Source organism: Gambusia affinis, linkage group LG02 (assembly GCF_019740435.1).
Source record: "Gambusia affinis linkage group LG02, SWU_Gaff_1.0, whole genome shotgun sequence".
NCBI lineage: Eukaryota > Metazoa > Chordata > Actinopteri > Cyprinodontiformes > Poeciliidae > Gambusia > Gambusia affinis.
Window position 1 is genome coordinate 24357115 of NC_057869.1, and position 243793 is coordinate 24600907.

A 243793-nucleotide genomic window follows, 5' to 3' on the forward strand; every position below is an offset into this window, starting at 1 on the left:
ATATTTCATGATACCTTGGCACCTGTAAAACATTCAGAAGACAAAAACACGTGTCTCTACTGTTGAAGCTCATTTGGTTCGTATGGCTGACATGTCAACAGTCCATAGAAAAGCTCTTAAGAAATTGTTATGCATTAGGTGAAGTTCTCATGATTAATAAAAAAACATGCTCACCTCTTAAACAGTAGTTCTTAAAAAATATTTAAAAATATATACATCAAGAAAAAAATATTCGTATTGTTTTTCAACTTAACAAAAGTTTAACACAATAACAAATATTTATAAGGGGAAAAGTGTGAAAACTTTGCGTTACCTCACACCGACAAATCATAATACAGTTTGTTTTAGTTTAATCTGCCCATGAAATATTAAATATCACATTCTATGACACTATTCCCCCAGCTCTGACAAGCACTGCATGGACTCATAAAAACTCACATTAGACAGCACAAGTGTGACCTTCAGTCTGAGGTTTATTGCCACTTGCTCTCAGTGATCTTTAACGGTCAGTATCTTCTAATGAGGGCGAAGATGACATTACCTTTCTCTTCACTGCATACGTCAGATTGGGGATTGAATTTTTGAAGACTCTATGTTTCCAAAATCCTTATGGGCCAAAAACAAAAATGTTTCATTAGCGCTTGAGCATAAGTAGTCAAATTTAGCACCAATGTGAGAACCTAATGTACAATTTCGGCCTGAAAAATAAACTTTATTTAACAAGCACCACTGGGACGTACTTTTTCCGAGGCTTGTGGACTTTGCTGATGGGCTTTTATTTGGAAGAATTTCCTCATTTGCACCAGAAAAATTTATTTAGGAGTTTCTATTTTTCATTTAGCTATGCATATTGAAACGGTTTGTTCTTTTGTCCACTGCCTACTCAAAAGATAATAATTCAGATGTTTTATTTGTATGAAGAGGATCTTCAGGAATCAGGATTGTCCACAATTTCATTAACTGTACTTCTGTATCATCTTGTTCCAGTCTTGCAAATTATGGTCAAGAAAATATTTTGCGATATGGATAAATGTAAATAAAGCGAAGAAGGTAACTGCAATGTATCATGCATCAGGATAAATCACTCATAAAACAAATTGAGTATTTCACAATGTGACCTTTTGTGGGAAAAGGTTGGCTAAAACGTATAGCCTCACACCTGTCTGCTAAACTAAACAGATAAAGGTGCAAGCTGAACTTGTAAGTACGCTTCCCAAAATATATGCAAATACATAACAGGTATCCAACCACTTTGTTTGCATGCAGCGTTCTCCCTCTAACCAAACACATGCTCTTTTCAACAGCTCCCACAGTCACAGACTAACACCAGCTAGAAGCTGCACCGACATGCAAATCAAAGGCACAATATTGCATTCAAATATTGACAAACTTGGAGACGTTTAAATGTCCTCCACAAAAAAAATGTCTCGTAACTGTAACCGTCTCCAAATGGGAAGCAGAACAAACGATTGTCATACTGTGAGCTTTGTGTGCAGAGGTGGAAAATAGATTGTTGCAATCAACGTCCAAACTTAAACACTAACAATGAGATCTCCAGGCAAATAAATGCAAATGTCAACACAGGTTACTATTATCACCCCACTTTAATTTCTCCTGGAACCTGCCTTTAACGAGTAAAAAAAAAAAAAAAAAAAAAAAAAAAAGAATCTGTACACTTTGCAGTTCCTCCATGATGGATCATTTTTAAATCACACTTAAATATTTAAGGTCACAAACAAATTCAAAGAGAGGCAAAGATGAGTTGAGTAAATAAAAAATGCAGGTTTCAAATTATTATTTCACTTTAAAATGGATAAAAAGATCTAAAAGCAGCAAATCAGCCTCATATATTTACACTACAACGCCATGTCTGACTGCAGTGTTGTTTTTCTGAGACACTTTAACAACAGGTGATGAAATGCACGTTGTCCAAAAAGCTTCCATTTTGTCTCATCAGTCCACTGAATATTTTCCCAAAAGTCTTGTAAGACCATTCAAACTTTCTCTTGCCAGATGGGGGACAGGCTTGATGCATGAATGCCATTTTTGCTAAGGATCTTCACTTTGTAACACTGATGGATGTTTATGACTTGGTTTCACAGCTGATCTTAAATTTCATTAGATCAGTGAATGATGTGCAACTTCTGATCGCTTAGCCTACTTCATCTTGTCATAAAGGTTCTATATATGTATCGATTAGGCATTTCATGTTGCTACACGTGACTTATTTAGGTGGTTAAAATCTGTTGCCGTTAGTTACCTATCCAGCCCTCACATGAAAATATGATGGTGCATCAATCTAGTCTGCAAAAAAGAAACCGAAGTGCGAAAAACTCAAGATGTTTGAGCCATATAGATGTAGAGATCTTCAGCTTGTTTGTCAAAATGAAGATATGAATATTGGTGATGAAGTAGCTAAAACCAGAGAATACTTTTGTTTGTTTTCCATCCATAATTGTACAACCTACAGTCTGTTTTATCAGTGTTTTCTCAGAAATGAACAATATATGGAGAAATTGTATGTGAATCTGTCCTTATGGGATCAGTGTCTCTGTAGGAGTGTTTTTGTTCAAAGCCGTCAACACACACGCACACACACGCACACACACACTCTCTACATGGTGTGTTAGACTCTGGGGGTGGCGTTCATAGTTTTAAGCAGAATGGATGCAAAATCCACATTACACAACACATTCCCATTCCAGAATAGAGACCCATCAAGTCCTTGCGCTAAGCATCTGTACATAAACCTCAATTATGCTAATGCTAATGCTAATCCCTAGGACACTGATGTGAGTAGGCAAGAAGTGTAACAGCTCAGGCTTTGATGTGTGGCACCATTTGGCAGAAACCCCCCGCCCCTCCAAACGACTAGCATTGGACCCTAAACACAACCAGGGCTTAGGAAGGGGAAAAAACAGAAAAGAAAAATCAGCATGGTCTTGTCTGTTTCTCTACTGATTACAAGGGCTTAGGGGGCTTCTTTTATTTGCCTCCTTGGTATGGACCCAATCATGAGTGTCAGTTCTCTCCACTGCTGCTTGGCAGCCCTTCTGCATTCATTTTCTGTTCTTACTAACCCCTCTCCTTTGCCAGACTTCTGCTTTGTTTTATTTTTCAATCCCAGTCACTGTTGCCTTCCACAGCATGTCTACATTCACCTTTGACAAACTGTGACAGAATAAACTTTACAATATAATTTTTTTATATAAGGCTGCTATTTAAACTTCTACCATTGAGAACCAGAATAAATTATCTAATTACTTGATGCTTATTTTTGCATTTCCGAAGGGAAAGGACAGAAAAAACAAACAAAAAAACCACTGGAGTTGTTTTCTAAGCAATAAACGAGTAATAAAGGACATGCAAGGTGAAAAAAAAACCACCTGTAGAAATGTATTATGTCACTTCAGTCTCGTCTTGTTTACAAAAAAGATCGGCGTATTAATGGAAACATTGTTATTAGTGATTTTCAGCCAATAATCACTTGTTTTTAAGTACTTTGCCCCTGCCTTACTCTTATGTTCTAATTTCCAAGAGCTTTGAAGAAAAACCCTGCCACAAGAGAAGGATTATGGCTTATTTTCAGTGAATGAGTCAACACATGAAAACGGGGAGAGAACACTGCAGACAGTTTGTGTAACAAAAGAGATTATGAACACTTAAGAGGGATTTATGAAAAATAATTGGGGTGTTTTCTAATTTCAGGGGTAATTATTAAGCCAGTGACTCAACCTTTTGCACATGAAACAACAAAGAAGAAAAAAAAACTAAATTCAACAGGAAGAAAAACTGTTTCCTTTTAGTTTTTTAATCCCACTAAATGATGTTAATATAGAGTAAACCCAACTTTGACCTCTTGTCAGTGGTTTTGTAGCACTATCCAATATGTGGGCAGCTTGGACTCACTTCAACTAATAGAGAGAAATGTTGCACAATATCTGAACTGTAGTGGAAATAACCGCAGGGACTGATGACCACAACAATCAGCACCAAGTGCAATAAACCTGAATTAAGAGATTTTGTCATGTGATGCTTCTTGAGCTTTCTTAAACAAGTATCCGATATCCGGGCACTGAACTTTCAAGTACAAAACGTAATTTTCCACTCGGGGAATAAGCTGAGAGATAAAGTTGAATTTTAACTATGAAGCAAACTTATTCTTACAAAGCAGGTTATAAAGAGGAACCCTGAACAAAATGAAGCAGGATATCTACACAGCCAGTTGCATGACGCTTAATAATCTGGCAGGTTTAGAAAGTTACGAGTTCTTACATACTGGACATAAAAAGCTGGTATAAATATACAGAGTCATTTATGCAAATAACAAAATGCTGCTTTGATTCCAATGAGCATCGCTGAATTTATGTGGGCATTTTAAGCTCAGGGCTCCAGAGTTTACGACATTGAATGATTTTAATCCAATGTCAGTGCCCAACAGTTTTGTGGAGCATGAACTTCCTGTCAATATTTCTATTTTTAGGGAAATTGTTTCAGAGAGACAAATGGACATCTAATAGTTGTTTGTTCCCATTTTAATGTTCAAAATGCTTATTAAAGTAGCTACAAGCTAAAACATTCGTCCATCAGTCACCGTCCACCATGAGGAGTGACCACAAAAAGATAATCACTAAAGAAGTCACTGTTCACAGAGTGCTTTATCCAGCCTTTTTAGATTGGATAATCTAAACCTTTTTAGATTTAGATTGATGCATTTGAAAACCTTCATTTGTAGGTTTGAAGGTTATATTTCAAAGTTTGTATTTCATTTGAAAACCTTTACTGATTTACTAAAATGAATAAGCTTTTCAATGATATTCTAATCAAAGACCCACTTAAATATAATGGACCCAAACCCATTTGAGTTCAAAGTTTAATTCCTTGGATGTTCATGTGGAGACACCTGGTTTGGAAAATGTAAAAAAAACTAATAGGAGTAAAATAACTGTAGAAATACAACATTTTAATTCATACATTTTAGCATAGGGAGCGCTGGAAATTCAACAGAATCTAGTTGGTGTTCTGATTGATCAGATAAGTGAAGTGTAATGAAAGCAGACATTCCTGACAAGGCCATTAAAGGACCTGAGCGCATCTCTCTTCATCAGCAGAGTGTGTGTGTGTGTGTGTGTGTGTGTGCGTGTGCGTGTGTGTGCGTGTGTGTGTGTGTGCTGACTGACAGTCTGTCTCATTCGCTAATTGGCTGATTGGCTTCTGCTCAGCTTCCCGATGCGTTGACAAACAATTATCTGCGACGACAGTATCACATTTGTCTAATTAATTATACGTGTTTGCTGTAACAGCGTGTAGTTATCACTGACAACCCTCAGAGTTTAAGGCTGTGCGCAGAGCTAAAGCAAATGTCTCTGAAGAGTTCTCCACACAAAGGCGTTCTCTCAAAACAATGACAAATGTTTTTCAGGTTCATTAGCAACAATATATGTGAATATATGGTTCAAACCACTTCATAAAAAACTCTCCTATGAATGACAACGATACCTGGTTAGTTATTGTTAGCTTTGTTAGCTAGCGTTAGCTTTGTTCGCTAGCATTAGCTTTGTTAATCATGTCTTTCAAACTGCATAAAAAACATTCCTCTTGTACTTTCATTGTTTCTTGAATTTCTCCTAATCTTTATTCACTCTGTTTTGTATCACTTCACACAGACCTGGCTAAAGAAAAACAGTGGGAAAAGGTGTGTGTGCTTGTGGGTGTGTGTGTGTGTGTGTGTGTGCATCAAGTGGGCCGTGTGTAGCAGTCCCGGCAGCAACAAGCTGTCATTCGAGTGGGCAGGCAAGAACCCTTGTGGCTGTTCTTCCATCAAATTGTAATCCCCAGCACATTATTACCATGGCAGGGTCACCTCTCCACCACTGCTCCAGGGCAGGGCCAGGTGGAAGACAGACACACACACACACACACACACGCACGCACACGCACACACACCCACGCTCCTCTTCACGCACACAAACCTTTCAGTTGCTTCTCTTTCGACTGCCTTGGTAGTGTTTTCTTTGACAACCCTTATATTACCTGGTCAGCCCCCATAATGAATCCATCTGAGAAGTCTGGCACTGGCTGTGATGAATAATTCATTATCCAGCCCGCATCCAAACCCAACAACCCCTTCACAACATACTTCTCTTACTCTGAATCCATATCCCTCATTTCTGCCTTCCTCGCTGCCTCCATTCAGGCTTCTGTATTGCCAATCCAACAGACCATTATGCACCTCTAAAGATTACTATGTTGTGGAAGATTGTATGTGTATAAACTGAATCTGTGCACGTGTGTGTGTGTGTGTGAAGGAGGTGTGCGTTCGAAGTGCTTGTGTGTCACAGATTTCACCAGTTTCTAGGGAAACCGCCATCAGGGTATTGGACTGTGTGTTAGGAGACATTCCCTCCCCTGTCGACAGCTATCCTTCCTAATGTGGGCATCTACAGCACAAAGCTTTCCTCAGGTTGACGTCTAGCACTCTCTGTTCGTCTTAAATCTGCACTCCTGGGGATATCTTTTAATAAAGACGCGCTAGTAAAAAGCAGACACTTTCAACACCCACTCAAACTCACTTTTACATTACTCTGTGCAAGCAAATTACATAACCGTCCAGGTTAAGATAGAATATTATTTCAGCATTTTGCTCAACTCTCTAGACCATATTTTCTATATTTTCACAGCAGGCGAAAGGAGGCTTCCGAATACTGATCTAATTTAGAGTATAAGAACAAATTTAAGTTTTTCTGAGATATGCATTTAGCAGTGTAAGATGCAATTGCAAGTATGATTACAATCTAAATGTCTTCCTTGTTTAAAACTGCAACTTAAACAACTTTTACAACTTTAAAGTATTGAACTTTATCACTGTCCGAGTATTGAAAATTCCCTAACAAGCATAAAAAATAACTTAGTTATTCTCAGTTGCAAAACATTTTTACTGTCACAACACTTTGTCTGTTGAACGTCAATATGTCTGAATAAGTAATGAAGTTATAGTGCTACAAAGAAAACCAAAATGATGTCAGCCAGTTACCTGTCATCCATTTTAATCATCTTATATTTCTAAACACAGCTTTGCTGATTGGCCTTATAAAATCTCTGCCTCCCACCATCGGCTCCTCTTTCTCCCAGTTTTTTTTTTTTTTTTTTTTTTTTTTTTTTTTTTTTTTACGTTTTGTGAAGAGAAGATGAAATTTTTAGTCACATTTAGTTTTTCCTGATATTTTCCGTGCCATTATGGCTCCCGCTGTGCAGTTCAGCACATTAGCCTTTATGACTGTTTAGTCATGAGTAAAGTTGGCAGCACGTGTCCCAAAGGTAAAGCAAGTTCTGTGGTTGATTATGAGGTTGCAACATGTGTTGATCTCTGTGAGGACGTCACAGATTCCTTATTTCCTGTCCTTCAAATGACATTAAAACCACTACAGACTCACAATCTAAACTGTTTAACAGTGTAAAAGTATTTTTCACACAATGCTAAAACTGTGAGCCTGGACTATCCAGCATCTGTTTAACTACATAACACTTAAATGCTGATCCTTTGTCTGGTCTATCCATCTGGCATGAAAACATTAAGCTTTACTTTCTATTACTCATACATAGAATGTGCTGCTACAGCAGGGCATGTTCCTCCGTGTCATTAGCAGACCAACAGGCAGGAAAACACATTGGAGCAATACTGTTTCAGATCAATGCTCTTGGCAATTTTTAAATCAATGAATGATGTTGTAACAAGGAGAGTCAACCGTGAAACAGACACCAGGTAGGGAGACAGAATGAGTGGAAGAGGGGCCGTCAAACCAGCAGTAGAGAGGAGGGAGCGCAGAAATGTTGCAAAAGTCAAATAAACTGAAAGTGACAAAAACGGATGTAAGAAGACAGGGAACGGACAATGGATGGCAAAGTGTGGGTCACCCCAAAGTAAATCCATGCGTGTTTGCATTAGAGTATCTACAACACGACAAGATAAAGGCTCGTGCAAGAACAGTGACCCCTGCAAGAGCCATTTGCCATTGCCTAATGTAAATATGATTCTGAGCCCGACGGCCTGTTTGATCAGGCAGATGAATTTCTGCAGCATGGCTACCCTCCATGTTTCCTCTCTCTCTTTGTCTGCCATGAATTTGTAGAAAAGTGTGTCTGTCCATGAGGAGTAACATTGAAAACATTGGGAGGAAAGAAGCACAATTACTCACATGCTTCTGCAAAGCATTCCTGCATTAATTTGACCCATCAGTGTGTCCACTGAAGGGGAGCTGCCACGTGTTTTCACATAACCGGTTTCACCAATTTAGTTCTTGGTAAATAAAAGCAAGAGATAAAAACCGGCGTCATAGCAACCAAGCTGATGATGTATTTCACGTAATTCTGCACAATATTGCCGATATAGTAGATTTTCACGTCTATGTTTGAAGCTTTTTTTTGTTTATTATTATTATTTACAAGGTTAATAACACAGGTTGCCCTCTTACTGGTCACTTAGCAAAATATCACAAGATGAAAAACACAAACACTATATTTAGACTACTTTTCATAGACTCAGATGAATTAATCCAATTAAAATGAAAATACATTTTCACATAGTAACAGCCTTATCTTAATCGCTGTATTTATACTTTTGTTGGAAAGCCTACAGTCCAAAATAGCAGAGGAGTATTAAACAGATGGTTAATTAAAATTTTAAAAGGCTTGGTAGCAAGGCTGAAGAAATGCGTATTATTTTTTCCCATTTCATGTAACAACCGTCGTAGATAGATTCACTAAGCGTTGGGCAGTTCAGCCCCCTCATTCCTCTGAAATGAATGGGAGCGTCTAACATGAGCTGACACCAGCTTTAAATGTACAATCTGTTGGTTTTATAACGGGAACAAATTAATAAGTGAATGTTATCTGTGGGAAGCAGAGAGCGGTGCTTTGCCAGGCCTTTTTTATGTCTTTACCACTGCTTTTCATGTACATGACAGAGCACAGAAAAAGACACAAAGCTCCAAGTTTAAATTATATTTTGATGTGGATAAAATGTTGTGGGGACATACAAATTTAATGCAGCATGTTGCACATGGATAGGCTCTGGGCATATGCATGCATTTGGATGGATTTCGATTTATCCTAATATATTTGCACACAGCTTTTAAGACGATTAAATCAGGAGAAATAAATACATTGACATCGATTCACACATTGATGACTAGCATGTAGTTTGTTTGGGTTTTTTTTTTTGCTCAATTGTGACAATGAAAATTCAATCAGAAAGAAACGTGTGTTGTGGATGGCAGCTGGAAAAGAGAAACAGAAGGAGAGCAAGAGAAAGAACAGCTTCTTTAAGGCACCTCAATCAGTCCGTCATTAGGAGAGTAACGAACAAGGCACCACTGCAGCCAAGCAACCAGTGACTCACCAAAAACACACCACATGCACCTACCAGATAAATACACAAAACAGGGATTCCTAAAGCACTCACAATCTGTCCCTGCCACATGCTATTTAACCAAGGATGATACTTGTTCACAAAATGCTAATGAATAAACAATATTATAAAGATTATGTGGTGAAATAAATAGGAGATCTGTATGTTCTGTTAGTCAAATACATATTTTTTGCAGCATATATCAGCCTGCATGTGTTACATCTTGTCAGTGTTGAACAGTTTATGTTTCCTACGTTACATAAAAAATGCCAGAAGCCGAGATATGCTGTGTAGAGATTTGCTTCTTTTATCACAAGTCTTGTTAATAAAGTAAACAAATATATATATATATATATATACATTTTATAAATAAAAAGTACCAGTTTGGTTTTCAGCAATTACAATTTTCTACCTAGTAAATTTGTCCAAACAGAAATCATTCGATCGATTTGAATGTTGGAGGATAAAGGTTTGTGTTTTCCACTGTTTGTCAGAATTTATTCTTTTTAAATTTGAAGACCCATGTCAATATTATGACACTCCCTCAATGCACTAAGATAAAACCTCAAACGAGCAGCTAAACAAAAATACTTTGTACTTTTGTTGCTTTTTTTGGCCTGGAGGTCACTGTAATCATCAGGTAAAATTAGTGAGGAAAAACAGGTAGCATTGCATTTTACTACATTAACGTGTCATAAGTCTAAGTTGTATTTAACTCAGCAACTGGTAAGAACGAAATAAAGCCAATTTTGGTTCTGTTTTTGCAGATGCTCTTAGTGCATTTTAGCATGAGCAGAAACTGTTTTGTCTTTGTCTGTGCTTACTTGTCAGAAATTGTCACCAACAAACCACCCCCTGAGGATGAAGGTTGGGCTGACAACCTCTTTCAGACATCACACAAACACAAGCGCGCATTTTTAAGCGTGTCATTTTCTCTTCAGGAATCCGACAGCCATAAACACAGATAAAAACTTCTAGAATCCTCTATTAGAGAGGACGAGGAGCGGAGTGGGCGTTCATGAAAGTGACTTTTTATGTTTAGGATGATGTCACTTTTCAATGCTTGCTCCCAAGCGTTAGACCCCTGTTAGCTCCAGCTGCTGCACAATAAATGCTCTGCTTATTGAGTGACTACAGAATAGAGAAACATTCATTTATATTTGTTTCTTTGATATATATTACATACACATACTCACACAAAGTAATAAAGGAAGGAGATTGAATGTCTTTTTCATAGAGGTTATGATGTTAAACTAATAAGATCCTTGAGCAGAGAGACCTTTTGTCCAGTGAAAAGCACATTCATTTTGTTTTTATTCCTATGAAGTATGATTCATTGTAGGAGATTTTCTTAATCAACTCATTTCAAGTTAGTTTTTAATCAATTTGATTTGGCCTGTTGGCATACCAGTGTCCCAGCAGATGTGTTAAGTTGCATCTGATCTAGACCTTGGGTAGTTACTGTATTGGCTAATAAAGCCATTAAATCCATTGATGTTGTCAGTATCATCACCTGCATTAACGGCTCGTCTTCTGCTGTAAATGTTTATCATTGGATGCTGAGGCATTTTGAGGAAAACTATATGACTACAAGATGCTGCTGCTGCCGCTTTTTTTTCAGATACCTTCTGAAAAGGTCCATCGTGGCTCCATCTTTCCTGCCTCTTATACTAGATTGGATCTGAACAATTGTGAAGTTTTCTTTGATGGCGAGAAAAGTGGCAATTCGAAATAAAAGCAGAAGCAAATTGATCTCTTTTTTTTTTTGTATTGAAAACAGTAGTGATGTGAAGGACTTTGTCGACGTGCAGCTTGGGATTAATTACATTGTTATAAATTGTGTATTTATAGCAATTTGAGCAACTTTGTTCCAGAAATCGTTGTGGTCGTTTCTGCTTCAGAAGCATTTTGCATCCCATTGTATTGTGTTTGATGCAAAACATTTTCTGCAACCTTTTGTTTAGGCAACCATACCGTTTTCTGGAGGTTTCAAATGTATTGCATACTTCACTGTATTTTCAATTGTTTACCTAAGTGAGGATTGCTTGTAAACTAAAAGCCAAATACCCAGTGTGTTGGTGTTTGACTGTGTGATATTTAAAAATGGGTGAATGTCAATTTAATTACAGAATACAATCAGATTTATTATCTATTTTGCTTATGTTGCTCTTACGGGTAGACCAGACTTTCAAAGATCTTGACAAATTTGAAAAACCAGCAGCAGGTAGCATAATATGCTCAATATTATGCGAAGCCTAACAGAGACATATGGGCTTTGGATTCATGAGCTCTAAATTTCTAAGCTAACACCAGCAGTTATCTGCAATGAGGGCTGTGAGGAGTGCAGGCATGCAGCACTGGCCAGGTGGCTCTTTGGAAGATCGAGCCAAAAGATGAAACCACCTTAGTTTCAGCATTTTAATTTGAACTGCCATGTGCACATATGTCTTTAAGGTCTGCAGGGAGTCTCTCCACCACTGGTGTGCTTCGCCAATGTTCTGCTGTCGTACAGGTTAGCACTGCAGGCTAATCTGTAGCGAGTCTCTCCCAAAAGCCTGTGCCAAGTAGATGGCAGAATGAGTGATCTTCTCTTCCCTCTGATCCACAGGCCTCAGATGCCCACAGTTGGCCAACTATTCATCTCCTTTGTAGTGGGTGCCAACATGTCCAGACGGGTAGAGGAGGAGCACAGAGATCCAGAGCAGCAGTGGTCCTCTCTGGCTAGATACAGTATTCAGAGGAGATGGCCGTCATTTCAGAAGTGCCAAGATGTTTTGGGGACCAGAAGAAATCCTGTATCTTGGTTTAACAATGCTAAAAAAATAATTTGAGTACATTTAGGTGCAATATGTACAATTTGAAATAAGATGTTGCAGATTAAACGAACACATCTGCCTTGCTGTCAATGCAAATGAGCATCCTGGTTAAATAGATTCTCAAACAACAGTGGCGGCGGCAATCCTGCTCATCCTGCACACAATATGAGCAGGATTGAAAGAAAATAAGACTCTACATACTCCGTGAAAAGCTATATGAATGATGCTGTACCTTCCCCCCACCACCACCACCACCATTACTTTGCATCTACTCCTGCTCTATTGTTTTGATCAATTTCCCAACGACCGGCTAAATGATCTTACACCATGCTGAGGAAACAAGTACCAATGCCTCAGGCAACAACCTTACTCTGTGAAAGAAAATCACGTATAAAAATCTTTTTTTTTTTTTTTGCAAAGCACGGAGTGAGTCATGACCATGAAACACAACATCTCATGTATCCATTCAGTGTCAGAACAATTCCACCATTAGAGCTGCGTGAAGAGCCCTTGAAAGCGCTACACTGTCGATGGAGTTCTCACTCCTGCTTTCCCCTCCACTCCACAGCCTGCCCCACATTAACTCTCCAGCCCATTCAGCTGTGATTAGAAAAGCCTCTCGGCGCTCAGAGTTTGCAATCATTTGACCATAATGAATTCCAATCACTCCCTCCCCTGCCCTCTGCTCCCACTTGCAGTCGAGAAGTTATAAGAGGGAGAGTGCAGAATGGAGAGACAAAGAGTGCAAGGCAGTCAAAGAGACTGAAGTGTTTAGCAGCACAGTTGCACAGTTCAGTCCTTGCTTTTGATAACAACCATGAAAAATATTAAAAGTTTGCTAAAAGAGAGTAATGAGTGTGGAGTGATCATAGAGAGGACAAGCAAATCTGCATGTATTCAGGGATTGGAAGACAAGGTTGTGAGTTACTGAAGAGATTTTATGTGCATCTTTTCATAGTGAAGAATGAGCAAAGGTCTACAAAATGAAGCAAGGATAGCTTGTTGCAGAACAATGAAACAAGTGAGATCTCAAGGTGGCTGTAAAAAGTAGCAAAAAGGAAAGAAATACAGACTGTAATCCTACGTTTCCATCTGGTGTTTATGTCTCAAATGAGCTCTGCCACATTAAATATGCCTAAATAAAACAGAAATAAAACAGCATAAAACAGTATTACCTGACTGTTTCATAAAACCACCCTGTAGGTTTAAGTGAATAAATGCATCATCCAGGTAAAAAAACTCTGAAACAAAGGAAAAAAGACAAGAGCACAAATAAAGTGCAGTTTTAAATCAACCAAAGATTACTAAGCAGTACTTGGTCCTTAACATGTATATTATTAAAATGATGAAATGTATTTTTTTCCTGCTTGTGTTAGGACCAAAGCAACTCTGAAAACAAACAAACAAACAAACAAAAAAAAAAAACAACACAGAGGGTGATTGTGCTCCAGTCTGCAGTCTTGTTGTTCTCTGCGGGTTTTTCAACACTGTGTCACAGTGATGATGCTGACAGTTCTGTGGTAATGACCTTTCACCATTGTCATGCCAACATTTCCAGGTCCCTCTGGCCAGCAGTGTCCCTGTCACCTATAATCAGCACCACAGTCTGGCCGCCAAGCCGCCTTTTGAGTCTGACCAGTGGAGACATGAGGACAAGTGTAGAGTCACTGGGTTGGTCCAGGAAGATCATGGAGCAGGAATTAAACGGAACAGATATCAAAAATTTAATTTGTGGTTATCTTTTTTTGTTGTTGTTGTTTTGCTGGTTCCCTGATTTGTACCTCGTTAATTTCTCCCTCATTTTGCATTGAGCTCAGCTTCTTTTGCTCTCTGCCAGGCCATTGCCTTTGTCAAGCTGCCTGCTGGTTTGCTTGGGTTTTTACCTGAAAAAATGGAAAATGCAGTTTTCAGATGGTGGTTTCATACATAGGAGATAAAAATTATACTAACTGCACAGGACAATGGAGCATTTTGTTGGCATGGCTGCCTTGCAGCAAAAAGGGTCAGAATGGGCCTAAATCTCAGCCTGCTGTCTTTTTACATGAACTTAGCATCTTTTCTCCATGGATGCAAGATTCCTTGACTTCTTTCAACACCCAAAAATCACGACTGGTTGGTTAACTGGTTAGAATAAATCTCCCTTGTTTGTCGTTTGTCCTGTGATCCTCTGTCTCTTTGATTGCTTGATTTGCTTCTGATAGGCTGAGATGTATTTTAGCCTGCATACATCATCTTAGGTGCAAAAATAGATCTAAATGCCCATCAAACTGGCTCGCTGGATAATTTGCAGTGGTAAAAGAAATAACTATTTACTAACATTTGTTCCTGACATAAAAGTGCCTGAAATACTATTTAAAAGCTAGGTTCTTTGCCAAGTAGGCAGTTATTTCTAGACATAACACCGACTCATCTCCTGGCTGGCGTTTAAAAAAACATGAAGTGGTAAATATCCCACATGAGCATTGCACTGAAATTATTCAAACACAAACTCTGAAATGAGTGAGTGAAAAGAAAGCATTAGCGGCTAGCATCTAAAAACATCTTTACATCTAGAACGAATCCACTCCAGTGATGGCATAGTTACTTTGAAAAAGTAACTTTAATCGGACTACTTATTACTCCTTGAAAAAGTAACTTAGTTAGATTACTGACTACTTGATTTGGAAAGTAACTAAGTTACATTAAAAGTAACTTTTTAGTTACTTTCAGCAGTTGTTAACAACAACACTCCACCTCCTGTGAAAATCACATTGAGCTTTGCCAAAACTTAATTGTAAGCTATTTTATAATGGCAACATCAACAATGTGTCTCCACTGATAAGGTTGAACTGAAGAGGAGATTGTACAAAAAGCAGTACAAAAAAATAAAAAACGTGAGTAATTTGTGTGGTCCACTGTTGTCTGGAAAACTCTAAGAAGGATTTTAAAGCCCCCCAACCCCCAGACTCCAGATTCTGCGTTACGGCCCTGCGTTTGGTCTCAAAGCTCAGCGCCCAGATCTCCTCCTGCAGCTCCACAACTCAGATGGCTGCACAGATTTGTGACACTTATCTTAATATTAATAATTATAATGGCGTTAAGTTTCCGTTATAATTATTGGCAACTACAGACACGTTCATTCGTGGCTGTTTTCACGTTTATTGCGCTGTTCATATTGGTCTCGATGTTTGCCGTTTTCTGGAGCGCAACGCGAAGCTCGACGTCATTCAGAGGTAATATATTAACTTGACATTAACAAAGACACAGCGGGACGGATCATCGGGGAAATGATGGACAGGGAGAGACTGAGTAAAACTACCTTAATGACGGACAAATTCTGGGATTTATTATGAGTCTCTGCTTATTTCCAAGCCCAAATGAGCAACTTCACGTTCAAAAACGAGCCCAAAAAGGCGCAACCCGCCGCTCATTAAATTTGCAAGCGACTTAAAAAAAAATGAAGCCCAAAGCCGCTTATAATAATCGGACTTGGCGACAGAAACTCAAAATAGTTCCAGTTTTTCCACCAACAAAATCTTCCTCCATTGTTTACATTTCTGTCGCATAGAGACGTCGGTCACTCGACAAGACGAGTAGAGGAAATACGATTACGGTAAATAACAAAAGAAGATAGTAACGCACAGTGATTTTGATAAGTAACTGTAGTCTGACTACTCGATTTGAAATAGCAACGCGTTATATTACTCGTTACTGAAAAAAGTGGTCCGACGTCAGTAACGCGTTACAAATTAACGCGTTACTGACATCACTGATCCACTCGAAGCTACTTAAAGAGATGACACAAAAGCCTGACAGCGGCAAAATGTGAAGACGTGAGGCTCTGCTACAGACTTTTATGCTGCACTGTAAACAGTTTTGAACTGTGCAATAAATTTGGAGTCCCCCACTGCTAATGAGACAGCCTAGCCAGAGGACGTCGCACATAGCTGGAATGTCAGTCTGATCACACTGCTAAGAGGCATTTATTGAAGCTGGCAGATCTTATTTTCACACTCCAAGCAAACTCGACTCCTAGTGAGTGAGCAGGAGGCGTGCCAGCTGCATTTCACTGTTGATGGACGCAATTAAATTTATGGACAGGCAGATGGGTGGAGGGTGTAAAAACTGAAACTTGGTCTTAACAACCATCCCCTCGCACTCCCCCTGTTCTTATCTAAGCACAGGTTGTATTTTAGGACGAGATTCATTGTCAGTTTGTTTACAGTTCACAAGCGTTCACCAAAGGCAGCCTGGTATTATTTATAGAGGCAGATCATGATTAACAATCCATTAATTAACAGGAAGGATCACGGCTGGTCTCCAGAACATCCTCTATCCTGACTGCTGATTTAATCAGAGCCGTGAAAACGAGACTATTAATAACCTAAACACAACCTAAAATAAACCCCCAACAACTCTTCAACTCCAATACATCCTGCCTTGAAAGCACTGATTAAAATAGATAGCTCACAATGCATAACATGCACACTGTGGCAGGTTTTATAGGTGCTTGTAATGTCTATCTAAGTGGATGAAGCAATTTGCATCTGACTGTGATTTGCGATGGAGCTTGGATGCCCCCTATATATAGAGGTGTAAATACCTCGCACTGCTTCACCTCAAAACATCTGACAACGCAAATCCTTCCCAAGCAAACGTGGCAAATTTACGTCGCGCCTCCTTTTAGTTTTCACCGGCGGCCTTTAGCGTGGAGTTCAACCATCCTGTCCCTGCTGTGGTAAAAGGGGCTGAGAAGAGTTTAAGCAGAACGGACAGGTGGAAGCTGGGTAATGAAACCTGGGTTGCCAATGGGGGCCGGCTGGTTGCTTTCAGCATGATTGTGTTGTCACATCCTCCACCAACTGTCTGACCACCAACCCCCAGTTCCTTGACTTTTCTGTCCCCGTTTCCCCGAGCGGTGCCAGCACTCCTGTCTTCACTCTTCACCCATGTGACAGCAGACCCCCAAGCAGCAGGAGTTGATGACATTTGCCCACTGTGTCAGTCTCTAGTCTCTCACGTTAACTCATGCACACACATTTACAAGGTTCATACATGTACATGTTGACACTGAAACTCTGGAACGGGCACAAATGCTCCCTGACACATTCTGACGTTACAACCAGCCTGATCATTCTGAGGAGTAAGAGAAATACACAACCATGCTCATTTATCAAGATGCGTGGAGGCATTTTTTGACAACAAAATTCCTGAAGTATCAGCTGTTTGTCACGACTCAATCCTAGAAAGTGAACTCGTCTTCTGTTTTATACTCCATAGGTGAGTCCGGCAAAGATGCCAGTACTTTTCATGATGCCAGAGAATGCAATCAAGAAAAAGATGTAAAAAAAACATCTGTTTGCAACTATTGAACATGTTATTGAACTCATTTTAGTTGTTCTAGTGAACTTTGATGTTTTATGTGTAAAATCTTTGGCTGTCCTACTTCAGTGGATAGTTGTGATAAACATCAATAATAAAATAATAAACGTTCATCAAGATGACAATATATCCACTGCAAATATGGACAGCTATGTCCAATCAATAATTTTAACACAGATAGTGGCAGCAGATTCAAATAAACTTACCACAAACACAGCGCAATCTTGATCACATCTTAAAAGATTAACACAAACATGTAAATGTGCTGCAGTTAAATCGTGCAGAACAGAAAAAAATGGAAAGAGATGAAGAAATCCATAGTTTTTTTCCTAAAATACAATTTCAAAGATTATTATTTTATATGAATGATGCAAAAATTCTAGAAAAATAAGTAAAATGTGAAGCTGCTCCATCTTGTGCGCCAGTGGTGTAAAGTTGATATTTTTAGAATAAATGAAGATCGAAATTTTTTGGATTTTCTATCACCAAAAAACAAAATATTTAGTTTTGTACAGTTGTGTTTAATCTCTAAAACATGTTCATGAGATTTATTAAGACGGTGAAGATAGGGAGAAAATTACCATATTAAGGAAAGATTTTGGTAAAAAAAACTGACTAAACAGAGCATATTTAAAAAGGTGTATTTTTAGCATACAGATGAATTTACACTGACTGTACTGTTTTACAGTTAATCCGAAACCTTTTGGTTTGAGTTTTGCCATCTACCATTGTTTTTCTTGATTTCAGCCGCCATGCTTTCCAGTAGCATCTGTGAAATGTTTTAACATGAAATGTTTAAATGTTTTAATAGTTCTCAGAGGAGGGAGACGGCCAGCATCGTATGGCAAGATGAATTAAATCCACGTCAACACATTCCCCAGACAGGGAAGAATTTCAGAAACTCAGTGGCTATTTTATCGCTGCCCTGGAACGGGACAGGTCAATTCAGTGACCCAGAGTCCCAGCACGCACACACACATAGATGCCACAACTTCCATCCATCCATTTTCTGTTCACTCTTGTCCCTAATGGGGTCAAGAGGGTTGCTGGTTCCTCTCCAGCTGCGTTCTGGGCGAGAGGCGGGTTCACCCTGGACAGGTCGCCAGTCTGTCGCAGGGCAACACAGAGACATACAAGACAAACAACACACTCACACACTCACTCACCTAGGGAGAATTTAGAGAGACCAATTAACCTGACAGTCATGTTTTTGGACTGTGGGAGGAAGCCGGAGAACCCGGAGAGAACCCACCATGCACAGGGAGAACATGCAAACTCCATGCAGAAAGACCCCGGGCCGGGAATCGAACCCAGGACCTTCTTGCTGCAAGGCAACAGCTCTACCAACTGCACCACTGTGCAGCTCATGCCACAACTTATAATATTTATTCCAACATTAAAGGATTTATGTACTAGATTAGTTCATCAATTTGTCAACATTTTCTGACTATAATGTAGGATTTTTTCACTGCTTTTTTCAGGTTATGAACATGGAAGGAAAATTTTTTATTTAAATTAGCCTAATTTATGTAAGGGTTAAAATATAAATATTTCACTCAATGCTTTCCTATTATTTTCAAAACAATTTGTTGATTTCATTGTTTTTCTCGTAATTCATAAAAGCCAAATATGCATTATGACGAAGAGAATAAAACGTGATCACGTGCTGAATGTTTTTAACCACTATAACGCTTTTGATGTGCATCAGGTCGTGTCAAAACAAATCCATTACAAACTTTCCTCTAATTCTGTTTTCTTTTAAAAGGATAGTAAATGGATAGTGCCTTCTTGGCCGCGTTTTGAAAAAAAAAAGAGAAAATGTTCAGGAATCTAAAGCTATCTTATTAATTCATAATTTAGAGCAAAATGAGAGGTAAGAAGACCTTCAGAAATACAGAATCTTCAAATACTACTTTTTTTGTAAAAGAAAAAGAAAAATTGCCTGCTGATGGATATGTAGCGCCACTTCCTCAAACATTTCTCTGACACCTCAAACGTGTTTGCACGGTCATCATTTGTCATCCTGCTGTAAATAAAACAGCAACTGCCCCATTTGAGGATTACACTGCTTTTTAAGTTTAAAACTAATGCAGGTTTAAGCAGAGGACAGCCTTTGGGGTGAACGGCGGACGTTTGAAGAACAACTCCACCTCGGTTAGGAGTTTCTGAACAATACCGAGTTAAGTCCCCCAGCCAGAAGCTCCTTTCCTCAAGCCTCAGCTTTTTGACAAGCTTATTCCACTTGTCAGGCAGACTTGATATATATTTTGTATTACAGACGCCTTCAAAGGACAGCTCTGTTTTTTGTGCCAAAAATATCTCTGTCAAAAAAGATGATTGAAAATGTCAGGATGACTTCCTGTAAAAGTGACAGCAGCTGTGGGGGTTTCACTTTGCACTGCATGGTGGAACAAAGCTCAAGGTTTGAGCTTGTGTGTGTTTTTGTCTGGAGGTGGTTTTGTGATGCGCTCATGTTTGGTTCATTCGTCAAGACGTCATGCGTTTCCCTGTGTGTGGAATCTCAGCTGGTGGTAGCATTTAGATAAGCTGCGACTTTGCAATCTGATCGATCACGAGCAAATCTTCTACGATATCCTCTCGTAAGAAATGCAGCCTAGCCAAAACATCCAAGTGGAAGCGCGAACCCGTCTCATCCGCCCTCCTCCTCATTCATCACTTGGCTATGCAACGAGTAAGGAATGCAACTCTCAAACTATTTCATTTTAAAACTTCTCAGCACAAAAGGTTTCAAGAAGCAAGGCGAGGGAACAAGAAAAGTCGGCTGGGAAAACAATACGACAAACTAATTTGTTTGCTCGTATTTGTGCCCTCTCCGTCTCTCTCCCTACACACAACATCCACCTCCACACACTTCCTCTTGTGCATCCGCAGCACTTTGCAGCTTGTTAGTGGGGCAGGGTGGTTGATGCAGCGCTCCAGAGACAGCGGTGCGAAGGTGACATCTATCACTTAGAGCGGCGGCTGGCTATAAATATCGTCAGCGGCTCCCTGCAGTCCTGCCTAGTGACAGCTAGAGCTGGGAGTGGGCGGGAAAACAGCTGATCTGAGAGCTGAGAGATGGACGGCGGAGGGAGGATTTATTGCTGAAAGAAAGGCTGGGATGAGTTGCTGTCTGGTGCATCTTGTGTCACAATCAAAGTACTCGTCTTTTTATTCAGATACGAGGCATACCCAAAGTGTTTTTAGATACACATTTTGTGTCTGCGAAGACCAAAAAAAAACCCCCCAAAAACCCCACAAGGTATTCAGAACAATACAGAAACCTTTAGTTATGCTCATTGCAATGCTCATACCTAGGTGATAAATCACCAGGAACCATGTATAATCTGTGTGTCATAGTCATTTAAACCATCTTACGCCTTTTCTCTTCATAATCCATGTGTTACATTTTCCTCATAGGAGTAACCAACAGAGGGTGAACTAAAGAGGCTTTTCAGCAAACAATGAATACTAAATGCTTCGCTCTTGTTTAATCAGCTGTGACTACTTCAGTTTAAGAGGCAAACCGGTTGAACAGGGGGATCTTATTTTCAACTGCTATTAAAACAGCAGGCGTTTCCTCCTAAATCAACAAACAAACAACAAAAGAGGTGTACGTGCAAAACTGCCTCCATAAAAACCTGGGATTAACTTTGTACCACAGGTATGAATAAACATCCACTCATTTTTGAGGTGTTCCTCCTGCCTCCTGAAAGCACAACATTTATCCGTCATCACACAAGAAGCCATAAACCTCTGCAGCTGGAAATGAGTCAGATGGTTTTTTTCCATTTGTTAGAAAAGGTTGTGAGCCTTCTTTATAATCCCACTAAAACGTTTTTTGCAATACTGGCAGCGGAACGATGTGACATGACGTTTGAAACGCTAGAAGTGTTTAGATAAAAGAAGGCAACGTTTTCCGGCTAAGGAGATGAGTCCACGTTTCCAAAACAGCATCCTGGTGACCAAATGAGCAGGTCTCTCAGTGAGCCAGCGACGTTTATGGACTGTTACAAAACCTCGGGGTTTAATTTTGCGCTCGCCTTTGGTCATCGTAGAAATGAGTGTGGTGGAATGTGGCTTGGTTTATGGTTAAAATATTTAGCAAAATCCTACTGAGAAAACACCAACTACTTCTAAATCTAGTAGAAGTAGAGAAGCCAACGCCTCCAGCTGGTTATCTTGAGGAAATGAAAGACACTGCGCATAAAAAGAAATTGGCTGGCCAGGTTTTCAAGCCATATTAGAAATAAACATAAATACATAAAATAAATGATTAAATTGGGAGCTTTGTTTACTCCTTGAAATTACAGTCCACATTACCAGAGCTGGTGGGTCCATTTCAAATGATAATCCATAATCTCACTCAGTGCAAGTTAATCAAGAAAAAAACCAACTCCAGTTGTGTTTTTCATATTTGCACAAACCTTTTTTTTGTCTATAGCTCCTTCTTGTAATATGCTGCTTATTTAAAACAAACAAATCAACTGTTCACTTTTAATTCCAATATTAACACAATAAATCAAGATATCAGAATTATTAAAGTCATTTAATGCCGTTTAAACCCAAGTAGTACGCCTCACTACGCTGTCATCCAAAAATGAGGTCACAATGTCATTTTTTTTGGTATTCTGACAACCAAAGCTTTTGCCTGAGCTAAACAATAGATCTAAACTAAACAGGATCGTGTTGAATTACTGAATATGTAGTGTGGTTTTGCTTCCATCATTTAAAACACATCGACCTCAAACACTGATCTGTTCTGACAGAATCTCTAATTCCCAACATGCTGGTTTGTGAGCTGTGCATAAAATCACTGGAATTCAGAAAGGAAAAACAAGAATCAGTTCAGGAGTTACTTTAAAAAAATATATTCCTTCATTAGCTAATGATTAATAAGAATTTATTCAAACTGGTGTTAAAACTCTGCCAATCTGTTTTGATCGTGTTGGCACAGAAATCTACAAAAAAAGAGCAAAAACTGAAGGAAAAAAATGGTCCAAAAACAAGATTTTGATGGGCATAATTTTATGCAGATGATTCTTGCCATTTAAGTGGGAGATCTTGGCGCAGACCATCTGCTGGCAGAAAGCAAAGTACCAGAACTGGTTGATGAAATGACTAACCAAAGACTTTGTAGAAAAGTGCAGTAGTAGTAAGAGTTTCATAACTGGTAGTAACTCAAAGTCATCTGCAATCTCATCAAATTAAAGTGAGAGAGATAACGTAAGACCTTTTCTTTATGGAAGTGGATGATGGCTAATGCTGGGTAGATGCTAACAAAATAAGAGAAACCGCTGGTGTGATGTAAACAAATGGGCAGAAGATCCCAAAACCACTAAAGTTGAACTGGATTTACCACTAAAATCTTCTAAGGTTTGGATCCTTCTGGTGATGGTAGTGATGAGGAAACCTTAATTAGTTTTGGATATTATCAAAGTTCTCATCTAAGATCTTTTTGATAGAGGGTTAAAAACAAACATATTGTCAATCTGAACTATGGTTGTGTTGAGCTCCAGTCCTCAGGAGTCAGTATCCAGCCTGTATTAGATGTCTCTTCTCCAACACGGCTGGTTTAAATGATCCAAGTATCCAATCAGCATGTCAAAGTTCTGCAGAGGCCTGATAATTTAATCCAGATGATGAGATAAACCAGGAAAAGATCTCAAACATGCAGCATACTGGACCTTGAGGACTGACTTTGGACACCTGTGATCTACAGTATGACATCTTGTTCTTTGGTTCTCAGCAAAAATCATTCCTTTTCTTCAAATGTTTTGTTGTTTATATGAATGTCCAATCTGAAATAAGCAGAACATTGTATGGAGGTGGCTTATTGGAAGCAAACGCACCAACAAGAAAAGCCAAAATTAGTCACATCGTTTCTTGACAAATGTAAATTGGAGAGAAATCAGGAACATCATTGGTCAACTTGTAATAATCATACATTTTAAACCCAAGTAACTATGTTAAGTCAGTGTAAAGATTAAATTGGATATTCATCATAAAAACTATCCCAGAGTTAATGTCCAACTTAATCTGGATGTTTATCATTCAAAGCTGTGACAGACATCCATTTATGGGCCTCAGAGTGAAACCAACCAATCCTCTCTCCTACAGTTCTGCTTTGGTCTTGTTCAATAATTCATCGAAGTGTGGCGTTTAGGATGTCACCTCTACTGCCACAGGCCTCTTGGCCTGCCAAGCAGTCTGGTTAGAAGAGCTGCCTTCTGCCATTAACATGGCTCTGATCAGATCAACGGTCCGGCCGTTTGCCAGCACAAAGCACGAAGGGGGAAAAGATCTCCCTGGCACGGATCGAGGATAGGATGGCACATTTAGCCTGCTGGACTGACCGTCACAGTAAGCACTCTGCCATGATAATGATCATACACAGTGTGATGGCCCCGCCAGAAAATATAAGCATTGTCGGCAGCTCAAAACAACAGCTCTGCAATTCGGCTTTGGAATTACAAGAAGAGTCGCAATAATGTGAGGCTTATCCAATCTATACGATTCGGTTTCTGACCGGGGCTGATGCCTAAAAAACCTGAAGGATGAAAAGGGAAATGATAGAGGGATAAAAAGACAAGGTGAAGAATGAGTGGCAGTGTTATAAAAGGTTGGACTAAAGACGGGGAATAAATAGGGGGAGTGTAGATTGATGGCAGCACTCAGACAGCTCTACCTGTGGTGGAACAGATTGGACCCGCTGCAGAGCGTTCTGATTGCTGTGTCGACCAAGCGTCAGCTGACAGATGGCTGCCCCCAAGCATAGTGCACCGAGCTGTCCACAGCTTTCACTGATTGGTCTACACGCACACACACGGCTCACACCCACATGCACAGACTGGTGGCCTGTGAAAATGGGAAAAGGAGGAAACAAGAAATACTTGCTTTAATCTGAGAGGCTTTTAGCACCTCTTCAGTGTTCTGGTAAATTGTGAATAACAAATTTCACCTACATATATTGACTTCTGGGATCAATGGCGAAAGTGGCTGTCCTGTAATTGGAAAGTTGTGGGTTTGATTCCAGCTCCCAGACTGCCACAGCTCAATGTATCCTTGGATTAGTTGTCTTCCGATCTGGACGTCAGTGGATCAGTTTCTGGCTCTGAACAAGTCTAAAAGGGCACAGGATGTCAGAACGACATAAAAAGCACTATAAAAGATTAATTTCATTTACCATTCACGGCATTGATCATTAGTAGAAAAAGTTTTTTCAAGGACTGTCTTAGTCTGATTTCAGAGGTTCTTTTAAATGATCCATATCCATCCATCCATTTTCTGTTCACCCTTGTCCCTAATGGGGTCTGGAGGGTTGCTGGTTCCTCTCCAGTTACGTTCCGGGCAAGAGGCGGGTTCGCCCTGGACAGGTCGCCAGTCTGTCGCAGGGCAACACAAAAAACATACAGGACCCACAACCATTCACACAAACACTCACACCTAGGGAGAATTTAGAGAGACCAATTAACCTGACAGTCATGTTGTTGGACTGTGGGAGGAAACCGGAGAACCCGGAGAGAACCCACCATGCACAGGGAGAACATGCAAACTCCATGCAGAAAGACCCCGGGCCGGGAATCGAACCCAGGACCTTCTTGCTGCAAGGCAACAGTGATACCAACTGCGCCACTGTGCAGCCCATGATCCATATCCATATCTGATAAAACAATCCTTGATATCCAATGTTGTCATCCATATCCCCAGGTAGTCATGCACCTGTTTTCCACTGCCATAAGGTTTGTCTGCAAATGATCAAATAAAAACTAACTTATGGGATCAAAACACTTAAAGATGAACTTAGTCATATTATCACAGGTTACTTTCACACAGAGAGAAGGCATGCCAACGTTACACTCGCAATTGTACTGAAAACTTTATCTGTAGTTAATAATTTTTGGTAGAAAGTTTACTTCTGCAAGGCAAATAATTTATAAGAAGACTGTAACAAATCCAACAGTCACAAACTTATGTCTGCTTCGCATGACATTCGCACGGCCAGATTTTTATGCTGATTTTTGTCCTGAGTTTTCCTCTCTGATAATCTTAAGGATGCCCTGATAAGCAGAATGGCTCTTAAGTTAATTTTGAGAGATATGAACGTGCTTGTGTGGTGTGTTGAGTGATCTGGTCCGCTCAGGAGGATGTGGGGATCACTTCGATCTCCAATCGGGGAACATGTTGGATTGTCTTGGCGTGTGATGTATTTCCTGAGGACAAACAAGCCGCAGCTTGTGGAAAGTGACTTGTAGTCAATCAGAAAGCAAAGTGATGTCAACACAGAGAGAGACTGCTTTTTACATTGTTTTTTCTTTTAAGTCAAAAATGGTCCAGAAACTATCACCATTGATTCTTCCCAGTTGGTCATATTATTTTTTTTTTTTACTCTGAACTCATATTTGGTCTCTGGAGGTTTTGTGAGACTGAAATTTGAATGTTGGTAACACACACACACACACATCTTGAGTGGTGTCTTAGTCCTGCCGTGTGGCTATATGCCCAAACTTTACAACCATGCTGCTATGTCTAAGATTTATCATCACCATGTCTGGGGACTCAGGATTTGAAAAATCGTCTTTCTGTGTGAACCAGGCTTTACTATCAACATGTCAAATTCAACACTACATGTTAGAGTCATTCCTATGTTTTACACTTTACCTGTACGGTTACTTTTGCTCCCATTTGGTGTGGTTTAATTAGATTTATTAGGTGAACAAATGTTTCAATGTTGGTTAAAATTGACGTTGAAATGTGTGAACACAGCTGGTTATTTACCAGATAACTACACAATTTATAATATGTCTGCAAGTGTAAAAACAAACACACTATAGGACTTAAAACAGACCTGGACTTAAAAAAAGAAAAACAGTCCCATGCAATATATTCAGCAGACTCACACAAGTGTGAAATAGACAATAATATAGCATATCATAGGAGCCATTTCCCAATACAATTCACTTTTTCTCCACGCCATTTATTCTCAACCTCTGTCACGCAAAGACACACACACACACACACACACACACCAGGCTTTGATCTCTGAAGCAAATAGGTTGCAGGTGTTTTATGCTTCTCCAACACCTCCTGTTGCCATAAATATCTTGTTATGAAAGGCAGGTAATGAAAAGCACTGCCTTGGTAATCCATGACTGAAGGCAGTTTCATGCTAGTTTAGCTTCCATCATCCCTGTCGTTGCCTCCGCTGGCACTGCTGCATCTGTCCTCTCTTCATCTCCTCTTTGTCAGACTGCAAAGAATCTTCCAGAGGTAAGGTTCTGCTAAAAACATAATGGTTTCCTATAATATATCATCTATCCATCTATCCATGTGGAGCCAAACAGTCAGTTTTCTCTGTTTATTTAGGATTTCTGCAGTTCATGCTAAGCATCAGAATGTGGAGGTTAGTCACTTTGAACATCTGAGTGACTTTGTTTGTGCCAGATGGGCAAGGTCCAAGTATCTTGAAACTGCTGAGCTGCTAGGATTTAACATTCATCACACAAAGAAGAACATCCAAGGAGCAATATTTATGTAAACAGAAATGCCTGTTTGGTCAGTGGAGAATAGAGGGATCAGTTCAAATGGTAGACAGGAAATGGTAGCTAAGCTAGCTGCTTCATCCAATTTTTTTGGAATACAATCCCTGAATTTGCAACATGCCAAACCTTCAAAAAGGTGTGGCTACAGCAGCAGAAGACCACACAGGGTGCCACTCCAGCAAAGAAAAGGAGACTTACATTTTGCAAAGGGTCACTGAAATTGGATAACAGATTAGAAAAACATTACCTGGTCTGAACAAATTCGAGTTCAGCTGCTACATTCAGATGGTAAATTCACAATTTGGTGAACATGAAAGCATGGCTCCATCCTGCAGAGAATTAGCGATTAAGGCTGCTGAGGTAGGAGATCATTTTATTGCCACATTTTAATCCTATTAGTACAAAAGGAACACTATTTATCTAGCGCATTCCTTTAGTACCACAGTGTATTATCTCTAAAATAGCTTTTTTGCTCATGACAATGGAACCAGTGGTTTCTACTATAATCAGATCTCAGTTGAGTACAGAACATCAGGAGTCTGCAGCACATGTGTGATACATTCATATCAAACTGGACCAAAATCTCAGGCAAACGTTTCCAACACTTCAATAAATCTGTGCATGAAGAAGTTCCAGCATGGTGCTGAGTGTAAAATAGAGCTTAAAGTTACACTTCTCCATAATTCACATCATCAGGCGCAGCACTTCTAGTACACAAAGCGTAAAATATGAGCAACTATCATGTGTATGCTTTTGATCTCATATTATAATGCAAAGGAGGGAAAAAAAAAATCATTTTTCATTTTTGTCTGCCAGAGTCGGTAAGGGACTTGGCTTCGTACAGTGAGCCATTGATCAGGGTGGATTGCAGGAGACAGCAGCTCAAAGCTGTGGCCCTCAGAGGAAGTCCCGCTCACACATCCTGGCAGCCCTTCCAACAGAATAGCTAATTCTGAGGAAGCAGCTCCCACTTCACTTTGTGCCAACAAATTTACAATTCAAACATGGAGCAAGGTGTTGGAGAGGAATTGTCTAAAACCATGACTTCTTTTTTATGAGAGATTTGACAGAGGTTGAAAGGATGAAAGCTCCCACGACGTTGCGCCTCAGAGAATCTAAAATAACGTTCAATTTTTTTTATTTTCCACTTTTTTTTGATGAATTGCGTTTTACCCAGTGGTCTGACAGAGTGTTTCTCTGTAATCTGTGGAGGCCAGACACAAGCAGGCCTACTTAAAAGCGCTTCAGTTTGTTTTCCTCTGCCCTCTTCACTACAGAAGTGTGTCAACCTCGAGGTTTTCCAACAGAGATCTGCTTTAGAGATTTGTACAGAGATTAATCCTCTTCTTGGGTTCAACTCTATATACATCTTACTGAACAGGTTTAGTCAGATAATTATGCATCATCTCAGGGGTTTTCCATTTAGGACCCTGATTCAAACATACTTAGTTGTTGTTTTTTTATTTTAACACTGTCATGTTGTTTAAGAAATGACATTTACAGCAGCTTTGTTTTTGAGAACTCTGAAGACAACAATCCTTTTTTTTTTTTAAGTGAAGGTATCACAGCTTATTTTGATGCCATTTAAGAGAAATTTTGTTTGGGGGGAGGAGGGGTAAAAAGATTTATGTTTTTTTTTTCAAAGGTAAACTTTGGATAAATTTACAGTGCAGCATTTCCCCTGAAGCTCAGTCTGCTGAGTGTGTGCATTCACGCACCGAAACAGAGATCCAGTCCAGCTTTATGAGGGCCCAATTGATTCTTTGACTATGCTGCCTTCGGCTTCACTTCATACATACGGATATTAACTAAAGGGCTCGAGCTCCAACCCTTTAAACAATCAGGCTAACCGGAGAGGTCCTATGCTGCCAGATTATTTTGCTGTTATTTATGGTTCGGCGAAGGAGCAAAGAGACGTTGCAGCTTCAAACTCTTCTCCTCATCCATCTTGTGTGTAAGTAGAAATGGCAGCAAAAATTTTATTAGCCGAGATGCAGGATGTGCAAAGAGGACTTTGAACCAGAGCCTGTGGTACTTCCAGATCCAGGCTGATATACAGGTAATGCCTAACCTTCCAGGCATTGCTTTAGCAGACCACGCAGAAAAAGAGTCCAGTAACGATAGATGTAGAAATCACAACAGCAACACCAAGAAGAAGAGTCATGAGAAGCTTGAGTAACACCAAGAGGTCAAAGTGGAAATAGAGACATTGTGGAGAGTTAACGCCGTTCTTTATGCCAACAAGCAAATAAATAAGCCAAGCAGCTGATTCTGTACTGACTCTTTTTTGGTGTTACTAGATAATATTTTAAAGTTAGAGGAAACATGGTGGTTAAATTAATAAGATGTTGAACTGCAAACATGTGTGGCAGAGTTATAGATAATCACAACGACCTGGTGTCTCCTCACACTGGTAACCACAGCGGTCATAAACTGGTGTGTGCTGCTCTTTGACCAGCCTTTTCCACAGGATGGTTCATGTGATTGTGTTGGTCACTGACTTCTTTCAAAGTTATTGTTACCTCAATTGTAGTAAGACAACCAAGCAAATCTTTACACAATGCCTTGAATGTACTTTTTGTGTCAATAGTTCAACTTTACCTCCATTTATCACACCTGAAGATTGGCAAAAAGAAACAACTTTTTTTTAAGCTATATCTTCAGACTTATTTTGAATTTCAACAAAGTTTCCCTAAAACTGAGGTTTAAAACAGAAGCTTATGCATTTTGTTGATGCACTTTGAAATCTGTAAAGCTCTTTACAGATTTCAAATGTAGCTTTTTTTGTTTAATCTCTGTAAGAAATTCAAATCCCAAAAAACTTTTGGCAGGATTTTCCTCTAGTACTTGTCAACAATTTGTCTTTGTTTGTGTCCATGTCTTCAGAGATGCTTTAACATCACCATGCATGCAAGAGTGACCTCTGCAAATAATATGGCTTTTACATTATTTTTAACTGGAAGACAGATTTTAATGATTTATGTTCTATATTTTTTTTGTTGCCTCGCTTTCTTTGACATTTGCTTGTTCATATTCTGCTGTACTTAAACATCGTCTAGTGTCTGCACATGTGCATCAACCTTCCTGTCTATGTTCATCTCTCTCTGTGTGGCTCAGTGCCTCCAGGCAACAGCAGCTCAGGTTCCACTGCCTTCCCCAAAATTGAAAACCTCATCAGGAGATAATTCTGGGAGCTGCCACATTGCCAGCTATGTGCCACTGTCATTTTATCTTCCAGGCTTTTCGCCCTGCTACCCAAGTCTCTACCCTGGGGAAGACAGCTTAGTACGCATTCTGGCTACAGCAGCAGACAAGAGCAAGGCAGTGGAGATCACTCATTTTAATAGGCCTGTCAAATCTGTTTTTAGAACCTGTGGAGGTCTCCTGCTGCAGGCCTCAGAATGAACTGACCCCAAAGTGATGTGACAAGCTGCGATGAGCTCAGGGAGGCAAGCTGCAGGGCAGAGGACGAGAGGAAGTCATTAGACGGAGAGCGAAAAGGTGTAGAAAATAGAATCATAACAGCCAGTGCTGTGGTCTGCACCTACATTTGTGTTATCATTTATTAGAGAAGTATAACTGGCTCCTTTTTGAAAATTTTAATAGGATAGCCAAGTGTTTAACAATTTAAGATTATAAAAATATTCATCTGGTTTACAGGGTCTTGTTCGTAACTGAATTTAGTAAACCCTGTTTCTGTAAAATGTGTGTTTATTAGGAAAACACCCAGCAGAAATTGTCAAGTTACTTTAGTATTATCTGAAATAACTGACAGACTATGTGATGATTTCATATGTCTTTGTCTATCAATACCTTTTGTTGGGGATCCAGCCATGAAGGACTGAACTACTAGGATGGTTCATCCCACAATGCATTGCATTAACCCAACTTCAGTTTGGGTTAATGCAAGGAAGGATGATCACATAACACAACTAACAAAAAACAGTCTGTTGGCCCCCTGCTGACGCTCCTCCGGTCACTAACCGAGCCGCTAACCGAGCCGCTAACGGAGTGGTTAGCTGAGCGGCTAACTGAGCCGCTAACGGAGTGGTTAGCTGAGCGGCTAACTGAGTCACTAAGGGAGTGGTTAGCTGAGCGGCTAACTGAGCGGCTAACTGTTTCCTGCACTGCAAACGGTTCCCTGGCAGATGCTGAAAAGGCCTCTCTTGTTCAATAGAAATCTTCAAATGACAATACTAAGTAGGGTGACCAGATTTGGGTTTCTGAAAAGTAGGACAGTTTTTTGTTGGGGGGGGTAGAATCGGCAGACACACACGTGCTACCGATTTCTTTGCCATACAAAGAAACCTGGAATGGAGTAGTGGAACGGAGTGGCAATGTAATCACAATGCACTGTAAGCTATGTAATGTGTTTTGAGGCAGTTGACCAAAATCCCGGACGATTTTTAAATTCCCCCCGGACATTTTTTTAGGTCTGAAAAGTAGGACATGTCCGGGAAAAAGAGGACGTCTGGTCACCCTAATACTAAGAGGTCGGTTGAACTTAAATCTGTCTGACAAATAACTAAGTTAGCTTAGGATAAACAATTAGAATATTTTTTATTGTCTATTTCACTGTGTTTTGCAGGAGTTAATCTGACAAACTGCTTGAGTACTAACAGACTTTAAGGCCTGTAATATAAACAGTGTTTCATAAAGTTAGTAACTGTTGAAATCATTTTAATCATGCAATGTGAGTTTATTATGACAAGTACTATATATAATGTCATTATTGCATTAGGTAGTTAAACTGTACTGCTAAATGGTACAAAGTAATTGTGTTCAAGCTAATTTTAAAGTGCCGCACTTAATGAAAAATATATGTTTTTTTATTCAAAAGCAAAAAAGACATGTTTTTGTCAGACAATAGGGTCATGTTAATCCATGGTACAATGTTAGTCAAAAAAATCTCTGAATCCTTTAGTTTAAAAGTTCTACCACACTTTCCACATGTTTCCTTGGCCTCATGTTCTCTACAGATTTGTCGTAAGAATGCACCCACATTAGAGCAAACCCTCTAAACATCAATAATGCTGCTCTTATCTGCTGCAGGAAAGGTTAGCAAAAGTGCACACAAACAAGTCTGGAGAGCCAGCATGCTTTCAACCATGGAGAAGCCAAGACGATGAGGAAAGAGTTCCTTGCAGAGATCACATGATAGTCATCTTTTCATATTTTAATATGATGGGTTGGAGCAAAAAAAGGGAGGCAGTCCTACAAACCCCGTACTGAAGAAGCTGAAGGATCTTTGAAATAACCATATAGTTAGATAAGTGTTAGTTGACTTCCATCAAAATGAAAATGCTTCAGGGACACACCATCAAGGTAAAACTTAGACTGATCATTTTCTGCAAGAAGCTCAAAATCATGATTTCAATTAATAGCAAAGCCAACCTTAGTATTTACAGAAGAAAGTCTGCATGTCAGGGTGTGTGTTTACCTGACGTAGGCAGTCATGCAGAAGGGTGTGTGGTCCATTTTCACCAGGGTCAAGTCTTCAGTCATCAGATAAAGGCCTCTATTTTGGTCTCATCGTCCTACGAGGGACAAAACAACCCGTCTTTAATGGTAGAAGGCAAAACATAAGGGAAGGCAGTAACTACTGATAATTATCTTTATGTGTGAACCAAAAACAAGACCAGTTGTTCATTTATAACCAAACCAGGCATTTGACAACAATAGGACACGTTCCAGAGGTGCAATTTGTAAAAGAAAAAAAAAATGTTAGGAACTCCAAAACATTTCAACCTTGAAGTAGAAGATTGCCTGACCTAGTGTGTCTTGATGCACTTCTTATCTTATCCAGCACGTATAACATCTACCAGAAGATATGAGGGCTTCTGAATACACCAGTTTGATTCATCTATTCTAGGTTGAAAGCAGAGAAACATGCAAAAACAAATTCAATCCACAACAGAAATCTATTGAAAGAGTTCAGGAACAGGTAGTGGGAAGGGAAGGGAAAAAAATGCATGATGACAGCACAATATGTACGAAGCTCTGTATACACATATTTACAGCAGCTCTGCAAAGAGGTTAGTTGAGGTTAGTTTTTCTTTGGAAATAATAAAATAAAATCTAATGCTTCTGGTTTTATAAATTGGTATTGGCCATAGATATATGTGGAGGTCAACATGTCTACTTCTTCACATACTGGGCACCAGTTATAGTGACTCTGATTAACCAGGAATAATGTAAATCTGCCCTCGAATCTTCCTGAATATTGCATCGTTTTAGCTAACGCAGCAGTCTGTTGGAAAACAATTGTTGATTGTTTTCCGACAATTCAAACAATGTCATCTGTATGGTTCTACAAAATTAAATGAAAAGACTTTGACAGGAAATACTCAGTAAGGCTGTCAAAAAAATATCACCTACTATGGCTGCTGGACACTCAGAGAGAACATCTGCATGTTTGAATGGAAATGTCTTTTTTTTTAATATTGCTTTGAGAAAACGCATATTGGTGTTAGACAATTAAACTGAATATATTTTGACATGAAACAAATATTCAGTTTTCTTTCTATGACAGAACTAAGAAGAATTTAATCGAGATAAAACATCAGGAAGTCGGTAAAATATTCTAAAATCTCTAGATTGATTAGTCTGATGAAACTAAAGTGTGACTTTTGGTTCAAATTCCAAAACTTAAGTTTGGCACAAAAAAGAACTACGACATGGAAATGAAACATGGAAATGGCAGCATCATAATCTGGGGGTATTTTCCCGTCCCGATAGAAGTGGGGCTTTTGTTGAGTTGGAGGAAAATGTGATTCAGATTGTAACAGAAAAACTGACACCCACTTTTATTATTGTACATTTATTAACTCGTTAAAGGAATTCAACAAAGTCGATTATCCACAAACACCCACCGTGGGCAGCTACGGTCATCATATGCCTGTAGGCTATTGTGTTAACAGCTTATATGCTAACTACACCGATTAAAAAAAAAAAAAAACAAGCCTGAGGAGAAGAATGAACGTGTCATTTCAGACCAAAATAATATGGAAATAAAGCCCCAGTTAATCAAAAACATTGAGAGGCAGAATAAGAAATAAGTCTAAACACTACATTTCTGTCAAAATATAGTAGTGGGAATAAATAGTGCACCCTATGAGAGCCTGGGTGTTTTCTCAGCATAATAAGTGCTGCATATGTAAGCTTGCAGTCTTGGGAACAGCTGACGGTTTTGTGTTTTTGTTGGTAGTGGGTGTCCAACATGTAGAGTGGAGCCCAGCTGAAGGGAGAGCTGTCATCTCATGCACAGCAGAACTATAAACTCAAACTAGTTCACACAGCAAGAGAACAAATGCTGGCCTGTCAAAAAATAAATAAAGAAATAAATAAAGAAACTGCTGGGAAGAAAACTTCAGCTATCCGACAGCCTGAGTGTTTCTTAATGGCTCTGTCCTGGCTGAAGAGGGCAGGATAAAAACGTAAAGACTATTGGAGCGCTTAAGCTTCCTGTCCAGACCAAGTTCAGCACCGCTTTTCAACAATGAGCTCAAAGAAATAGTCTCTACACAACAACCAAAACTGAAAAACCAACAATCTACCTGATCTAAAGCACAATTAGGTATTATTTAGAAAGGGAGAGCATTTGACGCCAGACACTGTCTAATTATTACTAATGTGAAAAGTGAGATTACTTAAACAGACCATGATGATCTTAAACAGCATCATCTTTCATCAAGGGTGAGATAATGATCAGAAATCAGATGAAATGATCAGAGTAACAAATTCACACCCACCAGAAAACTCAAGTCTTAGTATAAAAAAAAGAAAACAGCAAAAATAATATGCATAATAATGGTTCAACTATATGACAGAGTGGAATCTATTAAATAGTTTTAACATGCAATAGAAATATGTATGTGATCACAGCTTTGTTGTAAAAAATGTGGTCCCAAGGTAAATAAAAAAACAAAACAATCATTTGTAAACCCGATGCAATGTAAAACACACAAAAATGCTAAAATACATTGCTCAGATTTTTACTGCTTCATTTTTATTTATAGCAGTCGAGGGCAACATATATCCTTTTTAAAGCCCGTTTAATTCAGTGCCATGGGAACATCTGATAAAACTATCTCTACACTTCACTCCCACTGTGCTTTAGCCAAATATGCCTAATATGTTTCTATTGGCAGAACATTTTTAATGTGAGATGGTGCTGGAGTTATTTCAGTTCAAATGTTCATAAAATGGACCATGTGGAAGTTTTTACCTCGGAGCCGTTTAAGCATTGGTAAGAAAGAAAGAGAGAAAGAAAGAAAGAGAGAAAGAAAGAAAGAAAGAAAGAAAGAAAGAAAGAAAGAAAGAAAGAAAGAAAGAAAGAAAGAAAGAAAGAAAGAAAGAAAGAAAGAAAGAAAGAAAGAAAGAAAGAAAGAAAGAGACTCCAGCTATTTATTAAAGTTTTACAGCAACACCATCACAGCATCCCCGTTTGGTAAGGAGATGATGACACTTTAAATTGAAATCAACTTTTAATCGCACAGTAAAATGACACTCCAACTATTAAATGCAACCTATCAAAAAGTTTTATGTGGTATTTTTACAAATTCACTAAACAGAATAACTGATACACAGTTGGATTGGTTCTAATTTTCCATGTGATCCAGTCCTTCAAGAGTCCAATCTGTTTGTCAGTGCAGAGCTGGAGAGCCTTGCAGGCTCATAAATCTGACAATGCTTACCAAGCACCAATTTCTCCCTCATTAGAGCTCCACAAGCTGTGAAGGGATCTGAAAAAAAAACACACACCAGTTTCAGAATAAACTAGCAGCCGAATCACTCGGGTAGAGGCTCTAGCACCTTAACAATTAGCGTCTTAACAGTCTTTTCCTAATGAATTTGAGCTAATTTTACAGCCAAACATGCAGATTTAACAACCTGTGAATAAGTGGGAGACATTCCTGAAGTCATTAACTCTGACAACTATTCATACAACTGCCTGCTTAAACCCTAGAAAGAAAAAAAGAAGTTGATGGGTTTGTGATGTCCACTCTGTTTGCAAGGGTGTGCGGCAAACCAAGAGGACATCACTTTTCATCCTGAAATGTTGCCCTGTGGGTGGATATCCTCCTCCTTTGAAGCATAAAGTACAGCCGCATTGACACTTAAAATGTCTTCTCTTCACCTCCCACACTAAGCCTTAGCCCTTCAGTTGAGCTTCAGCCTCTTCTCTCAAGGGAAACATGTATGTCACGGACAGCAGGTGTGAAGGAGAGATTAGAAAATACAAGAGAAGAGGAGGAGAAAGGAAGGGAGAGCAGGAACATAAAAAAAAGGGGGGAGGTGGCACACAAGGTTAATGTTGACTGGGTGTTTGCCGGTTCCTTAATTTGTATGCAAGCAAGTTAAGTTAATTTTGCCTGCTTGTGCATCAGCTGTGCACATACGCCGGTAATAGCCTTTGCTTCTCCTCAGAGGCCGTCGCTCGTCAGGTCTGCATGATGGACAGCTTGATGGTTGGCACCGCCAGATGAAGAGAGCTCCAAGGCCATCCAGTCCTCAGAGCAGCAATTATCTCTTAGCCTCAGCCCCACACTGTGGGTCTGCATGAGAATGAGCCTTGAGCCATGCCTCCACGTCTGGCATCCTCCCTTTGAAACTACACACCATGTACTCATACAACACATGCTCTACATACCAATGTGGCTAATGCGCTGAGGTGCATCTCTGTCTAGTCTCTCTTATGTTCGTTTTTCCTATAGTGACTTGCAGACTGCTTCTAAAATATAAAAAAACAATGCCAGCATGTGAAAAGAGAAAGAGCTAACAAGGAGGCAGAAATCGACAGGTGAGCCCAGCGTTCAGTAACGACACAGGGACGTAATTTCGGAGTATTCAAGGCAAAACTTGATTTTCTTAAATAACTTTTGAGAAACAGACATAAACCAGCCGGTCTGTAGCAAATGTCTAACGAGCATTAATTTCTTCTCAATAATCAGGAACGCAACAACAACAATCCTCTCACAAACGTTTTAAAATAATTCAGCAAGGAAAATTAAATGTCAATTCCTTTATGGTACAATTCTGGCAGCGACAGTGAACATGAGAACTTTTTACTAAAAACACTAAATGGAAATTAGTGAGATGAAATCTGTCCGACTTGTTTGGCAGAAACAGCAGGCACATATGGCTCATAAACAAACATCAAACTACATTCAATATTAGCCTGTTTGTTTATTTGCTTGCCAAGCCCACCACTTACACTGGTGTTTTGTGTCTGTGCCCAGAACAAACATAATTTCAAGAGAATCCTTCTCAACCAGCTGAAGATGCTTGTACTTCCCGCCTCTGACCCCCTGAGATGAAACGTCAAACACTTCGCAGCTGCTCTGCACTTTCTTTTCTCACAGTAGCAGGTAAGTTCTCGAGTTTTGGAAGTCGTCCTGACTACTTCTGTTCTGAATGGAGAATGTAAAGTAAAATGACAAGTTATTTAAGTAGTACATTTACTTTTAAAAGTACACAGTCTGATCTAGATCCAAACCAGAATTTACTAAATTGTGTTTCTCAAGCTTTGCCTCTCCTCCTGTCACGCATTGTCTCCACGTTGTCTTTTAAATAATGTCGTAAACAAAATCACAGACTGAATAAAGAATTACCCAAAAAATATCTGAAAAGAGTGCTGACCAGCTGTACCTTGTACCAACTCTGTTCGTTTTCGTGCAAAAAAATAAAATAAAATAAAATCATTCAAATGATGACAGAACTGTGAAAATAAAGATAAACCCTTACAGATTTGCCTTTTCAGATCTAACAAATTTTGTAACACTTATCTCAAGAACACATCTTTGTGAGACTTTTTTTTCTGACCAATCCTGTTCAGGGTTTTGGGGACCAACAAGACACACTTAAAGGTTAACTAGAACTTGCAATTAACCCAATTTGAATGTTTTGGACTGTGGGAGGAAACCAAAATACCTAGGGAAGTCACACACCTGCACATAACAGGATTTTGCCCCCAAGGCAAAAACTTTAACCTCAGACTTCTTTAATGTGAGGCAATACCAAAATCCTCTCCACTGAACTGGACACAGCCGCAAGCATTAAATTAACAACTCAAACTGCAACGATGAGGCTATGTTGGTATCAGAGTGGGCATCAGCAAATGCACCAGTAGCTCATCTATAATGTACTGCCAAATACTGACAAAGAACGCCTCGCAGAAAAAACATACATCAGCCTCAGTGACAGCATCAAGCAGATGGCCTGGACCAAATACAGGAAAAAAACAGAACATGAACATAAAAGTTTATCTTTTCTAAATCTAATTTTGTTTGCACATTAACTGCCTGCAGTGGCAGTTTAAATACGTTTGAGATCAAGAATGTATGCATGTATATCGGGAACATTGCATTAGCTTTTGGTTGATCTAACATTTACCCTGGAGGAAGTCTAGGTATGTCTGCAGCTGCAGAGAGGGACCAGGTGTTGTTTATGTGGCGACTTGTAGGAAGAACTATGGGTAGAAGAAAATACCTCTCTCATCAAAACAAATATGAAGACTTTGTTCTTCCAAGTGGGACGATTATTAGCCCAGGGTTGAAATGGCACTGCATTGATAAGTCAGGATAAATAAAGATAAATCTGAAGAATTAGTAATCTGCACCGACTAAAGCTTAAAAGAAAAACTAAAAGAAAAATAACACATTTCTTTGTTAAACAAGTGGGAGCCTGGGGGTCAGAGTGTGTCGAAATTCTTGCCTCTTTGCTCGCTTCGCCCGTGTTTTTGTCTTGACCGTCTTTATTGTGGACTAACGGACAGAGGACACACAGCACACAGAAACACACATAGCAACTCCTGCTCCTCTGTGTGCTCTGCTAATATTTACATTGTCAGGCTGAACACAGCCACTATTGAATTTGGCCATTCAAAATAATGTTTGACTAGCATTAGATCAACAGCAAAGGAACACCGTGTGGGCAATATGACCAGTGTGCCTCCGGTTGTAGCACACATGGAAAAAGGAAAACAGCCAATGAGTTGGTGACATTTTTGACTCCAGCTACACATTTAGTGCGCCATCGTTTTCTGCTGCAGTTTGGAGTTTTGCAAGTGGAGTTTGATGTTAGAGCTCGACCAAATGTGCACAACGGCAAAATAAATGAATAAAGAAATTAACATCTGCCACCTCGCCCCATTCAACTTAGAATTAAATGATCATCAAACAATCCATAAAATGTGAATTAACTTTATGTTTGTTATGGTAGTTGTGTTGGTTATGTATGTTAGCTACGATTCAGTGTTTATTTAGTTGACTGCCTACCATAAATGGGAATGTTTTCAGAGGAAGATTCAAGAAGAGAAAAGAAGACAGATCTAGATGAACAGGGATTTGGGGTGATGTCAAAACATGCACAGGGCATCGAAGGGAGTGTGTGTTTCATGGCTAGTGCTGCCATCTAATGGTGATAGAGGTACTACTTTCACCAGAGTTTAGAACAAAGCAACATAATTCGCATTTGAATCAGTAAAAAAAAAAAAAAAAACATATATAATTTACCAAATTGATTAACACACAGTTAAACCACAGAAAGATTACTAATAAACTAATAAATAGAAAGATGAGTGAGTTGACCAAAATATAAACTGTTCTCAGCAAAGTTGTTGTTAAAAGTTAAACAATCTTGACAGTGTATAACATCAACTCTACCAAAGTATTTGAACAATGTGATTTAACGTTGACCCCCACATAAAAGTAAATAACACTAAGGCAATTAAGCATTTAAAGCTATGTAGCTGAGATTCATAGTTAAACATGGGCAGGTGAATAACTCATTCAAAGTTAAGCCTGAAAACTCAACATAACCTTTAGAGCTCCTCCTCTGATTAAACAACTTACGCAATGATGTGCGTTCAGAAGAACCTTTAAGGTCGTTGTTCTTTCAGGGTCAGTTTTCAGTGTAACCAGCTGAGCTTTAGCAATTTGTCAGTCCTGCTGTGACGTGATCTGATCAGAGTCTCCGTTTTAAATGCTCTCTTTCAGCGCCTTGGCCACAGACTCACTGACTTGTAACAGAATGACGTCGTTCTTGAAGGTCAGCCTGGACCAGCTTGAAAGTTTGTGTGTGGTGCCATCTCTGGTATTTGGGCAATATTCGATAACTAACCAAATATTGTTTTCACTTTTTTTTTTCCTGAAGCTTAATTCTGAGAACTGAACTGCTGTGAAACAGACCACAAACATCAAATATTTGGTTTTGTGAAAACATGAACAAGGTTCCCTGAAGGTTGACAGGTAGTCTGATCACGTCAGGCTCGCTTCGCCTCGAACTAAACACACACAGTAATGCTTCAGAACCACCATGCTTCTCACAATAAACCATGTCAAAAATACTATCTTTGGCAGACTATTAGAACAATAAAAGTTTTTGTCAGTCACATAATTTTGTGATTTAATAAGAGCTGGATTGACAACAAGGGCATTGAAGGAAAGAAACAATGTTACGGCGTGTCAAGAACTATTTATGGTCAACATTTTTAACCCCTAAAGAGAAAATTCAAATTTAGTGGTTTTTGCCTGCTTGTGCATCTGATCTGTAACAGATTACAAAACTATTTAGATCTAACTGCATGCAGAAATACACAGAAGAGTTGAACAACAATTCCCTTCAGTGGTAGTTTTCTTCATGACTTTCAGTTTCTCAAAATGTGGTGGAGAAATTTTGGGAAACCTTTCTTTTCAACGGTGTGTCAGTGTATTAAGGGTTGCATAAATATCCACAACAGTATGATTGGGTTAAGCTCTTGACACCTGATGTACTTTAGAGGTGCCCAAGTCAAGACCTCGAGGGCTATCATCCTGCAACTTTTAGATGATTGCCTGCTCCAACATACCTGAATCAAAAAGCTGAATTCCCTCACTGGCATCCAGTCAGCTCTGCAGAGGACTGGGAATGAAGGAAATCATTTGAGTCAGGTGTGATGGAGAGGGGGGCTTCTAAAAAATGTAGGATGGTAGCTCCAAAAGACTGGACTTGAGAACCCCTGACCTACTTTTTTATGTATTGTGTTCTGAGTTTTATTAAGATCATCTTGTTTGGACCAAGACTCAGGTGTCAGACAGTCTCACGTGTCCTAAAGTACTTCTAGCTTTTCTAGGCCGGTGGGCAGAATCGATTGGCTCTTTAAGGTCAGTGTATTTCCTCATCCACATTATTAAAAGACACCTATAGCCTCTAGACAGGTAAACTGTGTAAACTCCTGGTTTTATAAAGGTGGTGACATTTCCCAGTGTAATCTAATTTATCAGGCAGAAGCGATTAGCACCTTGGTGCTGCAGCTCCTGTTAAATTTCGTGGGACCATCAGGGCTGCTCTTAGATACAGCATTTTGAGTTTGTTTTTCTGTTTAAGAAAATGAGGAGAAAGAAAGACCAACAGCAGCATAATCTCCACAAAACTGTTAAACTAATGGACAGTTTATATAACATGACTTCTGTTATAACTTTTCTTAAATGTTATGAAATGTTGCTAATTTATGACAAATAAAAACTGCTCATATATTATTTTTTTTTTGAATGAAGAAAGAATCTAAGATAAATTTTCTTAAACTACTATTAATTTTAAATAAAAAACTATAGAAGTATCAAAGTGATTTATTGCAGTTTTCAAGGTGCAAAGTGTGCCACTGAAATAGGCATAAATGTTAGTAATATAAATATAAATAAAGGACCAGGGCCAGAGCTAAATGATTGGTCACATTTAATGACAATACGTCTCCTAAAAATAACCTTATAAAAATGTAAAAAGATAAAGGTATGCAATACTATTTTATTAGAAGATCAATTGAAAACAAAAGCGTTTATATCTCTGACGTCTTTCGTTGTCTCTTGTGAAAAGTCCCACTCATATCCAGTGACTTAAAATGTACCAAACAATAAATCTCTAGCCAGGATTTGATGCCATTACATTTATGTTCCTTCATATTTCCATGATCTGAATGCAATACTGACTGAAGTCCAACCGGCTGAATGTGTTGTAGCCAAGATTAAAAGCAGAAAATATTTAGTGCACTAATTAAAACTAACTCTTATAACTTTAACAACCAAAATAATCCTGTTTTGGGAGAAGCTAAAGCCTTCAGATCCCAGTGTTGCAAAGTGTTAAACTGATAGTAATCTGACAATAATGAGCAGATTATCATTGAACTGCAATAAGAGACCTATGGATTCACAATTAAGGCAGAAAACTTGAGACTCTGTTTGCTTTACATTGGTTGTAAATGCATACAGTATGTTGAACTCTTGAAGCCCTCACCAAGGCAGAAACCTTCAGAAAACCTCTTGGTTCTCCCAAAATACTCGCTGGTGTTTTCTGCAGTCTGTGTAAAAGGAAAGCGCATCTCCTTCACAAGTAATTGCATAAAGAAATTTATTGTATGTCTTACTGCACATTAGAGGATGGATTTAAGTAATATTTAAACTGGGAAAGCCCAGGACATTTAGAAGTTAAAAACCTAGCCAAAAAACTAATAAATTCTAATAATGTGACTAGGATTGCTGCAGTATGTGATGAGCACAGACTTTCGAAATCTTTGCATACGGCATTATTACTAAAGCTGCAGGTGGAATTGTTTTGATCTGTCTCACTGATTGTTACTTGTGTGTTTTGGAGGAGCGGGGCAGATTGAAAGGTTTGTGACAGACTCTTCTACAGGCCGAGGCACCAGGAAATTACCCTGTGATTAGACAGCCAAAATGTTTTAAAGCAAATCTAAAACAGCAAAGAACCTTCAGAAAATTTTGGAAAATTATTATTTAAAGCAATTTGGAGAGAAAAAAAAACCCAACCTAGTGTGATGCTGATTGTGACCTTTAACCTTAACCCTAACCCTCCCCATCCTATACCCTATTTTCAACAATCAAGTTATTTGAAGTACTTGAAGCAGTTTAGCCCTTACGTCTGTGTCTGGTGTCATTACACAACATTTTTTAATATGAGCGAAATTCATTAATTCTATAAATCAATTTTAAAATCAATTTTCAACATTTCTGGGAAAATATATATCTTCCATAATATTAAAATCAAACTCGTCTAAAATTCACTGAAAGATAGTAACATTTACTTTGTTGTATAAAAAGTACAAGTGCAAACAACTGCAGACACAATTTAAATTCAACAACATGAATGTTGGCATACAAACTGCATATTTAAAAACTGAAGGTGAAACCAGGGTGAGTTTAAAACAAAGGTAAGAGTCGGCCAGTAAAAGGTTTAAGACCATGCACCCTGAACTTCAACAAGTGTGGCCGAGGTCTCAACATTGTCATCACCCCAGCAGCCTTTGAGAAATCAGCCAGCGGTTCACCGTGCCTGAGCAAAGTTACATGAATGGCAGCTGCAGAAACTCAAAGCTGGGCCAGAAGCGCAAGGAAAACATCCAACCCACTTTGGCTTAGCGTTCATCCCTCAACATTGCCTTCCAATATTTTCTGTGGCTGCTAAAACCCTGAGCGTCCATTGTTTTTGGCAGAGACTTTCATCTCCTGGCTGGTGTTCATGAATAACAAGCAAAACAACAATTACTTGCAAATGTATTCATCGTTTACGGCTCGTAATTGCTCATAGTTTTTAACGGTGGCCGTAGCCAGAGACGGTTTATTTAGGACTCCTGCAGGAGAATTATGCTACCTCCATCTCACATGTTAATGCTTCAACATTGTTCAGAAAGGATGAATGTAGATGACCCGCTGGATTAGAGAAAGCCTTTTTAACAGTTGGTGTGCTTTTGAGCCAAGGACGGGCATTGGGCTGACAAACGATGCCTCCAAGTGAAACAAAGCCAGATTAGCACATTTCTCTCCTCTGAATAAATACTGGAAGCTTCCTTTTGTGTAGCTAAAGGATAAATCCTCCTGTAATCTATTTATAGTATTTGTTTGTCTTTTGTTTGTGCCATGGCAGATGGCACAGCCCTGCTAAACAGTGGCAATCCTGAATAGGATTTTGTAAAGTCAAATTAAAAAGTTATGGATATGCCATTGTGAGAAAGCCACAAGTGTTCCCATTTAGAGGTGCTTTGACAAGCTTTCATAATGACACAAATATTGTCAAGTGAGAATATGACTGCAACAGATGAAGAGGAAATGCTGCAGAGAAATGCTGCTTTTCTTCCCAGGGCTTCACTCTGAGGCTTAATGATGATTTTGAAACCAGCTCTGAATGCGAAGATATTCAGTAAAATTCACAGTAGAGCTGCACAATATTTTGAATCCCAATCGTCATAGCAATATACTTTTTTACTTTTTTTTTTTTAAATCAGAATCTCAAATTTTGGCAAGTTGTGGTAAAAATTATAAGATTATATCAGTTTTGTTCTGTACTTTTTCTAAACTTATAAGGAACTGCCCATCAAAATGTCTTCAACACAAACCTGAAGAGGCATTAAATCCCAATAGTGTCTCTTCAAAATATGTTACATATATACTGGACAATGTTGTATATGTTTAATTTCTATAGCAGACGTAATTTATCTACAGAGACGTGAAGCCAGGGTTTAAGTATTTGCTTCAATCAAATGTAAAATCAGCTACTTGAATTGAGATTTCTATACATTTTCAGATACTTTAATACAAATGAGTGATATTGACACAAGCATTTAACACTGTGTTGTTTTTGAAGAGTTGCTCATAAAAACTGACAGCATTGCAAAGACCATTCAAAAACCTATTTTCAGAATCAACAATCAATGTTATCTTTAGGGCGGTGGTTTTCAAAGTGTGAGGCGCGCCTCCCCTGGGGGGCGCCAGAGTACTTTAGGGGAGGCGCGGTGCGAGGGAAAAAGTAAACCGGAAAAGCTATCTGCTTGCTGTCTACTGAAGTGAGAGAAACGTCTTTTACGCACACGATCAACTCTGTGGATTTAGGAAAAAGTTGGTACTGTGGGGTGCGCGTGTGGAGTGGGGATCAGTGGAAATGTTTCCCCCCTTAGAGGATGCTTTGGCCAGTGATGTCAGTAACGTTACTGACGTTGGACCACTTTTTTCCGTAACGAGTAATCTAACGCGTTGCTATTTCAAATCCAGTAGTCAGACTACAGATACTTATCAAAATCATTTTTGCGTTACTATCTTCTTTTGTTATTTAATCGTATTTCCTCTACTCGTCTTGTCGAGTGACCGACGTCTCTATGCAACAGAAATGTTAAAAATGGGGGGAGATGCGCATTTTGTTGGTGGAAAAACTGGAACTATTTTGAGTTTCTGTCGCCAAGTCCGATTATTATAAGCGGCTTTGGGCTTCATCTTTTAAAAGTCGCTTGCAAATTTAATGAGTGGCGGGTTGCGCCTTTTTGGGCTCGTTTTTGAACGTGAAGTTGCTCATTTGGGCTTGGAAATAAGCAGAGACTCATAATAAATCCCAGAATTTGTCCGTCATTAAGGTAGTTTTAGTCAGTCTCTCCGTCTTCATCATTTCCCGGATGATCCGTCCCGCTGTGTCTTTGTTAATGTCAACTTAATTAGCTTCGAGTTGCGCTCCAGAAAACTGCAAACATCGAGACCAATATGAACAGCGCACTAAACGTGAAAACAGCCACGAATAAACGTGTCCGTAGTTGGCAATAGTTATAATGGCAAGTTAGCACCGTTATAATTATTAATATTACGGTAAGTGTCACAAATCTGTGCAGCCATGTGAGCTGTGGAGCTGCAGGAGGAGCTCTGTGCGCTGCGACATCAAACTCAGGGGCGTAACGCAGAATCTGGAGGCTGGGGGAGGGGGGGCTTTAAAATCCTTCTTAGAGTTTTCCAGACAACAGTGGACCACACAAATTACTCATGTTTTTTATTTTTTGTACAATCTCCTCTTCAGTTCAACCTTATCAGTGGAGACACATTGTTGATGTTACCATTTTAAAATAGCTGACAATTAAGTTTCGACAAAGCTCAATGTGATTTTCACAGGAGGCAGAGCGTTGTTGTTAGCAGCTGCTGAAAGTAACTAAAAAGTTACTTTTAGTGTAACTTAGTTACTTTCCAAGTCAAGTAGTCAGTAATATAACTAAGTTACTTTTTCAAGGAGTAATCAGTAGTCCGATTAAAGTTACTTTTTCAAAGTAACTATGCCATCACTGGTTTTGGCCAGAGCGGGGGCTGAAGGTGGCGATTTACTAACTCCACCCTCCACGGGGTGGTGGGGCATTGTGCTCCTTGGAGGGGGGCTCACCCTTTCATACTTTGAAAACCCCTGCTTTAGGGAATAAAAACAATATATTTTGGCCCATCCTGGTCATAAAGCGGCGATGAAGAATATACTGTGGCAGTTTCAAAGAAAAACTGTTCAAAAATGTCTAAAAACAAAGTTGTTGCTTGCCCAGCAACAGCACCCGGTCAAAACAATTAATAACATGTATCAACCTGCGTCAAATAATTAGTGCAACAATCATTCAATTTTCCTGGGTTGGAATAAGTGCTTTTAAAACAGAAAGTTTGTTTTGAGATGGGCACTGAGTTTCTTTCATCCTAGTGTTAAATGATAGTGCTCTACGCTGACTGCTAAAACTCTCCATTCCAATATTACCCCATTTCATTAGCTCCCAGACAATTGTGGGCTTGACATATTGAGAGGTGGAGCAAGGGCTGTGCTCAGGGAAATAGATGTGAAGCTAATGCACTTTGCTAATGTATTATTTAGTAAGTGGCCTTGCTAATTGAGTTTTAATGTCAGTGGCCGCTCTAAGATACGCATTCGAGGGAGCGCAGGGTAAAGTTTAGATCTTGATAGATTACAGCGGGGCACTTGTGGCAGCTCTAAAGGTTATGGCCAACACTAAAGCAGCCACCACCACAACCTCAGCTGTTTTGGAGGAAACCTGACCATGACCGTTCTCATTTTAAAAATGCACACACTACTGAAAAGAGACAAAATGACATCCATCCATTTTCTGAACACCCTTCATCCCTAATGGGGTCTGGAGGGTTGCTGGTTCCTCTCCAGCTGCGTCCCGGGCGAGAGGCGGGTTCACCCTGGACAGGTTGCCAGTCTGTCGCAGGGCAACACAGAGACACACAGGACACACAACCATTCACACACACACTCACACCTAGGGAGAATTTAGAGAAACCAATTAACCTGACAGTCATGTTTTTGGACTGTGGGAGGAAGCCGGAGAACCCGGAGAGAACCCACCATGCACAGGGAGAACATGCAAACTCCATGCAGAATCGAACCCAGGACCTTCTTGCTGCAAGGCAACAGCTCTACCAACTGCGCCACTGTGCAGCCCGAAATCACATGTGATTTGAAAAAAATATTTTCCACATGTTGGGAGCTACAGCAAGGCTTTTTTTTTTTTTTACAAATGGAGCAGAGGAGTTCAAGATGAAGACGTGGTCAAGTTATGGGAGACAGAGAAATAATTAAGAAGGTAATGAAAAGTAATTTGCGGGAGCATAAAATGCAAAAGTTGAGAAAATATGTCTAATATAGAATGACAAACAAAGCAACCATAATCCCTCAGCCAAAAAGAGAATGAAACTGAGCTAAAATGTATTCAAGCAGAGAACAGTTCAAGGTTGGTGTGTTGGAAACCTGAATAAACAAGGAGAAATTAGCATTTTAAACAGCAACACATTATCCACTGCAGCTTTGTGGAAGTCATTAGTTACACCCTTCCTTGCAATTAGTTTGCAACTTCAACCCACACATTGCATATGATAGGAAGACACAGAGAAAGACTCTAGTCTTTATGAGAATCACTCACCCACGGCACGAGATAAAACACAGCAATAACTTATTTCAAAAATCCCAACCGGCTAATTAACATTGTGAATTCAACCAGAAAGTCACTTTTCCTTTGATGAGTTTAATTGCACTGATGTGTGAGCTCCAATTTAGCAACTCAAATAGAGAGCTGCTTTGGCTCCAATAAATTACAGTATTTTCTCACCTTAAAGACAGAACAAAGTTTTTTTTTGTCGGCTTAATCAGGTTTAGCTTTACCTGAGCTCGTTTGGTGAGCTAACGCTCTTAAATGAGTTTTCCTCGCCAGGTTAATTATGAAGCTCTGAATTAAATTTGCCTCAGTGATGATTGCTTGTTTAGAAAAACGTCTTCAGCTCTGCAAAGAGGTAATGTGATTTATGAAATGGACCGAACCGCAGCTGAAACCTGTTTTGTGTTTAGGTTTCCAGAGGACTTTGAAGAGTTACTGAAAACCAACGACCAGGAAAAGGGTAACCATCAATTTACCTAAAATAGCTGGATTTCTTGTCTCGTCACTTGTGAGTTAAAACAGTCTAGATGTCTCTGAAGTAGTAGTAGGAGCTGTGCTTTTTTAAAAAAGTATGATTGCTAATGTCCAATTAGATTGTCCACCAAATGCAAGACAGTTTGAGGTTTTTACAGAAAGAAGGGCATCTGGGTAAAACCTGAAGTTAACAACAGCTCTTGAAATGCAGATGAGAATTGTGCATGGCTAGCAATTTGCTAAAAACTTCTAATGAATGCACATAAGTTAGCATTTTATAGTAGCATTTCACAAGGATTCTGTAGAAATTAATTAAATAGGTTATTCAATTTTTCAGCCAACATGCTAGTTGCTAATAAGCACATTCACTATGCAGCATTGTCCTTCACGACAGCGGGCAACACACATAGCAACCAATATTTGGCATTTCTAAATGGTGTCTGTTTAATATTTTCTCCAGCAAGTTTATTTCTAACCTCTACCTCAAGAGGTGAAATTTTAAAACAAGCAGAAAAAGAAAAATAACAGCACATAATAAACCCACGAGGAGACGCCGTGTTTAAGGCACTTTGCAGTTCAATCTTCCAATCTAACTGTTGTCCTGAAGGTGGGATATGAATTAAATTAACCATCTTTACATTTAACACTATATTTAAAATATGTCAACTCTTTTTCTTTTACAAGTCTGTCCAAAACAATATAGATGTTGCAATTTTCTTATGATCCGTCAAAGTGCGTTTACGTCTTCAGACATGAGGAAGTCGCTGTCTGCTGTCAACAGGGCCGACTATGCACAGGATCCCACTCCTGGCTGGCTCTATGGATCATCACTACTAGACTCCCATGAGCCACTGCGCTGACCTACTCTTACACATCCTCTGTGACTGCTTCGTTTGGTGGCTCAGAGGTACTGAAGAAACTTCAACCTCTTCTGCCAACTCAGTCATTACAAAACTGACACCACGGGAGAAAACTGTCCAAGGCTCGACTTGCAGTAAGACCTTTTTGTATTCAGGTCCACATACAGATCACGTGTCACTCGAAATATGTTTAGATCACACAACGATTGACCCTCTCTGCTATAGCTTTCGAAGGAATGGATGACGCTCTTGTTTTATCCAGTTCGTCTGGTTGCTTGTCACCTGCATTAATAATCTTAGGCAAATCTGTGAGCAAAAAGTGACCAGACATATTGTTACACAATCTAATTAAAACCATGCTTATCTTCAATCTACCAGTATAACACCAACTCCTCACAAGTTCAGAACTGTTCAAAGGGAATCATCATCTATTTCTCATCATTATCCCCGAGTCTTCACCCATGAACAACCTGCGATTACCCTCATCATCCTTATGGACACCCTGACATTCATAAGTGAATCTATTGACGATTACAATTATGGAGAGTGATTGAGCTCGTCCCTTAAGGTCCAGCACCTGCTCCTGAAACATGCAGGGTCTGTAAATGGAACAATTAAGATAATTGACTGTACAAGCCCCATTAATAAAGCCTGCTCTGCAGCTTGGAGCGGCGATTTGATTAATTCTCTAATGGAGAAGCCCGTGTTCCTCCATTGTTCTTCATTTGCCCTCTTTATTCCATCTGACGGTTATTTCCTGTGAGAAGGGTTTTATTTCGGACAGCAATTACGGTGTTTGAATGGGCGAAGACTGAACGGCAAACAGCCAGTGTCCAGGTGACAGATAATCAATATTTATGCAGTAACTAAGTGCAAGTTAAACGTTTGGCTTCTTAAACAGAAGCGTATTGATATTTTCACAATGAACCTAGATAAGAAACAGAATTGAAATAGAAAGAAAATATCACAACAAAGGATGGTGCAAAAATGTTGGTATTACCAGGGGTACAAAACAAAAAAAAAAATAGGTAAAAACTAATAAATCTACTAGCTGATGGCTGAAGCTTGTAAGGGAGTCAGCATCCACAATGAACTGTGACCTTTATTCACAACCGCACTGAAACAACACTCAGGCACAAAGATGCTAAACAAAATGGGAGATTACAATTTGCAGAGGCCCTCAGGGACAAAGACCTACCTATTTATAGACATGTTGTCCAATGTGGCAAAACTAAAGTTGAACTGCTTGGACGTGATGACAACAATTACGTTTGGAGGACTGAGGAGGAAACTTGCAAGCAGCAGCTGCATGTGAAGTTGTGCCATAATAGAGAGAAGTCCCAGTGAATATTTAATTGCAAATGAAAAGTCTTACATGTTATGAAAACAGATTTCTTAATCAGGTTTTATCAGGTTAAAGTTGTGCCCTTTTCTTCATATGTAATTGAATAACTTTCCCGTTCAAATTTTAGTAGCCAAGCTGTTGCAGTGCTTTGCCCAAACATGTTCAAATGAGAATAAGAGTTATAAATCAAAACACTTTGCACTACAGTAGACAGATTCATCACACCAGGAACTTGAAATGACTGCTGCTCACTGTGGCGTCGTTTAACAACATTTTAGGAGGGGCCAGATACTGGAAAAGAAGAAACTTTTCAGACTAACTTAAATGGTGTAATTAGGAGTTACCAATATTCCCGAAAAGATAAAAACTTGTTCATCTGCTCTGTGGAAAGCTAAAAGAGAAGTGGATAAAAACCAATATGGTAACTCGTTAGTATAAAACAATGCAAGATTTTTTTAATGTAGTTTGCACATATAAAGGAAGAACTTGTCAAAATGTTGCCTAAACAAAAACCAGAAAGTTAGAATTGCTTCTGCTGGAAAACCTAGAGTTGCACCACATTGTTAACACATGCCAACTCCTAATCTCGTTTGCCTTATGCTACTGTGAATGCACTGAAATATTTACAATAATTCACATTAGTAAAGGCGTGGCAATAGAAACTGTTTATATTTTTTATTATAAACAGTTTTTATAACAGAACTCTGGTTCACTAGTTCTTTGACATTCAGTAAAAAAGTGTTTCAATAAATAAGACAGCTAACATATGTTAGCACTGTGTCAGGCCACCTGGACTAACAGTGTATGTTGTTTTGTTTCAGGGACTCTGTGCCTTGCAGGTTTTACTTCTTCATTATCAAGCTCTACCTGAGTCTGACAGTGGTTTGTTGATTCAATGGATGAGTGCTGAACCAGTAAATATTTAAAATATGCAGGACACCTGCTCTCAAGAATCAGTCACTAGTGACCTCGACAGCCTTACAGTTTTAGACCAACCTGTGTGATTGCCGCTTCTACCCTTTCATGAGCAGGAAACATGGATACTTAAAAAAAGGCTCCTGCTTTTGGGGGTTTGTCTCTATTTCACTTCGCAGAAATGCCTGGCTTTCTGTCTTGTGGCCTGTCTAATTCGTTTAAGAATTACGTGTGTTCTTCAGCTGCTTCCTAATAAAACAAGTGTGCACAGCTGCTTCTGGTTTACATGTATCTGGCGATTTGCTTTAAGGGCCTCTTCATGGTATCTGTAATAGAAGACAAATACCCTCTGGGTCAACAAAACCCAGGTCTGGTTTTCCGTCCCTCAGAGGAAAAAAATAAACATGGGTTGCTCTAGGTAATCATGGCAAAACCACGAAAGAATTTCAAATTATCCTGAATTTATTTTCCAATAGGTCTGTGTTGAAATCGAAAAGGGCAATTTCGCTTGGACAGAAAAAGATATTGCGTAAATATTTTCAGGGAAACTCGTCATATCTGAGATTAAATAACTTCCCTGATCACCCCCTAAATGAAGACATTTAGCTATGCTGGAAGCAGAGACAAAAACTAACAGCTTCTCTTTAGACACACTCCAAGATTTTTGGAATGATCAGCATGGGTCCACTTCTTCCAAACCAACCGAGAATGTGTTTATTTTTCCCATGCAGATTTTTTATTTTTTTTTTGCACATTTCCCACTTTTCCAAAGGTGAAATGGGCAACAAACTACTGGCTTACGGGACAAAAAGGTAGCTAAATATCACTAACAAGCCATCATTTACAAGACCACAAACAAACCCAGAAGAAAATATGTGCTAAGTAGTTTCAAGGCTTTTTTCTTCCCCAACAGAAATGCCTCTCATGAGGTTTCAGGCAGCCTGCCAGCCAAATCTAATATGGATTTATATACAAAGAAAGTGCTCAGTTTAACATAATGAATATTTAATCATGCGTGGACCCGGTAAAGCAATTTTGCTGAAATAATTGAAAGCAGACCATGACTGGAGGCTGGGGGAACAGCAACAGCTAAACTGTTGACCCAAAGGAGCCCAAAAATCCCATGCTGGATTACTGCTGGCACACACTCTGATAAATGAGGTTAGGAATCTGGGCTGGAATCAGTGGGTGTTAAATCTGGTGATTCTATCAGGGCACGCACACACACACACACACACACACACACACCCACACAGAAACGTCCGCCGAGACAAGGCATATGCTCATGTTAGACGTCTCTATCCTTCAACAGTATTTTGACTGTATTATCCTGTAAATAAGCGCCAAGTCAAGTCTAAATTATTAGAACAACACAGCATCTGTGGGAAAGTATACAAGGGGTCAATTTAAACATCAGATTAGTTAGCATGTACAACAATATTTGATCTAACAGAAGACTTTAGTTAAATAAACAAATAAAATCTACCAGTTCTCCAGAAACTCATCTTCAGAACTGAAAAAGGGAATGAAGAAAAGGTTCATCTAATGATGCGGCATTATGTTTTGTACAAGTAGCGTGTGAAATTGGCCCTTTTCCTTATTATTATAGCACAGAATATTGAAAGAAAAATGTTTGACAACAATGTAAAGCAGCGATTTACAGCAAAATACAAGAAAAGCTGCACTCCAATAAGAGAAGACGGCTCCACCTCTTATTTATAGGAGGAAGAGAGGCCATAAGCGGATTTGAGAAAAAGTGTTCATTTATGCAAAGTAAAACAGGTTATCTGGTCTATTTGGTGATTCCCCAGCACCCTTAATAAATCAGCTTAGGGTGCAGCCTAACGGCTTCATTCACCCTACAAATCTCTGCACTTCAATAACATGCACCAGCGAGCGCAGATTAATTTAATAACTCCTTAATATTCTCCATGAAAAAGAACAGGAGACCAGCGACTCAGGAGCTTTCGGGGAGGGTGGCGAAGGGGGCTATCTGTGGAGTAGGATATTGCTGCAGCAACAGATTGAATATTACGTAATGATGTCATTTATATTCGATTGGAAGTGTTTAGCTCCCCAGACTGGGGACTCAGACAGATCTAGAGATTTGTCTATGATGGAAACCAGTAATGAGAGAAAGATTTGGTGGCTGTAGCAGTTGTGAAAAAAAAAAAAGAATAAAGGTGAACAGATTGTGTTAAAGTGTAAATACCGTCAGTAAACGAGTGCGTTTCATTTGTATAATGTGCAATTGATTTCAACCTGGGTGCTCCTTAACACCTTTATATGAAGAAACCTATCCGATCAACTCATTGTAAGCCATGCAAAGATGATTTCTTTACATTTTTTGTGTTTTAAAAAGAACAAAAGTGAACTTTACACAATTGTAAAGTTAAGTTTGACAAAGTAATATCAACATTACTCTCTACAAGCATGTGAATGTCTGCATGAATGACTGATTGTAGCGCGTTGGTGTACTGTGAACTTGATAAAGCTCTAACAAGTACAAGCAATTTACCATATAACTGAATTAAGCTTTCTTAAATAACAAATAAAAAAATAAAGACACATTAACTGCATTTAATGTATCTTGAATCCCATTTGAATGAAAAGATATTTCAAAACGCTTAATGTTTAAAAGTTGAAAAAACAAATTCCAGTTTAAAAGCAAACAAAGAAATAATTTAATGTACGCATTTTACTGCAAAGCACAAATTCATCTAAAGAAATACTTTATTGATCCAGGAGGGAAATTAAATGCTGTTGTAACTCATTAATTAAATTTCTTCAGAGAGGTACTAATATTTGCTGATAATTTCCTTTTGTATATTATTGACTCTTTCAATAATATTGACAAAAAATGCAGCTTTTCGGGTAAAAAAAACCAAGTAAAATCACATTTCCACACCAGACGGATGTTTGACGAGGACAAAACCAAGAGTCATACTAAAAAGACTCGCTAATCAATAAGTGCAAAGTTCAGCTTTAAAACACATACAGGAAGGTCAAGTTGATATACTGAAAGAAAAATGTAGTTTTTGCGTTTTCAACTCATAAAATTACATTTTCTGTCACAGATATTGAACTTTTATTTCCAGATAAACTATTTTGCGAATGCCCCGTGATTTCCTCAGCTATTAGCAACATCGGTTCAGGATTTCCACTTTATCTTTACTTTTCTAAACATTACTATAGACATACTTTCTCAAAGATGATTAACAATATTTTAATATTGACGCTTAATGCAAAACAACCAATGCCTATTTTATTATTTTCCATCAAAACTGATAGATATCCCGCAATAAGCAAAACGAGACGCAGCAGGACAAAACGTCCACACTGGAAACGAGTACAGAGAGCTCCAAGTGGCACACAGGGGCAGAGGTGAAGAAAACAGAGCTCACAGACAGTGTAATGAGAAGGTTTTTTAAATATATATATATATATATATATATATATATATATATATATATATATATATATATATAAAGATATATATATTTGCAATTGACAGTAGCTTATAGCAAAGTTCTTCCATCTGTCTCCCATTGGAGAGGGAATAGGAGGTAAGGTGAACGCAAACAATCAGTGAAGTAGAGCGACACCTTGTGGCAGAAGTTCATAAGTTTACACAAACTTTTAGCAAAAGTTGTCATACTGGCTCTCCTAAATTAAATTATTTCAGTATAACTGATATTAAAGATGAGCACCAGAATGCCTTAAGTTTGCCTTTTGTCATTTTAGACATAATTTGTATGATATATTTTAGTTGATACACACAAGAAATGTTTCAAAATATAAGTAAATAGTATATTACATGATACATTTGTCAATTTACTGCATAAAAATTTACTTATGCTTTTCAGTCAGAAAATGTGAGACGCAGTCAAACTCCAAACCTAAACACAAGATGACTTATACACAACCTTCACAGTGGGATAATATTTTGATTACCACAAAATATAGTTTTTAGTTCACAAAAAAAAAAAAAGCTGATTAAATATTTAAATTAACTGAGGAGGGAACAATCTTTGCCTGGTCCCTTATTCATTCTCAAAGGAACATGGGAATCGGCTGACAGTGACTAAAGATTTGTTTGCATATCAAGTGACTGTCGTTTGTGCAGGTAGATTAAACACTAAGGTCAATGTTGAACCTGTAAAAGCACTCGACAAAGAATGGCATTACAGTTGTTATTAATGTGTTTGTTTTAACTTGGTACACACACTCTGCTTTGTGTGTGTATTAGAGGTGGTGTGAGAGGCTTTTAGCAAGATCAACAGGCAAAGTGGGCAAACAGGCTCACCAGTGGCCATCACCTGTGGAGGATGTTATAGCTTTACCTAACACACAGACCCTGCCTTTAGCTTTTAAACTGGGAAAACAAGACATTGTGGGACTTTCACAGGCCTCATAAAGCCTTATCTTACCACTGTCCACAGCATGGTGTGCATTCTCAGCATGAGCCCAGATGGATTTATTCTGTTTTCCCATAGTGACATAAAACCATTTGAACACACAAATCAACCATTGTGACTTTCTCAACGATTACTGAAATGCACCTGGATGCCAGTAACCGTCGCTGCAAATCCACACATTCATCATAATAAAACAATCTGTACTGATGGTTAAGTTGCAAAAGGCAATAGACAACGATGGAAGTTGGACACGTCACCAACACCGAAATTTGATGACCAGATATGTCAAACTTTGATTTAAAGGATGTGACCATCAAGTCCTGTGAAGAAAAAAATACAACACAAATTAAAGCTGCAAGCAGCCTCGTGCGGCCCTCGCAGCAAGCGCTGCTCCGGCTCGCCGGCCACCGCGGAGTTACAGCAGCCGCTTCCAGAGCCGGGCGCCGCCGCAGTGGGAGCCGTCGCGAACCTTCCCCGCCCGATCGCCCGCCTCACGACACACGCGAATGCGTTCGGCAGCGCTTCCCGACGACTCACAAAAAATCTGGCGCAGATCGGTCCATTTACGGCGGAGATATAGCGGATGGATTGACCTAGGGGGCGCAGTGGAGTCAAATTACATTTCAAAACATTTGAGCTCTTTAAAGGTTACCACAGGTCTTACATTTCAAGTTTGGTTCCAATCGGATCATCCATGTGTGATTTAAAGACAATCGTATGAATATGGCGAGGGTCTGACATTCGCCATCTGGCCACGCCCACACTGTTCAGCCAGCATTGACAGATGTCATCACCTTATCATTTTAAGTGGGTTTGCACTGGATTAAATCCATATAAAAAACAGAGAAAAGTTAGACATACTGCAGGAAAAAATGGTGACTTTCTGTGGGTAGTGGGGTGGGGCTAATGAACTAATCATTCTATCCAGGCAGCAGCAGCGCACATCTAAAGTCACCAGGTTACTCAGAACCCATCCAAACACAGAACAGATGCTTAGAACAGATAATGTGCCAAACTTTCTCCAGCTGAACAGAAACAAAACTGAAGTTATTATCTTTGGACCTAAAGAGGAACAATCTAGAGTCAGTGCAAAGCTTCAGTTATTACAACTAAAAATCAGCAATCAGGCCCGAATCCTGGGAGTAGTGATGGACACTGACCTGAACCTTCATAGCCACATAAAGACAGTCACAAAGATGGCCTACTATAACCTGAAGAACATTTCCAGGATTAAAGGACTAATGTCTCAGCCAGATCTAGAGAAACTCATCCATGCTTATCTTCAGCCACATTGATTATTACAACTGCGTCTTCACAGGTCTGTCCAACCAATCAAACAGCTGCAGCTGATCCATAATGCTGCTGCTCGTGTTCTCACTAAAACCAGGAAGATAGAGCACATAACACCAGTTTTAAAGTCCCTCCACTGGCTCCTGTAGCTCAAACAATAGACTTTAAAATACTGTTGTTAGTTTATAAATCACTGAATGGTTTAGCACCACAATACATTAAAGATTTGCTGCTGTTGTATCAACCTTCCAGACCTCTCAGGTCTTCTGGTTCTGGTCTGCTCTGCATCCCCAGAACCAAAATGAGGAGAAGCAGCATTTAGCATCTATGCACCACAAATCTGGAACAAACTTCCAGAAAATTGTAAAAGAGCTGAAACACTGACTTCCTTTAAATCTAAATTAAAAACCCACTTGTTTAGAGTTGTATTTGAAATGTAATAAATTGCAAATGTATTGACAAAACCTGACTTGATGTTTTGTTTTGATTGTTGATTCTATGTTGCATTGTGTTTTTGTCTTTGATTTGGTGTAAAGCACTTTTAAATGCCTTGCTGCTGAAATGTGCTTTCTTTAACTAGGAAGAAAGTAAACAGATCTCAAAGCAAAAATTAATCCCTTAAAGCTCACATAAATGCTGAAGAGCCATGGCATTAAAATTAAAATTAATTTAAACTCTAATTTAAACTCTAAGAATGAGTTTAAAGTTCATTCAAATCATTGATTTTTATTTGATTTGATCAAAATCAAAACAAATTTTGTTTTGATTTCAAACAAAATCCGATTTGAAAAATAAATAAAAATTCACTGTGAAAATGTCAAATATTTACAAAAATATTTTTATAATTTAGAATTACAATATATACTGTAAATTTCTTGAACTGATGTAAAAATATTGCAAACAACAGTTTTACAACATTATTAGCATGAAAATTAAGGCAATTCTTCATTCGTTTCTATGCAATTTTTGAAAAAACATCATAAGTCAAAACAAGGAGCTGCGTTAGCTTGACTGTCAACCGTTCAACCCTTCGAGGGTGGGGGATGCGTGCGTGTGCTAAAAGCTAAAGATCGAGCCAGAACCGCACACAGTAAAAATCTCTGCTGGGATCCAAACCGCCTTAGAACTACCGGAGGTTCAAATTCTGCTTATTCATTTTAGCTTACAGAAAAGCACCAAATAAACAAAACCGAACTGAGAAATAAGATTTAAGCTTTGGCGTGCGCTACGCATACAAGATGTTTTCACTGGGATGCAAACCGCTCTTAGAAGTACCGGAGGTTCAAATAAAAAGCGAACTGAGAAATAAGATTTAAGCTTTGGCGTGCGCATACGTACAAGATGTTTTGACAGAGAATCTTTTTTTTCTCCACAATTTTGTTAATTATAAAGATGATTCAATAATAAAATATCAGAAATTCTTCTTTTCTTACTTCAGGAAAATTAATAAGCAGAGTGCAGCTGCAGGCGCTGTTCTCTCCGATAAAATCCTGCATGCTTCTGTGCACGAGATAGCTTAGCTGTTAGCTTGACTGTGAACCGTCATATTCATATTCTGTTCTCTAGTGCTAATAAGTGATATAAACGCAAATATAGGAGATGGAAATGTATACTTACATAATAAAAACGCACATGCAGACGGGATTAAGGAAGGATTGATCGTTAATGTTATCCGTGGAGGCTATTTTTATCCCAACGAGCCAGCAGAAGTATCGAAAACAACGTAACTGTGGAACTACAAAATACACAGATGCATCTTTGGGAATTGCAGTGGTAAAAATGTACACATAGTCATGTATGGCGTGATAGTGACACCAAGTGGTTAATATCGCCATTACAGCACCTCTCTCATACTGTGTAATTCTCGCCTTATTCATGTGTGGCGTAACAGTGACACCAAGAGGACTTAATGGGAATAACATATTTTTTTTCTAAAAAATCTAAAATTACAGAAAATCCGTTGAATTTAGAATATGGCTCCAAGAGACTTTTTGTTCGTCCTGAAAAGATACACATATGTACCAAGTTTGGTAATTCTAGGTTAAAGCATGTCTTGGGCTGATCATTTAAAATTTTCTAGCCAGCGCCATAAATACATTAGGCCACGCCCACCAAATTTTATTATGGATTTCTTTCGGGGAGTGGATAAGGATCCTTCCTAGTGAGTTTGGAACAGCTTTGCCCAAAACTGTGGAATTCAGAGCCAAACGAATGACAGCGGCGTTAGAGGTCACTTCGCCACGCTGCCACGCCCACCTGCTCCATCAAAGCCGGTCGGGGCTGGAATCCAAAATACACCAGCATGTCTTCTGTTTCTGGAAAAACTTTCAAGTTGATTAGGTCAAAGGTGTAAGATAGCGACCGTTCCCAGTAAAACATGACACTTCCTGTTCTCAGGGGGCGTGGCCTGAGTGATGTCATCATTTGACCACAGGGTCTTTTATGTCAAACTATGATGATCAATCACTGAAAGTTTGGTTCCTCTGAGAGTTTTAGTGTAGGAGTTATAAGAGTTTTATGTTTCATGGCGAATAGTCAAAGTTTGACACATAGCCACGCCCACATACTTTGAAGTACGACAATTCCTTTGATAACTTTTCACCTTTGATGCCTCAAGTGTGTGCTGAGCGATTTTGAAGTCTGTATCTGAAAAACTGTAGGAGGAGTTCGATCAAATACGAAGGCTGTAAACATCAAAATGGGGTCAATTTTGGAACTTTATTCCAAAATGGCCGACTTCCTGTTGGGTTGAGACCATGGCTCCAAGATACTTTTTTGTACGTCCTGACAAGATACAAATGTGTGCCAAGTTTCATAATTCTAGGTTAAACCATAGCTTGGGGCTGATCATTTAAAATTTTCTAGGGGGCGCTATAGAGAAATTAGGCCACGCCCACCAAATTTTATTATGGATTCCTGTCTTGGGGTGGATAAAGATCCATCCTAGTGAGTTTGGAGCAGCTCGCCCAAAATTGTGGAATTCAGAGCCAAACGAATGACAGCGGCGTTAGAGGTCACTTCACGCCACGCCCACCTGCTCCATCAAAGCCGGTCGGGGCTGGAATCCCTTATACAGCCACATGTTTCCTGTCTGTTAACACAGTTTCATGTTGATTAGTTCAAAGGTGTAATATAGGGACCGTTCCCAGTAAAATATGACACTTCCTGTTCTCAGGGGGCGTGGCCTTAGTGATGTCATCATTTGACCACAGGGTATTTTAGGTCAACCCATGATGCTCAATCACTGAAAGTTTGGTTCCTCTGAGAGTTTTAGTGTAGGAGTTATAACTGTTTTGAATTTCATGGCAAGTAGGTGAACTTTGACCCCTGCTAACCCCCTTCAGCATGCTCAAGAACTCACTGTTTTGATAACTTTTAATCGGCCATGCCTTATGATCAGACTGACCGAGTTTGAAGCCGATCAATCGAAATCCCTAGGAGGAGTTCGATCAAATACGAAGGGTGTAAACGGCAAAAATCGGGTCAAAATGTGACCTTCGATCCAAAATGGCCGACTTCCTGTGATACTTGGACTATGACAATAATTGTAAATTCTGAGCGTCTTGGGGAGCTCTACAACTGTACCAAATTTCAAGTCTCTACGACAAAGTAAGTGAATAGAAAAGGGTCTTTTGAAAATTTCTAGGTGGCGCTGTTGAGCCATTTTTATTGCGATTTTTGCAACGACCTTAAAATACGTAAATTTTAAACAGTCTCTATGCGTCCGCCAAATTTGGTGAGTTTTTGAATATGATAAAGCCTCCAAAAAGGCAATTCATTTGGGTGGAAGAATAATAAAGAATAATAATAATAATAATAAGAAACAGTACAGATACAATAGGCCTTCGCAGCGCTTTGCTGCTCGGGCCTAATAATAGTGGCATTTAAAAATGCTATGATAATGTGCTAAAGCAACACTTGATGGGATTTCTATTTTCAAACTCCAGGAGTCTCTGGAGCATTGGCCCTGTGCCCTGATGTTTAGAGGGCCCAGACTAATATTCATTTTTTTTTTTTAAAACAAAAATGAATGTCCAGATAACACCTTATATTGATCAATCACCAAATGGTTTGAGACCATGTGAGGAGACCTGCTGTAATTCATTCCTGGAACTGTCAGTCATGATTAGTCTATTCTAGTTGGGTCAAGTTTCATATTCATCGTTTATCCTGTGCATTGGTGGGCATCAGTGATTGTTGTTATAATGGCAGACAACAGAAAGAACAGGATTTAAACCATATTGTAGAAATGGTTTGGAGTTTGACTTATGGAGAGACCAAGGCCTACACCAACAAGCTTGCCGTTACATCAACCTTTCCAGAACCTGAGATTCTGCCTGAAGCCAGAGACAGAAAGAAGAGGTCATAGAGACACAAGGATCTTTGGCTGATGCAACAATGTACAGTACAGACCAAAAGTTTGAACACACCTTCTCATTGAATTTAATTAGAAAGTGTGTCCAAACGTTTGGTCTGTACTGTGTGCCATGGACACATAAAGCACTGATTTCTACTTACTGCATTCCTACAAGGCTGAAAGAGACCAATTTTAAAAGCATTGGAACTAGTATACAGAAGAGTCTTAAGATTTCCCTTCAAACATTGGCTCGTAAGCACAAGACATGATTCACGTCCTTTTACAGCTACCTTCCTGTTGTAACATAAAGAGGAAAGTATAATAGCTTATATCCAAAACAGACTGAATGCCTTCTTTCACTTCCGTCGCTGTCATTGCTAAATTACAACCCTATTAGACAGACTGCATCTCTGAAAAAGAGCAGAAAATCAGCATCAGTTGTTCACAACTCCTGTTCACTGACTGGCCTGGTTGAAATTCAACTGGGGAAATTGAGCTCAATGGGAGAAATTCCAAAAGGAGTGCTGAAGGGAACTGAGAATTGAGTGGAATCGCATGTGGCCAACTTATGTGATACCAGAAACCATGCAGCTAACAAAGCAAACCCAGACAAAAAGGCAAGAGGCAGCAGACTGAAAACCAACTCTGACAAGCAAAACTAGTCAAGAAAGCATCACAATATTGAGCTCAAAGACATCATCGCCCCAGATACCGTCTTATTTGTTTAGGGCATGGATATCTGATCAAGTCAATATGAAATGCATTTTTGTCCTTTTGAGGATTAAACAGTGATTTGGACAGATAAATGACGTGCCAACTGTACAGTCATCTGTCTGCTTGTTTTGACGAAGCAGAAGTAACACTGGCTTTGAATTCGGATCATTTATGTAAAATTCCCACAGGAATATTGGAATGTAGCTCCATTACTAAAATCTGGAAAACCTTCCCTCAGGTGAATGAAGTTGGCTGACTTCATGCAAAACAAAGGCAAAGCAGTTCTCACAAGTTATACAACTAAACATTTGATCAGTGATTCACAGAACAGCTAAGCAAATGTTTAGGTCGAGAGTCGGTGGCTATGGAAACATAAGCAGGTCTAACAGCTTTACTCACTGGCAATGTATTTTTAAAAAGTACTTTGGACAGAAGCATATACTTTTTACACAAAATTACGTAAAACGTATGCTAGCGTGGTGCTGAAGGTACTAGGATGGGTTTTTACCTCCATTTACTTTCTCCATCATGCCATGTTTTGACTGGATCTGGTAGCTTTTCTCGTCCGGCATATTTTTTGAGAGCACTTCCAGGATTTCTAAAAGCTGTGAAAGTCTTCTGGAGCCAATTTGACGGGAATGTATATTGCAGGAACATAATTTCAAGCAGTTCGTAAAATGAGAGTCAAAATGTAACATGCATTTTATGCCCACGAGGACAGTATGTAAACTTCTGACCAGAAACGTAAGCTCTACGGTGGAAATAAAATTTCCCGAGCTGCAAACATGAAATCCGGTGCTTTCTTCTCACAGCTGTGTACAAGATAGGTGACCATTGTGTTACAACCTACCAAAGCAAACACAATGAGTCCACAATGTGTAAGAGGAACTGTTTACAAAGCCATTAGCAAGTGTTTGAGCCAGAGAAGCCATTTAGTGTTGCGTGCTGTCATGAAGTATTTACCCTGACAATGCTTAAAGACTGACTAGTTACACAGGCAGGGGAGGAAACGTCAATATTTTGAGAAGGCTGAGGGTTGCCGATCGCCGTTTCCTCACATTCAGACCACTTCAGACCACTCTGCAAAGTGGACGGCCCACAAAACAGACTCCACATCACCACTGTGGCCAGTGAGGACAGAGTAGCTTGGGGAAATATATACTTTAGTTACAGTGCTTTCATTGTCTCAGGTTTCACACAGCAAAATTCATTGGCGGAGGAAAAAAATAGAACCTAACATTCGTAATAGAAAAATGATAGCGAGTCCATACAAAATTAAACTAAATGATTGAGAAAAAATAAAAAGTTCTACAAATTCCAGCGGTAGAAAGGCCTTCTGTTGTCAATTTGCAAAGTGCACATTAGAGCTCATACTTTTCAGCTTCATTTGCTGTGAAGTGAAACGGCTGCGACTTCAGACTTCGGCACATGTAAATGACAACTCATTTTCCAGGCAGGAATGTGGCGCACCAACTCAGTGACGTCATCAGCCAGGTTGTGAAAAGATATCAGACACGGCAGGAGGAGGAAACCGAAATGCACTATTGCCTCAGCTCAGGTCTACAGTGAAGCGAGGCTAAATGTTTCACAGCTTAGCAGAATTACAGTGAAGATCAGCAGATAATCATGTACAAAAGAGTTTTGGGGCGGGGGGGTTGCAGGTATGTAGCGCCATCTGCTGTTCAGAGGCTTACAGACAACTCAATCCATCAGTTTCTGCAAACCGATGCTAGTCGACGTTGTTCTAAGCAGCAGTAAGGCCATGTTTACACCTCCACCCCATCATGTGATTCCATTTGACCTTTCTTCCCTGCCGACAGACAAAAACAAGCATAAGCTGCATAAACAAGTGTGCACTTGTCAGTAAAGCAAACTGCGCACTGAACCTGAAAGGGGCCTCAGCTCAAAAACATAGAAGGAAAAGAGTTAGCCCTCTACTTTGTCAGCTTCTACCAGTGAACGAACCAGTTCATCTTTTCCAGGATAATGTGAAAACTTCAGATCGTCTTTTATCACTTTTTCCAGGTTATGTTTTACTGATACACAGCTCTCAAAGAAAAAGACCGCTAAAGATGATCAGTTTATTTGATTTTACGTTTTATAGGTGTATGTTTGGGAATAGACATTGTTCTTTTATTCTATTAACTACTGACAACATGTCTCTGAAATCCCAAGCAAAACCTCTGTATTTACTTGCAGAAAACTGAGAAATGGTCAAAATAAAAAAGATGCAGTGCTTTCAGACCTCAAATAATACTAAATGAATTTATTTTATTTATTTTTGCAACAGCAATTCCAATGTTTTAATTAGGGAAGAGTTGAAGAGTTCAGAAATCAATATTTGGTGGAATAACCGAATGGGGTCCAGTGCAGTGGTCTCTTCATTTTTTCCAGAGCTGTATATTCAGCAAAAACTAACATGGAAAAACAGTCAATTCAGCCTCTACACTTACTCTGTCCCCTGGTAATTTTATTTATACATCTTTTGAGTTGCATAAAACTCAACATTTTGAGAAAAAGCTACCCTGTAAACTGGAACCTCAGCATGTATTTATTGAGAACAAAGAAAAGCCTCCATGACTACAATCATCAGCAACTCAAAAAAAATTGATAAACAAATGCAAGTACTTGAAAACACACTTTACCTAATGTAGAAATTAGTTGTCCATGTCTCGTTTTCACTAGTATAAATGTGTAATCTGACATGCACATTTCTGTTATTCACTCATCAAAATGTCAAAGACAAGAAAACATATTATAGGAGTATAAATGTTTATCAAGTTCAGGACTAAAAGAAAAATGGATACTTTAAGACTGTTGTTCTAACAGGTTTGTCAATGAATACAGGAGGCTCTGATTTTATATACTTCAATAATGAAAATCTTTTCACTTTGACAAGAAATTGCATGATACGTGTGTAGCTATGATTAAAATTGCACTAACTAGATCAAGCACTGTTTTTGGGAGAAATTCATTTCTACAGGGAAAATAATTTACAACTAGTAAAGTAATAGAAAATCAACAGACATGATATGGATGCTGCTGATTCTGTGTAAATTAATCAACTATAAGAGGCACGTTCAAAGTATACGGAGCCCCCTAGGGGACATGGGGAATTTTTTTTCTTTTGCGTTACCTCGCAAAACTTTTGCGTTCCCTCGCAATACTTTTGCGTTACCTCGCAAAACTTTTGCGTTCCCTCGCAATACTTTTGCGTTACCTCGCAAAAACTTTTGCGTTACCTCGCAAAACTTTTTGCGTTCCCTCGCAAAAACTTTTGCGTTACCTCGCAAAACTGTACTGATCAGTTGTGCGGCATAATTGAATACTGTAAGACTTTCTTACGGTGGCCGCCGTACTTTCTGATTTAATATAAGGTTATGTAAGGTTTTTCCATGAATGTTAATATCTCGTTGTGAAATATCTGAAGTTTTATATCTTTCTTTAGAATACAAAGGCACCACAAACCTGTTATATAAACAGAAACCTTCCGTAAGTAGGAAAGAAATATAAATACTGTACATCCAAACTATATTTCTGAGTTATTATCGCGGCGTAATAAGTCATCTGACAGTTTTGATTGTGTCGCTGTTGTGTTGGTTGCCTGAATGGTTTAAAGAGCTGCTTTTATGTTCAGTTCCATCTCAACCTTAACAGACATAAATATGCGGTGAATGAATCGATTTTCAATCAGTTTTTTGCACCAAAGACTTCATAATAATTAACACGTTTTCACGTAGGCTCTATAAGAGCCATATGAATGAAATAAGTAATTATTGATATGATAGGAGCACATGACTTTGACACTTAGGTGGTGGGTGTGCCGATGTGGGAGTGACGTCATCAAGTATGAATGGGAAGCTTACTGGCCTGCTGGTTTGTGTGTATGAGGAAACGGTGAGCGGGTTGGTCAGTCCTTCCAAAGTTTGGTGCATAATAATCAAAATGGAATAAATCGATAAATGTGACAGAACAAAGAAGTGGTTTGGAGCTAATTGGTACACGGACAGATGAGATTCCCCGAGTTAACCCAATACGGCCCTTTACCATAATTAGTTTGTCGTGTTTTTATTAATAAAACGTGTTTATTATTATGAAGTCTTTGGTGCAAAAAACCGATTGAAAATTGATTCATTCACCGCATATTTATGTCTGTTAAGGTTGAGATGGAACTGAACATAAAAGCAGCTCTTTAAACCATTCAGGCAACCAACACAACAGCGACACAATCAAAACTGTCAGATGACTTATTACGCCTAACTCAGAAATATAGTTTGGATGTACAGTATTTATATTTCTTTCCTACGGAAGGTTTCTGTTTATATCATAGGTTTGTGGTGCCTTTGTATCCTAAAGAAAGATATAAAACTTCAGATATTTCACAACGAGATATTAACATTCATGGAAAAACCTTATATAACCTTATATTAAATCAGAAAGTACGGCGGCCACCGTAAGAAAGTCTTACAGTATTCAATTATGCCACATAACTGATCATTACAGTTTTGCGAGGGAACGCAAAAGGTTTTAGGAACGCAAAGAAAAAGTTTCAGACAGGTGAGCCTGATTTAAAGATTAAGGTAGCAGAGTCTGTTAAAGCTGGAAGTAGGGAAGTTTTCTGAAAATCTGAACGTGGTTTAGAATGAAAACCAAGTCCAGAAAGCCATGAAAGAAAATGGGAAGCTGCCATTCAAGACGATGTATGATCAGTCAAAGCGGCAAGAAGTTCTCACCCTGAAATGTTAATATTTAACACCGAGGCTCATGGATGAAACATCAAAACATCTGGAAAAGAAATCATGTTGTTTTACTCTGAAAACAAGATTAGTGCCATTTAAAAAATAGTAAGAAAATTCACCTTTCACAATAAATTTGAAAAAACCTTTTTTTTTTTATTTTGATTGGTAATTAATTTTGCACCATTTCCAATACGTTTGCATGTACAGAGGTGACTGGGCTTTACTCCACTTCACTTTCAGACCTGAAACCATTCCAAACAAGGTTCAAACCAAGCCAACCAAACTCGGAATGGCTCGAGGTCCGAAAATAAAACAAAAATCACTTGAGGACAGAATGGTAATTACAACATGGTGTCCAAATAAATTTAATGCCACCAAAAGTCCTAGTGTGCTACACTTGTTTAGAAAAGATAAAAAGGTTATTTACAAGGGGTCAGCTGCACTGCGCGACAGCAGCACTGCGTTTTTACATCTGCAGGTCCACGTGCAGAAAATCCTAAAAATAGTTTTTTGCGATCAGATGTGTACAGTAACACCTCGACATTTAATACATCAAAAGACGCGAGGGAAAAAAAAAATAAGCAAAGACAAAAAAAAACAAACAAAAATAAAAACATTTCCACAGCACAGATACGTTGGGTGGCAGCATAAAGCAGACAAAAGACACAAAGTACAATCAGTCATGTGGTCATTAACTACCTCTCAGTCTTCCAGCATTCAATGAGCAATAAAAAAAAGCACTTATTTGTAGAAAAGAAATCCAACAAATAACACTTTACATATCATTAAGCGATGATTAAATTATAATTGCACCATAGTAAAGCTTAATATAATCAGGAATAGCAGAAAGGTTCTACAACTGTCAGATGCATAGTTCCCTCTTTACTGATTTGACAGGCAACAGTTTGAATGTTTAGGGAAGAGAAAAACAAAATAATGAAAAAAAACCCCAACTCTGCAGCACCTTAAGGTCTTCTCCGTCTAGAAGGAAAAACAACATTAATAAAACTGATTTTGACCTGAAATGATAAACTACAATACAATCGATGCATGGTTTTGCTTACTTTTGATACCCATGGCTTGAACTGATGTTTGCCACTGGAGGCTTTAACAGGGAGAAAACAAAGAAAATGAAAAAGAGGGAGAGTTATTCTAAAAACAATCGGCATAGGACAGCATTATATACTAAATATTTATAAAACAAAAATCAGCGAGCTCAAACATTGATTTGACCTTACCCTGTTTTCAATGTCGTCTGTTTGAGCTGGTCCCTCTCTAGAACCAGATCGCCTTTTGCGACTAAAGCCAAACAAAACACAAAGTGTCTCTATTAGTAACTTGGACAAAGCAAAACTCAACAGTTTTCAAATACGTTCTTTAAAAGACTGGAACAATTAGGTGGATGTTGAACATGCCTTTATGTACCACATCAGCATGGTAAGAATTTGATGATGAGCGGCCATTAAAACAGACGGAGTGTAGCGCAACGCATTTGGTCAAAGACTTTACCTTGGTGCCGTCGGGTCTTCTTGCTTTAGAGTCTCAATATCAGTGAACTCCACTGCTTGTCCTCCACCTCTGGTCTTAAAAACATTGCCCTGTTGGAGTAAAATAAAAAAAATAAATCAGTACGAGTACCAGTCTGTCGGACAAAGAAGGGCGATTATTAATCAAATCAAGACCCCGATAAGGAAGGCTTCGCCAGATGTGAATAGGTTGAATTGTCAAAAATCCATGCACAAAAATGTCAAGTGAAGCAAATCAAGTAGTTTTACCTTTATCAATTTGGTCTCGATCTCCCCGTCAGAGGCAAGCTCTTGGTGTCTAAGGACATACTTGTGGCATTTAGACAGAGCTTTCTCGTTCGGGGTCGACACCTTGATCGCATTGGGTATGATTGGCTGCATTACAGTGTCTAGATCCAAATTAGAGGCCGGTTTGTGGTCTACCCATTTCTCCCCACCCGCAGAGTGTGAGCGCCTGTGCATTGGATGAACCGGAGGAACCGTCTGGTGATCCCAAAGTGAGAAACAAAAATCAGTTATTGGTCAGCAGGGAGGCTTGATCATGAAAGGGGGTCAACTTCTTGTGAAGAGAACAGTATTGCTGGAAGTAGAATGAGACATCAGTAGATGGATTTTGTTGCGTTTGTGTGGAAATCATTCCAATTGCGTTTCCAGAAAAGACGAATCAGCAATACACTCCTCTAATCACAGGACTTTTCCCAAGAGTGAGATTCAGCGAGCAAAGATCACTAAACTAAAGGATGGTTAGCATGCAAAGGACCAAGCCAAAATTATTTATTCCAAGAGGAAATGACAGAATTTTGCATGCGTTACAACAGATTCATGATGTGGTGGAAAGCAATGTTTCAACAATTATTCTGAGCACTGAAGACACTGAACAGTGGAACGTTATGAAAGGTGTGTGGCAGATTACAACTGGTGTGAAACTGAGCACATCATAAACAGTCTACCTCCGAAAGACAAAAAAAAAAAAAAAAAAAGAAACAATCTACATTAAAGATTTGCTGTTGTTGTATCAACCTTCCAGACCTCTCAGGTCTTCTGGTTCTGCTCTGCATCCCCAGAACCAAACAAGGAGAAGAGGCATTTAGCATCTATGCACCACAAATCTGGAACAAACTTCCAGAAAACTGTAAAACAGCTGAAACACTGACTTTCTATAAATCTCAACTAAAAACCCCACTTGTTTAGAGTTGTATTTGAAACGTAATCAATTGCAAATTTATAGATGGAACTTGACTTGATGTCGTGTTTTGATTGGTGATTCTATGTTGCATTGTGTTTCTGTGTTTGATTTGATGTAAAGCACTTTGAAATGCCTTGCTGCTGAAATGTGCGATACAAATAAAATTTGATTGATTGATTGATTGAAGTGGCCTAGTCAAAGACTGCCCTTAAATCTTTTTCAAATGCTGGGGAATTACCTTAACCAGGCTATTCAAATCTGAATGAATTTAAATGATTCTGCAGAGAGTCACTGCCAACTCTTGCAAACGCTGCATTGGGGAGACAGGCTGGTCTGGATAGGGTTTGTCCTCCTTAACAAATTAGATTTTAATTTAAAAACTACATTTCCTATATATCCAAGTTATTGGTTTAAAATGTGCTTGATGACAAACAACAAGTGTGACAACAAGTAAATAAATCTATGAGTGAGTAACTGAACCAGAGATTTTGTCAAGGTTGAACTTTGAGTAAAGTGACAGAGTGTTGATGGTGGAGCTTTGCTTCTGGATACGATCACTACGTCACACACTCTGGTCTGAAAAGGTCATGCAAATGTTGCTGTTTATTTTAAAAACCCGTAGTGTTATTTAATTGGACTTAGCTTTATTGATAGTCTTATCAACCATCTTTGCTTTTCGCCGTCACTCAGATTGAACTGAACCGTCTCGGGTCTAGAGCTGCCCAACACTAGAAGTCATCCAATCCAAACAGTCTAAATATATTGTTTGCATGCCAAGTGTGAATTCATGACAGCTAGAATGTAATATCCAAAACTGTATTTTTCAGCCTGCATCCAAAATCTTCACTTTTCCAAATTCCTTAACAGAGTTAAAGCTGAAGCTACAGAGGTCATCATCTGCACTCCATTTTTGAATAATCCGTTTTACAAAAATTATAATAATGTATGTAGTACACTTACAAGGAGCTCTGGTGATGATGCTATTGCTACTTACCAGGAGGATGTTTATTTTATTTAATACACATCTTCAAGTCAACAGTGCGACATCAAGTAGGAAACTACTCTGGGATGCAGCATGCAGGAACAGCAAAGTAGCTAGCAGTCGTAAAGGGAAGGATGACGCAAACGAAAGCTTCAAAGATCTACTTCTCTAAGAGCAGAAAGCAGAAATTCTAGTCTACGCCAATGTTTCTACTAAACAAGCGCACTCCACGGTAGCTGCTCTACACCAAGACAAAGCTGACGCTACAGACTTGAAGCGAAGAGTTGAACACTTTTTTTTAGGACAGCTACTAACACACTAACCCTTGTGCCTGCCTCTTTGTTTAGCTCATAGACAGACGCTGCATGAGGGGCCTCAGTCTCTGGGGCCCAGCGCTGGCCTCTCCTGCGACCCACGCTGCTGGCGCCGTGGCATGGGGTGGGAGTCCTGCTGGCAAACTGGGGCGTTCCTGGTTGTCTAGACTGGCTGCCTGAGTCTAAAGGGAACCTCTGCTCCCAATCTGAAATGCAGGAGGCGACCGAGGGAAAGGATGATGATGAGGAGGAGGAGGAGGAGGGAGCGGAGGTGGGGACGGGGTCCTGAACTCCCCTAACACTGGCTCGGTTTTGGCTGAGAGGTGTTTGGCCTAAATCCTGCAAAGTCGGGGAATGAGGCAAGGTGTGATGAGTGGTATGAATTAAAGGAAAGCAGAAATACACAAACGACAAAACAAACACACACACACACACACACAACAGAAACAGCTGGTGTGGACAGCAGCGTATCCCAGTTAACTGGATCACAATAATTATTAGTGCATGCAAAATCTCCACATTGTGTCAAGTTAATAGAGATTAGTGGAGTCCCACTGGCAGAACAGGCTGCAGTGTGAAATAACGGGCTTACAGAGAGAGGTGTAGGAGAAGCTGAGCGCTTCTGAGCAACGTTTCTATCCCTCTCTCTGGAGGGTCTCTCCGGCTTCCTCGGCGGCTCTGCGGGACCGCCGCTAGCGCCGCCGTTCTCAGTCACGATGGCTTTTAACTGCTTCAGCTTCTCGTCCTTCACCCACAACTTGTTCTGCAGCTCCAGCTGCTTGGCGTTCACTCGCCTCTCCTAAAAATGAAAAAATTAAATAAAATACAAATGGGGAAATGATTACGAGTTTTCAGCACATTCAAAATACATTTCATACCCGTCTAACCGTTAAATCTTAGATTGGCGGTAAGTCAGAGTGAATCAATAACCGTGTGCCGTATGTTCGTTGACTCAACACCGATGAGGAAATTATACCCAAATCGCCCGACGACGTAACTAGAGACGCGACAATCAATAGGCTGAAATCCAAACTTTCTATTGAACTGTATTTAATCAGCAATTAAACTTATCAAAATTAAGAAATTTCACAGTTGTCAGTCTAAAGACAAATTAGACTGACAACACCTGCAAAAACATCCATTGTTGTTTCTTGCCATCTACTGCTAATGGTTGCAAGTATCAATAGAGACAGTTTGCTTTTTTTTTTTTTTATGATCACCGACTAAAAATGTAGTGGTACTGAAATAATTGGTAAAATGTCCCTTCAAGAAAGTTATTCTACCAGATTTCTACCGTTTTTCATAGTTTCTCATTTTCTTAACCCGTTAAACGGAGCCTGCACTTTTCTCCGAATGTCAACACTGAACAAACAAAACGTCACAATTGTTGAAAACACTGCAGTTCTCAGTTGCCAACACTAGGCTTGAACTTCCTTTTTTACAGTGCTAGCATTGCTATAGCAACAGCAATCTCACAACGAAAACTTAGAAAGGTCTAACCTTTAATGAAAGTTTCCCCTCATTCAGTGGAAATAAATCCCCTGTTCCTATAAATTTATTGATCTGCTTTCATTCAAGTAATTTTTTTTTTTTTACCTTTTTTTGTTCTTTTTAAGTGAACTACTAACATCTGGGAACTTCTACATTTTTAGACTTATCAAAATGGAAAAAACAAGAAAACATACAATTAACTAAGGCAGTTATCTGTTGATCTTCATAAATCACAAAGTACCTACTTTCCAATCTCCAGTTTATAACTGGGACCTGAAGGAAGGATGATAAAAATAATATTTTAAAAACTAGATCAGTTATTCTACTCTTGTACTAGGAGTTTTACTTTACATCTTAAAAAAAAAATTCACATAATTCATGTTTATAAAGAAAGATTTTTTTTTTTTGTGTAGTCATTGCTGGCCAAAAACACGATCATTATGAGTTCAGAATATATCTACCGTTCTGGTTGAACTGTTCAGTCATCTTCTGACGGATACGGTACCGTCTTTCCAGAACCTCCATCAGACGGGGCAACGTCTGATCATCAGAGGGATCCGAGAGCTCGCAGGGAGGCAGCGGTGGGAGGCTTTCAATGAGCTGGTTCAGCTGAACTGGATCTTTACAGGAGATAACATTAAATCATGAGAAAGAGTTTTGATTTTTTGTAAGATGGTCTAAAACGACACAAACCCACATGATTTTAAGTAACAAGGCTCTAGTCTGCAGAGAAGTACACATTTCCAGGTGTGGTTTACCTCCGTTAACTGGACCCCCTCTTTCTTCCAGTCGGCGTGACAGCTCATCTTTGAACGCCTGGTTCCTCTGCCTGCGCCCCGGCGTCAGGCCACAGATCGGACGGTCCACCGGCCGAGCCACCTCCACTTCCTGGGTCATCTCAGCAAAGCGCATTACCAGCTGCGGCGCACAAAGTGCAACACTTATGTGAAACTAAACTGCTAGGTTGCAAATGGATGCTACGTCAAATACAAAAATGTTTTTAAAAATAGCATCAACTTGTGTTTGTTACCTAAGCAACTAACATTTTGCCAAATACAGAAAAGACTCCAAAGTTAAGCAGGAGTTGTACAAAACAGAGACCGTTACCAAGGTTTCTTCATAATCCTCAGCTTTGGGATTAACACAGACAACCATCCTGACTTTTCCTTCTCCATCAAAGTAGTTTTTAAACAAATGTGTGACTTTAGAGTCTCGGTAGGGCACCATCTGAAGAAAACACAAAGGGTATGAGAGAGTGAATGGAGAATTAAAGAAAGTTTAAACAATAAAGGTCACAGAGCAAGGTAGCAAACCAGAAACGGAGATAGAAATGGTTCAGTGTTGAGGTACAAACCCTATTAGTTCCACACATCTGGTTTTCACGCAGGACCTCCATACATGTCCGCAGGGTCATCAAGGACTGGTTAATATTACCTGTAGATAAAACATTAAAAAAATAAAAAATCTCTGAAATGAATGAACTGTGAAAATGTTTGAGGAGATGTAAAAATGTTTTTTTTTTTTTTTACATTTATTTATTTCGAACAGACAAAAGTAAAAGTAAGAAAGAAGAAAAAAAAAAAAAGAAATTAAAAACAGGTAGAAGACACAAGATCTTATGGTCCAAACCCTTTCATACTCATCAACTTATAAACAATTAAATCTTCACCTTGCATGACATTTAAATCTCATCTTTAAACGTACAATTACTTAAAACATTTTTTATATCAATCACATTTATGGACTTTGAAACACTCATCTCAACATATTTCCAAATAAGCTTTTTTACATATATATATATACACATATACACACACACATACATATATATATATATATATATATATATATATACACACACACAATTTTTTTAAGCTGGTTTATATTTCTGTTTTGTTTTTTTTAGCTCATTCAATGCATTCCATAAATCGACTCCACATGCCGATAAACAAAAACTCTTTTTGGTTGTTCTGATACATTATTAAAAACGTCCTTCTCTTAAATTATAACCCTCTCTGTCACAAAACATTTTTTGCATATTGTGTGGAAGTTCTATTTTTTCGCTTGGAAATGAGCTGAAACCATTTAAACAGACCTGCTTCTCGAAGGCGACTTCCCTCTGCTCTGGTTCTGTTGGTGCGTTCGCTGCCCGCCAGGTCAACCAGGCACAGCTGGCTCACATTCACCTGGCTTTTGTCCTGTTAGAGCAGCAAATATAATATACAAGTTCTACTTTTTACAGCTCAAGAAAAGTAGAAAAGTCATCCTGTAGGATATGACATCATCAAGTCTTAAATTAACATCCCTGTCCTCACTTGAGTAAGAAATGCATACATTTGCACATTATTGGTAATCAACTGTTCTCCTGTTTAATAGAGTTTTATTTCAATTATAAAACTTTTCCTCAATATACGTTTTTAAGTATACGAAACTAAAATAGACAACTTTAGCAGCCAATCACCTGCAGTATATGGTCCCCATCAGCATCTAGAGGTGCCTGGGCCAGTTTCACTGTGAACACACTGTGGGAGCGGCTGGACTCTCGGTTGAGCTCAGTATTCGCTATCCGTCTCTTCTTTTGTCCTAAACAAATAAAAAACAAAAATAAATGAAGAGTTGCAATATGAAACACCAAAACGTCTATTCAAGAAGAATTAAAATATTAAAAACAAACAGACAGTGATGTTTTAAATGCTTCAATTTGCTACAAAGTTGTCAATTTCTGAGGAAAGGAAAATGTATTAAACGACATAACCCCTGTACTGATACAGAAAACCTTCACCGACCTTTCCAGAAGACTTCAAAAGCCTCTTCTGTGGATTTGACTTCAACTTCTGTGCAGCCGGCCACATACATGTTGTGATTCTGATCTTCACGAAGAATCTTTGACTGAGGTGGCCTGAGACGTGGCGGCAATGAAACGACAAAAAAAAAAAAAAAAAAAACACAGTCAGATGAACACTGTCAAATAATAATCCTCTGCTTTCATAAGCCAAGCTGCAAAGCTGAATACCAAACATTTTATGCGATGTTTATGGAGACACAAGTTCATTCAGGACGCAGCTGGAGATAGGCACCAGCAACCCTCCCGACCCCATTTAGGGAAAAAGGGTGTAAAGAAAATGGATGGATGGATGGAAGTTCATTCAGGGGGAACAAGCACGCCAGGTATGCACAGCAGCATCCAAGCCATTCAGAGACATCTTGTGTCCTTATCAGTGATAATAAGGAGCAAAGGTAACGAGACAACAGCCACAGACATCTCACAGAGCTAGTTGGGAGTCATCACTGTTGAGACCAGGCAGCGGGTTAAAGGGATGGAAACAGACTAACGACCTATGCAACCAATCAGCAACAGCCAGGGTTCATGTATGAACAAACAGTAAATGGGGGGGGGGCAACTAAAGAGTTAATCTGCATTACTGGGACACATACATGAACTCTTTGTTCCGTACTGGTGTGTTTCCATCCAGCCACCTATCGAAAGCGGGGATTGGTCATTTGTCAAATTTAGATTTCATAGATTTAAAAAAAAAACTCATCTGTAAAGAAGAAAAGCATCAACTCATTTTAAACAGTCTTACTTTGGTCTGATTGGATCAAACGGAGCATCTTCGAGGAGGTCATAGATATAGTTGTTGTAGATCTCAATGTAGGACACGTATACGCTGTAGCAGCAGTCTTCGTCGACGCCCTCGAATTTACACGCTTGTTCTGGGTTGATCATATCCGCAAACTCCGGATCCGCCCGGTGCCTACAATTGATTTATTCAAAAATGGAAAAAAAAAAACAAAAAAAACAGCTTGATAAGCCAGAAACTATAATGCCAAAAAAAAATGAGGATAGTATTCCAGAACCACTCGGATACCTGGAAGACGGCGTTTTGAGAAGCGACTGCTGGCTGTCTCTCTTCTGTCTCTCGAGCAGAGCGTCAAGCTGGTTCTGAACCTCGATTCCATTTTTCTCATCAGGTTTAAACACCTAAAGTGACACTTGCACCTCAATAAATCCGCCTCGAACGTTTTGAGAGATCAAACATATAAGCCATTATTTATCTTACAAATCTTTTGGCCTGAAAAGGCCCGATGCTGTTGAAGAGCATGTCTAGAGAACGAGGAAGGAGTCCACCTTCTCCAGGCGAGCCGGTCATAGTGTACGTTTTACCACTTCCTGTCACACCGTATGTAAACAGCAAACCTGCCAACACAGCCGCACATTTCATAGACAAGAAAGTCGAGGTGGCCATATTGGGAATGGCCACGTCAAATCAAAACAAAAATTACATTTGCTGTTAAGTTAATCTTGAGCATGAAAAAATATAATTACCAAGCAGAAAAAAAAATAGAAACTCTATTTTTACGCTTCATTTAAGAATGCTTGAGAAATATACTAATAACTCACTTCAAACAACAGGTAAATAAACAAATAGCCAAGAAATTGGGCATTTGTAATCTACTTTTTTATATATATACTAGAGCTGAATGACTGAATTTATAACATAAGTATTTTGTCCAGACAGGAAAAAACTCTTACTGACCCAAATGTGGACAAAGTGAAGACATTTGACACTTTACATAACCAAATGATTTAGCAGTTAAAAAAAATGCTTAGAAGGCCCAGTTCACCTACCGTTTTTACAGTGAATGAGGTCCTCAATGAGTGGCTTGGCGACATCTTCAAACAGCTCAATTTGAGTTGTTTTAATACCAAACACCTTCTTAAAGCAGTACTGTGTCTGCAGGAGAGACAAATGGAAAATCAAAGTCATCCAATAAACCCACAAAAAATAACTACGTTAATTTGTTAGTGGAGAGAGTTGCTGATATTTGGTCATACAACTCATTAGCTGTGCATACTTTTTTCCTGTATCTTTATTTAGCCCAGAGTGGTGTGACACTAGGAAAGCATTCAGTCGTAAAATCACTGAAATAACAGTAAATAATCCTAATTTTATCACAATGTTCTGTCCAATTCCATCCACTTTAGAGTCTCTTTAAATATCTTTTTTTTTCTTCCATGAATGTATAGAACTTGAAAAATCAGACAGTCATTTCCAAAACAATAATGTACTCCTTGTCAAAGTGACTGTAATTTCATATACAGTCTAGGTCCAATTTAGCCATTTTTTTGTCAAATAATGACATGAGAGATAGATAATTTCATATGTAACATACATACATACCTCCTTGTATTCACCATTGCGGTTTGCTTTCAGTCCATCGGGAGCATGAAGCTGAATGGTGGAGCTGCTGATCATCTCAACACAGCATTCCTCATCTTCTGCACCAAGTGGACGTATGCGGCAATAAACCTGGAATAAATAGTTTTAAAAAAAATATATATATATATATATATATATCCTATGTTACATTAATGTAATTTGAAGTATTCCAATATACATTTCATATCATTTTTTTTTAAACTAATGAACTATTAAAGGTAAAATGTAGAGAACAATTCCCAATGTCAAATATAAATCACAATCATCTGAATGTGTAGCTAAGAGAATATGTTTGTTCTAATTAATGTCGATTTATTTGAGTTTAGATACAACTCTTCAAAAGTCACGGCAAAAAAAAAAAAAGTATGAATTTCGATACATGATCAGCTACTTAAAAGCTGGAACAGAAAATGAGCAACTAGCTGGTAAAGCAGCGTCTTGTTTTAACTTTGCTCTATGTAATCCCCCAGATTTCTGCTGACTGTCACATACCCCCACAGGATCTTTCTCTATGTTGCTTGGCTTTTTGGGCCTTCGAGGAGTCCTCCCTTTCCTGCGACAGAGTAACCCAGTTAATATCAAACAGAAGCTACTACAATTCATTACCATCACGTGGACCATCAAACGGGTTAAGAAAAACATTTCAGCGAAATCCTAACAGAGATATATGATTGACTCACCGCTAACTTTTTGACATTCTGACCGTAAGCTAGCAAGATCATGTCCCGCTTGCTATCGATAAACAAAAATATGAAGTTAAATTTATGCTCACCAGCCGAGTATAGCTTTACAATATCTTTGTTCAATACAGTTTTCAACATCAGACTGCTAGAGAATGGGTCCTGGGATCACAGAAGAAGGTTGGCAGTTTACCAACCGTAATTGTAGCTAACGACTTGTAGCTAATCTGACATTTAGAATAAGCAGGTAAGAAATTTTCTGAAAAACAAAAATCCTAAACTTAAAATAAGTTCCAAGTGTGATTCTAAATCTGGTTATTATTTATGAGCACATGTTCCATTTTTTAAAAAAAGGTATGTGTAATACTGACCCAGCTCGCTGCATTGTTTGTATGATGAAATTCCTCTCAGCTGCTCTGAAGCGCCTCTTGTTCACGATTTGAAATGTTCCCTCTTATGAAACGTTTTTCCGGTAGTCATGGACGTCAACCAATCAGACGCAGAGCAAAAGAGGAAGTCCCGCCCCCGCCCAGACAAACCGTTTACTGCGCTTTTTGTTCAGCATCAGATAAAGTAATTAAACACGATGAAAAACAACTTTCACGGGCTTTTTTGTCTATCAAAAAGGTACAAAACCCTTATGTGAAGCATGAAGTTTCTATAAGAATTTTTATTTATAAATGTACAATATTATTTAGTTATTTTTGCTTAATTTTCTCATACTATACTGATAAGAAATCAGATTTACTTCCAAGAAAATGTTTAATAAATACTTAAAGTAAAGAAAGTAAAAATACGCATTGCTTTACAAATTGTTTAAAAATGGGAGTGGAGGGATTTGATGATTAACATTTAGGGTGTGAAAAATTGTGTATTAAGAAATAAATATATTTAATAAAATCACAACTGTTTTAATTATTGCCAACTCTGAACATGCCTTTTAAAAATCTATAAATCAAAATAATGTTTTTAGCAATTCTTTTTATATTACCTTCTGTTCAGTGTCCAATTAATCTACTTTCTGTTCTTCAGGAGCATAAATAAAACAGGTAAAGTTATTTAAGCCATTCTATGGAAAACCTGCAGAGCGATGTGAGAAAGAACAGAAGAGCAGAAGAGAGGACCCAGGACTCTGGACAATCAAGATTGTGATAAGACAAAGATGCAAAGATATTTTTTTTCTATATTCTTTAACCATGTGGCACATTTTAGAAAAACTAAATGCTGCCCTGTTGGTAAGGTTGTGCAAAGTATTATGAGAAGAGCGATCAAGCATTTTGAAACTTAGGTATCTGTGGGTTATTTTTTTAGGCATAGACTATAGATGATGGTTGAATGGACAAGACAGTGATTCAAATAAAAAACAAAAATTCAGACTTGGTTTGAATTTTATTTGGAAAAATTATAATAAATAAATTTGAACTTAAATACTTTCTTTTTACATGTTTTACAAAAAAAAAAAGCAAAAAAATATAAAGGGTTAGCAGCAACTTGCAAGTAGACAGACACATGAATCTTATGACAATATCCTTGGTTAATAGTTTTAACACCATGAGTAACCGCACAATTTATGAAGCCATCACTATGCAGATCATAACAAACCCTTCAAAAGTGCCATCTAAAAGAACTGAGAGTTATGAACGTGAAAACTCAAAGTGACAATCTCAGCCTGTAAATTCAAAATTAAAAAGTGAATTTTGAACTTGACATCATTTTTGTTCCCTGTAGTCTCTTCATTCACCACATGTATGACACTCAGAGAACACAGTCAAAAACTACAAACACACACCTGTGTACAAACATATGAAGCACCGATGCATAAAACAGCAAACCAGCTGCTCTATACAAGAACCAGTTTCATTAAAATGTTCATCATATCTAAGTGTATTGTGCAACTCCTCCCTAGATTTTCAGCTCAGCTCTTGAATACTTTAACAGCAGCTATCACAGCTGAATGCTTGTATCCCGTTTCTCTTTACCCCCCTTTTCTTTTCACTCATCTATAAAACCTGGGTTAAGATTTAGTAGCAGGAGCAGAGTTTCTTTTTATTTTCTCCCTCTTTGCTTTTCTGCCACGCCGGGCCAGAAAGGAGAGGCAGACTAAAGAGACAGATGATGATCAAATTCACCACCACACAAAGCAGTGCTGGACCCAGAGAGTTAGCAAACGAGACGGCCACGGAGTTAGCAGCGAGCCAGGGGCGTCGCGTCACCATGTCCTGCTCTACGGCCAGCATTTGGAAGTGGGTGCCGAGGATGCCGCACACATGGAAGAGCTGGTGGCTGTGACCTGCAGGGGGAGCAGTCGAGTCACAGTTGAGTCAAAGCTTCTCACCTTCACCACAGAGCAAATGATTTACTGGCTGTTTGTTAGCGACGACCCAGCAGTGGTTGTGCATTAACGCTTTCTCACAATGTTTAACACAAAAACGAAAAAAAAAAAAAGAAAAAGAAAAATATGTGAATGTTTCACATTCAAATCAAACAGGTAGCTGCAAAGCGACACTGACTCATTAAGGTTCAGGTAAATACGCTTTCACTTCTGAGCTCCTGTGTATCCAGGATATCTTTAATAAAAGTAATCAAAGGTTTGTTTCATGCAGCTGTGATTAATACGTGTGTAGCATCCATATTTATCCTTTGTCAGAAATATTGTAATTTGCTTTAATTTTTTTATGTTAATATATTTTCTTGACATTTATGAGTCCATAAGTTTGTTCAAACTAGATTATCTTTGTTCAACCAATTGTTGGTTATATATGTTGATTTTTGATATATTGTCACTAATGTCAACATGGATCATTTAAACACTGCGTAAGTATTTCTTCCAAACATACAAATATTGTATTAATGTCGGTGTCTTGCATTGATTTGCGCTTTACTTGTACCTGTTTTCAAAGCTTTCTCAAGATTGTCACATCTAACACTGTGAGAACCAAACAAAGGCAAATCCTAACTTTGCCTTTGTTTGGTTGGCTGTTCATTAAGTTTTAAAGAATTTGAATCAACCTACACGACAACAGATTTATCTGCGGTGACCTGACCTGAATGATGAGAGCTTGAAAACAATGACTGCGCCTCAGAGGAGGAATCTCACCTATGAAGTCGAAGCTGCCGGGTGCCAGGCGCTCAGGTAAGTGGGTGGCAAACAGGAAGCCAGTGAGGACAGCCAAGGCGATGTGTTTGTAGTGGAGGATGTTGGTGTCGTTGTCAGTGCAGCCGTCCCCCGTGCACAGAAACACCTGGGAACACGACACAAAGCGAAAAACAGGGAACTGTAAGGCATGTTGAGCATGCTAACGTCTCGTGATGTGGCTTAAACTGAAGCACTGCTGAGATGTAAGTCATAAATACACGCCTGCCAGTCAAGCATCTAAATGAAAAGTCCAGAATAAAAATGATTCTACCTCAGAAGAAGAGTGAGGGAAGGTTTCTATCTACTTAGCAACAGACTATTAGTCTTCTGTTATGTAAAACCACCTGCATTTATACACGTCTTGCCCCATTAAACACAGAATAACTGAACCTAATCGAGATTTAGTAGAGTACATAGTATCCTATTGTACAAGGTGAGCCGAGTGCACAGACGCAGGTGTACAGTGTAAAGAGGGCCAAAGCAGTCGTACCCTGTAGAAGAGAGGAATGTTGTCAAACAGGTAGGGGTAGCTGAAGGCAAGGATGCGAAAGAATTTGCCGAAACCTGGACTCCCAGGTAATCTGGAAAAAGAAAAAAAAGAATTTTTTAAATGACTGCAATAAAAACACACGAACTAACAATTCTTCATGGTCAAATAGTCTTGATGAGGATCTATTTAGAGTCTGGTTGACATTATTTGTAATGTATAACAGACAGAAATCGGGATAAGCATTGCTTTTCTTACAGTAGGGTGATTGTTACTCTATACATTCAGCTGCTCTTTGTTTGACTTAACCGTGTGAAACTACACGGGCCAGATTAGGGCTGGTCCCTGTAATCACTGCCAACCAACACCCACTGCACTGAGCAGAATGTTGCTCAATAGTTCCTCCAAATATGCTACAAGTGTCTGTCGTGGCTGCCGCATGACAAATCGTGAGTAAAGTCTAGAAGGCGGCTGCGTTTTGGTTTTCCGACACTTCTTGAGACGCAGTGTAAAAACGTTCTGGAAGATGATAAAAAAACAAAAAGATGTTTTTCTTTTCCTGTTTGCAGTCTCTTTACCTTTTCACAAAGTCACGGTTATATTGCAGGAACGGAAAGCCAAGCCTGAGTGACAGAGAGAGACGAGATGAAAGGTTAGGAATGAGCTGACAATGACATAAAAGTGTTTGCGTGTGTAAGACGATCTTCCCTGGACTCGAGAATAATACTTAACTTTACATACTTGTACTAGAAGTAGCAACAGATCATTTCCTCGTCATACCTGGAGTAGCAGGCCAGGACGGTGCAGATGAGAGTGTTGGCCATGGCGATGGGGATGTACCACTGATGAAAGGAGCTGTTCACCCACTTGTCGGGGAAAGCGTAAAATGAATAAACAACGGCAGTCCCTGCAGCAAAGCAAATCAACCGTTCAGTAGTTATTTAAAATCAGGAAAATAGATCTTTGCCAATGAAAAATGACATTCTAACTAAATAAGTGCTTCTGCATTGAGAGCAAAGGCAAACTGTTCTGACATTTTGCAACCATATAGTTTAATTCAAAGCAAATATAGGTATTAAGCAAATTTCAAAAGGGTAGCTAAATGGTTAGCTAGGGTAGTTATTAAACTTTCACGACTCTGGGTAGAGAGGATGCACTCACCCAGGCTGTAGAAACTGAGCGCCCCGTAATCAAAGAAGAAGCAGATGTGGCGCGCCCGCGGCGACATGGTGCTGAAGGTGTGAGCACAGCTGGACGCCAACGGATAAATGCAGCAGGAGAGGAGGAAGACCATCAGAGGCCAGGTGAAGGAGTCCTGCCATCCTTGCTGCATCAGCACCACCGTCACCAGTTTCCACAGAAAGTACCTGCCCAAAAAGAACACCCCAAAAAAAGGGAAAAGAAACCTTTCACTTTTCTGTCTGATAGAAAGAAAACTCTTTGGTAATAGCCAGTGTCACCTGCAGGGATTATCCAATGCACAAAAGTAGCAACAAGGATGTTTCTGCAGAGGCTGAAGAGTGAAAAATGCCATAACTGCGTCTACAGCTGAAAGAACGATTTTGTACGTTTAAGAGTGTAAACTGAAAACGTTTTTCACAATGTTGAGAGTTAAATAGTGTGTCCTTCAAAGTAGCCTGATCTGTATTGTTAAAAAATCTTCTAAGACAGTGGCACTGTTTAATATAAATTTTCTTCATATAGTCACTGTCTATGCTGATTTTTTTTATTTTTTTTATTTTATTTATTTATTTTTTTTAGAGTTTTATAGAATGAAGAAAAGCCCCATTCTTAGTGTATTTCTCTCAGCAATACAAACAGGGGATCAAAGTGAGTAAATTTTATTTACATGACTAATTATTACTAAATTGCCCTCTAATTTAGATGAGAGCAAAGAGACACATATGATATGTAACAATTTCAGATTTTAGTTTATTTTTTGTATTGAACTGCTCTGCCCTTTGCAAGAACAATCTTTCACATTATGCTAGTTTAAAACAAAGGGCTGTTAAAGTAATAAGTAACAAGATGAGGAAGATCTGACATAAACCCGAAACACAAATATCCCAAATTAAACCTTCAAGAGAAAAAAATACAACAGCTCAAATGTTCAAACAACAGTGTCAGGAAAAGTCGGGGAAAGCGTAAAAAATGTATTATTTGTGTCAGCAACATGAGTAAATGTATGCAGAAGAGTAAACAAAGGGGCATATCAACAGTTAGTGTCTAACATTGTATGTTGGACTCCAAATGTGGGTGCGAGTTCAGTATAAACAGGCGCCTTCCTTCCAGACTGCAGCACCGAAGAAGGGAAACTTTAGTGCTTTCACTTAGTACTACAATACATTATTTGTTCACTTCTGTTTGCACCAGCGTTAAATTAGACTTTTATAGCAGATGACTCATAAATGTTCGCAAGAGCCGGTCAATTTAGAAAGGAAACAGCCTACGAAATTATGAGCACAATTATTCAACAATAAGTAGATGCTGCTCCTTCAGAAAATCCAATCTCTGTATATAATTATGAGTTATTATCCCTCAATTAAACCAGTTTTTTTTCCCCCCCCCACCAGTCAGTTACATAACAATTAAGAGCACTACACAAACAACCTGATCTGATCAGCTGTTGTGTGTTGCCGTCAGTGTTTCCCCGTCACTGAGCAGTTAGCTAATTGTGGCGTTACGAATGAAAGCCTGAAGCGCAGACCTGCTCATTAGTGCCAGGCCTTTAGGTCCACCTCCCCTCCTTGACACAAGCACCCGTGTGTCTTCACCATATTCCAAACAGACCCACATCTACACACACGCACGCACACACCCACACACCCATGCACACACACACACACACACACACACACACTGTCTGGCTAATTGAAATTAAAATTCCACCTGAATAAGGTCACTGACCTTTTTACCTTCTCTCTATCACAAAGTAGGCGTGGTTGATAAACACATCACTGATGTAACACCTGTGGCGTTCTTTTGCTGTCTTGCCTTAATATTGAAATAAAATACTTCCGTTCTGCTCACGCACATTTGTTGGGTTTCCATGTTCTCCGTTCTCCTGTTCAGAATCTAAGTGACAAATCTGGCAAGATCTGGAGTCTTCTTGGAGATGTTTTTAAAAGTTCGGCTCATGCTGGAAATACTCCTACCCGTTATTTAAACCGTAGATATTCGCTGACAGGTCGCCCCAGTCAGCGGGAAGTTTCTTTTCTGTCTCCCTTTTTCCTTCTTTTGTGTTTCTGTACGTGGGAATCATGCCTGGATCTTAGGATCATGTCACGATGCCACATAACGTTTTTAAATGTAGTTGCAAAATTCACTGACGTAACAGTTCGTTTACGGCTGGGTGTGTTAAGGAATCTAAGGAATCTATCAATGCTTCCTGCCCTGTTCTGTTGTATTTTTTTCTCTCTCTCTCTCTCTTTTTTTTTTAAGGACATCTCTTTCTTCTTGGGCGGGCTTTTGTCGTTGTAACTACACTTTCTAATAAAATATTAGATTGGCTTTCGGCGACAACCGTTTCATAAAATATGTGATTTGATGCACAGCTGATTCGGATGTTTTCTCAAGGAACAAATGCCACAACAATCTGAAGACTCTCTCCTTTCCCTGCGTCGTTGACAAGTTGTCATTGTTTTGGCGCTATGTGTAACTTCCATTGTGTCTCTTATTCCGGCCACATGAACCTAATCTGCTCCTCGCTAATGAAAAAATTCAACAGGCAAATCAGTTTAATAATGAATAGAATGCGTAAATTTTCTCTAAGCCTGAAAATTTGGGGAACAGTCAGGGAAACACGGTGAGGCAGAGAGCGGAGGGGGAACCACATGGCTGCTGGGATGGGTGACTTGAAAACAAAACCAGTCGGTATGTTCAGTCTGTCTCAGGTTACGCTGGTGAAAAACTTGGAAAACTGTATGCATGTGGAAATCTAATCTAATCCCGTACAGGACCTGGATAGTAGACAAGGCTGGGAAGATTTCTCTAGAAGATAAAAATGGAAGCATGAGAATCTAAGAATGTTCCTGTGACTAAAGAGAAAGCTGATATTATGTAAGAGACGTCTGGAAAACTCTTTGGCCTGCAGGTTTTACAGGATGTGTGTGATTCCCTTCTCATGACGTGGGGACAGGTTGTTTTTTTTTTGGGTGTTTCGTGTTGTTATGTAATCGCTTTACCTTTTTCATTCAGGTACGTGACATCAAGCCAAATCAAGGTTACTGACGCAAAAAAATTTGTAGAGTAACAGAAGCTTGATCAAAGGATGAAATCAGAGAAAGTGTCCCTACTTCGAGGGTCAGCGTGTTATCAGAAAACTGAATATAAATTCTGTCAGCTGTCTCGTTTTATTTTTATTTTAGCACACATAGCAAAAAAAACCAACAAAACCTGAAATACTTAAAGTTTTTCAGCTTACCAGGTGGGTAGAAAGTGAGTCCAGATGTTTAGCGTCTCATTGGTCATCTGGAAGAGGCTGAGGATGCAGTCGGTGGCGGAGCTCCCGGGGTGCCGGTACCCAGAAATGATGCTGTCCTCATGGTAAACCTCCACACAGAAAAAAAAAAAAACCAAAACAAAACAAAAAAACAACAACAACATTGTTTTTTTGGATTGCACATTCAAGGGAAATCTGAGAAACCTGTTTCTTCACTTGTGTCCTGCAGGCAAACCAAAATGAATTTCCATGTGATACAGCAGAAACTGTTTAATATAGGAGGTACAAATGAATCAGGAGGTGCAGATTTATTCACAATAAAGTCGAATCGAAGTAAATCCAAAGGTGTTTCTTCTGAACTGCTGGATGATAACATGAGTGGGAAGGTGAAGACAAGAACAGAAGTTTTTTAAAAAGTTATTCTTTAGCACATCAAATCTTTTTCACTCCCAATGACTGGAAGTTCTCCTCATTCCTCCACCGCTCCCACCTCTGACTCCGGTAAGTCAAAGTAAAACAGGTGAAATCAGTTCATCTTTTATTTTTAAATTATTATTATTTCTTTTGTGAATGTGCAGTGAAGATGGACTTACTTTGGGCACCTGATTGATGCTGAAGACTCGTGGAAATTTGATGAGACTGAGCATGACTGCAGAGTGCCGCCGCCGTGAGAGGGGAGAGCTGGACTGAGGCCACAGGCGGGGTGTGCCTTTATGAAGGTGTGTGTTGCCATGCCGTCTGCAGGGTTCCTCCCCTTCCGACTCCTTCCTCTACAAACCCGGCAGGAATATCCAGTGCAGTGAGCCACTCCTCCTCCTCCTCCTCCTCCCTCATGTTGTCTCTGCAGAGGTGGAGGGCGTACGCGCACAACAGGTGAACGCTCCCAAACAACTGTTTTCCCACAAGAAGGGGGAAGAATATTCACTTGATTCTCGTCTACTTTTGCAGAAGAAGGGACGTTTCGAGGACTAGCTAATAACATTTTAGAATTATGATACGAATGCAAGCTCTTCTTCCAAATGCAAGATCTCGACAGTGGAGCTGGTATTTCAAGTTTCACCCACTGACAAAGAAACAGTAAATAATTTTGCCCACTTTCTGCAGCAAATAAAAAAAAAAAAAGCTTGCGACCTAATCTGAATGTCACCCGAGTTTTGGGTGGGTTCAGACGAGGCAAGGCTGGTGAATGAAGGGTGTGAATCAGTCTGTCAGTACAGTAAACGGAGCTCCTCTGCGTTTCGGTGTGACGTCTGACCTGAGTGGAGGGACGGGCCGGTCCGATCAGGGCTTCCAGAGTGTCTTATCTTGTTCAAACTTTGCAGCAATGAAGACAAGCAAGATGCCAGTATTAGGAAGTGAAACGCGCTGTTGTTTGCTCGAACTGGTAAATAAAACAGGAACAGCTCCCAGTATGTTGCTGGGGACAGCCGCTTACCCCCAGTAAAGGTCGCTCTCTGCCAGGCGCAGTTCAAGCACAAGAGTGAGATAATGCTTCATTTCAAAGCAAATACAAATAAAACCTCTGTTAGAAGAATTCAATTACACTTAATCAAGGAAACTGGTAATTGACAGCTTAAGAACAGTCCAACTGATGGAGACTCTCCAGTGCAGAAACACAACATTAAAGTAAAGACAGGCGGCCAACAGCCAATGTGTGTGTGTAGGTGTGTGTGTGACTGAGAGCCGAGTTGGATTGGCACAGACTCAGTTTCTACTGTTGTGATCTGTGTTAATGAGTACTTCTTTCAATTTTACCCTTCAAACAATGTCAAGCACCAGAAGGACAACCTGTGAGAGGCAGAGCCTGAAAACACGATGGTCCGTTGAAAGAGTGTTGCTGTCGTGTACCTGAAGCTTTGTTTGGTTTGGTATGTCATTTTTATTTTCTTGACCAAACAAAAGTTTCAAGCAACCCTTATTTTCTTTATCATCTATTTCCAAACTCTTGTAATCTTTAAAAGACTTTCTGAAGGTTTGAACTGAATACTGAATACCCAGACCATGATAGCAAAATGTGCATAATTTACTGAACCCCTTCACCCATTAATTTATAAAAAACAAAAAATCAGTTACATTTGAAACCAGAAGTTTAGATACACCATGTAAAAAGACAGATACGTCTGTTTTTTTTTGTCATTGTCTGATTTAAAGTATGTAACTTTTGCAAACAAAATGTCTTTTCTTTTTCCTTTTTTTACATATTTGTTAAAACTATCTCTATGTTGCGAGAGTGTTATACGAGACAAATAATCTGACAAAATCAAGCTGTCATCTGCAGAAGTTCACTCATCACAAAACAACCAATCAGAGCCAGGAGGACGCTCTTAGCAACAGCTTGAAGACATTATGATTTTTGTAATGTTTTCATAATGTTTTTTACGGAAACTGAAACTCTTGAAAGTTGAATGCGTATAGTAGCACTTTCAACAATCTGATGGTTGAATAACCCAAGTCACCAAATAATGACTAAAAACAATAAATATCCTTAATCTTATCAATCTACTTATTCAATAGTTCAGTGGTAAAAAAAAAAAAAAAGCTTATGGAATCAAAATGCTTATTTTGCCGATATACGTTTTTTTGTTTTGTTTTTTATCATCAAAATTTTCCAAACATAAACAGATTAAAAGCAGTAAATTCAAATGTTTTTGAACTCGTGTTTATTTAACAGTGTAGGTGGAAAAAAAAGGTTTTAAATTATTTTGTAGATAAATGGCTTTTGATTTAAATGCGATTCATTTCGATTAATTACAGACCTTGGAATTAATTTGATCAAAGATTTTAATCAAAACCCCAGAGCCTCTCACGTTTCAATTCTTCCCAACACCAAGTAAAGAAACTGACTAGCCCAACACCGGCATAGCTTACTTTTTTTATTTTTTATTTAACTAAATCTTTTTACATTTTGTTTCAGTTGTAAATCAGAGCCATTCTTTTTTTTATGCGTCGCTTTCGTATGATCTCTACATCAATCATAAATACATAAATCTGACACATCATGTCTGCACCGATCATCAGCTGCTGCCTGGTATTTGTTCTACTTCAGCATCGTGACAGAAGATCTGCGTTAATCCGTCGCTGAAGTGGCGAGCAACGCTTGAAATCATTAAACAATGGAGTGCTGGAGAATTATTCACAGCTGCTGTTTCTGGAATTAGCAACAGTGAGAATGACCAACGTTTTCAGCTGCATGATGTATTTTTTGACTCTCAGTTAATTTTTAATAGCTACCTTTGTTACATAATGAGCTATCGAGGCACAGTTTATTCTCAGGTGACTCTTGGATTCATAGCATGATCTTCATTTTTGTCAAAACGTGAACTAGTGCGCTCCCTTAAAATGTAACTTCAACTAGGATGCTGAAGTGCTTTAAAAAGAGCACTGCTGGTAAAACAAAACAAAACAAACAAAAAAAAAAAACAGAGAAGAGAGGTAAAACTGTAAGCATTTAAAGAATAAACCAGGAATAGTGAGTGAAGCTTCTTAGGCACGGATGATTTATTTCCTTCATGTTTTGTGTCCTTTAGCAGAGGCCAAATCACAGTGTAATCTTTGATACACTGAATTAATGGCAAGAGAGGCAAAAAAGTCCCACCTGATGTAGATACATTTATCAATTTTCCATGTTTATCCTTTCAGTGGCACAGGAAGGCAGGTATTTTTCACCAACAGTCTTTGGGCGGAAGGTGGGATCCACCCTGGACAAGCTGCCAGCCTGTAACCGGGCTAACAACATTCACTCCTGGAAAAAAAACAAAACAAAACAAAACAAAACTCTTCATTTTACAGGCATGTTTCTGGCCAGTGGAATCACCACTGCCCTGCTGAGCAGCCCTTCTCACATAACAACAAATCCTGTTTAAAACCCAGTTTCATTTGATATTTTAAATAAAAGATATTTAGGTGGGTTGAATTCATGATTCATGGTATTTACAAAAACAGTTAGATTCTTTTTGCGATTCCAGGGTGAAAATACTGGAGACCGGAGCTTAGTCAAATCCTGTCCATTGTGTTGGACGTGTTTGTTACCAAACGATCTGAGGAACCTGTGTAATCTTTCTCCTTAATATAATGCTGGATTAGTCAGGTCCTAATTTCTTTTAATTGCTACTTTTATACATGTATGGTGCAGTCAGAACTGGTGTCTATTCTTTACAATGTTGGGTTACATTATTAAACCTTCTTTATTAAACATGCCTCAGGCTGTTTTTATAGTTGTGGTTATAAATTATTTACTTCGATTTGTATCCTTGACTTTTCTCTAAATGGACAGGAAGAAAATGCTGACCCTGAGAAAAACGATAATTTCTCTGTATCATTTCTGTATAGATCTGTTACCAACGTTGAGTCCAAAGTATAAGTGAGGACACATAAGATGCTAAATGTTCATAACAATGAATCAGGTACTCAGAACTGAGGTAGAGGTACCGTTGCTGTGTTCCGAGACGCTGAACTCTGTTTTGTTTTGTTTTGTTTTTTTTTACATGCAGTATCCAGTTCCGCCACAAGATGTCAGTGTTCTCTTACGGAAGCTTCCCAGTCAGCAGCTGCTGGCGGCTTCCTGCAGAGGTAAGGAAACAGTCTGACAAGTTTATCATAAGGTTTGACTGGAATTCATTTAACTCACCAAATGTGGGCGATTTGTTTCTAATTTATATCATTTGTAGTTTTTTCCCCCTCCTCTGTTCTGTGAACTCTCCTTTCGGTGAAAAATAGAGTGCATTGAAAGAAAAATAATTAGCAAACAAAAAACTAACAAGCAAAAAAAAAAAAAAAAAAAATTGCTGATAAGTTCTTTTTTAATGTTAAGAGAATGTTTGCTAACTCCACCTTCAAGTGGAAAACAAAGTTTATTTCCTAAGGGGGTGGGGGGCTTCTAAATGTTTGTGTAACATCAGCACAACGTAGAAGCTTTTCACATTAAGTATTTATTGAGGCGTTGCAGATGTTGTCTGTGCAGAAGGTTTTGTTTTGCCATATTTTTTCCTGCTGCACAGTTGACCGTTTAGGAAACTGCAACACCACCATACATACATGTTGGTGTGTGTGTGTGCGTGTGTATGTGTCCCTTCCACACACAGACGGGAGAAAGCGACTTGCACTTATGATTTTATGCAGATTCTTTCTGAGCTGAATCCACTTTTCGAGGCAAGAAAACACCCTGGAATGGTGTTGGAAGGAAAATATTCACAATGTAGCGAAGCAAACGTATTAATGTCTGAAAAAGAGCAACTTGTTTGTTGTCTAATAAGCACACATTTGAAATTAGAATTGCATAAAAAGAAAGAACAATTCGTCTTTAATATTTATAAACTATTAATGTATTGAAATAATAGAATGAAAAACGGAAGAGTATAATTGCAAAATGCATAAAAATAAAAGTATTTAACCTAAATCGAATAGAAATGAGGTTCCTGATTAATCACGAGAAACTATGTGACAATGATGACAAAAAAAGAGAAAAAAAATCATTTGCAAACCCTGAAATTTGAGGCACTAAACGATGCTGTTTTTAATACCAGTGATGATCCGCTGGCTTGCATGTTGTGTGTTTGAGGGGCCGGCCAGGCTGCTGTGCTGCAGCTGCTCAAAGCCTTTGTGGCTCCCTGGTGTTTTAGTTGATGAGGTGTAGTTGGTGTCTCCAGATGAGGAGCAAGCGTGGTAGCCTCCCCCCTGATACATTATTAATAGTTGCTAGACTCCAGGCGCTGCTGCTTTTCCTCCTCTGAATTTCAGCCTTTTCACGGATTCTTCTTTTTCAACTCCTGCGCTCATCCGCAAACACCTCCGCCACAGACTTGCTTTGTTTCCCATACAACTCTGTTTAATGCCCCCCCATGTTTACCCTAACCCCCACTGCTGCTCTGTCTCCTCATTGTTCTCCTGCAGCACCATCATCAGACCTGGTTTGGTGATTAGGGTGACTGTTGAAGACTTTTGCTCCTTTCTGTGCTGTAAAATGTGCCAGCTGCTGCTCATAAATGAACAAAAACCCTGCTTTGGAAACTGGAACAATAAATCACTGTCTTCAATTGTAGTGCAGAGATTGTTTCGCCATCTCTGGCGATCATTCAGAGGGAGGAAGGAGGCTTGCTTGAATATGACAGGTGTGTCTGCTCAACAGCACAAAGGAAGACAGAATGAGCAGTAAGAAAAAACCGGTTTGGCTGAGCGGGGAGGAGAGAGGGAGATTTCTTTGACGGCAGGTAGCTGCTAATGAAGTCGGACATTTTAAGGATTTCCCCGAATACCAGAACAGGTTCTGGTTCTGTTATTGTTACAGTGAAGAAACTGAGAGCACTCTCAGATGTGTCCCGTTAAGGAATGAATTGCACCGCTGGTCAATTGTTGGACATCAACGCCACTGAGCAGGGAACACTTCAATCCATAACAATACATTTTAAAAGATGAGAGAATTTAAATGTTGCCTTTTTGTAGTCATCAGTGAGTTTCTTCCATCATTCTCACCATCTTCAGTGTTCATTTAATTTCCTGGCTCTGACTTGGCTTTTAAACACAGTCCAAAATGTAGAGTTGAGTTTAAGGCCACTCCAGAAGTTACATATTTGCCTGATTTATTCCCTCCAAAACCTTAATGTCTGTACGATGGTTGTCCTGTTGGATCACCCGATTGTCACCGAGATTCAGGAATTTTCAGGTAATCATGAATGTTCATCATTCCACTGTTTTCATTGATAGCAAAATAACTCCTCTCCATGATGCTGCCACCACCATGCTTGTCAGATGAGTCTTTCTGATATTTATGACCCAAGAACTCAATCTTTATTTTCCATCGGAAGGACGTTAGCTTGTTCACTTGAGCAGCACTTCTGTCTGATGGGGACTCTAGAACATGGTGATGTGTTTTCCAATAAGGATCCAAATCTCAGGTCAGCTAGTTTTAGAAGGCTAACCTTAAATATCCTGACCAAAGCTTTGATGGATTGTGACTACAAGACAGCTCTGTGCCCCAAAGCAGCCAACTTAAAGAAGGCCTACAATTAATAAGAAGACCAGGCAAAAGTTCAATCAGAAAAGTGTCAGGACTTTTCTCCCAGCTATTAAATTTATTTACAAATTCTGGTTAATCTGAAATAATTGGACTGATTCAAATGAATTAAATTAAATTCAAACTTGTGAAAAATAATGGTGTAAAAGTACCTTTAATACTTTCACACAGCCAATGTGACATTCACACCTGTGAACTCGTGACTGGCACTGATACATCCAATAACTAGTCTAAAAACTGCATTATCAAGTCAGGTTTTCCACAAATGTCACAAAAACATTTTAAAAATGTCTTTCTCAAAATTTTTGAGAAAGCTTGACTATAACAGTTGTCTAAATTTCAATTAAACGACTGCAGCCCACATGTCCTAGTTTATATTTTTGAAAACAGTTGAGATTCGAAGTGGAAGCCCTGTTGCGCTTCATGGTGCCGTCGTGAAATAAAATATTAAACTTCTATCAGATCAGAGTCACTCTTTGGACTTTGTACCCGTGTAGATATTTTCTTCTTAAAAACTCAACTACTTGCACTATATTCTGAATTGATAATTTAGTGAAATACGTTTTCATGAGTGTTCCTGTCACAGGTGAAAACACCTAACATTACTGCTAACATCCAGAGTTAAAAAAATAAAATAAAAATAGTTAAGGAGGTAATTCTGAAGCCCAGTTATGAACTCTATAATGTTCTCGATGAAGGAGGACGTTTTGTGCCTCGTCTTTAGTGAATATAACTTTTAGTAATACAGAAACTACCAGAACTTTTATGGACTTTTAAGCCCTCTCGTTAAGCTTCAGTTCATTAAGGAAGATCAGTTCGGACTCATTCCGTCGCCAATAATCCGTGGCGAAAATGGGATTTTCCTATATCACTTCTGCACCTTAGTGACGCAAAAAGGAAAAATAACATCCCCATGACTGCTCTCAATTAATATTCTTTTATTTAATCCCGTAGATGCATCCAGCCTAAAGTCCTGTTGTAAACTTTGATCTCCATGGCTGATGAGGTACAGCTATTCTTAGGTATAAATTAAAATCTTTATTTGAACGCAGACTTGCTCAGATTTTCTTTTTTATGTAGCTATTTATTTGACAATAAGAAACAGGTAAATATGTAAAAACAAACAAAAAAAGCAAAACTATCATTTATGATGCAGCCTAATTACACATTTTACATGTTTATATGAACGAGTTGCTTAAGATTTACAGTGGCCATCTTGGCCTTAAGGTCAAATGCTCCATACACAGTGTGAGACTGCCCCCAGGTGGTCAAATTATTGCTCAATGGATGAAAAACAGAGGTCCAACTCTAACCAGCAACATACAGGAACATGGCCGACATGGTGAGGGGACATTCAGTAGTGCAGACAGAGCGTCCGTATACAGAAGCATGATATTGGGTAGCATTATCAACATGTCAACTAATCTATGGCAGCCTGCATCTGCATATATTCATAAGCCATCAAAAGATGACTAAGCACTAGTGTGACAGCGGTAAAAGACAAAGTTTTAGACAATGGTGAAGGGCAGCGGGAACAAATGTGATAATCAAAATACAGCAGCTCGATGCTTTTCACACCCTCTGACACTTAATGGGTTTCAACAATCTGCAATTTTGGCAAGTTTGACACTTATGACAAAGATAAACCGAAAAGTGTTCATACACAAGACCGAGGTTTTACTGTAAGCTATCTGTAAGGCATCTGATCGGGGTCAGAGGAAGCCGAGCTGATCAGGTTTATGCAGGGATAATTACAGGACCCAGAGAGACACCCGTCGTCAGGACAGACAGTTACATCATTAAGACTATTCGAGGAATGTGGTATGAGTGTGTGTGTGTGTGTGTGGGAAAAAGAAGTTATGGCTGGATGGTAGTAATGCCAGAAGGTAATGGAAAAAAAAACCCAAGCTTGTGGCAGCAGATAGAGTCCTTCTCAGATGTCCATGCCCTTCACTGGATTAGGATAAATTATTTATCAGAATGTCTTTTCTCCTCAGCAGTTTTGCGAAGAGAGCGTTCACTGCAAATAAAGTGTCTGCCTGCCTCCTAGTCAGAGCTGCTTAGCGATGGGTGGGAACATTTGTCACCAAAACTAAGTCTAAAGTGAATCAGTCTAAGCAGATTCATGAAGCAGCAGCTGTCAGTTGAAAGGTTAGAGAGATTTCCTGTGAGTTGTTAGTATTTGGGGAGTCGTCTTCTTCCTCATGACTGACTGAGTGAGGCTGGCAGACATTATAGCTTTTTGCCCATAATGAATAAACTCATTTAAATCTCTAACAGGAGTTCAGAGCGTCAAATGAAACATCAGCTAATGCATAAAGTCTTAAGACAGCAGAGGAGATGAAGTCCTGCATCAAATATTTCTGAACAGAGTAAACCCAGCTCTGTGTGTGTGATGAGCAGGAAGTGTGGAGTCTAAATATTTAAAGGAGCTTCGATTAACGATCAGACAAAGTGACTCCATCAGAACAGAGACCTAGATGACAGACCAAATGAAAACATAAGACATTAATCCAGCCAAGACTCTCATACAGTTTCCCTTGTGAGCTAACACAATGTCTATTGTACAGCTGAAGCAACATGTTTACATACGCTGTCTAAAGAAAACAAATTAAGCTCTTGGCTTCTTCCTTTCTGAGCAGACTTTCAGGCTTCAGTATTTCGCTTTTATTTTATAGTGTTTTATGCAAAAACACGTTCATCTCTCGCGTAGGACTGGTCTCCTCTCTGAAGACATTCACATGGTGTTTAAAACTAAGGATAATCTTAGAAACATGCAAATGTGGCTCTTTCAGACAGCTGGAGATTGTATGTTTGGATGAACCAGACATGTGGAGACCCATCATTCTCTTCCTACCTAACTCCTGGTTTCTATGCGAGAGGAAGCAGCTTATTTAAGGTGTTGTCTTGAGATACATTGACAGGTGTGTCTCCAATTAATCTATTATAAGCTTACAAAGCTGACACGTACATCTGGACTTTATGAAATCGTTTAAACGCATGTTAATGTCATGCAGCCTCCCAAATTTAAAAAGAATCCTCCCCCCATAACTTACTAAACAAATCCTTTTATTCTGGCACTAAGCAAATAGAAATCATTTTGGTAATCCTGTCTGATCTAAAATAGGATAGGCTTAGTCTGATTCATCAGTCAGAGAAAAATGATGCAACATTTATACAGTGTATGTGAACCTCTGCTTTCAGCTTTATTTACAGCGTTGTATGAGTAAATCTGACATTAAATGAGGAAATTTACTTAATTTCTGGATAAAAAAAAAAACAAAAATCAGTTTTCTCTGCAAAGTGGTGAAATACTCTGTGCTTTTAATTCCCCCCAACAAAAATCTCAGGAATACTGATTTTATTTATGTCTATATTAGAGAAAATTAAGCTGAAATCTGGCTTAAAGTATTGGAAATAGTTTCTAAACTATTTGCGGATCTTGCTGCTGAACTAAGTACTGACACAAAAAACCCTCAATAGTAACAATTAGACAATTAAACAAATGAGTTCCAGTCAGATATGAGGAAACACAAAAGTTTAAGAAAAATGATTTTATTAATTTTTTATTTATTTATTTTTTACACTCTTAGAAAGCAAATTTTTAAAGCACAAAGATTTACTCTGTATATAAACACATCTCTCGCTTGGACTAAAAAAAATGGGAGCATTTGCACATTGTGCTTAGATTGCAAACTCTAAACAACCACTCTGGGTCCGTGGTGGAGTCGCCAGTCCCAGTAAACATCTTATTGCATAAATCACACTGACCTCAAAAGGCTGTTTTGCTGAAGATTTCTGTTAAATCAAGAGATTCTACTGACGTAAGAAAACAAGTTCTCATACCCATTTTTTACACAGTGAACAACAGCAGCTTAGCAAAGCTGTTGCACATTATCCTAAAACAAGAAAAGAAAACTCAAGAAGAAATGCAACAAATCAGTTGACGATAACCTGCAGTTGTGCTTTTATTAACCAAAACAAACTTAACCCGCAGCTTATGAACCAGACAGATCCTGGAAAAGAAGAGGCTTGCAGTTCTCTGTTCGTTTCCCTCTAAATCAGCAGCAGACTAAACTAACCACTGGCTGCACAAATCTCCTTTTTCTTATAAGCAACCTTAACACGAGTTGATCTTTTTTTTATTATTTATTTTTCTTTTGCTATAATCTATTCAGTCAACACCTAAAATCGAAAGGCAGTGTTTCTCCATAATGTAACGTCAAATGCTGAATGGAAGTCAGTTTGCACAAATATATACAAATAAACTTACCCACTAAGTGACTTTGGTATAAAACAACATAGAAATTTGTATCAAAACACAAAATTTCCAGTTATGAATGTTCCTTTGTCGAAGACGTATTTTTGCGAATTTTGTCAAGGAGCAAAATGGAGAAAAGATGATTCATATGCTTCTTGGTTTTTAAAGAAAGTAATAAACTTTGCAATAAAGAAGAAACACGCAAAAACACAGAGTGAGTAAAAGGTTCCATTTCCAGGATAAACCAAACAGAATGAGATGTCTCGGCTTTAAAAGGATTAACTCAATCCAACACTGCATCAAAATAAATCACAGGGTCCTTCGATTTTGTCCGCTTAGCGCGCATTAAAACGTGAAAGCTGACTGTGTGGGAATACGATCTGATCTCAGATTACACAATTTTTCTAAATGAAAATCCCCACCAGCTCCCCCGAAGGGATGAATCACCCCGAATCTCCCGCTGTTAATCTATAAGGCAGATCGATCAGAGCTCCACTGATGCCGAGGAGGAGCTCCACTTGGTTTGGAGAGGGCGCTGACTCATCCGCAGCCAGCGACTGGGACCGCGCGCGGACTCGCCACCCTATTAGCCGGGTGAGTTGTGAGCGTCCTCCGCGTGGCTCGGATCAAAAACGGTGCGGTTCGCGCTCTTAGAGGAGGTGAGAGGGAGCAACAGGAGTCTGCGGGGACCGGCAGCATCCGTGTTTGAGGATTTATCTCCAGCTGCTGCCGGCATTGTCTGGATCTAACCGCTTTGAACCGACGTGACAGCTGCGGCTCCGCGGCCCACACGCGTCTACCTCCACGCGCGACGACACCGCCGCCCACACTTGTTTCTGGGAGTAATCAAGGCTAGAGTGCGACAGAAGAAAGGCTTTTAAGATGGAAACGTTCGCAAGGAAAATGAACAACAATGGTTTAATTGTTTGACAGCTAAATTAGGAGTGATCTAGTGATTAAAAAAAAAATATATATATATATAACTCTGCAAACAAAAGCATCGATAAGTGAGGCAACAACAATTTCCAGTCGCAGTCGTGTTGCCAACACGTCTTTAAGAAAGGTGAACACGTTAGCTTCAATCTGTTCTTTTCCTGAGTCATAAACTTAGCTCTCCGCGTTTGTAGGCACCCCTAGTTAAAAAAATGCCTAAAATAAATCCATTCTTTATTGCAATACCGTAATCACACACTGAAGTTTTGAAAATCAAATTAATGATTGGAGCCTCGAACACAGGAAGAAAAATTTAACTTTTTTCATGTGTACTTTTGGTGTATTGATCAGTGTACAGGAATAGACATTTCTCTTTGCCAGTCTTCAAAATAGGAAAGACAACAGCACGCCATTCAAGTAAAGACGTAAATTTCTGTAACTCAAAAGTACTGAAGCTGCAATGAAACAAGGATACGCAAGGTGTCCATGTAAAGAGGGAGGGTGGTCAGAATGCGGTCTTAGAAAAAAAAATCCTTGAGCTTGAGTCCATTAAACTGAAATGAGGAGTCTAGGCTGGGATTATGCACACAGAAGATGAGATGAGAATTTAGCTGACGGCGTTTTAAGCATTTTTAGTCGGGGTGCCAATAAATGTGGAGGATGCTGCAAAGGAACGGCCAATGTTTCTTTTGCTAACTTTTCTTTTCCTGATCTGCGATTAGCTGCAATCACATGCCGGTTCAGAAGAGGTCTCACAGACGACACGCTAACTTTCCAAGGTGAACCCAAAGAGAAGCAGAGGTTTTTCTTTTGCCTTGGCAGGTTTCCTGTTTCAGTGTCCTATTAGAAACGCAGCAAAGCAGCAAAGAGGAGTTTGTTGGTAGCAACAGCGTTCACAATCATTAAAGATTAAAGCTTGATGGGTTTATCTCAGATACACTTCTGCTACCTCCATTACTTATCCTTCAGAGCTGACTTCAAACAGCTTGTTAGATGTCTATTGAATATTTTTAGACAAACTAACAGATGAAAAAATTAGATAATCCTTCACTGTCATTATTGTATCTGTGAAATGTAACTAAAATGATCAATGAGCACGCACTGGAGAAATATAAACTGTTAAACTATCTTCTGATAATATTAACTTCTCTTGGCAACATTTATACGCCCTCTGTTTTTCACAGCTTACTTCAGTAAACCTCCGAAATCTGATTTAAAGTAGAAAACGTATAAGAGAAATCTTGATGATTTAAAGAAAATCAAAAATGTTCTAATGTGTATTTTTTTTTCTATGTAGATTTTTTTTTTTTTAAACAAAACACACAATCATTCTTTATGAATGCAAACACTCACCCGCTGAAGTTAGCTCTGTGTGTAATTACAAACACTAGCTCCAGGGACGCAAACTTTGAGCTACCGTCAACGTAGCAGCAAATGTCAAACCCGCCACAGTGAGCGCAAAGTTAAAGTATCACAACTCATCTTTCAGGCCGTTGACCAGAAGTGACTCATTCACTCATACACACACACACCCACACACACGTTTCTCTATAAAATCTTCTGCTTTGCTCTTACAGCCTAAACATTGATTCTCTTCTAAACTCAGCAGTAAAATCTGCTGAGTTCGACTAGTTGTGCTTGGCACGAATCCCTTTTAAGTAGTTCTTCCAGCGCTTCACCACATCCCTGAAGATGGGAGCGTTGTCTATGGATGCCAGCAGCTGCAGCTGGTTAATGTGTGTGGTATGATAGTCCCATCGGGCCAGGTTGGGCGCCGTGCCCAGCATGAAGTGACGCAGGTCATAGATGCTCCCGGACCCCGTGTCGAAGAGGGGCAGCATGGCCTTGAGGGACTCCATGCCACGGCTGAACAGCTGCCCCGCCTCTCTGCCCAGGATCTCTCCCGCCGTGTCAGCAACGTCGTAAAGTCCCAACAGAGAGTAGATGAAGCCGTTGAGCACAAACGAGCTGGGCGTGGTGGGGTACTCCTCATACCAGTCGTACTTGTTCATGAACACCGCTTTGACCCCGTGCTGCGCTGAAGGCACCTTGTACGGTCCCACCGCCTTGAGGGCAGCGTTGAGGTAAGCCTGGGTCTTGGTGAGAAGGTAGGCTCTCACCAGGGTGGACATAGCCTGGCCCTGAGCCATGGCCGAGTACCAGCCGGGCTCCAGGGGCCGGAAGCCCTCGCCCAGTTTTCGGGTGACCATGATGGGCCATCCCCCTCGCTCGTCCTGGTTGCGCACCAGCCAGTCGCTGGCGGCGAAGAAGGCGGCCATGTGGGCAGTGGTGGAGATGGTGACGTTGTCAACAAAGCCACGCCCATGCAGAACTAGCCGCACAACCCGTCTGGGCATGATCTGGGCAGAAACGCAGACAAGATTTGAAAGAATTAGGGTCTAAATTATTGAGTTGATTTTAAAACTTTTGTAAGAATCACACCTACAAATAACAGCAAAGTTAGGTTTCACCAATTCAAATTCAAGACTTTTTAAAACCACTATTACAAAATTTAAGACAGAAATGTGCAAAAGAAATGTATTTTTTTTGTTTGAGGGGAACAAAATGTAATTTTCTGGGGTCTTTTTGTGGCTCTTGGTAGCAGCTTTGTGATTCTCACATGGCATACAATTTACTACAGCATTAACATCTATAGCAGTGGTCCCCAACCTTTTTAGTACAGCGGACCGGTCAACACTTCGTAAATTTTCTTGCATGGCCCGGTACCAATTGGTCCACAGACCGGTACCGGTCTGCGGCCCGGTGGTTGGGGACCACTGCCCTATAGTGTCGAGCATTTTTGCACAAAATCCATGCAGCTTCATATGCGTTGGCAACAGAAGAGAGCCAATGCCAAAGATGAACATTGTCCAGCCAACTGCAGATAGTTTTACACTTACCTATGATAGACCCAAAAAAGTTAGTTAGCTAGCAACTATTAGCAACTTGTTACTGGTACCATTAACTGGCTCTAGACGGAGCACAGTTCTGTCGCAGAGAACATTTCAGCTCGCAACTCAAACTTTTGCATGATTGAAATGTCCTGTGAAAAAAAAAATCTACCTAGAATATAGGAGATTAAATGGTTGTACCAAGACAAAATTTAAGACTTATGATTAATGTTTTTAAGGCCAACATTTTATTTAATGAACATGAGTCACTTTACTAAATATGATAGAGAGAGATGTCTAATATCAATTAATGTCTGACAAATTTGTAACTAATTCATAAAGTTAATAAAACACCAGGTATTCTTTGGTCTCCAAAAAAAGCGGTATCATAGGATTCTATGCATACATTTTAAACTTTGTTTAATTTTGTGGCTTGTAAAGAATGAAAAATATATTCAAAAGGTTTTTATTGGGGGGGAAAAAAAAGATTACTGGTAATGTAAAGAATAACCCTTTAAATAAAGTTTTCATAAGTTGTATCCACATGCGAGTTTGGATTTGAACCAACCTTTGTGGCTTTGACGGCCTTCGTGTTCGACAACCCGATTCCCTTCCTGAGGTCGGTCAGCAGGTCTCTGGTCAACGTGCTCCAGGAGGATCGAGGCCCGATGCCGTAGGTGACGTCGTGCTCTTTGAAGGCGATGAGCTGCGTGTTGGTAACGTAATGGATGGTGAAGGGAGGCCCCTTCTCTGTGGTTTCCAGGACCACAGACACACTGCCGTTGGAGGAGAACTTTAAGTCCAAGCTGAGGATGAAGTCTTTCGAGTTGCCCAGCTGCAGGGATACGCCCTCTGAGGAGTCTGTGAGGGGTTGGTGGGAAGTAATGGAGGGAAGGTATGAAAGATGAATAGAATTAGCTGAGATTTTACAGCGGTATACTGGGTCAAAAGAAAACAAAAAACAAAAAAAAAGGCTCCAACCTCACTTGACAAAATGGCTTCTGACAAATTCTGGATGACCTTTTCCAGCAGACTGACTAGGAGCCTTTTTATCTGCATCTTTTAATGCACTCTCCTTTCTTGGTTTATTTATATGAGCTTTCTTCTAGTGCAGAAAAATACTTTCCCACTTCCAAAAGTTCCCCAAAAAAACCCAGAAAAAAATTCTGCAAGCTTTGAAATAATTCATGGTCAAAACCTTTTTCTCTTACCAGCAAGCGTCTTTTATTGTTATCAGTCGTGTGAAGTGCCCTGCTGTATGCATGACAGATAAATGGAAGACATGCAGAGTGCACACACACCCAGACAAAACTCTCATGGGATGCGCACTGCAGATGTGTCACACTGAGATTAATTAGGAGTATGTGAGAGAAAAAAAAGAAAAGGGGGGCCTTGTAGCGACAAGAAGCAGAAGGAAACATATAATAGAAAGTGATGTGGTGCTGCAACTTTTTCATCTGCTTTCCTACATTTCTTCCCTGCAAAGCTCAGAGTTAGAAAGTTCAGCTTTTCACCCTTCTCCTCCAGCTCTGCACAGAGAGAGTTGCTTTAATGTCGGTTTAGTTCAGGCAGTTAAGTTGGTGCCAACTTTGCCTCGAGCCCCCAAAGCACCAACTTCTTCAAGAGTCAGCTCTCTCTGTCGGCCAGGCTCCCTTGGTCTTCAAGGAGAAAATGAAAAAGATTTTTTTTTTTTTTCCTAATCAGGGCTTCACAGAGGATAAAAGATGAGAGGATATAAGTCGAGGAGAAAAAAAAAAAAGGGTAATGCAATGATGGGTCGCACAAATGCTCCCATAGCCAGCCAAAGTTCGGAGAGAGTGAAAATGAGGCAACAAGGAGCAGACAATTGGGAATCAGAAGACAGAGAGCTGGGAAAGCAGAAGCAGATGAGTCCGACTGAGACACAAAGACAGTCGATCAGGGAGAGAATGAGCAGAGAGACAGTCTGGCAGGGGCCTCTGGATAACTACGGCTCTTTAATGCACTCATAAATCCATTACTTAAGGCAAAGCAGAGGGTAAGTGGATTTGTACTCTGGCCCTGTGATTACTCTGCCATCAATAAAGGATGGGCAGGGAATACAGACGAGATTCCACCTCCACCGCTCGGCTCTGCAGCTGTTTAGCAATCAGCCGGAAAACAGAAATGACACGCTGCTGGAAATATATCAGGGCAAATCGAGCTCGGGCACGTTGGCGAGCAGGAGAGATGAGCGCTTGAAAACATATGCACAGTTAGGACCTGCAGAGCACATCACGGCACAGGAACATGTGACAAACGACGGGGCGACAGCGAAACACGCGTGTGATTATTCATTCACAATCTCTGCATGTTTTATCCACACCAGATTTTCGTCCAAAAAAGATGGGTCTTTTTTGTCTATTTTGTTTTTTACATTCGAGTCTGCATATAATTTAATCCATTATTTTCAAGGAGGTAATCCCGGTTTTCTACAGATAACAGCCTAAAAACCCTTAGTTATTTCATTTTCTCTCAACTAGGAGTGCAACGATTGCAGTTTTCTAGCCAATCAATGGTCTTTAAAGTAGCTAAATTCTGCTTTTGGCAGATACCGATTGGATCTGAAAAGTCAGAAAATATTGTGACAAAACTGCTAAGTTGGGAGCAGAGAGGTGATTATTATTTATTACACACATACAGACAAGACCTGGTTGGCGGGTCAGTCAGCGCTCCCACAGCAGAGCAAAAGGGGACAGCGGCAGATTTTCAGACCTTTGCAGAGGTAGATCAGATTGGCGGGAAAGATTGGTTTGATCCGTAATGATTGCAGATCTCAAAACATTAAGAAAACTCAGGTGGCTGGTTTATTGGTCGGCCAAATCTTTGTTGCACCCCCCAGTCGTAAAGAGTATGTTTAATAATACTACACATACATTTCAGATTGGTTGCAATTTGACTGTAATGGACTGGTGACCTCTATAATACCTGTACCTCTTGCCCTCTGATCACTGGTGGGAGGTACAGTAAATGATTGAGTGTAAACTGCTAGTTTTCGGGGGGTTTTGTTTGTTTTACATAATTAATTTGGTGGAACTTAAAATAACCTTTGGTGATCTATAGATATTAGTGGACACCTGGTGATAGATAAGCAGCTAAATGAGTGATCTCACCACATGAGGATGCAGAGAACGCCGGTATGGTTGGGGATGGGAGCCTAAAAGCCGAAGTGCACAAAAACCACTGCACCACTACTTTCTACCAAAGTTCACTTCCTGACTGACAGGATGGATTATTTACAGCTGCTAGTGCAAACACAGCATGTCTACCTGGAAAGAAGAGACTGCTGTGTTTTTGACTCGTTCTGAGCACTGCATCACTGAATCCAGCTGGAAGCAAACATCCCACTGTGCCTTCAGCAAGCCGGGAGGTTCTCCGTCGCATAAATTGTTTGTCCTGGATTTGTGGAGCATCTCTGAACTTAATCCCAAGCAGTAATTGAAGTGATGGGGAACACCACCTCCCATCAGTGAGTGACAGCTGCCATGGAAACTCTGGATCCAAGCTGTTGGAGAGACCCTCCTGACCATTTCCTGACCAATCCGCCTCAATTCCCCCTCTCAATTCTGCTAAATAAGTCAGACTCTTAACAGTTTTACTGTCATCTCAAGTGAAAAACAAAGGACTATAGTGATCTAAATCAAATAGAGAGTGTTTGTCAGTGGAGGTTTGGATTAAATCCCCTCATGTGTTCCTATTTAGGGCCAAGATCTGGGCCCAGTCACCAGAGATCTTTTTTCATTTTGGCAAATAAACACAAATCTAACTCCGCTTCTCCCCTTTATGGTCTTTATTTTTCCCACAGTGATGCAATGTTTATTGGTAGAGGCAGCTTGCTCTATTCCTGTGCTGGATTCAGATTGCTTAATGATGCACAGGGGACTCGCCGCACGCATGTAACCCAGTATTACAGTTTTTGATGTCATCTTCACTGTAAACTGTTCACTCTCCTGCAGTGCTGTCAGAGCTGCGGAAAAGATACTGCCAACAGTTCCTACTGCTGCCGTCTCGCATTCAAGCATCCACCAAGTGAGGCAGAGCAGGAAGGGCCTGTACTGAGAATCACAGGAACAGAGAAAGACTTGGTGATGTTCATGCTTAATGGAGGCTTTTTTTTTAAAAAAATCCTAATAAGAACTGAAATATATTCTGAAGGAACATGTAAGAATATAATTGGGATTGGGCTGATGAGATCTGCAATAAACATGATTAAATCCAAGTATTGCATGCTATTTAGTGCTCCAATTGTAAACGGCGTGCAGAAGTAGACTATTCTAATAACTGTATAGTTTTTGGGGCTCTGGCGATCTACTGATATACAATGGCAGACCTTTTAACTATTGCCAGAAACTGCTTCAAAGGCCATTTATAGTCAAGTTTATCACCGCAAATACCACAAACATCATACAAAATTATGCCCCTACCCCATTATGCTAAACACATTTCCCACAAATTAAAGCATTCTTAAAATACAACGCATAAGGATTGGGAACCACTGCTTTGAAGGATGCAGACCCTGAATTTGGACACACCTAAAGTATCCATCTTTTCATTTCACAGTAAGTCCAAAACATTATGACTTACTCAAATGCAGACCTTCGTGCACCAATTTAAGACACTTGACAAAGTACAGCAAGCATTTTGGAGAAAGAGTGACCCATGTCCTGTTCTTAAGGCTGAGAAGACGGAAACTTATTTTCTAGACAAAGAAATTGAAAGCTAAATATTTAGGACGCGGGAAATCCTAAGTGCTTCAAATGGAAGGCAGCAGGATCTCTTAAGCACTTTAAGAAGGCAAACATGCTTCTGTTTCAGATCCTTACTGATTAAGAAATAATGTTCTGAAAAGGCTTCCTTGATCATTCCTTGATACTGAGTGTTAATGTATTGTTAAAAAGGCCAATATATACATATATTTAAAACCCGTCAAGTTAAAAAAATAAATAAAGTTGCCCATTATCATTCCTACAGCAACCTTAAAACTTTACTCATGTAAAATAAGAAGAGCAAACAAACAAAAAAAAAACAAAAAAAACTTGAACTTGAACTTTTTTTAATCCATCCATTTGCTGGTGTCCATCTCCAGCGAACGTTTCGGGCGAGAGGCGGGGCTCACCCCGTCACAGGGCAACACAGAGACAGACAGGACAAAAACCACGCACACACACACACACACACACACACACACACACACACACACACACACACACACACACACACACCTAAGGAGGATTTAGAGAGACCAATTAACATGACAGTCATGTTTTTGGACTGTGGGAGGAAGCTGGAGAACCTGGAGAGAACCCACCATGCACAGGGAGAACATGCAAACTCCATGCAGAAAGGAGTTTCTGGGAATCGAACCCAGGACCTTCTTGTTTCAAGGCAACAGTGCTACCAACTGCGCCACTGTGCAGCCCTTGAACTCTTTATTGTGCAAAAATTGTATTCATGTTAGAACACACAACCCCTCTGACAAGCAGTTACATTTCAACCATTTTCCTATGTGAGGCTGTAAGGCAGAGGAAGCAGGTTTTCCCTTGCACAAACCTTGAAAGGCCGTCATGCATAAACCAGGGATGATTTCAGACTGTGAGGCTGGAGTGGTGGTGTGTGTGTGCAGCTATATACCACCAAAAAACTGGGCCACATTCGCTAAAGCCACTGGTTAATAAGCAGCATATTGCTGTATTTAGCCAATCACACTGTGTTACTCTAAAGACCTGGATGCTTCAGCTGCTTTCTGAGACTTTATTTGGCCTAAAGCAGATTTTCACACATGTCACACACACATGTGTGTCTCTCTCTCTCTCTCTCTCTATATATATATATATATATATATATATATATATATATATATATATATATATATATATATATATATATATATATATATATATATATATATATATATATATATATATAAAGGATGGTTAAAAGCCGTTTTTCTGCAATTGTATGTATACATCTTATCGGGATCGGTACAAAATGTGATTCTGAAGCATCAAGCAACCATACTGGGACTGAGAAAATAAAGGTGCTCAATGGTAGAAAGCCTTCGTGAAGGAATGTGTGGATGGTAGATGGCAGGTTATTATCAGGGGACAGACAATTGATCCACTTGTCAGAGACTTTGAGAGATTGTTCAACACCCGTGTCCTAGATACAGCGAGGAGGGAAAAGAAAAAAAAAAGACTCAAATTGGAAAGAGAGGGAGGTGGAGGGACAGAGAGAAACTGACAGCAGAGGAAGAAAACAAAAAAGTTTTGACGAGGGAGCAGAAAGGGGCATTAGAACGGATCAGGAAACTATGACGGCAATGTCGAGGAAGCGCAAGAGTGCAGAGGGATGGTAAGTGGGTGGAAATGAGTAAACAGCAGTGGAAGACTGACAGAAATCTGGGGTAGACAGAGAAGATTAATGAAGAAAAGAGGAGATGGAGAGGGGGAGGGGAAGTGATGAAAGCATGATGATCTTGAGGAAAGAATGCCATGAGGACGACTTGACCTGAGAGAGGAGAGATGGGAACAGGGGGTGCAGAGTGGTGAAATGAAAAGAAAAGTGGTGATGATGAGCAGCTGAAAACTGGAGAATAAGGAGAAGGGAAGGAATATAATAGAGACAGCAGCTCAACAGAGAAAAGGAGAGAAGGAGAGAATGTGTGTGTGTGTGTGTCCTGGAAATATCAGCAGGAGATAAGAGGAGAATAAAGCCCGCTCACAGTCAGCTCTGGGTAAAAAGATTTCGACTTTCTCCCACTTCCAGAAATAACTCTGTCATCTGTCTCATGGCTTTGGTCCTGATACAGCTGTAAACCTAAGCTACACGGCGAATCTCAATGGTAAATACAAAGTCAAGTCCCATTTATTGATGGCAAGCCAACCAAGAGACATTGTACATCTTCTGTTTGACAGCACAACAACTGAATAGTCTGTGACTGGAGACAAAATTTCTATTTAGATTCAATCCAAGAGAAGTTAAAAGAAGCTTGAAAGACTTTCTGAACGCTGTTGGAGGCGAACACGACTAGCTTTTAGTCAAAAAGGAACAATTAATATCAAAATATTGATATTTCTTAATGTTACACTAAAATGGTGTTCAGGATTTTTTTTTTCCAAGAGCCTAAATTTTCTTTTAAGAAAATATCTGTTACTAAAAAAATATACAATTATGCTACAATTATTCCAAAATTGTTCAGCAAAGGTTTTTAATGAGGGCTGTCCCAACACACCTTGGTCACTTCTGATGTGATTCTATTACCGCAGCTTTGAGTGTTGGCCGAAACCGATATTGATCCAATACGATATCATACATGCTATTATCACTTATTTTGAAGTGTGTAATGTTATAAAATGCTTGATCAAGTGATAGTACTCAGAGAGCAATAGTCAACAACAATAGGCATGAGAGCAATGAAGCCATTTATTATCAACCAATGAGTCTACATGGGGGCTACAAATGCTGGGACCGACTAAATGCTGGAGTCTGATACGAAAGATTTTAGATGCAGGCCAATGTAATCCGATACTTGTTTTTCAGCCGATACATGAAATCAATATTGGATCAGGACACTGCAAGTTTTTATGATCCAATTTTGAAAGAAAGCAGAACCAATAACGAAAATAACATTACCTAAATCCACTTAACAATACTGACGTTCAGTAAAAATGTAAACTAACCTCTTTTAAAGCAGCAGCAATACTTGAATAATCAACCTATATTTGTAACTGCGATATTTTAGTGTAAATCTCAATCAGTCTGGTGCAAGCTCCTAAAAGCCGAGCTTTTTTCAGCATTGAAGTTGCTCTGCATTTTTCCCCACCATAGCTTTGTAAATCAACGCTTGAACGTGTGAGAAGACGGCACACAACAAATGAAAGTAGATTCTGCCAGATGCTTCGGATCCCAGTGTCCTCAGTTCCATATGAGCCCTGATATGAAGAAAAGCAGCTGAATTAAATTAGATTCCTCAGGGTTGAAACACACTGAAATGGCACCAAGGATGGTGCTACGCCCCAGTCAGTTTTATTACAAGAAATGAAACTTCGCTTCATCTGAAGACCTATTACTGCTGTACTTAAGGAGACACACGGTTATATACTTTTTTTTTTTTTTTCTTTCTCCCCAGCAGGGAGAAAGAAAAAAAAGGGGTCTTTTGTGGGCTCTAGTGTCCCTTATTCGAAAGTAGGCTGACAGGAAAGGGAGAAGACATGCGGCAAACGTCAGCCAGGTCCGGGAATCAAACCCGCGACCGCCGCGTCGAGGACTGAAGGCCTCCAAATGTGGGTCGCGCTATCCCCTACGCCACCACAGCACGCCCACACGGTTATATACTTTTAAATACTCGTTGGCCTGGAAGAATTTTTAAAGTGAAGCAAGAATAGTCAAAGGCTTTATTTATAACCGCTGTCTGCATGAAAGAGGCATTTGGAGCACAAAACTTTGGCTCCATAACAGGAGATGTTGTTTGATGTAAAAAAAAAACAAAACAAAAAAAACACCCAAGTATTTTTAAAGACAAAGATGTCAACTGTTTGCCAAATACTGTTGTAATACATGAGTCAACAACTTAAATTTAGTTTTTTTTCTATCTACTTAACTATTATAAGCATTATAAGTACTGCGGGTGTACAGATTGGGTATTGGCATGGTATAAGTAGGTTTTAGATGTAGATGAAAATATTACTGCAAGACAGAGCTTGGAAAAATCTCAGACATGCATCTTTGGTTTCACATTCCCAGCTGAATCTTCTGAAAGCTCACCAAGTTTGTCATCTTATCAGTTCAACTCGTATGATGTGCAAGACAAGAATGATCCATCAAGGTTCATTAATGGAGACACATTAAGCTGAAGAGCTGAAACAATTACTTGAATTAATCAATTATCCAAATAATTGCCAATTTAGAATTTGATTAATCATTAACTAGTGTATACGGACTCAAAATAGATAATTGATGATATATATAGCATTTAAGATAAAACACCTTCATCTATAAACAGGTTTTTAAGCCAAATCTCCCCAAGTGGCCCAGTTTTAGCTTCTCCTGGTTCAGACTTATGCTGTGTTATTGCATTTTAGCCAATGAAATACTTTATTTAAATTTTATTTAATTTAAATTAATTATCACATTTTTATGTATCAATGATAAACCTGCAGAATGTGCCGTTTTTTTTTAAACAATTCAGTGATTAATCATCAGAATAATCAAAAGCTTAATCAATTACTAAAATAATCATTATTGTTTACTGTGGAACAACAATCTTAGTGGGCTATAAATTAAGCAAATTTGCTTAAACATTTAAACTTGTATATTCCTAAAATTTTGTGACGATCATACAGATTCATACCTTTTAACAATGTTAAATAAAATGTAAAATGAAGCATTGTTTTCCATAAGGTGGCAGAAATGTACTCATCTGCCCAATGGAGTCTTATTTCCAGCCACTTATATTCATATATTCATGTTCTGACTGAACAACATTAACCAGAGGTATTCCTCTCTGTCCCACCAGGTGGAAATTTCCTACTGATTAAGCGAACAAAGCAGGATTAAAGATCCAACACTGAGCCTGCTGATTATTAAATCATTCAAGTTTCTAGGAATGTCATTATGCAGCATGTCTTCTGTCAACCGCAACAGGCCGAGTCCTCCCACTGTGGCTGTGACTCACTGCAGAGCATCATCCTGTCCTGAGGGTGCAGTCGCACATCGAGCCGGCTGCAGTCACAGTTAAACAAGAGATAAGCAGCTTGCCCTGAGGCCATCTGGCCAAATAGGAGGGGAGACGTACCTGCAGCGCTGAACGAACGCACGGAGGTAGATCTGGTCTTGTCGTGGACACGACTCAGGCTGCAACCTTTCGGCACACTCCAGGACGCGGTGCTGACCCTGCTGTCCTTCTCCTCGGCTGTGTCGTAGACCTCGACGTGGGGAGCGCGCTCAGTCAGGTTTTTGCTGTAATGGCTCAAACCGTACTGGGCGATCTGGATGGCATAGAAGTAACCCTGAGGGCCCCATTGGGTGGAGAGAGGCACGCCTGAGCGGGAGAGAAAAAGCTCGATTATAAATATGTATTTTATTCCAAATATTTCTCAATTTAGATTCAACTTACACAAGGAGGGGAAAAAAACAGAAGTCTAACCCGATACAACATTGTCAAATTTTGAACTAGAAAAAGGTCACGCTAAATAGCAAGACAGGAAAAAAAAAAAAAAAAAAAGCAATGAAATAAACAACACCAGTGAGAGCAAACTATCAAAAACTGCTGGGAAATTTCAGCTAATCTGCTGCATTTCGCTGCAGGCTGTCCCCAGCCAACAGAAATAGCTCAGCCAGGAGAATTACTGATGAACAGATAGCTCACTTTGAGACCTTGTGACAAGCTGGATGCATGTGCCACCGAAGCACATCCGTTTAAGAAGAGGGTCACAAACTTCAATTTGGGATGGAAGTTTCACCTCCTTCACGACAAACACAAATATTGGTGTTCCTTCTTTGTGGCACATTTTGACAGAAACCACATTTTACGAGCCTCTCTTGAAAAACTTTTTTTTTTACATAAAAAAAAAAAAAAAGTTACTTCCTCTGGTTTTCAGGTTAATCTCATAAACCAATCAAATAAACTTGGGAACATTCTGTTGAGATGATGCTTGTTCAGATCAAGAAAAAAACTAAAAACACAAAACCATGACAACTAGCTGCAAACTATATCCAGTTTACAGAAAAAGCAGATCATTTTATGGACTATGGGGTGAAACATTAGTGTGAGAGGTTGTGCAGAATCAATTCCTAACTCCAGACCGTCAGCAGCATTTAATAGCAGCAGCAGATGATTCCACACCATTTTCTGCTACTCTCTGCGATGTTTTTGTTGCAGACCTCCATTTACATTTCCCCCAGTCCAAATCACCAATTATATGCGAGAGAGGGGTTCACCCCCCCCTTTCAGCAGTCACAATGACACAGACATTTCTATCACTCTGTTACACAAGCTGTATCTCATCACATCAGGTGGAGTGGTGCTTTTTTTTATTCAGCACTCGGTTGTCATTCCTAGCTGCTAACTCATCTGTAACTTTTATATAATGATGAAAATGATATAATTATAATTTATCTGAATGCCACATCTATGCGTTTTCATTTGTGATCCTGGTTACTTGGAGTGAATAGATTCTAAGTTTACGCTTAGACACACAAATGCACATCGCGGACCGTCGGAGCGCGTCAGTAGTGAGATTATCTCAAACCTTACTGAGTATTTATGTGTGTGATTGATGTTGACAGGATAGAGCATGAACACATATGCATGCAGATTCACATCGCACTTAGTTCCATCCCCATGGCAGACATTCCTCTCCGCCTGTCTTGCTGCTGGCATCTCCCTCTGCAACTTAAGTCAAATGGCTGTCAAATCCTAACACAGCAGCATGAAGTAATCCGTGTGAAATTGACTGTTAGAAGTGTAAAAGTGTGCGCACATTTTTGCGACTTTCCTGGAAATCCAAATACTATTTTTCAGGACGCTAATCCAGACAATTTACAGGTGCATCTCGATAAAACTCTTGGATGCAAATCATCAAAGAGTTAATGTTTTTTTTTAGAAAAAAACTAACAAACAAAAAACTAAGTGATGCTCATCAGTTATGCGAAAATGCAGTTTCTCAAAACATTAAAACATGATGGAGAACAATGAAGCAGAAGCAGTCCGTCAGCCCACAACATTACGATGAGGACTGCTGACTTAATAGTCGTCCAGGAAACAGCCATCGAGTGCTGTATCCAAACACATTAATAGAAAGTTGAGTGGATGAAAACAGTGTGGAACAAAATGGTGTACAAGCAGCGGGGATTTTATCTGAGCAATGAATAAAAGCTTAGAGGTTTGGCTCAGTAATCCATATGAAAAATAAATGCATTTCATTTTCACATAAAGAGTCTAAAGAAGCCCAGAATCCACTTCTTGTGACGTGTGCAGATTCTGCAGTCTGTGATTATTTGAGGAACCAGGTCACCTTAGCACCACAGCAGACCCATAGCCTAATTACCTCCGTACCACATCGCACCGATGCAATAATTAATGCGAAAGAAGTCCAGACCAAGAATTAAGTGCATTTCTTGTGCAGTAAGTGGCCATACTTTCAGTGACATTTCTGATAATCCTTTATTGGGTCTTAAAATGTCAATTCATCAAGAAAGTGATTGTATCCAAATGACACTTTTGATAGAAGAGACGGTCACCAGGTGAATTTTGTTTTTATATACACCTGCATTAATTTTTATGGTTCATCAGTAAACAAGTTATACAGAGTTTCAAAGACTGCTGACAATACAACATTCTAAAACATTTTTTCTTACACTTACATTTATGTGATATAATTTTCTTCTAATTGGTTGCTTGAGCTTGAAATAACTGTACCATCTGGGAGAATATTCAGTGCCAGATGCTGACTGGTCATTACAACAATTAACGCGTCTGGCTGAGGGTCTTGTTAAATAACTTTTCAGTAGGCTGTGATGCACACTGGGAGGAAAATGCTCCCATGACCTTCATTAAACCCTGTGGTACCTTTGTGACAAGTTAATTAATAGACTGCTGCTTCCACCTCTGAAATTAAACTAAGTTAAGAAGAAGTGTGTATGTTTGCACATGTGATTGTTAAATAGCAAAGTGGCCTTGGGCCATATTAATAGACCTTTTAAAGTGGTTGTATAGAAATGTAAATGTGTCTCATCTATTTCGAATGGTAGAAATATTAAGGGAATAGAAAACAAGAATAAATGTTGAGCCCGCAGGTTTGCTTTAATTCTTTTATGACCCATTTCCACAATATACACACATGTTCACAGCGAGTGCTCATTTGCCTGCAGCACAGGGAGGGTTGTATAAATTGTACCTGTGCATTTGGTACAGCTCAGACATAAATGTAAGAAGTTGTGACATGCGAGATCTACTGACCAATTTATTCAATGCATTCTTTAATGAAAAAGTACAAACACATGACCCAAACATAAGATTTAATGGTCTTATATTTAAAGCTAAAACTTTACTTAAAGCTGCAGTATGTAACTTTTATAAAAATATTATTTTACATATTTGCTGAAACTGTTACTATGTCGTGATAGTATGGTATGAGACAGGCAATCTGTGGATATTTTTTAAAAAATAAATAAAGCTCCTCTGCTTTCTCCTGGAGCTCCTAATATAGCCAGGAGGAGGGTCTTAGCGCTGTCAATCATGCCCGTGTGTATGCCTTTGTTGTTGAGTTAGGCACTACACTGCATTTTCTTTGAGCTTTATGAGGCAGCTTGTTCCTAGGAAAATTATCTCTGCCGAAGCTAGCTAGTACGTCCAGATGAGCCAACATGCTAGAAAATATGTTAGCAAAAACTAATAAATGTATGAAACGAACGTTGAAGCCGTTTACATGATCAGATCAAATTGATTATGTTTTTTCCTGAATCAACTACACGCATTGGTTTTGTAATGTCCAACTCGTATAGCCATTTAATTCAATGCAAATTCAATGCACTGTTAATGCAAAATTACATAAAAAGTGTCATTTTCTGAATGACACCACATAAAAATTTATGAAAACTCCTTCATGCTCATGACAGGTGGTATGTAATGCTTATGACATGTCAGTCTTATGCACACCCCTTTAAATAAGGGGCGACCGCATTAGCTAAATAATACTTGGTAATATTTTGTGCAACGCTAGCAGCATCTTATATGGTATGAAAGTCTTGACTTGCATCTTCTCTTATCTAGCAACTAGTATCTTATACCCTGTTTCAAGATTCTAATTGTCCTACTTCTAATTCTGTACAAACATTGAAAAATTTATAATGCAATATTTGTGAATAAAATAAATATTAATCTATAGAGCATCCAAATAATTCAATCATGTAAATTACAAAAATAATAAAAGTCTAAGAAACTAATTTAACTACTTCTACACTTTCTGGCTATTTCATCATACACTGTTGGTCGGAGGTCAACACGCTGTCCTAGTTTTTCAACCAGTGTTTGTGTCCATAAAGGACATATTTATAAGCATGTTTATAACCCTTATGTAGTTAAAAAAAAAACAACATGTTGGCAGGACATAGTGTAATATGGCCTGATTGAAGTCTACCATTGTTTAATTTTATCCCCGTTTGCAAACCTTTATGAAAAGGTTCTTATTTTTTCACATGGCTTCAGTGTTAACTGTGTTCTTTAATTAGCCAAAGTAAAACCAAGCAAAAATGAATAATGCTTTTTCTGCTAAATTAAAACCCATTCGCTGATGTTGCTTTTCTTTTACGAACACTGAAAATACCTCGGTATGTCACAAAAGTCTGAAATTTACACACACAAAAAACAATGCAAACATTAAGTCACAAAATTGTAAGATATACGAGTCGATAGTGAAATGGTACGCCTTCTTGGTAGCTGCAGCCATTTTGTGATAAAAGAAAAATAATGAATATCTATTTTGCAATTTCAGCTAAGTGTACCGGGCCACTTCTTCATGCAAGCAAGAAGCAGAACTATATTGATGACCATGTGGTTTCAACTAATAGCCTTTTAAAATGAGCTATTGATCCTTCCTGGCAATTATTTTAAAAGGAACCAAAAAAGGAAAAAAAACACACACAACTCTGATAAGAAACTGAGAGTGGACTCTCAGACTTGTATACCCAGGTGTCTGTCAGAAGATAAACCCTGACATAGTCTAGATAAGAAAAGCAAAACATTTTTAATGGAATTTAAACCGTTTCCGTTTGGTAGTTACTTAAATTTGTAGGTCACTTTTTCAATAAGAACAGACTCTTGATATTAACACAGATACCTGACATTTCCTGTGGAAATCAGGGCAACTATTTTACCTTTACAGGTATTCGAAAAGACAAACACGAATTTAAGGTAGTTTAAGGTCGTTCACAAACTTGAAAAATGTTGATGTGGATCAAGTAATTAAAATCTCCTTACCCTCAACTCCACTGATGCATTTAACACGATCGCGGACTTCCACATTGTATCCCTCAAAGGACATGAAGACTCCTTCGGGGTGGTAGGGCTCACGCTGGGCGTAGACCTTGGAGTAGCTGTGCTGGAACTCAAAGCGATCGTAGCCATCATATTGCACCACTTTGCCGTACACTTCAAAGTATTTCTCCACCCAACTGAAGGGCAGGTAGATCTCCCCTCCCTCTCGCCTGCCTTTGATAGTGGACTCATCGTTGACGAGGCAGTCAATTTCTTCATATTTGATCCCACCAACAACGCCAACAACAGGTGGAGGCTCGGGGGGTTGCGGAGGTTGCTGCTGGCTGCTGCTGATCTTTGCGCTTGGAACCACAAAGGCGGCCCGGGGAAGGAAACGGAGGGAGATGTCACTGGAGCAGCGGTTCCATAGCAACACCGTTATGAGTGTGAAGAGGGCGCATATAACTATGAGCGTCTTGTAGTTCACCCGTGCAGCCAGGCAGCGCATGGTCACAACCTGCCCACATGAAACAAACACAAATAAAGTGTCAAAAGCATTCGCAAATGACAGTGCTCACTTTTTGGGGTAAAGAAGCTTTCTTGTGACCAATTGTGAAAAAATAGAAGTTCAGCTGTTTGATAAAAGACAGCGTTTTCCGTTTTACCTCATTGCAGAAAGATGGACGAAACCAAAATTTTTTTTTGCAACTGTCAAATTAGCAAATTTGAAATGATTTACATCTCAACATCAATATAAAATCTCAAAGTAAGTACAACATTCTGCTTTTCTTCAAAAGCAGAAGAAGTGCACCACTTCTTCTGCTTCTTCAAAAGCAGAAGAAGTGCACCACTTCTTCTGCTTCTTCAAAAGCAGAAGTCTGCTTTTGAAAAACAGTAATTGCTCTTTTATTTTTAAAGAGCATTTACTTTTTAATGGCACTTTAAACTGTTGTGGTATTTTGTAAAAGTGTTTGGGGAAAATCTGCACTACATGTGTGTCAAGAACACACAAGGACTAAATTAGATCACACGTACTGCGAGTAAAATTGTGCATCCTGAACAAAAGCAAAAAATGTGGTTCTGATGGTCCTTTGTCGCAAACAAGAAGTTCTTGTTTGTGCTTTGATTTACAGAGTCTGAAAGCCTCTCATTAACTTTGACAAAAACACCAAGGAAGCTGACATCTGGGACAGCTTTTCATGCATATCTTTTGTGTTTCAATCACCGTTGTTCCTGACAGTAAGTAACAATTTACTAAGACTAATGTACATTTTAAAGCAGAGTTTTCCCACATTGCTGCTTTCCTTCAGCTGGAGCTACAAAAGGTCAAACCATGATGAGAAAGGTGCAAGGAGGAGGGGGTGTCAAGATTTATCAACCAGAACATTTAAATCTCATTAATTGGGATTTTCAGCTTAAAACATGGAGTATTTCTTTATGAGTCAGCTAGCAAATCATAAGAGCTTTAAAAATACGCATAATAAATATAGAAAACTATAGATAATAGATATGCACACAGTGTAATACAGAATGCTATATTTGAAACCCTTTTTAGCAGTTATAGCAATTGAAAACAATGTGTTAGTTTAGAGGAGTTGATCGGAATATTTTCTGAATCAAACTAATTACATCCAATCCAAAATGTAACATAATTTACAGCAAGTAGGGACAACACTACTCTTAAACTAAACAGCTGCTCCCCTTACAGAGTTTACTTTTATGGTTAAGACTGTAAAGCAAATTTCTAGAATCTGGACTCAGATGCTAAGTGATGGTTTTGTTTGTTATTTTAATGTTGCTGCCATTAAACCATAGGAGACCAGGTCTCTGACATGGTCAGTCAATATTCTATCTGCAGATCAAACTGAGTCTAAGCCCAATTACCCTTTCTAAAAAGGTTTACGCCATCACTCATGTTTTACATTTACATTTCTGAAACAATTCTTGAGACTTTTTTTTTAAATTTATTTTTAAATAAGCCTGCGTTAATGTCACCACCACTGCGTTATCATTTACATTCCGCATTGGACATCCATTCCCAAATAAATACACCACGCGATGGAATATTGTAATTAATCAGTGTGTTAATATTTGGCATTGAAAGAGCTCTAATTGCAGCACACAAAGCAGACATGTTTCAGGCCCTATTGTGAATCAGGATTCATGTTTCTCTTTGACATTTTCACCAAGCAAACAAGAAATCAATGCACAACCTTTAGCTCCCTCCTCCACACTAATTACAGCTTACTGCCCACAGAATTTACTGTTAAAGTGATGACCGAGGTGGGAGAGGGGAAAATCATTACTATCCAAGTTCATTTTACTGCCGCATCTTAAATGGGACACTGCTGAAAGTGGGTGTGATTAATGTACAATAATTTTCGCAACAGTAATCTACTTTTACAATGCAAAGTCAAATCACTGTGCAAGAGGTACCTGGAACAATGTTAATTTATGAAGTGGCTCCAATCAACAGGGGGGGTGTACACAATGCTTTGAATAGCAAACACTGTCGGAGTACAAATTCAACAAAGCATAATGCAGAAGTAATATCAAATTATAACTGCACATTCTGCTGCCCTGAACAAACACTTCTCATCTCTTCCTGATCAATTACTGAAACATGTATTATTGACATTTGGGGACGCTACAGCTCAGTGTAGTAATGAAACGCAAAACTGATTGGAGTTCCAACACTAGTAGAAAATTACAAGTAAAACAAAACACCCCAAAAAGGACACACACAGACTGCACCCTGAAAGATAACTAGGACTGGTCTTGACAAGCAACTCTCTATAAATGATAGTCTCTTTTTATAGCCCTCTGCTGCTGGTGTTGAGCTCACACTTCCAGTTTGAAATACACAGGCTTAGGTACAAAAGCATAAAAAGCATCCCATCGCCTTTCTGTTTGTGGATACAAATCAAAAACAACGTCCTGCTTCAGAGATGCAAATTAGATGTTTTCTTTTGTAAATGAAAAAGTAAGGGGAAAGAGACAGCTCAACTTAAACTTCTGCTATTTGTGGCAATGCATTGTTAAAATGACAAAAAGAAAAGTATGTATTCCGATTATACCTTAGAAACCACATCTTCAAATTCTTCCAAAATTTATTAAATTGCAAAATCAATACTGCTATCTGTTTAGATAACCCAATGAGGTATAAAACTGTAGTTGCATTTAACAAAAAAATCCAGCAACTCACCAGCCACCTGGCCAATCAGGCTGAAGAACTGCCGAGCATTTGTCAGAAAGTTGTTGGTGTCAAGAGCTCAGACAAATTCAAGGTGAGGACTGCAGCTACAGGACTATGAAGAAACACCTAAAGTCAGAGATCCCAGAGGTTCTTTTTGGAAAGATTAAACGAAAGAGAAACTTGACTGAGTAGATGGATGAACCTGTGCCGGGTCACTAACAGATAAAAGGAGTGAATCGAGCTAGAGATGTGTGGGTTGAGGTACTGTGTGGTGTGAGCCGGTGTTGTCAAGAAATCAGCCAGACCTTTTTAAAGCAGATGATGAGCAGGAAACTATTTCCTTTACCCGTTTCTAAAAGCAAGAGTGTTAAAGGTGCACTGTAAATTTGAAAAGGTCTAATGTGGCTGGGAAGTTCTATCTCCGCATAAAAGACTGTTTTTGTCAACACAACAGAAGGACATTTAGAGGCTGCTTCATTTGAATATTTTATGGATTCCAAACATTTAGTCTGACCAACATCACAGACAGACAGCATTTAAACTGCTGGCTATTTTGCTTAGGCAGCTTTTAAAGGTTAAATTGTCATTTTACTGCCAGAATGACTTTTTGTTTTTATCATTTGGAATCTGATTAAAGAAGTGATTTTTAATAATCAAAAGTGTTTGTGTTTCCCAAAACCAGAGAAAAACCTTCCTCAAAGCCTCACCATTAATGTTCTGTCCACACTAAGCTCAGATATTTTGCAAAACATATTTCTTCAATCCATTTGGACCTCCACTCCACGCAAAAAGAGGAAACCTTGTTTTAAGAAAATATGAGCTGAAGTTGTTTTGGGGGAATTGTTAGCCTTCAGCTGCTTTGCTGTTTTGTATCTTCCCATAAATCGGGATGTAGTCGATAAAGGATTGTTTGGATTTCAATATTGTTTTGTGGCTAGTTGATTCCAAGTTTCATGAATTTCGGTTTTTGCTTATCAAAAGAATATTTTTTTTATTAGAGTTTTTCGAAGGCAGATGTTCAGAGAAGGTTGTTTCAAAAATACTAAAAGTCCTAGAGAGAGTTGGATACATGGTAATGTCAGAGGAAAAACAGGACAGAGAATCACAGATTTATTGTAACTCATATAGCCAGTGCAATACTTAATATCACAATTGCATGATGTATTAATGCCGTGCAGCCATTGCAGAGAAACTGTGACACATTGTAAGGAGAAACTATACATTGTGATTTGTGTAGTTGAAGTTTCCCCTTGTAATTCAATTTTCCATCAAATAAAATAGACAGCGTGTCCAAGACATACCAGACTAGACATTTGCAGTGATGCAATGAAATATAGAGATGAGATGTTATTGGTTTTACTGTACCAATCTGTGCTTCAGCTATTGAAACAGAATAATATTATTTGGAAGGTAAATTCCCTTTGTATTAGGGATAATTGACCAAAACATGACAGGCACACTAAATAAATAAAAAAATGGTGTCATCTCTGAGAACACTACCGGGCTCTATAATTTGGCACCTTACCCCACACATTCATCTGTGACTCAAACTGATCAGTCTGGACCTGAATAATTTATTAAAAAAACAAAGCTATCTCCAGTATTGCTGTTACTTTATTCATGCCTAAAGGAAAATTATTTCCCAAACAACTTAAGAAGAGTACTACCATTTTTTTCCACATCAGACATGTAATGAAATGCTACTCGATTACTGTCCTCTACATTCCATTTGCACAAATTGAGTCATTTCTTAATCATATTTGCTGCTAAGCAGTAGTTAATTACAAACCAAACAGCATTTCTGCAGCTCGTTACATAGAGTGCTGCATTGTCCCCGACGTATTTTGACCCAGATTTATGTGCATCTATTGGGAGGATGTTCTCATCCGAAAAACAAGAGCCTTGGCACTTTCCTGAAAGGCTCCGTATGATTTGTGTTTGTCTTCAAAACTAGAAAATAAATGACTGTCCTTGCTCTGCAGAAAGGACAGCAGTGGTGCATTGTTGTCATGTTGGGGAGGAACTCAGAGATCCCCTAGAATACAGATTAAACAAATTTAACCGTTTACAGAACATCCTGTACCAAGGGCAAAATAATTTCTAATAAATACACTGCCACAATTTTACTAATCTTTACTAATTATTTCTAGCTTGTAGGGAATATCAACTCTAATGAACAATCAGAAAAAGCTTCAAAAGTTCTTATTGTTGACATTTCTTTAGTAGGTTTGGAAAGTTTGAAAATGAAGGTTTGTTGATATAATTGAGATCTTTGTGCAATCCAGCAATTATAAGCTCAGCTGGTTTTATCCCTCTGATGACAATGAGAGATGAAATTTATACATATTAAAAAAATAAATTAAAAAAATGCACAAAGCTGGCCAGAAGATGAGATGCAATCCTTTTGGAGGATAACCCCCCTCACCCCCACCAGTACTGCACAGGATTAACGCAAAAAAACATCCCACTCAAAAATAAAAGCAGCTTTTCAGATTATATTGTCCCATCAGGACAAACTGGAAAGGAGTACAAAAAATTCACTTTACTAAGGGGCTGCACTTAATGTCAGAATAGGGGAAATTTGCCTGAGTTCAAGTTGATCAATTAAGAAAACTACATTGCCAAGTTCCAGGTTGTTAGTAAAGCGAACACCACTCAAGAACACGCTTATGTGATTGTTTTCACTTCAAATGACTTTGCCCCAAATAAAAAGATTATGATAAAAAAAGAAAGAAAAGTTTACATAGGATAACATTGCCATAACCCTTGATTACATTTTTCTCTTGTTGACAGGAGGTCTGTTGGAAATGTCCAGAGTGCTCTTTGAACAAAAAAAAGCAACAGGATTACAGTGTAATGATTCTGCTGACCACTCAGTTAACCCCGTCGGCCTGATCTGTGGCCCCCCATTCAGTGCTGCTCTGTTCAATCCCCAAAGCTCCCTGCAGGGGACAAATGTGCTTTCTGAGGCCCTTTGTCAACATTAACAATATTGTTTGAGCTGAATCCAGTTGATGAAAATTAATTTCTGCCACAGATTTTCAAGAAGTGCATGTTTTCAGACAGGAATAAAAAAAGTTAATGGCACTTTTCCCTGGACCAACTGATCAGATGATATTAACGTCCTATGTCAAGAGCTCTGCACTATTTGGTAATTACACTACTTTTCTCCACATGGCAGATTAAGCTTCAGTAAGCTTTATGTTTACGATAAAAATTTGAGGGAGCTTCACAAGGAGTGGACTGAGGACGGAGCATATAATGATAATAAATGTAGCACATTATCAAAAACTTAGCCCATCGAGTTATGGAAAGACTGTCCACACGCTTGATGCAAGAGAAAATTTTGGTTTTTAAGAAAATGGCTATGACTTAATTGTTAGTCGATCAATGAGCACAATCAACTTCAGATTAACTTATTAATAGATAACTTGCATCCCTGAACCAGTTTTTTGTACCTTTTACCATCCATGGTGTCCCTGTTCTTGACTGGCCAGCAAACTTCCCTGACCTGATACAACAGACCGAATGCTCCAGATGATCTGAAGGCTGATATCAAAACCAAACGGACCTTCTACTATCCCCCAGCAGAACCCCAAGCTGATCGCCTCCACGGCACACCACACTGATGCAAGAATTCATGCAAAAGGAGCTGCCAGTATTGTGTGCATGTAAGTAAACATGCTTTTCAGAAGCATGACAATTCTGTTTTATATATACTTTTCTTATGGATGTTATATAAAAATCTAATTTTATGAAACTGAGTTGAGAGCTCCAAGCCAAAATCCCCAAATGACAAGAAAGTTTTCAATGTCACTCTGTGTGTGTGTAATAAATCATTATAACATGAACTTCATTAACAAATATAGAACCATTTAGTTTGTTTTTGAGAGAAACTTGTATATGCTTTACAGCTTAAAGATGTAACAACAGTAGTATCCCACCCCTCTACAATGACTTATGAAAACAATGTGTGGCCTTGGATGTTTCATTGTTTAGGAATGAACCACAGGACTCAAATAAATAAATACATTTCAGTTTGGCAAGAATATCTAACTTTGCTAAAGTTAATGCTGACAAGTTCACACTGCAGCAAATACAGTCAACACCTTTACCTTTAGATCTTTGCTGTTATCACAGAACATCAGACACGTTAAAATGATTGTGAACATATGCTTGTTGCTGTGTTTATATAAAGGATTTCTAAATGGCCTGATGCAGCACGCCTTCAATATTAATGAGCCCCTATATGGAGATGATCATCCAGCAAAGTTCAGGTAATCTAAACAAGACTAAGTAAAGTTGCCATACAACAACCACAGATTGGTTATACTACATAAGGAACCTGTAGGTCTTAAAAAAATGTAGTCAAAAGCTAGTATATGTCAAACCAGTTACTGATTTATGACTTTACATACCAAATACATTATATTGTAGCAGTAATCTAGTAAGTTTTGTTTAGGGAGCTGGGACAGAGTGGAGATCTGACTAAATTAAATCTATAATTTAGCAAGCAGCTCTGACTGTGTAATGAACAAGATGCCAGAGAACCCTCTTCATTTAAAAAGAGCAAAGGCAGCAGCAGCTTAGCTAAACAAACCAAAATCTTAAAGTCCATTTACACTGCATTTAAAAGGCATTAATGCTATGCAAAGTGAGTTATGAACAGTGCCAGCGCCTCGTCTAATCTTGAGTCAAAATGTCTCTCTTTTCCAGCAAACCTCTTTAGACCATGTTAAATAGAGTGATCCTTGAAACTATATAACATATATTTTCTTACATACTCTGGGCAAACAAACTTCATGGAGGCTTTGCTATAAACTCTGGTTACATCCTATAATCCACAGCACATTAGCAGGCAGCCCCTGAGATTAGACATTTAGGGTGAAGGCAGCTGACGGAGATGGATGAGGATAGGATGGAGAAACTCCAGGGTGAAATGAGCTGTGAAACCACAGACTTGTAACTACGATCTCAATGATTGGCACGCCACGGGTTAATGAGAATGTACTGAAGCACTTTCTGCTGCGTGCTGGTTTAGGCGCTAGCGTCATTTATCTTAGGTGCGCATTTTATCATTTGTAAAGGCGTGTGGGTTGGAGACAATGCAGGTGTGTTGTTAGAGGCAGTGTCTGTCACAAAGTAAAATGTGAAGAAGGCAATGATCTTAAAGATGTGTGCCATGAGTTTTTTTTTACTTTTTTCTCCCCCTAAACACATGTGCATTCAGCATTAAATTGTCAAGTGCTTGTGAAGTACTCTTGGGCTGGAATTGGAGCAGATGAAAGTTTAGGGGTTTTGTCTCTTTAGCAAATTTTCCAGGCATTTCAATACGCTCCTCCAGTGGAGAAGTAAGGTACCAATCTGTGACAGCCAGTAAGTAATCGGCTTATTCTGCAGCTGAGAAGCATTTCAGCTCATTTAAAGATTGCACGTGTGAATAAGTAGGTATTATGGGTTTCTGTTTAGTTTCACAGTCTGATTAGAATACCGTGAATCCTTAAGGTTATATCCAAGGCAGCTTGAAACTTCATCACAAAACAACATCAAAAATTCTGTTTCCTTTCTTTTACTTTATTGTGACAGAGTAACACGAGACAGATAATCCTCTGCCTCTTTCCTGTGGTCCTGCCGGGTCCATACACTGCTCAGTCAGAAACAACCAATAAGAGCCAGGAGGAGGGTCTTAGCGCCATAAATTATGCTCATGTATACGCTTCATCTGCGTTAATGTCAGAAAAACAACCTTACCATTACAGGAAAAATTGACTTATCTGTCATCAGTGGGTATGGTAACCAGCATCCATAGCAGGCTGCTAGTTACCATAGTATCCTGCTGTGATGCTAGAAGGGGCTGTAACACAGCAGAGAGCTAAGGGAAGAGTGTGAGCAGTGCACACATCAGGATGATTGACAGCGCAAAGACCCTCCTCCAATCTCTGAGTGGTTGCTTCTGATTGAGCTGTGTATTTTTGCAGATGGGAATGGGACCACAAAGGCAGAGGAGCTTGATTTTGTTTCAGATTATCAGTCTCATACTGTCCCAACACACTGACAATGTTAAATACATAAGAAACCTTTTTTTTTTTTTATAAAAGTTGCGTACTGCAGCTTTATGAACAATTTTTGGTTTATCCCGTTTCTATCCTTTAAGATTGACATTTCTAATTATCACTGGGTATTTGTTTCAATTTGGCTCTGTTCTGGAATTCCCCTACTGAGAGACAAACAATCGTCCTATTCTGCTCTGGCAAGAGGAAATGAAGCATTCGACCAGTGATGAGCTGAAGTTGTTTTCTGTTATTTACACATATCCTACTACTTAATCTGTAGCAAACTTAACACCTAGCTATCTGTCGTTTTATTCTGCAAGATACGCATGACTCTTGTTCGAAGAATAAAACATGCTAGCTGCTATGTTATCAAAAAAGGTGCAGTTATGTCGATATAAGTTTTCATGTGCATTGCTTTCCATACGCCACATGTCAGCTATTTTACCTGCTTGTGATTCTGTTGCTTTATTTTGGGCTCTCTGTTACGTGTGTGAGTCTTTAATTCAATTTTTTTTAATCAAATTGCAAAGTAACTCAAAAGGACTGCTCCATTTTTTTTTTATTTTTTTTTTCCAGAAGAGAGTGACAAGCACGCATATTAAATGTTTAATTATGAAAACAACAATAGTACCTCTATTGTTTGCCAAGACTCAGAAGACAAGAATAAAACTGGAGGCAGAAGAAACAATTGAGACTTGTCACTCAACAGAATTTATAATGAGCTTACATCTTCAATATTTTTTAATAACTACATTAGTGGCTGTCCAATAACCAGAAGTATTCAAAACCTTTACTCAAGCAGCAAGTAAACTTACTCAAGTAAAAAAAATTTTACTAGTTTCTAACCAGCCCTGCGATTAGCAATTACCACAGGTGAATAAAAAGAAATGAATACCCAAAAAAATAAAAAAGATTGTTCGGCGCTTTAGAAAGTGCCACATACAATCAGAGCAAAACTTAACCAAGAAAAAAAAAACCAAAAAAAACCCCACACAAATCTTGTTCGAACCTGTAAATTATGTGTACTTTTGTTTATTCCAAATTACTTTAAAGGACAGGAAGATGCAAAATTAAAAACATCTTTAAGAAGCAGTCACACAGACACAAATCTGTACCCCAAACAATCATACTTTGTTCAAAAGCAGCCAGTAAGTGAGTAAACTGCTTTGAGCTTAATGCGTGAGTGTGTTTTACTGAAGAGGATTAGGCAAGGCATTACTACAAAGCTTATAGCTGAAGTCTGCAGGGGGATTAAGACAGCCATGACTCAAACGAAGGGGTTATAAAAGAAAAATCACAGGATTGCTTGAGAGGGAGGTCAAGCAAAGTGCTTGTCCTACCAGCACAAAGCGAGCCTGGAAAATGTTGAGAAAGCAGGGATGTAAATGCTCTCCGACGTAGAGGTAAGATTTAGTACTTACAGATACATTTACTGTAAATAGGAGCCTCGGCTTGAACTGTCGAAACAAAAAAAGTCCAAATCACGCAGATTTTGAGAGTGACTGTTCTCAAAACTATGAGATCTTAGTTCTCAAAACTAGGAACAAAAAACTTTTGTGTTGTCAGAAATATCATAACTCAATGTCCAACATAGACCGTAAGTCTGCATTTCTACAAGGTCACATACTGTGAAAAATGGCTGAAATGGATGGCCTTTTGGAGAAATCAGCTTTCAAGTCATATGACCTTGAAATAGTCTATTTTGAGTGTGTTTGGTTGTTTTAGGTGAATTTTTCTTTATACTAAACACTACTTCTTTTTACCGTCTGTGTCCTCTGCGTATATCCACCCCATACAGGATACAAACAAGTCAAACAATAAAGAAAGTCAAAAATCAGAACTAGCAGAGGGAAAATTTGGTAGTTTAATTTCAGCTGCAAACAATAACCATTTTATTGTTCATATTATCAAATAGAAACATCTCATTCTGTAAAATTAGATGTTTTATCATGTCAAATGGTCACACTGGTCTCATCAGAGCTAAAATAAAGGGATAAAACAAAACATTATTGAAAACTAAACAGCTATATTGAAGAAATGTGCAACAGACCAACCATAAATAGTCCTTCAGAAATCATCAGCGGTGTGAAATTATGTTTGACTGCATAAAAGGTAGGAAGTGTTTCAGGCTTCTCCAGTGAGACAATTATCTGTGTATAAACGGTAATGACCCCACGTAAAAGACTGGGTCGCTTTTATAGTTCATATGAAGTTAGAAGACACTAGAGATAATTTGGATAATGAAGTCAAGATGATATTTGCATGCCGAGGAGTAGATAAGGCGTGTTACAAAAACAGCGAATGTCAGAACAAGGTCATAGTCAAGAGGCACGCTTCAAAGACGTCTTAGCTCTGTGCACCTTTTTGAGCTGGAAGGCAACGGAGACCCTGATTTGTGACAAAGACAACTGAATGGTGACTGACCTCCTCAGATCTTTCACAAAGAAACAAACAGGTGGGTCGACATCCCGTCCACCTTCACCAGAGTCTGCACTCCGCTCGATCTTCTGCCTTTTACCACCTGCAGCTGCTTCAGCACCTACACATGACGGGAGGAAATATGAACTCCATTATGGAAAACATTCAAATGTGAATCATACATGAGAAGCAAGGGTGTCTGTGTAAAAAACAAAATCCTATATCAGCTAATATACCACATTTCCCATCAGCACACCAGCAAGGAAGGCTGAAGCACCGCTGGGCTAAAGATTTAAGGAATTCTTCCAAAACTATTGGAGCCATGTTGCCAGCTGCTGTTGAGGTTGCAAACTTAATTATTTTCCAGGTTTAATACAACAGAAGACATTTTATGAAAGGAAAGGTTTCAGTCTAAAAAATATGTCTAATAATACATGACCAATTACAATGTAACAATATTTTTACTGTATTAATTAGGTATAAGCCGTTATGCAATATTTTGTTGCTTTCCTCTATACCAAAACAGTAGACAGGGTAAAAGTTGAAGGTGTTCATAACTTTTAGAAAACTATATACTTTGGATATAGTTTAATTAACAGAGTTTAATATAGAGATTAATTGGAAAACAAACATTTCTAAAGTGTTAAAAAAAAGATCTGAGCCATACAAAAGTTAAAGTGGTACACTCAGCTTGAGAGAAATAGATCTAGAAATGTTTGCAGTAATTACACCTCAGATTTAAATCATTTGACTAAGCTGCGAAAAATATCACCTTGATCATTTCTGACAATTTTTTTCCCTTCCAAGTATTATCCATGAAAAGTAAACAAGAAGCCTTAGCTATTAGTATAGGGTCACATTTTATTGTTCAACTACAAGGTCTACCATCATCAGATGATAACAGATTTTATTAATAAGTTACCATCACACATGTAGTCGTACAAAAATGGTGTTTAGTCAATAGTTTGGCCCTGGATTACAGTTAAAATTGCTTATATGGCTATTTGTGAAAATTAATTGCCCGACCCTGTCAGAGAGCTTCACGATTTAGACCGGCTGTATGTACTTAAAAGAAATCAATACAAATTCTTTTGGATCATTGATCCTAAGCAGCTTTTCAATTCAGTTAATAAACAAATGTAATTATCAGCTGTAATATTGAACTTCTGGATTTGGACACTGATGCACTATAAATTAATACCCAAACGCAAATGCAGATTTTTAATTGCTGCCATGATTAATTTATAGGCTTTTCAATAGCAGAGTCATTAATGTACAGCCAATCCATCAGTGTGTATGTGCAGAGTGTGACATGGATGGTTTCCTCTGCAATTTATGTAACCGAGTCATTTCCATCCCCAGTGGAAACATGTTATTAAATTAAAGACGGTGCTAAATTGCTAGATCAAAGAAAGCATATTGATCATTTTATAAAATGTGGTCATTTACAAAGCACTTTAATTAGATGTTGGAGCAAATAAACCAGCTGGACACCCTTCTGTCACTGCATGGTCCATTGCAATTTTTGACAATATCTGAAGAGAAAAACAGATCTGAAACCTTTTTAAATCTAACATCTTGTGTATTTTTTCCCCCATGTAGTTATTGTGCCAAGATGAGACAACACACTCCAAAGTTTTATTAATTATACAAGCAGGTAAAACATAAAACAAACAGTCTTTCCTGTGGAAAAAGTCTTTTTAAAATATGTAGGAATGATAAAAGCGGATGTTGGATTTTGGGTGAAAACCTGCACATACTATGCAGTACAGAGGATAACCTAGAATTAAAAACAATTGATTTTCTTCAACAAAACTGTAGTCTGAAGAGACATAAAAACAATGCTAGTCAGTGTGTGAAGGCTGAAAAAGAGAGCATCACCAGCCAGCCGGAGTATAGAGGAACTGGAAATGTCAGCAGCAATGTTAATCAATAATCCCTGGCTACCGTGTAACGGCACTAATGCTCTCTGAGGCAGGTATACTGCAGGAAGAAGGTAAATTTGTAAAGAAAAAGAAAGTAAATGTCTGCCAAGTGCGGTTCTCTCTTCCCGAGGCTTATCCTGCAGCTCTTCTGGTGTCATTCCAAGGCATGAGCATGTGTCGTTTGAATGCGGAGGGAGACGCAGGGCCTCCTGCTGAGATTTTTAAGTATCAAACTTTCTTTTGCGTTCTTGGGGAATTTTCTGAGCACTAATTTGCTTCTTCCCTACATCACTTTTGGGAGAAGTCGTGTTCAGTCACGTCAAAACCAAGCCAGGCATAATGCAATAAAAACAACACGCTAAATGCTACAAAACATTCTGCAGTGTTTTAATATAAAAATTGTTTTCACCGTTCTTTTCTCTTTAAATCATCCCTGCTTGCAGACTTAACAGATTTAAAATTTAATTTGTCCCTACATCAATCAGATTGTAAAATACAGGAGGCATATAGTGTTTTGTCATGCGTCTGATGATGTGGTCTAAATTGTGGCTTTGTTTACTTGCTGTAATGCATGCGGGAATGTGCAACTTCTGTTTTTATTGGGCAATATGTGTGTGTTTTTTTAAGGTAGTATTTGCAGTATATTTAATTGTGGAAGCAGCTTTGCTTAGGGTATGATGACCCTAATCCCATCCAAAAACATCCAAAAAAAAGTGACCATCAAAACGTCGCTTATTATAGTCATGACAGTAAAGCCAGGGTTTAAATGGGACCATAGAAATGATTCTCTCCATTCAAATTCATTCTTTGCTCTCTTTAAAGAAGCTAATTTTCAGACTGAAACACAAGGAGAGAAATAACTAGCAGATGGGACCAGTGCCAGAAAACTAGACAGCGGACGAAACCCACAACCTTCCTCAACTCATCAAGATTCAAGGACGAGAGTCGCCGTCACACAGTGAAGGTCACTTGTGTAATAACTGAGTGAAATGATTAATACACTTGCAATGACATGATGTGCATGGAGATCAAGAGCTCCAGTGATGGATTACAGAGTGTGGTAACCAATTTCCTGTAAATAATACTGAATTAGGAAAGACCTTTTAAAACTACTTGATGAATGAAGTTAACATATTACTACCCTTTCTTCCTTTCTATGTATTTTATATTTCAGACAACGCTGTAAACATAGAAAGTATCACAGACCCAATGAACAGAAAGACTTGCACCATAGGACTGGCAAAGCACAGAAGATGCATTCATCACTATGCTGAAGACGATGTATGAATCATTTTAAACTCGATGTTAGAAGTGATTTTCATGACATTTTTCAAAGAATAAGTTTATTAAATCATCTTTCAATGTGTCATCAAAGGAAGTGAAGGTCAAACAGCTTAACCTCTCTTCAAGGTTGCCTTAGCATATCAATTAGCACTGGGCTGATGCACATTATCACCTTTACATACCGTCCAATGCTACTGACCTGTCTGAAGGAAGAGGTTGACACCTCACACATGAATCTTCGAGGCCAACTTTATGGCTCTCTCCAGTGAAAACGTTTTAAACATTAGCCTCAGGATGCGTCTTCCAGGAGTTTGACTGGGACAGATATTCTCTCACTAATTATTATAGTTGCTCCACATCTGCTGCCCCCTGTCACATGCAGGCATCTATCACGACTAGTAGTGGGGGTAAGAAAACGAGGGCCGAAGACCCATCTGTTGGCCATTCATAATGCATTCATTTTCTCTGAGGAGTGAGTGGCTGGCAAAACATTTAACGATCGCACCACTGATACCACGACAGACAGAGCCAGTCGTCAGCAGCCATCCGATGCCCGGAGAATTATCAGAGAACTCAGAGCGTGCCGAACATAGAGCGAAACGAGCAGAGACCCAAGATGTGGAGCCGGAGCGACCTGGTTAAATGGAAATTAGTTCTCCAAACTAAAGTTAAACTAACTAACCTGGTAGACACATTTTTTATGTCTCTGAGGTTAATAAATATTGAAAACATATTTCAGTATTTCATGGTTACATAAAGCTTTTATGTCATTTACACACAATAGTAAACGTATTCAAAATTTTAAAGTGGGTGATGTCTCTCTCAAATTTCTTGAGTTTGAGGGTGTTTTCACACCTGATAGTCTGGTAAACTGTTCGATTGGGGACCAAGACGGCAACATTTGTTACATTTTTTAAATGGTGTGGCTCGCTTTCACACTGCAACTTCCTTCATCACAAAATGTACACAAAAAAAGGAGTGGCATCAGAGTCCTTTGAAGTCTGCTGAAGGATTTCTCTTTGTCTTTGTTGAAAAACCATGAGCCATTTTTCCCCTCTAGTGTTAGACTCCTGTGTTTGTTTTGGTTTTATTGACACAGAATGCCCTGCGCTATACTCCGCTTCCTGGTTTGGAGTAATCGCCGGTCCACTTGTATGCACATAGGAATTCAAACCTTGCCAGAGTTCACTTCAACCAACCGAGACCTAGGCTTTTAGTTTGCTTTTTTGGTTCGCATCAGAGTTCGATTGTACGTTCACACTTCCCCAAACAAACCAGACTTTATTCACAAAGTATCTGCCTATAAAATTGTAATCAAACTTAGTTTGACTAAAATAGAGCCTAATATAGTTAAAAAATAATGTTCTTATCAAACTATTTAATAAAACAAGAATTTTATAAAAGTGGACTAAACAGGCTAGTGTGAATACACAGTCAGTGCGAAGTTTGTCTGAGTTGCTTTGAGGAGTCAATTCATCTTCCGCTGTTGGTCCATTGTGTTTCATCAAGTCCAACTCTACTGAAGCTGTCCATGAGTAAACTTTAGAGAACTTCAAGCTGCCTCATTAGACAAGCTTTAACGAGATGCTGCTTTCATTTCCCAGCAGAACTTGGAATCGGTCCATACAGCCTAAAGGAACCTATACCAGCTTTAAAGAACTTGATTGTCCAACAAATTTTCATGAGCCTCATAAAGAATCAATGGACTACTGTCAAGAGGACTACGAAAGACACTGGAGTCAGCAATGCAGATGAGCTAGGGGTCACTATTTAAGTAACCTCGGCTTCCCAAACACCCCAAACGTACAACAGGCAGATCGCCTCCATGCCATGCCAATAGTAATGAGGCTTTTCATACAAAAGGACCCATAAACAGGTATGGCGTGTATACATTGTATACAGCAACATGCTAATTTATTCTTAACTTGAGAAGCCCAGTTTTTATGCACATTTTTTTCCAATTTATTGGCTCTTCTATTGTACTCCAATTTTTTGAGAAATTTAATTTTCCGTTTTTTTGAAAAACGGAAATTACTGAAATAAATTTGACTTTCATGTTAAATTCACTTGTATGCCTTCTAAGTAATTTAGGTTATCCTGAATGTTATATTCCTCTTACAATTGGCAGTAAAATGTGGGGAGTATATTCTTTAACTTGAAAGCACACTGAAGACATTTTCAGTACTAGACATTGCAATATTTAGTACCCAGTTATTACTTCATGTGTACCACAATTTAAAAGCTACAAACTTGATGTCCCAAACCAATTTGTTGTCCTTGGAATATCCTCCCACAGCAACATTCCCATGCAACCTCCTCCAGCTCTCAAAACATTAGGGCAATTTTCACAGTGGATTAAGCAAAACAAAGAGTGTTTCAGTGGGTCTGGGTCACATGCTGTGAGAAACAGTGTGGTTGTCACAAGCATTTAGGAATATAGATAGTAAATTTGATTGTATTTAGAAGTGCTTTGCTTGCATTGAGGGGTTCGGTTGCTACCTTTTAGGGGCGGATCTGATGCTACATTTGAATGCTGCAGCTAAATCCACGTCAACTGTTCTTTTCTCTGTGCTGATGCTACTTTAGATTTGTGAATTGAAGAAAAAATTATTTTATTTTAAAAAGATCGCCAATGGCCTTTTGAGACAGAGTCCCTTTGAGTGAATATTAAACCTATGTTTTTGCAAAAAGTCATTACAACCTCTCAGATCAAAGCGACAGAGGAATAACAAGACCAAGCAGGCCCTGGAGCAGCAGGTGGAGTTGGTATACCAACAAAAAAAAAAGAAACTTGGAAGCCAAAGTGTTCCAGGGAGGATAAGTTTTAGTCTAAGAACCACCACATACAAGCTGCATGAGAAAACTAAGTTCAAAGTAAATAGGAAGGAAAGACTTGGAAGCTGAGCAAATACCCATGGTGCCCGTCAACACTCTGTGGTACTTTCTGTGCTGAACTCTTTCAAGCTTGTAGGCAGAAGCTGGCACTTGCATTCATGCAATAAGTCACTGAATGAGAAAATAGGTTAAGACTAACTACATTTAGCAACAGAAATAAATTAGTTAAAGGCCTAGGGATCTTTAATTGCCTCATTAAGCTTGTAAGATGTTTCAAACTGCAGCTATATAGGCACTAATGATAAAGTTGTGTGTGTTTATGTAGTTGTTGAAATATAGGGCAGACTACAAGATTTTTTTATTTGAAATTCGTGTCACTCAAGGGTCACGGCTGGCAGGCAATAAAAAGTTACTGAACTGTCTTTCTAATAGTGGAGCAATGTCTTACTAAACAAATGTTTAGTTTAGAAAACAAGTAGTAATTTTGCACACACAAAGTTCATTTAAAAACGTCATTTGGGTATTTATTTAGCATTTCTTTAGTAAATGGATAGTATTTTCCATTACTTTTGTGAAGCCAAGACTTATGCGAGTTCGTTTCAAACACCGGAGCCCTTCGTTTAAATCAGTAAGCATGTTTATATTTACTGATACTTATTGATTTAAATATAGCAATACAACTAAGAGTTAATATGACCATTATAAATATAAGTGCTTAAAAAGGGACAATGTAAATACCACAGAGGATTATATGTGCTGCTAAAGCTGAAACTTCATATATTGGCAAAACTGATTACCCTACAATCTACTGACATTCTTTCTTACTCCACCTTTGAACAATGTGCCCATATTTATTGCTGAGATCTGAAGCCTCAGGTATACAGAATAAATAAACGCCTAATGCGGCCATTAAGGTCAGTTCAGGTCCACCCAGCTGGCCAAATGTATCATCTATATGCAAATTGTGAAGATAGCTGAATTACAGGATCCTCATAACAATTGTGTACAAGAAGTCATTCGTGATTGCAATATTGCATACACTGATATTAAAATGTAGATTGAATTCTATATATTGTGCAACTCTAACCAAAATTGTGTTTATACAAACATGCAAACTATGCCAGGCAAAAAATTCATTAAAATATCGTATTTGCTACTTTGATTAATATTTGCATTGAATAACTTTTACAACCCTTGCATTTAATTACATGCTGAACAAGCTCAAGAGTCAACACAATGGTTGTCATTCTAATTACTAAATTAAAAGTGTGGAATAAAAGTAAAAGCTAAACATTAAAAAAAGATACACAACTGTGGTATATTTATTTAACAAATTTTCACTAGAAATATTGAACAATATCCAATAAAATATAAATAACATGAGAGTCACTTCCCACTTGCTTTTGTGTCTGAGAGCAGCTCTGAACTTGTTAGCAGCACAGACACTGCGGCAGGAGCTCCACGAAAAACTAAAAAAAAAAGAAAAGGAAGAAGAAGAAGAGGGCTGTGCCCCAGCTGTCTTCCACATGAAGACAAGACTTGCATCTTCAGAACCTTGTTAGTTCTCTAAAAAGGCCACAGACTGCTAAGGAATATTAAGCAGCTGAATCTGTTGAAAATAAAAAGGATTTTGGAAGAGAGTGGGAAGCTTCTAGAAGGCTTTGATGGTATATATCGCTCAGTCTTCAGCAGATATGATGGAACGAAAAAATAAAGGCAGTTGAACAAAGAAGGTCTGGGGACAGCCGAGAGGCAAGGGGTTATTCTTCTCCCCTCTGTTCTGCATATGCATATATCATTTTCTGTCAATCAAAGAGTCTTCCTCCTGAAATGACATAAAATCTGGCTGAAAAGCAATCCAGCCGGCCAGAAACAGAAACAACTAGTGAGAAGTAGAGCATCAGAGTGTTTAGGGGCTGTTCCCCCCACACACACACACACTCTGACACACTCCATTACTCACTGCTAGTTATTCACAATGTAAAACTATTTGGAAAAAGAAAAAAAAACCCTGAAAATTATTAATAAGAGTCCAAACCTACATCGCTTCCCATAACTCCTCAAAGCATTTTTAAAGGAAGTAGCCTGAGATTTAAACTGTGGTCTAACGTTGTAATGTCAAGATGCAATAGTTTTGAAAACTTCCTGATTTGTGTACTTCCGTTCCTGACCTGGAAACAGAAACAAGGAAGCAGGTTGTCTAAATTAGGCAGGTAATTCTCCCTGGATGTTATATTGCCACTGAAAAGCTTTGAATCCCCATACACATAGGCTTAATAGAGAATTAAATTAAATTAAATTTAGAAATTTTAAATTACCCAGGAAAATATGCAACTCTAGATGTTTTGACTGAAGACCTGGGATTAATTATTCATTTCTGTAGAAGAATAATTAATCTATTATTCTTAATGGGAAATTGATATCTGGATCTATAACAGAATTAATTGCACTTTTAGCCTGACAACTATTATAATCCTGTAATTCATTTATCAAAATGCTTTATCAAATATATCTTAATATGTAGATGTGGTGTGGAATTCTGTGTTTCTTTTTATTACTTAGGAATATAATAACTACTATATTACTAAGTATCATTAATTATATATTATATAATTGTATATTGATTAACATACTAATATATTCATATTATTATTGCTATTATTACTAAGAATAATAACAATTCTTATTAGAAACAAGTTGAAAATTATTTTCCATTATTCATCTATTATCTGATGTGCACTAAATCTTTTTCTACTGTGGGAAGAAGCCGGAGCACCCGGAGAGAACCCATTAATGCACATGGAGATTTTTTATTCGTAAAATGAATTTGTTTTGACATCTAAAGAGAATTTAGAGAGCAGTTGACCTAACAGTCATGAAATCAGACCGTGGCCATGAAGCCGCAGCACCAGAGAACAAAGGAGATGTGGTTTCTCTACATTTACAGGGTGGCAGGCTGACGGGATCCAGCTGGTGCTCATCCACAACAATCAGCGAAGGCCTTAGATGGGAGCGGCTTCCCTGAGGCAGATGCTTCAACAGTGGTAGGCTCTTGCTCTCTGTGCTGTGGTTACTGTGTTTAACTTGTTCTGATTCCTCTCTCATCGGTTCCCTCCTCAGAGAACCAGCTCTGATCACTCCCTGGTGCTCAGACTACCTGAATTCTCCGATCCTCTCTGCTCCCCAGGCCTTGCTCCTGGATACCTTCACGACCACCAGCCAGCTGCTGCCTGTCCACCCCTCCACCTGGAAATCCCACCCTGCACCAACTGCTGGGAAACCCAGGTACCCACCTCTGCTCATCCTAACCCTCAGACCGTAAGCCATCGCCAGGTTACACCATCATTCCCTTCCTTTGCTTCCCTGTTTAACCTCTCACCTTTCCTCAGTTCCTCCTCTGGCCCGGTTCCTCCCTGCTGCTGCAGATCATTCTCTCCCCGTTGCACTCAATTAGTCAATATATCCGTCAAACTGCGTTTGGCGTCCGCCGTTGTTGCTTGCCTTCAACAACGGCGGACGCCGTTGACAGATCATTGTTGATTTCAGGAGGAATCAAACCCAATTTCCATCGTAGGAGAAGAACTAAAAATCTGGAGGAACGTGAAAGATGTAACAAAGATAAAACCTGGTGCATCAAAATATGATGCACCAGGTTTTATCCTGACGGCTGTGGAGACGTTTGCTTTTTTTCCTCCATGAGCGCAGTCTCTTCTTGGCCATCATCTTCCAAATCCTTTTTTGTTAGAGCAGGAGTTATTTTACCTGCCTGAAAAATCATAAAACTTAAATCGGAACCTGACGAGGAGAACTCGTATAGATCCGAGGTGTCGTAGGAATCAAAAGAATTTGAAAAATCTGAAGAATCTGTGGAATCGTTCTCTTCAAGGTCATCATCTGAAACCTCACTGCAAAGGACCTCGGAGGTTTGCTGCTTTCTGGATGAATCAAAAGTGTCATGGTTGGACACTGGGCACTCATCCTGAGATTTGTGAATTTCCTCGCTACAAACTTCCCCAGCCGGGGAAGGATTGAACAGGAAAGCATCAAATTCATCGAACTCTTGGCCCTGGTCCTGAAAAGTGTCAAAAGTGACTCCTGGAAGAAATTTGTTAAATATTTTTCTAATGCCAGTTGTTATTACATATCTCGCCCCAAAGGTAATGGGGAAAAACATGGTGGTTAAAACCTCTTCCATTGTAACAATACTATTAAAATCCAGACTTAAAATGTTCAAGAGTTTCTTGTGTACTACCTGAAACTTTGAGAAGGAAGCATTTATAATCTCAAATGTCCTTTGATCTATGACATAGATCTATGTCATAGAAGTCGTCATAGCAACAATGAGCTCACTGTAGCTCTGGGGAAAGGTCTTGCTTCGATCGTTGCTATGGAAACGGTTAGGTCAGTTCTTCATGATTCAAACTATTAACCCTTTGCAACTGAGTCACTTAATCAATTGAGGTGATTATTAATCATGACGGATGATGGAAGTTTATATTTCAGGAGGCTGGAGATTAAAACAGGGATTTAATAGTTAAATATTAAGTTTAGATTGACAATGGTATATTAAAACCATTCACTTAAGTAGGGTTTTATCATTCTATCAGGCTTAGAATTTTGAATCATACTCAACTTAAAATATCTTAAAAGTAAAATTAAATGTAACTTGCAGACATTTGTTGTTGCTGCTGCTGTTGTAAAATGTGACAAGAAACTTTGCCTGCTTGCAGAAGAGCTAGTAAGAAATAATTTTGGTTTAATAATTTTACATGTTAGCATAAGTAAAGAATAAAGATTGATGCCAAAGAAATGATGCTGCCGCTCCATATTTGATGGGTTGTAAACAACCCACTCCAACATATTTGTTCTGTGTGATGCGGAAATGTAAACATTAGACACAATTTAATGTCTTCCAGCTTTTTCTGTGTAATTGAGAGCTTGACACCAATAGCAGCTCAGTGTCAGCAGCCCACATTGCTGATAGATGAGAAGGAGATAAATAGTCCGTTTCTATGCTTTCCTGTAAACTGGTTATGAGTCTGTTGGTTCTTCACTTTTCTTGTATATTAACCATTAAACAAACTGGTAAACAAAAGTTTCTATCTGTTTTTAAAAGAATAGTAGCTTCTCTCTCATGTCTCTGTCAGATGACCAGCATCAGCAGCTTTTGGGGACATTATTATTAATAATAATTAGATTCTTTTTCAATACGATGCAGGATTTAAAATGAACTGATGAAGATGGCCTATGTGTCTAGTCTGGCCTGGGAGAGCAGTCTGTGGTTCCCTTCTGGACCCGTTACCCCATCGACTCCATGTGGAAGACTAGCTGGGCAAACGCCTTTCCATGCAATTCAGCTTGATTCTCACCTCCCTTCAGGACTCTGTCTGAGATTTCTCCCATTGACCTCGGTTTCTCCAGTAGGATTTCAACCGGGCCGATGGGCGAACAGAAGAAGTTGTGAACGATGATATCGATTTTCTGGGCTCCTTCAGGGTTATAATCTGCTTGTAGCTTCGTTCACTGACTCCACAGTGAACAAAGTCTTTCAGTCTGTGTTGGCCACTTCTCCAAGCATGGAGAAATTAAATATCTATATCTATAGATAGATATAGATACGAGTAAATATGCTGACGACTAGTGGGGATATTAATGGGTTGGGAGACAAATTAATACTAAGTTTTTGTACACAACAGCAAAAGATGAGTGCTCATTGTTTTATAACTCAACCCCTTGGGCTGCCCATGCTCCACAACTCACATTAGCAAAAGAAGGATTTGGAAAACAAGCTTCAAATTATCTAACATTAAACTAAAAAAATTTCATAGTAGCAATGAAACATTAAAAAATATACTTAGACATGTTATACATTTCAACTAGAGAATTCTTGTATTGTATTTTTCTTAAAAAATAATAATAATAATCAAGTGTAAAAGAACAACTATTTTACTTTATTGCTTGATCAGAGTCACATTAGTTGGTCTTATAAAATGATCCTATATACAGAATGGCAAACAAATTTGGACAAGTGATCGCCATGTACATCACATTCAAATACGGCCACAGTAACTGCATCAAAAATAACCAAGAATTAATTTGGGGAGCATGCACAGCTGTCTCAGCGGAGCCAACAAGTCAGGGCCTGAAAAGCCTTTTTGTTAAAAAGCAATGGGGGAAATAAGCGAGTTTTGATATAGTATTTTGTTGTTTTTTTAGCTTCTACGTGCATCTCTTACATAAACAAGCTGACTTATTAATGACACTCTTGTTGAGACCTCTAAATTTACCCTTATTTTGTGTGTCCTACTCCAATCATACTTCAGCTTGACAACCCTGCCCCCACTTCTACAACACCTGCTGTTTTCCAAAAGGGTCACTTCACATCTAGTCTTCAGGGAAGAAAAAAGAAAAACGCCCACAATTTTTGAGAAAGCTAAGGTTAGAAAAAGAAGAAGGCCACAGTGAGATTTCATGTAAAGCACTTTGACACACCCAGCTAAAGAATTCAGGAGAAATGTCAAGAGTCTGAAGGCCATTCGGTAACAAGGCTGAACATGTGAGGCCAAAGAAAAGAGAGCTGTTGAGAGGAAGAGCCCTGAAGTGATTTTTGTCTCTTTCAAAACTGACCTTGTCTCTACTTTATTCTGCAACTTTTCCTGGCCTCTTCAAACAAATTATATCTCCCATCAGGGTAGCACCGCACTGCCAATCTGTGGCCATCTCTCCTGAATGTAATTGCCGTTTGTCCTTCTGCAGATTGCTAGCCATCTCCATTTCCTCCACTTCACCTCACATGAAATGCATTATTTCTGCAGCAATGAAATGCTTTGGCAATGAAAACATCGTACTATTGATTGGTTCTGAATTCCTTGTCTGAAATGTGTCGCCTTCCTGCTTTGTAGATTTGTAAAAAGCCGCTGCCAGTTTGAGGGACTTCGGAAGTCTATCAATTTGTAGCCGAGTTTGTAACCCAGAGTGTCCATGTGGCTTGGCTTTCACACCTCTGTCACTGTCCAAATGTCCACTGGAACCATTTCAGAAGGAGGGCATCTGACGAAATCCGTGTGTGTGTGTGTGTGTGTGTGTGTGCATGTGTGGGATCAATGCCAGGATTAGTTGCATTTTATCTGATCACTGCAGAACATGGCTACGATTACATTGAGATTAGAGCCAAACTGGTAACAGTCTTAATGGCAAGTACATTACAACTAATATAGATCTAGAAAGCATGAACATACAAGTTCTTTTAGAAAATCATTTTGTTGTCTGATGCATGAAGACACAAATATGCAAACCCAACTTCAATGACGATATCCAGTTGGCTGCATCACAATAATAGACTATCCAACAATGACAGAGCAGCTGTTATGGATATGTTAAGGAATGTGGTTATTCCTAGCAACTGTGTCTGTTTGGCGGATGCACCATTACAATCCACTCACCATTACACTTTTAACTGCATTGGACAGTTCAGTGGGAAACTAGAACTCAGTTAAATACGGCTTTTTTGTTTTACAGTACTGCAAATTATAATTATATGTAACATACATGTATATGAAGCTGCTGCTTTCGCTTCTCAAGGATCTTAGGTGAACTCTTGTAGGTTTTCACGTAGAAACTTAGCAAACTAAGACCTTTTGAATTGCTTGAAGACAGAATTGCAACGTGGAATGCCTCTCACTCAAAATATAAAAAATATCAAAGTCTAAACAACAAAGAAACTCAGTAACACCTTGGTAGACGTTTTAATCGAGCAACAGTGTTTCTAGGTTTGACCCACTTATTCCAACTAGGGCTGTTGTAAACATATATTTTAGTAATCAAGTAATCTATTGATTAATACAATTGAATACAATTAATCGAGTAATCGGATAAAAAAAGATAAAATAAAACATTGGTAAATCTAACATAACAGCAGTATTACTATCAGAAACCAACATCCGTCCAATTTTTCACATTTGAGCTTTTCTGTAATATATAAAATTAACCTGTAACAATAACAGCTAACTTTCTAAGTTAACCTGAAGAAACGTTCTACAAGAATCTGAAGATATATTCAATTTAATAATAAAAAGGCAGGCTCACAAATAGGCTTATAAAAAATGTCTATAGCCCAGCTTTTCAATTCTATATTAATTTTCAATGAGTTTAATAGACATTACCTTGCACAGACATTTATAGCTTTTGTGTTCATGTTAGCGACGGGATTTGACCCCTTCGTTCGTCACACACAGAAACATCTACCAGCTATGTACCGTCAAAATGAGCTCCGCCACCCATTTACTGAGACCGGGATGATATGAAATAAATTTTCCGGTTCGTCCGTAAAGCTACGCTTATGTTAATCATCTAATTCACGGCCGCCCTCAGTGTTCAGTCTATCCGCTCACCTGTATAAATAAACATGCAGCACTCTTCCCCGCCCTTCGCTCTGAACCGCCACCAGGCAGCAGCTCCGGGAGGAGAAAAGCTGCCGTACTCCAGGCATCGCGCCAGTTATTTTAAGGATGCTTATTGGTTCCCCGAAAAACGACAAAGACCCGGACATAATCATCAATCAATAAAATCCTCCCAGGCCGAACTTGAAAACTGGAAATTATACTGCTAACACTTAGCTTTTGTCAACAACTCAGGAGGAAGTGAGAGCTCTGGGCAACGCAAGTGATAACACGGCCGGGTTATAATCGAGGTTTTCCAATCACTCGAGGAATCGTTTCAGCCCTAATTCCAACACACAACAGAACATAAGGGCCAATTTCAAGCATCTTCTTTTCCTAATCTAATGATCACTGATCAGATCTGATAAAAGAAAAATAGCCAGGATCCAATCCCTGGTTATGCGCTCCATTTGTACTTGACATTATTGAAAAATTGTACCAACCATATTAATTTACAGATCAATTTTATTTTCTGTTTGCCAGAACATTAATGTTAACACAGTCAATAAAGCTAAATATATTTAGATACAAGTCAGTCCTACTACAATAGCCAATGCAGGACTTCGTCTCGAAGCTGAGACGAAAGATTAATGACGATTATACAGAGAAAGAGATAAAGATATGAGAAAAGCAACATCTTCCTGGTTGTTCAGCAATAACTGGCTACAATTTAGCTGTATGTCTTCATTTATAAACTTAAGCATTATTTTTCTAGATTCAGCTCTAAATACTCCAGCAGGTTTTAAGAAGCCAAAACTAAAACAAGTCCAAGATGAGGTAATGCAGTTCTCAAATGAATGCCAGCAACCACAATGATAAACTCAGACTTTCTTTTTTTTAACCAATAAAACTTAAGAAAACAGTTTTGTATGAGACCACAAACTCGAAAGCTCTCAATTCAAAAGTTTAGAATTGCTCAGTTGCGTTAAAAAGCTGAAAAAAAATCCACATTTCAAGTTGTCACCAGAAAGCCTTAATTTACAGCTTCCCTGTGCCATTGTTCTGCAGTCCACGTAATCAGCATGTTCTGCAAGAGAAAATCTAGAGTAGCCAAAAAGAAAGGCTGTTGTAGAAAGACAATTTACAACTCAAGCAAAAAGGCCAGTAGGTTTTTATATGCTTGCTTTCATACAGCAGCAGTGTTGACTTCTAAGCAATACAAGTGCAATCTCTCACTGCAAATGCCTTTCTAATTTTCTGGTAATAATACATGGAGTGAGATAATGAGTGAGAAGACATAAGCTGACCAGTAAGCCAGGGCTGAAATCCTCTTTGGCCTGCCAGCTTGAGCTGAAGCTCATTAGCAGAGGTTGCTGAAATTACAAAAAAAAAAAAAAAGTGCTTCTCATTTGTTTGTAGAATAAGAATAGAAAGACGGAGAGGTTAGCTCAGAGCAACAGGGTTTATACCCTAGAACTGCTTGGTAAGAACCAGCACCATTATGTTGATTCAGTGAGATGGAGCTTACTGAATCGAAAGTCATACTGATATCAGGGCTCAAAAGAAGAAGACATATGTATCTTTGAAGGGTGAAATCCAAGAAGAAGAAAAATGTTATGATATATTTGTAGGATAATTTCTTCGTGGAGCGAAACAAGTTTTCAAGTTTGCAACTAGAGAAGGTCAAGTTTTTTTCCTGCCCAACTTGTCATATTATGTGAGGTTTGCTTTAACACGCAAAGAGCAAGACTAGTGAAACTTGCAGGATCGAAGGTCTATACGAGAAATCACTGAAATAAAAAATAAAAAATTGCGAAATCATCTATAAATATCTAAATATTTAAAGATATTAATAAATTACATTACTGTGTTTTCAAAGGTGCAATCAGGTACTATTAAATGTAGTTGATGTACTAAAGCAAATGGAGTGCTTGTGATTTATTGAATGGAAGACTGGATATTTTGGTCACTTGTTTCTGAAATGTTTATTCACTCTAGTGGATAATGAGGAACAAGTGAGATGGGAATATTGTTATTTATTTTTGTCAAGTTTCATTATATCTTTGCCTAATTGTTGTGCCGACAGATCAAAGAAAACACAAATTGTATGTTTTCTATGAAATATTTAAGAAAACTATAGCTACAAAAAAATAAAATACATAAATACAACTTGACTAATAACTGAGCACACAATGTTTACTAAAGTAAGAACAACAATGCTGGTCAGGTACAAACATGATTTAAATCATCCTTAGTTCAATTCCTTACGAGACTCAAAATGCCTTTAAAGTAGCACAGGTCTAATTTGGTATTATAATGAAGGCAGAATAACTTACTTTGTCAGCAACAATTAACAATTACGGTAGGACAATTAGTTGCTGTTGTTTTTGTGGTAGCCATTTATTTACCAAGTGAATATTCCTGTGGCACAAAGAAAGATGCGCAATCAACTATCTGTAGAGAAAAGGAAAAGCTGATGAAGCAAGTGAATTAGTTGCAGATAATACCACTGGGACATCTTCCCAGCTTAGTTGTGAAACTAAACAATAAATAAATAAATAAATCTTTTGAGCCTAGTATGTCCAGCAAATCCAATAAGACTTAACAGGTCTCTTGAGCCAAGGTCGCACCTCATGCCCTAAAATAAGGAAAACTTCATTTGCAAGCCTAATCAAGTGTGAATGTCATAGGGGCACTGGAATCTAGGGTCATAGCAGGATCATTTTGTTCAGGGAAGAGGGATGAGACGTCTTGAGACTGCCAGTTTTGCAATATTGAACGGTGCTGGGCTGTAATGACAGCTATTAGAACAATTATCTAAGAAAGCCTTGTTCACACTGGGTGGTAATATCGGACGGCGGTTATGAGAGTGAATATGAAATAGTAGCTGAGGGAACGCTACACAACTTTACTGCACCAAGCGATTCAATTATCAAATTGGCTGAAAATGAACTTATATATAAACACTAACTTTCTTGTAAGGTTAAATATTTACTTCAGCTTTTTTGTTCTTCCCTTAAAAATAGCAACACAAGACACGGGTTTCTTTTTGAGAAGCTCTGCTTAAGACTTCTTCCCAGTTTCGACATAAAATATTCAGCTGTCATTAATGTTTGAAGATGTTTACTTCACTGTTTCTCGTGCTGGCTGACAAACACCAATAGTTACATATAGTGAAACTGGATCATGACCAATCAAGAATAAAATAACACGCTCAAACTGACTGCAACCTCAGAAACAAGCAGAATTCCTTTCCAGGCCCATTGGTGGTGTCTTTTGCAGAAAATATTGCAGCTTGACTGGAGCACCTGAATTGAAAGTTACCATATTACACCACCAGTCCAAGAACAAGTCCTGGATTTAGCACAGAAAATAGGAGGGAGACTCCCACTTATTAAAACAGCATGGCTGATTGTGTTTCAGCGGGCAACAAGTTACTTAATCTAACTGATGCAAGAAACTTCTACATCAGAAGACGTATCCTGTTGTTGTGGAGAAGATGTTAATCTATTTCAGAAAGGTCACATTATTCCCACATGCCTCAAGCAAAGAAAACATCTATGAAATTGCGGAAAGAAAATTAGGCCAACAACTGTCCAAAGTATTATTAAAAACTGGATGGGGAGCTAGATGTTCGTGGAAAAAATGCGGATGATAGTGATTGGAATTCATTTAAACATTTTGAGAAATCAAAACAACAACTCACAACTACGTTCAGTGGTAAAAATAAAAGCATTTCCACATGCATAGTGCAAAGGGAAATCATGGGATTTGAGCTGTGTAGCCAGAAGCAAACCACTAATCAGTGAATATAATCAGAGGACGAGGCTTTAGTCTGTTAGCAAGCACAACGTTTTGGAATAGTCTAACAATAGTAGGTCTGATGAGTTCAGATTCATCACCCTGCCCAAGAATGATATGCACATCAGGATTAGAACTGGGAGAGATGAGGTCATGTACCTTCATGCTTGAGGACTCCTGTAAAAGACTGTAGTGCTATGATCAGAAGTTGCTGAGCTTATCATGTCAAAGTTCAGCTAGATTATATGCCCGAAGAAGGAGGTTATTCCATCAAAGAAGGTTTTTTTTCTTTCCCGATAGCAGGGCTATATTCCAAGATGACGATTCCAAGTCTGCACCGTTTTGCAAAAGTAGAGTGCGAGACATCAGTTACACATAGGAGTATCTTTTACAAAACATTTCTGCCATAAACAGAAAAACAAATGACTTCTGGGCTCCCTTCGCCTAGCTGTAAGTCACAAGTGATTATGGTGTTGTCCTGCACAGCTGTTAGTTTTCAAAGAACAAGCCAGTAGACTGGGACAGCAGGAGCAGTCATGATCTTTGACGTCAACATTATGGATCTATCGGGCTGTTGGCTGGTAGCACAAACCATTTATTATCACTACATCATTTCGTCAAGGTCCTCAAAGGCTCCTGCAGGCCTTTGACGACCTTGCTTGGAAACTCCGGTGTGTAACAAAGGTAGCCTGGCATCAAACCACCTTTGCTGTTTTGATTTGTTTATTCTGTCTTCATTCATGGAAATGTAAGACATGCATCTTAATACTGCCTTGAATTATCAAAGAGTCCAGACTCCACTGTGAATGTTAGAGATGTACTGGAAAGAAAACTGCACAGTGACCATCTCTAGGCCTGTCGCGATAAACAATAAATCAATTAATCGCACGATAAATTAAAGTTATCAACCTCATTTTAATTTATCGGCTTTATCGTTTCTTTCTGCCTTTTTCTCTTTCTATTGATGATGCTGGATGAAAAAAGACTCAACTCCAGTGCTCTCCACTGACCCTCCCCTCCTCATTCCCTCTTAGTGTGATGCCCGTTTCACACTACATGATTTTAGAATTGCCGGCCGATCGTCGGCCCATTTTCAAAACCTGAGATATATACAAGCAGACAAAAAACCGTAGGTGTAACGGTTCGATCGGGTTGTCCAGCTACATGGCAAGAGCAACACACGAACCGATTTCTCTCACCGACATTCAGACAATTCCGTAAAAGCCACTATATCACACGAATTTAGAGTAAACACAGCTGATGACGTAGAAGCAATAAGAATAGTTTGTGAACTTATTTTAAGTGATAAAAGATGTAACAAAAAGAAAAGACGTTGGATAAAAGAGTGGAGGAGGGGAGTTTATTTGCTGCACTATGATGTGGAGGTGAGTTATTCTGTTTTTTGGTCTTTACCATTTGTGTGCTTAAGCTTCATCAGTTAATTAGTATTTATCGCTTTAAGGTTTAAAACTACATTGAGAACAATGGGCACAAAATAATGGCTACAAATCCAGATAACTAATTTTAAAACCAGGCATTAATCAATGTTTTACTAGAATCTACCTGCAATGCATGTGGCTCTAGTGTCAGCGTAAAGTCCTGACTGAATGAATATATATAACATTATAACCATGTCACATTAACAATAAACAGCTGAAAAGTTACCAGGTTTCTCAACTGGGGTAGCAATTTCGCTCCCACTCCTCTTCTCGTCATCTCTGTGGATATTCTTTGCACGAAATGTTGAATAAACATTAATGCTGTTTCCACATATATCATCTCCGATGTCCGCTGGATTTTGGGTTGCGCCATGTCAGCTGTTTGGGATTGGGCGCTTTCTGACTGGCTACTTGTCACATTCAACAGGCTGCGATCTCGCTCCCAGTCGGGGAAAAAACCCCATACACTGCAGTGATGAACTGCAGTGCAAGACAATCCAACATATTTGCCTGTTTTAGATCAGAGCAGACCGACTGGACCCGATCAGTCCTAACATACACTACAGGATGATCGGTTACGATTATCACAAGCGACAAACTCAGTACGTCGGTCGTTCAAAGATTAATGCAAGGGTGAAAATCGGGGCAAAAAGTCTGTGTAGTGTAAACTGGGCTTAAGGTAGGAGTGAACTATTGCATCAAGTAGTCGGATATGCTCGTCTTCTCTATATGAATCTAATGATTATTGAAGGGCAATATATTATACAGACATCATAACCTGCACACTTTTGGTTGAATGCCGTTTTTATTTCCACTTAGATTTTATGTTTAGTTTTCATTCAAGCGCATTTTTTGTTAATGGAGACCGAGAGTTAATTTTTGTTTATCCGTTCCAGTGTTAAATGTTCTTTTGAAAATAACATGTATCTATTTTTGGCAGGATATCGCTTGGATTATTATGCCTTTACATGAGTTTAAAATGGTCTTCAAACAATATTATCTTTTTTCGCAATAATTTTTGAGACAATCGCTCAGCAAAATTTGTCACTGCGACAGGCCTAACCATTTCTACAAGACCTTCGCAAAAAAAAATCTATGCAAGTAGCTTATGGTCGGAAATGATGCAATATCTTCAAAGTTCCCAATAATAATAATGCCGCAGCATATGTGTGGTTTCAAGCTAAAGACGGTCCAGTGGGGAAAAAAAGAATGGGTGTATATTTGGCCTGTTAGTTGGACTCTTCCCACCCACATTGAATTTATGGTTTTAGTGTCTGAGATACAATGAAAGAAAAGAACAAGGAAAAAGTGGTTTAATGGTAACCGATGTTAATGCGAATATTCAGTAATAATATCACAATCACATTTTTCTGGTATTTTGTAGCGCTAATGGGCACACAACTATTGTTGTTTAATTGGACATAGCAGCAACTTAAGCTCGACAGTACTTCAGGCGTTTAAACTGGTTCGAATTCCAGTTTTAATTGTTCATATTTATTTCAAATGCCATGGGTCATAATGTTTTTACTCTTTTTTTTTTGACACTTTAAAAAAAATGTTTTATGCAATCACCTTGGTGAAAGAACCTTATCATTTGCAAACTAAATAATGCCATTAAATTCAGTATAAAAGCGGTGGCACTCCATTATTTTTTACTGCCAGTCACAGAGCACAGAAGAAAAATCAAGAGTAATTTACATATTTTTTATAGCACTGCAGGAACATGCTCCATTTTACATTTTCATAGAAAGGTCCACATCCAGTGAGCATGAATAGATGTCTCTCTGTGTGGACCTGAAGCAAATATGGAGACAGAATTCTTTAGAGTCCTCACACCGTCATTGTTCTCTTCCCAAAGGCTGTTGCTAAACAACACCACAAACAGCAAACTAGAAAATTCCTGAAGAAATTTAACTGGGGCCTGCCAAAGTGTGCCCGTCGGTTTGGACCCAGCGTTCTGATGCTAACAATTTGCATCAATGCTAAAGAAAGCTGCAATGTAATCAATAGCATGTGGAGAATCACAAGAATGTTAAGTAAGCTGGACATGCAACATTCAGTATGATAAAGCAAGTGCATTAGCTAAAATGAGCAAATATGCTAATATAAGCATAAATACTTTCAGTAGCATGTGGGGTATCATTAGAATGTTTACTGTCATTTACTTACTCCATTAAGTATACTAAACATGGCTAATAAGTCTGAAAAATAGAAAATAGCTTATTTAAGCTAAAAGGCTAATGCTAATGAACTGCCTTGCTGCGCAAGGCAGTTCCCTAACCTCGGATAAACAGATAATGCAGAATGATATCACTGCACCGCCTCGTGCACTGTCCAGAGGGCATTTTGAGGCTTTTATTTTGAAATTTGCAGTAAGCTTCATATTAAATGCCCACACTAATCCAATGTGTAAGAGTGCTTTGGATAAACCAGTCACATAAAGCCAAAAAGAGCAATTACATGATGTAAAAATTCCCAAGGCTTTTATTTTGAAATTTTTGTTAAGCTTCATTTGAAAGGGTCAAAGTCATCCCATGTGTAACAGTCATTGGATTAAATCAGTCATATAACGCTCAAAAAAGCAATGACCTGATGTAAAAATTTTCAAGGGCTTTTATTTTGAAATTTTCAGTAAGCTTCATTTCAAAGGGCTAGACTCATCCCATGTGTAACAGTGACAGGGTTAAATTAGTTATATACAGCCCATAGCAGCAAGTTTTTCTAAAGGCCATCTCAGTCCTCCTCTGTTTTAACTGAACTAGTAGTTCGAACTACAGTGATGCGTGTTGAAGTCCTCAGCAGCTCTCCCTGCTCTGGGTTCCGCCATGGTAAATAATCCTCTGCCAGCTGTGAGTGAGACATCCAGGGGGAGACAATTCTCTGTTTGAGCCAGCCAGTTTGACTAAAAAAGCATGGCAAAAAACTGTTTCCTGCTCGGGAACCGTAATACATATTCGAAAACCGCTTGAAGCATATGAGAGGGCTATTTGTCGCCTCACATAGTCCCGCCATTCATATCTCTACCTCACTCACAGTATTAACAGCGATGAGATAAAAAAGTGTGTGCCAAGGTCTGAAATTTATCAGAAATACATGGAAGTGAATCAGTGAGATCTGTCTGCTACCCTGGCGCATGACTTTGCTCTGAAGCACCTGGAGAGAAAACTGTAAGCGCTTAGATAATTTTTGAAAACATTTGACCGGAGCAGGCACGCGTATCAATGTCATGACCAAGTTTGATACCAATCATGCAATATTTGTGAGCGTGAGGGCGAGTTAAAAATGATTTGGGGTCAAATTTCACTCTGACTCTCACTCTAGCGAGCTGCCTTCACACTCTGATTTTTCCAAAATCAAAAACTTTGGGTCGCTTAGAAAGAAGTTGTGGACAAACCATAATACATATTGACGTTGTCTTCACTTTAAAAGAGATCACGGACGTATCTACAAAATGAAGTTTGAATGGCGCTCTACATAAGGTTATGGCGACACAGAAAATCCTCAAAATAGGGTATTTTCAGGATTTACTGGTTGCCTCGCCCCTTGACGCATTTGAGACTTGCACCTGGTGAGCTCGTTAGTGATTTTGGGGTCGTTTTTGCTTTTACGCCGCCATGGTAACTCCAAATCCCACCAAAAGTAATAGCTCCCTTCCGGGAACGAGCCGCACGTTTTGATACCACTTTTGTGGGTGGGCTCGCGCACGAGCCGCATTAACGGTAACGGAAGAATAATAAATAATACGTATTAAAAGAAACATTCTATTGGGTGTAGAATAGGTGCGTTATGTAATGCATGGAGGCAGTGACTGACTTGCTTCGCAAGTCAGTCACTGCTCTCCTTATGCATTGCTATGGGCAGGCCCCAATTAGGGAAATACAAGAGAATAGTACGTTCTCAAAATCCTTGATGAGAAAAAGACAGATTTCTTAAATATAGTCAGTTTTAATAGGATGTTTTGGTCTAATGTAATACTGGCTCCTGGATGTTAAGCAGTCATTTTATGGTTAACAGCACTGTCAGGCTAATCTCTCCCTTATGTACATTTATGTCTTCCATATATGCTGCCCAAGTTCCCAACCCTATTTTACTGAGGTGCTAACAGTCGAGTAAGCAAAAGCCAAAGTAATAATGGAAGCCATTTTGAAATAAGGCCAAAGATGAAAGACACAAAAATCTCAACGTAAAATTAAAAACCACAAGAAAAACAACTTAAAAGTTAAACTTGAGCAGTTTTTGTCACTTATTTTGTTGCACACCGATTATTAAAAAATATAGAAGAAAATCTGCCCTTAAAAAAAAAAAAACACACAACAAAAACAAAACCAAGCATTTAAGTATTCCTCTCATCGGTAAAAATGCTCTTAACACAAACTTGTTATGAAAGTCACATCTTGATGCACAGCTATTAAAGTATCACAGGTTGACAAATTCTTTTCAGGTTAAATTCTGAAAGAGAATAATCCTTCATAACATTACTGAATCAGATGTGTGGTTAGTCCAGGATTCATGTTGGTTTAGGACAAAAGACAAAGTCAAAAGTGCTCCAAACATAATCATGAGCCAGCCAAGCAGAACTCCTCCCTGTAGAGTTTTTTCCAATTCTTCACAATCCAGTTGGGAGCTACCAGCTCCTAATCTTTAGCTACATATGTAATCCAAAATGTATGTTAAGATGTATTTTTCACAAATACTTGTTTCTCTGAAAACCCAAGAGCAAATTGGATAATGATTCAGTACCATTACTAGTGTCTGCATGCCTGAGAGCAACTGAGGCCACTTCCTTTGTTGTAAATGGTGGTTGGTATTTAATGGTGGAGAGGGGTTTAGTGGAGAGTGCCTGGGGGAGGGATGTGGCTCCAAAGTATGCAAACATAAGCCGTTTGTGTGCTTGCTTTTGAAGCAGGCTGTGTTAGCTGTACTGTGGGGGTCAGAGGACAAGAGCAACATTAATATCCCACAGAAATGAACTCTAACCGCCTCAAACAACTCCAAAAAAAAAGCACTGAACTGAAATACAGAGACTAAAAGATGATAAATATGCTACAATGAAGAAGATTTCTCTAAATACATCAGTAAAATAAGCATTCAAACCTTTGTCTTCCAGATGAAATAGTACAACATTGATTAATTTGCTTTTTAATTTTTGTGAACATTATTTCTATAATGAGAGGAGTTGTAAGATATTTCTTCCCATCTTTGTCTTCCCTGGGCTCTCAACTTCAAGTTGGCCAAGCCAGAAGGATACTGCTGCTTCAACCACAGGATTGGTTTGAACTGCATCATAACTTGATGTAATTGGACTGAAGGTGATTAAGTTAAATGTGAATCTAACTGTATTGGATTAAATTTTAATTGGAATATATTGGATCAGATACATAGGTTCAACTCTGCAGCATGATTATGATGCTTCAAATGACATTACTATTAGAAAAATCAAGTCTATTGAGTTTAAGAAAAATAAGCAAATCTTATATTTATCTCAATTGGAATTGAATATTTAGATCAGAAGTTTAGTCTATGCAAAGACAAAAACAAAGAAATAAGAAATTCTGTCTACTAAACTCTGCCGTTGCCGTTTCCCCTTCAATAGCTGAGATCAAGAAATTAAGAATTTAATTTTAAGATAATCCAACTCATGTACTCCCTAATGATTAACTGAAAAAGAAAACTAACACATTTAGTAATAGTGTAATAACTGTACTCAGCTGATGTTTCTTAAAAGAAAGCTTTATTTTTTTTAAATGTTGTATAAACTGATCAAATAGCCAACAGCCAAATATCAAGCTGTAATGACCAACTGAACTGATATTACTGGAAAAGGGAGGATTCATAGTTTCAAAACCTCTTGGGTCCATCTGCTTTCAATCTCCAGAACAACCCTTACAAAAAAATAAAATAATAGAAAGCCTTACTGATGTCTGAATTGTGCCTGGTATCTCACACACAAAACCGACTGAAATCTTCAAGATTAATCCCAAACTCCTTTTCTTATAGTTTCCTATGTTGAATTCTGAACCAATTTAGATATAAAAGTAAAAGCTCTTAATGTTACCAAGTGATGCAAAACTCAATATAAAGTAACATGATAACTACTTAAAAATGTTAACCCGTACTCAGACAAGCAAAACCTTCTTAATGGATTTCAAGGGTCTTTCTTTGTGAATCAGGACTTGGTTAACCCGAGCTTCCAGGGAAGGAGTCATCATGAGGGGGCGGATCAGCCAATCAGACAAAGACTTGTGGGTAATGTTTTTAAACTGCTTTTTTTATTTTGGTTTTTATCTCCTTGTAGTTGTTCAGAACTTTTAAAGTTCTTTATAAAGTTATTAGGAGTCGTAGTAGTGGTAGTAATGCGAGTGTTATCACAATATCAATCATATCAATCAAGATTGATGATTGTCAATAATTATCAATTCATATTTTGTTTAAATCTCTGAAGTACTGAAACTAGTGGGATGCCTTTTATCCACAGTTTCCCTCCACGTCATTGATTTTTTTTTTTTTTTTTTTTTTTAAGCAGTTATGAGGCACAGTGGCGAGACCCGGAATGGCTGCTGCACAATTTACTCAACAGGTTGTTGCTAGGTAACCAAAGAGCGAGTGAGTTAGTTGTTGATGCCACCAACCTCGCTTAGCAAGCCAAGAGAGGTTGAGCAGCTAAATCCTTTCCTCTGCCTACACCTCCCAGAATGCCGAGCAGTTCTGGATCCGAGTTCAGTGAATAGTCTATATATTGAATATTCTATCAGATGCATTATCTATTGATATTGATCACGTGTCTACTGCAATACATAATGTTATTGACTTATTATACAGCCCTATTATCTAGTACTCTACACATAATACAATTTATTGACTGAGGCTTTCACTGTACCATTTTTTTAGTTAATCCTAGCATTGAATAAGGGACAACATTCAACAAAACATTTTAATAAGCCATTAAAATGTTAGTAGCAACATTTATAAAGTTGCTACTAACTGAAGACTTATTTTAGCTTTCAGGACTTCTATATGTGCAAATAGCATAGTCTTATAGTGTTCTTTATGCCTCTGGTGGGCATTTTTATGCATACAATAACAAGAAAGCTTTTAGATTCTTCATATTTTGGCTATTTGGCGACAGCAAGAACATTTTGAAAAGGCCACAACAAAAGCTGGTCCAGCAGATAAGCAGCAAAGGTCAAATCTGAGTTTCTATAGCCATGAAAGCACTCGAAAAACACTTGATTTAAAAAAAAAAAAACAAAAAAAACCCCACAAAATCACTAACTGCTGTTAATAATTTAGAGACACATCCAATATATCAGAACCAGAATTCAAAAATATAAAAGTAAATATGTTTGTTTTGAGAACTTCCAAGTCTGAAGCTACAAGCATGTGGAAGCTTGAATAAAGCTTGCAGTGACTCAGTAGTCTAGCAAAGGGGAAAAAAGCTGCTTCAGCAACCTCAAAATGGTCCCCAAATTTGGGATATGGCTATACTTGCTGAGATGCAAACAAAAGGGAACACATTTTCTTTTAAAGGCAACTGAGCTATAAAAACTGAACACCTAACAAAGACAGATGTACTCAGAGAGAGAGAGAGAAATGCAGTGCAGAGGAATAAAGCAGCAATCCGATTGCCTCTTGGCTCACATTTTAGCCCACTAATGGCACATAAGAGCAGAAAAATGAGAGGAATTCAGTACAAAACATTGTTGCCACCCTGACAGTTTTCTCCACCAAGCTTCTCAATGTTTCAAGAGAGCTTCAGCTACAAGGACACTTGACTGTCCATGCAGAGTGCTACAATGTGTTGATTAAAGGCACTCAGAAGTGCCTGAAAAACCTTTAGGAATGACATGCGTCAACAGCAAATCAAAGTACAACAAGACTGAAACCTGGCAAAAAGAGCAGGCAGATTTAATATTCATTGGAAAGGGTGTAAAAAAAAAAAAAATGTTGATTTAGAACCAACTTCACAATGAGATTCAGAAATGGTGAAAATGTGGAAGGTATTCAATTAGACATGGGTCTTTGCTGTGAGTGAATGAATCTAAAACTTTGGTTTATCTTTAGATTTTTCAAACAACTGTATGACAAAACATGCAAAAGAGAAGCTTGATGCAAAAGGGGAAGGCAAAAATGAAGCTTTTAGTATTTGTCTTTGATGCCCACGTTCAGGAGGAGGACAACATAGTGCTTCATGGGGTTTTGAATCAAACACAAATAAAAAGACGTGTGATTTTTCACGGCAGATTGCCGTACTACATCTAAGAAAGGTTAGATTACTTTTTCCAGGTATTTGTATGGATTTCAAAGCTTCAAACAATTTATCATCTTCTGCTCACAAGCATAATAAAATCTGGTCCAAGCAGTTCACCTACACACACTCAGTTTGTGGTGCGACATACTGCATCTTGCCTTCTATAAGGATTTCTCATTAACTCACTGACTAATTAGCAAGATGCCAGCTTCTGTCAGTGTTGCTGCAATCTGCCACCGCTCAGAAATAGCACAAATACACACAGTGGGTTGAGTTTTTTTTTGTTTTTTTTGTTAAACAAATCTCAGGACGCTATTACAAAACATGAAAACTTTCTGCTTCTAATAATCAACTAATCAACGACTATTTGTTTACTAAATACATCGTCTGCTTTCACGGACGGTTTCACTTGGGGTTTGTGAACTGTTACTGTCAGCGTAATAAATGCAGATTTTTGGAATTTAAATAGAGTAAAAACATATTTATGGAACTCCTAATTATCCTCCAGGCTTAAATAGTCATATATTCCATTTGCAGCTCAGGGTGACAATTTTTAATTCATTTGATCACAACATTGTAACCAGAAAGTTAGAGTGAACTAAATATTGCATCGAAGCAGACCTTTGTGATTGCAATATTAATCCAATATTGCAAACATTATTTAAAGTCCAAAACTGGTTTCATAAAGTAAATAAATCCAGCATAAACAGTGACAGTGAGCAGATTTCTTTCAAGCTAAATACAGTTTGAAACATTTACTTACACTGACAATTTAAAATGTATTTTACACTGATTCTAGGCAATTTTGTAGCTTGTGACATTTTATCGGAGGTTTTTGAAATTTCTAATGTGTCTCAATTTGGAAAGTTGCTTTTAAAGAAAGGTAATACAATTTAAAATTTTGATTTTTGAAGCTGAAACAAAAATAACCACAACCAGTAATTCTTTTGAAAAATGAAATATCAAAGCTTCCAGCAAAAACAATTGTGATTAAATTATATTCTAAAGACTGCAGACTTGGTTGTCTCGGGTTGTTTCCCTATGGAGTCCAAATTTCTAAATATGACTTTTCTGCACAGCAAAATGCAAGAAAAGATTAAATTAACCCAAAAATATTGCTACTTTAAGAAAACCTAACAGCTGCAAAGTGAGCACCCAGCTCCTGCCGTTTGCTGGCTTGATGCAAGTGTAAAAAGAGCTGACCAACTTTGACGCAAGCAAGTCATTACGGCCAGATAAATGTGTGCGAGTGTCCTTGAAATAACAAAGCTAGCGGTGTGCTACCAATAAGCAGTGGTGAGTGGCTCCCGGCAGTGGTTTGCAGCGGGATAAATGAACCCGACACAGTGTCAAGTCTGATCTGCTGTGGCTGCACCTCCAAACTCACAGGGCTTTAATGGTCCGCTGAGAATAGCTTGATTCCTGATCATGATGCTGCAAGGCCCGTCCGAGGTCCAGCAGCATCCGAGTCGGTGCGGAACAAACAGCACTTTGAGCACGCATTAGCCAGCCAATGCCTCAACTGTGCGCATAATAGTCGCAGATAAAAATAAATAAATAAATTAAAGATTAAACACGGAGGAAAATCTGAAAATTAAGCGGTTATTTTCGGTTTCCTTCTCCACTTCCCTCCCGATTACTGCTGGGTTAAACGAAACTAATGAATTTTGCACCTCGTTTTTTTTTTCCAAGGTTTTCCTTAAAATTCGAACATGTTTATTTGGTCTTTTGTGTGTTAAGAGACCCTAATTTGTGATTGCATGAAATAGGTAAAGCACTTGTTCAGAATATGATTTAAAACAAACAAACAAAAAACTTCACCGCTTACATCTTTTAATATTTCTAAGAATGTTGTGGTTATTAAAAATACTGGCTGCTGCTATAGAAATGTGACTTTTACATCACATAATCAAACTTTCTCTTATTAAAACACACTGAACAACTTTTCAAACCGTATTTTATCACAAATTAAGTTGAATTAATGATGTGTGGCATTCTACTGAGCACGTTGCAACACTTTATATTCTACATTAGAGCCCTCAAAAAAACTGAAATGCCAATCCAACAGTAGAGTCATCTCTCTCTGCTAAACCGGTGTAGTGAAAAACTCTGGGTTGTATAAATTTGAAAGCAAACTAGACTTTCACCAGAGTCAAACTATGAAATGATGATATTAGACTGTAAAGGATTGGAAACTTTTACTGATCTGGCAAAGCAGATCCGCTTATGTGGTCTGCAGCTGTTGCCAAATTTATTCTTTGCTCTTCCACAGTTTTTATTTACCTCCTTTTTCTTAAGTTTCATAAAACAAACTTTCATTTGACATAAGCATGTTTTATGTTCCTTCACTTTTGAAATTTTAAACGCAGTTTTCCTTTCGGCTAAACAATCTGAGACAGAGTGAATAAAAGTTATCAGCTGTCAAAAAAGCACATCATAAAGAAAATCACCTTAAAATGTTTTTGTTTTTGTTTTTTTGCCCAAAATATTGGCTTTAAAATCTGTATCTGTAGTGGCTAGTGCCCATTTCCAGCAGTCAGTGGGTAAGAGATGCAAATCCATCTTAGGGCAACATAAAAAATAAAAAAAAAAGCAGGACAAAGAACTATAAATGTACACAATCACACAAGAGTGTAATTTATGGACACCAATAAACCCAATGTGCATATTTTTTGGGCTGCAAGTAAAGACAGGAGTGTCTGGAAAGAATGCACTCACATGGGTAAGGCTAAAACAAAAGCTTATGCAGTAGATATTCCCAAAGACTCTGATCCAAACTGAACTCCAAGTGAGCCTGGACCCACCCTACAGCCTGTTTTCATGGCACCGTCAGCAGGGGTTCAGCCGGCAGCCAAGCGGGAGAGACCTGAGCCCAGCACAGCATGCGGCTGCACCACCAGTCATTAATAATTACTACCTTCAAAGCAAACTTTTTAGTTTATGAAACGGGGGGAAAAATTCAAAACAAGCTTTGCTCATATGCAACTATTTAGGATCACAAGGCAAACAAATTAATAGCATAATTATCTGAAAGTATTTTTTGAAACAGAGGAAAATAAAATAAACATTGATCTAAGACCTCAGCAGATGTCTTAATGCTAAAAAAAAAAAAAACAACTCCAGCAGATCGAGTTTTGTTTTAGGAGTCTGATTTTAAGTTTGTATTTGAAAATGATGTCATTCTTTAATTACAACAAAAAAATATATTAGAATTGGAAGGTAATTTTTTTTCAAAAACATTGAAACTGTTCACTTTAAAAATAATTTTTGGAGGTGTTCACTTTGTAAAATTATTAATTTTTAAAAATAGACATAAAGCGTCTATTTTAAATCGATGTAATGCTTATGATGCATAAGCATTACATCAGTCTCTGGGTATCTGTAACATTAATGTACATTGACATCTAACTATTTAATTTGTCTTACCTTAAAAACAACTTGATTGCTTAAGATATTTAAAAAAATTTATAAAATATTTGCTGTTTAAGTTATACGTTTTTATAAAATTAAGAAAAATGTATTTCAACCTTCGAAATTTATTTTTCAAATGTTCATTACCTTTGAAAAATTGGATCAGTTTATGGTCACAAACAATTGTACACATAAAGTGTAATTTCTTCTGCTGGTAAATTTTAAGCAACTTCAATAAAAGTCAGTATTGTTCCAGACTTTTGACCTTATCTACAAATTACAGACCTTTGAACATGAGGTTGGAGAAAACAAATAGATGAAAAAGTCGTGAAAACCGTCTTCAAAGCTCAGAATCAAAACAATATCATCAAGTTTTCAGAGAAATAATATCCCTTCGATAAAGTTTGATTTGAAACCTGGTGTAAAACATGTGCGGACGAGAAATGAACACTAAAATATCAAGTAAAAATCAGCGCCTTTATTTGTAAGTTATTAATAGCTGCACAGATTTAAACCACATAAAAGTAGAGCTACTATAGCGCGTTGTGGGTGGGGGGACATTTCAGGAGGTGAACGGCGGTGGACAGGAGACTGAAATACTGAAGAGTAACATCAACCAAAGTAGCTATATTGTTTCAATGGTTTCTAGGTGGAATAAACTCAACACCAAGCTGTTAGTACACAGAAACCTTCATGTAGACCACGGACCGTTAGCCAAATCAGGGGTAAAAGTTAAGATGCCACCTCATGTTCAACACCACACTGGAAAACTGATATTACTGTGCGGAGCTTCCAGGCGACCCAGCCAGCTAGCTAGAGCCGAGGCAGCCAGGCTACTTTAATCTAAGCAGATGTATCGTTAGCATACAAGCTAACGGGGATATTTCATCCCGGAGACAGAGTCGCCAGAGAGCTGTGAAGTTCCTGCATCTCCACTCAGGTTCTCCGAAAGCCACGCTGAGTGATTTAGGACTCGGAGTTTGAGGTAAAACTGCTCAACGCAGCGTAACTAAAATGGTGTGAGTTACGACGAAGCGGAGGAAAAGCAGGAGACAAGTTAAATGATGATTTGATGATGTTAAACTGCATGCACGAGAGTGTCTATAGGAGATGAGGAGAGAGGGAGCCAACAGGACATAAGGACGGCAATCTTACCTGCGGGATTAACTGCGCTGGTACAGAACTGGAGTTTCTTCACAGATGCCCCAGGGGACTGGTTCAGTTAGTCGGTCAATTTAAAGCAGTCCCGCTAAGCCTCGGGGTGAATCACTGTCAACCAAACACACAGCCTGACCACTCTTCTTCGCAGCCACAACAGCGACTGAAAACAGTTGAAGGGCTGCTTCTGACTGGGAAGAATGTTCAGTATCGCGATATGGGACGAGAACTTGGGAGAATTCTATCGACCAATTAAAATCGACGGCTGGCAATACGGCAAACCATCACGTCACATAATAGTTCCACGGTCTCTTCAACACAAAAGTGTCAGTTTTGGCTCCTTTTGGAAGATTTTAGTCAAACAGAACGACATTTTTTATACCATCAGTCAAACTGTAAAGCAGTGTTATAAGGGCTTAACAGGGGAAGTTGCTTTTTTCCCTCCTTAATGTGGTGATCTTTCAGTCCCAGTTAGCCAGATTTTATTTGGTGACAGCATATTTTTCTTATGACCCAATGAATCTTACGTCTTTGATATTACAAACTTACATCAGTTTAAGCTATTTTTATTTCAATTAAGACTTTATTCATTAAAAACAATTGGGAAGGTCAGCCAACCGACAAGCGACAGCTACAAAAACCAAAACAAAAAAACTGTTTTCTAGACAGGCCATTTGAGTGCTACAGAAAAGCAGAGTAGCAGGAGAAACTCCACAGATGAACATGGAGAAAATCCAAACTTGGGATTTGGACCCAGGATTCCCTTACTGTTGGTCAGCCATTGCTCTGCTGTGCTGCCTCACCATAAAAAAAATGTTAAAAAAATTCAGTTTATTACAAAGTAGTTAATATTTATTAAGAAGTTGACAAAAATGAAATCATTACACAAAACAGGTGAAATTAAAAGAGTTTATAGCAGTTGTCAATTTATGAAGAAAACAATCAACACAGACAGTTGATACTACTGCTATGTGTTGAAATATCAAAAACTAATACATTTCCCAACCAATCTCATAAAGCAACACACATGAAAAAAACTGCCTCCAACTGGAAAATGTATATGTGTGTGTATGTGTGTGTGTGTGTGTGTGTGTGTGTGTGTGTGTGTGTGTGTGTGTGTGTGTGTGTGTGTAGGGAGCAGAAACAGTTCTTGGACTGCAAAAACAAAATCTAATTCAATAAAACAACACATCAGACTACTGTAGCTCTCAGGCCGAGGTTATTATAGACCAGGAAACACACCTGAATCAAGTGGCTGAATTACCTCCTCAGCAAGTAAACCTCTCCAGAGTGCTGCTAATGACCTCATTATCTGACTCAGGTGTGTGGAAGCAGAGACGCTTCTAAAAGTTACAGGACACCGGCCCTCGAGGGCTGGCGTTGACGACCCCTGTTACGGACCCATGATGTTGAAAGTTGTAACTGCCACTTACAAAGGGACTCGTAACAATATCCATAATGAAACTGTTTTCGAGATTTTTATCCTCCTGGCAGCCATTTCAAGTGCCCTTGGCATTTTGAAATTGCCACTGTGGTAAAAGAAACTGTATAAAAACAGCAGATTATTTCTGACTCTTCACCCTTTCCTTGCAGGGCAGACGTATGGCATCGATTCTATCTGGAAGCAAAACAAATCCTTCGCTGGCCGCATTTATTTTCCCTGTTTGCTTTTTCTCTCGGTTTTGTTAAGTCCCTTTCTAAATTAAACTTTAGACTCTCATGGACATTACTTGTTATCAGCTGAGTTGTTCTTTGTTCTACATCAAAACAATGAAAATAGAAGCACAGCACTACATGATTATATCGGAGCAATGCAGTATTTTACACTGCAGTGAAGGAACACCGTGTGAAATGTACAGGAGTGTTACTTTCACCCATCCGTCATCTACACCCACTCATGTTTGACCTGTCCAAATTATTAGGCAAAAACACACACACAAAAAAAGCTATTTTAATTTCAACTGTGTGTGTAAATCTACATTTCTGATTACAGATTGTTTAAATTTAGCAGCTAAATTGCAGCAGAATAACATATAGTCCAAATCGTTTATATATATATATATATATATATATATATATATATATATATATATATATATATATATATATATATATATATATATATATATATATATATATATATATATATATATATACTATATATATATATTTTCCCAAAGCTATTAAGTAAGTGATTTTTAATAGCTACATTTAACTTAATTTTGTTCCCCTGCTTTGGTATTTCTGCTAAACAAGAACTGGTTTGGGATTACATCATAAAATGTGACTGAAATGTTAAAGTTTGACTTTAGTATTACCACTTTAGCCAGGCTAATTAAATCTTAATTTTTAGCTGCAGCACAAAAATGTGGCCAAACACATTTCTTATGATACTGTTTGTTCCTAAGTTAACATACTTTTTACCGTTCATACAAACATGGCTTTGTTACCAAAAAACTAGCTAATTATGTTCAGATTAGCAGCTATTAAAAATTACACAAACCAATATACTTAATTAAAATGTAAATAATTATGAGGAATAATATCTAATATCCTCCAGCAGTCATTTTTAAAGCGATTCATGCCTTATTTTGTTTACTGCACACACTTCAGCAACATACCTGAAACCTCTCAGACACATATCACCCAGAAGCCCATTAACCAAACAATATGCCTTCAATACATTTTTCTAAAGATACTTTTGCGCTACATATACAGAAGCTCCTTTGACATAATAAGGCACCGACAAACCTATTGCATAAAAATCTGAATTTGATCATATGGGAACTCGACCGTGGTAACGAGGTTTAAAGCTATTGACCTATTAATAGCTCTGCCCCCTCCCCTGCTAAATATCACCACAAATATCAGTTACATTACGATACTTTGCATGTGTTTGTGGCCTCCAGAAGATGACTCATCTCACTTTTGCATTCCCCGCCTGTCTTTTAGCAGCACCGCCGACTCAAACCTTTCGCTTCTTCGATGAACTTAATCTGTTCAGTAGACCGGACATAAATTTCCTCCTGCCTTTATTCACTGCATATAAAATACTTTTTCATCTAGAGCCATAATGGCATTGATATATATATTTTTTTTATGACATTGACTGAATTTTGAAGAGATTGCCATGATCACGGCAGGCGTTTGTTTCTCCCTCATATCCGTGCTTTTACCTTTGAACCGAGATGAAAGGTGAGCCTCTCGCCTCAGGATTTTTATATTACATTTCATACATTACAGAAGTTTTGAGGAAGGTTTTAGTTGATCATTACAGCTTTTCAGAAACCTCCCCTTCCCCCTGGCCCCCAGGGGGTTAGAAGGTTGATCTCATCATGATCCTTCCCTCCCTTCGCCGCTCTCCCTTTTGTGATTCTGCTGCTTCTGCTGCTCGTCCTCGGAGGACAGAGCCAGCTTTCTGCTGCGCTGCCGCCCACTGCAGCTTAACCGCTCATCAAGTCAAAAGAGGATCAGCATGGGCTGCACTTCTTTACCAGATTGTCTGGTTTTGTTCACAGTAGTAATTAAGCTCAAACCCCTCCTGAGGTCCATGATATTTGTTGTTTCAGTTTATGGTTTGTCTTGAGTCTCAGAAACCCAGATCGTCTCTCATGTCTCTGCTCTTTCGAAAATTCTTTGGCCTTCTCTTGCAAAAATCCATAATAACTCAGCACCAAACCAATGTTCCTTCCTGGAATTGCCTCTTCAGATACTGAATCTATGTGTAAGTTAAATATTATCGCACGTCTTACTGAAAGCCCCATCTTTCATTATTCATTTGTTAGATTTCTGCTTTTGACTTCACTGAGTGCAGCCAAGTCAAATTTAAATAAAAGCTATGATAAGGCAATACCGAGGAAAAAGCTACTGGATTTGTTTGAGCGGGAAGATTGGATCATTTTCTATGGAAGTAAATATGTGCCATCAGAATTTGAATAAAAAATACCTCTGAAATTTGAATGTTGTATATTAGTGCTTACTTTTTCAGTATTAAAATAAATTCAGAATATATTTTTAACCTAAAAAAAAATTCAATGTCATTATTTTTGCAGTAAAAAAAAATTCGGTGTAATTTTTTTTACATGGTTGCAATTTTCAGTTATTAAAAAAATTCACATTTCTATTTCAAAGTGATCAAATTTTCAATATACATATTTTTCACAGTTTAAATTTTCAGTGTTAAAAAATTCAGCATATAAAAAATTCGACTTTTCAAAATTCAAATGCAATATTTTCGTTGTCCTCCAATTCAACTTGCTCAAATTCGCCGTCTCAAATTCAGCGTCTAAAAATTCGCTGTCTCAAATTCAGCGTCTAAAAATTCGATGTAAAAATGGCCAAGGTTACTTCAGGTCACAGACATTAGCAATGGATGTCCGATTCCAACATCCACCTAATCACGTGACACAACCTTCATATTGAAGAAATACCAGCATCACCCAGGCTGGCGACCATGGAGAAACGCATAAACCCAACGGTGAGTTTATTGCTTTCATATTTCTATAGTATATTTTATTTTGTGCATGAAGTTTGATACATTATCTTAAAGCCTGATTTAAAACACGGGTTGGGCCGTTGTTAATCTTACAAATTGTAGATTTATTTGTGTTTTATATAGTTTCTATAATTTTAATGAGAGAAGAGCACAGTAGGATTGCCATCCCTTTAGAAATAATGAATCGCCCGTAACGAGACGCGATTTGTTCGGTATTTCTGTATGTCCGACAGTAACGCCTATCACATGCATATAAACATTTAGTGTAACAATAATTACAAAAATAAAACACAAGACATGTTAAGCTCAGCTAATGTGGCGGGAGCTAGTAAGGACCCCAGAACGCTTTGGACCATTGATGATGTCACGGTTGCCTAGAAACACTAGGGTGCAAAAGAGGGTTAGCAGTCGTGGTGAGCCGCTCTCAACCTGCGTCTTTTTAAAACGTCCTCAACCGATACTCTACCATGTCCTAGCAAAGATACAGGAGAGGGAGGACACACATGCCAGGCTGAACAGTGTCAGTGAGGATGAATGCTAGCAATTGTAAAAAAAAATTAAGAGGGAAACTGAAGAAATTATACTGTCTCTTTATTCTTTAAAACTTATGGTACTGCAGTTTTAGTTTCTCTGGTGAAATAGAATGACACTTTCCATCTGCTAGATCCTTATTTTAATTTCTGAAAGGTGGGAACCCTACAGCACAGAGCTTTCCTGAGTAAAAGTGATCATTCTCATGAAGTGTAAATTTCTTTTTAACTAATCCTTTTTCAACTGCTACTTTGTCTTTTATATATTTTGTGACTACAGGGTAGTCAGGATGCTATTGTTGAATCTGCAAGCCACTTACTTAATTTACTAACTGAAAGACCACGGAGTGGAGGAAGAGGAAGAGGAGACATGATGAAATTCTGGACTGGATGGGAAAATCTGCCAGCAAGTCTGTCTGTGGAGGTTGTTCGTGGAAACTACAAAACACTAAGAATTCCTTGTCACTACTGGAATTACAACTCTTTCAGTGAGGATTTTGTAGCATGCATTTCCTCTACGCAGTCTGGCTTTGAGTGATTGACCTGTTAAAAAAAAAATAAATAAAAAAAAATCTACATTTAAGCTGTAGCAGTTCTTTGTTTGTGAATCAGTTTGTTAAAACAAAACAGTTTTGTTGAAATGTAGAATCAATTCAATTTTCTGATTTTGTCAGATCACAAGTTCGATACATATGTTTAAATATGATCATATGTATTACTCATTAGAAACAACATTGTTGTTATTTAATTTCTCTAGTTTTGTCAAATTCAAAACTAGAGGAACTAGAATAACACAATGTTCAGAGTAGATATTTCATTTCTCTGAGTCAGTACTGTTTGTACAGGCAGTTTTAAATATGAAACTGAAATTGTTTTTTTATGCAAAATTTTATTGAATGTACTTAGATGAGTTCATATATGCTTTAGGTATTAGAAAATAAACAACATAAGACAAAACTTTTTCTGATTCTTATAATTCAAGTAATGTAAAGCAATACAACAATGTACAAATGTACCTAATGGGTTCCTTTTGAGTAAAGAAAAAAACAAACAAATTACAAATTTAGAACATTTTTGTTCTCTGACATGTCTACCATAAAAGCACTAAAATTAACCTCTGTGGTAACATGATCAGCATTTTGCTTTACATTTCATAAATGGTGAATTTTTAAACTGGCACGGAAGCGTATTGCTGTCACAGGAAAAAAAATTGAGCGCTATCACGTTATAACGTCATATGTATCTTATTAAAATGTGATAGTTATCTTGTTAAAACATGATTGCCTTCTGGTGATTTTGGTTGCTTGGTTACAAACAGCCGTTTGCCGTTATTCAGCTATTGTTATTAAATAAAAATCTGAACATAAAATGTTCAGCAAATACATCTGAGCCTCCGTTATAATCTTTATAACCTCTGTCAAGGCACCGTGGGGTTCAGGAATTGGATGATGTACGACCAAGAACCCAGAGCAGGTTAGGAGTCATGTTGCTTCAGTTGGAAGTGGGTGATTGTCCCAGCCACTGCAGAAAGTATCCAGATCATCCTGCAGACATGGCAGGAAGACATAATGGCAACAGAAGAGGAGTGCTTCATTTGAAATGTCCAGGTATCCCTCTTCTTTAAGGTAGTGTAGCACGTCATAATAGATGCACGTTACAGCCGTCCACAGATCTCTCCACAGTCGCTCAGTCCTTCAATTATGGAGTAATAAACGATTAAAAACTGCCCTTCAAATCTCATCATATTGAAGACCACACAAAGCTAATGTTACTATAGACATTCAAAAGCATCACATATTGAAACTTGTCATTTGTACAAACCTTTGATTGTGCACACTCTTCCCAGATATAAAACTGCTTCTTCCTGCTCCAAACGATCACGGAGTCTATCAAAAATATGATTCAGCAAAAGTTCCTTGAAAAGAGAAAAAATAAAAAAAACATTTAAAAAATTGTCAGTAAAATAAAAAAGTATTTTGACATCAGTAGGTCAGCATTGAGAAGTCACAGTAATCTAAATTAAATTATGATATTTAATCTAAAATAAGTTAACAGATGTACTTACAAGCATATATTTTCTTGAAAATTAGTTAAAATCAACTGAAAAACAAAGGCGGTTGTTTATAGTGTTGCTAGGTAACAGAACGAGGTTTTAGGCAAAGTAAAAAGAATGTAAATTAATATTGTATATCAACAATTGTCAGATAAGAAAAGCAGTATTTTGGATGATGTTGTAATGAAGTCACCTGAACAATACGGTAGCTGAACAGAATGGGGTTGTGGTTTTAATTAATGTCGGAAAGTGTTCACAGCCCCTCTTTGAAGCACACAAGGCAACCATATTAGCGGTAGCATCTCCTGAAAAATTACGACTTTACTAAGACTGCCTGTCTCAGTCTCACCTAAGACAACATACAAACAACCCAGAATGTCGCCACCCATCAGTTCTCTTTAAAGATTCTAGACTTGACCCAAGTGGTATTTCTTTTTGAAATAAAACTGGGGAAATTGGACGTGGGACAGCGGGGAGGGGCTGGGGGTGCTAGGAGGTAGCAAGATGTAATATGCCGGCACTACACGGTGTAAGATTAACAACGGCCCAACCCGTGTTTTAAATCAGGCTTTAAGATAATGTATCAAACTTCATGCACAAAATAAAATATACTATAGAAATATGAAAGCATTAAACTCACCGTTGGGTTTGCGTTCGCCTCCATGGTCGCCAGCCTGGGTGATGCTGGTATTTCTTCAATATGACGGTTGTGTCACGTGATTGGGTGGATGTTGGAATTGGACATCCATTGCTAATGTCTGTGACCTGAAGTAACCTTGGCCATTTTTACATCGAATTTTTAGACGCTGAATTTGAGACAGCGAATTTTTAGACGCTGAATTTGAGACGGCGAATTTGAGCAAGTTGAATTGGAGGACAACGAAAATATTGCATTTGAATTTTGAAAAGTTGAATTTTTTATATGCTGAATTTTTTAACACTGAAAATTTAAACTGTGAAAAATATGTATATTGAAAATTTGATCACTTTGAAATAGGAATGTGAATTTTTTTAATAACTGAAAATTGCAACCATGTAAAAAAATTACACAATTTTTTTTACTGCAAAAATAATGACATTGAATTTTTTTTTAGGTTAAAAATATATTCTGAATTTATTTTAATACTGAAAAAGTAAGCACTAATATACAACATTCAAATTTCAGAGGTATTTTTTATTCAAATTCTGATGGCACATATTTACTTCCATAATTTTCACCAAATTGGGAAAAACATACAGACCAATTAAAAGCAGAGAAGAGCAACATTACAGGAAATAAATCAGCAAACGAGATTTTTAGGCTGTGCCACAAACCATTGAGTTGCAGAAGATTGAGTTATTTATGATATTTTAGTTTTAATGTGAACTTAATGTCTGCGAGCTAAGATGGAGATGTAATTGGTATAATGGGACATGCAAGTATCTGACAGAAAAGTTAATTTAAAGTATAGTCCATCCATATAATTTCTTAAGCAAATGTTTAACTCATAAAAATTCAGTGTCTACGCTAAAGTATCTGCATTCAACGGTTTTATTGCTGAAACGATGCGAAAATGGCCTGACAGTTTACTACACTGTAACAAATGTCTTTAAAAACTACATCTTAAAAATACGGTAAGGTGGTTTTGAAAATACGGCTCTTTACTGTGATCTGAAATGTGTGTGGAAAGTATATGGGACGTGATTGGACCGCTGGATCACGTGCGGAAATTTACAGCTGTACTGTAAATTTTTAATGTACAGTTGCATTGTGGGATATTTACCGGCTGGAGGCGAACGTTCACAGGCGGGTCAACAATTACTTTCACCAGGTAAGTACTTTTTAAAAAACATTGTATTGCAGTTATGTGTTTGTGTACGAAAATATATTTTATGTTGTTATACTGAGTTACTGTTGCTTCTATCACATTGTTTGCTAAAGCTAATTTCTGTCATATCTCAGCTAGCATTAGATGCAACACAAGTGCTATTTACTTCGGTTTTGATCATATTTTTCATCCAGAATAAGCAGATGGCTATATTCTGGTCTTTTTACGGAAGTTTTTTGAGGGTAGGATGCCTCAACTGTTTTTTTTTATTATTATTATTTTGTCTCGCACATATATATATATATATATATTATGGCTGTTAACTTTAAAGCGTTAGTGCACGCGATTTACCTGAACATTTTATTTTCACAGGTATCTAGTTCACAGCAGCGCGTCACACAAGGGGAGCCACAAACAGCGAAAGATACATTTTCTGCGACAGCAGACAGCAACAAGAGTTCAGCAGCTTCAACTTTCTTGGAGCTGTTCAGATGAATAATTTCTTGTGTTGGGTCTCTAGCCCTAGCCAGCGTTGTGCACATCTACGTTTACTAGCCCGTAATTTCACGTGCACAAATTACAACCAAGCGTTAGCACCGTGGGTTCGCCTCCTGCGCTGTTCCCGGTGTTCTGTCAGATAGCCATACATTGTCAGATCGTCATACGCGTATGACAAACTGATTGCTATATCTGTCAGATCAGCATACGTTTGCATACGTTTCAGCATACGTGTCAGATAGTCATACGCTTAGCTCAGACATGTATACGTTGTCATTACCATATGATTTTATTTAATGAGCAACATAGAATCATGACGTAGATAAGGATTTTTTTCAAAAGTGAAACACTGGTTTTGCCCCAGTTTCAATGTGGGTAAAATTGCGTTTTCATACACGACATGCTATCCAAGTTAGCAGACATGTTATCCAACCCAAAAATATTAAGGAAGTGGGGGACGTGAATTTAAACAGGGCGTGTTTTGTAGTTTACTGCAGCTGCAGCAGCATTAAATTTAATTTATTTAGTTACTTTTTATTGTGTCTCTTCTCGCGTATGACAAGCTGACGACTCCTCTCAATATGGCGGACCTCCTGCAGAATGCGCATGCGTGCGCATGCGCTCTTACCATATGTATGCTATTCTGACATGTATGGCTATCTGACAGAACACCGGCCTCCAGACTGGCCAACGTGGACACCCCTCCATGGGTCCACCGGACAATTCACAGCTGGTTCCGCCCTGACCGTTTTTGTTTATTAGTGGACTGAGTTAATTTTTGTTTCTCGTTGTTTCCTATTGGACTCTGGCCCTCCTTCCAGCGCCCCTCCTCCCACCCTCGTTGGGTTGTTTTTTGTTTTTCTTTGGACTCAGATATGTTTTTAGATCAGAGTATTTCTCACTTTGGTTGCAATAGTTTGATTTCTATGTAACAAATGTTGTTGTTGCAAAATACTATATTTTGATTTGCTTCAGTTTGTCAGATTGAAATTGACCACAATAAAATAAAGCAAATATAGATATTTTTAATTAGAAAAATAAAACTTTACAAAGTTTGATTATTTAAGTCGCAAGTTCACATTTGCACTTTTAAAAGCTTACAAAGTATGCAATTTCTTGAACTACTGTGAAATGACATAACCTATTGTAATTCTACTACAGGATTACTGTAATGTTATTATGTTAAAAATGTAATGAAATCAGGGCAACCACGTAATATAATTACTGTCCTATTGTAATGAAATTACAGTAAAACTAATCAAATTACACTAAGAAAACTGTAATAAAAGTACTGTACGACTGTAATAGATTTACAGTTAAACCATAATATAATTGCAGTTTTACTGTAATAAAATGACATAAACTGTAATAAATTTACAGTGAAACTGTAATAAATTGCAGTAATACTGTAATAAATTTACAGTGAAACTGTAATAAATTGCAGTAATACTGTAATAAATTTACAGTGAAACTGTAATAAATTGCAGTAATACTGTAATAAATTTACAGTATGACTAATAAAATTAAACTAAGGCTACTGTAAAAAATTACAGTAATGGAACTGTATTTTTTTATTGCAAAAAGTTACAGTAACTGGCTGACAACCGTGCTGCTAGTGAGTTACTGTAAATTCCACAGTGACGTTTTTAACAATGTACATGTCATTTATTTTAGAGGCAAAAATAGAAAGTCATGAGACAGAATCAACAAAACTCACTCAAACGGAGAATATATTTATTGTACTTTTAGCCTTAAGGTCCTTCTGCACAAACACTGTGAATCACTATACTGCTGATGAAGCAGTCTGATTTAAAAAAAACAAAAAAAAAACTGTTTGATAAATGACCTCCGGACGTGTTTTATGTGACTTTAATACTCCGGGTCTTTAATAGCTTCATATTATGAAAAGGGAAGCTTCGAACCCCAGTCCTTCTTCTAATACCAGCAATTGTTCCTGGGCAACAGCTGCAGGAAAGAAGGGATTAGCTGACTTACCCCCCTGTCTTAAGAATCTGACAGCAAAACCGAGAACAGATTTGTTCTCTGTTGTTGTTAGCAACAGAGAACCAATCTGAATGCTAACAACAATAATTTCAGCAGCAGAGAAATTAGAAAACAATTTTAAAAACAGGTGGAAAATGACAGGATCTTTTTAGATGCTATCAAAAAAAAAAAAAAACGAAAACCCCCCCCCAAAAAAACAAAAATGGAGGCATCTTTAATGTGATGTGTGTAGGCGAGACATACCTGTTTGCAATGTAGCCATAGGGCTGTCTCTGGGTTTCTCTGGGCTTTTGTGAGCCGTGCCAACTCCAAACCGACTGACTGACTAAGATAAGGTCCTCAAACCTGCGCCATTTATTTGATCTGTGCTTATTTGTATTCCAAAAGTGTTTTTTCATTTTAACTTCTGGGGAAGCAGGGTAGATGTGCCACTTTAATGTGTTGCTCCGTGCATCTGATTTTAACCCCGGGCACGATAAAGGGGAAATAAACAGACTGACAGCTCTGTGCAGACCTAGATTGAAGAAGAAGAGGAGCTGATAGAGGGATTCAAAATAAACTTCGTAGTTATACAGCTGTATCTCCCCAGCAATTTGGTTTTAACCCAAGGGTGTTGCCACTGCTTATTTAGGATCAGACACAAGTGAAGCAAATTCATTAGCTGGAAACTAGTGCGGCTGCAGAAAACAACAGAGAGCCCATCTGAATGCCAACAACTTCTATTAAAATATTGTACTTATCTGTGACAGCAGGAAAATAATACCAGTGAGTAAAGGGAAAAAGTCAAACAATAATTCTCGCACAAGACACCACAGGACGCCTTTGCTATTCCCCTTCAGTTCATTTACATCAAGGTCCTAGAGTTCAGTGTGTTTTACTGGGATGTTTGGTGGAAACAGTGCATTAATATGGAGTAGAAGGAAGATGATTACTTGCTATGACATGTTTTGCAAATAAGGATGTGAGAGGTCTGGTGTGCATTAGTATTTAGCCCTCTAAATTAGCTTGCAGAACTTCCTTTTGCTGCAATTAAAGCACCAATTTTTTTTATACTGCTTCCAGCTTTGAATACCAAAACTCCCCATTAAAATAGCTGAAGCTCATTTAAACTGGATGTGGAAAAAAATACATTCTCAATCAGATTAGGTGGATGAAAAGAATATGTCTTCATCTAAATGGCTATCATAGCTCTGTTTTGGTTCTTGTCCTGCTGGAAGGTGAACCTCAGCCTCAGTCTCGGGTCCCTTTGCAGCCTCAGACAAGTTTTCTTCCAGAACTGCTCTGTATTTTGCTCCATCCACATTTACATCAACTCTGACCAGCTTTACTGTTCCTATGAAAGAAAAGCACGCCCACAGTCTGATGCTGCCATGGCCTTGTTTCCCAGTGGGGATAGTGTTTCTGGGGGGATCTGCAGTGTTAGTTTTCAAACACACTAAGCAGTTTGTGTTTAGGTCAAAACATTTATGTTGCTCTAAATTTGCTCAAATTTATTTCTTTACATATGTCTGCTATTTCCTCTACTTGGATTACAACAAGCAGTAAACAGACGTTTTTGTCCTTCTCTATTGACTGACTATTTTCTTGCTTTACCTCCACATAGGTTACAGGAACTGACGAATGGTGGTTCTGTCAGTAAATCTTTGCAGCTATTCCAGGGAGCCAATTGGCTCATCCTCTGCATAATTCTCATGTTTCCCCACTGGTAAGTTTAGGTGGATGACCAGGTCATACCTATAGTTTACATACCATCCATCGCCAGCAGACTGAACAGTGCTCTGAAAGTTGTCCAAAAGATATTTAACATGCCAGATCGCGCAAACATGGTGTCATTAAATTCTGAGTGGATTCATTCAGTGAATCGAGTTACTTTATGTTGTTGTCATAAAGTGCAGTGAGAGGTGGTGAGGAAGACGCTGCGGACCCAGGTTGAAATGAAGACATGATGATTTTAATGGTGATGCAATCCAAATTCCAGGCAGCACCGATGAGCAGACACAAAAATGCTCAGAGCTGGAAGCAACTGGTAGAACTAAATCAAACGACAGACTTGACGGCAGACAAGACGCGACAAAACAAGGACCAGGACAAGGAACAAGGAACACAGGTGGGATTAAATACACAGGGAGACAATCAGGGGGAACAAGGAACAGCTGCACTCAATCAAGGGGTAGACGGGACAACACAGAGTCTCTACAGGACACAGAAGCCTAAATAAACACACAGAAAACTCAAATCACTACAGTTGTGTTAAGTGAAATTTAGCAGATGCTGTATGACTTGTTGTTGCGGCAGAATTGCATCACAGCTATCAGAGATATCAACTCAACAATACAGCTAAGAGAGAGGGGGAGGATGAGTCGGCTTCTGAAGCAGTCAGACTGCAGGAGATTTCTGATAGTGCTTGATTTATGTTGCATGGCCGCGAGTGTGAAATCGGTTCTGACTGAGCTCGAAGACCGACGATTCAAGTTAAGATTAAGAATGTTTTTTAAAGAAAATTTAATGTATACATTTTTTTAAGATCTTTGGTACATTCGTACTTGGAAGCGTGTAAAACATCAGGAAACAACAATAACCAGCCAGAATGCACGGTAACCTTTAAAGATGGAGATTCCTCAACCACACCGACTTCAAAATCCAACATGGCTGCCAAAACCGTGATAGTAGTTGCAATTATAAGCAATTTAATTCTCGTTTTCGGCACTTTGTTTCTTATGAAATCAGTGGCACATGTTGTACTGGACTGGCTTTGTCCGTGAATATGTTTGGTTTTATTCTGATGTGTATAAAAATCAGGGGAACACATCATCTTCAGATGTTTTTATTGGTCTGGTGTAATATTTTAATCTTAAATGTGCTTTTACCATCTGTAAGCTAAAGATTGATCATAATAAAAGAAACAGAGGCTTGAAAACATCAGTCTGTGCATGGTTAATCTAAAATGTACTTCATATAGTGAATCGAGTTACTGAAATAAATAAGCTTTTCAAAAAATATTCTAATCTATTAAATATGGCTGAATATTGAAGTCACTTTTAGTCTAAGCCTAAATCACTATGTTTTTTTGTTTTTTTACGTATTGTAACTTTTGCAGCTTGACTTCAATCACAATTAGGACATTTACAACTGGTACAGAAAAACAGCAGAGTTTGGAATCACTGACTGTCGGTCATCCTCAAAGATTTAAGAACTACTTTGCTGTCACAAAACACAAATAATTAAAATTATATCGCAGGAGAAAATTGCTGATACTGAATTTAAAACGACTTGTTAATCCTATGAAAAAGCAACGAGTTCAGTGTTACAAAGTGTGTCAAATCAACCCACTGAGCATTTATTTATCTCTGTGCAGGTTTTGAGCCCTCTAATCTCACCCAGGCTGAGTTTTCTTTTCTCAAAATGAATCCAGTATGTGGAGCTCCTGCTGCACATTTTGCCTCCATGCAGCCTCAGTTACAGATGGTTTACGTGGCTCCTCAATCCAGAGGGGATGAAATGAGATTCTTTTAAAAGATGAAAAAAAAAAAATTTAACACAGTTATTCCATAACTTTCTGCAAAAGAGTTGCATTGTGCTTTTAAATCCACACTACAGTAAAAATAAGAACATGGAGAAGCAATGTGACTCACCGCCCAATTCTTCAGTATAAAGCTGCAGCACTTTGTACTGTAAGAGCTCCTCAAATTCCCTGAGTCACTGTCGATTAGGATTCCACGTGAAGGTGAGTCTGTCTGACTTTTGATTGATCTTGATGTCCAGACAGAGAGCGCCAGAAGCAATGCTTCCTTTGTTTTCCCCTTTTGTGTGCTGTCCCAGGGTCAAAGAAGGATTTATGTTGTCTTGTGTGGAGGCAGTTAACAGAGCAGCCAAAAATTGACTTCCTATTTAACCCAAAACAAAAGCATTGCAAGGACAAAAGAGTCACTGGCCACCTTAATAGGCACACTTTGCTACTTCTGGGTTTTCAGAACTGCATTGGAGTCTTTGTGGACTAAAATCAAACAAGGGGTTTAAGACATTCTTTTCAGGTCTTGGTCCATATTGCATGATTCGATGACACGGCCGTTGCAGATTTGTCATCTACATGTCCATGATTTTCTGTTCCGTCGTATCTCTAAGTTGTTCAGTTGGATTGAGATCTAGCCAGAACAGGGACAATGTACAAGGAAAATGTCCGTACACGGTTGTCAAATAGTAACGAGGAACATTTAACTTATAAAACAGCTGGAGAAAACTCCATGTCACGTATCAGAAGATGTCCAAAATAAGGATTAATTTGGGCATCTTCCAATTGCAGAATGAGGTCCAGGCTGACATTTTGGAGATTTGGAAGGACAGACAACAGAAGATTACAGGAAAGGCTCTTTCCACATCCTAATGTCAAGGAAGAGAGAGTTTGACAATTTGAATGCTATCATAAACAAAGAGTGTGATCAAGAGCACCTTCCTCCAAGAGTCCTGCAACCATTTGGTGACGATTTTGTGCATTACCTACCCAACAGAGTAGCGGGTCACAAAGCAAGAGTGACAACAAAGAGCTTCAAATTTCAGAACATGGACGGATGGAGAGCAAACTTTCCAATTCTCTGAGAAATTGTGGTCAGCTTTCAGGCGATGCCCAGGAAAATGGATCAACTCCGAGCACTTATTGAAGATAAAAGAAATTCTTACAAGAACAGGTAACTAATAGTATACGAAAGAGGAGACTTTTGGACTTCCCGTCTTCTTGGCTCTGACCAGGTCGATGTTGACCAACTCTCTGTACAGGTCAGGTCCCCTCAAAGCTCTGCAATACAGTAGAAGTCCAGAAGAACAAACAGATGCACTGATCAGACTTTTCCTGGCCGATATCAACATTCCAGCCACTTCTAGATTTCCTCTATTCAGAATACATGAATATCGCAGATTATGCAGCAAATACAAAGACTTGGGACAATAAAGCTTAATGCTCCGATCAGAGACCTGAAAGGAAAATGATCTGATTCCAGTTTCTGGATGACTGGTTAGTGTGTCACTGATTAACACGAACAAAAAACAGCATAACTTAACAAAACTAAGTCATGCAAGTCAAAGTTGTTCAACTTAAAAATGTTGCCTCTTCTATGTCAAGAACATCATTGCACAGATCTAAGTGAGAGCAGAAGCTAGTTGATATTTTAATAGAATTTTAATCCAACAATTTTCTCTGCAGGTAGCCGCTTTATTGAAATGCAGTAGAATAAAGCCAGTGAGAAAGATGAAGAAAGTCTTTTTGAAACAAAAACATCTAAAAGGAACATTCTCAGTTTTGTCTTTTTGTATGCAAATTTGCACCTGATTCCTCTGCTCTCTCTTTAAATCAGCAGAAATGAAGCCGCTTGCTGTGAAAATGACTGTTCCGCATGCGTTCTTTGCCACTCAGAGGTTAGATAAAAAGAGCAATAATTATCTAAATTTAAAACTCACTCTAATTAGGTCTGCATAAGACACAAATGTAAAAAGTGACGGCGGAAATGTAGTAATGCCCTCATTACTACAGCCACAACTCACTCAAGAGCAACGCGATTCGGCCGTTTCACAAGCCAGTACATGCAGAGTAAATACCAGCCATGGTCAAAACACTTGCAACAATTCACTTGTGTTATTTATCATCCCCCGCAACACTTTTGCAGCAATTACCATAAAGCAGCTCATTTTTTAAGAGCTTATAGAAGTGCTGAAGCTGGCAGCTCCTCCCGAAAGCCAAACGAAAGCTCAGCTCTTTCACTCGCAATCCATCACCAAGCTAAAGCGCTCTCTGACAAATCTGAGCCCTGAGCATTTCTCAGAGGGTGCTTTCGCTGTATCGTCCACATTTTCACCTGTCATGATCTGGTTTTATGATCCAGTCAGGAGTCAGACAGGACAACTTGTTTTTAAATGTGCAGTGATTCTTTTTTTTTTTCTGTCTCGCTTAAGGAATGAACGAGAACGTGCTTTGTTCTCAGACAGACACCAGAGGCTTCAGGTTGATCTTAAAGGCTGATCTACTCAGAGTAAGTGCACAGAGACAAAGAGCAGAAATGACACCGATGGGGGACTGGAGACAGAGCTCCATGTAGGGCCTCCAAAAACGACAGATTCAAACTTTTCCATATTTTTGGAATAAGTCGGTCAGCTCTGCACGTCTACTGACTGAGACTTTTGCTGATTCTGTCTTTCAAAGCAGCTCAAGTCCAGGTAAGCTTGCTTGTAGTGCCTGTGAACAGACATCCCAAGTCCTTATTTGGAAAAAAAAGAGAAAAAATGTTGAAAAAATAATTGACGTCAATATATTTTTTCACTGGTTTTTAATCTATATCACACATGCTGATGTAGGTTTAGGTTATGATTGGTGTCACTAGGATTTTTACAGAAGACCTTCCCTCTAATACTTGTCTCATCTGCAAAACTAAACATTTTCTTTGATTTGTTTTCCCACCTCGTATGTTAGCAGTTTTTGTCTCCTGGCACTTCAATTTTGTGTTGGCAAAGGAAACAGTCACCTGCACAATGAGAAAGACTTTCTCTTTTGGGCAACATGAAGACGAACCAGACGAACAACCACTGAGGAAGGCAGAAGAACCACCGCGGGCACAGGTAGAGCATTAACTTCTGTGCAGAAAGAGGGACTCAAACTTAGGACCTAGACAGTAGTGCAAACCCAGCATAGCCCATCATGATAACAAAACATAATATCTGCTCCACATCTTTAGAAAATTGATAAAAAATAAAAATAAAAATACCCCTCTGTGCTGTTGAACCTCCGGACGCAAGCGTCTGCGCTGTAATCTGTGTGCATTTCAGATGTTTATTATTACATCTTTCAGGTGATTTTTGCTCTATTTTAGCACATCGATGGTGTTTTTCTGCAAGGCAAAACTGAGCACAGCAGGTGCTCGTGATTTCACGCCACTATAAGTGTGTTCACCACAAATCGGTGCCTTTCAGCTTTTTTTGAGGCATTTAAATTATTTGGGAACAGTTATTTCTCCGTCGCCTGCCTCTCGCCACCTGCTCTCCTGCGTACACCTGCATTCAATGGTCCGAGTAATCTCAATTCTAATTATAAGGGCAGTTTTCTATTAGCGACACGCAATATCTTCTTTCCAGAACAGCAGATCTTTTAATTCCCTTTCTGACATCTTCCTGCAGGATACTAGTTCCTGCCACCAGAGAGGGAAGCAGAGGATGTGAGCACAGACACGAGGAGATGAGCTAATAGGCATTTAGTGAAATGAGACATGCTTGCTTGTGAGCTGTCATTTTTAACCAATGTCAATTAACCATGCTGCGTTAATGCTGCAGAGCTCCTTCAACGTTTCCATCTCGGAGGATCTCGCTGGATTTTTAAATTCCTCCCGTAATAACGAGCGTACGGTTATTGCTAAAGCAATTAGCGTAGGATTAATGTCCCGTCCCCGCATTGAGACAATGGGGATGAGAAAAAGGCAGTTTGGTGAATCCTCCTCTCTCCTAACTCCTTCCCATTTGAGATGGAACGAAGACATACTTCATGACATTCGGATGCAATTCGCCACAAAACATTAGAACGGAAGAGAGATGGGATGAGGAAGAGCAAAAGTAGCTTCCCAAATCTTACGTTTTATTATTGTACCTTTTTTTAAAAAATTTCAGCCGTCATTTTTTATCCGTGAGCTTTCGGTCCCTGCACTAAGTAGTATTGTTCTTGCACAAAACACATTGAAATTGCTCATAGCAGGCGGACAGTGGCAGCTTTTGCATGAATGGAGCCAAGGGCGAAACCTTCTTTCTACTGATTCAGTCCTGCTCATTATGCCAGAAAAAAACCACATTAGGCAAACAGAAACACTAAGAACAAAGATGTACTGATGTCTCTTGAGTCAGATAAATGGGTCAGTCTAAATGTTTCAATCGAGATCAAGTGTAGCTGTTGAAGGACAATAATATTTCCATTCAAAGCGTGGCAGTAGCTGAACAAAACTAATTCTGAGAATGTGGAAAAGAAAGCTGTATTTCAAAACATGAGAATGTCTGCTCCTTTTCTTCCTTTGGATAAATAAACCGACTTGTAAATGCCTCGGTGGCCCTATGTGAAATAACGACTGAAACAAAAACAAACCTGTGAGAATTGAGGTGCACCAGCCTACACAGCTGCGACTGGACTACTTTTATCCTTCGTTTATCTCCTGTTTGGATAAACAGCAGGCTATTATATCCATTGTGTTTCTTGTTTTCCTCGTATTCTGAATAACTATGATTCTGCACTTTAACAACAAAGTTTTCCGATTAATTGACAAAGAACACACACAGGATCTCTGTGGGAAACTCATCTTTTTGTTGCCGGGAAGAAACAGATTGCAGTGTTTTGGTAATGAGTGCCTTGCGACTGCTCACCCCACCGGCGCGTTGTAAAGACTGAGCAACTGGGCGGCAGGGGAGGGCAGGAGGAAGAACTCATGCAGGTAGAGGCAAACGAAGGAGAGACTAAAGAACCTGCGAGGTTTTGATTTACTCAGCTAATGTAGAAATGTCCTGTTTGCATAGCAGACTCTTGACTGTAAAGGGGTGTGAGGGCCTCGAGCTATCCCAGTTTTATCAACGTTCATTTTCGAAGATAAAACCTTGTTTGACTGGGCAGGAAAAAAAATAATTTGGAAGAGAAACGTGGAGAATGAGAACAGCTTGGAGCGGGCTTATGAAGCTGAAGCCACTTAATGTGGCATAAAGGAGAAAATGTAAATTTGGTCAGGTTTTAAAAAGCTCCCCCCAAAAATGAGAAGTGGTGAAAAGCTCTTATAACCAACTTAGATGTATTTTTACTGCTCTTCCCTTTGTTCTGACTGAAAATCGGCCCCAATTAAAAACGTCACTTTTAAGACCAAAAGCATGAAGCTTCTGTTTGGAAGGATTAATTGGTTCCCTTGTGAAACAAAAGACCAACAGAGGGAACGGAAGTAAAAGCTTGGTGAGTGAGATACGTGTTCCTAAGTCTTTTTAGCGATTGCTTTGCTGCCATCACTGCGATATGTGAACATCACCTGCTCCTACAGACAAAGTGAGAGCGAAATCAGAGCACAGTTCACAGTGCATGGCTGATAACTTGGCATTAAGCAAATAAAACATTGAGAATTACATTCAAAGACGTGTCAGGTGTGTTTTAACACAACGTCAGAGTGATATCAGCAGAGCAAAGCAATTGGGAGAGTAATTAAAGTTGCAAGCAAGCAGCATGTGGCTGCTGAACTCAAGGGCAGTCGTGGCTCAAACTATTTCAACAGAGCTCTGATTGGTCAATGGTTTGATGCCATGCTGATGTGGGAATGGATAGCAGTGTTGAAAGTTCTCTTTGTGGTACATAAATCTGCACCTCTCCATTGTGACACTAGTTGGAAGATACTGAATGAAAGAAGTCTGCTACAGCTCGGTGCAAACGTTGAGACCAAAGCTTGAACCACTGTTTTTAATGTGTGTGATCCAGATTCTGCATGTAATAATTAGATTTATGAATTATCTGAAGCTATTAGCATAAATAGTCCAGACAGGACTGTCACTAACAAGAAAAATGAACAAATCTCCTGGCTCACCAGATACTGAAATCTATTAAACATAAAAACAAACTGTGATCACGAGGGTTTAAGAAACGGTAGTGATTTTATTGAAAGGAAGTATCACTTGTATAAAAACTAATTGACATAAATAATAAGGAAGAGCAAATGTAAATATTGTACTAATCATATAAATAGCTTTTCAAAACTTTGTATAAGTTGCTTGTGTTTTTCAGGAGAGAAGAAACAGAAAATTCTTTGCAGATCTTTGAAGCAGCTTTCCAGAGCATAAAGTGTTGCGTTCACCATGTGTCCCACGTTGCCAAGCTTTTTCCTTTTTGTGGAATTTACTGACAGTTTTGAGCATGAAACTTGAAATTCTGCAGGCAACTGAATATAATTATTGATAGTCAGACGAAATTGAATTTATGTTAAAACAGAACCTAAAATTTTACAAGCATTGTAGGTTAATGGCAGTACAGAGGTGTTTAATCAATTCAAGATTGAAGATATCTTGAATTATTACTCTTACGAGTCAGAATGTTAATGAATGTCAGGAAACCTTTTTTTTTTTGGGGAATCATACACGTCGAGTCCTAAGTGTCACCACTGAGTAATAATGTTTTACACAGTAATAACTTTTACATATAAGTATTACCTTTATTTTTTAGCTCACAAATGCGTAATATATGCTTATATACCACAGTTAGCATCGTAAGTGTTAAAATTTATAACAGTACACAAATAAAATGTCTGGAAAATGGGTTAGATGATCTGGAATTATATTTAGAAAAATCTCCTCACTTGGCAACTCTATTCCAACATCCTTTGGACAAAGTAGAAATGTATGACCTAGATCCATACCGCCACGATTGATAAAAACAGAACATGGAGAGCCAAGGATTAGGCCTGACTTTGCAGCTAGAAGACGTGGGGACCTTGCAGTCATTGAGTCAACCAAGAAATCCTCCGATCACCAAAGCGGTCCAGAATCAAATATTATGTCTTCTGGAAAGCGGAATAGATGTTTCGATGTGTTTGTCCGAACAAAGCAGAAAATCCACACGGGAATGACTGAAACACAATACAACTTTCTACAAAGTAGAAATATGTTGTGTTGACTCATCAAAAAGAAATGGCTAAAAAGGGGGAAAAAAAGAACAAAAAAGTCAAAAGGATTTCTGTATTTTCTACAGAAAAGACTCTTTAAACAACTATTATGCAATCGTTCAAAGTAATGTACTTTGATCTTATCATTTTAAAATGTCTATAGAAGTATAAAGGAGTCTTTATTTGTGTGTGTTAGATATAAACCACTCTTCAAAGAGACTCGCTTCTAAAGTCCCACCGTTTCCCTATAAGGTCACTCAGAGGAATAAATTTGTCTCTATGGTTCTCAAAAGTGTTCCTAAAACCTGCAAAATCACAATTTATATACTTTGTTCGCACATTAAAGAAAGCTTTCCTCTGGCTTAATGAGATCAGCATGAGATCACAAAGGGCAAAATTAGAACATAAAACAAAAGATAAAGAAACTGTTTGCTTAATTAACGCAGATAAAAATGGAAGTACAACCTTCCAGATTATGTAATGTAAGGTCCTCTGATCCAAAAGCAGAAGAAAACCCAAGCATCCTCTCCAAAAGGCCTTTCTGGGCTTGGATTATGTTTAAAGAAGCCGGTACGGCGGCAGAAGGATTTCATTTTTCATGCAGTTTGTTTTAAAAATGCACATCAGAGGGGAAGAAAGCTTTGTAGAAAGCTGTGAGCAGAGGAGGAAGCGGATGAAGAGCAGGGAGCGCGCACGGCAACATCTGACTGCTTCGGCTGGTGCAGAATGGAGAGGCCTCATTAAAATTTAATTGCGGCACGATGTTGAGTGCAATGCCATCATCAAGATGCATGTGACCTTCTTCTTTTTTTTTCTCCTGTTCATCTCATTCACCCCCTTTACCTTGTGATGAAATGTGTGTTTGTGGGTGGGGGACTACAGACGTGTTGAATCTTCCCCATCTCCTCTTTTAACAACAAATATGTAAAACACTCCAAGTTCAGACAGACGTAAACGCATATACATGTACAGGCAGCAGTAACATAAATTTCAGTCAAAGACAGTCGCAATCATACTCTCCTGTAAAGGTTTATGTCACAAGGACGAGTCTCACCAGCAGCCTCTTTAGCATGCACACAGGACGCGAGCTGCGTGTTTGTCATCCTCCTGCTCTCGACGGGTGTTGCATTACAAGGTACTGTCTCCAAACTGCCAGCATCAATTAACATCAATAATGGATGCCTACCGACACTGCCGGACCCGAGTGCTCATTTCGCTCTTGCTTTCATTGTTCTCACACGTGCTTCGCGTGGAGCGGTTAAATTTTGCAGCAGGCACAAGACGCTAACTGTCTTATGAAAGAAAGACAGATCTGACCCGAGATGTTCCCTATGAGGCGAGAGGCTCTGCGTGTTCCCAAAACACGGCAAAAGCTCCTGCACTCCGCCGTGGCTTCGATGAGAACTGTCAGGCCTCTTAAAAAGAGAAGAGCTATCAAATGAAAACACATCAGTGACATCAACAGGGTTGTTCTGCAGATCTGACCAGATGGAGGACTTACAGACATCAGTCTGGTCTGTATCAAAACAAGATTATTATTGTTATTTTTTTAAACTTCAGTGGCCTAACAGCTAACTCTGATTATCCTCTTCAAATCCAAAGGTCTAAAGAATCACCAGTCAGAACAGAACCCACAGAGAAGGAGGAATATTAAATGCAGAGTTTAGCAGGTATATATATTTAAGAAGGGGGGAGGAGAGAGCATTTTAGAAACCTGAAGTAGATAAATTTAACAAAGCGAAAGCGGAGGAAACCCAAAAACCATGCTGACTCTAGGCACGTTTGCAGAGTTCAAAACGTTCAAATCAAAAACTTTCACTGGGAAATACTATTGCCAGTGATATTTCTGAGGGGCCTGACTTTCATGTAACCTTTACAAATGGTTCATAGATCAGTAGTTCTATGGAGTTTCTAAAAGTTTTCAAACAATTTTGGAATTTTGATCTTTTTGTCATGAAGTGGTGTTGTGGTGGTGGTGAGGCAAACGCAGCAGAACCCAGATGAGGTGAGGTGAGGAGTTTAATGATGAAAAATCAACAGAAAATACAGTCCACAGACCTGGCAGCACTGACGAGCGGAAGGCTAAAGCTCACAACAGGTAGCAACAGGTTTTACGAGGACTAGACGTACCTTGACATAAACGGACGAAGCAAGACGTACACTGACTGACACTGACGTAGGACCCGACGAAGACAGACACACACAGGTGACACTAAATACACAAGAGGTAATCAGGGAACGAGACACACCTGGGAACTAATCACGGGGAGACAGGACAACACAGAGACTCAGACACACAAGAAAACTAGAAATAAATACACAGGAAAACACAGAACACAACAGTACCCCCCCCTTAACGGGCGGCTCCCAGACGCCCAAAGCAGAAACCCAACGAGGGTGGGCGGAGGGGAGCTGGATGGGGGTCCAGAGTCCATAAAACAACAAAAAAACTAACCCAACGGGTGGGCGGAGGCACCACGAAGGCCAAGAGTCCAAAACAAACAAAACAAACCCAACTGGGTGGGCGGAAGCTTGCAGGCGGGAACCACAGAGGAGGTCCGGCGGCCGTCCATGGCGCGAGGCCGGGAACTGAGGCGGTCAGCGGCCGTCCATGCGCAGCGCGAGGCGAAACCCGGAGAGAATCCAGCGGCCCTCCAGCGGCGCGAGGCGGGAACCAGAAGGAAGGTCGGCGGCCGTCCAGCGGCGCGAGGCGGAACCACGGAGGCTGTCGGCGGCGTCGCGGCGCGGGCGGGAACCACGGAGGCTGGCGGGCGGCCGTCCGCGGCGCGGGCGGGAACCACGGGCTGTCCGGCGGCCGTCCAGCGGCGCAAGGCGGGAACCACGGAGGCTGTCCGGCGGCCGTCCGGCGGCGAGTCTCTAGGACGCCGCCGGCGGCGGCGAGAGCACAAAAGTCTCTGGGGCCGCCTGGGCGGCGACGAGCACAAGGAGTCTCTGGGCGCCGCAGGCGGCGACGAGCACAAGGAGTCTCTGGGGCCGCCGCAGGCGGCGACGAGGCACAAGGAGTCTCTGGGGCCGCAGTCTCGGGAAGCACTAGGAGTCTCGGGGAAGCACTAGGAGTCTCGGGGAAGCACTAGGAGTCTCGGGGAAGCACTAGGAGTCTCGGGAAGCACTAGGAGTCTCGGGAAGCACTAGGAGTCTCGGGGAAGCACTAGGAGTCTCGGGAAGCACTAGGAGTCTCGGGGAAGCACTAGGAGTCTCGGGGAAGCACTAGGAGTCTCGGGGAAGCACTAGGAGTCTCGGGGAAGCACTAGGAGTCTCGGGAAGCACTAGGAGTCTCGGGGGAAGCACTAGGAGTCTCGGGGGAAGCACTAGGAGTCTCGGGGGAAGCACTAGGAGTCTCGGGGGAAGCACTAGGAGTCTCGGGGGAAGCACTAGGAGTCTCGGGGGAAGCACTAGGAGTCTCGGGGAAAGCACCAGGAGTCTCGGGAAGCACTAGGAGTCAAGCACTAGGAGTCTCGGGGGAAGCACTAGGAGTCTCGGGGGAAGCACTAGGAGTCTCGGGGGAAGCACTAGGAGTCTCGGGGGAAGCACTAGGAGTCTCGGGGGAAGCACTAGGAGTCTCGGGGGAAGCACTCTCTGTAGCGCCGGCTGGAGCGGCGGCAGGAACGGGAGCAGCGCGCTGGGCTGAGCGGCGGCAGGAACGGGCTCGGGTGCGCCGGCTGGAGCGGCGGCAGGAACGGGCTCGGGTGCGCCGGCTGGAGCGGCGGCAGGAACGGGCTCGGGTGGCGGAAGTGTTGCTTGCGGCTCCGGCTGCGGAGGGTCTGCTGGCGGCTCCGGCCGCGGAAGCGCTGCTGGCGGCTCCGGCCGCGGAAGCGCTGCTGGCGGCTCCGGCCGCGGAAGCGCTGCTGGCGGCTCCGGCCGCGGAAGCGCTGCTGGCGGCTCCGGCCGCGGAAGCGCTGCTGGCGGCTCCGGCCGCGGAAGCGCTGCTGGCGGCTCCGGCTGCGGAGGGTCTGCTGGCGGCTCCGGCTGCGGAGGGTCTGCTGCTGGCTCTTCAGGCGACGGAACGGGGGTGGTGGATCGGGAGGACAGAGTCTTGGGTCTGGGAGGCAGCGGTTCTCCAGCCATGACAGCATACGCTGCCTCACGCTCCCACTCTGCCTCCCTCTGCAATGCCACCAGCTCAGGAAGCGGAAAACGTGGAACCCAGAAGTCCAGCAGCAGACCCAAACGGATGGCGAATCCAAGCCGTCTTGTAGCAGCGTACGGCTTGGACATGGCAGCCTCATACTCGCGTATGGTCTCCGTTAATTCTTTTATTTCCTCTGGGTCCATGATGGTAATTGCGTGCCTCACCGTTCAGCTTGGTCGGGTCCTTCTGTCATGAAGTGGTGTTGTGGTGGTGGTGAGGCAAACGCAGCAGAACCCAGATGAGGTGAGGTGAGGAGTTTAATGATGAAAAATCAACAGAAAATACAGTCCACAGACCTGGCAGCACTGACGAGCGGAAGGCTAAAGCTCACAACAGGTAGCAACAGGTTTTACGAGGACTAGACGTACCTTGACATAAACGGACGAAGCAAGACGTACACTGACTGACACTGACGTAGGACCCGACGAAGACAGACACACACAGGTGACACTAAATACACAAGAGGTAATCAGGGAACGAGACACACCTGGGAACTAATCACGGGGAGACAGGACAACACAGAGACTCAGACACACAAGAAAACTAGAAATAAATACACAGGAAAACACAGAACACAACACTTTTTTGTTCACATATTTTCAGTCTTGAAGATCCATACATCTACTTATTGTCTATGTGGTGCCGATCTCCAGCAGCCATTGGGCAAGAAGCAGGGCCCACCCTGGATAGAGACACACAACCCTGCATTCAATATCAAAATGAAGAATCTGGACAAGTCAATATATAAAAACATGAACAATGTCTGAAAAGAACATCTTGAAGAAATCGGAGGGGAAAAAAATTTAAGGGTTGTGGGATTTTGTTGCAGGTGACCATCTACTGTGTACTGCGTTTTCAACTGATATTGATTTGAGGATCACCATGTGAGAAGAGAATCCATCGTTTCCATGTCTAACTGGAGTTAGGAATGTTCAGCTGAAAACAAAACAAACTGTTTGCGTAATGGGTTGCTTGTAGCAAAAATAATTCTATGGTAGTGATTTTCCAAAACAGTGATTCCGCTCTTGAGTTTAAGAGCTATTCCATAATGTTCTGAAAATACAACAAACGAGATTTGACTTGCTGTCAAGTAAGTGGAAACCACCAAACCATTGAAAGACAGCAGCAAAAATGCTTTACATTATTTCCGTTTTTGACTGTCAAAGACCAATAAACAATAAACCAACTGTTAACCGCTATTCGGCCACATGTCTGAGTCCTGCCTCACTCTGTAAATTACATCAAGTCAAGCACACCTGCCTGAACTTTGTGCCTAAAGGCAAAGTCTGAATTTTTTTTCGAGCTGCAGAAGAAGAAAACGTTCCAACTTTAACATGCTCTGATCACAATTTTTGTCGAATCTGCAGGCAGCTGGTGGGAGAAGATTTTATTACAACTGGGGTGCATTGTGCTATTGAATGCAACATCTGCTGTGTGTTTACTCTTAAACTGGAGGATATAGGAAAAAGAAAAAGCAGAGAAATATATTTAATGCTGAGTCGTGTTGAGAAGAAAGCTTGTTGAACTACTCCTAGAAGGCAAACAGGACAAAATTAATAATATGTCTGCCTAATGGAGTTTGTTGTTAACGTCTCCTGCTGGTACAATTAAGGAATTAACCTTGAGAATATATTTTTTTTCTAACTTCACCTTTTGGTAAATGTCGCCCTCTTGTGGCGAGTTGGTTGCATTACAACCAACTCACGAGATGCAGGGAGCTACATCTCGTGAGTTTATTTTCACTTTCCATCATGTCACTGCTGAGTAAAAGTATGTTTATTGTTGCTTACAATTCCAATGTTATCTTGTAAACTTTTCTGCCAGATTTGATAGAAAGTAGTATACACGCTGGTGCGCAGGTGTTTCTATTTATTTAAAGGCTCAAAGAGCCCCACGAGGAAGCTTAAATAATAACATCTTGGTGCCCTTTTCCCCACTTAAAATCATTTTGAAATGAATTGAAAAGAAAATTAATTGGAAATAAAAATAAAAAAGTGGAGTTTTACAGAACATTTCAGAAAGAGCCAGGTGGCCTTGATTTGATTACATGCAAGCAGAATGCCTGGACCCTGACAGGAACCTCTGTGTTTATTTATTTATTTATTTATTTATTTATTTCCAAATGTCATGTAGTTGGTTGAATACGAAGACCAAGCAACACTTTTAAGTGTTGTTCTACTAACCTAACAGCTAAATATCAATTCAAATTCTCTCTGTGAGGAATTATTCATTTTGCTTCATTGTATATACAAGTGATATATAAGTGAAATGACAAAGAAATACTTTAAACTCTCTGAATAGGTGAACATAAAATGACAGCTGTAGGTGAATATTTCTGTAACTGTTAGCAGTTCAACACTTTGCTTAGATGCCTGGTGTTTACAGGCCAAGATGAATTTTGAACAGGCATGCTGAAAATTGCATATTTAACTCTAAGTTACAGTTTGATTTTACTACTGAATAGCTGTTTAATCCAGGTGTCTTTTTGTTCGTTTTGTCTGCATTCTTCCCATGTAATTAAATGCAGCTTGTCTAAAAACTACAGAAAACCTTCAATTTACTGTAGAAGAAGTTGACCTTTCTGCAATTAGTATAACAATTTTCCAAGTAATCTGTACCAAACATGTTCATCAGTGACATTTTAATTTAATATTATCTTGAAGTTATTCAATTTCAAAAGGTCAAGGCTGCACATTAATTGATTTGCTTTGCGTCTAGCTAAAGATTATGTCGAATATACTTGAGATGTCATTAAAAAATTAGTCAATATAGGGCAAATTAATGATCAAACAAAAACTTGACCAATACAACAATAGCATTGATATTACATACCTTTTTGAAAGACAAACATTTAGGAAGAAGCATTTGGACTTCCTTCGGCTCTCTTTAGCAGTACACAATGATGGTTTCCAGGGTACACCACACTGATGCAGTAACTCAAGCAAAAGAAGCTACCATTCACTTTACTGTGTATGAATATACTTTTCATTAGACTAAAATTTATCTGCAATCCATGAAGGGGCTTACATAGTGAAGCAGCTTTAAGCATTGTTGCCTTGAAGGAAGACAGTCCAAGAATGTTCTCCTTGGAGTTTTTTTTTTTTTTTTTTTTTTTTTTGCATTTAGTTTGCATGTTTGGTTACCCCAAATTGTCCTCAGGTGTAACAGTGTTGCCCTGGCCACCTGTCCAGGATGTACCCCACCTGTCATCCAATGGACCTTACCAAGCTCCGCCCACAACCGACCCACGTGACCGCAAGTCTCACAAACAAAGCCTTGCCGCGCGTTGTTTCTGTGTACACATGACTCGATTAGTGCATCATTTCTACGTGATTTTCACAATATATCAGCTACTACAATGGACAGAGGAACTAACAAGTTCATGTCATCATCTGGGAGGAGGTTACTGGTTTTTCAGTCACAAGCTGGTTTCAAACCTCAGGCCAGCAGGTGTCAGTCAGTTATGGAAGATCTGAAATTTGGTTTGATGACCTCAATATGAGAAGCTGCAGACTGATAGAAGGAACCAAAGAGCTCTGGAAAGGTAAAGGCAAATCTTCTGAAGCTGGGATATAATTAATTTAATTTCACATAATTATCACGGTAAAAGCCATTTGTTTGTTAAAATTTTATGAAATATATTTGTTCTATTTGATATTTGTTGTGAATGGCGTATACTCACAAATGAACGAGATAATTAGTCCAACGTTTAGAAACTACAGCGGCTGTAATGCGCCACAGCAAAGGTAAACAAAAGTAAAATAACCTGAACAGATGATCAACTCAAAACCACTCCTACCTTTTTACTCTCTCTCTCTCTCTCTCTCTCTGTAGTTTAAGCACACCTGTTACCGTGGCAACCGCCTGCGCCCCGCAAGACGAGCAGAGATTAGTTAAAAACATAACATTCAGTCCGTTACGATATCAAGTTTCCAGGCTTGATATTTATTTCTGGATTATTAATCAGCGCTTCCCTGAACACAGCGATGGTTGATTCACTAGCTGTACTTGGTGCTAGAGTGGCTAACACGAGTAACAGTTTAGTCCAAAGCCTTTTCTGCTAAAATAAAATCTTTAGTGTATGTCAGATACAGTACACATTGTATATTGATCTGTTTAGCTAACATAAGACTGTGTAGCAGACAGGCTTCAAGGTGTAGAAGTTGTATCAGTACTGCCATTATGCTGTGCTTAGATAACGGGAAGCTCGTTTGTGAGACGGCCACGCACGTGACCACGTAGAATGGGCATCAGCCAATGAAAAGCAGCCCCTCTGGTAAGGTTCATGTCTGCTACACAGCAGACCCTGTGAAACCTACAAGGACAAGCCATTTTATTCTCATTAAATTGATGAATTACATCTTATCTGCTATATCTAACACTACACAGCTAATGGTTAAGTGTTACAATATGTGGTTTACTTTACTTTTACTCTGTTGAATGCTCGTTAAGCATTTTCAAAGAATGGATGTGTGCTGCTCTGGTACTTCCTGAGCAACAGAAAAGAGGAAGCAGGGAGTTCATGTGGAAATAGTTATGAGAAACTGACACGTTGGTCACAATATTGTAATTTACAGTGAAAAGCTATGGTGTCAGACTGATCACACACTCGACATGGAGGGCGACAGACAATACAGTAAGGCCCTGTGATCTCTGGCAGCAGAGGGGAGCGGGACTCACAGACCGAGCCCCCTGCTGCCCTCTCGTGGAGAAATACTGCACAGCATCACCGTGGCTTTATTTTTTAAAATTTGTAACCAGTAGAGAAAATTATTTTATAGGTAAAAAAATCTGTTCGTCTACTTCAACACTGATTCAATGGAAGCTCAATCTTTGACATTCGAACTGTAGATAAAGTGTTTTTTAAAGTTGAAGTCTTATCTAATTATTCAAGTTGTTTTCTTTGCTGTCTTTTACAACCATTAACTCTGATAAAAATTTGGAAATATATTAATACTATAGTGTGACAATTTGGGGTTTACTAAAAATACTTACCCTAAAGTTTGTTTTAAACCCCTGCAAGGAATGACCATCAGATATGTCTCCTAAATAATCTATACATCTATTTTTTTTGATGCAACCTTTTTGTCGCTCTTTCCAACAATAATTTAAAATCTTACTGAAAAGTCAATTTATTTTAGTAACTCATTTCAATAAGTGAAACATGATATAATTTAATTACACACACACACATACACAGTTGTTTTTAAGCCTTTATTGTAATTATGATTGTCCGCTTACAGTTAAAACACATTTAAAACTGGATTACATCAATACAATAAATAAGAACATTTCAATGCACAAATGTAGGATTAAAATGATGTTTAATACTCGTGTGTCATAAAATAACATTTTTGCATTTTGTGCATCGTTTCAGAATTATTTTTTCCTAACTTGCTAAAATTTCAATACAAGTTTTTAAAAAATTGTTCATTTTATTTTAATATCCACTGTTTTAATGTCATTGGTTTTTTTTTTTCATTTCGTTTATCAGGAAAAATATCTCCAAATTAAAAACAACATTTGTGAACTTCATACATAATCAGCAAATTTAACACAGGCTTCGATACCTATGCAGATTTATTAGGGAAAAAACTTATATATATATATATATATTTCCAGCATCGTTAATTCTATGTAAACTTTGGTTAACAAACAACCTAACTTCACAACAAAACCCCACCCAGTTGTATAAGAGCGGCCTCATTGGGCTGTGCGTCTGTAAATCCCTTCCCTCTTTAATCGGCTCTTCCCATTGGACGGCGGTGACGACAATCCTGAAACGTGCTGCCGCCCACCGAGCGGATCAAGTTTGAATGAACAGCAGCAGTCTGCTTCTGAGGTGGTAGTTGCATTTGCAGTAATTATTAAAAGTGTGTATCGTATCATCTGAGCGCCGATCAAGGATGGACATGAAGAAAAGAATTCACCTGGAGCTGCGGAACCGCACTCCGTCGGACGTAAGTTGGCCTCGCATCTCCCCCTGCGATGTTTTCACGCTGCCTAATGGAGAATATTTCGCGTGATGTCTTGGCGTGGGGAGGGGGATGCAAAGTTTCCTCCAAGTTAAAAGATGATGGAGACGTGGGGTCACATTGTTGCTTTTGGCTTCGTGTTTACACTCGACAGGTCCTCTGCTTCCAACTTTCTGCGCCGCTCCAACATTTTCAGAATGCAGCACAGTTTTTATAAACACGGCAACCAACGAGGAGCCATATTTGTAACTTTTCGTCTGCGAACCCGGTTTCCTCTCCAATACCCAGCGTTGTTCTCATTTGCTGACTGTTTTATGGGCTATCTGCGGGTCTCACCGGCAAACTTGTCCACCTAAATATTTTAAGTCGTGCACTTGGCGGGTTGCGGATGCGCATACTGGAAGTCATGAAATTATCAAACGATGCATAAAGATCATAACCTGTAGAAACTGTACCTGAAACCGTCCAGCTGAAATGGGTTTTTTCGGCATGGAGTGCATTGAAACGTTAAGCAGCTTGTAATGGGGGAGGCTGCATGCAAACCATGCAGCCTCCCCCAAAGCCTTCACAGTTCGTACAGATGGCCGAAATAACGCGCTTTCGGTACGGACCGTCAACAACCGCCAGGCTGGGCGAACGCAAGTAGGGACGAACCATAAACTCGCCCGGGGTCGGTGTAAACCACCGTGGGGGGACTTTTTTTTCTTTTTTCTTTTTAGGGATAACCAGTCGACTAACTCTGAAAAAGCGCTCCAGCCGCGTTGTTGTTGTTCCAGTTTTTCAGAACTAGGACAAGCCGCCATTTTACTCAGAAACAAAGGCATTTCGAAACACACCGAAACCCCGTCCTTTTGACACGAACGACGAACGGTTTATCATACCTTCATCTTATTAGCGATCTACACTCGTCGTTAGTCCCGACCGACAACGCTTTAGGTGAAGCAACAATGAAACGTTTGCCTGGCGGATATCTAATCGGCTTTAGCGGCCCCTCCTACTCACAAATGACCCTGTACACGACTCGTAGGTCTGCTCAGTTCCCACTGCTTTCTTTTCTCAAAATGTACATCTACGCCGCTCGGAAACCAAACACACACGTCTCCTGCTGTTCTACTGCTCAATCAACAACTTCACAAATAAGCACAGGTGTACTTTTGATCGGCTTGTCTTAAAAATAGATCTAAATGTATTATTATTTACGTAATGAAAGAAGACCCAAGACATCGCGATATTTAGAGCGGCGAGATATGTTCTGACCGCTGACTGTTGTTGACGGGCAGAGGCACGTTCAAGGTCCAAATGAAATGTCAGATAACAGCACACCTGTGACCGCAATTCTTAACATGGTAAGGTCAACTAAAGTAAGATCGAAAGTGTAAAAAATGGCTCTACTTTCATTCCGTTCTTCGCCAAATATGGCCACACCCCATGTTTATCTTTCCTTTCAAGGACCGCGACGGTATTTTATCATCTTTATGACAGAGCTGTGCCTAAGCTCTCTATATGGAGGAAGGTTGAATTGTGTCAGAAAAGTCTATCATTGAGTTTTAGTGTACTGTGCAGTTCATCACGTTAAAAAGAATAAAATATTGAAATGCACATACAAGCACCCCTAGAAAATAATTGCTGAACTTTGAAGTTCAGGTACAAAATGAAACGGTTTTTAAACAAAGCCTTAATTATAAGCCCCTAATAATAAGCCCACAAATCCCCCAAATCAGCTGATTTGCTTCTTTTGCCCCAACAAATGTAAGGTCCACAATTATTTAAATATGCTCTGCCTAGATGTGAAAGGGGCTGGGTGGGGGCTGTGCAGGCCCAGGGTGGATGGCTGGCATTTAAAAGTGACCTGCTCTATAAAACAAAAAATGACAAGCACATTTTTTGTTTAATTCAGTACTAGTCCATTTGTAACATTACAAAGTACTTGAAATATTCTGCCCACTGCATATGATCTTTACACATATTCATTTTTAAAGTTTCACGATAAACACTAACCAGATATATTGTTCTGCAGGTCAAAGAGCTTGTGCTGGACAACTGTCGCTCAAACGAAGGCAAGATCGAGGGTCTAACAGATGAGTTTGAGGAGCTGGAATTTCTAAGCACAATCAATGTCGGTCTGACAACAGTTGCTCACCTGCCGAAGCTAAAGAAACTCAAAAAGGTAAGGTCTTTCTAACCGTGAACGAGTGTAAAACTTCAGACCGTATCGGTTTTAATGGTTTTAACTGTTTCACCAGCTTGAACTCAGCGACAACCGGATCTCAGGAGGCTTAGAAGTTCTGGCGGATAAATGTCCGAACCTCACGCATCTGAATCTCAGTGGGAACAAGATAAAAGATCTTAGCACAATAGAACCATTGGTGAGTAATACCAACACATATTTATTCTCCCCACTATTCTGGACATAGGCTGTTGTGAGGCTCTAATCACATACCCTTTTGTGAAAATTCATTTTATGGTTAAAAAGTTTAAATAAAAAAAATAAAAAAACATGTAACATGATCTAATAATTTTAATTCAAACCTTTAAAACAATAACGTAACACAACAAAATATCGGAGACCAGATATTTAGATACAATCCATAAAATCTGACATTACTGTTTCTTTTCCTGGGATTTCGTCTTTCTTGTGAAGTGCACAAGCCATAGAAGTTCATTTGTGTAACACATTTCAGCAACACAGCAGTTCAAAGTTCGAACCTGCTCTGTCCTGAACAGCAGAGTAATTTTAGTGTATGTAAATATTTGTATTTTAAGCAATTAATTCTTTCAAAAAAAGTCTATATTCCTTCTTTCATTTGGTAAATATAAGTATTTTAGTAATAATTGACATAAAATAGGAAGGATTTAGTCCGAGTCCACATCAACATAAGGGAAAAAAGGTTATGTCTTTTTATAGTTTATGTAAAATAGCTGACTTCAACTTTTTTCATGTGGCTGATCAATTGTAGGTAGCAATAGGTGTGGGAGGGGCAGAGGTGCATTATTCTTAATTTAAAAACCTTTAAACCAAAAAGATTGCAGGAGGGTTTTTAGCTTTCCAACTCTGTGCACGCTGTAAATAGCGTCGCTGTAAACACGTCCGTGGAGAAAATGCGTCTTTCTAAAGTGTTCATTTAACCGTTTTGCTCTCTCTTGGCAGAAAGAATTGGGGTCCCTGAAAAGCCTCGATCTGTTCAACTGTGAAGTAACAAATCTGAACGAGTACAGAGACAACGTGTTCAAGCTCCTACCGCAGCTCACGTACCTAGACGGCTACGACAAAGAAGACAAAGAGGCCCCCGACTCCGATGCCGAGGTCTACGCCGAGGGCTTAGATGATGAAGACGACGATGAAGATGGTAGGTGTAAGGCAGCTCAAGACGGTAGCTTCTTCTTTCTTTTCTTTTTTTTTAGGTAATTTTTTTAGCACCATTTAAGTTACCACTTTTGACTTTTAAAAATCTGCTTTTACCAACATGCAGATGAAGAAGAGGACGATGAGGATGCCCCACCTGGAGACGAGGAAGACGAAGAAGGAGAGGATGATGAAGAGGAAAATGAAGAAGAGGAGGAAGAGGACCTGAGTGCGGAGGTGGGTGATTGTTATTCGATTATGTGTACATATGTATGTTGTTTTTTTTTTCCAAATCACAGCATAGTGAAGGAAGCCCCTCTCATTTTTCCACCCTTTTCTTTGAATGAAGGAGGAAGAAGAGGAAGACTTGAATGACAGAGAGGTTGATGATGAAGATGAAGAAGGCAAGTACAAATGGAGATCGTTGATACACCTGAACCTTTCCCCACTTTCAATCTGATTATTCTGTTTAAATCTTACACTACAATTAGCACCAACTGCAAAACATTTCTTCACTGGTTTGGTTGTGCAAAATAAAAAAGGACAGAGTTGTGAAAATGATTCTACTTTAACACGCTGTAGTTTATGCCTTTTTTCTCCCCCAGTTTTTTTTCCAACTAATTGGTTTGAAAAAAAACTCCCTCACTGACTAAAGTACAATCACTGGGCCATGACCCGAACATCAGCAGAAGTGGCGATTTGGGGCTAAACTGAATCTTGGCATTCTTGTTTTTTCTGGTGTAACTGGACCAAAGATAGAACCATTAAAAAAAAAAAAGATCTAAAAGATAACCCCATCAGAGACTTGCCTCCATGTTGCTAAAGTTTTAGCGTTTTAACGCATAATGACAGTTGTTACTGTCATTATGCAGTAGCAAGTGCATAATGACATAAGGGGGAGCTGCAGTTAACTTGAGGTTGTTAAATTGACACTGAGTTGGGCTAAATCTGCTTTACTTTTTCAGCACCGTATTCAGAAAATAGATTAATAATAATGAAATATGCACCAAATTTGAAGAAAAATTCACCTGATTTTCAATAGGAAGCTTAATTTCACTCTTATTTTCCAGAAGAAGAGCGAGGTCAAAAGAGAAAACGGAACCTGGATGAAGAAGGGGAGGAAGACGAAGACGACTGAGAGTCCTGCGTAAGCCTAGTTGTGAACTGTTTTAAACTTGTTTCTCCTGTTCTCTTCCCTACAAACCCAAATGCCCCCCTGTCCCTCCTCCCAGTTTCATATTGCAGTAGGAGTGTTCCTTTTGTTGATTTTTTAAATTTTTTAATTTTTTTTGATTATTGGCCAGTCAGGTTGATGGGACGGCTTCCCGCACCTCTAATAATCCCATGTTCCAGTCTCAACAGTCCACTTTTACCTGCTTTGTGGACACCTGTTTTGTAAAATTAAACAATAGCAGAGATAAAAAAAAAATCTTTTTTGAAAAGAAAATGGTTTTGTTTTCTCACTGTTTATGTAAGACAAGTTTCAGATAACTTATGCATTTTAAAAGGCTTCCCCTTCGACAACAGAAATAATAATAATATAAAAATAAAAAAAAGAGTGCATGTCTTATACATTTTAAAGTCAACTACTGGATTTCATGTATGGCTGTCATTTCCTTGTCTTAAATGTATTGTTTTGCATCATACCTATTTTTGTTTTTTCTTTTATGATGCAAGTTATGTATTTGTAGTGTCACCGATAAGCCAATACTCTCTGCTGTCCTGGTGTGAACCTTTTTGTCTGAACGTGCACAGTGTGACCCTGGCAGGGCTTTTTCTTTTTTTTTCTTTTTTTTTAAAGGAAAAAAAAAAACAAAAACAAAAAAAAACACAACAAATTATGGCACCAACATGTCTGCCTTTGTCAAAGCCGCTCCTCCTCCTGAAACCCTCAGCTTTGATAGTTCGGAAATTACGTGTTCTTGTAAATAATGACCAAATCTATTTTTTTGTATTCTCTTTGATGACGGCAGACATTGAACAGACAACTGAGGTGAAACTATGAATTGTAATAAAATATTAAATATGTATGCTGCTTTATCTAAAATGGCGCAGTGGGAAATTTCTGGGATTTGAACTTTATATGCATAATCCTTCCATGAAAAGATGATGTTTGCCATCAGAACTTATTGTTTTTTGGGTTTTTTTCCCCCATGTTTTTACTCTTATCCTCTTTTTAAAAAAAAAAATTTTATGGGACACATGAAGGTGACCATGTTTGAGCTGGTGGTGTTAGTGTAGAGAAGAGTAATTGGTGTTAATTGGAAGTTACAACTGCAGTGCATACGCATTTAAATATGTTATTTCAAAGTGTAAAAAATTGGAACACAGTCAATGAATTGGACTTTGCTCTCATAGATTGCAACGGCCGAATTGGCCCACCTCGGAAATGTTTCGCTCTGATAAATCCAGTGTCATCATCCAAATTTTGTTTCTCTTTTTCTCTCCCATTCACTTCAATAAATCCTTTTTATATAAACTATTTGAAATGTTGTGCTTCTTTCTTGCTGTGAAAGTCAAGTGCGGGTGTGGTTCTTGTAGTGTAGTCATGAAAATATGAATTTTATTTTAGAATCAAATTCTAAAGAAAAAAAAAAAGAAAAAGATGAATTGTGTTTCCGGTATTTTTCTTATGTTCTCAAAATGACAAACGCAGCAGCATCCACACTCTCAATATGTATTAAGTAGGAGTTATAGTAGCTACGTACTGCTGATAAAAGGACATTAAATCACTTCTATAAAAGAAGGGCCTCTTAGGGTTGTGCTTGTCGGCATAGTGCTGTGACAACCTCAGAAAAGCAAGTTTTGCTGCCCATCAGCTGGAAAGCGTATTAGAGTAATTTCAAAAGGCTGTGAAACTCATCACTTCACTTCAGTCAGGGGAAAAAAAACAAAAAAAAGGATTCATTTGTGGGAAACACTTCAGACATTTTCCAGTCTCCAGAGAAGGGGATGCACCAGTTTATTCTGACAAAATGTTTAGAAAAGCTGCGAAATCCCAGGCGCTGCGACTCAGACTTTACAGACCTCAGCTGGCATGCCAAATGCAAAGAAACCTGAGATCAAAGGAAATATGTTATCCTACAGTTAAACCCAATCATTTGTGTTCATTTTTTTTAACTGGCTTCATTAAAATGTCAAATTGAAGGGGAAAATAAATACGTAAATAAAATCTGTCCCTTGTTTAGGAATTTTTAAACGAGTAGTTGGACGGAACAGACTCAAGTTTACTATCTTTTCTGTTTTTTGTTTACAGAATCTGAGGTGCGATATGATGCAAACACGTTTCATTGATTTGTTAAAAATTATCAAAGCAAACATGCCATTCGGCTACCTACTCAGAACTTCCTGCCTCCCCTTCTGATGTCTACCGTATTGCAGCCCTTTTTCAAAACCTGCAAACACACATGCACCATATGACACTATTATACTCCCTGATGATTCATCCTAGAGATTTGAACCTTACATTTCTGCAAGGATGTGATGAGCAAAGCATGTGCTTCTTAGCTCCAAACCTACCTGTTATACTTTCTTCTCTTTCGTCTGGTGGATTCTTCCTTTTTCTTTGCCTCGCTACGGGAAGCAGAATCCAAGACAACAAAAGGTTGGCTGGAATTTAGCTTGCATAGAAAAGCCAGCTGTTAAAATACTGCTAATCAAGTGTAATTTAGGGCCATCTAAAGCATTAAATAGAGGCACTTAAACTGCAGTGCAGCCAAGGTTTGCTGTTACATGTGAATTAGAAACAGGTGACTAAAGCAGAATGACAACTAAAAGCAAACGCATCCCCAGTTACAGTCGTATAATTAGCTGCTCCACACAGAGTTTGCATCGTTTCAGTCACATATATACAGCACTATCTATACAGCATCGAAACCGTTACTTTTGCCATGTTATACAAAAAAGAAATGTAAAAAAATGGATTAATAAGTAGGCAAGTTGTCAGCGAAAAAAGTTAAAATGCGTCAAATAAATGGAAGCAAATGTTCGCCACCCTCAAATCTTTTAAATGTCCCACTAAAAAGCAGCCTCAGTGGAGGACAAATGTGAGTAGTTACACATGTCCACCATCTGTGTTCTCTACTTCTGCACTATTTGAACACAGAGTACAAAACCGAAGCATCCACTCTTCTCAGGAAAAGACGGGATTTGTGGCGCTATGAGTCGGTGTTGAAAAGTCATTTTATACCAGCAGGTGAAAGAAAGCAGTTACAGGATAAGCAGCTTTTTTAAGGGAAAACAACAACAACAACAACAACAAAACCACAATCCATGTCTGCAAAATGCTTCTCTGTTTGACAGGTGTGAAACTACTTCACCTCTGTTATTCTGGGATAATGCTGCAGCTTACTGCAAACTGCACGGGCTGTGGGAGGATGGGTAGGAGTCTTTCTATCATCCTGTTTTGGCTTAACAGAAAGTGAGAAAGAGGGAGATTTAGTCAGAAACACAGGATAGGTGTAGGGGCTTTTTTTCTCTTTTTTTTTTGCATTTCTAACAAGGCATTTCCACACAAAGAAAAGGTCAGGGAAAATGGCACAAATGTCTATGTGCCGAAGTTAAAAATAAATGCACAGCTATCTCCATAGAGGAAACAGGGAATGTACTATATATATATTTACATATATATATATTTTTTCCCCCCAATTGATCACATTTTAAACTGGAAGTCCCTGACTTGCCCGTTCTTCATCATAATGATAATAAATACTACTATAAGAGTCCAGTAATTGCATCGGTTAAGACGTTATCCAACAGTTTATTTGTACTCTATGCAGGAAAGTTCTTTAAAAAAAAAGAAGAAAAAAAAAAAAGAAAAAGCAACATGGCGGGACTCGGACGCTATTTGGAGGTCAGAATCGGGGAGCAAAGGAAGCAGCTTTGCCAGTCCACAAGGCTCGGAGGTCAGACGTCTTTGGGGTTAACGTTTTTCAGGTTGTTGAGCTCCAGCTCCAACTGGCGTATTCGTACGTCCTTTGTGGTCAGCTCCTCCTTCAGCCGCCGCAGCTCATCCTGCTGCCGGAAAAACATTCGTAGGAGCTACGCAAAAAAAGAAAACAAAAAACAAAAACAAACTCAACCAGATGACACATCTAATGAGGTGAGGACTACAGCAGTGGTTCCCCTCACCTCCAATTCTGGAAATATGTTTATTTTGATGTGCACAAACTCTAGTGCAAACCTCTCATGCAACTGAGATCTGACATCCCATGACCCACAATATTCCAGGACTTTATTAGCTGAATTAAAAATACCCTCTGAAGCGTTAAAAAACAAACAAAACAAAAACAAAGGGGGTGGATGGCTTTACTGTGTGCAGATCCACAAACCTCATTCTCTGTCCTGGGTGGGACATTCTCCAGCAGGTCAATCCCATTCACCACCACACTCTTCTTCTCCTTCGCCGGGGCTTTAAAAACTAACTGGTTTGGTCTGTGGTAACCGTCCTTCAGAGACATCAGCACTGGGTCTGTCAGAAGCAAAGGTCAAGGGTCAATCGTGTGAAAACTGGGAGGTTTTAAAGAAGAATCTAAGACTTTCCAGGCCTGGAATCGCTGCAATGGTTTTCTGTTTGTCAAATGGCAAGATGTAAAATCTTGCTGATGGGCTGAAGGACATCGAATGGTCCTGGATGGAAATACATTTCAGATTTGCCAGTTCGACATGAATCATGTGATCCCCTCAGGTCATCCCAGTCCCGTTCACTCTGTGTTCTCAGGACCAGAGCCAAACAAGAGAGGAAGCAGCATTTATTTTCTATGTGCCTCTTGAACAAAGTGCCTGAAATCCTGAGATATTCACAAACTTTTGGGACTCTTAAACCAAAACCGGAATCATCACTATAGCTTTCTGTACAGGACGAAGTTTGTTTTATCATCTTGGTGATAATGTTTTAGCATTATACATCTTAAAATGTTATTTAACACTTCTTTTTGTGGGATTGCGTTTCCGTTGTTTTTTTTTTTTATGCTTTTACGCTATGCGTCGTTCTTGTTTTATATGTATGATATATTTTCTTTGTCAGGTAGTCATAAATCGTCATTTTGATTTCCAATTGCTCTTAACCAGACAAACCAACAGACTACAGTTTGAGAGACTGATGGATAAAGTGTTTCTGATCTGGTGGCCAGCCTCACCGGAGCACCACAGGGGACTGTACTCTGACCACTCCTTTTCACTGTTTACACCATTAGCTCCCAGTACAAAGCAGAGTCTTATCATCTGCAGAAATACTCAGATGATTCTGCAGTTGTTGGGTGTATCTGAGTCTATCGACAAGAATCTGAGTACAAAGATCTGATGGAGCACTTTGTGGAATGATCTGAAATAGGAAAAGCACAAAGGAGACGAGTGTAGATTTCAAGAGAAATAAGGTTCGGTTAAATCCCATTTCCATCCCGGGAGAAGAAGTGGAGGTGGTTGAGGAGCATAGATACCTCGCGGAGAATAAAGTAGTCTTTAATTTAAAAGTGTTGTGAAAAATGGTACCATTTCGATGAACTTGCCTCACCTTGCTAGTACAGTGTGCTTGTGGCCAAACTGAAAGGATACGCGATTTTCAGTCTGGCCTCTGTGATGCTACAATCAACTTTAAAAACATATTCTCTAAGAACATTTTGTAAGACGCATCCAACACAACACAACACAAAGAGTGATGCAGTGAGAATGTAGTAAGTGCATTCTTTATGTACAATATGTAAAATATTTCATCGACACTGTTAGTTTTTGTTTTTCTTGCGTCTAATTCTTCTAATTTCTGTTACTCAACCACCATGCACACTTTAAAAATCAGTTTTACTTTATTTTACTATATAGCTGATGAAACAAAAACACTTGCGTACTTGAAGAAAGCTTAATCAGCTTCTGTTTTTTGGCTGCACAGGCACTGACTTCTGCTGAGACATCCCCCATGAGGACGGTACTCGGAGTGAAGCAGAAAGGTTTGACTCTCAGAGAGACGGACGAGAAAAGCGACTCTTACGGCTCGCACGCCGGCAGGAAGACTGTTCACTCGGCGACATGAAAAAACCAAGAGAAGCAGCATTGCTCCTGGTTTTGAGTAATTTAGTCCTCCATGTAGATTAACAATTGGTGTGCTGATGCAAGAAGATGGTGCGTCTAGAGTGAACACCAGAGGGAATGAGTGGTCGGATGACGAGTGGAGCCGTAGTATTATCAGGCAAATCCTGAATCAAATTAAAATGATGGATCTCTTGTCTTTTTAAAAATTTTTATTTGTTGGAGTTGAGAAGCAGCTGAGTGTTTTGTTTACCTCTATCAATCCCACTTAGCCACTCGCTGGCGGACAAGGCAGGTTCGGTCCCGGCTGTCATTGGATAAATGTCCTCCTGGTATGTATCTGACTGTTAACACACACATTTTCAGATGATTTAGCTTCTGCTCTGTGCAACTTATTCACTAATCGTTTGAAGCAGCACATTGTTTTATGGCATGGACAAACAGGCTTTCAAAGAGAAACATAAAATCTGACTATATCTTTCATAATCACTCATTACAAAATGTTTAAATTTTAGAGACTTCTTCGACTAAAAACCCACCTGTTTAGAGTTGAATTTGAAACATAATCAATTCTGAATTTAATGATGGCACTTAACTTAATGCAATGTTTTGATTGTTGATTCTATGTTGCATTGTGTTTCTGTGTTTCGTATGATGCAAAGCACTTTGAAATGCCTTGCTGCTGAAATGTGCTATACAAAAAGAAATTTGATTGATTGAATGACTGATTTGAGTATATTTGATCTAGCAAAGTTTTAGCAAGAAGCTAAGAAAATCCTCTCTTTAAATCTAATTAAAGATCTATAGGAATAAGTGACATTTGTGAAGAATTTTATTAACTTTGAACTTTTATCAGGTATTTCTTACAAACAAGGATTGTGTGATACTGGAAGTTATTTTTTTGTCTTTCAACTTTTGACTGAAATGTTGGTTCATTGTTATTTTTGAAATAGCTGAACTCTGCTGGAAGAGGGAGGGTATTAGTGAACATCAATTTTTAAGTCTTCCCACAGAGTGGCACTTATATTTTAGGTCTCAGTAAAACGCATGGACATAATTTGATCTAAATCGTCGCATTGTAGCTCTTGATGAGTTTCTAAAATATCTTTTCAAACCTTACCCTGCTTTAAACCTCTTCACAACTCTCTCCTTGACTTGTCTGCTCTGTCCTTTTGTCTATGTGATGTCTGATGCATTCACAGATTAATTCACTGAAAGCTGGCCTCTGTTTTGCACTGGATTTTTGTCTGGCCTCAGAGTAAAGAGGGCTTCCGCACTTTTCCGATTTTTATTAGTGAAATATGTGGGAGCAAATTTTTCTTTTCAACCTAACAAAGTTATGGTCTCTCCAGTTCACCAAATCCTAGCAAAAGACATTGAATTCTGTGGATGCAGCGTGTTTGTATTGCACTTCTGCAAGGTACTGAGCATCTGATTGTGGTGAAAGAACACACTCACTCTTCTTGGCACAATCATAGAAATGGGTTCGATCAAACCCTTGAGGGTGACAAGTTTGTAGAAGCGGTACACCTCGCAGGCCGCCACATCCAGCCCGTGCTTTGGCATCACACCTGCACAGGAGATCAGACGAACACGGTGATGCAGTTAGCTTGACAACAAAAAGCATGGCAAACCAGAATATCATCAGCAGGATGCATAAATCCATCTGTCATATGACATCCCTGGACAAGCTACCGGAGCTCTTTACACTGCCAATCATGCAGCTCATTTTCAGTCTTCCTAGTACTTCTTCCATGTCTCAACACTGTTAATAAAGATGAATTTCCTTCACCGTAGACATCGGATCAAGCCCCGGCTTACCCAGTCCTTTCTGTGGGGCTGGAGAGCGGAACTCCATTAGATACTGGATGTACGGCTTCTCTGTGGTGATTTCAAAGTAACGAATGTTGCCATCGCCCTGCAGAAAAATAACACGGTTAAGTCTTCAATTTTCACAAATTACGACGCGCTAATCACGTGACAGATTCGAAGAGGTGCTGACCTTGCCTGCCAGGTACAGCATGTGTGTGTCCGCGTCGTAGTAGGGGAACAACAGTCCTGAGAGGCCGTCTATGTCCTCCTCCACAATAGGCATGGACAAATCTTCCTGACAGGACAAAAACGGAGAGAGTTAAACGCATCCAGCCACCCACTCCTCCCACCGCGGCATCATGGAGAGAGGCCACACGGAGGCACCGCCCGACCTGATCCCAGAAAGCAATCTGCCTGGTGTTCCAGCGAGAAACCCCCGTGGTGAGCAGCCGCTTCATGTTCCCTAGGAAGACCACTCGGTTCACACGGTGGTTCTTGTAACTGGCTTGCTGGTGGGAGGGGCACACAATGACACAGTCGAGCTTCAGTATGAGTATGAAATCCTTTTAAATGCAAATATTGCAATGATGTGGGCATAAAAAAAAAAAATTTATCTTATAAACACAACCATAAAAATCTGACATTTAAGAAATGATTTTGTGCTCTCCTTTCTGCCTATGTTGCCTTAATTTGATGCCTTGGGTTTGATGCAGAAGGCAGGAGGCACACGGGTCTCATCAAAGCCATTGTTGATGCAGTTTCATTTGATAGCACAGGAAAAGACCGGGTCTGTTCCAGGCCACTCCAAATGATGATGCTCAGGAAGGAAGGAGCACATTTCTCAAATGGAGTAAAATGGCTCTTTCCGAGCATCAAGACAAAATGACGGCTCCATTTAATAATTTTTTTTCTGCTTGTCTCCTATATTTGTGGTTATAATAAAGCACTCACAATGGATAGCGATCCATATAAAAAAATAAATTTGCTTTACGTAGAGGAGCAGTACGTGTATGTATTGATTTTAACTTCTTTAACTGACTGAAATGATATGTTACTTTTTCTGGCCAGGCGGCAGAGAAAGAGCTTACAAAAAATAGAAGATCTGAATAATATGAAGGATCTTATATTTTGGAAGAACACGAACAGAACCAGCAGCAGTTAGACCGAGGAATTATTTCATGTAGGTGGTGACAAAAATGTAACCTGGAGGACTCTCCCAGAGCGTGGCTCAATGACACGCAGCTTCTTGTCTTTGCAGCTGGTGGCCAGCAGGCTGCCGTCTGTATTAAAGGACATACTCAGGATGACGTCAGTGTGGCAGTCGATCATTTTCACCGGCTCCCCTGTCTCCAGGTTCCAGATGAGGACCTGAGACACCAGGAAGAGTTTTTAAAATTTTTTTTATTTCAAGGAAATCCGTTAGAAACTGGGCATCAACCAGAGACGTGACGCTTTGCGCACCTTATAGTCGTAGCCGGCGCTGAAGAGGATGCCGCTGCTGGTCGGATGCCACTCGATCAAACCCACTCGTCTGCTGTGACCGTACAGCTCCAGGACCGCCTCCGTCATGTTACGCCTCAGACCTCCTTCTGGGATCTCCCATACTCTGACCTGAAAAAAATAAAAATAAAAAAAATCCATAGAGCATAAAATTACTGGACATTTTTTTGGGGCTACTTCTGTTAAATCTTACTTGTGATGTCTGAAGTCATCGTGGTGTGATAATAATATGTACCTAATAAAGTGGCCAGTGAGAGTAAACAAAACAAAAACATCCACATGGACTTCTGTCCTTGTAATCTTCATGTACCTGCAGCTCTTTTTGTCAGAAGCCATGTAGTGTTTTCCAAAGCTATAGTATAACTACGACCTCAAAAAGAATCAAAATCATATTACTGAAGATCCATCGGATCAAAAATAGCACGAGCTATCAATGTAGCCTGCCGCTTCGGGATTAGAGCAGATTACTGAAAGGGCCCGAGGCTCGGCCGTGGATCAGATCAGATTATAATTCAACAAGTGGAAGTACTACACAGAACGACTACGGCTTTGCCGAGCTTAGGAACGAAGAGTAACATGTGGATGTACGGGACGGAAAATCTCCCATGAGGGTTTTATAGTTGTGATGCAAGGAGAAAGTTAAAGACTAATGGGGTTTTAAAGCAAGATCTAACTTTGTGTTGCAGAATTTTTCGTGTGATTAAATTTCAAGTCTGACCGCTTGCCATTTTAAGCACAACTCCTGAAAACAAATATCCAAACAGAAACTTGCGTTAAACAATTTTTAGCCCTATATGGCCTGACCAGGTCACTTTCTGTATTCAGACAATAGATAGAAATAAAATCATAAATTTATACATAAATATAAAAACCAGAGGTGGTGTGTCACTAACCGAGGTGTCTTCAGAGCAGGAGGCTATGACGTTTTCAAAAAACGGATTCCACTTGATGTCCAGCACATTGCCCTGGTGGCCGCACACCTTCGGGTAATGAGAGTCCAGACGGCCAGCCTGAAAAGAAAAACCCAGACGGTCCCGAGTTAACATTGACTTCCTCTGTTCTAAAACAAATAGCATGCATGGGAAATTAATCCCAAAATATGAGCCAGTACCAAGATTCTTGGGTTGTTCACAATAAGAGGTAAATGAAAATCAACATTTTTCCCAAAAGAAAACACGTGTATTAACATACATTTTACAGGTTAAAACACACAAATCATGTAAAAATAACTGAGTGATGTTGCTCAATAATGCTTGAACACAAAGCAGACCTGAGTGGGACGTTTGAGGCAGGTTAGTGTTATTGCAATGACCTGCTGAGTCCACAGAGGGGCACTGGCTCATAGCACCCAGTGACAGACACCAATCAGGAACCATTATGTTGTTATGAATGTTTCATGTCACTTCAGTCCACTGACCTGCTTTTTATTTCCTTAGAGATTTGTGTTTGAGCCGCACGACGGTATAAATTTGTGAAATGCAGCATGCTTGCATGCATGACCTCAACGAACTCTGCAGGTCTCCTCTGTTATTCTAACGCTACAGTTAGTATAGCATTGTGTATGAACGAAAATATACATTTCAGGAGAGGAAACAATGCTTTAAAAAACGTGTTTTGCACCAATTCCCCCAACATGGTGGCACGTTTGCTGCAGGAGGAAGAGTTTTTGTTCAATCAAAATATGAAGAAAGAGCAAAGACGACAAAATCACAAGCCTGGATTGCTGTAGAAAGTATTTTACGTCGACGAAACCAAGAATTATAAACATTATTGTATTGATAAGTATAAATAGGGAATTTAAGCTCTTTTGGATAGTCTTGCAAAAGCATTAGATCACAAATAATCACAAACATAGTATTTTGAGGGGAGATTTCAGAGGATAGGCAGACAGAAAGACCATGACTGTAAATCACTGCATCAGGTGACTGGGGGTGAAAAAGCTGATCAAAATCAAACATCCATGAAAGGAGAAAAATAAATAATTTTTCGAAAAATAATATTTATCGCAGTTTGTTGAGTTACTCAAATTTTTATTAGGTGCCTTCAGGCAGCACAGCATCAGGCGCCTTCAAGAAGTATGGATGCTTTGTGCGTACACAACTCTGCAAAAAGAGGAAAAAAAAAAGTTTTGTCAGTTGTCTCTGCAGCAGTCTTTAATTAACAGCAAAGAAATAAGTGTCCTACAAACAAATGGTATTGGAGGGCTCCGGGACTGTAATTATGTTGCATTTAACCAAAGCAAATCAAAGACAGCCGTCCCCTTCATTAGGACTTCAGGAAATTGTGACTTTGGAGAAAAGGGGGTTTCATGATTTTATTTAACTACTGACCAGGAAACCACACAACCCTTTGTGAGACATCAGGGCTCTTCAGTTCACTTCCTCAGGCTGCTGTGTCACACATGATCCCTCTCAGTGACGCACCAGTTTCCAACTTTAATCGATTTCTAAACCCAAATAAATCTTTGTTAATGTGGACGACCACCGCTGTTCTGGGAATACAGCATAACAAAAGCACATGCCAGTATTTGGAGATTAAATGTTTTAAAAATACATTTCCCACGAGGCTATCCTGCGCTCATGATATTGCGTGTCCCCTTTACGCCCTGCTGCATTTAAATCAGCTAAAACTAAATGCACCGAGTCATGTTTATTGAGTTACTGTGGCTTTCTGCTGCTGTACATGATTTAATTTCAACAGGCCTTTCTGCTGGGGATGTTTCATACATGTCTGCTCCACTTCACTCTGACGGCAGAGGGACTTGATCACTCATGGCACGCGTTTCGCTGTGCAGTGGAGAACCTTGTTTACATGGATCTGAACACTGTAGAAACATTTCAGACATAAAATAATGGAAACAATTATCAATGCTTGAAAATATCGATGAGTTATATTAGCCATTCTGTGAAAAAGGAACAATTTGAATGTCGTGTCCCATATCAGTTTATCTGGAATTCACTCAACCTAAATGTAATCGCATTTTACAGCTGCTAAAAGAAAATAAACCAAAACAGAATTTGCATTTTAACTTTCCTTTAGGCAGGGCTGTATTTAACCGCTCTGGTAAAGGATCTGCTCCAATTAGTTTTCAGTCTACTACATTTTAAATAATTACCAACTAAAACATCACCGGACCTAAAATGATGATGATAAATGTCTTCTGCTGCTCACCCTGCAGCCATTAAAAAGACAAAGCAGAAGATTGGATCACAACGCGGCAGCAGCAGCAGGATTAATATCAGTGTCACACCAATCAGCCTGCTGGTGACACAAATTACCCAGTTCCACCTCGACTGGTTCTGACTGGTGAGTTATGTACATTTTCTTTTTCTTTTCGCTAAAATGGTCAAACTTGAAAACACTCATTTTTATTGGTAAATAAACATACAATCAAACATCATGACCTTCGGGACAACGTTCTTTTTAAACTTTAGAATCAGTTGCTTTCAGAGACGTATGCTGCGATTTATTCTTGGGGACAATCTTCTAATTCCTGCTTTCTTTTGTTGGAATCCGTTTCTATATGCCGCAGTTCTCAGAAAAAAATTAACATAAATAGTTAACACAGGAAGAAAGCCCAAATGAGAGTATATATATATATATATATTTTAAACTGGCATAAAAGCATCATAAACGTCCCAGTCCGTCTCCGTCTCCATTGTGACCTTGTGTGACTTTGTCTGCTCCAGTCTGTGGTCCAGGTGGTGTCAGCAGCAGTTCCTTCCCTGACGGCGCCGACTGTGGATGAACATATGGCCGTCTCGCCAACTGTCACTGAAATATGTCAGATGGGCAAGAACCTCACCGTGAGCCAAACCCGGATCAGATCAGCTCGATTACCTCATGCTGACGAAGTGCCTGACTGTGGAATAACAAAATGAATTTTGCAAATGAGGGGGAGGGGATAATCAAACGAGGTTGTCATGAAGGATTTTTCTTATATGAATACAAAAAAAAAGCTCAGCTTATATTTAAAGATTATTTAGCTTCAGTTTTTTGCTTTTTTTTGACATACACAGAGACCTGATTCTTTATTATGCTCTCTTCTCTTCAGGTCACCACACAGGTTTTCTTCAAATCATTTTCATGTAAATACTTTGATTTGGTCATATGCTTAAGATCATATTTCTGCTTCAAGACCCAGTGGCTAACCAGTAGTATAATCTCCCTAGGAGAGTTTATGAATAATCAGCTCGTTTTCTGAGATGTATGCATTACTTGTATAAAGGGGGTTTCCCCTTCTCAGTAAAACTATTTGAAGTTAAGGTTGGCTTTTTCCAAAATGGCGTCTTATTCATGTTAGTCTCCTGTAATATCAGACAAATTGTTTTAAATATTGAATGCAGTGAAAATAAATTGAGAAGGGCACTATATTCAAGGGTATCTATGTGTCATTTTTAAAGCTGTAGAAGTAAATACTATATAAGAGAAATATGAGCAAGTTTTTATACTCTTTGTTGGCAACCTGATGAAGTATTAATCCCATTAGAAGATCATATAAGACTATAAATTTTGCATAAGCCAACTCAGAGGTCGACATATTTAGTACGTCAGGTTTTATGGCTGTTCCATCAGCTGGTTGACTCATATTACTTTGACTCATTAGACAACATAATTGATGCTGTCAAGCCCAGATGTGTTTTTGACCGACATCCAATCCAGTTAAAAATTACCAACGATCAAAATCTTTATTTTTGCCATCCCCGACTATTCGCCGTCTCGCAATAATCTCCCTCGTCTGATACGGTGCAACAGGACCAAAGATTCATACCATCGGTAGCCTAAACTCTAACCTATCCAACCCGTAAATTAGTTTCTCAGTCAGCCCAGAGTCGCATCGGAGTCTAGACAGTAGGAAAGCAGCATCCCTCTAGTCAACAAGATGCTGCAGAGTGCGTGTTGCTCAAAGCCACTTCAGATTTAACAGCTCCAGACAAAATGAGTCTCGTAAACAAAGACAATGGCACGACGATTAACTGGAGGCCTCAGACTATTTTCTGCACTGCAGCCTTGCCCTGTTTAATCTGACTGAAGCAGTACAGACAGACAAAATGGAGATTGGCTTCCCTCAAATGCCTTTATGGTAAATGAGCAGCAGTTTTACAGCAATTTTCTTCTATGGTTAGAGAATTAAATTTGCCAGTCCTAAGGAGATATTGTGAGAGTGATAGTAGTACAAGATGGTGTGAAATGGCATCCGACAATGTGACATCTTTTTACACACGAAGAAGATAAGGAGATTCAGAGCAGCAACATGAGCCTTCAGATTTAAAATGGAATCAAAAAAAAGACTAAAATCATCGACTTTAAAGCAGACTTGTTGCCGTTTCGGATGCATGTAACCATCTTCAAACTACAGGCATCGTTTCTTCTGTCTGATAAGAGCTTTTTGCACTCTGCATAGAAGTAGAGGGCTTCTAAAAGTAATCCTTTATTGTGTAAAATAATACACCAACAAGTATACTTCTCCCTGTTACCTTATTAAGATTCTCCATTTGATTGCGATACCTTTTCATTGGTTCTGAAATCCACATCAAACTCACACATTGAGTGTTGAATTGAATATGACTTAATTGTTTATTTTCCTCAGTGTGTGATTTCAAGTTTTTATATCTAAAATGACAACCCTTCTACAATAAAAAAATCCCTGCATTATTCAGTTTTTGGTAACACTTTATTTGACGGGATGTGAATAAGAGTGTCATGACATCGTCATAAACATGACATGAACATGAGTAAGTCTTCATTAATACTTATGACTGTTGTCATAAAGTGTCATTCGGTAAATCAGGACACTTTTAACACAAAGTTGACATTATTCTAAATGTCTTTGTCATGACAACTTGACATTAACCAAGAAATCATAATCTGACATAAATTTGTTATAGAAGTATTACCGATTAAACTTTAGCTTTATCAACATAAAGCTACATAATTTTTAAAGTTTTAATCAGTAATACTTTTATAACAAATTTATTACCCAGTTTTCTTATAAGAATAAAACACTTAGTTCAACAAAGTCCTTTTCTCCAGTTTATGAGCAGCACAGCTATGCCTTTATGTGGTTCGACTGGCAACACAAGCCTGCTGAAACACTGACTTCACATCCTGGCTTCCATGTGAAGATCCGATCGGTAGTTCTTCTTGTGTGTAGAAACAGCTCCGCACTCTTTGATTTTTGCCAGTAAAGAGGTGAAAACATTCAATTTCATAGCCTAACAAAAGCAGGTTCAATAAAGGGGACGATCTAACACTCGTCGGAAGGAAGACAACCCGGTCTTTGCTGGCAAATGACATAAAAATAATAAAATTACCTGGGACAAGGGAATTATGATGAAAGAGCCCCCGCCGGCACTTTCCGTGACGACTGCCAGAAACTTGGAGTTGACGGCACAGAAGTGGTTGTCATGGACGTTCTTGGTGATGGGGATGCCATCAAAGCAGTGCTCCCGGTTCGCTACTTTGCCATAAACATTTCGAAACTTGGAGCTTCGGTAGGTCGGACGCCATGACATCTAGAAGGGAAGAAGAAACGACAAACATAAATACTTTGATTTTCTTTAGAGATGCATCGATTCCAGTTTTCTGGCTTATCGCTGATTACCAATCTTTTAAAAAGCCTGACCTGCCGATTCCGATTTCGGCCAATACCCAACTTTTCATCTGAGACGGCGCTAAATATAGCAAGGAAGTCGTTGTCTTGGCAACAGTTGGGTGACTATTGTTAACTGCAAACTTGCAAAAATGACCTAGTGGACTAGTCTGTCAGTCAAACCTCTCTCATGGAAGAGCAGAAGAGGACAGCGGTCAATTTTTAGACGTATGCTGAGGTAGGGAAGATCGGGGGATAAGATCAGCTTTGTATCGGCCGGTCACCGATCTCCCAAAATCGAGGAAATCTTCTCAGATAAATCATCAGGCTGATAAATTGGAGCACCCCTAACTTTCTTCCTCGTTTGTGTGGCAAGCACTTGGAAAGCTTAGCAAAGCCACACAGAGGAAATATTTCTTTTTATTTTGTGCAAAACAGTAAAATCAAGACAATCAATTTGGAGTTTCAGTAAAGTAAGCAGAGCCGAAAGCTAACATTGCTTTAGGGCAGATTCATGTGCCCAGTCACGAACAGCCCATTCATTCTCCAGACCCTAATTTGTCTAAGAATCCATGATAAGATTTGAAAATTGAAGGTTGTAGACGCTCTGTCTCCAATCTCCCCATGCAGGTTTGCAAAAATATATTGGAGAAAATGCGAGCCTCCAGATTTGCAAAGCTGGTAGAAATGTACTCAAAGATGTGAAGCAAAAGAAGATTCCATAAAGTATGAAGGGGCTGAATAAAAAGGCCCTCAGTCAGATTTTAATCAGGAAAAATGTTGTGCTTGTAAATAAAAATAACATTTCTTCCACTGAATCAATAATGCCTTACTTAGTGCTGGTCAATCCTATAAAACCCCAACAAAATTTGAACATTGTTGGTTGTAACATGTCGAACTGTAAAAAGGTCTCAGCAAATTTGAATACTTTTTGCAAATATTATATGGCTCTATTTCACCTCATTGAATAAGTGGACTATTTTTGTAACCTAAACATAAAAATTGAAATGAAACACGACAAAACTAGAAAAATAAAACAAATCGGCTTGCATCGAAACAGATCCTGTCCCTACATATTTTGAGGCTCGGGATGTTGTAGGCAGAGATAGAATCGGCTATTTTCACATTCACATTCTGTAAAGTCACTGGCACAGGCTGGGCTGGCCCATCTGTGCAGACGTGATAGCAGTCACACATGCAGTGCTGGGAAATTATCCAAACTTCTGATGGGTGAGAGACTCTTGAAAGGTGAAAACTGCTTTGACAATGTTTTTGTGTTCAATGCACAGGAAAGGAAAATCTACTGACCATCAAGTCGAATAAATAAATTACAAAATAAGGAAAGAAGAAGAAGAACAACAACAACAAAAAGCTCCAATCAGCACAACACAATGCATTTTGTCTTTGGGCAACATGTACAAGAGAAAAGCAGCATCTGTTTACAGCTTGGAACCAAGAAAGAGAATTGCTTTTATTTGACTCAGGAGGCACTTTTTGGTTTTCGTTGCCACATCAATGCCCTGGTGGAGCTCTTGATGTTTAGAATGAGCTAGTTCAGCCGCAGGGCACTGATGCTAACTCTTAAACCGTTTTGTTCAGAAACTGGGAGGAGGGGGGACTCTTACTGGTGCATTTCATCGCATTTTGATCAATTTTCTGAAACAGGATGCGTGAGCATGCAAAGGGAACTGCAGGCGGAGGATTTATTGCTCTCGTCAGATCAGTGGCAGCGATGCCGGATGACATCAGGCGATCTTCTATTCAGCATTGTTCTACAGATAAGGGGGCTAGCTTCTGGTGGTGGAGGGAGGGGAGCAAGCATGCAAATAGAAACATCCTCTAACCACGCTGCTGTTGTCTTCTCATTCTCTTAGCAGAAAAGAAGAATTGGCCTCAAGCTGACAGCACAAGAGGCTGCCATGGCATTGCTTTTCCTTCAGCCAAATATGTGGACTACTTTCAAGTTAAAGCCAAACACAAATATTTGCAATGTAATGCAAGTCTGGAGGGATTTTTATTTTTTTTTCTGCACTTATAGTTTATAATACACAGTAAGTTTGATTCGATTACATATAACAAATGTACTTTTTTTTTTAAGTTGGAGCTCTATTCTCTCTTAAGTGTATAACCCTATTTTTCATTTTAACAACTGATTTGTGTTCTAAGCACGCGCGCGCACACACGCAAACACACGCGCACACACACGCACACACTTGAGCCACAAAGCAGAGCTCTCAGTTAGTGAATGTCGGTCACATGCATAAAAGAGTCGTGTTGACTTGAAGTCACTTTTGCGTTTTGATCCTTTCAGAAATCACAACCATGCTCTTTTCATAAATAACTTCATTAATAATGTGCCCACCCACCAAGACTGTAAATAAAAATTAAATGTGTTGAAATGTTTGAAATTTATTTATTTATTTATTTATTTTTTGTACATTTAAACCTGAGAAAAATCCATTTTGCTGCTGGATTCTGCTCCGAGCAGCTGAAAAACTTCTCTCTGACTCATCAAATTAAAGATACCAATCGTGTTATCTATTGCTGATAAGATAAGGACTGGTTATAACATTTCAACAGAACCTCACTTCAAAAACTGAACCATAACCTTACCTTTGACCTTTGAGTCTCTGAGGCACAGAAACATTGAACTGGATGTTTGGGGAGTGCATTTTTTAATCAGCAGTCAGTCACAATGATGCAGCTTGATCCCAATTTATTAGCTGAATCTACAGGACAATTTCTAAGCTAATAAAAATAGTATTGGCACCAATATAATGGCTCCCAAGGAGCTGTCAGCTGAAATAATGTTAACTACAAGATTGTACATCAAGTCTTAGCTAAATGTTTTCCTGTTTTCGTTTTGTTTCTTTTAGATACAACATTCAGATATTGTTCAAGCTTTCGACCATAAGGTGTTATGATCAGGCTGTAAATTAAATGCTGAAAAAGAAGCTTTTGTCTAAGGAAAAACTCCAAGTTTAAAAAACTATGTATGGTTTAAAAATAGAGTACTGAATATCTAGTAATTAGCATAACATTCAGAAAAAAAAAAACATGCTCTCTAAAGTGGTTCTTAAATTTCTAGCACTTCTCTATTTTTTTGCTTTTGGTGGTCACTTTAAGGACATAAACATCTCATCCCATCCTGATATAGAGTATCTGATCTGGACCTTTGTTTGCGTTAGCAGCATAATGGCAGCTTGCTAAGGAATTAATGAAGAACAGAAGAGCAGCAGAAATTAGCCTCGGGGATGGTTGGAGGAGACGGACAGAGCAGACTCGCCTGCTTTGAGCTCTCTCTCTCTCTCTCTCTCTCTTTTACAAGGATGCTCATTCATTGGTCACTGGCTTCTGGCACACAGAGCACTTCTGTCTGACTGTGTCTTCCCTATCTCACGAGGACTTACAGCAGAGGAGGCACAAAAACAGATCATGAGCGATGGCATGCAAGACTTAAAAACACAGGCGAGATGAATCTGCATCCACCCCATCACAAGATTTCTGACTTGTGAGCTTCCAGCTCAGCCTGGGGCCTTTTTTAGCTCTGCTGACAGTTTCCCCCCTTTTGAATGTTTTCTCCACAGGCTGGATGTTGCACCCTGCTGGGGTTTTTTTTGTTTGTCGAAACCTCTCATTTTTGAAATCACTAAAGCTTCTGAAAGCACCACCTTACCTTCCCCTTGTCCTGACAGTGGCTCTTCTGTCTTTGTATCCTTGTCAGATTGCAAATATCCGCCCTCCTTCCAAAATGAGCAGCTCAGATCTCCACTCTTCCTTCCTGCCTCGCAAATGTACGCAGACGGCCTGCGTCTGCCTCGTACTCTCTCATGTTTTTCTCCCCCCTCCTCCCCGCTCTCTCTAAACTCTTCCCACCCTCTTCTCCTCCTACTAGTGCTGATAGCTGCAGGGCACGCACCCCCTCATTCTTCCTCTCAGCCCTCTCTCCCATCCTGCCACTCAGTCGTCTCTCTCTGTCTCCAGCTCAAGCAGCAGCAGCTCTGTAGTAGTAGCCATTCATCCTCTTCCCTCTCCCACCCCCCGCTGCGTGTTTCAAATCACAAGGCCTTCCTGGCTGACTTCCAGGAACACTCTTGGTTTTTCGGCTCACTTTCTCTCTGTGAAAGCCTGAGCTAGACTTTCCAACTATTTCCACCACTGATATGATTCTTGTATAAATCTAGTAACAACAGATGTGATCTCCTGTTGACCTTGGTGGGAACGACATGAGTGCAAAAAGCAGAATTACGGAGTCATATATTTTAAATTGATCAAAGATGATGATAGCTACTAAATGTGGAATGAAACGGGTTGATTGATGTACAACACAATGTTGAAGTTTTTCCCTTATCCTTATTTCATGTATTTTGCTACCAAGAAGTCAAACTTTACTTTCAAAATTGGTCTTGATCAATATTTCTTCCTGGCTTTTTAGAAATCTGTGAAGCTTTTTCGGCTCATTTATCAATTATGACAGCATATTTATTTGTTAAATTAATAAATAAGAAACTGGAGGAAAAAAAAGTGTGAAGATCTTATTTCAATTTCCAAACATGTTTCCTAGAAAGAGGAAACAAGAAAAAGCAAACCAGCAGAGTTTTGGGAAGTAAAGGATGAATTATCTTTCAGGTTATTATCGGCTTTATGCAAAAGTCTCAGCTAATTACGATACTGAAACGTGTTTCTTATGTTTACTTGCATGAAAATATTTATTTATAATCAGCAGTTTTTAGTTTATCTTCACTTCTAGCAGTTGTTGTCAAGAGTCTTAACCTATTTAATCAATGTTTGAAACATGGAAACATTTTAGCTGTTATTTACGAATTTCATTTAAAAATAAAATATTTCACTACAAGACAGTGAAACGTAACTCTGCTAATTTGTTTTCTCATAATTAAAAAGTGGAGTTAATCACATGAATGCATGGAATTGTAAACTCAGTTATAATAGCAAGTTTTTAGGAGCCATCCAACATAAATAAAAGAGGCTGAAAGAAACAACAACATGTAAATAAACATGTTATTTGTTGGCTTAATTATAAGCAAACTAATAAATCCAAGTAACTTTGGTCTGGTCGAGACAAATTAGGGTGTCGTCCGATGTAAAAAGGTGATTTCAAAGGGAATTTTAGCCAAATTATATTAAAAAATATATCCATTTACACACAACTTATGCATCCTAAACACGTCACCGCAAAAAGTCCTATTTAAAAAAGTTAAACTGAAGTCTGCTGTGTGACTCATTGTCTTCCCCGACTTAAACTCTCCACTCAGAACCAACAAAGAAGCTTCTGGAAATGCCCCAGACCTCCTGCTCGGTCGGGTCGGGTCGATACGCTGAGGCAGGTGTTGTAGTGAGCACTGCGTCCCGTGATGAATGTCTGAGACCGAGACGTGAATTTGGCCCGGCAGGTTGTTTTTTTAAATCTGCGTGTGTTGCACATATGGGGTGGATTTCAGCTCTGAGTCCATGTGCTGTCTGTTTGGACCAGCATCTAGTTATGCGGTAGTCATGTCTTGGAGGCAGAGCACTCCAGAGAGAAGAGCGTTTATTGGGTGTTTTTATGCGTCGCCTGAAGACGTTGCTGCTGCTGAAACACTTTACTTGTCTAGTTTAAAGCTTTTAGATCTTTATTCTGATTTCCAAACAGATCTGGTTTCTTCATCACAAAGCGAGGAAATCAAAATAGAAAATGACACGTTTAACTTCTGCAATCGGCAAAAAGTGATTTTTTATTTTTATTTTTTAACACTGCAGCAGCGGTTTCTGTACGCTCAGTGCATGTAGTCGGTTATTTCCAAGTGCACATGCTTGGTGCTGGCAGCACCAAGCATGTCCTTTATTGATAAACTATACCCAGTGTATGGTGCCATACTGACTCATTATGAATCCTGAAAAAGGGCCATTCAAACAGCAATAATACCGCTGAAAAGATCCAGTTTTTTCCCCGATAAAAATGTCCTTAATGCTGGTGCCAAAGAAGGAAGTCCAACCATCAGAGCCCGCATTCAACAGACACAAAGGAGAAATCTGCAGGGTGACTTCATGTCTTGTCACTCAGACACAGTTAAAGCCTGTCATGCCAGCATGTCATGCTCCGTCTTTTGTTGTTCTTCTCTGGATCCGACACTGTTCAGTCATTTTAATGTCTTCCCGTCTCAGCGAGGAGCAAATTTCACAAAAAAAAAAAAAAAATACAAAATAAAAAAAAATAAAAAAAATCAGTGAAATCCCATTGACTCACTTGGCCGAACAGTCACTCAGTGTGAAGTGAGCGCTCCGATTACTGACTCAAACAGGAAGTATCGCAGCTGAAAGTGCTACAGTGTTTCCTACACTGCCATGGTAATGCCTGACAGGATGTTTGTAGTTATAAAAGACAGATGAAACTAAAGAGTTATACAGCAAACTGTTACTATGAGGACAGCTAACTACTGATGCAGAAATGTCAGTCCATTTCATGTCTAGAAGCATTAAAACCTCACATTTACTCACTTCAATTCCACAACTTTATTTTTGCGTTGGTCCTTTGCATAAAATCCCTTTATGCTTGCCAAAACAACATGAATTTGACTTCTAATATTAACCTTCAAAACCCTCTACCATAGCATCATCGCTATGGTAGAAATTTAAACAATTTTCTGAGCCTTGACCGTCTTAAATTGTTCTTAAAGGTTTCGATGGTTTTAGATCTTCCAGAAGAATCTACACAAAAGAGTCTATTGTGACCTTTGGATAATCATGTTACTCTGCAAAAGCAGCAAACCAAACCAAACCAACGCTGCCAGAAGATGTGAAGAGCTGCAGGTGTTGCTCAGGATGTTCTCACTATAATGCGTGTTAACGAGTCTTTAAGATAGCATGTTACTCTGCATATTTTATTGTCTATTCTCGTTTAATTTATCTTAACCCATGCTAGTTAGTTGTAGTTTTAGTTTAGTTATAATTAGATGAGGTGCCTATAAGTGCCCTCACAGCAATGCATGAAAAAAAAAGAACGTGAGATAATTGACCTAGCAGGACCAAATGAATATCTCCATCTGGTGTTTTGTTGAATTTTCCAGATGGCTAGCTCAGGAATGTTGGAAAAGTAATAATTTATTTGACTCTGTATGAAATTCAATCTGCTGGAAGGAGAAGTCAGAGCCACTTAAACATTTCCAGCTTTGAATACTGGATTGATTTGAATATATTACAGTGTCAACACCAAAAAAAAAAAAAAAAAAAAAAGAATCAATCCAACCATTTTCAAACAGCTCAAAATGAAATGGAGAATGTTTCCAAGAGTCTGCTCTGTATGAATTTTTGGAGAGTCTATCTCTGATCTTCAGATGCTTTGGTGTTCACAGTGGATGCATAAAGCTCAGCTAAGAGCAGCTCTTAGAAGCCAAGCCCATTAAGCAGCTGCAAAGCAAAAAAAAGTACAGGAAACAGAAACTGCTGAAAGGCACTTATAAGTAGATGGATGTACAGGTACAGAAGAGTGGGTGTCCTGGACTCCGTCCACCTGCTGCCGCAGGATAAAAACATAGCAGCTCTACAAACCAGCAAAATGACATGCTGGTTTGCTCTCCAGATGTGCTGATAATAGCGTTTTTCTTAAACAGAGCACACCACAGCTCATTTTCAAACACAAATGAGAGACATCTTCTTTCTTCTGCCTTCAAAAGGTCATTCAACCAAAAGCCAAAAAGATGGTCTAAATTAATAATATCCCATGTGTTTGCTGCCCGTTTCCCCCCCCCGAGGAGCTTCTGGCTGTGCTTTTTGGAGCATAATGATGCAAGCTGGGCTTCACACCCGGACTGACCGAGGGAGGGTTAGAGACACGAGGTGAAAGAGATGTCCAGGGGGAAGACATGAAACATGAACAAAAAGACAGAGAAACGCCAACCAAAGGAGACCATGCCACTTCAGGTTGGAGATAAGAAAGGAGGGAAAAATACAGGAGGAGGAGGAGGAGGTAGGACTGTTGATTGATGAAATATTTAAAAGGGAAAAAGGCAGACAGAATGGAGGAGCAGAGGGAGATCTTAGCAGACAGATTAGCCCCCACTGTCAGACCACCTGGCTGCTCTGCAGATCTGCACACAAAGGCTGCTTAAAACTGAGTTAGATTAATATTGATTTCCAGAGTCGTCTCAAAAAAAAAGGTCAAATTTTGCCTCGACTTTATAATTTTAGCACCTGATTGCATTTAATCCACTAAAATTCATTAGATATCGCTCGTTTATGTATATTATTTATAGAGACAACCTAGACGCAAGTTCATTTACTTCACTTCTCAGTCGCATCAGCTGCAAAATCAAATCAGTTTTTCACAGACAGATGATGAAGAGGGAGATGGAGGAGTTCTTTGATCAGATTACAGAAATCCATCACTAAAGTGAGACCACAGGAAAGGTCCAGGAATGAATACGCAGTCAGTGGCTTCAGGTTTCAGAGTTTTGTTGGGTTTTGTTTCCAGATATTGCATTCAGTAATTGCTGATAGAGCATGACTGCTTAGAGGTTCTTAGATCATTGATCTTTTGATGCAGACGATGGCCGGCAGACTGAGGTGCTGTTGTTGGATTAGCTGGTTTCTCTAAGATGCTTGAGAGCCTCTTCACATGGTGGACTCTAAAAGAGCTTCATGTTTTACTACTGCTTAGAAACTACTTTAAATGTCCACTAAAATTGTGTAAAAGTCAGCTTATTGGGTTTTCTTCACCAAACTGGTGCCAGTGCTGGGCTTTGGTTTTTATTTGTGTTCGCACTTTCATTGTTCAAATGTTTGAAAAGTCTTGATAGATCTGGTTCATTAATATTATTTTTAGGATGTTGACAATTTTATTTTATTTTTTTAAACTTTATTCTTAAGATCTATTTCATGTACGTTTGCATTTATTCCTCCCAGAATATCAGACGTTTCCCCTTTTGATTCCAGATCATTTTAGATCTTGCTGAACTCCGTCATTTTTTCACCTTCCCTTTGTTTACCTATTTGCCTTCTCCCAGCTGCCACATGGCAGTGGCAGCTGGGAGTATCAACAGCAAGGTTGATACTGGGTTAGCTTTAATTTCAGATTAGTATTGAGGATATAAATGAGTTAGACATTTAAAGTCCAGATATCACACTTTTAAATCCTTCCTCTTCATATGTGAATCATTCATTTGTGGTCGCTGTAGAGCAGAACTTCAATGTTTTGGTCTGAATTCCTTGTCATTGTGGCCTCTTGTTTGCCCCTGTTCTGAGGCGCATTTTGGAGAAACTCATGTCAATGCGTTTTTATAAAAATATGAATGATGCATTTCATGACCCCGTCCCCCTCCAGGACAAAAAGAAGTGGATTTTGCATGAGGAGAAGCGTCATGATTTCTGTTGTCAAAAGTCAATATCTTCTCCGACAAAGCTCTAAATTGACTGAAAATAGCAGAACATACTGTAAAAAACAGGCCCAGGAGAAATACTACAACGTGGGAAACCTAAAACAGTTGGACAAATCTTCATTTGATGTTGACTGCAATGAACAAATCACTCGCCGTTTCACAAGCCTGAGAAACAGCGACTTGTTGGTCCAAATTGGATGAGACACAAAGCTTTGAAGCCCAAGAATGTAGATCCTCGGTGTGCCAGGTGAACTTTCTCAGCTGTATCAGTAAGCAGACGGACTCGGCCCCTTGTGGTTTCTCAAACCTTTTGGCTCTTTAGCAGATAAGAGTTGGAGATGAAAAAGGACAGCTCAGTGCCAGACGATCTCAAGAGCCAAACACTTTCCATTCCTGACAGCTTACTGTTTGAACCCTGATGAAAAGAATCATTTACATTACTGTGAAGCAGAAACTCCGATTATGTTGTCAAAATTTAAGGAGACAGGATTTAATTAAAAAAAAAAAAAAAAAAAAGGGGGAATTCAAATAAAAGGTTTTGTTGATTAGTGAGGAAAACATCTTTAAGGGTAGCTTTCCCATTTGTAGGTGAAGGTTGTTTTGAAGTCAACCTAACTCAAAGGAGCTGCTCTTCTGAAGAGTTCCTTACATTAAATAAACCATCAGGCTCAAGTATGGATTCTGCTGTTATTTAGATTTAACAAAAAAGTTTGGAAAGAACCTTTCAAAAGACAATGCAGCTTATAAAAACAGGGCAGATTTGCTTTGGGACTCTCACTCAGCTGCCAGTCTGCTTTATTGATCCATCAGTTGCATGTCCACCATTTGTATAGAGCTACGATCGGCTGTGTGTCCCAGTTTAAAGGGCAGATGTAAAACTCAGACCTATTTTTCCTATCCTCTATGGAGGCAGATATTTAATTTAGCCCATATCTCTGTAACAGAGGCTTTACTGGCACCATTTAGTCCCAATTGAATTAGCTAATTTCCAGTGTCAGACTTTGGCTCATTGTATTATCTGTGCCATCCTCATTTCATATTATTTTTGTTATTTTGCTTTAAACATGATTGAGATCTGACTTTTCAAGCTAATTAGAAAAAAAAGAAACATCATTTTCATACATTGTCTTGTCGAGGGTGTTATTTATTGAGATACACAATGCCTTTGAAAACTTATTTAAATTTTTTTTTAAAAAAGGAACCAATCTATGATTAATAGGATGTAGTCCCACCTTTGAAGCATTTACTGGGAGTGAAAAAGGGTTTGCTGCTAGAGTTACTGCAAGAAACTCCAGTGTTTCTCCAAGGCTACTTTCCAGTCACGGTCCCAGTCTACAATGTGAGTAAGCGCAAATGCATATGGTGCATGAGAGTACGTGTTATATTCTTCACTTTCTACTTTGAAGCTTTCAGCAGAACATCTATGCAGAAAAATGAGCTAGCTTTTCGGCAAGCAACCAGGAATCCTTTTATCCGCGGCGAAGACGGTGAAAGCTGAAGTAAAGACACAGCTGGCTCTCAGCTGGTGACTCCATCTTGTAAGCAACAAAGAAAGGAAGATGCATACCATAATTCAAAATTTGGACTCTATAGGGTCTTTGCATGGAGATGTTATTCTCCACATTAGAAACCAGCACAAGACTAAAATGTGGTTTATTTTAAAGTATTGAGTCTAATGCAAACTAAGTGAGAGGGTATTGGTGTCTATTGAAAACAGTGTAACTACAAGTGTACCTGACTTTGACTAGTCAACACTGTGGATGGGTGAGAGTATTTAATAACAGCTAAAGTGTCCAAAAAGACTGACTTCAGCCAATCAGATTAAGTCAGTTGGACAGGATCGGTAAAAGATCTGCTAGATTTGAACCATAACATCTCCAGGCGTTAAATCATTTTTAGACAAGACATGAATCTCATGTTAACCCTTTACATGGATATCTGCTTGAGTACAGACATGAAGCACTGCAGATCTATGATTGGTTGAATGTAAAAGAAAAGCTTTAAGTGGTTAACAAAATCTTAAGAAAATCAAAACAAGATGAATTTCATAGTGTAGAAGTATTTGCACAAACATAGAAATCTAAAGCATTTACCGCCATTTAATGACTTCATGTCTTGCGATTAAGTTTCTATTGTACTAACAAAAAGAAACCTCTAAAACAAAAATACAAGAAAAAGAAATTCACATCATGATGCATTAGAGCACAAAGGCCTCACGAGACAAACAAGATTTGTGGCTGGAGCTAAAAATGCGTGGCTAGTCAAGGGGAATGTGTGAAATTTATTCATACAAATAATCTCTCAATATTCTGGTATTCAGCTTCTGCAACTAATTTTGGTCATTCCAACTGACCTAAAACAGAAAGCAGATCTTGATTTAAAATCACTGACAAAAAGCTAATGTGTTCATCCAGTGCATGTAAATATCTGGCTTTGGGTTTATGTATCCCCGTAGCCTGCATGATCAATGTGTTCAATGACGAGCATTTTCTCATCACAGTTTCACAAAGCCATGCTGCTCCACAAAGCAGCTGGAGGAAATAACTGCAAACACCACTGTAGTTAGAAGAATGTGCAGCTAAAACAGCACAACACAAGCATCTCAATGACCAAGTTGAAGCTGTGTTGTCGTTTTTTTTTTTTTTACATTACAGTTTTTTCCCCATGTGCACCTCTGGGTTCATGAGGTTTGCAAAATGTCGATGTGAAGTCTTGCCAATGAAATGGATTGCTTTGCAAAAAAAAAAAAAAAAAAAAAAAAAAACCTCAGACTAGGATTTATCTATGGTTCAGCGGCGACACTTTCACTGTGATGCAACCATCATAAGGGGCTTATGCACTTGCAGTTTGTGTGATCTCCTCACATCCCATCAGTTTAGAAGCACTGTGGAAAACAGAGAAATTTTAAATACTCTGTGAAACTGCATCTTAAGTACAGCCAAACGCTTAGCATGAAAATACACCAAGCATTTAGAAAGACAACAAAAAGACAACATGTGGGGCAGAAAAGCACAAAAAGAGAGCTGAAGTAATCAATGCTGCACAGACTAAAACCTATATTTACACTGTGATCAGTGCCAATGGGGAATAACAGTGCTGAGTTTGACCCCAATGAACTCAAGCTGCAGATATGTGTGTATTTGTGTGCTGGAGAACTGGTGTGGGTGGCAGATTCATCCTCCATGTGTTCGGTCTCTCATTGCCCCACTCCCCACTAATGACTGCTGTGTTCTCAGTTTCACAGCCCTGTGGTAGTCGCAGAATACGCACAGAACTTTATAATGCACCCACAGATAAGTTTATGATACGCACCTTCCACTGTGGCGTGCATCATGTTTGAAGCAGAGCTCCAACAATATATATATATATAAAAAATCAGAGCGCATTGTATCCACTCACAATACCATGTGTGAGTGATAAAGTACAAAACATTAATCATCTGCGCTGATTTTGCCAAATAAATGAGAGTTGAAGTTGCATAAGGATTTAAAAAAAATAATAATAATTAAAAAATGCTGTTGTTGTAAGCATTGATTTTTAGCTGGGTGGGAAACGCAGTTTTCAATGTCCGTTTTACAAAACTGCATCAAGCTTTCCATGCAGATTATTTCACTGAAAGAATAAAGCAACCCACTGAGCAGGTAATATTGTAATTCTGACATTTAAATTCAGTAAGAAATCCACAAAATGCATTATGATTTTTGGTGTTCATGATGTGCCCATCAAGGGAACCAAAAATAACCTAAACCCCCAAAACCACAATACTAAAAGGATTACATTTAAATTGAAGTACTTTTATGGGTAATTTATTCTAAACGTGGCTATCTCCAAAAGCAAAATCTTACAAGACAAAACAAAAATACAGATAAAGCCAATTGACATACCTTGGTCAGAAACTAACCTGTATGAATAAGTGAAACATTTATTTCTGCTTTTTCTCCAAGTCCGCCGACAGGATGCACAACCTACATCCCGACTGAAACCAACTGAGCAAACAAACACAAACGTGCGCGCACACACACACACACACACACACACACACGGGATGTGCACTTAATCTCAGCTGAAGGGGAAATGAAGGGAATGCTGGAAACGGACATTCTCTCCCGTCTCCTAATTTTCTCAGAGGAGCTTCACAAATAATTTCACCTCATTTCCGTCTATTTTATTTGAACTCCTTCCCTTTGGGGAATCAAAAAAAAAAAGAATGCTCTGATCCAACAAAAGCCACAACAAAGCCTTTACCTTTGCACTCGATACATTGAAGCCATATTTTGGCGGATCTGCAGCCCGTGATCTTGTGTCTTGTTTTTCAGTCAAGAAATTATTGATACGGTAAGAAAAAGGAAGAGGAGCTTCCCAACTCTCCTGCCAGTGGACTTCAGGTTTTTCACACAGAATTGCAGAGTACAGTTTTACATACAGTCACAGCAACACAGACACACACTGAGCTTAGGAAGGAGGCTTTTTGACCAGCAATGAGCTCATTGGATCTGAATGTCTTCCTGTGGTGAATGCTTTTTTGTTGCTTTCACACAATATTCCTTTTTCCCCCCCGCTTTGCTTTATAAAGAGGAAAAACAAAAAAAAAATCTATCGCAGATACAATTTTCCCTCCCTGTCATTCTTTTATCTGTTCCGCTAAAAAAGGCTTAGTTTCGTAATACTTCTCCTAAATCAGCTTAGCTGTTGTGTAATTTTCTTGCCTCTGAAAAAGCAGGTTTTTGGGTTGCCAGGTTAGCGATTTAGCTTGCAGTTTTATGTGCCAATGTGTGCGGGAGAGGGTGTGTGGGTAAACAGCAGACTTGACAAATGGCCAATGGTCTAAATCAGACTCAATTAAGATTTATGGTGGGCGAGGTGCTCCAAGTAAAGAATTCAGACGGTTTAAGTGCGTGTACACATGGTGGTAATTTTCCTGTGGCAAGTTTTAGTTTTCTGTTTCACTTAAACAAGTAAAATTACAATAAAATTATAGTTGCGAGGAAAGAGTAGATGCTTTTTATAGCACATTGGGACTGGTTTTATCCCACTTGAGTCCTGATAGGCTTACTGTGCTGTTAATAGCAGATGCTGTACCATACACACACTGAAAATGGCTTTCAGACGTCTTTACAGCCCCACGTGTGCCTGACATCAGAGAAGCATGGGGCTCCCTCTGTCATAATTGGAGTGTTTGCAGATATATAATTGCAAACACACACACACACACACACACAACGCAGCTGGAATGCTACTTTGAAATATTTTGGATTCACGTCAATACGTTTACTGTAAAGCCTTCATTGGCGAGCAACATATATTTACGCGTTTGTAAGAACTAACATTTATCAACACATGGACGACCGTCAGTGTTAACTGAAACGACCGTTTATTGCCGTCTAAAGGAACAACAACAACAACAAAAAAAGATTGCAAAAGCTCTTCCTCCAACTGTATGCCTGCTTGATCACATGCAATTCCTGAAAATGTTTCATTGTGTCGTCCTTCCAAAAAAAAACAAAGGAATGTGGAAAGAGGTGGTCTTGCAAACTGCAGCTTTTGTTTTTTAGAGGGTATTCACCACGCTGTCTGAAGGTCTGTAGTACAAAAATTCATCAACGTTTAGTGGATAACTTGCTAAATTTTGACAAACGACACAAAATTAGTAGCATAATTTAGTTCTGTAGTAGTTTTCCCAACCCAACATGTCTGACTGAAGTCCATCTGGCAGAGTGACCACTGCCTCCTGAAGAGGTCACTTTGCTTCTCAAGTAAACGCCACAGCAGTTGGAGACTTTGGACCCGTCCAGACCAATCAGAGCCTTTGGAAGCATGGCCTGTTGCTCATTTGCAAAGATAAAATCATTAAGAATCATTAAGAAAAACAGAGATTTGCTACAATAAAGTAGCATGTATCACAGGTTTTGCACACTGCGTAAGATCTGAAATGGATTAATGATGATGCAAAAACAAGCATGTGCAACATCATAAATCTAAGGAGGAAATGCCATATGCCAGAATATATGGCATAGAGGGAAACGGAGACAAACCAACTACAAACTACAAAGTCGGGGCAGTTGGTTTATTTTATGTTCATCTGATGCTGTTTGCAACTCAATAATCCAGAATAAAGAGTGTCTGGATCTGGAAAGAGGTCATAAACATTTATTTTATCTATAATGATCTTTCGTAGTATATTTTCTAAATGACCCTTCATAGTCATTTATTGCCAGAAGGGTCCCTTGCCATGCTGAACAGCAAACAGTCATGGATGCAAACTTGTGATGACCTATATTCTCTGTCAGCATCTGAGTAAACAGTAGGTTTTCCCTCGGTTGACTGAACAAGCTTGGTAAGTAACCAGACTGATTCCCTCACGTTATCCATTAAAACCAATGAACACCTTCCTAAACCAACACATGTCAGTACTCCCCATTTTTACCACAAAGCAGGAGTTTATTGATTTAATTAATAGAGCCGAATGTTCTTTGATATGCAAGATTTTACAAAAAGACTCTAATTATAGCCTGAATACTAACGTAGGGTAGAGAAAGAAGAAAAAAAAAAATGCATGCACACGCTACTGTTGGTGTTCTCTCTAGTGTGACATCACTTAATGTCAGTAACATCATAACAGTTTTGATAAAAAATAACTAGCAATATTTCAACCAACATTATAAAAATGATTTCGTGGTGATCTTTGGAAATCTCTTCCAGGTTCATTGCTGACCAAAATATGCTCATATAAAAGCTTCTTAGTTTATTTTAGTTTATTTTTTAATTCTTGGTGTTTCTTAGCATCAGAACAAAAAGTAGAACTGACTGACAACTGAACTGAGTGACATTAAATTGTCTCAAGGCGAGTTCATCTGTACATTAACTAAATACTGATTTATTTATTTTTTTAACCTACCTTCTGCCATTTCTGCTCTTTCCTACTTTGTCATACACATGCATCTAAGCTAAGGCCATAATATTAGGAAAACATGTAATAATGTTTAAGGATTTCACAGTTTTGACAATACTTTCAAATAATCTATTCCTGCTTGCAATAAAACAAAAATATTGAGCTACTGGGAAACAAAAACAGATTTATTGCAATAATACATTTACAATGTATTGTGAAGACTATTCAAATCATTGTATGGCAATAAATATCTCAGTATTTTCATAACATATGACAATTAATGGTTATAAAAAATCCTCACTTTTCTTATACTTGAAATATGTCTTTCTATAGATTTTATAATTGTTTTCTGATCCCTGTTTGGATTACTTAACTCTGTCAGAATAAGGAACATGAGAGATGACCCCGCTACTGGTAGACATGAATTATTAAGAAACAAAACCTAATTCCTTTACAACAAGCTTAAAGTAAAATGTACAAAAAATAAATAAATCAGTTTGTCAAATTGGGCACAAAATAAACTCCTTGTTGGTAGGATTTGTGCAAATCATCCAAATGCTGCCATTAAAAAAAAAACAAAAAAACAACCAGAGGTATGACATGGCAAAGAGGTGAAATAACCACCGTTCAAAATCTGACCCCATCCCAAGCATCGAGTGTCGCCCTGGATGGTGAGCCACTTAGATATGGCTCACCATCCAGGGCGACTGAGCCTGAGAGCAAGCACAGAATATTTGCCAATAAAATAGTGGGTGACTGATTCTTCACTTTTTACCTACACTTAAGTAATAATAATAATAGAACAAGGAGACAGGCTGGTCTTGGTATATTTTAAAAAGTATAGGCCAGATTATGCAGATCTAGCTTTGTTGTGTTGCAGGAGCTTTTCCCTCGTTCAAAACTGCCTCTCTGGGTCCTTGTGCTGTTTAGTCCTGTCAGCACAGCAGCTCGTGTCCCGTGTCCATCCCAAGGTGACTTCTCTGTTGTTGGCAGGCAGAGCCATGAAAACAGCTCACTAGAGTCTCTCACTGCATCTCCCACAAAGACATTCATCATCATCATCATTTAGATGCCACGCGGAAATCTGCCATTATACCTTCCTGTTTTCTTTTATTTCTTCTTTACCCTTATTTGATTCAGTGTTTCTCTAGGAAATCAACACGCCAGATAAAACAAAAGCGAGGCAGTATTCATTAAAATTCTCTCCAGTGCCTTTTGGCCTCGACTACCGTGAGATTTAATTCATGGCTGAGTGCCAAACATGAACACCTGACCTTTTCCTGGTCCAGATCTCATAGTGGAGATTGCTCACCTACACAGCAGAACACAGACCTCCCACACAATGTCTCACGCAGCCAGGAAAACGGACTTTGCAAGCAGCTGTCTGTAAATTTGAGTCAGACTGCAGCTCTAAACGAGAGAATCGTCATTCTTTATTATCAAAACTTTGGGGAGGAAATTGCAGGTGTTTTGTCACCACCAGTGCATTAAATAGGCCATTGTCCCATGTCTACAGTAGGTCATCTATTTTGGTCCAGGTTAAGTCTCTACACGGGAGTAGGTGTGCCAGTTTCCTCTCTGTGTGCATCTTCCTCTCTCCCTCCAGAGTAATTGATTAAGAGGATTCATCTGGGTGCTGCATGTTAAGCACAGACTGCAACCAAAAACACACACTGACAGGCTACTAATATCCACACAAACACAGCCAAGCACATTGGTAAGTTCCCCTTGAATGGGCACTGCACTATTTACACACGTTCCCAGAGGATGCACCATGAAACTAATCATACTGATACAAACCTAATTCTAGCTCCCACTTTAAAGTTGAGCAAATATCAGAGCCATTAGCTGGAATTTTATGATTTACCTGGTGGGGAGCCCATAATTTAGATTTATTCTCCATAAAGTTTCATCTGTTTGTCATATTTATAAGCAACACGGTAAAGGGACACACTTCATTCCTGCTGCTGTTGGCAAAAAAATAAAAATAAAAAATAAAAATCATATGACTGTCAGTGGATTTTTTTCCCCTCAAGAAAGAGCAGCAGATCTAGATCACACCAGCAGTTGTGTCAACTTGCCAAGAATGACATTTTAATGCAAATTAAAAACAACAAATATTTCAGTAAGCTGATCCCATCGGCATTGTTGAGGCAGCAACAGCAACCTTGCTCAACTTTAACACTACTTAAAAGCTCTTCTTCCATCATCCACTAAAAGCATAACCCTGACCAATAACATCTGGCATAAATTTTAAGACAGAGTCAAAGTTGCATCTGGAATTGAAGTCTTCCCTACCTTTGTGACAGTCATGCAGAACCAGTGGGTGAGGAGCAGGCCAACGTCCCCTTCAAGCAGAGAAGAGCGCCGCAGGAGTGGCACAGTGATGAGGAGGAGAGGAGGGCAGCTCTGCTGAATATGCAGAGGGGAGAGCAGAGAGAGGAGGGGACAGTCAGGTTAGTGTGTCTGGCTCACCCGACTCCTGCTGCAGTGAAGTAATAGCTGGCAGTCGGCGTGTGGCTGGTTACTACAACAGGGAAAAGCTCCCAGCTAGGATACACCCCTCCTCCCTCACTAGCTGCTAACTCACAAACCCACCCACACAGAGATGATGCGCGCAAAGCCTGCCCGCCTGCCACTCGCAGCTCTTCCCGCTCCGCGCCGCTCGCAATATGATTAGCGACGGGCTAATACAGCTTATCGATGAGCAGTGGGGAAGGGCTGCCGGAGGAGGTGGGAGCGGGGCTGCCTGGCTGGGACGGGGAGCAGACTGCAGAAACAGAGGAGGGAGGGAGGGAGTTGGACGCTGTGTCGCAGTCTGCTACTCAGGCATGTCAAATGGTGAAAATGAATGTGACGTTCTTTTTAATTCAAGAAGACGACGTAAAATTAAATGAACAATAATGCCCTCCGAACAAATGAAGTCAATTTATCTAGCCGAGGATGTTCATGGAGGGGTATTCTCCAATAGGAGGACGTGCGGCTTCCAAAACATCTGGGGCCCATCTTTACTTCTTTCAGCTCTGACCTTCAGCATGAAATTGAAAATTTTGCTGTCTACGTTAAAGTTAGCTCATCTGTCATGGTCCTCAAGTGGAAATTGATGGACTTCTTTTGGAAATCAGTCCTTGACCGAACCAGAGGATCCAGGTGTCGTACTTAGAAGTGATGATTTATCAATTTCCGCCTGTCGTGACCACATAAGGATCTTGTAACAGTAAAGACAGATCCTGGACACACTCTCTCTTGTAGATACCTCCTTTATGTGTGATTTTGGAGGATGTACAACCAGAATCAAGAGACGCCAGTATCTCCAGCAGGGTATTCAACACCAGTCCATGAAAAATACTGTCCTGCAACTTTTAAATGGATCCCTGTTCCAAAACAGCTGCATCAAATGCCTCAATTACTTCAACATGTCAACAAGTTCTGCAGGAACCAGATATTGAGTTATTTTATTCAAATGAGCAGGAATGTGTCTATCGTTTGCAGTACGATAGATCTTGAAGACAGGATATGGAGAGCTGTTTGATTAAAACTTAAACAACCTTTAGGCAATGGATGCATGTAAAATAATTGTTTAGCAACTTTACTAGAATCTAGTATTGTTACTACTACACCGTGTTCCAAATTATTATGAAAGTGATATTATCCCAGATTTTCTTAAATGGTCAATGCAAATGATGATCAGTATAATTTAAGTCATGAACTATTACAGTATAAATCAAATTTTACTGAACAAAACTCCCCATGAGAATAGTATTTTTTTTTCAAAAATAAAAAACTCAAAATGTTCCAAATTATTATGCACAGCAGATTTTCTAAACATTTTATGGATTATAAAGAACTGCAAACGGTCATTCTTTGAATGTGCAGCATTAAGTGGTCACATGTACTAAAATCAAAAGCTATTTCAATCAAAAACATCTTAACAGACAGAGTTACATGTTAACATTGGACCTTCTTTGGTATCACAGCACAATTCTTGGTCCATTGAACTTGTGAGTTTGTGGAAAGTTTCTGCTTGAATTTCTCTGCAGGATGTCAGAAAATCTTCCCAGAGCTGCTGTTTTGATATGAACTGCATTTCACCCTCAGATCTTCTGCTTGAGGAAACTCCAAAGGTTCTCAATAGGGTTGAGGTCAGAGGTCAGAGGAGGATGGTGACCACACCATAAGTTTCTCCCCTTTTATGCCCATAGCAGCCAATGACACAGTGGTTTTCCTTGCAGCATTCATTGTGATGCATGAAGATGATTTTGCTACTGAAGGTTCAGCTCTTCTTTTTGCACCATGAAAGAAAGCGATCAGTCAGAAAGTCCATCTACTTCACTGAGGTCATTTTCACACCTTCACGGACTCTGAAGGGGCCGACCAATGATTCTCTCCCCATGATTTCAGCCCAAAGCATGACTCCACCACTTCCTTACTGATGTCACAGCCGTGTTGGGACGTGGTGGCCGTCCACCACCAATCCACTACTGCGTCCATCTGGACCATCCAAGGTTGCACAGCAGTCATCAGTGAACAAGTCTGTTTGAAAATTAATCTCCATGTACGGCTGGACCCACTGGGACCGGTTCTGCTTGTGAGCTCTGGTTAGGGGCCCAATAGTAGGTTCATGCACCACAAGCCTCTGGAGGATCCTCCACCTTGAGGTTCCAGAGGCACCAGCAGCTTCAAATCACTGTTTGTTGCTTAAGGGCATTTTAACAGCTGCTCTCTTAATCCGATGAATTTGTCTAACAGAAACCTTCCTCATTATGTCTTTATCTGTACAAACCATCTTTGTTCTGAATCAGCCACAAATCTCTTCACAGCACGACGATAACGCTTCAGTTTTAGTTAAATATCTCATGTTTTCATACGGCACTACACTATCTGATGATCTTCAGCAGCAGAGAGATCCTTTCTCTTTCCCTTACTGCTTAAAACCTGTGGCCTGCTTAATAATGTGGAACATCCTTCTTAGGTAGATTTCCTTTAATTGCGCTCAGATAAACTAATCAACCAGCTCTCTGAAATTAATTATACTGATTCAAAGAGCCCTGACACAAAATACCATCTGTAAAATTAGTAGCACAACAAAAACATTTCTTAATGACACTTAAATCCAATTTGCATAATAATTTGGAACACGGTGTATTTTATTAAGACAGAATCGAAGTTTTACACTTGAAGTTTAAATTAGTTCTCTGCTGCTTTTGGACAATATTTGGATTTTCCCCAATAGGAAGTGAGTGTAGTAACAAAAAAGCAAACACCTACTCTTGCACAGTAACACATCTTTATCATACTGTCTGAAAAAAAAGGGACAAGGCAAAATTCCTACACCGTTTCCATGGCTCATCCTCCCACACTTCTTTATTGCGCCTGCAGCCCACAATACTGTCTTTGTTGTTGTGGATCTATAAAAGTTGTTACGAGTTTGTGTGTAAATGTCTAAATGCTTAAACATCAAACTCAACAATGCTATGAGATATCTGCTCATTCTAGTTAGCACCTATTGGGATTTTTTCCCCCTCCTGTTCTACTACGTACACTTAAATTTTCATTTGGTGGTGTCTTTCCTCAACCTCGTTGTCATTTAACCCCCCAGTCACAGCATTTCCTATCTGGAACAATAGAATTTCCTGTGTCTGTGTGCAATTTCTGGGTGGAGGCGGAGTGTCTTTAAATTGCAGGAGACGGTACAGAGAAAATACACATTATCTAGGTCGTAAATGTCATGAATGCTAAGTATTATTTCAAGCTAAGATAAAGAACTTACAAAGAAATGTTATTACTCCGCTCACTGGTTATTTCCTTTTCGCTTCACTGACAATACTTAAAAATTAAGTCATTTAGAAGGAACATTCACGAGGCAGTACATTGTTTTAAACTTACCAATTGTGCCATTGGGGTGAATTAACTGTGGCGGATTTCTAGGGATCCTGGAAAAATAACACAATTCCAGTTCACTCCATGCTAGAAGGTGTGGAAGGAAAACACATAATCTGCAGGGAGTTGGTGGAAAAGTTGGTGACCTACACAACTGTAGAAACCACCATGTCTCAAATATTACCGCCACATGTGAGCCACATGTGTCACAAAAGAACATCTGTATTCAATGTATGTATGGAAGCTTTTGAAGAAAACATTGTATAATTTAATATTAAAATTATTAGAAATACTGAAAATGACTTGACATTTTAATAGAGGGTAGTGTGTCTCATGTAAAAGCATGAATTACCACTTTTTTGTATCAGTTGGTCACAAGGTAAGGTATTTATTAACGTTTGTTTGTCAGGAGTGTTTGGTTTGGAAATTTGTTGAAAGTCCCCAAGTGAACCTCCGAGCGCTTGAGGAGGGAGCTTGAGAACGGCTGGCCGAAATTAGCGCTCATAAATCGGATCAACCTTGAGCTAAAGGCCGCTTGCTCAGCGGATATTGGAATATCCAATATCCAACTCGAAACTAACTTCACTGCAGTCGGTAACACAACAAAAACACCAGGATAAAGTTTGTTTTGGTCTGTGGCCTGTAAAGATGGCACCGAGCGACTGCCCGAGACGTAAACGCCCCACAACGTCTTACGCAGTAACGTTGGATCCAAAGCTCTATTGGCCAATAGTAGAGGAGCTGGACGAAGAAACGCAGCTCTCCTCATTAACATAAAGATGCACACAGAGGAGCAGAAAAAAGAAATAGAGAAAGGAGAGGAGGCAATGACAAAAGGAGGAGGGCTTGCATAAGAAAAAGAGAAAACAAAATATCTACTTTTCTTGACAAAAATGCATGTTTGGGGGAAATAAAAAAGAACATGTATACATTTCTTCACAGAAACTTTTGTGTAAGGACAAGGAAAAAGAAAATATGTATTTATCCTTTTATTTCTTATTATGTCAGTTTTGGTCCATAGTTTTGACCATCTGGCGTCTGTGGATCAAAACAGGCCTAATGTAACAGGTTACCGCCATCTAGTGATCATATTGTGTAATTGCCTGCACAACTGTATTTATTTTTATAGAATGAGAAAGAAAAACGCACATTTACTTAAAAAAGTGAAATAAAACCATAGTCGCACATGTGCTCTTTTCTATGTTTCATATCAAGCAGAAGCTGACATTATATGGGGGAAAACATTGTAAACATAAATACTCTTACTCCAAGTTAAAGTTGTACATTTTCCGATTTAAAGTGTACTATAAATCGCCATTTAAAATTCATCAGCATTACCTAATTATGAGAGAATCTCACCTGTTAGTAATTGAAGCAGACATTCTTTTAAAGCACTAAAAACAGTACAAGTTAACTTTTCTTAAGTTTATGCTGATTTTACTAGTGGCGTTAAACAATGCAGGCTACTAGGATGTTAAACAGTGGTTAACATAATTAACCACTATAGCTGAGTTTTTACAGTTGGAGAAATTAAAATTTATAGGTAGCATTTTTAGCATGTCATTAGGCGGGAGTATCGATTTTCACCTTTATGTTATTCCCTTCCCAAAAACATACCTGGCGTGTTGTTTTGATTCTTTCATGCGTATTTGAGAAATCTTTGCGTCGCCTGTGGCAGCCATTCCGGGGTGCCTAAACGCTAGCTCTCGGCGCTGTCTATCTATACAAGGCCTAACCTGGAGCACGGCTCTCCTGTGCCTCCCCAGTTCAGCTCCACCAGACTAGAGGCAACAGCTATTAGCAAACAGCTGGTGGATCCGCGGGCAGCGGCATTGCATGTAATGTGACAATTAAGGCCAACTAGAATTGTCATGTCAGAGCCAAGGCCCACACAGCCACTTTTATAGTCCATGATGAAAATGCAATAGTAGAAAACATTTACAGGCCTTGTTAACTGGTGCAGCACAAAGAACACGGATAGAAAGAAACGCAATAGATTGGAACGGACAACGAGGGAGGAACCATAGAAAACAGATGAATGGTGTGAGTGAACACAGATGTCAGGAATAAGCTTAATTACTGAGCGATTGTAGTAAAGTGCAATGAGAACCAGACAGCTAATCAGATGAAATGTGTAGCAACTGTGGCACAGAGTTGTTACACAACCGCAAAAATTGGACACTGTTTAATTTTTATTTACATTTTGCGAAGAAGGAAGTTGTTCTCATATCTTCTTCTGAGGTTTTCCTGTTGTCTCCTTAACACGGTGCAGTGTCAAAGAGAACCACACCTGCTGAAAATGTAACAAATGTTGCAATTTTCATCCCCAATTCAATGAAGTCTGCAGGACTATCCAGTGTGAAAACACTCTAAAGCCTGACAATAAGCTTAGAAAAATAAATACAACTATACAAAAGACAGAGAGCAAGAGAAAGGTAATAAACTAATGGAAGTTTGTAAGAAACTAAGAGAAATGGACAGAATATGGCAATGACTTCAGAACATAAATATTTCACACTTTCAAGGTTTATGGTGAGATGAAGGTTCCAGTGGCACTGAGAAATCACAACAATCATCTTGTTGTGCACGGCCATTAGTGGTGCTTCCCCACCTGTGAATCTTCTTCTCTGGTAACTTCCAGATTAATTCCAACTCTGTAATATTCAAGTTGAAACTTTCTACCTCCCAAGGATCTCTGAAACTTTAATCCGCTTATTTCTGTGTTCCTGCATCAATCCAGCATCTCTGGCGCAGTTTTAGTTAGCTGAGATGTTTACCTGCTGTTAATAAAATATCAGGGTATCCAACAATCTCCAAAGAGTTCAAAGACAATATTTCCCTAATTATTTCACAGCAGAAGCATGTGGCCACCATTGCAAAGCTTACACTCACAATTGGCAGAAGGTGCAGAGTGAATTTGTATTTTAAGGAGAACAGTGTGGCCTTTTGAAAAGACGCAGCTCCAGCATCTCAGAATGCAGAATGTATGAAATAAACCCATGTTACTTTCATAGGCGCGTTTCCCCTTTTATAAACCACTGATTCCTGCCAAACCAAACATCTAAAATATCTAATTCTACTAAAAGCAAACATGACTCGTGCTACTGCTAGATTAAAAGCAACTCACTAACTGCTCCTTGCTTTTAATTTAACATTATCTGCCTTGCTGTTCTGCGGACAGCAGAGGGAGAAAGAGAGACATGAATGGGTTGTGGGAAAGATGACGATATGCATGAAAGGTGCATTGTCAGGCGATTATGCACTTCCGTGCAATTTATGCTACGCTTTCGAACCCGCTTAACCACCAGAATGGCAGCGTTTCATCCAGTTCTCTGACACTAGGCAACCACATGATTTACCCTCACAGAAACTGTTGCACTCATGGAACTTTTAATGTAGGGGGGCTCGAATTTCAGCTTCTCTGGTGCAAAGATCAGTGTTCCAGACATTTGCACTCTACAACAAATTAAAAGAAAAAAAAAAGCACACACACACACTTTCTTTATGGGATAAAAGGTAGAGAGGACAAGCAAAGGAGAGTATCCAAAAGAAAAATTGTACACCATCTAACAAGTCTTCGCTGACGTTCCGCACACAAAAAGGAAATTGCCAATGAGAATAAATCTTTACGGCCCATTCAGAGTCTGTTCTTATGATGCCTTCCACAGCTATGAGTAAACAACAAAAGCAACGCCTTCTCTTTCAGTGTCTTTCCACTAGATTTTATTTCATACAAGTCTTTTCTCCCAGTAGGGTTTTCCTTTCCTGAACCTCTCATTTTCTCTGATTTTTCACCTGCCGGTCACTGGGGCAAATTTAAGTAGTCCTCCTAGTTCCAGTCCCAATCATTTGCCTCTGATTCATGACAGTGTCAACAGCAGATGCATTTGTACTTTTGCAGTTCAGACGTATTAATTTATGTGATTTCTTTAATATCCTCTTTTTAAAATACCTTGTCATATTTTTTCAACCCTGCTGTTGGGTGTAGTTGTGCTGGGTTAAATTATCTTGGTATCACAATCTTTCAAAGTCGGAAGGATGCATTTTTAACCTGCCCATAGAGCAATCATTAGTATTTATTTTGAATCAACACTAATACTAAGATGCACTTCAAATAAAATGGAAATATTACTGGTAAGGTGATGTGGCACACAATGGAAATTAAAGCATTTCTCAAAATCAAATCGTCTAAAAGGGCGATCAGTCCTAGTTTTGAGTGAGCTGGGGAAGAGTTTGTACATCTAAACTGGATCAGACTGGTCCTGAAGGAACCTCTATATCCTGCACCTCTGGGGAAGAAGATGTCTACAGGTGCTGATCTACTAATCAGAGTCAGACTTAGACAATTTAATAGTTACAGCGTGTTAGTCTAAAAAAAAAATTCTGAACATAATAATGATTAAATTGTATAAAAGACAGCATTCAGATTCTCTTGACTGAGACTTACATGAGCCACGTCTGAAAACAACAAGTTATGGGGTTAAAATATGTTGACGCCTTAAAATAAACTCATCCTTTTCTTGCCAACCCCTAATTTTTCACTGACAAGTCTTCGAAAAATGGCACCTATATTCTGAATACCATTTTTTTATTTTTTTTTTTATTTTGCTTTTTATTTTTAGTTGATCAGAGTACATAGGCATTTTTATATTGTGTTCCATGTCTTTCTGTTTCCCCGGATTTTAAATATAATGACATGCATCAAATTCTCTTGGCCACTCATTAAAATCAGAAAGACAAGAGAGCTTGCCTTTCAAGTAAGATGAATGTTTCTGTTTTTTAGAAGGTGTGAACAAGTCATATGAAAACAGCTTCTTGCCTATATTGAGCCATTTCCATAGGTAGAGCAATAACACAAAACCTTAAAACAACAGTGACAAACAAAGTTATCCTCTGATATAAAAATCAATCTCATCACCATGCCATGACGTGTGCAGGAGCAGGACCAAAGATGCAGACAGTCAGAAGTTAGACGGTAGTTTCAATGAAACAATGACAAGAATGACAAAGAACAGAACGCAGGAGAACATGAGGTGGACAAAAAAATCCAAATACTCAGGACATGACGCACCATAAGCAATCTGGAAGCCAAGAGATGTGAAATAAAATCAAAATTACTGCTGGATGAATGCTGTAAATTCTCATAATCAGTTCATGCCACTACAGTAAAATATTTTATGTTAGTGCTTCTCACTCATCTTTACTGTGCCAACAAAAAGGTGGCTGTGTATAATTTTTCATTTTTTTCCCCTTTGCCATTATGTATCTGTCTCTCTCAGACACACACTCGCCACATGATGTCTGGAAACACACACACACACGCACACATACGTTAACTAACAAAAGCCCAACATGTGGTAGCAGTTAAACGGGCTTTTGCAATCTGGTGAGACCTAACCTGGAAAAAAAATAGCTGGAAACAACACAGAGCTTCTTGTCAAATATGTGATAATCAAAAGAGATACCCTTTGTCCCATATACTCTATCATATCACGGAGCAAATGTCCACTATTTAAAGGACATCAGCAGAAAGACAGATGTTGAAACCTCAACAATGTTTCTGCTTAGTCCTTGTATTTTTTAACAATATCCCGGAGCTATATATTTGGGTCTAATAAAATTCAGTAAGCAGGAGAAAAGCACATTGCAAACTTATAATTCTCAAAGGACCATTTGAGGAGCTGATTGGATAAGACAGCTGGCAGGATTTGCCCTTATAAATATTCCTTTGGTCGTCAATGTTTTTACCATTGAATTTGAAATGCGTTTTATGCCCTGTTAGGCCAAGTTTAGGGATTTGATGTTGGCACGACACAAATTTCTGACTTGTGGCTTTAAATCTCAGGGCTTTGCTGTCCTACAAAAGTGCTGAAGAGAACATATTCATAGAAACTCTATCTGTGTGTCAGCCTCAATGACGGGGACGGTGTATGAGTCTTAATGCAAAGATGTGAATATCTACATTTGCTCCTCATAATCCTCCATAAGTAACGAGCCAGCTGCAGCGTGAATAATCATTTCTCATGATGATTTTGTTGAAAAAACCCCCCCACCTAGATGTTGTTTAATATACACAAATAGCCCTTTTCTGGCCTTCCTGGTGCAGAACCTGAAAAACAAACTGCACTTCACTGCCCCTTTCCAGAGTCAGAGGCTGCAGGAGCAGGTTCTTTTTGATCGACAAGAACGACGGAACCAGAACTGGGGTTGATGTGGTTGTGTGGTCCAAAGTAGCAAACACAGACAGGCTAAGTCCTAGGCCAGCGCTAAGTCAAATGCTCTTTCTTTAATTAGAGGAGCTCCCACCATTGCTTACACAGCTTGTCGGGCAGCCTGAAGTTTTCACTCGCGGCTTCAGGTCCGACGGGCCGCGGCTTATCTTAAAAGCCACGGAATGCTATTGAACCCTTTGCTAAAGTCTGTTCCGAAATTCTCCTAAAGTGAAAACAAACAACTTTTGATCACGCTGGTCTCCTTTTGAAGGTGAGATTGGTGACTCAAATGCTCTTAAAACTTGGCGTTCAATAAATTGAGGTTTCTCGCTTGACTTTTTTTTTTCTTTTTGTCTTGTATTTGGATATTTTTTAATCTGCCAGATTCTCATTGCAACTTCAAGGGACTGACTGCAGCCCAGATTCTTGACTGTTTTTGATTGAGCTGGTATGCATGCAGAAGCTGATTAGAGCCAGCCGCCTGGAACTGCTGGCATGTTTGTGCCACATGGAACAAGTCACACTGTGTTGTACAATATGAGCATTTCCCTCTTTCCACCGGCCCTCACATGAAGCAATCTGAAGGCAATTTTCTCAAATCATATAAAAAAACCTTTATATTTGAGCATTTTTGTCCTGAAGTCATCTAAATATATACACATATATATTTTAAAAAGTGCGACAGACTGGCGACCTGTCCAGTGTGACCCCACCTCTCGCCTGGAACGTAGCTGGAGAGGAACCAGCAACCCTCCCGACCCCATTAGGGACAAGGGTGAACAGAAAATGGATGGATATTTTAAAAAGTATCTAACCTCAAAAGAAGTCATGTGATTTGGTTGTTACAAAAGCATCAAGCATTTTTAAGATTCATTGTTCTTGTGTGGGTTTGACTAAAACCATCTGCCAGCAGCATGGATTGTTCTTCTGACACTTGTGTCTGTCTGCACTGAGCTTCATGACACGGCATCTGAGTGATCATACCACATGAAGTCACATCTGTGTGAAAAGAGTTTTAGCAACAAGGACGTAAGGCTCAAGCAGAAAGAGAAACCACAGCACAGCCCGGATTGTTTTCCCTCCAACGAAGACAAAGCCTGTGTGATTGTCTGAATGTGACTGTTGCTGGTTGTGGTTCTCTGATCACACAGAGTTGAGAAACTATAAATGACAAGGGAAGACCTCTCACTCTTAGTCTAAAAGGAACAGAAAGAAACATCGAAACGGCAGAAATATTTGCGGCCAGAAGACTTGAGGTACTGAATGAACTCGGCACTCATAAACTGTGTAACAGCGTGTGGGGCTTCCAGCTGTGGGCATACAGAAAGGAGCATATTTACCTGTGACTATAGGACCTATCCTCAGCATGCCAGGGCGTATGGATGCCTCTGGACCTCCAGGAACCCTGTCGTCCTCTTACAGTAAATCATAGAGCGGTCGGGATCATTGAAAAAGTTTTAAAAGTCTCTGCTGGTATTCATTCCTGGACACCAGCTGTTCGGTGGAGCACTCTCTCGTTGTGGGTTTTGTAAAATGTATAGGAGTGCTGTGGTTTCGTTTTTTTCTTTTTCCAGTGACTTGGATTCCCACATTTTCTTAATCAAATATTGGGTGTTAGTTTTGCCTGTTTATATGTTCTACCTGTTTAAAATAGAGCTCTTTACATGTCACAGTGCTTTCTACAGTTACTAGGAAAGATTGTTATTTTTTTGGGGGGGGTGGGAGGAAGCTGTAAAATAAGTTAATATTTTATAAAACAGTAAAATGTGAAATTGTTTCAAATAAGTTCACTAAGGCCACAACTATTAAGATGTATTCTAGTTTTTCCAACACCTCCTCTTGTTAAAAATACAGAAAATAGTCTTGCTTGACATTTCAGAAGACTGGAACAAACGGATGGAGGAATCCTTCTGTGTTTCTGACTTTTGTTCTGCCAAACGACCCAATGCACAAACATTTTCAATTTGTCCAGATTATCGCTTAAAATGTTCAAAGATTTATTTCATAGATGCTAAGATGTTCGCGTGGCTTTTAGAAGAGTTTGTGCCTAGTTAGTAGGTTCTTGCTCAGAACCACCAACTAATAAACCTTGACTAATTTCACTTTGGAGTAGGCTTTTCTGTGGATGCAGGCTAAATATACAGCTGTCAGTGCCCTGTAGTTTATTATACATCCTAACTAGTTTCCTGAATGTTGCAGACACTAAAAATGAGTGTTCTGGGGTTGAACACGCTGACTGTTTGTGGTCTTGTAAATTTCAGACAATTTTCCAGTTGTAGGTGGTCTGACTTAATATTTTGTTCACAACCATTACAGTGGATAAGATACATATTAAAAGTATGTGTCATTGTGAACGTGG

At 39.1% G+C, this 243793-nt stretch overlaps 5 protein-coding genes and 3 long non-coding RNA genes across 19 annotated transcripts; 2 read left to right on the forward strand and 6 right to left on the reverse strand.

Moving 5' to 3' along the window:
- Positions 1-14038: 14038 nt before the first annotated feature.
- Positions 14039-32656, reverse strand: LOC122841779. Its single transcript, XR_006372433.1, has 4 exons — positions 32566-32656; positions 24549-24707; positions 24272-24441; positions 14039-14105 (listed from the first exon to the last, which is right to left on the reverse strand). It is a non-coding gene; the product is annotated as an uncharacterized LOC122841779 (long non-coding RNA).
- Positions 32657-37378: 4722 nt separating this feature from the next.
- LOC122841788 lies at positions 37379-40363 on the forward strand. Its single transcript, XR_006372445.1, has 3 exons — positions 37379-37495; positions 40124-40175; positions 40281-40363. It is a non-coding gene; the product is annotated as an uncharacterized LOC122841788 (long non-coding RNA).
- Positions 40364-67097: 26734 nt separating this feature from the next.
- LOC122820606 (kinesin-like protein KIF23) lies at positions 67098-78827 on the reverse strand. The gene is made up of 22 exons (XM_044098174.1): positions 78738-78827; positions 78179-78239; positions 77648-77776; positions 77095-77200; positions 76526-76662; positions 76334-76446; positions 76049-76219; positions 75251-75363; positions 74926-75047; positions 74560-74662; positions 73819-73898; positions 73572-73691; positions 73223-73382; positions 72926-73084; positions 71861-71868; positions 71566-71772; positions 70983-71312; positions 68741-68974; positions 68475-68563; positions 68204-68264; positions 68030-68070; positions 67098-67946 (listed from the first exon to the last, which is right to left on the reverse strand). Exons 1-22 carry the CDS (start codon positions 78749-78751, stop codon positions 67931-67933), a joined length of 2574 nt encoding a protein of 857 aa, XP_043954109.1. The 5' UTR covers positions 78752-78827; the 3' UTR covers positions 67098-67930.
- Positions 78828-79743: 916 nt separating this feature from the next.
- Positions 79744-87124, reverse strand: LOC122841799 (membrane progestin receptor gamma-B-like). Its single transcript, XM_044135349.1, has 8 exons — positions 87024-87124; positions 86413-86540; positions 83151-83356; positions 82770-82896; positions 82568-82612; positions 81993-82083; positions 81464-81608; positions 79744-80656 (listed from the first exon to the last, which is right to left on the reverse strand). The coding sequence occupies exons 1-8, from the start codon at positions 87075-87077 to the stop codon at positions 80388-80390; spliced, it is 1065 nt and encodes a 354-aa protein (XP_043991284.1). The 5' UTR covers positions 87078-87124; the 3' UTR covers positions 79744-80387.
- A 10258-nt stretch (positions 87125-97382) lies between these two features.
- On the reverse strand, positions 97383-160875 carry glceb (glucuronic acid epimerase b). Of its 3 annotated transcripts, XM_044135362.1 has the most exons (6): positions 160660-160875; positions 128190-128304; positions 116520-117033; positions 111336-111581; positions 102093-102385; positions 97383-100993 (listed from the first exon to the last, which is right to left on the reverse strand). In XM_044135362.1, the coding sequence occupies exons 3-6, from the start codon at positions 117022-117024 to the stop codon at positions 100262-100264; spliced, it is 1776 nt and encodes a 591-aa protein (XP_043991297.1). In that variant the 5' UTR covers positions 117025-117033; positions 128190-128304; positions 160660-160875; the 3' UTR covers positions 97383-100261. The 3 variants fall into 3 exon arrangements, with proteins under 3 accessions (XP_043991297.1, XP_043991306.1, XP_043991317.1); XM_044135371.1 differs by lacking the exons at positions 128190-128304; positions 160660-160875 and adding an exon at positions 127187-127207; XM_044135382.1 differs by lacking the exons at positions 97383-100993; positions 102093-102385 and adding an exon at positions 109922-111262.
- Positions 160876-174714: 13839 nt separating this feature from the next.
- On the reverse strand, positions 174715-189940 carry LOC122844580. The gene is made up of 3 exons (XR_006372896.1): positions 189673-189940; positions 175683-176839; positions 174715-175556 (listed from the first exon to the last, which is right to left on the reverse strand). It is a non-coding gene; the product is annotated as an uncharacterized LOC122844580 (long non-coding RNA).
- A 2110-nt stretch (positions 189941-192050) lies between these two features.
- On the forward strand, positions 192051-198640 carry anp32a (acidic (leucine-rich) nuclear phosphoprotein 32 family, member A). Of its 3 annotated transcripts, none has more exons than XM_044134113.1 (7): positions 192051-192800; positions 194833-194982; positions 195059-195181; positions 195964-196162; positions 196286-196395; positions 196508-196562; positions 197229-198640. In XM_044134113.1, the coding sequence occupies exons 1-7, from the start codon at positions 192747-192749 to the stop codon at positions 197294-197296; spliced, it is 759 nt and encodes a 252-aa protein (XP_043990048.1). In that variant the 5' UTR covers positions 192051-192746; the 3' UTR covers positions 197297-198640. The 3 variants fall into 3 exon arrangements, with proteins under 3 accessions (XP_043990048.1, XP_043990057.1, XP_043990065.1); XM_044134122.1 differs by having other exon boundaries at positions 197232-198640; XM_044134130.1 differs by lacking the exon at positions 192051-192800 and adding an exon at positions 192807-194161.
- Positions 198348-237193, reverse strand: coro2ba (coronin, actin binding protein, 2Ba). Of its 8 annotated transcripts, XR_006372335.1 has the most exons (15): positions 236840-237193; positions 235229-235275; positions 231641-231754; positions 212805-213005; positions 207384-207500; positions 206452-206601; positions 206194-206358; positions 205383-205499; positions 205181-205285; positions 205000-205096; positions 204637-204749; positions 203432-203522; positions 201489-201628; positions 199678-201198; positions 198348-199553 (listed from the first exon to the last, which is right to left on the reverse strand). XR_006372335.1 is itself a non-coding variant. In XM_044134037.1 (14 exons), the coding sequence occupies exons 2-14, from the start codon at positions 235238-235240 to the stop codon at positions 201064-201066; spliced, it is 1557 nt and encodes a 518-aa protein (XP_043989972.1). In that variant the 5' UTR covers positions 235241-235275; positions 236840-237193; the 3' UTR covers positions 198348-201063. The 8 variants fall into 8 exon arrangements, 7 of the variants coding, with proteins under 7 accessions (XP_043989972.1, XP_043989987.1, XP_043990016.1 ...); XM_044134037.1 differs by having other exon boundaries at positions 198348-201198; XM_044134052.1 differs by lacking the exon at positions 198348-199553 and having other exon boundaries at positions 200893-201198; positions 231641-231751.
- Between the last annotated feature and the right edge of the window lie 6600 nt (positions 237194-243793).

What these genes read in the sequence shown, in the direction of transcription:
- LOC122820606 (XM_044098174.1), bottom strand. An exon ending in CTTTTCAGGCCAAAAGATTT is followed by an intron (nt 76,447 to 76,525) that starts GTAAGATAAATA and finishes GTGTCACTTTAG; the next exon opens with GTGTTTAAACCTGATGAGAA. An exon ending in CTTCTCCTACACCTCTCTCT is followed by an intron (nt 71,313 to 71,565) that starts GTAAGCCCGTTA and finishes CCGACTTTGCAG; the next exon opens with GATTTAGGCCAAACACCTCT.
- LOC122841799 (XM_044135349.1), bottom strand. Translation starts at nt 87,077, where the DNA reads ATGCTCAGTCTCATCAAATTTCCACGAGTCTTCAGCATCAATCAGGTG. An exon ending in GTCCTGGCCTGCTACTCCAG is followed by an intron (nt 82,613 to 82,769) that starts GTATGACGAGGA and finishes TCTGTCACTCAG; the next exon opens with GCTTGGCTTTCCGTTCCTGC. An exon ending in ACATTCCTCTCTTCTACAGG is followed by an intron (nt 81,609 to 81,992) that starts GTACGACTGCTT and finishes TCGTGTTCCCAG; the next exon opens with GTGTTTCTGTGCACGGGGGA.
- glceb (XM_044135362.1), bottom strand. Translation starts at nt 117,024, where the DNA reads ATGCGCTGCCTGGCTGCACGGGTGAACTACAAGACGCTCATAGTTATA. An exon ending in ATGCATCAGTGGAGTTGAGG is followed by an intron (nt 111,582 to 116,519) that starts GTAAGGAGATTT and finishes TCTCCCGCTCAG; the next exon opens with GCGTGCCTCTCTCCACCCAA. An exon ending in GCGTTCGTTCAGCGCTGCAG is followed by an intron (nt 102,386 to 111,335) that starts GTACGTCTCCCC and finishes AACCCCTCACAG; the next exon opens with ACTCCTCAGAGGGCGTATCC.
- anp32a (XM_044134113.1), top strand. Translation starts at nt 192,747, where the DNA reads ATGGACATGAAGAAAAGAATTCACCTGGAGCTGCGGAACCGCACTCCG. An exon ending in TGAAGACGACGATGAAGATG is followed by an intron (nt 196,163 to 196,285) that starts GTAGGTGTAAGG and finishes ACCAACATGCAG; the next exon opens with ATGAAGAAGAGGACGATGAG. An exon ending in AAGAGGACCTGAGTGCGGAG is followed by an intron (nt 196,396 to 196,507) that starts GTGGGTGATTGT and finishes CTTTGAATGAAG; the next exon opens with GAGGAAGAAGAGGAAGACTT.
- coro2ba (XM_044134037.1), bottom strand. An exon ending in CCTGCTCTGAAGACACCTCG is followed by an intron (nt 206,602 to 207,383) that starts GTTAGTGACACA and finishes TATTTTTTTCAG; the next exon opens with GTCAGAGTATGGGAGATCCC. An exon ending in GCTAAGTGGGATTGATAGAG is followed by an intron (nt 201,629 to 203,431) that starts GTAAACAAAACA and finishes TGCTTCTGACAG; the next exon opens with ACCCAGTGCTGATGTCTCTG.